The sequence below is a fragment of the Chiloscyllium punctatum genome, chromosome 1 (assembly GCF_047496795.1).
Source record: "Chiloscyllium punctatum isolate Juve2018m chromosome 1, sChiPun1.3, whole genome shotgun sequence".
NCBI lineage: Eukaryota > Metazoa > Chordata > Chondrichthyes > Orectolobiformes > Hemiscylliidae > Chiloscyllium > Chiloscyllium punctatum.
The window spans coordinates 69,651,846-69,902,635 of record NC_092739.1 but is presented as its reverse complement, the minus strand read 5'-3'; the positions used below and the strand labels follow the sequence as shown (position 1 = coordinate 69,902,635).

General features: G+C 41.3%; 1 protein-coding gene across 4 annotated transcripts; it reads right to left on the bottom strand.

The window, feature by feature from the left end:
* Positions 1-15,177: 15,177 nt before the first annotated feature.
* slc30a9 (solute carrier family 30 member 9) lies at positions 15,178-145,265 on the bottom strand. Of its 4 annotated transcripts, XM_072568228.1 has the most exons (20): positions 145,095-145,265; positions 138,437-138,532; positions 130,409-130,529; positions 120,423-120,614; positions 112,501-112,557; positions 105,844-105,943; positions 98,854-98,946; positions 92,202-92,284; positions 88,362-88,420; positions 81,711-81,778; positions 80,139-80,241; positions 72,854-72,909; positions 72,451-72,586; positions 66,350-66,389; positions 54,615-54,686; positions 42,722-42,829; positions 39,922-40,087; positions 28,116-28,245; positions 22,311-22,424; positions 15,178-17,852 (listed from the first exon to the last, which is right to left on the bottom strand). In XM_072568228.1, the coding sequence occupies exons 3-20, from the start codon at positions 130,503-130,505 to the stop codon at positions 17,808-17,810; spliced, it is 1,719 nt and encodes a 572-aa protein (XP_072424329.1). In that variant the 5' UTR covers positions 130,506-130,529; positions 138,437-138,532; positions 145,095-145,265; the 3' UTR covers positions 15,178-17,807. The 4 variants fall into 4 exon arrangements, with proteins under 4 accessions (XP_072424329.1, XP_072424319.1, XP_072424311.1 ...); XM_072568218.1 differs by lacking the exon at positions 138,437-138,532; XM_072568210.1 differs by lacking the exons at positions 138,437-138,532; positions 145,095-145,265 and adding an exon at positions 133,171-133,212.
* Positions 145,266-250,790: the final 105,525 nt, after the last annotated feature.

The following is a 250,790-nucleotide window of genomic DNA, read 5'->3' as shown; positions in this document are numbered from 1 at the left end:
AACATATACTTAAAATAATTCTTAACATGTAAATAACATTGATTAGATAGCTATATTTCTTTTGAAGATAATGGGCTGGGACTTTGCAGTGGGAATAACAGAATGAACCAGATAGCAACTAAGGCATTTGCACATGTGCAGTAAAATCCAGTAGGTACTGTCCAATTTGTTCTGTTTCACCATAAGCTGTGCTAACACTAGTACTTTGCTGAGAGTGACCATATTGGAATTCATGTTATGGCGTGAATTATGGCACTTAACTAGATAAACATAGCAGAACAGGGCTTCTCCATTCAAACCTAATTAGGATTTTAACTGCATATGGGTAACATCCAAACAATCTCTCTAGCACAGAAAGTTAACTTTTACAAGAGTGGAGTTTAACCCCTTCAGATGTTAACATTTTGTTTTTTCTATGTATTCTTTAATTCTGCCTTTCCTCCCTTTTATTTAGTTTTTACTATAAAAGAAACTCAATAAAAATTGTTCTTACACTTGTTGATTTGGACTCTGCACTGCAATCTTTACAGAGGTGATGAAGTGTTGATCAGGAAACTCAGAAGTTTTCCCTGAATGCAGTCGGACCTTTGGAACAGGAAGTGTGAAAACAGGGAAGTTGGTCGTTTGGGGTTAGTGGGGGGAGGAGGAGTCCCGTTCTATACCAACTCCCACAGCTAACTGGATTACACCTCTTCCCAACCTACCTCCTGCAAAAATGCCATCCCGTATTCCTAATTCCTCCTCCTCTGCTGTATCTGCTCCCAGGAGGACCAGTTCCACCACAGAACACACCAGATGGCCTCCTTCTTTAGAGACCGCAATTTCCCTTCCCACGTGGTTAAAGATGCACTCCAACGCCTCTCGTCCACATCCCGCACCTCCAACCGTAACAAGGACAGAACGCCCCTGGTGCTCACCTTCCACCCTACCAACCTTTGCATAAACCAAATCATCCACCGACATTTCCGCCACCTCCAAACGGACCCCACCACCAGGGATATATTTCCCTCCCCACCCCTTTCCACCTTCCGCAAAGACCTTTCCCTCCGTGACTACCTAGTCAGGTCCATAACCCCCTACAACCCACCCTCCTGTCCTGGCACCTTCCCTTGCCATCGCAGGAATTATAAAACCTGCGCCCACACCTCCTCCCTCACCTCCATCTAAGGCCCTAAAAGAGCCTTACACATCCATCAAAGTTTTACCTGCACATCCACCAATATAATTTATTGTATCCGTTGCTCCCGATGTGGTCTCCTCTACATTGGGGAGACTTGACGCCTCCTAGCAGAGCGCTTTAGGGAACATCTCCGGGACACCCGCAGCAATCAACCACATCGTCCCGTGGCCCAATATTTCAATTCCCCCTCCCACTCTGCCGAGGACAGAGAGGTCCTGGGCCTCCTTCACCGCCGCTGCCAGACGCCTGGAGGAAGAACGCCTCATCTTCTGCCTCGGAACACTTCAACCCCAGGGCATCAATGTGGACTTCAACAGTTTCCTCATTTCCCCTCCCCCACCTCACCCCAGTTCCAAACTTCCAGCTCAGCACTGTCCCCATGACTTGTCCTACCTGCCTATCTTCTTTTCCACCTATCCACTCCACCTTCCCCCTGTCCCTGACCTATCACCTTCATCCCCTCCCCCACTCACCTATTGTACTCTGTGCTATTTTCTCCCCACCCCCACCCTCCTCTCACTTATCTCACCACCCTTCAGGCTCTCTGTCTTTATTCCTGATGAAGGGCTTTTGCCTGAAACGTTGATTTCGAAGCTCCTTGGATGCTGCCTGAACTGCTGTGCTCTTCCAGCACCACTAATCCAGAATCTGGTTTCCAGCATCTGCAGTCATTGTTTTCACCTACAGCAGAACTGTATAGCCACCTAGCTTTTTCTTGAAGCTGTCCTTACCTCACTGGGCTGTTGAGTTTCCTCTGGGTGACTATTTATTTCTCACATTCCCTCTAAACCCAGTGTCCCCTAAATGTATACTCACTAATCATTGATCCCTTCATCAAGGGGAAAGGTTTCTTTCCATCTATTGTATCATAAGTTTAGACATCTCAATCACGTTCCTCCTCAATCTCCTCTGCTCTATGGAAAACAACCCCTGTTTATCCAATCTCTCTTCATAACTAAACTCTCTGGTCATCCTGAGGTTAAATCTACTAAACAAGTTAAATAAGAGGGTCCAAGCCATGTGATAATATTTCAATTGTTGCCCGTCTCTTGGAAGCTGGTTGAGTGCCCTCCACATCCCATTCTTAGCAAATCCAGGATTGGATGGGTCAGAAACATTTTGGTGTCAGAGCTGAAATTGATTTCAGGTCTATCAGATCACATAAAGTATCACTGGATCCTGCTTTCACCTGCTAAAATGTTCATTATTCCACAACCAGAATATGATGGAAAAAAATGATCCTAGATTGCAACTACATACTGTCCTCTTAAGGGTCTCTACTCAGTCTTCTCCATCAACACATGCAAAGTATCCAAAAATGTTTTTGCTGCTCAGAGCCTCAAAAATCTTACATACTAAGATCATAAAAAAGGAGCAGGTTATTCAGCACACTCTATCATTATATCAGGCCTCTACTTAGAGTCATAGAGATGTACAGCATGGAAACAGACCCTTCCATGCCGACCAGATATCCCAACCCAATCTAGTCCTACCTGCCAGTACCCGGCCCATATCCCTCCAACTCTTCCCATTCATATACCCATCCAAATGCCTTTTAAACGTTGCAATTGTACCAGCCTCCACCACTTCCTCTGGCAGCTCATTCCATACACGTACCACCCTCTGAAACATTTGCCTCCTAGGTATCTTTTATATCATTCCCCTCTCTCCCTAAACCAATGCCTTCTAGTTCTGGACTCCCCAACCCCAGGGAAAAGACTTTGTCTATTTATCCTATCCATGCCCCTCATGATTTTGTAAACCTCTATAAGGTCATCTGTCAGCCTGTCGCTCCAGGGAAAACAGCCCCAGCCTGTTCAGCCTCTCCCTAGATCAAATCCTCCAACCCTGGCAAGATCCTTGTAAATCTTTTCTGAACCCTTTCAAGTTTCACAACATCTTTCCGATAGGAAGGAGACCAGAATTGCACGTAATATTCCAACAGTGCCTAACCAATGCCCTGTACAGCCGCAACATGACCTCCCAACACCTGTACGCATCATTCTGACCAATAAAAGAAAACATACCAAATGCCTTCTTCACTATTCTATCTACCTGCGACTCCAGCTTTGTTCAGCAACACTCCCTAGGACCTTATCATTAAGTGCATAAGTCCTGCCAAGATTTGCTTTCCCAAAATGCAGCACCTTGCATTTATCTGAATTAAACTCCATCTGCCACTTCTCAGCCCATTGACCCATCTGGTCAAGATCCTGTTGTAATCTGAAGTAACCTTCTTCACTGTCCATTACACCTCCAATTTTGGTGTCATCTACAAGATTACTAACTGTAGCTCTTATGCTCATATCCAAATCATTTATGTAAATGACAAAACGTAGTGGACCCAGCACCGATCCTTGTGGCACTCCACTGGTCACAGGCCTCCAGTCTGAAAAACAATCCTCCACCACCACCCTCTGTCTTCTACCTTTGAGATAGTTCTATATCCAAATGGCTAGTTCTCCCTGTATTCTGTAAGATCTAACCTTGCTAATCAGTCTCCCATGGGGAACCTTGTCGAACGCCTTACTGAAGTCCATATAGATCACATCTACTACTCTGCCCTCATCAATCCTCTTTGTTACTTCCTCAAAAAACTCAATCAAGTTTGAGAGACATGATTTCCCACGCACAAAGCCATGTTGACTATCCGTAATCAGTCCTTGCCTTTCCAAATACACGTACATCCTGTCTCTCAGGATTCCCTCCAACAACTTGCCCACCACTGAGATCAGGCTTACTGGTCTATAGTTCCCTGGCTTTTCCTTACCGCCTTTCTTAAACAGTGGCACAACATTAGCCAACCTCCAGTCTTCCGGCACCTCACCTGTGACTATCAATGATACAAATATCTCAGCAAGAGGCCCAGCAATCCCTTCTCTAGCTTCCCACAGAGTTCTAGGATACACCTGATCAGGTCCATGGGATTTATCCACCTTTATACGTTTCAAGACATTCAGCACTTCCTCCTCTGTAATCTGAACATTTTGCAAGATGTCACCATCTGTTTCCCTACAGTCTATATCTTCCATATCCTTTTCCACAGTAAATACTGATGCAAAATAATCTCCCCCATTTTCTGCAGCTCCACACAAAGGCTGCCTTGTTGATCTTTGAGGGGTCCTATTCTCTGCTTCATTACTCTTTTGTCCTTATGTATTTGTAAAAGCCTTTTGGATTCTCCTTAATTCTATTTACCAAAGCTATCTCATGTCCCCTTTTTGCCCTCCTGATTTCCCGCTTAAGTATACTCCTACTGCCTTTATACTCTTCTAAGTATTCACTCGATCTATCCTGTCTATACCTTACATATGCTTCCTTTTTTTTCTTAACCAAACCCTCAATTTCTTTAGTCATCCGACATTCCCTGTACCAACCAGTCTTTCCTTTCACCCTAGCAGGAATATATTTTCTCTGGATTCTCGTTATCTCATTCCTGAAGGATTCCCATTTTCCAGCCATCTCTTTACCTGTGAACATCTGCCTCCAATCAACTTTTGAAAGTTCTTGCCTAATACCATCACAATTAGCCTTTCTCCAATTTAGAACTTCAACCTTTACATCTGGTCTATCCTTTTCCATCACTATTTTAAATCTGATAGAATTATGGTCACTGGCCCCAAAGTACTCCCCCACTGACACCTCAGTCACCTGCCCTGCCTTATTTCCCAAGTGTACGTCAAGTTTTGCACCTTCTCTAGTAGGTACATCCACATACTGAATCAGAAAATTTTCTTGTACACACTTAACAAATTCCTCTCCATCTAAACCTTTAACACTATGGTAGTCCCAGTCGATGTTTGGAAAGTTAAAATCCCCTACCATAACTACTCTTATTATTCTTACAGATAGCTGAGATCTCCTTACAAATTTGTTTCTCAATTTCCCTTTGAATATTAGGGGGTCTATAATACAATCCCAATAAGGTGATCACCCCTTTCTTACTTTTCAGTTCCACTCAAATAACTTCCCTGGATGTATTTCCAAGGAATATCCTCCTTTTGTACAGCTGTAATGCAATCCCTTATCAAAAATACCACTCCCCCTCCTCTCTTGCCTCCCTTTCTATCCTTCCTGTAGCATTTGTGTCTTGGAACATTAAGCTGCCAGTCCTGCCCATCCCTGAGCCATGTTTCTGTAATTGATATGATATCCCAGTCCATGTTCCTAACCATGCCCTGAGTTCATCTGCCTTCCCTGTTAGGCCCCTTGCATTGAAATAAATGCAGTTTAATTTATTAGTCCTACCTTGTCCCTACCTGCTCTGACTGTTTGACTCACTTCTGTTCTCAACTGTACCAGTCTCAGATTGATCTCTTTCCTTACTACCTCCCTGGGATCCACCCCCACCCCCCCAACCACCTTACCAATTTAAATCCTCCCAAGTAGCTCTAGCAAATCTCCCTGCCAGTATATTAGTCCCCTTCCAATTTAGCTGCAATCCGTCTTTCTTGTACAGGTCACTTCTACCCCAAAAGAGATTCCAATAATCCAAAAATGTGAATCCTTCTCACATACACCAGCTCCTCAGCCATACATTCATCTGCTCTATCCTCCTACTCCTGCCCTCACTAGCTCGTAGGACTGGGAGTATTCCAGATATTACTACTCTCAAGGACCTCCTTTTTAAATTCCTGCCTAACTCTCTGTAATCACCCTTCAGAATCTCAACCTTTTCCCTTCCTATGTCATTGGTTCCAATGTGAACAATGACCTCCTGCTGGCCCCTCTCCCCCGTGAGAACATTCTGCACCCTCTGAGACATCCTTGATCCTGGCATCAGGGAAACAACACACCATTCTGACTTTTCGCTGCTGGACACAGAAACATCTGTCTGTACCTCGGACAACAGAATCCCCTAACACAATTGATCTCTTGGAACCCGACGTATCCCTCTCGTTGCATTAGAGCCAGTCTCAGCACCAGAAACTTGGCTGTTCGTGCTACATTCCCCTGAGAATCCATCACCCCCTACATTTTACAAAACAGCATACTTGTTTGAAATGGGTATAGGCACAGAACACACCTGCACTAGGTACCCACTACTCTTACCCTTCCTGGAGTTAACCTATCAATTTCACTGTATCTGAGACTTTCCCCCCTTCCTGTAACTGCCATCCATCACATACAGTTGCTGTTGCAAATTCGTTGTTGCTTCTAACGGTCTCTCCAACTGATCCATTTGATCTGATAAGATTCGCAACTAACAGCGTTTATTGCAGATATATTCCCCAATAACCCTTAAACTCCCACATCTGACAAGAAGCACATATCACTCTACTAAAGGCCATTTTTGCTCCTTTACAATCAACAGACTCAGAAAACAACCCTGTCTTCTTCCTCTACAAAACACTGCCCCAGGTTAGATTAATAGTTACGGCTTATATCTTAAGTTTAATCAAGAGACATATCTCAAAAAACATATAATCAAGAAGTAACCCACTCTACTCACTACTGCAGACTTTTTGTAGGTAACACTTAAAAACAATACACTTATCTGCTTCTGTGCTGTGAACTTTGCCCAAACAGTTCCTCCAAGATTAGTTGTGAATTTCACTGTTTATTAATTTTCCCAGGCGCACTCAGATATCCAGCGATACGTGAATTCAAACAGCAAAGGCAGTAACTGTGCAGGTTCACTGCTGTGTCAGTTTCTCTCTCTGTCCTGCACTGACCTCATCATATGCTTCCTTTGTCTGTTCTTCTCCCTTTTAAAACTGCCGCTGTTTTGACTTTTTTTTCCCCAAAGTTCCAAAACAATGCAACAGCATATAAAAGCGTAATTGCTGCTCCTGGAATTCGAGGAAATTACCTCCAACACCTAAAATACCTCAAAAAAAAGGAGCAGCTGTTCAATGCCATTTTCCTACATTATCGCTTGATACTTCTAAATGTAGAAATTGATCATTGAACTTAATGACTGAACCTCTACATCCCTCTGGTCAGAGAATTCCCAAGATTCACCAGTCTGTGGAATCTCAGATGGGAGAGACACCAAATGAAAATTTCACATTTGTAGTTACTGTGGAGTAAGTCATGGAGACGAGGGAACTCCGGGAAATGATGATGTCTTAGAAACCGCCCACATTACAGAAGAGGTGGTGCTGGAGATCTTAAAGAAAGCAAAAAGGTGAAGAAATCTCCAGGACCTGATCAAGTATATCCCAGGAAGTTAGCGAAGACATTGCATGTCCCCTAGCAGAGATAATTGTATCATCTACAACATGGATGGGGTGCCCAAGGATTGGAGGGTGGCTAATGCTGTGCCTTTATTTATGAAAGACTATAAGGAAAGGCCTGGGAACTACAGGCTGGTGAGTCTGACATCGGTGGTGGGTAAGTTGTTGGAGGAGATTCTGAAGGACAGCATTTACATGCATTTGGAGAGGCAAGGACTGATTAGTCAGCATGGATTTGTGTGGGGAAAGCACAGTGATTAGCACTGCTGCCTCACAGCACCAGGAACCTGGGTTCGATTCCAGCCTCAAGCAACTGTGTGTGGAGTTTGCACATTCTCCCCGTCTGCAGGGGTTTCTTCCCACTGTCCAATGATGTGCAGGTCAGGTGAATTGGCCATGCGAGAATGCCCAGTGTTAGAAACATTAGTCAGAGAGAAATGGGTCTGGATGGGTTACTCTTCAATGAGTCAGTGTGGACTGTAGGAATGAAGGGCCTGTTTCCACACGGTAAGGAATCTAATCTAATCTAAAATAGTGTCTGACAAACCTGATTGAGCTTTTTGAGGACAAAACCAAAAAGATTGATGGGAGCAGAGTGGTAGACTTTGTCTACATGAACTTCAATCAAGTGTTTGACAAGGTTTCACATCGTAGACTGATTCGTAAAGTTCGTAACCTGGGATTCAGGAAGAACCTGCTGATTGGATATAAAATTAACTAGGTGGTGGGAGACAGTGGGTGGTGGTGGATTGCTTTTTTGGGCTGGAAGGCTGTGACCAGAAGTATTCTGCAGGGATTAGTACTGGGTCCACTCTTGCTTGTCATTTATATGAATGAGAATTTAGGAGGCACAGTTAATGCAGTTGTGGACAACACCAAAATTGGCGGTATATTCAATAATAAAGAAGGGTTATCTAAGATTACAAAGGGATCTTGATCATTTGGGCCAATGGGCTGAGTGGCAGATGGAGTTTAATTTGAATAAATGGAACAAACCTTCCATCCCACAAATTAGTTTGGTGGATATACATCAAGTGTGATAGCACCGAGGCTCTCTACAGCTGCAACACTAAATCTCTACACTTTTGCATTTTCCATTCTCACGATTTAAGAAACTTTCTGTATTTCCTCCCAAAGTGGATAATCTTTCATTCCTACACATTGCACTGTACCTTCCAAATATTCAATTTGGAATGTTTAGTAATATGATTGCATAAATTTTATGAATAAAATATATTTTGGGTAAAAAAATCGCAAGTAAATGTCACAGTAAACAGCCTGAGTTGCAGTTGGTATTTGAAGAAGGCGAGAATTGGTTTAGTGTCAGGAAACAGTGATAGAAGGCGGTCTGAGAGACTTGAGCCTGATAAGCAGTGACACACCAGACAGATCAGTGAGAGGTCCCTTATTGTTTGTGAAACTCATGATGTAGTTGAAAATGTGGGGGAGAATGATAAGTAAGTCTGTAGATGACACAAAGTTTAACCTGGTAGTGGACAGTGAGGAGGAAGTTGTTAGATTGCCATAAGATGGGCAGGTCCATGGCAGAAGGAATTTAATCCTGGTAAGTGTATGATGCACATTGGAAGAAGGAACAAGACAAGGGAGTACTCAATGAACGGCAGAGCACTAGGAAGCTCAGAGGAACTTTGGGATGCTTGCCCACAGATCTGTGACAGTGGCAGGACAGGTTAATAGGTTAACTAAGAAAGCATAATGGACACTTGCCTTTATCAGTCATGGGCATAGATTATATGAGCAGATCATGTTGGAGCTGTAGAGAACTTTGGTTAGGCCACAGACGTAATAGTGTGTGCAGTTCTGGTCACCACACAACAGGAAAGTCATGATTGCACTGGAGGGGCTGCAAAGGAGATTCATGAGGCTCTTGCCTGAGATGGAACATTTCAGCTATGAACAGAAACTCGATACACTCATTGTTTTCTTGGGGACAGAGAAGTCAGAGGGAGACCTGCTAAAAGATATGTAAGATTATGAGGGGCACGGCCAGAGTGATAGAAAGCAGCTGTTCCACGTAGGCCAAGGGTCAATAGTGAGGGGCATAATTTTAAGATTAAAGGCACGAGGTTTAGAGAATATTTGAGGAAATAGATTTTCACCCAGAGGTTGATGGGGATCTACTCGGAGGGTAGTTGACACAGGAAACCTCATTTAAAAAGTACTTGGATGAGCACTTGCATTGTCATAATAATCAAGGCTATAGGCCTGGTGTAGATGATAGCAGAGTTTTGGCAATACAAACTTGGTGGACCTCTTCAATATTATATGATTCTAAGCCTTCTCGCCACTGAGGCCTTTGACACATTTGCAAGTTCTAAAAGCTAGTAAGTCAGCATCTTGCATCTTCCCAAAGCGAGGACAAGGAACATGAAGACCATTAGGTACTGAAGATCTCTCTACTATTTAAATATCTGAGTGACAAGGCAGTGAAATCCACTCTGAAGATGAGGAATCCAAAATTGCAAGGTCTCCAAACAAAAGAAAGGTTGGGAGGATCAATCAGCCAAAATTAGTTGAAGGAACCCCAAAGATATCTTGTACCAGATGGATAACTGAAAAAACGGAGGAGAAATTAAACTGAATTCAAGAGGCGTATAGGACAGAGTGAATGGACTATCATGACATTGAAGTGAATGCTTGGGCAGAGTTTTTAAAAAACTGGATTTATAATTAAGTATATTAGAGTTAATAGTGCTGGCTTTAATTTTTTTTATGTGCAGCAATACAGCCACTTCTTGCTATCAATGGGCATTGTATAGAATATACTTTCTCTGCAGTATCTGCTTTATCTCAGTGTTGGCCAGCACACCCACAGCTATTACCATCTACAGCACCCAGGTCACCTCAAAGTGTTAACTTTGTTCACTCTCCACAGTTGCTTTCAGATCTGTTGAGTTTCCCTGCCATCTAATGAGCCAGCAGTAACATCCTCTACCAAGTCCAGGAATTCACTATAATACTCGAGATACACCATGGTGCTTCCAAACATTGAGCTCTTCAGGGTCTCTTTCTTATGACAAATTGGATAGCTGATCCTTCACATAAAACCATTTAATTCTTTTAACAACAGAACTGGACAGACCAAATTTTCAGTATTAGTGTAGAATGTACATAAGTTTAATTTGAGACAAGTATTCTCCTGTATTTTTTCCTCTAAATTAGATTAACCATTCTATAATTTATTGTACAATAGTTTCAGTACAGGCAGCCATTCACCTTATTGCATCTATATGGGTCTCAGGAAGTGAGCTGGATTTTACCAGAGCCCTTGGTCCCCACAACCCAACCCATGGGAGCATTGTTCTCACAGGAAACAGTTGCCTTGCAAAGACTCTGGCTGTTTCTAGACTGGAAATGAGTCTTCCATCCTTTAGAGTTAGGAAGTGCTAGCAAGTCTCTTTAAAACAATGAATAAATCTTTCCAGACACACATACAATGCACTCCTATTGAATTCTTTTCACACTGCTTATACAACCCAAATTCCCAAGTCCCTAGACCTGCCAAATTTGTGAACATGTACCTGAGTCACAAAGAAAAGCTTCGATACTGAAGACCTAAAATAACAGTGCTGGAAAAACTCAGCAGGTCCAGAAACAGAGATAAAGTTTCAAATCCAATGACTTCTTCAATGCATATATTTGGACACCTTGGAGTCTTAGAGCTCTACTGCATGGAGACAGGCCCTTTGGCCCAAATTGATCCATGTTGACAAAATGCCCATCAACACTAATCCCAATTCCCTACACTTGGCCCGTAACCCTATAAACCATTCCTAGCTAAGTATTTGTCCAAATGCCTTTTAAGTCTTGTTAATGTAACAGTCTCAACGATTTCTGCTGGCAGCTTTTTCCATATGCATACTAACCTCTGTAAAAGTTGTCCCTCTGATTACCCTTTTATTCTTTCACCTCTAACCTTAAACTGATGCCCTCGAGGCCATGATTCTCCAATCCTGGGAAAAAGATTGACTGCATTCAGCCTATCCATGCCTCTCATCATCTGATAGGAAACTGAGGGAGGTCTTATAGATGCCTATGCTCTAAAGAAAGAATTCTTAGCTTGTCCAACCTCTCCCTGTAACTCAGATTCTTAAGTCCTGGCAATATACTTTTAAATTTCTTCTGCACTCTTTCCAGTTTAATAAAATCCTTCCTATAGCAAGGTGACCAACACTGAACACAATCTTACTTGTTAATTGGTTTTGATATTTCATTTTAATATTTGCAATTCTCCAGTACTAAGCCTGTATCCAAGGAGAATTAGATTATTGTAGCCAGCACCTTCTAGTTCCCACACTTTCTTCCTATAGAGTGTTTGGATGGGTTCTATCCAGTCCTATATAGCCAAATTTTCTAAGACTTGCATCCTGAGTTGTGCAGGGAAGCATATGTGGAGTAAGTGAAAGGAATTGCTGGAATTTTCCTATCTTCCCCCAAAACAGGGGAGATACCAGAGGATGTGAAAGTGCCAGTTACTTATTCTTCATAACTGCAGGCCTGTCAGAAATGATAAACCGAACATATAAAAAGCTGGTTAATAAAATAGAAACCCACAATAGAAGAGTTCCAGTTATAATTGTTTTAATAACAAACTTAAGGGCAGAAAAGAGCAAGTTACAATAAACATTCAGCCAGGAGGTTAATAGCTTTTCCAAAAGTTGTTTAAGATAATGATATTTTGGATTTATAAATAAATGACTTAGACAATATAATAGTGTAAAATGTCAAAACTTACTAATCAAATCAAACTTTGAGAAGTGGAAAAGAAAAGAATAAAACCAATTCACTGCAAAAATAGGCTAGTGGAATGGGCAGACAACTAACAGATGGAATTTAAATAGAGAACTGAGAGGGGATGCAGTTTGGCAGAACATATTCAGAGAATCGCTCTCAAAGCCTATAGACGTTATGCGTTCATTGATGTAATGAGTACAAAAGCAGATAAATTATGGTAACCCTCACAAAACTCTTGTTAGGCCATGGATAGAGTACTTTGGCTAGTTTGACCCTCATATCTTAAGCAAAATGCGCAGATCCACAAGAGATTTTCCAGACTGGTTTGAGGAATTTTAGATATAAGATTAGGTTGTAGACAGCTGGAAAATGGAAAGCCTTTAGAAATGAGATAACAAGAATTCAGAAAAAGTATATTCCTGTCAGGGTGAAAGCGAATGCTGGTAGGTATAGGGAGTGCTGGATGACTAAAGAAATTGAGGGTTTGGTTAAGAAAAAGAAGGAAGCATGCGTTAGGTACAGACAGGATTGATCGAGTGAATCCTTAGAAGAGTATAAAGAAAGTAGGAGTATACTTAAGAGGGAAATCAGGAGAGCAAAACGGGGACATGAGACAGCTTTGGCAAATACAATTAAGGAGAATCCAAAGGGGTTTTACAAATATATTAAAGACAAAAGGGTAACCATGGAGAGAATAGGGCCCCTCAAAGATCTGCTGCGCTTTTCCAGCAACACATTTTCAGCTCTGATCTCCAGCATCTGCAGTCCTCACTTTCTCCCCTCAAAGATCAGCAAGGCAGCCTTTGTGTGGAGCCACAGAAAATGGGGGAGATACTAAATTAATATTTTGCATCAGTATTTACTGTGGAAAAGGATATGGAAGATATAGACTGTAGGGAAATAGATGGCGACATCTTGCAAAATGTCCAGATTACAGAGGTGGAAGTGCTGGATGTCTTGAAACGGTTAAAGGTGGATAAATCCCAGGGACCTGATCAGGTGTACCCGAGAACTCGGTGGGAAGCTGGAGAAGGGATTGCGGGGGCTCTTGCTGAGATATTTGTATCATTGATAGTCACAGGTGAGGTGCCGGAAGACTGGAGGTTGGCAAACGTGGTGCCACTGTTTACAAAGGGCGGTAAAAGACAAGTCAGGGAACTATAGACCAGTGAGCTAGACCTCTGTGGTGGGCAAGTTGTTGGAGGAAATCCTGAGGGACAGGATGTACATGTATTTGTAAAGGCAAGGACTGATTCGGGATAGTCAACATGGCTTTGTGTGGGGGAAATCATGTCTCACAAACTTGATTGAGTTTTTTGAAGGAGGAACAAAGAAGATTGATGAGGGCAGAGTGGTAGATGTGATCTATATGGACTTCAGTAAGGCGTTCGACAAGGTTCCCCACAGGAGACTGATTAGCAAGGTTAGATCTCATGGAATACAGGGAGAACCAGCCATTTGGATTTAGAACTGGCTCAAAAGGTAGACGACAGAAGGTGGTGGTGGAGGGTTGTTTTTCAGACCGGAGGCCTGTAACCAGTGGAGTGCCAAACGCATCGGTGCTGGGCCCTCTACTTTTTGCCATTTACATAAATGATTTGAATGCGAGCATAAGAGGTACAGTTAGTAAGTTTGCAGATGACACCAAAATTGGAGGTGCAGTGGACAGCAAAGAGCGTTACCTCAGATTACAACAGGATCTGGACCAGATGGGACAATGGGCTGAGAAGTGGCAGATGGAGTTTAATTCAGATAAATGAGAGGTGCTGCATTTTGGGAAAGCAAATATTAGCAGGACTTATATATTTAATGGTAAGGTCCTAGGGAGTATTGCTGAACAAAGAGACCTTGGAGTGCAGGTGTATAGATCCTTGAAAGTGGAGTCGCAGGTAGATAGGATAGTGAAGGTGGTGTTTGGTATGTTTTCCATTGTTGGTCAGAGCATGGAGTACAGGAGTTGGGAGGTCATGTTGCAGCTGTACAGGACATTGGTTAGGCCACTGTTAGAATATTGCGTGCAATTCTGGTCTCCTTCCTATTGGAAAGATGTTGTGAAACTTGAAAGGGTTCAGAAAAGTCTTACAAGGATGTTGCCAGGGTTGGAGGATCTGAGCTACAGGGAGAGGCTGAACAGGCTGGGGCTGTTTTCCCTGGAGCGTCAGAGGCTGAGGGGTGACCTTATAGGAGGTTTACAAAATTATGAGGGGCATGGATAGGATAAATAGGCAAAGTCTTTTCCCTGGGGTCGGGGAGTCCAGAACTAGAGGGCATAGGTTTAGGGTGAGAGGGGAGAGGAGAAAGATATAAAGAGACACCAAAGGGGCAAATTTTTCACACAAAGGGTGGTATATGTGTGGAATGAGCTGCCAGAGGATGTGGAGGAGGCTGGTACAATTGCAACATTTAAGAGGCATTTGGATGGGTATATGAATAGGAAGGGTTGGAGGGATATGGGCCGGGCGCTGGCAGGTGGAACTAGATTGGGTTGGGATATCTGGTCGGCATGGACGGGTTGGACCGAAGGGTCTATTTGCATGCTGTACATCTCCATGACTCTAAAGTTTTACTGTTCTTATTGAAACAAAGGAGACCAAGAGGGATTTGATAGAGGTGTACAAAGCTATTACAAATTAAGAAAAAGTAAGCAAAGACAGGCAAAGTAGCTGGTACAATGGCTAGGTCACACAAGTAATGGTTTGGGCAAGAGATACATGGGGATGGGAAGAGGAAGGTTTTAGTCTTACACAGCAACTGGTAACAACATACAACCTGCTACCAGCAAGGGCGATGGCTGTTGAGATTAATAATTTAAATATAGCAAACTTTTTATTAACTGGCATCTACGAGACCAGGAGTGTGCTGGTCATCAAATATTCTGGTTGTTCAAGAGGGTCCACATAATCAACGTAAAAACACACACTAATAGAAATATAATGCAGCAGGCATGCACTTTTTTTAAAACAACAGAATAAATCACTTAAATAAAATTTACCAGTGAGAGCCTTCTCACTCGCATCCTCAACTGATTTCAGATTTCATTGAGTGTGAGATAAAACAACAAACCTTGAGACATTTGAGGTATATTTTGTTGGTTTATTGAGAGTGCTAGCAAAAACAAACTTTGCTACACAAAATTGGTTAGGTCTTGAAGGAATAAACTTGCAACGTAACAGGGATAGACGAGTGAGACAGAACTGACCAGATTGCTGTACAGAAAGCCAACATAACTCAATGACTCTTCATGATAGAGGACACTCCAAACTTTTCAGTCAATTTCTTTAAAGTAAGTTATGCAAACAAGGCTTTTTTAGCTTAAATTATTTATTCATATTTTGCACTCAGGATCTTTGAATCCTACAAAGCCCAATTTGATAATGCATAATGAAATTACAATTTAATAAAGAACAAAGGGTTTGACAGAATAAGTACATTTATCAGTAAAAAAAAAGAATAAACTGCATTACTGCTTGAAAAGGCAAAGGATTCCATACCAAGATCCTTAAATAAATTAATTTCACAAACAGGCATACTTCTAAAATATAACACTGAAAATCAGTCTGACTCTAAAGGAAACTGTAAGAGAAGATGGACAAGATGTACAAGCTTAGATAAATAGATTAAGATATTTGCATTAGGTCGTGTCTTCCCCAACCATTACCCTCCTCAAAAAACCTCCCAGTTGGACTTCATTTCTTGAGAAGATGAAATAAGTTAACTGATTATTAAATGAGTATTGCTGAAAGATGACATTTTGTCAAAGCTTTCCTTCATGCACGGATCAGGACAGAAATACCAATTTAAAGGGAAAGCCAATATTTATACTCCACAGTAAAAGAGAGAATCCTCTTCTTTTTCCAGAAATAAACACATTTTCTTAATCATCCAAATTTATCTGCTAAATTTAAAGTATAAAAATTTAAAGAAAATTATTCCTCTACATTATGTAGAACAAAAATAATTAACATTCAACAGAAGTCCATTATTTTTAGTAATACAATTCTTCTGCCAGTCTAAGCTGGATAAATTTAAAGAAAGCAAAAACATTATAATAGCATTTCACAAAAAAAATGACAATGCTTGAAAAAAGTCATTTCTCAATTTAATTAAAAAATGCTATAGAATATTTGATGAAGACTAGATAGAAAAACTTCCAATCTATGTGAGCTAAATGTGAGGGATACTATTATTGAAGAACTTAGTTTAAATTTCCAGTGACAGTATTACCAGATTTGGCTACAAGGTATCGTCTCATCCCTGCCAGAATAATGACCCTGAATTCCACACCAGAATTCCTACTTCAAGGAGTATCATTTCTTGTAAACTTTCCATGACCAACTATCCTGTGATTATTTCAGCACATTGTGTCAAACTTTACTGATAAATTGGAAGCACAAACATTAGAAACTGTATATCTTTTTTATTTAGGACCCTTACCCAACTAGCAAACAGGTTTTTCTTTTGTCTAAGAGCCATAGGAAAGGTTTTCAGTAAACCACCTAATTGTCTTAAACATTTATTTCTCAATTTAGGTTAACGAAATAAAACACAAAAACTAACTTCAACAGCATTGTCTTCCATGCTCGACAGCATTTGTAAACTCTACTGTATTCTAGTTATTTTTCAATGTTACAGATGGCTATATGCTTGTAGCAATATCACTCTGGACTCAAATGACAAATAATGTGCATTCATCCCACAAATATAAGTTACATAATTTAAATTATCAAGTTATTTTTAATTTAAATGCCTGCACCTTTATTTTCCTAATAGTTCATAAAACTATACTTATTTTGGTGGAAGGATGAAATAATACAAAACTAAAGGGTAAAATCACAAATTCTACCTTCTTCTGCACAGCTGTTGAACGACCAATATGACTGCTACATAAATACACTTTGGTTTAATCAATTTCAAAGCAAGTTAACTTGCGGGTTTCTAATTTTATGTGGTGATGTCTTTTGTCATTTAATAAATGTATAACTAAATTAATAAAACATGATCTAATCCTATTTGTTTGGCATATTAACACTTTAAACTTAATAAAAATATTTTCTTTCAAAAAGTCCTTCCAATTTCAAATTAAAATTTTCCATGCGTATGATTAAAAATCTTGATTAAAACATTAATTTTAGTTTGGATATTCAGTTATGGGACCAGTAAATTCAATGGATCCATAAATAAGGTTTATTTGCAGTTAACTTTTACTTCTTCTGCTATTATGTCAAGGATGAACATTATCAAATAGACAGTCTAAATAGTATACAGCTTAAATTTGGGAGATTTTTCAATATATAACTTACATAAGTCAACATAAACAACTAAAATGTTTCAATAGAAAGTTATGCAATCATCCAACTTGAAAACAAAGTTGTTAACCTCCCACCACTTTAGAACAGGCATTCTAATAACATTCCATTAACTCAAAATAGTTGTCCTGCTAGTATATAATATTAAAACTACTTCAGCCATATGAAAGTCCCATAACAGTAGATCACTCCATAGCACTGCAATTCTGAAGTCTGTCAATCTTACATATTTTAACTGTGCAATGTCTTAAAGCACTAGAGTCATAACAGCATGTAATGCTAATAGCTTGTAATAATCACAATAGCATTACAGTACTGGCTGCAAGTAATATTCATCTCTGTATCCCCAGTGCTCTTCATTAGATATGCCAGGCATCTTCATAGTAATTATAAAATTTCTAAGTCCACATGACGCACATCAGGATATTTTTGCTGAAATAAAAATGGTACACATTAATCAGCTAAATGTTGTTTTCTTTTTTAAAAGTACACTTTCAAAAGCTCGTTATTGCTGTCTACATGCTGTCTTGTAGCATCTTCCATCACTCTGATGATCATCAAAAATAGACTAACAGGACAATAATTGGTTGGTTTGGCTTTCTCCAACTTTCTGTGGACAGAGTACACCTCGGCAATTTTCCAGTTTTGGGTAGATGCCAGCATTGCACATATGCCTCTAGAACCTGTTTCACCATTCAGTAAGATCAGGGCTGATTTGATTACTTCACATTCCCACCTGCCCTGATAGTCTTTCTCCCTCCTGCTTGTAAAGAATCTATTTGCCATAAAAATATTCAGAGATACTGTTTCCACTGCCTTCAAGTAGAGAGATTCTAAATCTTATGTTTTAGATGAAAACATCCTTATCTACCTTAAATGGATGATCCCTTATTTTTAAAGTGACCCACTTGTTCTCCCAAGAGGAAACATCCTTTCCATATCCACTCCAGCCGTGTATCAAACCCATCCATTCTAGACGTTAATCCAGTAAACATTCTCTGAACTGCTTCCAATACTTTCACGTCTTTCTTTCAATAAGCAGCCTAATACTGCACACAGTATTCTAGATGTAGTCTCAAAATGCAATGCACAACAGAGCATACTTCTGCATTCAATTTTCCTTGCAATAAATGCCAACATTCTACTAATTTTCATAATTAATTGTACTTTTCACAATTGCACACTATTTTTACAATTCATGAACTGGGATACTACTATCCCTATACATCTTAGAGCTCTGCAAACACTCATCATTTGGACAGTATTTTGCTTTTTGATTTTCCCTGCCAAAGTGGACAATATCACATTTCCTGCATAAAATGCCAAACCTTTGCCTACTCACTTACCCTACTTTGTAGCTTCATGTCCTCTTCACACTCACTTCTCTACCCTCGTGATATTTAGTAAATTTAATAACCATACATGTGGCTCCTTCACCTAAGTCATTTATATAACTGCAAAAAGCTGAGGCTACAAAGTTGATCCCTATAGCATGCTACTAGTTACACTGTGCCAACCAGGAAGTGATTCATTCATGTCAACCAGTTCTTTTTAACGAGTCAATCTTCTATCCATGCTAATAAGCTACCCCCTATACCTTGAGATTTTATTTCTTACAATAACCTTTGTGGCACTGTGTTAAATGCCTTCCAGAAATTTAAGTACAGTACGTCCATTTGTAGCCCTTTATTCAAAGCACATTATTTCCCCAAAGACGGTCAATAAATTGGTGAAATATGACTTTTTCCTTCACAAAGCCATGCTGACTGCAGATTATCCTGAACCCTTCTAAATGCCCTTCTGGTTGCTGCTGACTGCCAATCACAGGGTACTCCACTCACTTGTACATCAAAGTTCTGCTCACTGCCAATCACAAGCTTCCACACTCACCTGTACTGACTAGGAGAAAGGTTCATTCTGGGATACAAGCCTTCAGCATTATTGCTAAAGTTGTCAAACCAATAGTCTTTGCAGTATCTATGCCTTGAACACTTCCTTCGATGTTGCATGAGTGAACCAAATTTGAAGACTGGCATCTGAGATATTCATCTGCTCAGTTCTTCTGGCTGCAGGTGGATACAAATGTTTCAGCAACATCTTTTGCACCTGTGCTGGGTTCACCTATTGAATATGGGGTTATTTATGGACCTTCACCTCTTAATTATTTAATTGTCTACCAATATCTAGGACTGGGTGTGCCAGCATAGTTGATAACAAGATCAAGTTGCACTGTATGCTGTTCTTGCACTTTGTTATGCAAAGAATCTGTGTTGCAGTTTCATCAGGCTGACACCATATTTTTAGGTTAGCTGCTTCTGCATCTTCCTGCAATCTACTTTGAACCAGGTTGATTCTTTGGCTTGATGGTAATGGTAGAGCAATGTAAATGCTGGACTGACGGGATATACATTGCGTTTGAATACAATCCTGCTATTGCTGATAGCCCACAACAAGGCATGCAAATCCAGTCATGAACTGCTAGACCTGTTCTGAATCCATCTCAGGTGAAATGAGGTGAGCACGACTGTCCTTGATTGTAAGGGATTAAAAAGCCCCAGCAAAACTGAAGTCAATGGGAATAAGTAAGAAATCTCTCCACTGGCTGTAGTTATACTTAGCACCAAAGGGCTTGACTGCGGTTGTAGAAAGTTAATAATCCCAGTCCATTTGACATGACTGCAAGAGATCCTCAGGGTAGATATTACTTAACAACTTGTTCACAGAATCCATTAAACACCTCTGCTACAGGTGGGATTTGAAACTAGGTCCTCTGGCACAGAGGTAAGGACACAATTACCATGCCACAACACGAGTCAATTCCTGAGGGAAGGTATTTTCAATCAACCCGTTTGATCATGTTGGGATGCACCTCTGGAGAAGGTGGGACTTGAACCCAGTCTGGCTTAGAGGTAGAGACACTATCAATGCATTATCAGAGCCCAGCTCAGAGTAATGTCCTGCGCCCAACCATCTTCAGGTGTTTCACCAATAATCTTGCTTCTGTCAAAGTCAGAATGTGCACTCAAAAGTATCCCAGTGTCCACAATATTTGTGACTCAGATACTGAAGCATGTCCATATGCAACAAGACAACATTCAAGCTTGGGCGGATTAATGGTGTTACGGCATGGGGTAAACTCTCTTGCTTAATTTAAAACCAGCAACACAGATTTATCCTATACAGTAATCTGCAAACATTCAAGCGGCCAAGAACTAAGTAAAGTACAAATTAGCAACTTTAAGAAATAAAGTTTGACAGAATAATTAACTAACCACTATTTACAATTTCTTTCTAAAACCTCTTACTTTTTCTTCTATAATACAAGTCTGTTAAAACTCCCAATTAAGATTTACAAAACAACACATCTCAAAATCAGGTTCTTGTCTTTGGATCTTCCTGTGTCTTCTTTTCTCCTTGTTAGGAATTTTTGCATTACAGGCTACTGATTGAAAAGGTACTTTTAAGAGATATTCTTTTTTCAAGCAATTTGTTACATGCTAGGACTTGGCAGTTTTCCTCTCAACCTGTTCAAGGTTCCTCCGGTCTTATACTCCACAGCATCAGATTATGTCATTCGCTTTTAAGATTGTCAATATACTCGGGGTACAGTTTAAACTGATTGGCCGAATTTGAATGTTTTTGACTCCAGGCAATGAGCTAATCAAATTGTTTGAGCGAGTGTTACATTGTTACCGTATTAAGAACACTTGGTGCTGTGTCTGGTAGTTCTGCTGCTTTTAATTCTCTGAAAAGGTACACCCACATCTTCATAACAATGTCAAGTAACATTTGTGTCACAAGTGGTATGCAATGCCTATTTCCAAAAACAGAGAATCTAACCCTGTCCCATTGATGTTCAATGGCCTAACATTGCTGAACGCTTCAATATTAACACTCTGGGAGTTACCATTGATTCGAAACTAAACTACACCAACCATATGAATACTACGGCTACAACAGGGGGTGAGTGGCTACATATTCTATTGTGAGTAACTCACCCCCTGACTCCGCAAAATCTGTCCATCATCTTCAAGGTTCAATTCAGACAGGTGATATAACACTCCACTTTCTTGGATCAGTGCCGTTCCAAAACACCCAAAAAACTCAACACCATTCTGCACAAATGCAAGCATGATAGGTACCCCATTCACCACTTCAACATTTACTCTACTGAGACAACGGCAGCAACGTGTACTGCAGTAATTCCTTCAACAGTCTAAGCTTTGGACTTCTACCACTTGAAATGAAGCTTCTTTCCAAGCCCCACACCAGCATGACTCGGAACTATCCCGACATTCCTGCACTGTTGCCAGGCCAAAATCCTTGAACTCCTTTCTCAACAGCGCTGTGGGTGTACTTACACCACATGGACAACAGTGATTCAACGCAGTGGCTTACCACTTCCTTCTGAAGGGGACTTAGGGATGAGCAACAAGTGTTGACCTTGCTGTCATACCCATACCTCAAAAGAATTTTAGCAAAGATAAGCTTCTATTACTTGAAGGAACGAGCTAAGATTTTGATTGAGAGATGCAGGGGATAAGAACTATTTCTTGCAGCAATTGGAAAAGACCTAGAGCCCAAAGCCTACAGAAATACAGATGATCAATAATTTCAAAAGAAAACTGATTGGGCACTGGAGAAATAAAACTGTAGGGTTATGGAGAGGGAGTGGAGCACTGGGACTAATTGGATTGTTTTTCAAGAGCCAGCATGAACTCAGTGGCTTGAATGGTTTTCTTTGACTCAGCAATGGATCGATTTCTTCATTAAGTCCACAAGAATAGCAACTTCTGTTATTTTTCCTTTGTTTCTTGCACTATCACATAGGTGAAAAATTTGGACAAAAAAATTAAGCCCATGTAAATACTTGGTTTAAATAGATCGTACCTTGAGTGCACTCTCTAGCCGGTCAACCTCAGCTCCCAGCGTGTCAATGATATTCTCTCCATGTTTCAACATAAATGCTTCCAAGTCCTCAGGAGTTCTTACCTGCTGAATTTCCTGCAGAGAAAAAAAAGGAAACATTCAAACCCCTATTTGAACTATTACATTAGTTCAAAGAGATCATTTTGCAAAATATCACCACTATCAAACATTGGCAGAATAGTGGACAAAATAACACAAGACAAACATAATTGCTAACATAAGTACAGATTGAATGAAGTTAAGTAATAAGGCGATCACAGTTCTATATAGCAAACAATCAAGCAAAGTTATAAAAATAGTATAACATGACTGAAAAGTGAAGTAAAAAGGAAGTATTAAAGAAAACCCAAGCTGCAACTTTTACAATGCCTACAACATTGGATATATAGTACAGAAACAGGCTATTTAGTTCAACCAATTTATGTAGGTGTTTGTGCTTTAGCTTCTACCTAAAATGCATCTACATGATTTACTTCAACTGCTGCTCATGATATAGAGTTCCACATTCCCACTAAGTTACAAGCACAAAAAAACTGTAGAAACTCACCATCTGAGAAGAAAAACAGTTCATGTTTCAAGTCCAATTGGACTCTTCTTCAGAACTGTCCTGCGGATGTGTCAGATCTGTGTTTCTCCAGCTCTTTTGTGCATTTCTTTCAGATTTCCAGCATCTGCAGTACTTTTGCTTTTATTCACCAAGAGTGGTTTATTCTGAATTTCGTTTTGGATCTCTGTGACTATGTGTTGAAGGCCTTAACGGTTCTTCCCTAACAAGGAAATATGCAGGGTCTGATTTCCAAAAACCTTTCCTCAGCCCTTAGCCTTCATCCTTACTGAAAGGCAGCATGAGCTGGTCAATGCTTTCTTCATGCACATACCTGTCCATTCCTTTGATATCATACTTCTAAAGATAAAGAATCAGCTTGAATGGAAACGAGGAACAGTAGAGAAACAATTCTCTAGTAGAATCAATTTGGTCGTTTAGACTCTAAACATTAACTCTGCTTTCTGTATACAGATGCTGCCAGACTTGAGTTTCTCCAGCAATTTGTTGTTTCAGATTTCCAACATCTGCAATTCTTTGCTTTATTCCTTCATTATTTTAAATTTATCCCATCATTAATTTCATAATTTATCATGCCTTACTGTTGCATTGCACTTGTAAATACAAGCAAATCATATTTAATATTTGTCATTTCTTTATTACTCATTATATTTTTCTTTCTGCACCTCATTAGTCCACCTCCCATTATAAAGCTCTATTTTTCCATGTGCCAATTAACTATTTCACTGTTGTTTCATCTTCCTTGATAATTTAGTTTTGTAGTTACTCTTTCCCTTGCTATTTTTTGATGTCATTGCTAATCTGTCAGTATATCCTCTCTTCAGACTCCTCCACTGACTCTACTTAACATATGCCTCTTTCCTAACCCTCAAAGTAGTGATTTGAGGCTGCTAATTAAGATTCTTAACAGGCATGAAATGTGTTCAAGCATCAGTACTAGGACACCTTTATTCACATCTTTATAAATGATTTAAGAATCAGGAGTCAAAAGTAATATTCAGAAATTTCCAGGTGACATCACATTGGAGGAAGTACTTTATACAGAACTACTAAAATAAACTGACATAATTAGCAACTTCATTATTTTTGATTAAAAATCATAATACCAGCCTAGAGGAAGAGGTTTATCTGGAAGTACAAGCTTTCGGAGTGCTGCACCTTCGTCAGGGATCTAGTGGGGCAGGATCATAGGACAATTTATGGTGAAAGATTGCAGTGTCATAAAACTGATGCAATGTATTGAACACACTTGGATGGCTGTTATGTCTTTAATTACTTAGAATGGATTGTAGGCTTTGCTTCATTAATATGTAAATCCCAGAACCGCTTTCAAGTCACATTCCCAAGATAATTTAAGGTTTTATGTAAAAAAAAGTGACAGCTCAGCTCAGACAACACATTAAAAGGTGTGAGGTTAGAGTCTGTCTGTATCCCAACGTTGGAAGTAGAACTGGCCTGACTCAAAAGTAGGAATTTATAAAATGTCACATGGACAGACAGCCTACAGAGTACATGATATTTAAACAAAATAGAATGTATCTGCAAATGCAAACTGACCCCACAGACTTGTGTGTGTGTGTGTGTGCTCGTACGTGCGGGGAGAGGGGGCACCAAGAGGAAGAAAGAGCGGAGGTGGGCGGAAGGTGAGGGGGCAGGGCAAGGAGGGCGAGCAAGGGGGACCGGGGGATACACACGAGCGAGGGGGTGCGGGAGCGAGGGTGAGCGCGAGAGTGAGTGAGCAAGAGCCAGCGTGCATGAGCGCAAGGGAGAGATCACGCTTGTGAATGAGTGCGTCTAGTGCAGTATGGTCACCTGTGATATGACATAAACCCAAGATTCCAGTTGAGACCACCTTCATTGGTGCTGAACTTGGTTATCAGCCTCTGCTCGGCATTGTTATGCATCCTTTAGTCTGCCTTGGAGGACAGTCACCCGAAGACCCAAATGTCCTTGACCCCTGGAGTATTCCCTAATTGGGAGGGAACATCCCTGTCTGGCAATTGTTGCACAGTGTCCATTCATCCATTGTTGTAGCATCTGCTTGGTCTCGCCAATGTACCATGCCTCAGGATATCCTTGCCTGCAGCCTATGAGATAGGCAACATTACTACCTGCCACACACGTGGTGTATGGTGTCTCCTCACGTGCAATGGTAGTAGCCATGATGACACTGACATCTTGCAGTGGTTGCCATGACAGTAGTATGGTGTTGTGGCTGATGTCCTGAAGGCTGGGCAGTTTTGTGCGAATATTGGTCTGTTTAAAGTTTGCTGGTTGTTTAAAGATGAGAAGTGGAGGCATAGGGAAGATCTTGACAGGGTACTCATCCTCATCAATAATGTGTTGCACACTGCAAAGAACATGGTGCAGTTTCGCCACTCCCAGGAAGTACTGGCAATGAAGTGTACCCTATCGGTCGCATCCCACCTGTCTCCTGAGGTGGTGCCTCCTGAGGAGGTGTCTCCCTCACGTGCACACACAAACACACAAGTCAGTCTATGGAGTGAATTTGCATTTGCAGATATATTCTATTTTATTCAAAAACACAATCTGTAGGCAGTCAGTGCATGTGACATTTTATAAATTCCTACTCTGGGAATAGAACTGGTCTGACTCAAGGTTGGAATATAGACAGACTCTAACTTCATGCCTTTAATGCATTGGCTGAGTTGAGATATCATTTTTCTTCCATAAAACCGAAGTTATCTCAGGAATGTGACTTGGAAGTAGTTCTGTGATTTACGTATTAATGAATCAAAACCTGCAACCCATTCTAAGTGATTAAAGACTAAACTGCAATTTAGGTTTGTTCAATACATCGCATTAGTTATAAGACACTGATCTTTTCCTACAAATTCTAGCTACATGACGAAGGAGCAGAGCTCTGAAAGCTTGTACTTCCAGATAACCCTGTTGGACTATAACCTGGTGTTGAGAGATTTCTAAATGTTGTCCACCCCAGTCTAATACTAGCACCTCCACATTAATGTTTAACGTATATACTTGTATATAGGTCGATCTCATGTATAAGTAAACCCCTTATTTTTGGCCAATTTTTGTAATTTCCATATATCTTGTGTATTAGTAGACCCTAGTTCCTCACAATTACAGATCAACATTTATGAGTCATCATGCCTGCCCATTCTGCTCTGCTCCTGCTTTCCAGTCTGCTGGTCATACCGCTCCGTTCAATGTCTTCCAGCCGTCACACACTGATCCAGGTTTTCAGAATTACTGTAACGGTACAGTGCTGCCACCGTATTCACAGAGTCGGTTTCCGCAGTTTACCATGGCCCGAACATACTACAGGGAATGTTCCAGAACCAGGGGCTGCCAGGAAGGTAAAACTTCCTATCAGTGGTTTCGGGCTTCTGCGGTAGATCTTGGATCCTTGCATGTGGGGGAAGGACTACTGTACCATTCTACTGTAGCATGCAGAACAGAGACAGTTATTTTGTTGATAAATATTCAACAATGTCCATAATTTTTTTTCCTTTTACTGTTTATTATTTTATGTAGAGATCTGGCTCTTGGTAGTCCATTTTTTGACTCATGCCAAGCATGAATTTCAACCCCTTGAAAACAATACCTTGTGTATTAGTTGACCCCCTAACTTCAGCTTTAAAAGTCTGCATAATTCGACCTATACACAAGTGTATACTTTAAGTATGAAGTATATTTTACTATGCATATTAAGGCAGTCAGATATTCCTTAGAAAATTGATGTTTAAATGTATTGGAGGAACAGAAGAAACCGAAGGTACAGATAAAAAGGTGTAAAAATGTTGTAGTTATAGGAGGACAAGTTCCTTGTGCCTGAAATTCATTGTAAATGCATTCAATGTTTTAAAGCATCAATTAAAGGAGCATGCTTAGTGTTTGATTTAATATTGTGCAATGAAACATGGTTAATTATAAATCTTACAGTAAAATATCACTTGTAGAAGAGTAAATATAATATTAGCATTTTTCCATTAGGTTTGAGAATTATTTGTTTAATTTGTTTAATTCTGAAAATATAAAGAGCTGGCTAAAGTAGACTAAGAAATTGAGAAAGATAGTGGCAGGTAAGCAATGGCAAACAATTAAGAAATATTTCACCATTTGCAATGAATATACATCATCTGAGGACAAAACCCTCACTGAAAAATACACTACTATGATTAAAACTTAAGAATGATACCGGGTTAAAGGAGCTTAGTGTTTCGGAGAAGATGTTGAGCATCAAAAGGGTTAGAAGCATCAAGAAATAGGTAAAGAGAGGGAAAACAGAATGACAGTAAGTCAGCAAAATATGTAAAACAAACTAAGACCTTATAATCTTAGAGACAGCAAAAATTATGGGCTAGGTTAAAGAAATGGCAGAGGCATTAAATGTCTTTCATTTTTCATTGATCCTCACTGTTTTCAACGAGATTAAGGAATTTAATATTGATGAAGAAATTCTACAGGATAAATTAACGGGATGAAAAGCTGGCAAATCCTCTGGACTGGGGCCTACAAAAGATATTTTTAAAAGATATGGTTGAAAAATGGTGATGGTTTGATCTTCCAAAGTTCCTTGGATTCTAGAATGATCTCTGTCAATGAAAATATTTTTTTTAAATCCCTGCTGTTTAGGAAAGGAGGAAAACAGAACACAGCGAATTACAGGCCACAAACATTCAGCATGGTGTGACTATAATTTCCATCAGGTGTGTTTGATACAAACTAAAACCTCATCCCTTCCTCGTCTTTAAACTTGAGCAGATTTCGCATCGTGTGTGATAAGAACATCAGAAATAGGAGCAGTCCCATTAAGCCTGTTCTGCCTTTCAATAAGATTATGGTTGATCTTTCAGTGGACTAAGCTCCACTTACCTGCCCACTCACCATAACCCTCACATCCTTTACAGTTCAAAAATCTATCTTTGCCTTAAAAATATTCAGTGAGGTAGCCACAACTGCTTCAATGGGCAGGGAATTCCACATATTGACAAGTTCCTCCTCAACTTAGTCCTAAATCTGCTCCACCTTATTTTGAGGCAGTACCCACTAATTCTACTTTCAGCCATCAGTGGAAACAACCTCCCTGCTTCGAACTTATCTATTCACTTCATAATTTTATAGGTTTCCATAAGATCACCCCTGCCCGCCACACGCCCCCCCAAAGCGATATCAGAACAAGTCTATGTAATTGATTATTTTAATATATCACATACATTTAAGACAACGTCAATGTCTTGCTTCTCCAGGTAAGATCTTGTCACTATTCTTCCATCAAAATCGATCTCTGCTTTAAATCTTACTGTGCTCAGACCCATGTCAGTAGCCTTTACGTCATGCACAGCCCTGATGAAAATACAAGACTATTTTAAATATTAATCACACTTATTCTTTAAAATAAATGGCAAGAAGAATCAAAAGAATAGACATGATACTGCAGTTAACCATGCAAGAGAAGCAAAACATTAGATCAGAGCATCAACAAACATTTGTTTTGAATCTTTCAGAGTTAATGTTAGGTGAGAGTTGCATAGTTGAGACATAGACCAAAGACTGAGGCAGCTCCTCACCGTAAAAGGCAACACTAGTTGTTTGAATATCCAAAATTTATCACAAACAAAGTGGATCCAACAGAACAAAGAATATGGAAAGCCCACACTAAAATAGCTCTATTTTAATAGGTATTTTCAGTATCTTCTGCATGTCTTGACAGTGTATGATTAGATTTACACTCATTTATAATATGTTAATTGTCAAAACTACTTTTGGCCTAAACATTGCTGCAATAATTTGTTAAAATTTACTCCATTAAAGTTGAAGATGCTAGCTGTACTTCAAATACAGACAAGCAGACATTATGAAAAAGTTTTAAGAAAGTGTGACTCAGGCACAGGTAAACCATAATCAGACAAAACAATGAAGAAGGTTGGAGGGCTTCCAGTTCCTGTAAACTATATAAATATTTAAAATGTAGAAAATCAAGAACAAAGCTAAAAAAAAATCAATTAACAAATTGTTTTGAAACATTTTTAGAGCACAAAAAGAATGCTGTAACAATGGAACATTTGTCTGCAGCTCAAATGCGTCCTCAGTGATTTTGCCATACAGAGAAATACAGTTACTATTTGGGAAGATGCAATTCAGCTTCATTGCATGTCAATGTCCAAACCATAAGGGATCAAGTAGCAATGCATTTCTTGTATCAAAGTTTTCATATTACTTCCATTTCATGATAAACAATTGCCGCACCACATAGAATAAATGATAACTGTTAAGATGGTTAAATGGTTCTTCAAAAGCTACTGTCAGAATTAAAAACGGAAGTTTAATTAAGGGGCGCAGTTCCCCACTACCTGACATAAATAACATGTCTGGCAGAATTTGACTATATTTTCATTGCCACCTGGCTCAAAAATTGGCCTGTGTTCATCTAATACTTAAGGCACTTGCTACTGGAAAGTGAATCACGTAAAATTTTATTATGATACTCAGATGAAACTACTACCTGATAAACCCTGCTGCAATGCCTCAGATACCACAATCTCTATTTCCTCATAAATACTGTCTCTTTCAAATAACAAAACAGAGGCATTGTTTCTCATTAAATTTTCAACTAGGCTGTTTGGTATAACGTTTTGAATTCATAATTTTTAGCATTGCTATTGAAGAACTTGACTAAATTCATAAAACCTCTCTTTACTTTCATCCATTTTAGTTAAGCTTTTGAAATTTGCAATCAATAATGCAACTTCCAAATGATCGTCCTGCTGGATATGGTCCCTTTCCTTGCTGTCTATTTTTATGGCCTTAAGATGTAGTCAGTTCTTCTATAAACGCAATAGTCGCATTCTTGTGCGATTGTACATTATTGAAAAATTGCACTTTAGAAACAGTACTTGAAGTGTTGGTGGAGTAAATGCATTACAGCTAACAAACCTTTTTAAAAGTTCACGCTTTACAAACAGCATCCCCAATTCGTCAATCACGTAACAGTGAATTTGCATTGAGTTACAGCAGAATGACCTGCAGTCACAACAGAGTCAAGAAATAGCCCAGGATGTTCATCTCATAACACACAAATTTCTTTCAGTGCTACTGGTTTTCCACAACCTTTTGTGAAACCAATGTTCTTTTTTAAAACCTTTCAGGTCATTTCCCAAAATATAATCAATTCCTGCCATAAGTATTTGCTTTGTTATTTCCACTACAACTTCTCAATTTACCAAGTCACTTTTTAATCCAACTCAGATTGGTTTGCAAACTCCTTTTATACTTCCAATTAATATTTTCTCCTTCACCAAACTCTGAAAGACAAATAGTACCATCAGCTGCCATTTTCGTAAAATGTATTCATGCTTGGGATATGGGTATCGCTGTCCCCGATTGCACTTGAGAAGGTGGTGAGCTGTCTTCTTGAACCACTAAAGTCCACATACAGCTAGTTCTGCTATAACGTAGGTTTCGCCAACGATTGATGAATTGCAGACACTTTCTAACGTATGAACTTTTAAAACGTGTTGGATGTAATGCCAACACTAACTGCTGTTTCTAAAGCACGATTTTCTATAATGCAGGAATGCACAAGAACGAATCCATCACATTATAGAAGAACTACCTGTACACTGTCAGTCCTGCAATATTGTTAAGTGAGTTAAGAGGATTTTGACCTAATTGATCTTGGTGTTCAAGTGCACAGATCCCTTAAAGTTGCAAGCCAAGTGAATAGGATTGTTAGGGAACCATATGATGTTTTGGCTTTCATTAACAGGGGGATCGAGTTTAAGAGCCGCGAGGTTTTGCTGCAGCTCTACAAGTTTCTGGTGAGACCAAACTTGGAAAATTGTGTCCAGTTGTGGTCGCCCTATTATAAGAAAGTTAGGGAGGCTTTGGAGAGGGTGCAAAGAAGGTTTACCAGGATGCTGCCTGGACTGGAGGGCTTGTCTTACAAAGACAGGATGACTAAGCTTGGACTTTTCTCTCTGGACAGAAGGACAAAGAGAGTGACCTGATTGAGGTATACAAGGTAATGAGAGGCATGGATAGAGTCAATAGCCAAAGACTCTTCCCCAGGGCAGAATTGACTGGCACGAGGGGTCATCATTTTAAGATATTAGGAGGAAGGTATAGAGGAGACGTCAGAGGTAGGTTCTTTACACAGATAGTTGTGAATGCACGGAACTCGTTGCTAGCAGTGGTGGTGGAAGCAGTGTCATTGGGGACATTTAAGCGACTGCTGGACCTACACATGACAACAGTGAATTGAGGGGTGTATAGGTTATGTTATTTTATTTTCGATTAGGAATAATCCTCAACACAACATTGTGGGCTGAAGGGCCTGTTCTGTGCTGTACTTTATGTTCTACGTTCTAACATTGAAGGAAGACTGATATGTCAAGGAGGTGAGTGGCTTGGAGGGGAACCTGCAGGCGGTGGTGTCACTATATTCCTGCTGCCCTTTGCTATCAAGTAGCAGCAGTCATGGGTTTAGAAGATGCTGCCCAAGCCACTTTGGCAAATTTCTGTAGTGCATTTCAAGCTCAGTGGTGGAGACAGATATTTATGAAGAGTCTACTGTCGAGTGGGCTGATGTGTCTTGGATTGTGTCATGCTTTGCATGTTGCTGGAGCTGCACTCTTCCATGCAAGTGGGGAGTATTTCATCACACTCTTAATATGTAGGTGGATTCAGTAGGCGAGTTACCCATTGCAGTATTCCTAGCCTCTACTGGATTAGTGGTGCTGGAAGAGCACAGCAATTCAGGCAGTTGGATGCTGCCTGAACTGCTGTGCTCTTCCAGCACCACTAATCCAGTATTTGCTTTCCAGCATCTGCAGTCATTGTTTTTACTTCATTCCTAGCCTCTAACCTACTCTTGTAGCCATTATATTTAAATGGCGAGTCCAGTTTGGGGGAATCCAGTGACGGTAATGCCACTAATGTTAAGGTTAGATTGCGGCTTATTGAAAATTATCATTGCCTGGCATTTGTGTGGCATGAATGTTACTTGACACTTTTCAGATCAAGCTTGAACATTGTCCAGTTACTTGCAGCATTTGGACATGGATTGCTTCAGCATCTGAGTCGTCATAAATGTGACTACTATCCATTCATTGGCAAACACCCCCACTTCTGATATTATGATAGAGGGAAGGCCATTGCTGAAGAAGTTGAAAGCAGTTGTGTTGAGGACACTATCTTGAGGAACCCTTGCACAAATTCCAATTGTTCTGCCTAATTTACCAGCTGATCAATATCAGACTCTAGTTTGAGACCATCATCCTCTCTACCAATTTTTACCTCATCTGCAAACTTACTAATTATATCATCTATATTTACATCTAAGTCGCTATTGTTCATAACAAACAGCAAGAGTCTAAGCGCTGATCCCTGCGGTACACTGCTGGTCACAGGCTCCTAACCACAAAATAACCTTCTGCCATCACCCTTTGCTGATTTGAGAGAAATGTTGGATCCAGTTTGCCAACTTGGCTTTGATTCCACAGGCTCTTAGTTTTTTGACCAGCCTTCCATGTGGGACCATATCAAAGCCTTACTGAAGTTCACGTAAACTACATCAATACATTGTCAACTTTTAAAACTTGATTAAATTAGTCAGACCAAGACCTCTCTCCATCAAATTTGCACTGAATATCCCTGATCAATCCAAAGTGTTGCCCTTCCAAGTGTTAATTAATCCTGTCCTTAAGTTTTTTCAACAATTTCCCTACCACTGACATCAGAATAAGAGTCAGAGATGCACAGCATGGAAACGGACCCTTTGGTCCAATTCGCCCATGCTGACCAAATATCCTAAATTAGTCTAGTGTCATCTGCCAGCACTTGGCCGATATCCCTCTAAACCTGTCCTATTCATATACTCATCCAGATGACTTTTAAATGCTGCAATTGTCCTAGCCTCCACCACTTCCTCTGGCAACTCATTCCATACACCAATTCACCCTCTGCATGAAAATGCTGCCCCTTAGGTCCCTTTTAAATCTTTCCCCTCTCACCTAAACCTATGCCTTTTAGTTCTGGACTTGCAACCCCTTGGAAAAGACCTTGTCTATTTACCCTGCCCATGCTCATGATTTTATAAGCCTCTATAAAGTCACCTCTCAGGCTTCAACGCTCCAGGGAGAATAGTCCCAGCCTATTCAACCTCTCCCTTTAGCTCAAGCCCTCCAATCCTGGCAACATCCTTATAAATCTGTTCTGAACCCATTTAAGTTTCACAACATCCTGCAACCCCACTTTCAATGAACTATGAACCTGCACTCCAAAGTCTCTGTTCAGCCACACTCCCCAGGACCTTACCATTAAGTGCATAGACATATAATTATCTGATCTATCCCTGCTGCCCTCCTTGAACAAAGGATCTAATAGTATTACACATTCTACTAACACCACTGAACAGTTCCTTGAACATTGGTGCCGACAAAGGTGCTTAATTACATGTTGAGGTTTTCCCACCATGTAACATGCTTTACAATAGCACACTTGTCTTTATGAAGTTTTGGGCATGTAAAACCTTGGACTTGTTTATCAATGCCTGCATTTTCCATATTTCTAAATGTCCTACCCAAAATAATGCGCTATTCACAATGTCTAGGTAGTACCACTATTAGTGGAATAACTGTCCATTCTTCATACAGATGTGAAAGGATAATTCCACTTTCTCATCAGAATTCTGCTAAAACGTAGAGCACGCTGGAATTCCTTCAGCCTCCGCATCAGTGTGGACTGTTAGCTAAAACAAAAAAAAACTGCACTTGCTGGAAATCAGAAATAAAAACAAACTCAGGAATTTCAAAAGGGTCACAGGACCCGAAAATTAACTTTGCTTTCTCTCCACAATGTTTTCAGATCTGCTGATTCCCCAGCAATCCACATTTTTGGGCTACTTACTAACTAACTTAACTCTGCATTTGGTTCAATTAACAAAGACATACCAAACACTACTTCTGAATTATCCTCATACTTAAACAGAATTTCAGTCCCTAACATCTGCCTGTAGTAACATTTGTAAGCTCAGCTGGTGTTCAGCCATTGCTCTGGTCACTGGACACGATGGAAAATACCTGGAAACTGTTCCTATAATTGTTCCATCACTTTACCCTCAAGTGAACTTTGTAATTATAGGTCAAGCTACAACTTTCACTCCTGATAAATCATTCCTCAGTAGTACAAAAACACTTCTGGATTAGTGGTGCTGGAAGAGCACAGCAGTTCAGGCAGCATCCAAGTAGCTTCGAAATCGACGTTTCGGGCAAAAGCCCTTCATCAGGAATAAAGCTTTTGCCCGAAACGTCGATTTCGAAGCTATTTGGATGCTGCCTGAACTGCTGTGCTCTTCCAGCACCACTAATCCAGAATCTGGTTTCCAGCATCTGCAGTCATTGTTTTTACCCAGTACAAAAACGCTATTCACATGGAAGTTAATAACTACCCTGATTACCAGTAATCCAGACAATAAGTCACAGACAGTCCAATTTTATACAAAGAAAAAGGGAATACACTCTTCACCGTACCCTTTTATCAACATTTTGTCTTTCATTGAATTCTCAGGAGGAAAATCTAAAATCACAGAATCCCTACAGAGTGTAAACAAGCCCCTCCGCCCAACAAGTCCACATCGACCCTCTGAACAGCATCCAACCCAAACCCATTCCCCATTACTGTACATTTACCTCTGACTAATGCACTGAACCCATATACCCCTTAACACTATTAGCAATTTAGCATGGCCAATTCACCTGATCTGTACATCTTTGGATTGTGGGAGGAAACTGGAGCGTCCAGAGAAAACACAGTCACACGCGACGCTGGAATGAAACCCAGGTCCTTGGCGCTGTGAGGCAGCAGTGCTAATCACTGAGCCAACATGCCACCCTTCTGGGTGGCACAGTGGTTAGCACTGCTGCCTCATAGTGCCTGAGACCCTGGTTCAATTCCCGCCTCAGGCTGTGTGGAGTTAGCACATTCTCCCAGTGTCTGCATGGGTTTCCTCCGGGTGCTCCGGTTTCCTCCCACAGTCCAAAGATGTGCAGGTCAGGTGAATTGGCCAAGCTAAATTGCCTGTAGTGTTAGGTAAGGGGTAAATGTAGGGGTATGGGTGGGTTGCGCTTCAGCGGGTCGGTGTAGACTTGTTGGGCCGAAGGGCCTGTTTCCACACTGTAATGTAATGTAATGTAATGTAATCTAATCTAATCTAATCTTCTCTAGCAAGAGAACTTGAGTAGCCCATGTATGTTAGCATTGTTATGGGTTTGGATGCTTCCTTTGAGGAAAAAGGGGTTATCTTTCCTTTAGACAAAATCCCTTCTATCTCTCAGTTACCCTTTTTTTGTACTGTGTTTGCATCCAGTTTTTACTTACAACTAAACTTGACAACCTGATCCATGGCCTTTTCCTTCGCAGTCTTGCTGTGGGTCTCATTCTTACAAGTGCTAACAAATCCCATGGGTTTCCACCACAAACTCCAACATTCTGAATGAATGCATTCCATCTTGTTACAATAGAAGCACATCAGCCTCTGATTTCACCTCCACTCTCACTCCTTTCCCTTCTGATCTGAGGAAATGACCTTGGGGAATTGCCAGCTATCTATTCTTTAACTTGGCTTCTTGCCTCCCCTTCACTATCCCACTTTCTATCCCTTTCAAATTTAAGAGGGTGATAGAAAAAAAAAGAGGTTAAACCTGATGGGCTAGTCCATAATCCGAAGCCATTATTGTTGCTGGTCTAGTCCTCCAGTCCTCAACATGGTTTCTTATTATGGAAGGCAAATGAGATTTTAAATTCTAACAAAGTGAAACTTAAGATCGTCATACACTGTTTCTGTTTCTACTCATAACTACTTATAATTACTTTGATTTAACCCTTTCAAATTCTACATAGTCTTGCCCAGACTGTTTTCTTAAGTTTTGAAAAGTTGTCTATATGCACCAGGCACTAACTCACATGCAGTGAACATTTTTTTTGTCATTATCCCAAGAAACAGCCCCTGACAATTGAGCACATATTTCCAGTGCTTCACCTGTGAAATTACTTTGAGCTGTATCACACCATTTTCTGAAAAGACATGAAGAATGCTTCCTCAAATTGTGGTTGGGCTTATGCAAACCCTTCTCAGGATTCAAATTATGACTCAGATTCTGCCCACCTGTGCCTGCATCAGCTTCTGACATCTCCTGTTCAATGGCACCATTTCAAGATTATATCTATGTTCCCTGGTTTTCTCTTCTCTTTGGGAGTCTAATTTGGATGTTTTTCACTTCCACTTTGTGTACTTTCATTAACATGTCCCATGTTCTTAATTCTATATCACTTTTCATATATTTTTCTGTTAATTCTTTGTCTTTGCCAGCTCGAGTTTCTTCAATCTCTTTTCGCACTCAAGCCGATTTAACCTAAATATCTGAAACAAAAACAAACATTGGAGAAACTCAGCAATTGTGGAGAGAAAATAGAGTTAACGTAGAGTCCAATGACCCTTCAAGTTCTGATACTGCCAGACTTGCTGAGTTTCTCCAGTAATTTCTGTTTCAGATTTTCAGCATCTGCAGGTCTTTGTTTTACTAAACTGAATATCACTGGATTCTGATGTTTCACTCCTGGAACACCTGTTCTTTCGTGCATTTCCTTTACATCCAAGTGCCAAGCTAGTATCTCAATTACTTCTGCCTTCTGAGCTCTCTCAGGCAATGCTACCCTCTAGTTTACCTGCCACATCATTCAACCTGGTGTTTGAAAACTCACTTAAGACTGTCAGGGACAACTCCGGCATCCAGAGGCTATTTTTCCGTGTGTCCGGGGCATGTCTTATACGTAGTACAGAATATTGACAAATACCACAACCAAATCCCTGCTGCATCTGTTTCAAATCAATCCTGTATGAGATCTCAAACTTTGTTGCATCTCAGTGGGGTAGTGTATTGGAAATCAAGTTCTACTATCGATGGAGTAAAGGAAATGGAAGCACTGCAGACAGTCCAGAAAAATTTTAAAAATAGTTTCAGGAATGAAAAGCTTCTGTTACAAGAATAGGTTGACAAAGCAAGGTCAGTTCTCTTTTCAAAAAAAAAGGAGGTTAAGAGGAATTTTGATCCAAGGTGTTGGAAACCCGACATCTCACAAAACTTTCAGAGAGAAACTTGCCCTGGTGATGAAAGAATAAAGAACCAGAGGTCACCCATTTAAGGTGCCTGGTGAAAGAAAAGAGCTAATGACAGGAGGACTTTTTTTTTTACATACAGGTAGTTAAGATATGGAATATACTTCAGGACAGTTTGGTAAATGTAGATTCAATCATTTATTTCAAAAGAGAATTGTGCAATTATCTAAGCTGAAAATAATTTTCGGGTTCCAGAAAAAGGCAAAGCAGTACAACTGACTGAGCATAGCATACACAGAGTTGACACAGAAATTAGCCTTTGTATGTTCTGTAATCATTCTATGATTCAAAGTTCTTAATAATTCTTTCACAAATGTGACTATCATCAGGTCACCATTTGTTGCCCAGACCCAAATGCCCTGGAAGTGGTTAGCCCCTTCTTGAATTACTGAGCCCATCTGATGTAGATAAACATTAATAGCGCTGTAGAAAGGGAGTTCAAAGGTTTTTTGATCTGGTGACAGTGAAAGAACAACCAATTTCCAAGTTGGATTTGTGTGCAGCTTGGAGGGAACATGCAAATGGTGAAACTCCCAAGCCTATCACCCTTGTTCTTCTAGATGGTGGAAGTCAGAGGTTTGAAAAGTGCTTTGAAGAAATATTGCTACCTTGCATTTTATATTTGCTAGAAACTGCTCGCACAGCATATTTGTGTTAGGGGAAGTGAATGATGAAAATGAATAATAGACTGGTGAGCTTGATGTCAGTGGAAATTACATTTTTGAAGGGGATTAGGAGAGATAATATTTACATCCATTTGGAATGTTAAGGACTGATTAGGGATAGTCCTATAGTTTTCTGCGTGGGAAATAGTTTATCACTAACTTGATTGAGTTTTTTGAACAAGTGGCAAAGGCGACTGAAGAAGGCATAGTGGCAGATGTTGTCAACATGGACTGTAGCAAGGCATTCAACAAGGTTCTGCACAGTGGACTGGTTAACAAGATAGATCACATGGAATACAGCGAGAATACAAAATTGGCTCGAAGGTAGGAGTCAGAGGGTGGCAACAGAAAAGTACTTCTTGGACTGAAAGCCCTTAACCAGCGGTGTTGGGTTCACATGCCTTTTGTTACTTAAATACACTAGAACCTCGATTATCCAAATGAGATGACCGGGGAGTATTTTGTTCAGATAATTGATCATTCGGATAACTGGAAACAAGCAGTAACTTATGAGTGCCGGTTATCCGAACATTTCTCGATTATCTGGCAATGCACGCCATAACACTTTTTAACTGATAACTGAATGCTGAGTTGCCTAATGCTGTTTTTGTGGGCCTTGAGATCTTGCTCAGGTAATCCGAAATTTGGATTACTGATGTTTGAATAATTGAGGCCCTACTGTAAATGATTTGGATGTGTATAAAGGAGGTATGGTTAGTAAGTTTGCAGATGGCACCAAGACTGGTGGTGAAGTGGGCAGTGAAAAAGGTTACCTCAATACAATGGGACATTGATCAGATGGGTCTATAGATCAGGTGTGGCAGATAGAATTTCATTTAAATAAATATGAAGTGCATTTTGGAAAGGCAAATCAGTGCAGGACTTGTACACCTAATAGTAAGAACCTGGAGAGATTGCCAAACAAAAAAAAAAAGACCCTGGGATGTAGTTTTATAATACATTGAAAGTGGAGTTGCAGGTACATAGGTTAATGCTTGCCTAATCGCTCAGTAAATTTAGTATAGAAGTTGGGAGCTGTACAGGATATTGGTTAGGTCACTTTTAGAAGACTTAAATTCCAGTCACCTTGCTACAGGAAAGATGCTGTGAAATTTGAAAGGTTTCAGAAAAGATTTACAAGGATGTTGCCAAGGCTGGAGGGTTTGAGCTATACAAGGCTGTGGCTATTTTCCTTGAAGCTTTGAAAGCTGAATGATTATAGGAGGTTCATAAAATTATGAGGTCATGGAAAGATAGGAAGCCCAGTCTTTTCCCCAAGATAAGGGAGTCCAAAACTAGAGAGCATAGATTTAAGGTGAGAAGGGAAAGTTTTAAAAGGGACCCAAGGGTCAACTTTTTCATGCGGAGGCTGGTACATATATGGAATGAGCCACTAGTGATGGTGGCGGAGGTTGGTACAATTACAACATTTAAAAGGCATCTGGTGGGTTTAGAGGGATATGGGCCAAATGCTGACAAATAAGACTAGATTAATTTAGGATATCTGGTCGGCGTGGATCAGTTGGGCTGAATATGCTATACATCTCTATGACTCTAAGTGCAATTTGGAAAACTGCTTTGCCCTAAGTGGAGGTTGTGTTGTGGAGGCTGCACTTGAAAAAAAAAGAGATTATGGAAGAATACGCCATTTCAATTCTGACTTGTGCCTTGCAAATAGTAGGGAGTCTAACAAAGTGATTTGCTGGAGAACCCCTGGCCTTTAACCTACTGTTTGTCTACCTGGTCCAGTTTAGTGTCTGGTCAGAGACAATCCCTAAAATGCTGATAGTGGGTTCTCAGTGATATTAATGCCACTGAATATCAAGTGGAGATGGTTGGATTCTCCCTTGCTGGAAAACAATAACTGCCTCCTGCTTGCGTGGTATAAGCATTACTTACATTCTTAGCCCAAGCCTGAATGTGTTCACTGATTGCACTTGGAGAGCTCACACAAACTATGAAAAGGGATCAAATGCCTGAAACACAGTTGACCCTTTTTCTCATCCAATAACTTAAACGGACAGAAATGGGGCAGATTTAAGGAATATTCTGTATCTAATAAGGAAACCCACTCCCACACACTTTACAGCTTACTTGAAGCACCATTTTAAAACAATTCTTCTTTTGGCAGTCATTGATGGTTTCTTTATGAAAGACAGACAGAGTAACCCACCCAGTTACCTTACTGAAGGGTCATTCTCCAGAAGTTCAGTAAGCCTTTGTACATTTTCTGGCTTTATGGATCGCCCAATCAGAGCCTCGGTATTTGAGTAGATCAAGAATGTTGAAACTGCACCTAAGAGTGTTCCAACACCAAGGGAACCAATGCTGTCATAATAGGGATTACCTGGAGTAAAAAGAATGCATAATATGAACAACTATTTAAACCACTCATGAGTATGAGCATCAAAACGAACATCCTATATGCGAGAACATAGTAATTATACATGTCAGGCAGCTACTGAAAGCAGATCAACAAACCTTTACTCTGCATTTTTTAAAATTTGTTGACATGGATTGGCTTAAAAAGCATGCCTTGTACAGTTGCTTGTACAGATTTCTGGCTAGGCAGCATTTATTGTCCATCCCTAATTGCCCAGAGGGCAGTTAAGAGTCAATCACATTGCTGTAGGTCTGGAGTCACATGTAGGCCAGACCAGGCACGGTTGGCAGCTCCCTTCCCTGAAGGGCATTAGTGATCCAGATGGGCTTTTTCAACAATCTTCAATGGATTCATGGTCTTCATTCATTTAACAATCTGGAATTAAGAATCAATTCAAATTTCATTGCCTGCCATGGCAGGATTCAAACCCATGTCCCCAGAACATTATCTGGGTCTCTGGATTAACAGCCCAGCAACACCACCACTAGGCCATCGCCTCCCTATTAAGAACATGGAACAAATATTACATACAGATAAACATTAACAGAGACACCAAAATAGAAGATATGGAAATAAAAATAGAAAATACTGGTATTATTCAGATTAGGCAACATTCATGAAAAGTGAACAGTTAATGTACAATGGTGATGCTTTTTCATTGGAATTTGAAAAGGTTAAAAATTAAAGGTGTAGCAGGTTTCAAGCAAATGGGGAGGTAGGAAAGAGGGGTCTGGGGAGGTAAGAACAAAATTATTAGAATTGAAGTCAAAAGAGATTAAATGACAAAAGACATGTTGGTGTGCAGCAAGAGGACAAGCAAAAGAACAAAATATGCCTCTGGAGAAGCAGATGTTAAAAACTGGAGTAGAGATTATGATCCAAAGTGAGTTTCCACATTGACAGGTGCTGCCTGACTTGCTACTGCAGGTATTTTGTATTTCCAGCATCTACATGAGTTTTTGGAAGGTACAAATATTGGTTATAAACTAGGTAAACTTTAAAAGTGCTTTTCAACTTTACAAATATTTAGTTCATATCAGGTGACTGAAGCAAAATATCAGGTTGTGAAAAATAAATTAGTCACAAGAGCCTACTTTCATACACTTATTATTGGTCACCTGAAAGGCATTTCAAAATAAATTTGATTTCTCATGGAATTTCACATCATAGGAGGCCATTCAACCTATATCGGTACCAGAGACACTTTTCCAGGCAGCACATTCCAATTCCTAATAACTGAGTAAGAAGCTTCTCCTTATCTCACGCCTGGCTCTCTTGCTGACAACTTTGAAATTGTGACCCCTAATTATGACATACCAACTAATGGATCATCCATCAAATTCTATAATAACCTAAATCACAGAAGGAACAACTGCCTTCATGCTTCCAGTGGCAAGGCCCTGCTCACTAGAAACAAAGACTAGTATAAAAAAAACATAGTATTGTTGCATCATTTAGTAAGGTTTTTATATAACAGCTGGATGAGAATGTTAAAAAGTACAGTAACTTGAATGACTTCATATTGAAATCTGCACTAATAATAAAAGGGTAGAAGTTCTAAACTAAAGCAAAAGGCTACTTGGTTTCACTTCAACTCTTAAGATCTATGTAAAAACATGCTGAATTGAAAGATACACTTCAATATTAATTTATCATACTGTGTTTGTTATTTTTTTCCCCAAAAACACTCCTTTCCTAAAAATTTAAGTTATGATTCTCAACATTTCTCCAATTTAACTGCTTTATTACTGGAGACCTTCAGTAGGTCTTTAACATATCAAGAAAATAGGAAATTGGATTCAGAAAAGACCTTCTATTCGGTCGAGAATTGAAGACTTTTGGATATATTGGAGGTTAAGGGAAAGTCACAGGATAATGGTAAATTGAGAGAGGAATTGAACTTTTAAACATACATTACCAGTATAGGTAATAGAAAAGAAATTCAAAAAGGGAAAATTTCTTTTACCAAAAAGGATACAGCAAGATTAGTTGTCAAATTAGATTAGATTACTTACAGCGTGGAAACAGGCCCTTCGGCCCAACAAGTCCACACCAACCCGCCGAAACACAACCCACCCAGATGCCTTCCCCTACATTTATCCCTTCACCTAACACTACGGACAATTTAGCATGGCCAATTCACCAAACCTGCACATTTTTGGACTGTGGGAGGAAACCGGAGCACCCGGAGGAAACCCATGCAGACACGGGGAGAGCATGCAAAATCCACAGTCAGTCGCCTGAGGAGGGAATTGAACCTGGGTCTCTGGCGCTGTGAGGCAGCAGTGCTAACCACCGTGCTGCCCACCAATTGAGCAAAGGGCCTAACATATGGCTTTAGCTAAACCAATATAATTTTATTTAACGTTGCATATAACTCTGTTCATGATCTTAAAAAGGTATTTTACAACAACATGCAGTAATAAGGACCCCTAGCAAAGTTAAATGCAAATGCAATGAATTTTGATATCTCCAAACTATGTGATGGAGCTCCTATGCTGTTAGACATACATAAAGTCATATGCAGTATCTTTTCAAGGCAGGAAATTAAGAAATAATTGAATTGTCAACCCTGTGATAATTTTAACAATATCTTACCAGTAAGTGATGTCAGCCCCATACAGCTAGCTGCTAACAACACACCCAACACAGCAGCTGCATCTTCCAGCAAAACAACATTAGTGGTTGGATCATGACCATTCATCACTAGGAAACAAATATGTTTGCTTGTTAATGCTTTGGTGACATAATGAGCAAGTTAATCAGTCAAACATACAGCTAAAATATGAAGGCTTTATTTTAGAATCAAAGTGTCACATAATTACAATATATTGTCTACACTAATAGAGGTCAGAGAAATAATGGATATCTGCTGCTTTATAGTAGTCCAAAGTAGAATACATTATAAACTTTACAAACAGCGAAGTTTATAATACTTTCACATCCAAATCAAAAGATTTACCATCAACAAACTGGAGTATAAAGTCTGTGCCTAAAGTGTTGTTCTTAGTACCTGAAGTCTTAGATGTACAGCACAGAAAAAAAAAACTCTGGTCCAACTTGTCCACGTCAGCTCGATATCCCTTAACTATTCTAGTCCCATTTGCCAGTACTTGGCCCACACCCCTCTAAACTCTTCTTATTCATATACCCACCAGATGCCTTTTAAATGTTATAACTGTACCAGCCTCCACCACTTCCTCTGGCAGCTCATTCCACACACAGATCACTGTGTGAAAAAGTTGCCCCAGGGACCCTTTTAAAAACTTTTCCCCTCTTACCCTAAACCTGTGCCCTCTAGTTCTGGACTCCCCACCCCAGGGAAAAGACCTTATCTATTTACCCTATCTATCCATGTCCCTCATGATTTTATAAACCTCTATAAGATCACCCCTCAGCCTTTGAAGCTCCAGGGAAAAGAGCCTCAGCCTATAGAGCCTCTCCCTATCGATCAAATCCTCCAACCCTGGCAACATTCTTATAAATCTTTTCTGGACCCATTCAAGTTTCACAACATCCTTCCTATAGGAGGGAGACCAGAATTGCATACAATATTCCAACAGTGGCCTAACCAACATCCTGCGCAGCCACAACATGACCTCCCAACTTCTATACTCAATGTTCAGAGCAAGAAAGCATACTAATCCTTCACTATCCTATCCATTTGCGACTACTCCACTTTCAAAGAACACTAACCTGCACTCCAAGGTCTTTTTGTTCAGCAACACTCCCTGGGATCTTAGCATTGAATATATAAGTCCTGCCCTGATTTGCCTTTCCAAAATGCAGCACCGCACATTTATCTAAATTAAACTCCACCTGCCACTCCCCGGCCCATCGGATCAAGACCCTATTTGTACTCTGAGGTTGCATTCTTCGCTGCCCTAGACACCTCTAACATCTGCAAACTTAAAAACTATACCTCCTATGTTTCCATCCAAATCATTATAGAAATTACAAAAAACAGTGGACCCAGCACCGAACCTTGTGGCACACCACAGGTCACATGGCTCCAAGTCTTCCTCTCCTGGCGTCCCCACCAGTACCCTTCTGCTGACACTCATTCGTTTGGCTGAACTGGTCCTCACCCTCAATTTCTCCTTCCAATCCTCCTACTTCCTCCAGACGAAAGCTTATGAGCACCTGCATTGGCCCCAGCTATGCCTGTCTCTTCATCGGCTACGTAGAATAGTCCATCTTCCAGAGTTGCACCAGCACCACTCCTCTCTTCCTCTGCTAAACTGATACTGCATCGGTGCCACCTTGTGCTCCCACAAGGAGGTTGAACAGTTCATCAACTTCAACACATTTCACCCCGACCTCAAATTCACCTGAACCACCTGACATGTCTCTCCCCTTCCTCAACCTCTCCATTCACGAGGACATACTCAACAGTGACATTTCACAAACCCACCACTCCCAGAGCTACCTGGATTATACCACCTCCCACCCTACCTCCTGCAAAAACGCTATCCCATATTCCCAATTCCTTCACCACATCTGCTCCCAGGAGGACCAGCTCCACCAACGAACACACCAGATGACATCCTCCTTTAAAGACAGAAATTTCCCCTTTCACGTGGTTGAATATTCCCTCCAATGCATCTCACTCACGTCCCGCACCTCTGCTCTCTAAACCCACCTCTCCAACCACAACAAGGACAGAAGCCTCGGTCCTAACCTTCCACCCCACCAACCACTGCATGAATCGCATCATCCGCCGACATTTCCGCCACCTACAAATGGACCCCACCACCAGAGATATATTTCCCTCCCCACCCCTACCTGCTTTCCATGAAGACCGCTCCCTCGGCAACTACCTGGTCAGGTCCACACCCCCTAACAACACACCGCCCCCTTCTGGAACCTTCCCCTGCGATGGCAGGAATTGCAAAACCTCTGCCCACACCTCATCCCTTACCTCCATCCAAGACCCCAAGGGAGCCTTCCACATTCAAAATTTCACCTGCACTTCCACACGTCATTTATTGTAGTTGTTACTCCCGATGCAGTCTTCTCCACAGTGGGGAGACATTGGACACCTTCTCGCAGAACACTTTAGAGAACATCTCCGGGAGGACACCCACATGAATCAACCCCATCACCCCATGGCCGACCATTTCAACTCCCCCTCCCAGTCTGCTGAGGACACATAGGTCCTGAGCCTCCTCAGTCACTCCCTCATCACCCAATGCCTGGAGGAAGAGCACCTTATCTTCCACCTCAGGACCCTTCAACCCCATGGCATCAAGGTGGATTTCACCAGTTTCCTAATTTCTCTTCCCCCCACCTTACAGCTCAGTACTGACCTTATGACCTGTCCTACCTGTCAATCTTCCCTCCCACTTATCCGCTCCAACCCATCACCTTCACCCCACCTCCATCCACCTACTGCACTCAGCTACCTTCTCCCCAGCCCCAGCCCCACCCCCCCTTTCATTTATCTCTCCAACCCAGAGGCTCCCAGCCTCATTCCTGCTGAAGGGCTCTGGCCCGAAATGTCAATTTTCTTACTACTCAAATAATGCCTTACCTGCTGTGCTTTCCCAACAATACACTCTCAACTGATCTACAGCATCTGCAGACCACACTGTCTTCCAGTCTGAAAAGCAACCCTACAACGTTCAAGTGTCAGCTATGTTTCAGGTAGAAGAACACTTGCCTCTCAATCACAAAGTCTGGATTCAAGCTGCTGTCTACTGTTGGAGCACAAAACTCTACAATAAGGTAAATTCTAGATTGTTAGAGGACTATAAAATGGGTTCCAGGCTCATCATTAATAATAAAAATCAACATGAAAGACTGTGCAATTGACAGCATTGTGGCTAAAGAAAAAGCAGTTTATTTTAAAGATGATTTTTTGAATACGTCTGCTTGCGTCTCAGGATCATATCAAACATTTGCCAAGGGCTCATTCATTCTGTGCACAGCAGATACTCAAAATGAAAATGGCAGGGAAATGGGGTGGGTATAAATAAATTGTGCATGTTACAAATAGAGTGCAAATAATTACTACAAGTAAGCGAATGTCACAACGAATTGAGATGGGCCTTCAAGCCAGCCTTCAGAGGTGGTAATGATGCCCACCCATGCACATTACTGACAAAACCACCAGGTGAGCAGGGTTCTTCATAAAGGAGACATAATTGAGAAAATTTGCAACTCAAACATATTGCTTGATGAAAATCTTGTCCATTGATTCTAGTTTACTTAGGCCAATAATAATCCTATTTAACTTTTAAACAAAAGATTACTGGGACGTCAGCCTCACTGTCATGACTGACATTTATTGCCCATCTCTAACTCTCCTCAAGAGGGTGATGGTGAGCTTTATGCCAAAAAATTTTTTTGATTTCGATAGCCTTATAAATTCTACTTTCAGGTGGCGTTACAGTTTCACTGCATCAAGTCCTGGAGCAAAAGAAAATGAAGAAATGTAATTCAAATGTGTCATTGATTCAGTACCTGCCTAAGATAAAAAGTGTTTATCAGTACCATTTGTAAAATTGATCTGCTAAAAATACTAAAGTTATGCTTTTGCTTTGTAGGAATCCCAGCCCTTTATAAATTGATAATTGATGGCAGACTCAGCATTTCATGGGTCACTAAATTACCTTCCATTCATTGATATTAACATAGCAAGAACAACAATACTGGTTGAGGTCAAGCATAAAATGACAGTGATGCTCCTTCTAGTCCCAGAGAAATTCTACTAAAATAATCTGTGATTTAAGTGACCAAGAATAGTCCATTTTAAAAGTGGCTGTTGTGAGCACCCAATGACTAGAAAAATTGGACAGATTGTACATGATGCCACCAAATTCTAAGTTTTAAGCTAGGTCCTATAAACAATGTAGAAATTTTACTTTTACACAAGAGGGAGTATTTCTTGGCCGAAAAGACCAGAGCCAGTTTATTGGTTGGGATTCTAATTATCAATGGATTCCACGAGGTTCAATTTCCAGCTGCCTAATATCAGCAGAAAACAATAACGTCGACCAGCAGTTGAAAACTGTCAGTGAATCTGAAATACAGATGAATGTCAATGTTAGCAATGTTGCTAAACTATGTTATCCGGCATTCGATTAACCGAATGAAATACTCCCCACCCGTGTCCTTCGGATAATTGAGGTTCTTCTGTACTCCAACACTCTCAATGTAAGATGGCATGAGAATAGTTTGATCACACAAACCGGCCTACTGCATCCCATTCCTGGTCTCCCAAGCTTCTTCTAATGGCAAGTTCCTTACTTGTACAATCATACACAAAGCCCTGGTTATATTCTGTCCATAGCCTCCACAGTAGTTGGGATGATGGTGGGGAAAGTGCAAGTGGTGAGCTGGGAAATAGTGTGTGCCTGGAATATAACAAAATGGTTGCAGGCAATGAATAGTATATGGTTGAAACATTTGAGTCCTGTCAAGGCCTTCAAACAAAAGTAACAGCATAAGGAATTTTATTAAAAATCAGAGGCCAAAAATTGATTAGGAAGAAAAGTAGATTAATGTTAATTTTATATATTTTATTAATTTTATAACAAAATGCTGTCATCCCATGCACAGTTTAAGTATAGGCAATGCCAGTGTTTGTTGCCTATTCCCAACTTGTCTTTAGAAGACATGGTGAAACGCATTCTCCACTCATTGGCAATCTATCTGCTACAGAAAGAACTAGTTCAAATCCCTACCCAACAAGTCCATACTGACCCTCCAAAAGAGTAACCCAACCCCCTACCCTATTACTCTACATTTCCCCTGACTAATGCACCCAACCTACATGTCCCTGAACACTATGGACAATTTAGCATGGCCAATTCACCTAACCTGCACATCTTTGGATTGTGGGAGGAAACTGGACCACACAGAGGTAACCCACGTAGACATGGGGAGAATGTCTGTGTGGAGTTTGCACAGTGACCCAAGGCTAGAATCGAACCTGCTCCATTGAGATGTAAGGCAGCAGTGCTAACCACTGAGCCACTGTGCCATCCTAGACAGGGAATTCCAGGATTTTGACTTGGTGACTTTCAAGTAGCAGCAATGTAGGTTCAAGTCAGAAGAGTGAAAAATAATTCTGGGTAATCAAAGATGGAGGACTGGGAAAAAAATTATGGTTGTAAAAACTGTTACTTTTGAGGTATTTTCGATATTGAAGCTGATTTCCTCAAATTCAAGAAGCAGTAATTACTGTTTTACAAACTGTTGCATGGTTTTGGAATTTTGGGGAGAAGATAGATCAAAACAACAGCATTTTAAAAAGGAAGGAGAGAGACAAAGGCACAGACCACATCAGAAATGACTCAAATGAGAAAGAAATCCATACTGCCATCTTAAACAGCTATGTGGATAGTTTTTCAGTGAAACCTTACTATTCTTTTGATTTGGAAATCTATAATAAGTAGATTGGGTTCTTTTTAGATTATGTTTCATTGAGATCTGTCTCAATTAAATTTAATAAAAATAAAGCGTATGTACAAAGTTAGCCTGGAGCAGTGTTTTTTTTAAGAACAGGCAGACTATGCTAGTTTCTGGGTCTACAGATTGTTAAAGTGCAAAGGTGACCTTTAGTAGAGTGATGCGCTCTTCCTGTCAGATGTGGGAGATTAGGCACTGTTTCCAGTTTACTGATGATTATATCTGCAGGATAGGATTTGCAATGAAATACATATCAGATCGCACAGATTGGTTTGAGCAGCAGTTAAAGGCAATAAGGAATTTACAGAAGCTGAGGGTATGACAGATGGCAGTTACTGGAAGGGAGAAAAACTACAGATCGTCAGGTAGATGAGTTACCTTCAGGAAAGGTAGGAGGGGGAGGTCATGTAGGGTATCCTGTGGCTATCCCCATCTCAAACAAGTATGCTGTTTTGGAAAATGTAGGCGGTAATGTATTCTCAGGGGAATGCAGCACAGACAGCCAGGTTTCTGGTATAGAGAATGCCTCTAATGTAATGAGGGGTATGCTAGGTTCCAAGCAATTGATTGTGATAGACGACTCTGTAGTCAGAGGCACAGACGTTTCTGCGGCCGACAGTAGAAATCAGAATGGCATGTTGCCTCCCTGGTACCAGGTTCAAAGATATTCTTAAAAAAAGGGGAGAGGGACCAGGAGGTCGTTCTACACGTTGGAACTCATGACAGAGGAAGAGAAAAGGATGGAGATTCTGAAGAGAGAATATAGGAAGTTGGACAGAAATTTTAAAAGGTCCTCAAGAGTAGTAATATCTGGGATTACTCCCAGCGCCACGAGCTAATGAGGGCAGGAACAGAAGGATAGAACATTTGAAAACATGGCTGAGGAGCTGGTGCAGGGTAAATGAGTTCACATTTTTGGATCATTGGACTCTCTTCTGGGGTAGAAGTGACTTGTACAAGAAAGATGGTTTGCACCCAAATTGGAAAGGGACTAATATATTGGCAGGGAGATTTGCTACAGCTGCTTCGGAGGATTTAAACTATTAAGGTGAGACTGAGGGAAATAGTGAGGAAAGAGATCAGTCTGAGACTGGTACAGTTGTGAAAAAGGAGCAAGTCAAACAGCCAGAGCAGGCAGAAACAAAGTAGAGAACCAGGTAGGATTGATAAACTGCATTTATTTCAATGCAAGAGGTAAAACAGAAGAACTCTGCGAATATGGGACTGGGATATCATAGCAATTACAAAGACATGGCACAGGGATGAATAGGACTGGCAGCTATATGTTCCAGGATACTGAAGGATGGAGGGGGAGGGGGATGCGAGAGGGGAGGGGGAAGTGGCATTTGATTAGGGATAATATAATGGCTGTACTTAGAGGGGATATTCCTGGGAATTTGTCCAGTGAAGTTATTTGGGTGAAACAGAAATAGGAAAAGGATGATCACCTTATTGGGATGGCACTATAGACCCCCTCAAAAGTCAGTGGGAAATTGAGAAACAAATTTGTCAGGAGATTTCAGCTATCTGTAAAAATAATAGTGTGATTATGGTAGGGGATTTTAATTTTCCAAATATAGACTGGGACTGCCATAAGGGCCTGGATGGAGAGAACTTTGTTAAATGTATACCACAAAATTTTCTGATTCAATATGAGGATGTGCCTACCAGAGAAGGTGCAAAACCTGACTTTGGGAAGTAAGGGAAGGCACATGACAGATGTCATTTTGGGGCCAGTGACCATAATTCTAAAATAGTAATGGAAAAGTAGGGGCTGAATTTAAAAGTTAAAGTTTAAGTTGGAGAAAGGCCAATTTTGCTGGAATTAAGAAAGAACTTTCAAAAGATGATGGGTGGCAGGGAGTGGGGAAGTTTGCAGTTAAAGGGACAGCTGGAAAATGGGCAGCATTCAAAAATGAGGTCACAAGAGTCCAGAGACAGTATATGTTTTTATTAGAGTGAGTTTTACATGGCTGATCCAGTCAATTTGCTGGCTAATGCAATCCCTAGACTGTGCAGCCTTAAGTTTGGTAATGCAGTGGAATATCATAAGGACATGTGAAGATAAAAGAATCCAATGACCTTTCTGCAGAAGAAAGGAGTTGTGAAGGGTCGACGGATTTGAAGCGTTAACTCAGTTTTCTCTCCACAGATGCTATCAGACTTGCTGAGATTTTTCTTTCTCAGATTGTGGGTGTCACCAGTTGGTCTAGACCAGACTTGCTGCATCCACAGTTGTCCTTGAAAAAAAGGTGATGATAAGCTGCCTTCTTAAACTGCTGCATTCCACACACAATGCCATTAGGGAGTTCCATGATTTAGACCCAGCAACAGTGAAAAAATAACACAATACTTCCAATTCAGGTTGGTAGATAACTTGCAAGTGGTGCTGTTCCCATGTATCTACTGCCCTTGTTGTTGTGGATGGAAGTGGTCAAGGTTTAGAAGGTGCTAACCTTTGGGTGAATTTCTGCAGTGCATCTTGTAGATAGTACACACCATTGCTAGAGGGATTAGATGCTTGTGGATGTGCTGTCAATCAAGCGAGCTGCTTTGTCATGGATGGTGTCAAACTTTAGTGTTGTTGGAGTAGCACTCATCTAGCCAAGTGCTGAGTATTCATCACACTCCTGACTTGTGCCTTGTTGATGATGAACAGGCTTTGGGAAGTCAGGTGGTGAATTACTCACTGTAGCATCCCTAGCCTCTGACCTACTCTTGTAGTCACTGTATTTACATGACTGGTCAATGGTAACCCTTAAGATGTTATTAGTGGGAGATTAGATGATGGTTAGAAGTCATTTATTGCAGATGGTGAATACTTGGCTTTTCTGTGACATGAAATGTTACTTGTCACCCCAAACCTGGATATTGTCCAGGTCTTGCTGCATTTGAACATGGCTCTGCATACGAACTGCTTCAGTTTCTAAAGAGTGGTGAGTTTTGTTGAACATTGTTAATCATTGGCAAGCATCTATACTTCTGACCTTAAGATGGAGGGACGATCATTGATGAAGCAAATAAAGTTGGTTGGGCCAAGGATAGTACAGAGGAACACCTGCAGAGATGCCCTAGAGTTGAGATGACTGACCTCCAACAACCACAACCTCTTATGTGCCTGATATGACTTCAGCCAACAGAGGTTGTCTTGATTCCTGCAGATTTCAGTTTTGCTAGGCCTCATGGATGCCACACTTGGTTGAATGCAGCCTTGATGTCATGGGTTGTCACCTCACCTCACCTTTGGGATCATAGAATCTTTATAATGCAAAAAGAGGCCATTCAGCCTAAAGAGTGCTCACAGACCCTCCAAAAAGCAGAGGCACCCAGACCTTTCTCCACCTCCATTTTACACCTGTTATTCCAGATTTACCCTGGCTCATCCACCTCACCTGCACATCTCTGGATACTACGGGGAAATTTAGCATGGTTAATCCATTTAATCTGCAGTTTTGGAAAATGGGAAAAAAACTGGAGCATCCAGAGGACACTTATGCAGACATGGGGAGAATGTGCAAACTTAAGTCACCCAAGGCTGAAGTCGAACCCAGGTCCCAGGTGCTGTTAGGCAGCAGTGCTAACCACTGAGCCACAGTGCCACATCATGTTTGGGCCACGATTGTAATGAAGTCAGGAGCTGAATAGCCCTAAAAAAAAACTGGTGCCAGTGAGCAGGTTATTGCTGACAGCACTGCTGATAACATTTTCCATCCCTTTACTAATAGCCAACAGTAGACAGATGGGGCAAATAATTAGTTATATTGGAATTGTTCATCTGTGTGTACAGTACATACCTGTGCAATTTTCCACATTGGCATCTCCTGACAATGTTCTCTAAGTGTACTGGAACAGCTTGACTCAGGGAGCAGCAAATACTGGAGCACAAGTCTTCAGAATTTTATCAGGGACCAGAGCGTTGGTAGTATCCAGTGTCTCCACTGCTTTTGTGATATCATGTGGAGTGAACTGTATTGGCTGAAGACTGGCAACTTTGATGCTATGAACCTGGAGGAAACAGATGACTGTCACGAATACTTCAACCTCAATAGTGGGCCAGCTCAACACAAGTGCAAAAGGTGAGGTTGAGGATATTTGTGGATCTGCTTCCTCCGGTGTTTACTTATTCACCACCATTATTGGATGCAGCAGGCCTGTGGAGCTCAGGTCTGATCCATTGATTGAGGGATCAGTCGCTGCTTATACCGTTAGGTAGTTTCACCTCTTATTTTTAGGTATGCCAGGCTCCTGGTACATCCTTTTGCATTCTCAACTGAACCAGGGTTGATCCCTTCACTTGGTGGTAATGGTGGAGTGGGGGAATATGCTGGGCCATGAGGCTGCAGATTGTGAAGTACAATTCTGCTGCTGCTGATGGCCCACAGAGCCTCATGGCTGCACAATCTTGAGTTGCTAAATCTGTTTGAAGTCTAGCCCATTTAGCATGCTGATAAGTGCGCAAACTTTCACTATTTAGCAGAACACTATGGAGGATATTCTCAATATGAAGGCAACACTTTGTTCCCATGAGGACTGTGCGGTGGTCACTCTTACTCATACTGTCATGGACAAATAAATCAGCAGCCAGCATGTTGCTAAGGAAGAAGTGTGTTTTTTTTCCTCGTTAGTTCACTCGCCATCTGCTGCAGACTCAGTCTAGTAGCTGTCCTTTCAGACAACCAGCTCGACCAGTAGTGCTACTGCCATGCCACTCTTGGTAGAGGACACAAATTCCCCATCCAAGGCGTATTCTGTGCCCTTACCACCCTCAGTGCTTTCTTCAGGTGATGTTCCATATGGAGGAATACTCTTATCAGTTGAGGGAGGATGTAGCATGGTAATCATCAGGTGGTTTCCTTGCCCAGGTTCGACTCAAGGCCATGAAACTTCATTGGATCCAAAGTCAATGTTAAAGACTCCCAGGGCAGCTCCCGCCCAACGGCATACTGCTTTGCCACCACAGGACAGATGGTGATATCTGGGACCTTATTCAAGAAGCAGGATTCCATGAGCATGGTTTGTCAGGCTGTTGTTTGACTAGCCCGAAAGACAGCTCTCCAACTTTGGCACTAGCCCCTGATGTTAGTGTGAGGACTTTGCAGGACCAATAGGGTTGTTTCTGCTCGCGTCTTTTCTGGTGCCTTTTCCAGTTTCATTTTTGTTGAGACTTTGTAGCAATTAATGCAACTGAGTGGCTTGCTAGACTGAAATTGAGCAAGTCAACCACACTGTTGTGGGTCTGGAGTTACATGTAGGTCACAGCAGGTAAGGACAGTAGATTTCCTTCCCTGAAGGGATTTGTGAACCAAATGAGCCATTCTAACAATGGTTTCATGATCGGTAGATTTTTAATTCCAACTATTCTTTTGCTTGCCACGATGGGATTGGAACCCAGGTTCCCAAAACATTTGCTGAGTTTCTGGATTAACAGTCTAGCAATAATACCTCTATACCAATCACCTCGTACGCCATTGCCTCTCCAGCAATTTCTGTGCTTGCTTCCTTACAACAAAGAACTGAGGATGCTGGTATTATGTCATGGGGAGCTGGCTCCATTTTCCCTTGTTGGAGCTGGTTACTGCCTAGCACTTGTATAACACACCCCAAGCTTCAATGCCCTTCAAGCCCTACTGCATGCAAGTATGGACTGATTCACTACTCAAGGCGTTATGATAATACTGAACACTAATGAAACAACAGACAACATTCCTACTTCTTATGAGTGATGAAGGAGTTGAAGATTATTTCCAGCTGACTGTTATTGTTCCTTTATGAAACTTGAAAGGAGTTGCATTTCCTCCTCTATCCTTTAAAATACTCACCTGGAAGTCAAATCAATGGAGGAACAGAATATTTAGTAGACCTCTAATGAAAGGAATCATGTGCAAAAAGAATGGATATCTAGTACTTTTGCCTATATTTAATTTGTCAATTAAACCATTGACATCAACATCTCCAATAAACTGCTATTCAGTTTTGAAAATTTTCCCTGCTCCATCAGGATGCTTCATATAGTGCACTGCAGTTGGAGTTCTTTAAAGAACGGTTTACACTTATATTTAATATAAAATTGGCATACCATACTGATATAACGTTATTCCTTTAGCTCGAGCACTCTTTCGGAGTTCATTTACTGCAACTATGAGTGTTGCTGTAAAGAAAATACAATAGAAATTTGTGAACATAAGCTACTTTACCCGGATAATCAAATCATATTGTTTATACATCATAATTTAAGTAAGAAAAACAAGGTAAGCAAACAGGAACTTTAAAAAATACTACAGCAAAAAAGGTGTAATTGAAAAGTACGCATAAATAAAACAAACTTCATTTTCTAACAACAAACAAAAGAAAATTAAGTGTGAAATATAATTGGATTACAAAGTATGATCACGAGCAGGATGCCCATAATCACAAAATGTGCGGGTTAGAATGTGGTGCAAACTAAAATTTTATTATTAATTGTAGGTTTGGTTTTTTAAAAAATAACCAGTAGATTGGGTTTCTGGAGTTAATAATTAAACTTATGCTTGTAAGCAATTCTGTAGCCATGGTGATTACTTTAAATATGTTTTCAGACCAAGCTTTACTATGCACTACTATGGACTTTAGTTTATTTTAGAATATTTTGAGATTCAACAATTATTAATAATGGGAAATCAGGGTTTGTTAGAGATTTTTGGAACTTTTTTTTAAAAGATCTATTGGAAACACCAATTAGAGAGTTTTCTTTCAGTTTTCAACTGAATTTGGAGCAGTCCTGTGAAGTTCTTGGAATAGGTTGGCTGTGTTTACAAGTGTTCCTGAAAAGGGAAGGATACATAGTGAACTAGGTTGCCTTAGAGGGAACAGTTCGTGTTAGTCCTATACCAGAAGTTTTAGGATACAACAATGAAGAGATTACTTAAAGCGGAATACATTCTAGCAGATTATAAACTCCAAGCAGCTGCTATAATACCAATCTAAAAGTTAAAATCACAAGCAACTAAAATTTAGAGATTAAGTATAGGGACTTTGGTACAAGTATTACTGTGCCTACTGTCTTTGAATAAATCTATTTAGAAATAAAGATAAAATTCTATTTATTAGTATTGGCAATAAATTTGATTGTTTGTTAAGGAAATCAAAGTATGATCCATTAAGCCAGGTTGTTCTCTGTAATACCATTAGCTGAGATCATAACAATAAGCTCGCGAACAGCTTTTTATATAAAAAAAAATCTGGCAATTTAAAATATTTCTCAATGTATCTTAAATCAAATTGATATGCTTTAAATTACTATTCAGCGAGATTGATTTAACATGTTGTTATATTAGAATTGACTCCAAATTGTGTTTTAATCACATTAGTAAATGCAGTTAAACCTTGAACTAAAGGATTGTCGAGCACAAACACAAGAGTAGATGTAGGCCATTCAGCTCCTCGCCTTGTTCCACCATTCAATAAGGTCATAGCTGATCGAACTGTAACCTCCAGGTAGCAGTCACATTCGTGCCTACTCCTGATGATGATCTTTCATCCCCTTGCTTAACAGAATTTTATATACTCTTGTTTAAAAATATTCATGGATTCTACTTCTACCACCTTTTCAGGACCAAAGAGTTCCAAAGACTCATGAGCCACAAACAAAATTGCTCCATTTAGTTTAGTTCTAGATTCTCCCACAAAAGGAAATATTCTCTTTACATCCACACTGTTAAAACTCCTCAGGTTTTTGCATGTTTCAATGAAGCCAACTGTAGGTATTCTAAACTCCAGCAGATAGAAGCCCAGCTTGTTCAAAGTTCTCATGTGAATTCTCTCAATGTAGGTATTAATCTGGCAAACTTTCTCTGAACTGCTTCAAATACATTTACATCCTTCATTAAATAAAGTGACCTGTACGGTGTATGGATGCAGTTATCATTGACTTCATAAACTGAAGCCTAGAATTCATAAATTACTTACTGTGCCTGCATATGCATTTTTTACAATTCATGTATCGCAACAACAAGATGCAATTCAGGATTTCTGCAATCACTCAATGTGATTTTAAAAATTCTTTCTCCCAAAACAGACAATATCACATTTTCCCATATTATACTCCATTTCCACATATTTGCCAACTTACTCAATCTACATCTTTTTGTAGCCACCTTATTCCTCTTTGCAACTTGTTTTCCCCACACATTGTAATTGGTAGAACTGACTTTGAAGGGATAGATGACCCACACAAAGAGTTAAGGTTCCTATACTGGTTACTACCCACATTTGCCAAAGTGAAAGGACCCAAACTGCATTTTGTTAGCCAGCCAACCTTCTATCCTTGCCAATATGCTCACTCTACATAATGAACTTCTTACTTAGCCCAATCACCTTTGTTGTGGCACCTTATCAGATGCCTTCTGGTTGTCCACATACACTAGCTCCCCTTTATCCATAGCATGAGTTGTCTTCTCAAAGAACTCCAATTCATTGGTCAGACACTATTTTCCTTTCACAAAACCACTGCCCAATTACCTTGAATTTTTCCAAACTTCTTATCACTTGCTTAAATAATTAGCATTTTCCTCATGGCAACAGCTAACTGAACTGTCATTTCCTGCCTTTTGTCCCCCCAACCCCTTACTAAATAAAAACTCTCACTTCGAATCTTCCAATCTAATCAGATCATCCCCAAGTTGAGGGAATTTTGGAAAACTAAAACCAATTCATCAACTGTCTCACTAGTCTTACCATTTAAGACCAGAGGATGAAGTCCATCACTAACAGGGCACTTCAACCTTCAATTCCAATAATTTACTCTCCCATTTTGATAGTCACCATCATTACAACTGTACACCATTAGCTCTTCCCTCCCATCCATTTCCTGATTTATTGCTGCTTCTGAATGTTAATTATTTCTTCTACAGTAAGCCAAGTACCTGTCCAAATCTACTGTAATTTCCTCATCTTTCATCATTAATTCACCAGTCTCTGTGGATGACAATAGCTTTTCATAGAATCTTGGAATGCTCACAGTGCAGAAAGTGGCTATTTGGCCCATCAAATCGGCACTGATCCTCCGAAGAGCATTCCCTCTTCTCAAAAGATCCAGATTGGACACAAACCTCTAACCCCGACAGCACCTCAGTTGTTTGTTTGGCTCTTAATGGAAAGATCATTTCATCTAAATTAGTGACATGGCCGCAATTAGACTTTCCTGCTTTATTCTCATAACCCCTTTGGAACTTTCTACCACAAGGTGCTGTGGAAGCACTGTCTTTGAGTTATAAAGAAAGTAAACAATAATAGATTTCTGATTAATAAATGGCATACAAGCTTTTTTGCAAAAAAATTCATTCATGGGATGTGGGCACCTCTGGCTAGGCCAGCACTTATTGCCAAACCCTAGTTGCGCTGGTTAAGAGTCACCACATTGCTGTGGGTCTGGAGTCACGTGTAAGCCAGACCTGAAAGGGCATTAGTGAACCAGTTTTTCCTGACAATCAGCAATGGATTCATGGTTATCATTAGACTCTTAATTCGAGATTTTGACGGAATTCAAATCCTATCATGGCGGGATTCAAACCAGTGTCCCCAGGACAATACCTGGTTTAACAGTCCAGCAATAATACCAATAGGCCATCACCTCTCCATTACAAAGATGGAGTGAGTAAAAGGCATTGAAGTGGTCGATCAGCCATGATCGCTTTGAATGATGGGTCAAATTCAGAAGGCTGAATGGGCTATTCCTGTTCCCAGATTGCAAACCCTCAATTCCCTTAATGCTAGACAGCTATCTCAGCCATGAAAACACTTACATAGTCAGTCACAAGTCTTCAGTAAAGAATTCCATAGATTCACCAGTTGCACAGATAACATTCCTTACAATCTCTGATAAGTTGACAACTCTATACTCAGATTATGCCCTCTAATTCTAGACTCTCCAATAAGGGAAACCACCTCCCCACACCTCTCCTGCCAAGCCTTCTAAAAAAGCTTGTGTTTCAATAAGGTCTCCTCACATTCTAAAATCCAATGCCTACAAGCACAACTTCCTCAACCTCTCAGAGTAAGAAAATCCCTCAATTAGGTCTATATTTAATCAAGTTTAGATGATGAGAGGGCATCTCAGAGAAACCTAGAAAATTCTAACAGGATAAACATGATAAATACAGAAAGAATATTCCCAATAACAAAGGAGTCCAGTAATTTTCAGACTGTAACCTCAAAGATATGGTGTAAACCATTTATGACTGAAAAGAAGAGAAATTTCTTCACGCAGAGATGGGTAAGCTTGTGGAATTCTCTGCCACAAAGTGTTGAAGCCAAAACATTGCATGTTTTTAAGACTGACGAGACCAAAGGGTATAGGTAGAAAACAGGAACAGGTTACTGAGTTTGATGATCAGCCATGACCATATTGAATAGCAGAGCAAGCTTGAACTACTGAATGGCCCAGACACTTTCCTATTTTCTATTTTTTCCTGAGATAAGGGGACGAAAACAGTTCACAGTATTCCAGTCCTGTTCTGCTTAGTGCCTTGTATATTGAGTAAGACTATTTTTACACTCCATTCCTTTTGGAAAAAGGCCAAAATTCCATTTACTTTCCCTATAATTTACCAAACCAGGATGTTTTTCTTATTAGGATTCATGCAGTTGGATCCCTAAATTACTGTTCTGCAGCCTTCAGGATCTTTCCCCATTTAAATAATAGCTCTTTTATTCTTCCTGGCAAAGTGCATACTTTCACATTTCCCACATTATACCCATTCATCAGGTTTTTGCCTACTCACTCAATCTATCTATATCTTGTAGATTCCTTGCATCACTCCCACTCCTTACCTTGCCACCTAATATTGTGTCATCCACAAAACATATTCCCTTCCATCATCCAAGGCACTCCACAAGGTACAGTCTGTGATTCTGAAAATGCCCTCTTTATTCCAATTCTATCTTTTATTAGTGAGCTAATCAAACCAAGCCAAACTTTCAACTACATGGGCCCTTATCTTATTAAGTCGTTGTCTTTAGTGCGGTACCTTACCAAATGCTTTCTGCATACCCAAACATATTACAACTATTGTTTCCCCTTTATCTACACACTGCTTGCTACCTCTTCAGAGAATTGTAATCTGTCAGTCATGATTTCACCTTCATGAATCCATGCTAACTCTGCTAGATCATACTGTGCTGCTAAATACTCTATCACATCCTTTATTATATACACTAATATTTTCCTAAGAGTCAATAACACGGACACAGACCCTTTGGTCCAACTCATCCATGCCAACCAGATATCCTAAACAAATCTAATTAATTTGCCAGCATTTGGCCAATAATCCCTCTAAACCCTTTCTAGTCATATACCCATCCAGATGATGGTTAAATGTTGTAATTATATCAGCCTTCACCACTTCCTTTGACAGCTCATTCCATATATGCATCACCCTCTGCATAAAACAGTTGTCCCTTTGTTCCCTTTTATATCTTTCCCCCCCTCACCTTAAATCTATGGCCTCCAGTCTCAGACTCCCTACTGTGGGAGGAAGACCTTGACTATTCACCCTCTCCATGCCCCTCATGACATTAAAAGTCTGTAGGATCACCCCTCAGTCTCCAACGCTCCAGGGAAAATAGACCCAGCCTATTCAGCCTCTCCCTGTAGCTGAAACCCTCCAATCACAGCAACATCCTTTCACATTTAACAACATCTTTCCTATAGCAGGGAGAGCAGGTTAAGCTAATGGCATTAACCTATAGTTATATTTATTTTTGTCTCCTTTTTTGAATAATAGTGTTACATTGGCAGCTTTCCAATCCTCTTCCAATCCAGAAAATAAAAATTCTTATAAGGTTCCAATCAATGCATTCACGCTCTCTACAGCTACTTCCTTTAAAATACAAGGTAACACATCAGGTCTAGGGGACTGAGCAGTTTTTAGGTTCATTAGTTTCCTTAGTACTTATGAACCTGGTGATTATTATTTTCTACCCCCTCGATAATTTAGTGATTCCAGAATGCTATTAGCATTCTCTATTGTGAAGACCAGTGCAAAGTATTTATTCAACTCTTCCAGTTTCCCATTATTCTTCCTTCAGCTACATTCTCTAAAGACGCTTGGACTTATTGTTAACTATTGTAAACTTATTGTTAAAACATAGCAGCAGCAGGAGCTCATTAGGAAGGCTATGGACAAAGTCTCAGAAGAGATGCATGTGTGGTTGGGGGCAGTGTATTGAGATAGACAGAAAATTGGTTAGCAGACTGAAACAAAGGGCAGGAATAAATGGGTCTTTTTCTGAATAGCAGGTGACAACTAACAGGACACTGCAGGTATCAGTACTAGGACCTCAGTTATTCATAACATACATTCATGATTCAGATGAGGGGAATAATGTAACACCTCAATTTGCAGATGACAAAGCTATGTGGAAGGATAAGCAGAGAGGAGGATGTAGAAATCTTGCAGGGCGATTTGGATAGGCCGAATGAATGAGCAAACGCAGTATAATTTGGATAAATATAAAGTTATTCACTCGGTAGAAAAATAGGAAGGAGTTTCATTTGAATGGCTGTATATTTGGGGGGGGGGGGGGGGGGGGGGGGGGGGAAAGGAGGAGAAGAGAAGAGAAGAGAAGAAAGAGGAGAGAGGATGCTGAACAAGACCTGGTGTTCTTGTCCACCAGTTGCTCAAAGCAAGCCGAGTAAAACTGTTCATAGCAACAGGGTGTGTATAGGAACAGGGATTTCTGTATGTAGCTTTGGACAGACCACACCTGAAATAGTGTATGGAGTTTTGGTCTCCTTATCAGAGGAAGGATGTTCTTGCTGCAGAGGGAGTGCAAAAAAGCCTTACCAAATTATGTCAGTTCTGCTATTCCAGGAAATAAGGAGAGATCGAGTTTGTTAGGATTGCATTCACCAGAGCTCAGAGGAACAGAGGGGGTGGGGGTTTCTCATAGAAATTGTACAATACTAACAGGACTAGACAGGTTAACCCTTTTAGGGTTAATGAGGAGAAATTTGCCCTCTTTATTCCAATTCTTTTATTAGTGAGCTAATTAAACCAAGCCAAAATACTTTCAACTACATGGGTCCTTATCTTATTAAGTAGTAGTCTTTAGTGCGGTACCTCACCAAATGCTTTCTGCATACCCAAACATATTACAATTATTGTTTTCCCCTTATCTACCCAGAAAGTGATGAGCACGTGGAATTCACAACCACAAAGTGGTTAAGGCCAAAATATTGTCCGTTTTCTACGTGCAAATAATGCATTTATTTTACTTTGCAAGCTTACTGTTTCACTCCTCCCAGGCCATTCCCCCTCTAATTGTGATATTTTAATAGGGGGGAAGCCAAAGGCCTAATGCTATCATCAGACAATTAATCCAGAAATTCTGCTAATGTTTTGGAGATCTGGATTCAAATCCCACCAGAACGGATGGTGGAATTTGAATTCAATTAAAGAATCTGGAATTAAGAGTCTACTGATGACTATGAAAGTATTATTCATAGTCAGATAAACCCACCTTGTTCACTAATGTCCTTCAGGGAAGGATATCTGCTGTCCTTACCTAGTCTGGCCTACATGTGATGCCAGACCCACATAAAAAGTTGTTCACTTTTAACTCAATTAGGAATGGGGAATAAATGCTGGCCTAGCCAAAGATGCCCATATCACTGAATGAAAGAAAACAAAACCGATCTCTAAGCTTTCTGGTTAATCATGGATGCTGGGTTGGTCCCTTAGAATTTTATTTTCACTTGTTGGAATGTAGCTACTTCTGTGCATTCTGAAATACTCCTTATTTTTGTCTTTGCATGTCTAATTTATTTTGCTAATTCACTTGACCGAGCTCTGCTTTCATGCTCTCATAATTGTCCTTACTTTAAAAGAGAAGTTTTAGTTCCACTCCTCTGTCTCTCAATATGAAAATGAAATTCAATCCTTCTATTGTTATGCTACCTAGGGGTGCCTTCATTATGAGACTATCAATCAAACCTCCCTCATTGCACAATATCATATTTAGTACAGCCTATTGTCTGGTCAGCTCCAGAACATGGCTTACTAGGAAGCAACTCCAAAAACATCTTGTGAACCTGTTTTCCTATAGATTAAAATCACCCATGATTATCACTGTCTTTCTGCTTTACCCTACCTTCATTACAACTCCCACAAATGACTTCCTGCCTTTCTAGTTTCTTCCCAAACTCTTTCCACATCTTTGTTTCCTCAACATAGCACAGTAGAAAGGGAAGACCTATCAGGAAAAAGTTGGCTCCAAGTTCCTGACTTTCTTAAATTCCTTTACCCTTCAATATTCACATCCACATTCATGACATCCTCCAGCCATATTTCTGTAATAGTTACCAGATCATAAATCATTTATTTCTATTGGTGTTATTTGTTTTGTTTCAAATGCCACATGCATTTAGGTACAGTGGCTTTATTTTTATCATTTTACTCTTCATAAATTCTAGTCTTACCTGCTGGTTTACCATTGGATATGCACTGTTTATCGCTTCCGGTCATGGTCGGTCATTTCCCAAATTAAATAACTTTCTTTTTGGCCTTGACTCTAATCTTCACTTTACCAAAGCTTTCCAAATTTGATCCCTTTGCCCCCACAATTTAGTTAAAAATTCTACTCACTAGCGAGCTGATTGGCAAAAACACTAGCCTGAACACACTTTGGGCAGAAACCATCCCATCATCACAGATCTCATTTTCCCCAACACTGGTGCCACAGCTCACTTCTGTTACACTAGTCTTTGAATCACACATTCGTCATCATTCCCTAACCTGATTTGCTGTGCATAATTTGCAAATGACTCCGGTATTAATGCAGAGATTATGACTTTTGAGATTCTGCTTCTATATTTGGCATTAAGTCCTCATAATGACAATGAAGAACCACCTTCTCTGTCCTGCCTATGTCACTGGTACTTGCATAGACCACAATGACTGGATCCTCCTGCTCCTCCTATTGCAAGTTTCTTTCCAACCTGAACCTTGGGATCAGGCAGCAAACACAGCCACCTGGACTTTCACTCTTTGCTGCAGATAATGGTGTCAATCCTCCTCTCTATACTGAATCCACCATTACACCCTACACATCATCTTCTCCACCTATTCTCAACTAGAGAAGCTAAAAATAAACTTTTTGGATGAATGCAAAGTATGAGGCTGCTCTCACCAAAATTCTTTTATCTGCCTCACGTAGAGGCACACTCTCCTATCACTGAACAATGACCAACCCGACCACCCAGCCTCTTAGTACAAATAATTCAGGTAACCTTCCCTTTCCTGATACGTTACAGTGTCTGTAGTTCAGCTCAAACTGAAACACTGAGCCGGAGCTGCTCAAACATTTGGTCTGGATGAACTGGCATTCACAAATTTTGACATGCTGTAACTGCGGCACATTTCCTGCCTTGCAATCCTCAATGCGTGTTAAAGGATTACTGAATATAGCTTTATATTTGGGTATTTAAAACAAACATTTTATTAACTTTACCAAGTGCTATACAATGTTGAACAAGAAGAGGAGAACTGATCTCAGGAACACCAGCAGCATAACAGAATTCAGCATGTCGGGGCAGAGATGAGTGTAGTATCTATCACTAAAAAGAGACGGTGCTGGTGAAGCTGAAATGTCTGAAAAGGTGACTAAAAATCATCCAGACCGAAAGAACTACAGAGAATCCTGAAGGAGATAGCAGAAGAGATTAGGAAGACATTGGCAGTGATCTTTCAGGAAACCACTGCAGTCAGTGACGGTCCCAGAGGACTAGAAAATGATTAATATAATACTCCTGTTTAAGATGAAAGGCAGGCAAAAGACAGGGAATTAGGTCAGTCAACCTGACCTCAAGTTATTGGTAAGATTTAAGAGTCCATTAAGAACGAGTGTGGAGCACTTGGAAGTGTATAGTAAAATAGGACAGACAACATGACTTCATCAAGGGAAGGTCAAGCGTTACGAATTTGCTAAACTTCTTTGAGGATGTAATGAGCAAGTTAGACAAAGGAAACACATGGAATTGATCTACTTGGATTTCCAGAAGGACTTGGCAAGGTGCTGCACAGAAGGCTGCTAAATAAGTTAAGGGCCAATGATTTTAGAGCAAGGTACTGGCATGGATAGAGGATCGGCTTACTGGTAGAAAGCAAAGAGTGGGGATAAAGAGGTCTTTTTCAGGATGGCAGCTAGTGACCAGCGGAGTTCCATAACTATTCACATTATACGTTAACGATCTGGACGAAGGAATCGGAGGCAGTGCTGCTAAGTTTGCAGATGACACAAAGATAGGAGCAGGGACAGGTAGTGCTGAGGAGTCAGAGATGCTGCAGAAAGACTTGTGCAAGCTAGGAAAGTGGGCAAAAAAGTGGCAGATTGAAAACAATGTGAGAAAGTATGAGATTATGCACTTTGATGGGAAGAATAAAGGCGTAAGCTATTTTCTAAATGGGGAAGTGTTTCAAAGAAACAAAGGGACTTAAAAATCCCAGTTCAGAATTCCCTTAAAATCATTATATGGGTTCAGTTGGCAATTAGTGGGGCAAATGCAATGCTAGCATTCATTTTCAGAGGGTTTGTATAAAAGAGCCACGATGTCATTGTACTACAGCGACAATTGTACTGCTAAGATTGCATTATGCTCTGGTCAAACTTCATTTGGAATATTACGAGCAGTTTTGGACCTCATATCTACGGAAAGGTGTGCTGCTCTTAATGAGGATTCCGAGATGGTTTACAACAATGATCCTGGGATTGAAGGGCGAGCGGAGGACATTGTGTCTGTACGCAGTAGAGTTTAGAAGCATGAGGCTGGGGAAATCTCATCAAAACTTACAGAATACTGACAGGCCTGGATAGGGTGGACATATGTTTCCCCTAAGAGGAGAGACTATGAACCAAGGGCATAGCCTCAGTGAACGCATGACCCTTTAGAAATGAGATGAGGGGGAATTTCTTCAGCTAGTGAGTGATGAATCTGTGGAACTAACAGCAGCTGTGGAGGCCTAGTCACAGTGTATTTGAAAGAGATACATTGGCTCTTGATTGGTTAAAGGAATCAAAGACTATCAGGAGAAGGTAGTTGGGAAACATCAGACAGAATCAAATGGCAGCGCAGACTCAACAAGCCAATTCTGCTCCTGTGTCTTTTGGTCAGTAACTGCAAATAACCAACTTATTTTCCTATAGTAGGATGCGAATCAATTTCTGGAATTGAAAAGAAAACCTTATTCTCCTCATTCCTTTAATCACTTAACTCCAGCACTCTATTGTAAGTCACACTCAAGTGCTCAGTCACTAAAGATTTGTGCTCCAAATTCAGTGAGATAGGCCTTTTGTCTTCCGTTTCAGCAGCTTCTTAACTGGTAGCCTTGTTAAAATTGCTTAAGACTGACAACTACAGAACTTAAACTATAGATTTCCGTTAAATGACACATACAAAATAAAAGAAATTAGACATCCTCACCAAACAACTTCACTTTAGTCCTAGGATAAACTGATTTTGCTAGTTGACTTTAATACAAAAGGCCTAGCTGCCACAATTAACGAGGACCCAGCTTCAACTGCTTCCTAATTGAACTGCTCTTTCTGGAAGCCTTGTTAAAACTCTGCTCAAGGTTGGCAAGTACAGAATTAAATTGTAAATTTCGATTTAATGATTGAAATAAAACATCACAAAAAAAGTTTTCACAAAATCAAAAATTTAAAATCATGCCTTTGAGTAATATTGAAAAGGTCAAGAAAAATGCAAGACAAGTTTAAGCTGCCACAGATGAAAATAATTAGCAACACAATGGAGCTGTTCCAAATGAGTGCACATACCTCCTTCTGAAACTAGTGAACCAGCCAGGATGAAATATGCCTGAAAAAGTATAAATTAAAAAACAGTAAATAAAATACTTTATATTAAAGAAAACCCATTTAAGTATGGCTAATATTTGAAAATGCCTCAGTCATATTAATCTTTTAACATGAAATTTAAAACCTCTTTAAATGTTTAAAAACACAGCAGCCAATAAAATTAACCAATTTTATAGTACTTCAGTCGAGGTATTCCATTGGACAAACTACAATGCAAACTCATCATTTTTGACATAAAGCATTTGTACCAAATGGACATCACTAAATTTATAATCCTAAAGAATTGCACATCTTTGTATTAAATTTAGATTTTGAGTGAGTGTTTAAGAACGTTTCGGTAGTTGGAATTTCAGTCAAGGAGTAGTGGCAGAAAAAAAATTCAACAAAGACAACAAAAAAATTTTCATTTGCTTTAGATTTGAAATGGTACTTGAGAATGTGAATCAGGTTGTAATTATTGTTAAGTGAAGTCCATCTAACTTGATGAAATAATGCTTGAAATGCATGGATTTTCATGTAAATCAGTGAAGAGAAAATAAAGCGATATTAAAATAGATACTTCATATTTCTAAGAGGTAAAAACAATGACTGCAGATGCTGGAAACCAGATTCTAGATTAGTGGTGCTGGAAAAGCATAGCAGTTCAATAATATTCCTGATGAAGGGCTTTTGCCCGAAATGTCGATTTCGAAGCTACCTGGATGCTGCCTGAACTGCTGTGCTTTTCCAGCACCACTAATCCAGAACTTCATATTTCTAACTGACCAGCACTCCTTACAACCATTATAATTGCACATATGCAACTGTTGATAGTAATAGATAACACTGTGTTTAGATCCTGCAGAAGTCAATGAAGGTCTTGAATTCTATGATCTTGTGGAAAAACATTTCTCAGCTGAAACATCTATCCCCTCATAAGAGTTGCAATTATAAGTAAATTCTAATCATATATAGACCATCAGAGAAGTCCAGAGAAAGGCCAGACATTTTCTACATCCTCAGTGAGGAGGGGGAAGGGGAAAAGGATTTTGTTTGTGCTGCTATTGCATGACAACTGGGGGAAACCAACACTGACTGACGTCTCAAAGTGGACTGCATCCTCCCTGTTCAGGAGGATGATGCTTAGTGCAGAAATGATTGAGAAAAGAGCACAAAGGATACGAGCAAGGGGAAGGAAGCCAACATCAACTGTCAGCTTTGTTTGCTGAAAACCAAAAAGAGTTATTGAAATTTGTATACATTGCACAACTTGCGTATCATCTACAAAGCTCTCTGCCCACTGAGAATGCAACAGCATGCATCATGAAGCATTTTTTCCTCTTCTTCCAGATTAGCCTAGTCTCTGAAAACAGCATCCGCTCCTTTAAAGTCAGCAGAATTGTTCTGCAAAGCACACAAACCACTCTGTAAAGCTTCTTCACAGGAAAGATCAGAATCCCTACAGTGTGGAATCAGACCCTTTGGCCCAACAAGTCCACAGCAACCCTCCAAAAAGTAACCCACCCAGACCCATTCCCCTACATTTACCTCTGACTAATGCACTTAACCTACACATCCCTGAACTATGGGACAACATAGCATGGGCAATTCACCCAAGCTGCACATCTTTGAATTGTAGAAGGAAACCAGAGCACCCAGGAGGAAATCCACGTAGACATAGGTAGAATGTGCAAACTCCACAGAGAGTCACCAGAGGCTGGAATCGAACCCGGGTCCCTGGCGCTGTGAGGCAGTAGTGCTAACCACTGAGCCACCGTGAGGGGAAGGCCAAATAACCCCTTGAGCCTGCTCCACAATTCCAGATCATGGCTAATCGATTTCAAAGTCATATTCACACAATTCTTGTCTCATGATATCGTCATTAGCAATTAGAAATCTATCAACCTCCTGAATCTACCTTAATAACCGAATGCCCAAAGCAATCTCAAGCAGAGAATAGATGTTTAGTATGAGGCATATTATATACACACACACACACACACACAAAGGAAAGCAAAATACTGTGGATGTTCAAGATTGAAATAACAAGTGCTAGAAAATCTCAGCAGGTTCCCTAGCATCTGTGGAGAGCTAATGGTTCAAATTTAGTGACTTCTGAGAAGGATGGAAAATGATGGTGGAAGAGGAATAAGTCAAACAGATGGTGAGAACATTTCTAGCAAAAGACAAGGTAATAGTAGTGATGGGGCAATTAACATGCAAAATAGAAGTTAATTGTAGATGTGGACAGTCATAAATAGATTTGGGAGATGGGAACACAGTGGTCATGCTTTAAGGTTGCTGAACTTTATGTGGAGTCCAAAAACCTAGGTAAGAAAATGAGGTGTTGTCCCTCCAGCTTGCATTGGGCTTCACGGGGAAGGCTGGATTAGATTTTTATGGGCAGAGAAGACATATTCCACAAAGCATTCACCTAGTCTGCATTTGGAATACCAATGTACAGGAAACCTCACTGGGAGCAGTGAATATAGTAGACTAGATTGGAAGAACATTAAGTAAATTACTGCTTCACCAGCAAAAGTATGTTTGGGGCCTTGAATTGTATTATTCTCTGAGAATTATTATAAATTTTGTGATTCATGGGATGGTAATATGGGGAAAAGCAGCATTGAGACTAGGGTGTCACAGATGGAAGTTTCTCTGAAATGCTAAGAAGGGATATGAGCAAAAGATGCAGTTATTGGCATTCCACTGGAGGTTTGAATGCAGACACTGTTGGGTGGAAAATGAGGGTAAGGAGGAACCTTATCTAGGAAGGTAGTGAAGGACAACGGCAAAAGTACAGGAAATGGTTTGCACATGGCTGAGGATCCTGTCAACCACATTAGGGGTTGTGGGGGGAATCCCCGATTTATGGAAAAAGGAGCACATTTTGAACTCACCCTGGAGGAATGTGGCAGCATCAGAACAGATACAACAGAAACAGAGAAACTGATGAGGGCAGAGCAGAAGATGTGATCTATATCGACCAGTAAGGTGTTTGACAAGATTCCCCATGGGAGACTGGTTAGCAAGGTTAGATCTCATGGAATACAGGGAAAACAAGCCAATTGGATAGAGAATTGGCTTAAAGGTAGAAGACAGAGGGTGGTGGAGTGTTGTTTTTCAGACTGGAGGCCTGTGACCAGTGGAGTGCCACAAGGATCGGCGCTGGGTCCACTACTTTTTGTCATTTATATAAATGACTTTTTTGGATTTGAACACAAGAGGTACAGTTAGTAAGTTTGCAGATGACACCAAAATTGGAGGTGTCATGGACAGGAAAGGAGGTTACCTCAGATTACAAAAGGGTTCTTGAGCAGATGGGCAATGGGCTGAGAAGTGGAAGATGGAATTTAAATTTAGGTAAATGAGAGGTGCTGCACTTTTGGAAAGCAAATCTTAACAAGACTTATAGGACTTAATGGTAAGGCCCTAGGGAGTGCTGCTGAACAAAGAGACCTTAGAATGCAAGTTCACAGCTCTTTGAAAGTGGAGTCACAAGTAGATAGGATAGTGAAGATGTTTGGAACGCTTTCCTTTATTGGTCAGAGTATTGAGTACAGGAGTTGGGAGGTCATGTTGTGGCTGTACAAGACATTAGTTAGTCCACTGTTGGAATATTGCGAGCAATTCTGGTCTCCTTCCTATCAGAAAGATGTTGCGAAATTTGAAAGGGTTCAGAAAAGATTTAGAAGGATGTTGCCAGGGTTGGAGGAGTTGATCTAGAAGGGAGAGGTTGAACAGGCTGGGGCTGTTTTCCCTGGAGTGCCGGAGGTTAAGGGGTGACCTGATAGAGGTTTACAAAATGAGAAGCATGGCTAGGATAAATAAAGTCTTTACACCTGGGGTGGGGGGTCCAGAAATAGAGGGCATAGGTTTAGGGCGAGAGGGGAAAGAGACCTAAGGAGCAACTTTTTCAAGCAGAGGGTGGTATGTATGGAATGAGCTGCCAGAGGAAGTGGTGGAGGCTAGTACAATTGCAATATTTAAAAGGCATCTGGATGGGTATATGAACAGGAAGGGTTTGGAGGGATATGGGCCAGGTGCTGGCAGGCGAGACTATTTTGGGTTGGGATATCTGGTTGGCATGGACAAGTTGGACCGAATGGTCTGTTTCCGAGTTGTACATCTCTAACTATGACTTTATGACTCTAGAATGAAGTATTTGCAGAAACCAGGGTATGAGGAAGTACAAATCAGTGTAACTTTGGGAGTTGGTGAGTGGCACCAGAAATCAAACCAAATGAAGGAAAGGGTCAGATGGATAGAATGAAGTGATGTAGTGGCCTACTGATATTATTGCTAGACTATTAATCCAGAGAAGACAGGCAGGAGGCTGAAACACAGCAAGCCAGACAGTATCAGAAGGTGGAGAAGTCAACATTTCAGGAAACAGAGTTCTCCACCTTCTGATGCTGTCTGGCTTGCTGTGTTCTTCCAGCCTCCTGCCTACCTTCTCTGGATTCCAGCGTCTTTAGTTTTTTTTTGTTTCCATTAATCCAGAGATCCAGATAACATTCTGAGGACACAGATTAAACTCCTGCCATGGAAAATGGTGGAATATGAATTTAGAAAAAAATCTGGAATTAAAAATCTATTGATGACCACGAAACAGATCGCCAGGAAAATCCATCTGATTCACTAATGTCCTTTAGGGAAAGTTATCTGCCATCGACATGAGACGCCAAACCTACAGCAATTCATCCTTAACAGCCCCGTGGGCAATTAGGGCTGGATGAGAAATGCTGGCCTAGCCAGCAATGCCCACATCCTGTGTCTGAATTTTAGAAGAGAAGACGAGAGATGGGTGGAAACTGGAAGCACAACGGATTAATTTTTGCCATTTTAAATGACAACATAAAGCAGCAGCAACTGACATACAAAAGAAACTTGTAGGTAGGGACCCTGAGTAGAATTAGAACAAATGTTCCACATTCCACAAACCAAGAATCATAAGTGGGATTTACACATGTAGCCATTGACACACCTTTGTCTTTGAGAAAGTGGGTCGAGTTAAAGGAGAAATTGTTCAAATTAAAGAGGAGCTCAGCCAAGTGAATGAGGATAGTAGTAAGGTTGACTATTAAGGTCAGCGTCCAAGGAAAAATTGAGCTTCAGACCACCTACCCGAGGATAGATACGTAGAGAGATTGCATGTTGATTGAGAAGAGGCAGCAGTTGGGAGCAGAGAAATGGAAACTGTAGAACTAATGTAATGAAGAATCAACTGTGTAAAAGGGAATAGACTAGACAAGGGGAGGGGAAAAAGTCACCATGAGAAGTAGCAAGTGCAAATGACGGCAAAATACAGAAAATGCTGGAAATCTATATTACAAGATGATGATGGAAAAACTCAGATATGGCAACATCTGTGGTGAGAGAAACTTTAGAGTCCTCTTCACAACTTCAGAAAAAAATTTGGTGGGGCAGGAACAAATTTAAATGATAGATCTGTTAATGCTTTATAGCTGTAGAAATAAACAACACAAAACTAAACTGCACTCAAAAACCTCAAATTGTTGCTCCGTAAAATACATTTTTCAGTTGGACAAATATCTACATTTAACATGAGAATTCAGACGATCAACTCCACTCGGTATTAGTAATCAGTCTGAATGGAAATGACATCAATAATACAATAAAGCATATACTGACCATGATCAAATGGTTATTGTAATAATTGATAATTTTCATGATCAGTCCAGCACAAAAGATAGGATATTAACATTTTCAAACCAGTCCAGAATTAAAGTTAAACAAAACACAAAGAACTGCTGATGCTGGAAACAAACAAATTGCTGACAATGTCAGCAGATCTGGCAGCATTTGTAGGAAGAAAGAGAATTAAAGTTGAAGGTCTGATAAGGAAGACGACAAATATTTTGGAAATTATAACACAGGTAGTTCAGTAAACCTTTTACTCTGAAATTCTAGACAAACAAATCAATTCAGACCACCACACAGAAATTAGAAATTGGCTAATACAAAGAGAAAAAGTTTGCTTTAAATATGCACTTGGCACCACATTTGTAGCTCTAAGACAGAAACTTATTTCTAAAGTATCAGCAAACAAAACTTACCCATGTTAATGATTCAATATGATGAGGATGTATGAGTCCAATAATTCCATGGTACCAGGACAGTCCTGCACCCATCATAAAAATGCCAACTCCACTAATTAGGGAAGCAATGTAACGCATGTTTGTAAATCCATACCTTAATTTGAAATAAATAAGAAAAATTAAACGCAAATTCAGCTACATGAACCACAACATTTTTGTGAATAGGCAAATCTAAAATTTCAGTAATCTGTGTCAATCAAACATTTTAAATGATGACAACTACTGCAATTAATAACATTAATAGTATTAGATCTATAACAAACCCTGCTAGAGAGATTTCTAGTAAATCAGTCATGTGCACTTATTTTCACTCCAGCAAAGGCACCAGTTCACTACAATGTTTTTCTAAATAAAAACTTACGGATGACTGGAATCAGGGGTCCTAGCAGACTGACTGACACCCACTGCTAATAAAACCTATGGGGATTTAAAAAAAAAGTGTCATTTTTAGGTTTAGGAGTAAGGCTAGAACAATTCACAAGAAAACAAGACAAATAGCAATCCACCAGTAAATCAGTTCTATTGAACTTCTAAACAAAGGCAACCACAGATATTGGCCCAGCTGGACAGTGAACCAGCACCATTCACAATACTAGATATGCTGACACAGTCACACACGAAAAGCTGGACACCATTCCAGTTAGCAGCCCAAATCTGAAAGCAACAGGCAACCATCTTCAAAAAGGAGAATCTAAACATCTCCACTTGATATTTAACAGCATACAAATTGTGGAATCCCCATTATAATCCTAGGAAATTGACCAGAAACCATACAAATAGTGATTACAAAAGCAGGATTAAGGCTCAGAACTCACCCTAATTTCCCAAAGCCCATCGACAATCTGAGATATTAAGATAGGAGTGAGATGAAATACTCAATGAATCTGGTTCAAACAGTATAAAATGTTTGCAGACAAATCCAGATCAAAGCAGAAATCTTGAATGGCAGCTCATCCACCATCTTAAACATTCACTCCCTCCACTTCAACACAGTGTACCACAAGCAGGATGTACTGCAGCAACTCAATAAGGCTTCATCAAGAACATCAAAATCAATGATGTCCACCACTTAAAAGGACAAGGATAGCTAGCTCATGAGAACACCACTATCTGTAAGCTACACTCCAAGCCACAGACCACTCTAACTTGAAACTTTACCAGCAATCATTCAAGAGATGGATTGGACCTACCTAGCTCACATCCTCCCCAGTGTCTGTACAGGAGCCAACTGTTAACCAAGCTATTGTCTTGGCCAGGAAAATCTGTCAAAGCCATAATAAATATATGCTGTGCAGTTAAGATAACACAGCATTGGGGCATTTTCACCCAAAACTCAGACCGAACCCCACACCCCCCAAAGCAATCAACCATCTCAAATAAACATCCACGTCAGTGTCTAAAACAAAAAAAGTAAGCCAGAATAGCTGATTTAATGTCAAATAACATACAGAAACAAAATTAGGGGAGAGAGGGAAATAAAAGGTGAGATGGAGAGAATGAGAGAGAAAAGATAATGTATTGTTTTTAAATTTCCAACATTCATTGAAATCTTAAGAGTTTCCATGTTTTTAAAAGTAAATCTAATTTTGGTCTTATTTTTCCACAGCATATAGACATCACCATCAAGGACGTATTTATTCTCTATTCCTAGCTGCTGTTGGAATGAGTGGTTTTGCCTGGTGATTTCAGAGGGCAGTGAAGAGTCAAAAACATTGCTGTAGGTCTGCAGTCACATGCAGACCAGACCAGACTAGGTAAGGAAGGAAGATTTCTTGACTTAAAAGCCATTATTGAACCAGGCACTTTTTATGACAGTCAAACAGCGAGATATATTAGCAATTGTTTTGGCTTTTTAAAAAAACTGAAACATCACAATCGACCATGGTGGGATTTGAACACATGTCCAGTGTTATTTCCATTATGACACCACCTGCCCAGCATATCTTGTTGCCAGAGATACCATTTTGTAATAATTAAGTCACAACACAATCTTAAACAGCCATTGCACTTGAAAGGACAAGTTTCAGCTTTATTTTTAGAAGTAAAGCTGAGTATATCTCAAAAGAAAGCAAGCAAACATTTGAACTTTGATGGCATATTTAATGGCCACCAAATGTCTCAAAACAAAAAGCAGGCTATTGGGTGTAGTCATTGTTGCAATGCAGGAATGGAGTAACTGGTGCAATTCCAAACATAACCATTAAATTGGACACTGGCATCAATATTGTCAAGGAGTGTGGTGCTGAAAAAGCACAGCCAGACAGGCAAAATCAGAGGAGCTGGAGATTCAACATTTCAGGCATAAGGAAGCCATGTACATGTACTCAGACATACCCATAGAGTCACAGAGATGTACAGCATGGAAACAGACCATGTTCAACCCATCCATGTCGACCAGATTTCCCAACCCCAATCTAGTCCCACCTGCCAGCACCTGGCCCATATCCCTCCAAACCCTTCCTATTCATATAGCCCATCCAAATGCCTTTTAAATATTGCAATTGTACTATCCTCCCCCACTTCCTCTGGCAGCTCATTCCATACATGTACCACCCTCTGTGAAAAGGTTGCCCCTTGGGTCTCTCATATCTTTCCCCTCACCCTAAACCAATGCCCTCTAGTTCTAGACTCCCTGACCCCAGGGAAAAGACTGCCTATTTATCCTATCCATGCCCCTCATGATTTTGTAAACCTTTCTATAAGGTCACCCTTCAACCTCCGACGTACCTGGGAAAACAGCCCCAGCCTTGTTCAGCCTCTCCCTATAGCTCAAATCCTCCAATCCAGGCAATATCCTTGTAAATCTTTTCTGAACCCTTTCAAGTTTCACAACATCTTTCTGATAGGAAGGAGACCAGAATTGCACGTAATATTCCAACAGTTGCCTAACCAATGTCCTGTATAGCTGCAACATGACCTCCCAACTCCTGCACTCAATTCTCTGACCAATAAAAGAAAGCATACCAAATGCATTCTTCACTATCCTATCTACTTGCGACTCCACTTTCAAGGAGCTATGAACCTGCACACCAAGGTCTCTTTGTTCAGCAACATTCTCTAGGACCTTACCATTAAGTGCATAAGTCCTACTAAGATTTGTTTTCCCAAAATGCAGCACCACGCATTTACCTGAATTAAACTCCATCTGTCACTTCTCAGCCCGTTGGATTCTCCTTAATTCTATTTGCCAAAGCGATGTCTCCTTTTTGCCCTCCTGATTTCCCTTTTACGTATACTCCTAATGCCTTTATACTCTAAGGATTCACTTGATCTATTCGGTCTATACCTTACACATGCTTCATATCATACCCAGTGACATCATAAACTAGAACAAATATCGCCTATGTCAGGATGAATCTGCACAGCTAAGATTCTTATGTTGTTTGTGTGTGAGACAGTGAGCATGTGCAGGGATGATATTTAGCAAAAGGAATGGATCTTGTTATAAGGTTGTGGGAGGGGAATGGAAGACAGAGGAGGAGACATAAAGGCTACAGGGACAGTGAGAGTGAGTGAGTGTGTGGGAGTGAGACACAGCTGGGATAGATCAACTTAAAAATAGAATAAAGCCATTATTTTGTCATACAGAGTACTAATTTTAATTCCTACAGCACTCCTTATACAGGTCACTGCTTCATTTCACTTGATGATTATGTTGACTTTGTTTCTGCTATTTGCACCACCTTTGGCAGGTGATGGCATTAAATAGTATATTTTGCTGTGGACAAAGAATGCAGTAAATGAGGCAGCCAATATGGATAGAGCAAACCTTCATAAATAGGTTGTTCTGCTATAACACCACAATTATGTTTGCCTGCAACCTCGCACCATGGAATCTGCTTTGGAAAGTTGCACTGTAGAAAATCACTAACAGAAAAATCGCTATACCAGTTCAGTCGAAAGTTTGCATTATCCAAACAATGTCCAGAATTCATCAATCGCATTATACTCAATTCATGCTGATGAAATGCATGTTACAGCAAAATGTTTGTACAGCCTTTGTGATACTGACTGAAGGACTATATTAACTAAGGCACTCCATGCATAAACGTCTTTCTCAATGGAATCATAACTAGCAAAAAAAAAGACAATCGTGGTTGTTGGAGGTCAGCCATTTCAGTTTTAAGACATCATGGCAAGAGCTCCTCAGAGTAGTGTCTTCACCCAACCATCTACAGCTGCTTCATCAATGACCTTCCTTCTATCATAAGGTCAGAGTGGAGATGTTCACTGATGACTGCACAATGTGCAGCGCCATTCACAACTGTCAGATATTGAAGAATTCCATGTCTAACTGCAGCAAAACTCAAAACAATATCCAGCTTTGAGCTGACAAATGGCAAGTAACATTCACACTAGACATGCCAGGCAATTACCATGTTTAACAAGAGAAAATCTAACACCCTTGATGTTCATTGGCATTGCCATTGCTGAATCCACTCTTGGCAACAGGCTAGGAACTACCATTGACCAGAAACTGCAGTAGATGAGCCATATAAACGCAGTGGCGACAAGAGCAGGTCAGAAGCCAAGAATCCTGCAGCAAGTTAGTCATCTCGTAGCTCCAAAAGCCTTTCTAACAGTTACAATGCACAAGCCAGGGTGCGATGGAATCCTTCCAAATTGCCTGGCAAGCACAGCTCTAATGACACATGAAGATTAGTGTCATTCAGGACAAAGCAGCCCAATTAATCAGCACCACATCACAGACATTCAGTCCCTCCATTGCTAACTTCAGCAGCAGCAGTGTGTACGATCTACAAGACATACTGCAGAAATCCTTAGATAGCCTTTTCCAAATTCACCACGACTATCATCTCAAAGCACAAGGACCTATTTCCAATTGGTCATCCTTCTCTACACAGATTTGCACAGGCTCTGAATTAGGCATCTTCTGTGTATTCTGAGATTGACGACTATTGTTAACAATTAGTAAGCCTGTGACTACACAGGACGGAGCACAGCCAAGGATGGATTAACCATCCAGATGCATTCCAGCTACCCAGACCAATGGCTGCCCATCGACCTGGCTCTCACTTCAGGATAATGGAGTGATGAGCACTGGTACTTTGTCCATGAGCATGTTGCAAACAAGTTGAAGTTACCGAGAGAGGGGTAATATTGCATATTCTTAAGCTATCACAGTAAACACCATATTAAATCGACAATTTTAAATGATCAAATCAAAAATGTTTGCTTTTAGTTTTGAAACAAGAACAAATGGGTAATGGATTCTAAATAGTTATTACCCAACAGGGTCAAAAAAAGTGTTGCATCTGAACTGCACTGCCTCATATCCAAGTTGGTAGGGTGGGCCTATATGCATTACAAATGAACAATTTCTTCATCTGTCACATTTGCAAGTACAAAACTAGCACAAAAGACTTCACTTTACAATCTTAAGTCAAGCTAACAATTTTGACAGCGCAAACACAGCTTCGCCATACCTCAAACCACCAGATGACAAAAGTATACGACTCCAATTACAATTGAACATCTAATCTACATCTAATTATTTAAGTTTTTGTGAAATTAAAGCTTCCACAGATCAGGATAATAGATACTTCTAAACAGTTCAAGAATTTAAAAGATTCTCAGATATATTAGCAGTTTTACTAATGGAATAAAATTTCCTCTGCTTTGAGGAAATATTGACTGAGCCTAGCAAATTCCTAATATTTTAGCTTCTAACCTAAAATTGACCAACAGTATGCTAACCAAAATATTTTTAAAAACTCCATTAGAGATTGAATGTAATGTGCAGTAATTCATTTTGAAATGAAAACACACTACCTAAAGGCTACATATTCTGAAGGGTGTGCAAGATCAGAGAGATCTGGGCATATATGCACAAATTATGGAAAGAGACAGGACTGGGTTGAAAGCATCCTAAGGTTTGATAAGAGGAGAACAAAAATGTAAAAAAAGGAAGGAGGTTGGACAGAAATGGTGTGCAAAGATGTGAGGAAAAAGACAGGAGACTCACATCAGGTAATAGGCACCATGAGCTGCATGGTCTCATTCACCACTATAACAATTGCAATTCTGTGAAATTAATGTTAAATTCTGAATTCAAAGTGAAGTCTTTATCGCTTGGACAATTAGAGACAGACTGAAGACGTTGGGACTGTTTTCCTCAGAAAGGCAGTTGATAGAGGTATGCAAAATAGAACGTAACACCACAGTATAGGACCTTCAGTCCTCAATGTTGCGCCAATTCTTTATCCTACACTAAGATCAAACTAACCTACGTACCCTTCATTTTATTATCATCCATGTGCCTATCCAAGAGTTGTTTAAATATCCCTAATGTATCTGACTTCACCACCACTACTGGTAGTTCATTTCTCTGCACCCACCACACACTGTATAAAGAACCTACCTCTAACATATCCTCAAAACCTTCCTCCAAACACTTTAAAATTACACCCCCTCGTGATAGCCATTTCCACCCTGGGAAAAAGTCTCTAGCTATCCATTCTATCTATGCCTTTCATCATCTTGTACACCTCTATCAAGTCACCCCTCATCCTTCTTTGCTCCAATGAGAAAAGCCCCAGCTCTTCATAAGATCTACCCTTCAGTCTAGGCAGCATTCTGGTAAATCTCCTCTGCACTGTCTCAAACTTCTGCATCCTTCTTATAATGAGGCAACCAGAACTGAACATAATATTCCGTGTGGCCTAATCAGGAGGATTCTTGATAGAGTATGTTGGGAGAAACTGTAGTGAAAGTACTGAAAAATAGGGGCACAAATTTAATTGAGAAAAGCAGCAATGGCGACGTGAGAAAAACATTTTTATGTTGCAAGTGGTTAGGATCCGAAAGCATGAAGACAACAGGATCAAACAAGCTGCTTGAGAGAACTAGGCTGTTATCCGAAAAGGAAGAATGCACAAAGCTCCAAGGAGAAGATGGAGAAGTGGCACTAAGTAAATTAGAGGGCTAGGACAGACACAATGGACAAAATGGCCTCCTTCCATTCTGTTAAAATTTTCACAGAATCATAACTAACAATCTTCACGATCACACTAATGACAATGACTAACAATTAAGAAAGAAATAACTGAATAAAGTCTAAATTAGAGCAAGTGAATTAGACCGAAATTGTATTCAGGAATATAAAGAATGACTGGACTGAGAAAAGGAGACACCAAATTTTTAAAATATAATTTTATATTCCTTAACTCTTCAATTTATTGTCGGGAATAATAACTATTAACTTTAACTTGTTTCCTTATTGGGTCAGAGGCCCAAGGCTAGCCAGCAAATATAGCAAATTCTCAAAACTAAGACAGGTCAGGATGTGATGCAGTTTATGTGAAGCAAGTGATGGAATGGCAAAAGTCCACAGAAAGGTCTGCATATGTGCAAATTTCAATGTATTCATCAATTCAAAGACTTTGTTAGCATACAAATAACAGCAGGCATCAGATTATTTTTCCCCTCAAAGTCCAGACTACTAAAGTGAAGTCAAATACAACTATAATTGTGTATTGTTATTACATACATTCATATTTCTCACTAATATTTAATACATTTTACATATGGAGAACTTTCATGCATAAAACAAAAATAAGTGAAACAGATTTAGGCAACTTTACAACAAATTAAATCATCCAGGAAAACATTTAGAATTTCCTTACTTGATTACAGGTGTCAGCCAGTGAATGTATAGCTTCCGAGAACATCGATGCAGACCCTGTATAAATCCAGGCAAGCAGTTTGAAGATAAAATTCAGCCCATTGCTAGAGAGTGGGGTTAACAAAAATAATATTGACAGAAATGTGGGATATTTTTTAATTTGAAGCAGCCACTTAATTTTTTTTTCAAAAAGAAGTATGCTTTAAATTTAAAGAAAAACGAGAAACTTCACTGTGAAGATAAACCGAAGTACAAAATAAATTCGAAAAGGATTAACTTCCAATTTGGCTCAGAATCAAATGTCACAGGAGCTATTTTCTCAAAAGACAGCCACTATACTTTTTTGGCACAAAATTGAAACATTTTCTCCACAATTCTCTGGTTTGTATTGCAAACACTGCCTTTTGGGAGATTACAAGATACACAGGGTTTGCAGGGGTCAGTATTGGCACCATAACTATTCACATTATACATTAATGATCTAGGAGGAGGAACTGAAGGGCATTGTTGGCAAGTTTGCAGATGACACAAGATAGGTGGAGGGACAAGTAGTGTTGCGGAAGCGGAGAGGCTGCAGAAGGACCTGGACATGCTAGGTGAATGGGAAAAGTGGTGGCAGATGGAATACAATGTTGCAAAGTGTTAAGCTATTCAGTTTGGTTGGAATTATAGAGGTGTAGTCTACTTTATAATTGGGGAAAGGCTTTGGAAATCTGAAGCGTAATAGGACTTGGGAGTCCTGGTTCAGGATTCCCTTAAGGTTAACATGCAGGTTCAGTTGGCGGCAAGGAAGGCAAATGCAATGTTGGCATTCATTTTAAGAGGGTTAAAAGGCAAGAACAGAGATTAACTGCTGGGGCTGTATAAAGGTCTCTCAGACCACATTTGAAATATTGTGAACAGTTTGGGATCCCGTATCTAAGAAAAGATATGCTGGCATTGGAAGAGGACCAGAGAAGGTTTACCAGAATGATATCGGAGATGATGGGCTTGTCAGGTGAAGACACTGTCTGTACACAATGAAGTTTTGAAGAATGAGGGAGGATCTGACTGAAATTTACAGGATACTGAGGGGCCTGGATAGAGCAAATGTGGAGAAGATTTTTCCACTAGCATGACAGACTAGGACCCAGGATCATGGTCTCAGCGTGACAACTCTCTAGAATTGAGATAACAAGGAATTTCTTCAGCCAGAGGGTGATTTCTCTGTGGAACTCATGGTCACAGACGGCTATGAAGGCAAAGTCATTAGCATATTTAAGACACTAGTAAGTTGTTGATTAGTAAGGGGATCAAGTGTCATGAAAAGGCGGCAGGAGAATGGGGTTGAGAAACATATCAGCCATAATTGATTGGTAGAGAATTGCAATGGGCTAAATGTCCTAATTGTGCTCCTATATCTTATGGCATCCCATGACACAGGGAGGAAGAGAGGTGGTGGAGAAGATACATATTTACCATTATCTTTTTTCTTTTTGCAACATTTCTTTACCATTTTTCTTAAATGCAGATTTTTATCCAATCTCAGTTAAAGACAAAACCAACAAACACTAAATGCATAATAAGGCCTTACATGCAGATTGCAACCATTACAACTTTTCCTGGTCCCTGGAAAAACTTTGCTGACTTAGTTGAGCGAGGCTAAAAGGAACAATGGAAAACAATTAGTATCAGCTATTGTCACTATTGTAAACATTTAATTTTACACAATCCGTGATTTAGCAAAATGCAGTACATCACTTATCTTCTTAACCAATGAAAAGATAGAGCCAGTGAATCCCACACTTACGTATTTTGCTTATTTGTATGTCCCATCACCTCACTTTCCTTTGAAAGGTAAAAAGGAGGAGCTTAAGTCAGATTGCCCTTGAAAATTTATTGGTGTAAGGCATGAATAACCTAACAGCAGCAATAACCAAGAGATATGGGGCTTGAATTTCCCATTAAAAATTGAACAACGATGGTGTAGAGTGCCACAGCATAATTTCAAACATACCCTGAGCAAATTATGTCATGCAATCGTGTGGCTCACAGCTCATGATTTACACAAGTCAGATGCCAGCTTCATCACTTGGCATGTAGTGTTGCAACCAAGATGAATGTGTTAACCACTGTCAGAACCTTCAATTTTTTTCAGCCATATTTTAAGTCTTAAGTCTTAGATAGTGCAAGCCAAGAAATGCCCTAACACTGTAGGGTCACAACAGGTGACAGATTAAAACTAAACTCACTCCCCTAGTCGAAAGAGAAGGATTCAAGACACTGGTGGACAGTGTGACTGAATACAAGAAACCACCCCATCACATCAAGCAGTGATAGTCAAAAAGAATGAACAGTATCACAAGGTGACCTCCTACTCTCCAAGCAGCTCCATCTTCTTTCTGCTACCTCATCTGCTTGGGGCCGTTACGAAGACATTGACTGCACCTCACCAAGGGAGATGGACTATAAGCCTCAGCTCCTCTCACACATCAGCCTGCACTCCAGCATTCACAATCACTATGAAAACCCTGCTGCACTCTGTGCTTCATACCTACTCATTGGAAGCACCTATTCGTCTGGTTTACACCAAACAAAGTCATGAACTGCACTTACATACATTTTCTTTACACTCAATCCTCCGGTCTTTCACTGCTGGGGGGAAAAAAAAAGTGGTCCACAACTGGGCCAACAGGTTGGACTATAACCTGGTATTGTGCAATTTTTAACTTTGTCCATCCCAGTCCAACACTGGCACCTTCACATCACAGTGCAAATATTATCTCATTCTTGTTCTGTACAAGCTTTTCTGCTCTTCTTACTCTGGGTATCTCAAGTAAAAAGATCACAGCCTGAACCCTTCAGTGATAGTCCCACCTCCAAGGTGGAAGCATAAGAACCCTCAAAGTTGCAGTGCTAAAATGTTCACATGTCCTCTCTACCATCACAAAGTCTTTCATCTTGGTTGGTTCTCCTTCCTGACAGGTGGAGATTCTTGATCTCAGTTGACTGTTGTTCTGATAAAGCAAGATTTCGCGCAATTTGCATACGAACGAGGAATAAGATGGGCACTAGGCCTCTCCAAGTCTCCTTCATCATTCAATTAGACAGAATTAATTTTAACCTAAATTCTACACTCCTGCTTGTCCTTATAATCTTTTAGCCCTTGGTAATCAAGAATCCATCTACCACTGCCTTTAAAATTATTCAAATATTCTGCATCCACCGCCCTTAGAGGGAAAGGATTGCAAAGGCTTTCAAACTCAGATTGAGTAGTTTGACGAAGTGCCCAAGATGATTGTTGAGGTAAGGCAGCATATAGTGTCAATATGGACTTTAGCAAAGCTTCAACAAGGTCCCTCAAGGCAGGCTGGTACAAAAGGTGAAGTCACAAGGGATACATGGTGAGCTGATAAGATGGATACAGAACTGGCTTAATCAAAGAAGAGAGTAGTGCTGGAAAGGTGTTTTTCTGACTGGAGATCGGTGACAAGTCATGTTCCGCAGGCATCAGTGCTGGGACCCCTGTTGCTTGTAATATAGAGGAGAATGTAATAAGATTAATATGGTTAGTGAAGGGGATTGAGAGGGGATACAGAACAGAAATGGCAGTTGGAGCTTAATCTAGACAAATGCTAGGTGATCTATTTTGGGAGATCTAATGCAAAAAGGAAGTATACGGTAAATGGCAGAACCAGCAGTCTTATCAACAGAAGTATCTAGGCAAAAAGGCCTATAGTTCCCTGAAAGTGGCAACACAAGTGGATAAGTTGGTCAAGGAGGCACATAGCATGCTTGCCTTCATCGGATAGAGCAGAGAATAAAAGTCATGTTGCAGTAGTATAGAACTTTAGATAGGTCACAATTGGAATATTACGTATAGTTCTGGTCACCACACTACCAGAAGGTTGAGGCAGCTTTGGAGAAGGTACAGAAATGGTTTATCAGGATGTTGCCTGGTTTGGAGGGTATTAGCTACAATGAGAGAGTGGATAAACTTAGATTTGTTTTCACTTGATTACTGCAGGGTAAGGGGTGACCTGACTCAAGTTTACAAAATTGAGGGGCATGGATCGTCAAAAGTCTGTTTCCCAGGTTAGAAATGTCAATTACTACTGGACATAGATTTAAAATTTAATTTTGAGTTAAAATGGAAGTTTGAAAAGTAGATGTGAGAGCACCTTTTTTGAAAGCAGAGGGTGGTAAGTGCTTGGAATGCAGTGCCACAGAAGCTGGTTGAGGCAGATACAAAAGCAACATTTAAGCATCTTAACAGATATATAAATAGGCAGGGAATACAGGGATATAGACCATGTAGAGGCAAAAGGCTTTTAGTTTAGAAAGGCATCATGTACTCAATTTCATGGGTCAAAAGGCTCTGTGCAGTATTGTTCTGTGTTCATGACACAAGGTAAGAATGTTTCTTCACCTGTATTAAATGGACAACCCCTTATTTTAAACACATGACTCTTACTTCAAGATTTTTCCACAAGAGGAAACATTCTTTCAACAGCCACCCCAGGAAGTCCTCTCAGGATCTTAAATGTAAGTTACCTCTGACTGTATCTAGTCTTTCCACATCAGACAATCCACTCATTCCAGTTATTAGTCTAATAAACATTCTCTGAATCGTTTCCAAACCATTATCATTCTTCCATAAGTGAATAGTATTATACACAGAACTCCAGATGCAGCCCTCCTAATGCCCTGCATATCTGAATCATGCCCTCCCTGCTCTTACATTCAATTACCCTCAAAGAACGATATTCTGTGGGTTTTACTGATTGCTTGCTGTATCTGCATACTAGCCTTCAGTGACTCATGCATGAGGACCACCAAATTGCCAAGTACCCATTTTGTTTCGTCAGATTTTCTCAGCACAGTTTATCAAATGGGGAAAGGAGGACTGGAACTGCAAAGTTAATGCATTGAGTTGGTTGTCTTAGATGCAAATGCCTGAAATAGGTTTCATGACAGATTAAAAACTGGCTACCCAAGGCATGAGGACTTAAATTGGGAGATATTTTAGTGAGCTTAAAAATGTGTTGCTGGAAAAGCGCAGGAGGTCAGGCAGCAAAGGAACAGGAGAACCGACGTTTCAGGCATAAGCCCTTCTTCAGGGATGAGGAGGGTGTGCCAAGCAGGCCAAGATAAAAGGTAGGGAGGAGCGCTGGGAATACGATAGGTGGAAGGAGGTTAAGGTGAGGGTGATAGGCCGGAGAGGGGGTGGGGGCGGAGAGTTCGGGAAGAAGATTGCAGGTTAAGAAGGCGGTGCTGGGTCTGAGGGTTGGGGACTCCCCCCACCTTTTCTCAGTCCCAACCTTCAGACCCAGCACCGCCTTCTTAACCTGCAATCTTCTTCCCGAACTCTCCGCCCCCACCCCCTCTCCGGCCTATCACCCTCACCTTAACCTCCTTCCACCTATCGTATTCTCAGTACCCCTCCCCCAAGTCCCTATGCCCGAAATGTCGATTCTCCAGTTCTTTTGATGCTGCCTGACCTACTGTGCCTTTCCAGCAACACATTTTTAAGCTCTGATCTCCAGCATCTGTAGTCCTCACTTTCTCCTAGATATTTTAGTGAGCCAAGAATCTGATTATTGAACTCTTGCACAATTAAACCACCTTTCTTGCTACCTCAGAAGAAACTCCAACCCAACTCAAGACTTTTTTTAAAACAAACCCACCGACTCCCAAGGCTACCTGTTACACCTTCTCCCACCCTACTTCCTGCAAAAATGCTATCTCTAATTCCCAATTCCTCCACCTCTGCCGTATCTGCTCCAAGGAGGACCAGTTCCATCACAGAATACAGCAGATCGCCTCCTCCTTTAAAGACCGTAATTTCCCCTCCCACATGGTTGAAGATGCCCAGCAACCCATCTCATCCACATCCTGCACCTCTGCTCTCAAACCCCACCCCTCTAACCGCTACAAGGACAGAACCCCACACCCCCACCAGCTTCCATCCCACCAACCTCTGCATAAACTGCATCTGCCGACATTTCCACCACCATGGATATATTTCCCTCCCCACCCCTTTTGCAGAGACCATTCTCTGATTACCTGCTCAGGTCCACGCCTCCCAATAAATCACCCTCCCCTCCTGCCACCTTCCCCTTCCACCGCAGGAATTGCAAAACGAGCGCCCACATCTTCCCCCCTCACCACCATCCAAGGCCCTAAAGGAACCATCCACATCCATCACAGTTTCACCAGCACTTCCATCAATGTCATTTATTGTATCTGTTGCTCCCGATGTGGTCTCCTTTTCATTGGGGAGACTGGACGCCTTCTCGCAGAGCGCTTAGGGAACATCGCCAGGACACCAGCACCAATCAACCTCACCGCCCGTGGCCAAACATTTCAACTCTCCCTCCCACTCTGCCGAGGACATACAGGCCCTGGGCCTCCTCCACCGTCACTCCCTCACCACCTGGCGACTGGAAGAACACCACCTTATCTTCCACCTCGGAACCCTTCAACCCCAGGGCATCAATGTGGACTTCACCAGTTTCCTCATTTCCCCTCCCCCCACCTTACTCCAGTTCCAAACTTCCAGCTCAGCACCATCCTCATGACCTGTCCATCTTCCTTCCCATCTATCCACTCCACCCTCCTCTCTGACCTATCACCTTTATTCCTTCTTCCATCCACCAATTACACACTCAACTACCTTCTCCACAGCACCACACCCTCCCATTTATCTCTCCACCCATGCTGCCTGACCTGCTGTGTTTTTCCAGTACCACTCTAATCTGGAGTACAAAGGGGTCTGTATATTCTACTTAATGAATCAAAGTTAGTATGCAAGTACCACAAATGAGAAGGTAAATGGAATGTTCATGTATTGAAAATGGAAAGGAGGTGGAAGTGTTTGTTATAACTGTTGAGTATACTTGAGAACATTTTACACAGCACACACTTTTCTCGTCTCCTTATTCAAGATGACATATAGACATTGGAACCAATACAGAGAAGGTTAACTTGAATACTTTACCAACTGACTACCAACATACTGTTTAAACCTACTGCCACAGACTTTCTACTTCTGAGCCAGATGTTCCAAGTTCCTTTTGAGGTTTAACTTTGTCTTAATTTAGTGTCTAACTTATTTTTTCTACCTATGCAGAACCTCATTTCTGGTCTAACCTATTGCATTGTTAGCTTCATGGATGACAACAATTGAATCCTCCCATTCCCACACAAGTTCCTCTCCAGCCCTGAATAAATATCCCAAACTCTTGCACTTCATGGACAATGTAATATTCTGGATTCATGCTCATGGCTGTGCCCATCTTGAATACTTCCTCTATCATGGTCAGTCTGATAATTCACACTACACACTCAAGACATAAGGACCTCAAATCTGATCGTCAAGGCAAGACCTGGAGGTTCCCTCCAAACTTCTTGATCCCCTTGTTTGCCTTTCAACTACACCCATCTTTTCATTTTACTGACCAAACCAAAAAGTAGTATAATGCTTTCTTAAAGAAAATCAGTCACCTGTTCAGGTAACTAATTACCTACCCATATCAATGAAAGCAAACAGAATGTGAACCTGGAACACCTGGCTCAGCAGCAGTGACACTGCGGCACGATAGCAAACTCTTGTACTTATCCCCTTTCAAAAACCATGGAGTCGGCTCAGCTACAATAAAGAAAAGTGCTTATGCTAATTTGTTTGTTAATTATTTACAGTTGCTCTCAGGGAGCCTGTATGTCCCTGTTCAGGTGAAGAAACAATTCATTTTAAAAAACAATGTTCCTCTTTTAAACTGTAACTTTAGTTAATTGTTCAACGCAAACAAGAATTAAAACTTCAAAGAAGGAACAAACCTCAAAACTTCTCACTCAACTCCTGGCATCACACACCATGTAAATGTATTTAATCCTGACTGGTGGACATTAGTTAATTCCACTCAGTTTCGTAGTAAATCAATTTCTGATGCAAATCAATTTTTTAATACTGGCCTGTTCGTGTTTATGCATCTAAGAAATTGAAGCGATGTCATGGGAATTTGAAGACACTTCACAAGCTGAATAAATCAGCAAAATCACAATTTTAACCAGGACACAGGGTTTTATTCAAATGTACTAGACATTGAACTAGCATAAAAGACTGAGTACTTTCAAGTCCAACTCTGTCTGGTTTTAAATTTCCCAGAGCTTGGCATAAAAAAAAACAAAAACTCAGACCCCATTCTTTTTTTAAAAATCTATACACTTAGTTAATTAGTCGTACCATAGTGTTACCTAGAAACTCCCGATATTCCTGCATTAACTTCTGATTCCTGAAAAGATCTGCAAGTGAAAAAAAAAGACAAGTGATATCTAATTTGTGCTATGAATTCAATATACTGAAGTAGAGTTGTAGGTCATTAACTAATGACTTGATTTGGCAATTAACAGAGGGTATTTTTAGAGATAGCGTTGCAAGTGTTTTGACTAATTCAAGAAAAGATTTCTTACACACTGAATAAAAAGTTTAATTTTTACATCTTTCGTATACCATAATTGCATAAGTGCATAAACCCAAGAGATAAGCAGTGACTCAAGATTCCAATCTGGAATCGTACTTTGGGAGATAGAAGCAAACAAAAGTGCTTTCAGTTCATGAAAAAAGTCAGCTGTTGCAACCTTTCAAACACTGACTCGTACAAGGAGGCTGAAATCAAAATTTTGGAAATGTTGACAGGAATGGCTAGAAGAGTCCAAGGTCTGTGTAATAATAATCCGTTTTAACAAACAATGATTGCATTGATACTTTAAACATTAAATTTGGATATTCTATTTGACAGTAAAAGTAATCAGTGCTCTGTAATTTTCACATCTTCCATATATTTTCCATATATTGCAGTTCTTGTTACTAGGATTATAATGGACCTCCTAGAGATGGATTCGCAAGCCAATAAAGAACTTTGTTCACAATTTGCTAAGGGTTTAAATCTGGGTCATTTGGGGCTCAACAAACATGTCTTTGCTTTCTCAATACGGTTTAGTGGAGAGTACCACATGCTTCCACTCTACTCAGTTGTGGGTAGAGAGGACCACAAAAAGGCGGCAGACAGCAACTTAATAGTTCATCATGGAACTACAAACTATTGCAGCCAGGCCCAAGAACAGGTCCATGAGAAGATCTTTTGACTTGCTGATTCCACTGTATTGCAGCACATATCATAGAAGTTTGTAAAGAAACACATCAACTAGCCCACCAATTCAATGAATGTTCTTTTTCACAACAGTGACTTTTAACCACTCCTGCTTGCTCACCATACTGTTCAATGCAGCATTCCATGTTTTCAAGCAAGTATCCATTACTCATTTCAAAAAGTACATTTTTTCAATGTTTGAAGCAAAACAAATCACATTTAACTACTTTCTGCTTAATGATTACCCAATTTTTCGATTCTTGTTCTTCAATTTGTGCCAGCTTGCTTTTATTTCTGATTAAATAAGTGATCACTAAATGGTGTAGATACACAAGTGTATCGTTCACCTGCATGCCCTCTCCTGGCTGTAGTACTGAAAGAAAATCTTTTTCAAATTCACTATTCTAATTATGGAGTCATACAGCATGATTCATGGGCTTTATTTATGGAACATAGATCAGAAAAGCAAACACTGCGATTCACCCACCCTTGTCAGTTGAGTGTTTTATTTGAGATGTTCTTCTGTTTCTAAATCAGATCCAGGAGAGATCTGGTGTCCTGACACTTGAATCTCAAAAGACTAAAATTCAGGTTGCGCAAATTATTAGGAAAGCCAATGGAATATTCTATTTATTGCATAGGGAACTGAATATAGAAGTAGGAGGCTATGCCTCAGTTATTTAGGGCATTGGCAAAGAGTGTAGTACTGGCTTCCTTATTTAAGGATGGATTAAAATGTGTTGGACAGTTAAAGGAAGGTTTACTAACCTAATACCTGGAAACAGGTTGGTTGACTTAAGGGTAAGGATTGAACAAGTTTAGCTTGCATCCACTTTTGATTACACAAGTAAGAGGTATCGTGATTGAAACGTAAAACACTGTGGGGGCCCGAGTGGGACGTGTCAAGGATGCTTCGACTTTTAGAAGAATCTAAAAAGAGGTCATTGTTTAAAAAAAAAGTTAATCAATTGAGAGGAGGGTTCTCCCCCCCTCCCCGAGGATCAAGTGTCTCTTTTTCAAACGATATTGGAAGCAGAGATCTTGAATATCTTTAAGGTAGAGGTAGATAGATTTTTCATAATGGGCGAGAAGCTTTCAAGGGAAGCAATGTAGAATAATCAGGTCATCCATAATCCCATTGAATGGTGGAGTAGGCTTGCGGGGCCTGGTGTCTCCTAATTCAGATCTTACTGCAGCCTCACTCCAGTCATCTCTGCCAAAATTCCTAACAACTCAGTTGATTAAACACAATTGTCTTTTTTTAAAAAAAGAACCCCAGGGACATTTACTGATCCACAGATTGTTACATTTATTTAGGCATCCTTGCAGATTCACTGATCTCAAATTATTTAATTACTACTGTGAAATATTATTATACCATAAAATGCTTATTTTATTTAATTGCGTGAAAACCTTTTCCTTGGTTTAAAAAAATTTACATTAGTTTGCAGTTACCTTTTAAACTGACTGAATCATGTTCTAACAGTGATTATTACTTTCTACTTTCTTTGCAATCTCAGCGTGCACATCAATTTCCTTTATCTAGTAGCTCCTCTAATCTTTCAGGTAAGTTGCTGTACACTTCCATATATTCCCACTTGAAACATTGTTTCAATTTCTTCCATGTCCGCTCACTTCAGTCTTCACTGGCTCTCTATACTGACTTAGATACTCTGTAATTCACTTGTCCCCATCCAATCACCTATTCCATTCTCTACTGATAATAAAATTGTTGTGATTCTGTTCGCCGAGCTGGGACTGTGTGTTGCAGATGTTTCGAGCCCTGTCTAGGTGACATCCTCAGTGCTTGGGAGCCTCCTGTGAAGCGTTTCTGTGATCTTTCCTCCGGCATTTGTAGTGGTTTGAATCTGTCGCTTCAGTTGTCAGTTCCAGCCGTCCGTTGCAATAAGCACATCGATCTGGACCCAATATGCCGGCCACTGCAACGGACGGCTGGAACTGACAACTGAAGCGACAGATTCAAACCACTACAAATGCCGGAGGAAAGATCACAGAAACCCTTCACAGGAGGCTCCCAAGCACTGAGGATGTCAGCTAGACAGGGGACGAAATGTCTGCAACACAAATTCCCAGCTCGGTGAACAGAACCACAACAAGAAGCACTCGAGCTACAAATCTTCTCGCAAACTTTGATAATAAAATTCTCAGTTTCCCTCTCCTACAATATTCACTACAAATTCTCCCAAGCATTTTTCCAAATATGTACAAGGTATTCATTCATAACTGATTACTTCCTAACTGGCAAATAGATTACCCAATATTTTTTATTAATAGTTTCTGCAAAATACTATTTATGCTCCTCCACACCCTGTGCTCTGCCACAACTGCCATTTACTCCCATCTGTACCTCAAATCATTCCATTCTTCTCCAAATAATTACTTTCCTTAACTTTTATTATCCTCCCACATACCCAACTTCCCTAAATAGGCAGAGCTAAATCTTTATTTCTTCATAAAAATATAGATACAATTGTGAGGTCATCTAATCTTACACTAATTTGTATAAACCCAACACCACTATGATACCCACTATGGTTTTATAAAATGCTCCATATGACTTACATTTTAACCATATTTTTACACAATATTCCCATGTTTTTAAAAACATTTAAGTTGAACCAACTTCAAATGTTATATTCATTCCAGGTAAGATTTTATAGCAGATTTACAATGTCAGAACCCAAGATATGCTAATGGGAAAAGCTACATTTTTGACTCACATCTGCAGGTTTCAAAATTAGCACCTTGTGCCATCATAAGCAATGGAATGTGCTACTCCACTGAAAGGAAGGTCAAATACATTCAATGTACATCAGCTTTTTTTCCAGCTCTTCCGAAACAGATGATGCATATCAATATATCTCAATCATATTCAAACAAACATTGTAGAAATGTTTCTCACATAGACATACTTTCTTTATGTGCAATTTCTTCACTTTGACGCTGTTTTTTTGCCCGTGCAAGAGCTTCTAGGCTACCATGCACATCAAGAGCCCTTGAAAAAACAAATAAACATCTGTTAGAACTGCTGTAAATATCTCTCATATGTTTATTGAAATTTGTATGATAAATTTAAAAAGTTCAAGAAAAGTAGATCAAGTTATTTAGAATGATCACGTATACAAGTTTGCTAACAGAATTCTTGTTAAGCATCTTAATGCCAGGAACATGTATTTTTTAGTTTGCATTCAACAGACATGGAAATATTTGAATATTTCCAATTATTAAATTGTTTTCATTAATTGATCAGTGAAAATAATTTTCATGAAAGTGTTTGGAAAGCTTTTGTTCCACTTCTTTACAGTTACAGTGATATAATAGAGTGATACTATTTGCAGAAGTTAAGGAATTGATAGCAATGTGCTTTGTGACAGAAAACATAGGCTGAAGACATTAACTTTCTTATTGGCTATCCAGAGCATAGTGCACTCTTAGGATGTATATATGTATGTTTTGCTTCTAGTTACTGTACATACAGCAGGAGAGCGCAGAATAGCAGCGAACACAAATATAAAGCACTTGCAGCAGTATGTTGCAGAACCTACCAGGGAACAGGCTACTTTAAATCTAGTACAGGTAGTTCTCCTATAACACAGTAGTTGCGTTCCCGTGTGACATCGTGTTATAGAAAGTCATGCAAAGTAAGTAATGGGGCCTATGGGAAAAACAGGGTTAGGGGCTCCGGTTTAGCAAACTCGCCCATTTCTAGTCAGTTACAGAAATGCCAAATTGTTACAAGCAAAATTTCCCAACGTAATGTTGTATTCTTTGTTCCTTATGGAGTTTGTCCAGAACCCAGCTCTCTACCTTCAAACATTGCGAAACTTCTAGAATTTTTTTGGTGTAAATTTTTGAGGGGGAAGCTAAAGGGCTGGGATCCTCTGAATGCCTGGAGGTTTCAATGGGTCCCTAGTTTCAGAGATAATGAGGGGCTGAGACTCTCAAATCATCCCCCCGCCTTTCAAATGGAGACTGTGTGACCTTGGATCGGCCATTACTTGATGATAGGTGGGGTGGGGAGAGATGAGGGTTGCCAGTGGTCCCATCCTTAGTTTCACACCTCCCCCTTCCATATATAATACAGCCCCCGCTTGTAATGTCACCGTATTGAAGCTTCAGATAGCCAACTGAGCCACTGTTAAACAAAAGGCCCCGGTTACTCTCTAACACTCACTGGATATCACTGTATTTGCACCTTTTCTCGCTCCCTATTTCCCCCTCTATTTCTGCTCCTCAGCCCCACCCCACTAACTCCATGCATGATCCCAGTAAGCATTCCAGCAAAACATTCCAATGTTTGCTTCGTCTACCTCAGTTGTTGATAGAAGCAAAAAAAAAACACAAAACAACCTGTTGCAATAGATGCGTCAGCAGAATAAATCACAGCCAGCTGATAATACAAAGGATAGAACTGCGTAACAGCAAAAGGGAGCTTGAATTATTAAAAATGTCCACAATTCACAAATCACCTGACAGCCAAATCGCATTTACGAAATGCGTGTAATAGGAGAACTACCTATAATGTGTAATGAGGTAGGGTTAACAAGAGATCTTATATAGTTAATGATTCCTTAGTGGGATAGAAATCATAACATGTTAGAATTTCAAATTCAGTTTGAGGGAGAATGTTCAGGTCTCAAAACGTGTTCAATTTAAACAAACGGAATTACAGAAGAAAGGACAAAGCTGCTCTGACAAAAGAACTGAATTAGCTGGGAAATGGGTCTGGGCGGGTTACCCTTCGGAGGGTCGATGTGGACTGGTTGGGCCGAAGGGCCTGTTTCCACACTGTATGGAATCTAATTTACCACCACACGTACTCAAATGAGTACAGTGAAAAGTTTACAATTTGCCACGTTATGACGCCATCTTAGGTATAAAAGTACAGAGTTAGAGATTCTTAAAAACATATTCTTAGGAAAAATATTAGAAAAATCAAGAAATATAGAAATTCAGAATAACAGCCTTTCTAACTGGGTCCATTCTAGCACCTAGCCTCCAGTAACTGAAAGAGATCTGTTGTCTCGCAGCCACTTCCTCCAGACCCACTATAGGAGTCAAAACTGGGCCCACCTCGCTGATGCCACTGAACTCACATAAGTCCCACAACCAGGAATCCCCTACTCTGCTGCTGCCGCCTCACTTCAGGCCTACTGCGAATGCAACCAGAAGTCTCCAGCACCGCTTCTGCCTCAATGATCCCAGGAACCCCTGCTCTGGGCATAAACATGCTGCTACTGTTACACCAGAAACCGCCGCTTTGGACACACTGCATCCGCAGGTCAGGAGTCCCTGCTCTGGCTATACTGCCATCAAGGTCCCTGGATCCACTGCCAGGTCAGGCTGCCAACACACCACGATCCTTCTTTGGCTGCAGATGTTGCCTTGTCAGTGCTGCCACCTTGAATCGACTGCCACTGTGCCACTGCCTCCAATCGTTGGAAGAGTGTTACTGTCACCAGTCCCAAACATCACGAGGATGTCCTTGCTGCAGCTGTCACCTCCAAGCGCCAGGAGCCAAATCCACCACACTGCTTGTGGTCCCATCTCACTGCCAACCAACTTGCCACAGAACAAGAAAAACAAACAAAAATAAGATAAGAGTAGAAGCAAAAGAAACAAAAGAACAGAAGATGAACCCTGGGCAGGTGTTAGGATTCGGAATGTGCTACTTGGGAGAGTGGTGGAGGCAGATTCCACAGGAGGTTTCAAAAGACAGCTGGATATATGTTTGAAAGTGAATTTAAAGAACTATAGAGATAGGGCTGGAGAGCTACTTGGGTAAGCTCTTCGGGAGTCAGTACAGACAATGGTAGAATAGCCTCCTTCTGGACTATAAAATTCTATGATTTTATGTTTTTAAAATAAGCTGTTTCAAGAATCTTCTGTTATCAGATATAATCTACTATTCACAAACTAGTGTCGAATTGCTTTCTTTCCCAAATGCTCAAAATAGTGTGGCCTATTCAATGCACAGATCACTGAAGCCCAGGCAGGACAAGTGGAGGGAGAGTTAAAAAAAAAACTCAGTGTTCTCAGCTTTTGTAACAGGGCATAAAGTACACGGGTGATGTTGAACTTGTACAGGACATTTGATCAACATCAGCTGAAGTACTGTCGACAGCGTGGTCACCTCATTGTAGGAAATGTATGAATATATTAGAGATAGTGCATGAGAATGGTTTATAAGAATGGTTCTAGAAATGAGAAACTTCAGTTATGAAGATAGATTGAAGAAGCTGGGACTGTTCTCCTTGGAGACAAGGCATTTGAGGGGAGGTTGGATTGAGGTTTCAAAACCATGAGCAGGCAGGAGTGAGTAGATAGGACAAAGCTGTTCCCAAATGTAAAAGAAAATAGAGGGCACAGATGTAAAGTGATATATAAACAAGAGTGATGCAAGAGAAAGAAACATTTTCACATAGCTAGTTAGGGTAGAGAATGCACTGTCTAGAAATGTGGTGGAAGCAAATTTTATTAAGTCATTGGATGATTACTTGGTTAGAAACAGTGTGAAGGGGAAAAGGCAGGTGATTTGCACTTGGTACAGAACCAACGCAAGCACAATCTAAAACGGCCTCCTTCTGCACTGCCACAACTCTATGATTCTGTGAAATTACACATTCTGTTCACTTCCACCATGTTAGACAGAGGTCTGTAGTTATCACTTTCTTTCCTGAATCCTTAAATAGAACTGACGCTTAATTTTCAAGTGCAAAGAAGGACGTTATTACCAAATATAGAGAACTTTGGAATGTCATGGATAATACACCTACAATACCTTCACCTATTTGTTTTAAGACTCCGGGGTGTAGACCATCAATTCCTAAAGATTGATACATTGCAAGTCTCAGTATTTTCTCACTACTATTTCTAATTTAACAATAAATCCACTTAGTGCCTCCCTGGGCTTAATTTCAAAAACCTTGCAATGTTTGTATTTTGTTTTCATCTTCACAGTGGACAAAAGCAGCTAAAAAATTAAGTTTTATCAGTTCTTAATTAGCTATCTTGTCTCACCAACATTCTTTACTGGGCTCATAGTACTCTTTATAATTTTTCCTTAATATAATAAAAAACAATCCTTTCCTGATAGCTTTGACTAATCTAAGTTTTTGGACCTCAGACTTTTATATCCTTTTTGTCTTTTACTGCTCTCCATGTTGGCTGGATTTTCACTTTCCCACGCACATTTTTGTTACAAGCTTGTATTTTTAGTTTGATATGTATCTCAACTGTTACCAGTAATTATGGTCACTTTACCACAGAAACTGAGCCTTTGATTTTTAGTGCTATTGGTTTCAATTACTACTCTGAATACTTTGCATGGGGTTCTCTAGCAACAGTGGGATTTGTTGCTGACTGTTACATTTATGGTTCTTGGCTCTGGTGTCAATCACAAGTAGAAACATCTTTTCAACACCTGCCTTATGAAATGCTTCCATACTCTTGAGAACCCGTCATTGTCTCTTTTCCAAATAAATAGCCCATGATCCTTCAATCGTTCCTGACAGCCACCTCTCCTTTCTTGTATAATTGTAGAAAATACTTTTGTCCCTTCTCCAGATATAATAATGCCTATTTATTAAGCGAGTACCAGAAGTATTCAAAGTACTCCAATGTGGTCTAAGGTTCAAACAGATCAAACAATTTCTCTGCTTCCAGTTCTATCGCTATAGAAATTAATCCAAATGCTTTTCTTAAAAAAATGGTCTTGTAAATCAGTCTCTCCAATTCTAAATGTTATGATAATTGTACACAATCTGCCAGTGTGGGAACCTGACAGGTTCATCACTCATCACTAAATAACAATGGTGCCGAATCATTCTAAGAACTTATTTATCACTCGAGTTGTTTTGTTTCCTTGTCAAAATTAACTATTTTCCCTTATATTGCTTCCAAGTTTCACTGCATTGCATTTTTATACAAGCCTCTTACATCATATCAGCTTTGTAAGAACTCTCTCAAGTATCACATCCTCAGCAATTCCATCATGTTACTCATTGTTTCAATGCCTAAACTAAAAGCCTTTCTACTATCGGCATGTATTTTAACATTGCTAGTACAATTGTTTTCTCTAAAGACTCCCGTTATCTCCCACAGCCTATGAGTGAATAAATAACTTTAACCTGAATGTTGTTACATTCTGCTTAATTTAAGCCAGCAACAGAAAAGATTTATCCTGTGCAGTAATCTGTGAAAATTTGAGAGGTCAAGAACTATTTAAAGTAAAAATTAACAACTTTTTTCTTAAAGTATAACAGAACAATTAGCTATTTACAACTCCTTCCTCTTGCTTATGTTTTTACCTTTCCCTTCTACAATACAAGCCCAATAAAACCCCCTATTAAGATTTACCAGAAATTCAAATTTTCAAAACCAGCCAGATGTTGAATCTTCTCATTATATGTTCCTCTGTCTCCTTTCCTACTTCTTAGGGATTTCTGCTTCACAGGTTACCAATCGATAAAGGTACTTTTAAGAGAGCTATTTTCAGGCGGTCTGTACATGCTGGTAGCTTGGCAGTTCTCCTCTCAACTGTTCAATTTTCACCAGTCTTATACCATCCGAAGCATCAGATTGTGAGATTGGCCTTTAAGATTGTCAATATACTAAATTCAAACTTGGAGTTTGGTATTTTTGAGGATATAATTCAAATTGATTTTGTAGTTTTCAGGTACCAGCTACCCTAGCTACTGGACCAAAAGGTTACATTATATTCTGTTCTGAAGACTCTGTGCTGTCAGGTAGTTCTGCTAGCTTTTAATTCAAAAGGTACAGTACTCCCTACACCTTCATAATAATTTGTACTTGCACCAATTTTAGATCTTATGCATTCACGTACATAACTCCTTAGATAACAGTCCACACTTGTACCCCTACCTGCATGCATTAGTTTTGAATTTCCAACAGACATAATGCCGATTCTCCAAAACTAAAAGTGATATGGAAATACCAAAACTTAGACAGTTTACTCACATATTAGAGCACAAAAGCTACTCTATTTAACTGAGAAAACCAGTTGATCTCAACATTCTACTGATTTCAGACATGAGACTCCTCACTTAGAATGTTATAATGAGTAAAATGGAAGAATGGGAAGCATTGTAGAACATCAGCATAGTAAAAGGGGACTATTACCACAAGCAAAAAACAAAGCTTAGCTTTATTCTTTTTCATAGCTAAACTACCATAATTAACTGAGGCATAAACAGAAAATGCTGGTAAATCTCAGCAGTTCTGATAGCATTAGTAGAGAGAAATCAGTGTTAATGTTTCAGGTTGAGTGACCCTTCCTCAGAACATAGTTAACTGAGGAATGGCATGGAGCATTAGAACATTTACACTTAGTACAAAAGATCAGAAGGCTGCAAACTAAATCCTCACTTCATTCAACTTGCAGTCTCAACAATACTGCTTCCATGACTTTATATGAAGGAACTTACCTGAAACTAAGAAAATAATGCAAGAAGTGTCTCAAAGTCAAAAATTAAGTACACTGTCATTAAAGTTAATAAATGCTGATATGCCATTAGTTCAGGAATAAAAATGATCTATACCCACTTGGCTTCTACATCAGATCTTAAGTATACAGTAAACGTCTCTGTATCATCATGAGGACTTCGCCGTTTAATCTTCCTTAATTGTTCCAGATCACTGTGGGCAAAGTGAGAATGTCAGAGCTTTATCAAAACGGTTTACTATGTACATCATTACAGTACAGCATATTGCAACCAATTTTATTTTATTCCTTCAAATAGATGTGAGCAGTGCTTATGCCTAATTGTCCTGAACTGGTAATAATGAGTAATCTTCTTGAGTGGTTGCAGTCCAACAGGGGAAAGTACACCCAGTGGTATTATAAAGAGAGTGTTCCAGGATATTTATCCAATGGCAGAGGTCATAGAGTGATACAGTTATAAGTCAGGATGGTGGAAGGAAACCTGAATATGATGTTCCCACATTTGTTGCCTTGTAATTCTAAACTGTACCGGTTGCAGATTTGAAAACTACTATTGAATGGATTTTGGCAAGTTGCTACACTAATCTATATATAGTATAGTGACATGCAAGAGTTTGGAACCAAAACCTTATACTCTGCTGAGTCGCAGAAAGTAAAACAAAAGTTACATCATATTTGGAGATAAAAATAGAACATTACAAACCATAAAACACAAGCTAATCGCGCAGGCCACAAAAGTGAAAAGAAAGATTACTAAAATACAGAACTTCAGTTACCAGCATCCCTTAGAACAGGATATTAGCATCCATTAAGTTTGGCTAAACATAGGCTCCATTTGAAACTAAATCATATGACTGCATTCTCAATTCATTTTTATGATATACTTTTATTAAGAAAAAAAGAGATTCTAAAATATTAGAAATTCAAAACAGTACAAAAATAGTACAAAACTAAACCCAAATAATAAAAAAAAATTCCCCAACCCACCCTCCTATATGTATTAAACATATATAGAGAAGTATAAATTAAATAACCTAAACTATCTATTTAACTAAATAAACAAATACCTAACAACAGTAATAACTCAGCTCAGCCAAAGAAAACACTCATACAAATCACAGCTCCTCCTCCCTGGACAGCGGACACATTAAACACAATCGTTGCAGCTATATAAAAGCCCTTGTTAGTGTGGCAGATAAATCCAAGTCCAGATATTTCAAAAAGGGTTGCCACATCTTGTAAAAATTCTCAGTTTTGTGGTGTACCATATTTGTGAGAAAATCCAGGGGAATATGCTCCATAACAATCTTCCGCCAATCTGATAGGCCTGGGGGTTTTTCAGATATCCAACCTAGCAAGATATTCTTCCTTGCACAGAACGTAAGAATACTGAAAAGTTTTTTCTTCTGCGTGTCTGCAGGAAATACAATGGGTAGGCCCAAAAGGAGAGAAATAGGGTCGTTCTCGACCCGTACACCTAAAATCCCCTCCATTGCACCCACAACAGTGCTCCAATATGTGTGGAGCCTGTCACAAGTCCAAAGACAATGGGTAAGAGTGCCCTGCAGACCTTGCACTTGGGACATGCCGAAGATACCCCTGGTTTAAATTTTGACAAACGGTCTGGGGCTAAGTGGACCCTGTGGGAGAATCTTCAACTGTAAAGCATGGGTCCTATTGCAAATTGATATCTTACTTGCATTCTCCCAAATATCCTCCCATGCCTCTGTAGAAACTTCAACACCCAGCTCTCTCTCCCACATCTTGCAGAGTCTATCAGACTCAAGAGGTGGTACCCCCAATTGGAGATATAAAGTACTGACAGAGAGTATACTCTTAGCCCTTAGTACCCCTCTTTCTATGTCAGATTTGTAGGATTAGTCAAAAGTGTGGTCTTTTGAATAAAATCCCTAACTTGAAAAAAATGAAAGAGGTCTCTATTAGACAACTCGTACTTCCGTACTAACTGATCGAAGGACATCATTACATCTCCCTTAAATAAATCACCCATGCAAGGTATACTGAAGAAGGGCTCATGCCCGAAACGTTGATTCTCCTGCTCCTTGGATGCTGCCTGACCTGCTGCGCTTTTCCAGCAACACATTTTCAGCATGCAAGGTATACCCCTAGCTGCCCAACATTTAAATCCTGACTCTCTCATACCTGGTTGAAAACCCAGCATACCTACTAAACAAAGATGTTTTGCCAATATTTCCTTCCCTCTGCCGAATTGCCCTCCATGCTTTAACAGTATTGATGACTATTGGGTTATGGCAATATTCCCTAACTGTCCTCACCTTGTCCAAAAACAGCAAACTGGTAAGGGGGCACCTTGCCTTGGAGGCTTCGATATCTAGCCATATTGAAAGAGGGTCCCCACAAACCCAATCACTCACGTAGGTCAAAAGTGAACTTAATTTTTAATGTCCGGAAGTTCTGCTCCCCCCAATCTGTGAGGCAACTGCAGTTTGGCTAATTTAATGAGGTGCCAGATAAAGGAGCTGAACAACCGCTCAGTATCCCAAGTGTTTGTTTAGTGAAAATCAGGGGGAGCATCCATATAGGGTATAGCAAACGAGGGAGAACATTCATCTCAATAAGGACTATCCGACCCAACCATGAGATTGGAAGTGCCTCCCATCTTTGGAGATCTTGTTTAATTTTTTCAAATAATGGAGTAAAATTGGCTTTGAACAGCCAATCCAGTACCAGAGTAATGAACATGCCTAAATACAAAACCCCCCCCGTGACCACCTAAATGGGAATCTATAGTCACTCAAGAGCCAACTCTTTCGTCAGACCACCCATAAGCATAGCCTCTGATTTAGCAAAATTAATCTTATACCCTGAAAAAGCACCAAACGTGTGAATCAGGCAAGGCACTGAAACTGCTGGATTTGTCAAGAAAATTAGAACATTGTATGCATACAGCGAGATCTTACGTAATTTTGACCCCACTTTTGGAGCTGATATACTGAGATCCCCACTAATAGCCTCTGCCAACGGTTCAATCACCAACGTAAAAAATAATAGTGAAAGGGGACAGCCCAGCTGGCTGCCCCTAGAAATACTTAAATTGCTTGATCGCACCCAGTTGGTAATAACTGCTGCGAGAGGTACACTGTAGAGAACCTTTACCCATCTTATGAAAACTTCGCCCAGACCAAACCGGTCTAGAGTATAGAAAAGGTACGGCCACTCAAATCGATCAAATGCTTCTCTGCATCTAAAGAAATCACCAATCCCTGTATTGACTGCTGTCGGCATGCTTGAATTACATTAAGCAGCCTCCTAACACTATTGGAGAATCTGCGACCCTTTATGAAGCCTGTTTGATCCTCTTTAATAATAGAAGGTAACAGTCTCCAGCCTTAACGCGAGAGTCTTAGAGAGGATCTTAAAGTCCACATTTAAGAGCAAGATGGGCCTGTATGAAGCACAGTATATAAGATTAGATTAGATTACTTACAGTGTGGAAACAGGCCCTTCGGCCCAACAAGTCCACACCGCCCCGCCGAAGCGTAACCCACCCATACCCCTACATCTACATTTACCCCTTACCTAACACTATGGGCAATTTAGCATGGCCAATTCACCTGGCCTGCACATCTTTGGACTGTGGGAGGAAACCGGAGCACCCGGAGGAAACCCACGCAGACACGGGGAGAACGTGCAAACTCCACACAGTCAGTCGCCTGAGGCGGGAATTGAACCCGGGTCTCAGGCGCTGTGAGGCAGCAGTGCTAACCACTGTGCCACCGTGCCGCCAGATCCTTCCCTTTTTTAAGGACAAGTGAAATATTGGCCTCTTTCAGAGATGGTGGGAGACAATCATGACTGTATGAATCATTAAACATATTCAGCATTGGGCCTGACAGTATACTTATAAATTCCTTCTAGAATTCACTGGGAAGTCAGTCAGGAAGCTGCCTCACAGCTTCCTGCACTTCTTGCTCTGATAATGGGGCATTGAGAAAAGGACTGTTGTTCGGGAGTCACACCCGGGAGATTCAGATCTCTACAAAAGGATTCCATTTTGGCCTGCCCCTCCTCACAATTCTCAGACTGATATAACTTCAAGTAGAATCTCTGGAACGCCACATTAATCTTTTTAGAATCACGTTAGGCTCCCAGACCCTTCCCTAATCGCTGTAATGGTTTGTGGGGCACTTCTCTTTCTGGCAAGGTATGCTAAGTATTTGCCTGGCTTGTCACCATGCTCATATTACCTTTGCTTTGCAAAAGCCAGCTCCTTCTTTGCCGTCTGCGGGAGCACAGAATTTAGTGCAGACCACAGTGCCGTAATCCTCTGTAGTTTGACCAACAAGGGTCTGTCAAAATAGGCCTTCTCGGCTGCCTTCAACCGTGCTTCAAGAAGATGTTGCTGCTCACCCTTCTGCTGCTTCCTACTGGTGGAATATGAAATAACTAACCCCTTGGCATAAGCTTTGGCAGTTTCCCAGAGAACAGATGAGCTATCAACCAAGCCTATGTTGATGCCAAGAAATGCCTGAAATTCCCTAGAGAAATACTCCACAAACTTACTGTCCATGAGAATAAAGGGGTCCATTCGCCAGCACCTTGAATCCACTGTAACATCTTTAATCTTAACCATGAGGTACACTGGAGCATGATCAGACATTGCAATATTACCAATCGTACAGGATGCCACCAGATCCAGGGTTACCGCAGGGGTCAGGAAAAAAAAAAAAATCAATCCTCGTGTGACATCTATGCGGATTGGAGAAAAACGTGAAATCCCTATCTGTAGGGTGGAGACACCTCCAGACATCCACCAACCCTAACTCCCCATACAAAACCGATAACAGTTTAGTTTGTGCAGAGGGTATTGAGGGACCTTCAGGCAACCTGTCTACTGTGGGGTCCATGAGGCAGTTAAAATCTCCGCCTATAATGATGTGCCGAGACTGGAGACCTTTCAGTTTAGAAAAAGTACCTACCAAGAATTTAAGAGGATGAGCTGGGGGGACAATAAACATTTAAAATACCATATTCTTCCCCATTTATCAAGGCTTTAAGAATTACAAACCTCCCATATGTGTCGTTAACACATTCCAACAATTTAAATGAGAGATTTTTCCTAACCAATATAGCCACTCCCCTACCTCTAGTATTAAATGAAAAATAAATTCAGTCAAAGCTATTCTCCTGTAATTTCAGATGCACCTCCTGTAACAAAGCAATATCCACCTTCTCCTTTCTAAGGCTCAAGAGTACCTTCTTCCTCTTAATTGGTGAGCGACTTCCCTTGATATTCCAGGTACACAATTTAATCAAATCATTAGCCATAATCTTCTGCAGTTACATTTAAATTCCAGAGAGGAGGAACCCGAACCACAAATTGCTGAGCCTTAGTGTCGCATAGCCCACCAAATATAAAAACTACATAAACTAAAACCACTACATTTAACAAACATACAAAATTATTAAAAATAAAAAACAACAAAAACCAGAAAATAAACCAACATATAAAGCACCAATAGCGCCGAGAAGGGGAACTCACCCCCTGCCCGGAGGGGGCAACTACCTGTCCTGAACTGCCCATAAATAGGTATCTAACCATCTCAACCAGCTTCACTTCTCCCAGCTAGAGCTGCATCGCAAGCACAAGCTAAAAAGAATAAACACCCCATAGAATATCAATATGAATAAAAAAACATTTTATAAAAAAGGGGAATAAATACCCCACCCATCCTTTGGTATGACCTAACTTAGAAATTTAAAATGTACATCTTAACCACCGCCAGACATAGTTTGAACCAAATTATCAATAGAGGTCAAAAAAAAAAGGGGAAAAACAAAGCTCCAGCCAGATTTCCTCCATTTCTTTTACAGAATGATAAACACATACCCAAGCAACAATATTTATACATACTGCAATTGTTTAAATTAAGTTAGTTTGTCAAAGTCTCTTGCCTTCTCCGATGTGTCAAAGAGATGCATGGATCCATCTCAGGTGAGCCGAAGCACTGCTGGATATCTCGAAGTATTGAATCCCAAGCTCCTTCAGTCTTCTCTTGACACCATCATGCGATTTTCGTTTCTGGACCACCGCCGCTGAAAAGTCCTGAAAAAACGTGATCTTAGACCCCTCGTAAATTAGGGCCTTTGGATCCTTCCCCTGAAGTCTGGATAAGCTCTCTCCTTATCCTGGTAATGATGGAACCGCACCAGGAAAGGAAGAGGGCGTTGACCCAGACCCGACCTCCATGCTGCGACCCGGTGAGCCCCCTCTATCTTCAATCCTCTCATGCCAGTCTCCAAGTCAAGGAATGTTGGAAGCCAATCTTCAACAAATTCCACAGACCGCTCACCTTCTTTACCCTCAGGCAGACCGATGATCCAAATGTTTTTTCTCCTGCCCGTTTTCAAGATCATCCACTTGGTCACGCAAATTACAAACCTGCGTCTTCAAGGCTTGGATCTCATCCTTGAATGAATTGGCATCAGCTTCCACCACTGTGACCCTGTGCTCCACTTCATTCGTCCTCTTCTCCAGGTCTCCTAGCTGCTGCTCATGCTTCTGGAGCGTGAGAGAGACTGGAGCCAGCTTCTCTTCAATCTGTTTCCCCAGCATCTTGCAAGATTTCGAGAGCTGGTTCACCAAGTCCTGGAGAGTAAAGCAGCTCAGAGGCTGCTGCAGGCTGAGCTGCAGCCCTGGCCTCGGATGCTGCTCCTCCCTTTTTAGGCATTTCTGGACAGCTGAAAATACAGGTAAGTCAATTTGTAAATGTTTCTTGGGGCTCCACAATCTTTCCAACGCCCCAAGAAATCCTGATGACCTGGGTTGGGCAGGTTAAAGGACCGTCCTGCTCCTGCTGCGATGCGAAGCTCTGCTGTGTGATCTTCTTAGATCACCACCATCTTAGATCCCCCTCAATTCAATTCTTATCAAGAAGATTTTTGTGTAGCAGATTTCATAACCCAATTCTTGATTTATGTGCCACATTTATATACCTTTTCTCCATTGAAAGTACATGAATCAGTATATATAGATGATTTTTTGTCCCAATATTTTGCATCAATTTGAAAGAACCAAAACAAAATTTGTTAGTAATGTTATTAAATACCTGGGTTTCAGACAGAATTCATTCAATGCTCGCACGCCAGTGATGAAATTATTTTGAGTGTATGTGGACCCATAATCTCTCTTCTTCAGAATAGCTTTAACTGAAAAAACATTGGGAAGAAATATTTAATTAAAAGCAGTGTGAATAATAACAATAACCTTACTCCTGTTTGACCTTCTGCTGGGGTTACAAGTTTCAGTGGGGAGCAAGCAACCTCACAGCTCAACTGAGAAGTAAGGCTCAAATACCTCTCCTGCAAGCACGTCCTCAAAAAAACAGATAATACATGGAACTCAATTCCAAAGTGGTGTGTGCTCAAAAAAAATCAGATGTGACAAACTGATATTCTTGAAATTAAGTACCAGAAGGCAATATATGATCTGTATCTCTCAGAAAACCTTTTTCTTTAAAAAAAAAAGGAATATCAAAATAAGACAATAAAGTTGCTAAACAGGATTGAAGGTTAAGTACTGCTGAGCTTAGGAAACAAGCTGACCAGGCCAGCAGCAGAAATAACATATCTGGGGATAGAAACAGAGTTGATACTGTTTCTACAGGAAACTAATAATAGGAACCTGGTCAACTCCACTATAATGACATCAGAAAACCAAATGAAATGTCATTTTAAGCATTAAGTTTGGATACCTAGATACCCTGCTGAAGACCATAAATTCAAACCATAAATTCACACCATAGATTTGCATATGTGATGCAGATAGGATCTCTGAGGGAGAGTGGAGGACTCCGCTACAAGAGTTAAATTGAAGGCATGTACTATACCTTTGAGTGTGAATGCAGGCACCTGTCATGTGACTGGCAGTGTGTCCTGGGAAAATTGAAAGATGCAACATCGTGGTAACCTAGATACATGAGGTGCTTTCACAGCAGTTCAAATTTAATCAGTTTAAATTATGCCCCAAGATTGAATTTAAATTTTACTGTTTAGACATCGAACCAATGATGATCTGATGTTTTGGGGTATAAAAAGCAGACATTTTGGACAGTTAACCAGAAAAAGAACACAATCTGCCATTTGAACAATTGATATTTACCACACTGTCAAAGGTGCCTTTTTCATATAAAACATTTTTGCAGAAGACCAAAGGTGATCCAGGGAGATCTCTGGGGCTGCACGGTGGCTCAATGCTTAGCACTGCTGCCTCACAGGACCAGGGACACTGGTTCAATTCCCGCCTCGGAACGGCGTGTGGAGTTTGCACATTCTCCCAGTGTCTGCGTGGATTTCCTCCAGGTGCTCTGGTTTCCTCCCACAAAGATGTACAGGCCAGGTGGATTGGCCATGCTAAATTGTCCGTGGTGTTAGGTGCATTAGTCAGGGGCGAATTGCTTTTCGGGGGGGTGGGTGGGTCGGTGCGGACTTGTTGGGCCGAAGAGTGTGTTTCCACACTGTAGGGAATCTAATCTAAATCTACAAAACAGAAGAATCGACAGCCACTGTTTGGTTTTGAAAATTGTTTTGCTGTAAAATTTAATAGGGGCTTTGTCGGATCAGTATGTTGTTATACAATGGAAGATAGATAATCTTTAAGACAAAGGAGACTTGAAGTAAATAATTGATGTTTAATGTTCACTTTTGGAGTTAAATAGTGGAATTTGGGTAGATCCCTATCATTCAAATTCTAACAAATTACGAAGCAAGGTGAGCTTTGGTGTTTTGTTTAATTAGCAGGAGGGTTCACCACTGTGCCGTAAGAGAGTACACATAGTATATATTGAACACACTCACTATCTCCTACTGACAGCCTAAGCTCCTTGCATACTCAAGAAAGCTTTGGAAATACTGAATACAAAAATGGCTGCAATGCAAAATGCTGTCAGAAGTTTCAAAAGATAAACTACATCATGCTTTAGCTATAAAGCATCTGCAATGAATAAATCTTAAAGGCTTAGAATTCTTCACTAATGAATTCTGTCACATCACTTATTTTGCATCAACCAAAAGAAGTCTCAGTAACAGATAACGTTTCAATGTAGCCCACAAATTGATGTTATATGAATCAATGAACCATCTGTGAGGTCATGTAAACCAAATTCTAGCAAAGCTGGTCTCACCCTTTAAAACACATTCATTCTGGATGTAAGTTTGTTCACGGAGCTGGAAGGTTCATTTTCAGACATTTCATCACCATACTAGGTAACATCTTCAGTGAGCCTCTGGTTAACCACTGGTGTTAGCGACTGCTTTCTACTTGTGTATTTAAGTTTTCTTCTGTTGTGATGTCATTTCCTGTTCTTTTTCTCAGAAGGTAGTAAATGGGGTCCAAATTAAATGTGTTTGTTGATAGAGTTCCAGTTGCAATGCCATACTTCTAGGAATTCTTGTGCATGTCTGTTTGGCTTGTCCTAGGATGAATGTGTTTTCCCAGTCGAAGTGGTGTCCTTCCTCCTCTGTAAGGAAGGATAGTAGTGAGAGTGGGTCATGCCATTTTGTGGCTAGTTGATGTTCATGTATCCTGGTGGCTAGTTTTCTGCATCCTTACATACAAGAGGAGGAGAAAGGACACCACTTCGACTGGAACAACACATCCATCCTCTGACAAGCCAAACAGAAGCACGCATGAGATTTCTTACAAGCACGGCATTCCAACCAGAACTCTAATCAACAAACACATTGACTTGGACCCCATTTACCACCTTCTGATAAAAAGAACAGGAAATGTCACCACTACAGGAAATGACATCACCAACCCAAGGAAACCTAAACACAAATTGAAAACGGGTCGCTAACACCAGTGCTTCACCGAAGGCTCACTGATAACCTAATATGGTGAAGAAACATCTGAAAATGAACCTTACAGCTCAGTGAACAAACTTACATCCAGAACCTCAATCTGAGCTATAAAACTTCTCAAAAAACTCACTAACATATTCATTCTGTACAGAAAGATCATGGGATTAGCAGCTTCTGCTAAAACAGTTCAAAATTGTAGCCCACAATGAAATCAGTGAAACCCATGACTGTGACATCAACAATGTAACAGAATACAAGAAGTTATGATAGAGCTCATTTCAGCTTTAAAACACAGAGGAATGTAGTCATAACTGTTCTTTTGTATATTTGTGCTCTACTACAGAAGGACTTCTAATTGGAGATTTTAACAAAATATTGAGTACAGCAGTGATTTGCACGCATGTTCAGGTAATTCCATCCATCAGTTTTCACTGCTGCAAATGTCAAGTAGCAGTTGGGTGACATTTAGAGAACAGTAATTGTAGTACCAAAAGATTATTTATAGAAAAGGACAAGGAACATTCAAGAGTCAGAGTCATAGAGATGTACAGCACAGAAACAGACTCTTTGGTCCAACCCGTCCATGCCGACCAGATATCCCAACCCAATCTAGTCCCACCTGCCAGCACCTGGCCCATATCCCTCCAAACCCTTCCTATTCATATACCCATCCAAATGCCTTTTAAATATTGCAATTGTACTAGCCTCTACCACTTCCTCTGGCAGCTCATTCCATACACGCACCACCCTCTGCATGAAAACGTTGCCCCTTCGGTCTCTTTTATATCTTTCCCCTCTCACCCTAAACCTATGCCTCTAGTTCTGGACTCCCCGACCCCAGGGAAAAGACTTTGCCTATTTATCCTATCCATGCCCCTCATGATTTTGTAAACCTCTATAAGGTCACCCCTCAGCCTCCGACACTCCAGGGAAAACAGCCCCAGATTATTCAACCTCTCCCTATAGCTCAAATCCTCCAACCCTGACAACATTCTTGCAAATCTTTTCTGAACTCTTTCAAGTTTCACAACATCTTTCCAACAGGAAAGAGATCAGAATTGCTCACAATTACTTCAGAGTGTGGTGGGTGTTTGGAACGCGTTGCCAGCAGACGTGGTAGAGGTAGGCACAGTAGAATTATGGTGGCATAATTTTTTTTAATAATGGCAAATTACAAGATAGATAAAGATGGACTTCAAGAGAATTAGATGGGCTAATGGAATGGACAATACTTGGCAAATAAAACTTAATGCAAAGAAGTGTGAAGTATTCTATTTTGTTATAAAGAATGAGGAAAGGAAAAATAAAGGGATACGGCTCTAAAAAGTGGAACAGGCACAGGATGTAACCGCTTTGGATTTCAAGGTTTTTGATAAGGTCTCACATGTGAGACTGATAGCAAAGAAATTTGGCTTACTAGATCCAGAGTGGAAAGAAGCAAAGAGTGATGGTTGAGTGATGGATGTTTGTATGATTAAAAGCCAGTGTCTAGCAAAGTTCTGCAAAGATCAGTGTTGGGGCCTTTGCTGTTTGTGGTATAACTAAATGATTTAGACCCTAACGTAGAAGTTCATTGATGATGTGAAAATTGAAGGAGTGGTAAATAGTGAGGGAAAAAAAGGCCTTCGATTATGGGAGAATATATTAGTGCTGGACAGTTGGGCTGATCAGTGACAAATGGAATTCTAGAATCCATACTATTAGGAAGGTTGCATCCTTCCCATTGCAATCGCAGGCAACATCCGAGTAAATCTCCTCTGGGTTGGAAAGTTTTAGTTAAGATATATTGGATAGATGGAGGTTATTTTACTTGTAACAGAAGACACTAAGGAAGTTGCTGATTGAGATGTATAACATTATGAGGGACATGGATATTGTGTACAGAAAGGGGTTTTTCCCTTTAGTGGTGGGATAAATGGCCATGGGGCATAGACTTAAAGTAAGGGAAAGGAGGTGATGAGGAAAAAAATCTTCGGTGAAGTGGCAAGAATCTGGAAGTCACTGCCCATCAGGATGGTACATAGAAGATAGAACATAGAACAATACAGCACAGAACAGGCCCTTCGGCCCACGATGTTGTGCCGAACTTCTAACCTAGATTAAGCACCCATCCATGTACCTATCCAAATGCCGCTTAAAGGTCGCCAATGATTCTGACTCTACCACTCCCACGGGCAGCGCATTCCATGCCCCCACCACTCTCTGGGTAAAGAACCCACCCCTGACATCTCCCCTATACCTTCCACTCTTCACCATGGTAGAGGCAGAAACCCTCGTAACATTACCAAAATAACATTTTAGTGGTAATTAAATGCGTACTTGCAATGTCAAGGCATACAAAGCTATAGACTAAGTGCTGGAAAATGGGAATAGAACAGTTAGGTGCTTGCTTTTGACTGGCACAGAATTGAGGCACCAAGTCCTTTTTCTGTGCTGTTGAGTTCTATGAAATTGGAGGCTTTGTATGTACAAATTGTTGAATTGTGTTTAGAATATGGTTCACACATGGTATGTGTGAAAATGGATTTTGTAATCAGGAGAACAGAAACAAGAAAGTTAAGATGAATCTTTATAAAACACTGATTCATAGCCCCACAAGTGCATTCCACTTTTGAAAGATGGTGAATGTGCCAAAGAGGGTGCAAAAAAACAACACACAAGAATGGTTCCAGGTACAAAGGACTCAGTTTCAGGAATAGATTGGAGAAGCTGGACATCCTTAAAAGAGTGGTCGATTGTGATAGGTGATAGCTGTTAATCCGGAGATGCAGGGAATGCTCTGGGGACGCATGGCAAATGGTGGAATTTGAGTTCAATTAAAACAAACTGGAAATAAGAGGAAATAATACCATTATAGATTGTCAACAAAACCCCATTTGGTTCACAAATCTCTTTTGGGAAATTGGCCTACATGTGACTACAGACCCACAGCAATGACTCCTAATTAAGAATGGGCAATAAATGTTGGCCTAGCCAGTGATGTCCGCATCCCATGAATGAATAAACAAAAATGTAAAATAGTCAGTGATCTGAACTGAGTAGATAAAGGAAATCTGTTCACATTGGCAAAAGGGTTGAGGGCCAGAGGTCATCAAATTAAGGTGACTGGCAAAAGAACCAAAAAGGCTACAAGTAGTAAAGATTTTTTTTTAAATGCATTGAACACTCAGCATATGCAATGCACTACCTGAGGGGATTGGGGAAGTAGATTTGATTGTAAATTCCACAAAGGTCGATTATTTTCTGAAAATGAACATTTTGTAGGAATACAAGAAAGGATGTGGAAAGTGGTACTGGCAGACAGATCTTGCAGAAATTTCAAACTGGTTGAATCACCACCTTTTGTGCTATAATCCTGTGCTAGGATTATGGAATGGTCATATGATGCACGTTGGCAGAAATAAGGAGAAGAAACAATACAATTTAAATGGCGCAATTTTAAGAATGCAAGAAACCAGAGCACAACCATATTCAAACCTTGGAAGACGTTAATAAAGCAGTAGAATGAACATCTTGGATATAGGGTTCAGGCCTGGAAGTTATGCTAAGCTTATATAAAACACTAGTTCAGTCCCAGCTGGAACATTTTACTCAAATTTCTGGCTACCCCATTTTAAGAACAATGTGAAGGCACTGGGAGGACAAATCCATCTGGAACATCTCCAGGAATGAAGATTAGAGTGTTACTGGTAAACTAATCACTACTGAGCTGCTTTCATTAAAATATGGTTAGAATTTGGAAAGCACTAAATAGGGTGATGGATACACAGAGTCAGAAGTGTAACTGCATTGTACACTTCATTTCAAATCACGTTCTCTGGATTATTCATGGTCTCTAGATTAGTCAACAACAGCATGTGCAGACTCTAACTGCTATTTAATTAGTCCACAATTAAGTAGCTTACCTTTCACTTGGATTTGCTCCAAAGTAGGTTGACTTGAAGCACTGGATTCTGGAGCTGCTAAAATAAATTTAGGAAACAGGAACATTCAGGTTAAAAATTAAAACCCACAGATAATACAGTAGTTGCAACCAAAAGTACCCATGTTAGATATTTTAGCATGAAAACATCATAGTATTTTGTTGAGAGGAATGGGAAAGTGCTAACAGATCTAGAAGCAGATGGTCAAACCACAATATGTTAATTAGGAGAATTGGAAAGCTTGGTCACAAAATGGATTTAACATATTTGAAGGGGCAGGAAAGTAAAAAGACAAAAAGTCGATTAACAGAGTTCTGCAGAACTAGCGGTAAGGCAAAAGAAAATTTGGCACAATTTTTCAGGGACAGAAACATGTGGAAAAGGATATGAACTAAGCTCAGGAGTTGGGACACTCGTCATTTCCAGCTTGTTCTGCCATTCAATATGATCACTGAACTGATTCCTCAGATTTTCCTGTCTATCTCAATAACCTCACCCTTGTTCAAGGATTGCTCTAGGTCAGCCTTAAAAAAAATTCCAAGATCCTTCTCCACCGCCTTTGAAGAGGAAAGTTCAAAACACTCAATTTAGGAAATATTTCTCATCTGTCTGAAATAGTTAACTGAGATATAGATTCTACCATCAAAAGAAACATCCTTTCCACATCCACCCTGTCAAATTTCATCATGACTTCATCTGTTTCAATCAAGCCACTTGTTCTTCTGAACACAATGGATACAAACTGGATCCATCCAGCCTGCCTGCATAAGGTAACACACCCACTCCAGGTATTATTCTAAAATTAATTAATTATCAGACTGCCCTGCTTCAGAGTGAAACAATTGATCATTTGTTGAGCAAGAATAGGAAGATGCTCTTTTCTTTTTCCTTCTTTATCTTCAACATCAAGGAGACTAGGAATTGAAAAGATACTTTTTTTTCCCCCAATTCATTCACAGGATGAGGGCACCACTGGCTGGGCAAGCATTTATTGGCCAAGCCAGAGGGCAGGTAGGAGTCACCTACATTGCTGTGGGTCTGAAGTCACATGTAGGCCAGTCAGGTAAAGGATGGCAGTTGCCTTCTCTAAAGAGCATAAGTGAACCACATGGGTTTTTCCAAAAATTGACAGTGAATTTGTGGTCATCATTATGCTCTTAATTCCAGATTTTTAAAATTGAATTCATATCCCATCATTTGCCATCCTTTCTTTTTAAAATTGTACCCCTGGTTCTAGACTCCTTACCCAAGGAAACATCTTACCTACATCTATCCTTTTGAGCATTTTGTAAGTTTAAATAAGTTTACTTATTCTTTAAAGCTCTGGATAAGTCAGACCCAATATACCCAAGCTCTCTTCAAAGAACGGTCCCACCATCCTGGGAACATGTTTGGTTGTACATCTTTTTCAAACAAAAACAACATGACAAGTCCAACCATGGTTTACAGAAGAAATTAAGGATAATATCTGATCCAAAGAGGACTCCTATAATGCTGCTAGAAAAAGCAGAAAGTCTGAGGATTGGCAGCTGTGCACAATTCAAAGGGGGACCAAGAGAGGAAAAGAATATAGAAGAACAGCAAACTTTCAATAAATATAAAAGCAAACTGCAAAAGCTTTTTGTGTAAAAAGAGAAATTTTAAGGAAAATAAATGTGGCCCCCAGTATAAAACAGAATTAATAATGGGGAACAAGCAAACAGCAGAGAAATTAAACAACCACTTTAGCTCTATCTTCATGAAAGACAACAGTTAACCTCTCAAACACTGGACAGCCAAGGATCGAGGAGGAAAAACTGGGGGAAATTAATATTTGTAAAATTAGTGGAGAAATTAATGGGACTGAAAGCTGATGAATCCTCAGGCTCAGGTGGTCTACACTGCAGGATAAAGGTAGTGGCCACGGAGGTAGTAAGCGTGCTGAATGTCAGCTTCTAAAATTCTGTGAACATAGAACAGATCAAATTGAAGAGTGACAGATGTAACTCCTCAGTATAAAAAGGAACTTATAGATAAACTAGTAGTAGGGAAAAAAATGCCGAGTTCCTTACAAATGCTGTGATAATAGGAGATTTTCAAAATATCAATAGGATTATACAATCAACATAGGTTTGTGAAAGGGGAAATGATACCTGGGGTAATTGTAATGTTATGCACTTTAGTCAGAAAATCAGAATGGCAGTGTATTTAAATAATGATAGATTGCACAATAGGGACCTGGGTGTCCTTGTACACTAGTCACTGAAAACAAACATGCAGGTGCAGTATGCTGTTAGGATTATAAATGGTATGTCATTACAAGAGAATTACAGGAACAAAGATATGTGACTGCAGCTAAACAGGACATTGGTGAGTACACACTTGGAGAGTGTATGCAGTTCTGATCTCACCCAAGAAACAAAATATACTTTCCACAGTAGACTTAGAGAAGAATTATCAGACCAATTCCAAGGATAGCAGGCTTGTCATGAGGACAGAATAGGTCAATTAAATATGCAGTCACTGAAATTCAGAAGATTGGGAGGACGGGGTGGATCTCGGTAAAAAGTATAAAAACTTAACAGGGCTGAGCAGACTGGATGTGCAAATTACATTTCCCCTGGCTGGGTGGCCCAAGACAGGAATGAGCTCTCTCAGGATATGCAGGCTTTTCACAGCTCCACACTTCATAGAGTCTGACTTTCCAGCATCTGTAGTTCTCGTGATCTCCAGGCCATTTGCCTTCACTCAGACAGTGGTGAATCCGTGGAATTCTTTACCACACAAGGCTGTGGAGGCCAAGCAACTGAAGGTTTAAGAAGAAATGGATAAGATTCCAAGAGATTACTGGTATCTAGTATGGAGACAGAGCAGGATTATGGCATTGGGATCGCTGATCAGCCATGATCATGTTAAATAGTAAAGAGAGGAGCAGGCTACTCAACCCATTGCACACTATTTTCTGTTTGTATACCTTTGCTGAACTGTTTTCAAGGCTTCATTGGGAGTACTATGTACAGTGTTGACAATTTCTTTCAACGATAATCCAATGCCTTTATAATTGCTCCATTAACTCTCAACTTGTGTTCTCCTTGATATAAACATAATATTCCGTTATGCCTCCAAATTAGTTGCGTACTACCATTTTGTGGTTAGTGTACTAGGTCACAAAGATCCTTTTAAATCTCAGAACTCTGCAATCTCACACCATTGAGATATACTTTAGTTTTATTCTTCCTGCCAAAAATGGACAATTTTACAGTTTCCTACACTGGACTACATTTGCCAGATATTTGTTCATACAATTTATATCCTTTTCTCGACATGTATACTTCACTGCTTACTTTCCTACATAGATTTATGTTTATTTATTCCATCGATGCCAGAATTACAAAAATAAAAGTGCTGGAGAAACTCAGTAGATTTGGCAGCTTATGTTGAGATGGAAAGCACTAACATTTTATACAGTTTCTTGCTTACCCCTTACTCCCTTCTTTGATAACAATACCATAGTATTAGGACTTAAAAAGTTGCAGTTTATGCAATGTAGGACAGGAAACCATTCATAGGGTGGCTCAGTTATTAGCACTGCTGCCTCATCACCCAGAGATCAGAGTTCAATTCTAACCTTGGGCGACTAGCTACGTGGAGTTTGCACATTCTCCCTGCGTGGCTTTCTGCCGTGTGCTCCAGTTTTCTCCCACAGTCGTATAAAGATGTGCAGGTTAGGTGGTCTGGCCGTGCTAAGTTGCCCATGATTTCCTGGGATGTGCAAGCTAGGTGAATTAGCAATGGGAAATGCAGGGTTATAGGGCTGGGGGTGGGAGGTCTGGGTACGATGCTCTGTGACAGGTTACGTGTGAACTTGACAGGCTGAATCACCCAATTCTACAGGCCAGAGCATAAGGTGGACAGCATAAGGGACATGGGAGGTCCAAAAAACTAAGGCATATTTTAACACAAGGAGCATGATTGGTAAAACAGATGAACTTAAGACCATTCATCAATACATGGGATTGTGATATTGTTAGAATCACCGAAACATGGTTGAAGGGAGCTGGCACCTCAACATTTCAAAGTATAGAAGTTTCAAGCACATTGGAAGGTGGGGCCATTGCATTACTGATAAAGGAAACCATCACTGCAGTAATGAGGGAGGATGTCCAAGATGTGTCTTCAAATGAGGTCATTGGGCAGATCTTATAAGGAGGAAGCAATTACTTTGTTGGGATTATATTACAGGCCTACCAAAAGTCAAAGGGAGACAAAGCAGATACATAGATGAATCACAAAAAAAAAGTGTGCAAGAAACAGGATTATATTGTAGGAGATTTTAACTTTGCTAATATTAACTGGAATCAATAGAGTGTGAAAGGATTAGAAGGAGTGGAACTTTTAACTGCATACAGGAGCGATTTTTGTGCCAGCACACAGTCTCATTAGAGATGGGGCCATGCTAGACCAAATCAGAGGGAATAAAGTCAATCAAGGGGTTTCATTGGGTGAAAATTTTGGGGATAGTGACCTTAACTCGAAGTTTCAAAATCATTCTGAAATGGGACAAGGGTAGTGTAGAAGTTACATGTCTAAACTTGGGAAAGGCCAATTTCAATATCATTCGGTGGGATCTGACTGGGATAAGCTATTTGCAGGTGAGTCAATATTTGGAAAATGGGAATCTTAAAAGTAGAATAGTGAGAATCAGGGGTTTATAGTGTTTCCCTAAGATTGAAGGGCAAGAGTATCAAATCCAGGGAACCCTGGATGTCAAGTGATAGTGAGAGTTTGATAGAAAAAGAAGGAAGCATGTATTCTGTACAGTCTCTTAAAAATAATAGAATCCCATTAAAGATATAGAGTCTAGGGAGTTGCAAATAAATTAGGAGGGCAAAGGAAACACCTTTGCACATAGGATCAAGGACATCCCAAGATATTAGAAACCAAAGGAATAACCGGTGTGCGCAGCCAGTGAGATCTTAAATGAAGACTTCTCATCTGTATTCACAAAAGGAGAAAAAACATTGCAACTGAGAATTTCAGTTAGGATGGTGAGGTTCTAGAACATGTTAAGAGGAAGTATTTGATGTTTTAGTAGACAAAGTACATAAATCCTCAGGTCTTGAGATATATCCCATCCTGATCTGGGAGTAAGGGGGGGGGGGGGGGGGCGAGGTTATTGCTTGGACCCTGGTGAAGATATTTAATACTTCGCTGACCAGAGATTAAAGTACCAGATAACTGGAGGAGAGTAATGTATGTCCTTTGTTTAAGAATAGCAACAAGGATAGGCCAGGTGATTGCAGACCAGTTAGTTGGGAAGTTACTGGACAAAATTCTGATGGACAGGATTAAATCAATACTTGGAATGGCAGGGATAGTCAATGCAAATTTTTTTGTTTCTAAGTTGGCGATGGGCAAGTGTTTGGAGAGACTCCAGAGGGACAGCATTTGCACACATTTGGAATGGCAAGGAATGATTAGTCAACATGGCTTTGCACATGGACAAGTCTCACTAACTTGGTTGAGCTTTTTGAAGAGGACAGGTGAGGTCAGAGTATTGGACATGATCTATTCAGACTTGAAAAAGGCACTTGACAAGGTTCCTCATTGTAGACTGGTCAGCAAGGTTATATCACCTGGAATACAGAGAGAATTAGTCATTTGGACAGAACTACCTTGAAGGTAAGAGACAGAGGGTAGTAGCAGAGGGTTGCTTTTCAGACTGGAGGCCTGTGACCAGCAGTAAGCCACAAGGATCAGTGTGGGTTCACTACTTTGTCATTTATATAAATAATTGGGACATGAACACAGGAGGAGGTATGATTAGTAAGTTTGCAGATGACAAAAATTGCTGTGGATAATAAAAGTAGGTTACTTCAGAATACAACAGGATCTTGATCAGATGAGCCAATGGGCTAAGGAGTGGCAGAGGAGTTTAATTTGGGAGGTTTTGCACTTTGAAAAGGCAAATCAGGGCGGGACTGATACACTTCATGATAAGGTCTTGGGGTGTGTTGTTAAACAAGGAGACCTTGGAGTACAGGTTCATAGTTCCTTGAAAGTGGAGTTGCACCAGGATAGTGAAGGTGTTGTTTGGTATGCTTGCCTTTATTGGTCAGTACACCAAGTATAGGAATTGGGAGGTCATGTTGTGGCTATACAGGGACATTGGTTACACCTTTGTTAGGCCACTTTTGAAATATTGAGCGCAATTCTGGTCTCCCTATTGGAAAGATGTTGTGAAACTTGAAAGTGTTTAGGAAAGATTTACAAGAATGTTGTCAGCGTTGGAGGGTTTGAGCTATAGGGAGAATGAATAGGTAGGAGCTATTTTCCCTGGAGCATTGAATGCTTGAGGGGGTGACCTTATAGATGTTTATAAAATATGATAGGCATGGATGAGTGAATGGATAAGGTCTGTTCCTGAGGGTGGAGAGTCCAAACCTAGAGGGTGTAGCTTTAAGGTGAGAAGGGGAAGATTTGCAAGAGACCTAATTGATAACTTTTTCATGCAGAGGGTGGTGTATGTAAGGAATGAAGGGTTTAGAGGGATATGGGTCAAATGCTGGTAAATGGGACTAAATTTAGGATATCTGGTCAATATGGACAAGTTGGTCACAGGGTCTGTTTCCATGCTCTATGACTCTAAGAGGCAGATCCTGTCTGATTAATTTAATTGATTCTTTTCAAAAGCTGACTGGATAGATTGATAACAGTAGTGCAGTGGATGTCTTTACATGGTCTTCAGTAAAGCCTTTGACAATGTCGCACATGAAGGCTGGTCCAAAACATAAAAGCCAATAGAAGGCAAAGGATGATGTTGGAGGCATGTTTTTATGGTTGAAAGCCTGTGGTCAGCAGCGTATTGAGGGATCGGTGCTTGGGACCCTTGCGTTTGTTATATTAACTTGGATGTAGATATAGAAGGTTTAACTGGGGAGTTTGCAGCTGATATGATAATTGGTGATACTGTTGATGATAAGGAGGGTGGTCTCAGACTACGTTCTTAAAATGGTAAATTGGCAATGGCAGATGGAATTTAATCCTGAAAATGCAAAGTGGGACATTTTGGGAGGTCTAATTTGGGAATGTCACCCTTCTCCAATGTCCTTATCCCAACACACTCACACCAGGCCCTGTTATCACATGGTCTGCTGTTACACACAACCTATGTTAACCACTAATAGTCCGCATTAGTAGCTATTCATTCTCCCAGATGATGGTTATCCACTCCTATATCTGTCCAGTTGTTCTTCTCTCTTTGGGCTCTATCTCCACCTATCATTTACTCCTTTACTCACTCCCTCCACTCTTTGGCAAAAACAATTTTTCCCTAGATACCATCAATTCTGAAGGGTCAACTGACCCAAAATGTTAACTGATTTCTCTCCACAGATGCTGCCTGATCTGCAGAGCTTTTTTGTTTCTGATTTCCAGCATTCGCTGTTCTTGCGGTTCTTAAAAGCAGATGGTTGTAGCATGAACTTGCTGCAGTTAAGAATGACAATTGGAGATTCATTTGGGCAATTGCAGGTTTGAAATACTAACTTCATACAATTAAACTGCGGTTTAAGTTTTTATTTGTGTACATTTTGCAAGGTACAAAAATGCTGCACTGCCTATTCCAACATATCAGATGGTGCTCCACTAATGTTCTTCATAGCATAAACATTCAGGACAGAACTATAAGTGTCCTTCCTTAGAAATGTTTAATTACACTTAAGCGGTGCTGATAATATCATTAGAGATGCTGTGTAGCAGCAATGACTCTTCCCAACATTACATGAAGCCAAGTGCAAAGGTAGTCCGGAAAACACACCAACTGTGTCGGCTAATTCACGAGAAGCATGTGAAACATTGTACTGGTTACAGTGAGCCTTTGACATGGTCTCTAGCAAATTACAAAACAGAAGTGCGATTTTTACCAACTATTTTAGAATTTTGTTGAGTGCTGGGTTCCATTCCCAAGGAAGCGGAGGTACTGCTGGCACCATACTCATAGGTTCCATCCTTTTTGTCATTTGAGGAATATAAACGTAGCTGGATATCTGTGCTGATTGGTAGGTTAGAACGCACACCATGCCAGAAACTTGGGTTGGTCATAACGCTTCTGCGTACTGAAAACAAATAAAAATAACCATATAATTAATTCTTCATTCTGAATCACTCAATTTCCAGAGATAGAACAAACAGTTATTATATTGGAGCAAAAATTATATCCACAGGACTGTTTAGTACACTTTAACAATAGCAGTCTCAGTATATTATCTGGAAAACAAAATTAAAATTTCATTTATTTAGAAACACATTGAAACACTGCAGAAATAGGTAGAGAATATCCTTCATTAATTTCTCAACAGTCTCAGCTGCACAGCAAGGAAACAAACCCTTTGGTCTAACTTGTCCATGCTGACCAAAGATCCGAAATTAATCTAGTCCCATTTACCAGCAATTGGCTCATATCCCTTTAAATCCTTCCTATTCACATATCCATCCAGGTGCCTTTAAAATGTTGTAGTTGTACCAGCCTCCACTTCCTCAGGTAGCTCATTCCCGATACAAACCACCCTCTGCGTGAAAACATTGCCCCTTAGGTCCCTTTTAAAGGGCAGCACAGTGGTTCAGTGGTTAGTACTGTTGCCTCACAGCGCCAGAGTCCCAGGTTCGATGCCAGCCTTGGGCAACTGTGTGTGGAGTTTGCACATTCTCCCAGTGTCTGCGTGGGTTTCCTCCCATAATCCAAAGATGTGCAGGTCAGGTGAATTGGCCATGCTAAATTATCCATAGTGTTAGGTGCATTAGTCAGAGGGAAATGGGTATGGGTGGGTTACTCTTCGGAGGGTCGGTGTGGACTGTTTGGGCCGAAGGGCCTGTTTCCACACTGTATGGAATCTAATCTAAAATCTTTCTCTTCTCAACTTAAATCTATGCACTCTAGTTTTGGACTCCCCTAGCCTGAAGAAATTATCTTGGCAGTTCACCCTATCCATGCTTCTCATGAATTTATAAAGCTCTTTAAGGTCACCTCTCAGCCTCCAATACTCCAGGGAAAATAGCCCAAGCCTATTCAGCTTCTTACTATAGTTCAAATCTGCCAACCATGGAAACATCCTTTTACATTTTCCTGAACCCTTTCAACCTTCACAACTTACTTCCTATAAAAGGGAGATTAGAATTGAATGCAGTATTCCAAAAGTGGCCCATCAACGTCCTGGACAGCTGGAACATGATCTCCCAACTCCTATACTCAATGCACTGACCAAAGGCAAGCATACCAAGCGCCTCCTTCACTATTCTGTCCACATGCAACTCCACTTTCAAGGAACTATCACCCTGCACTCCAAGGTCATTGTTCAGCAACACTTCCCATGTTTAACTTAAGGGATGCTTTCAGAAAAAATCTGCAATGTTAATATGCTTTGTTTTCAACATTTTTGACTGTCAATAGATGGGAATATATTTCAAATATTAGTTAATAATCCAACTCAACCACACTAGTGAGACTGGAATCATATGGCCAAGTAAAGGGCTACAAGATTCTCTTCCTTGACAGAGGAATAGAAAAACACTGGAACACATGAATCAGAGGCCATTCAGCCCATCAATTAGATCACAGATACCACACCGTTCAATTAGATCACAGCTGATTGATCTCAACAACACACTTTCCTGCACAACATCCTTACCCCTTCATATCAGGCATCAAGAAATCCATCGATTTCTCACTTGAACATGCTCAATGACTGGGTTTTCACAGGTCACTGGGGTAGACAATTTCAAATATTCACCACACTCAGTAAAGAAATTCATCTCAATTTTAAATGCCCTACCCCTTATTATGAAATTATATCTCTACTACTACTGGCCAGGAGAAGCATCCTATCTACATGGACTCTGCCACTCCCTGTAAGAATTTTAGATGTTTCAGCAAGTTCACTTCTCATTCTTCAAAGCTCTCAGGAATACAGACAGTTTCTGTAATACCTCCTCAAGATAATCCCAATGATTGATCTGATGAACTTTCACTGCATTCCTAGCAAGTACACCCTCCCTTGGATAAAGAAACCAAAACGCACAACATTCCAGGTGCGGTCTCACCAAAGCACTATACAACCTAGCAAGACATTTTTACTTCTCAAATTTCCTCAATGAATGTTAACATGCTGTTTCACTTTGTCACTGCACACTAGGCTTTTAAATGACTCCTGGACAAGGAAACCAAAATCCCATTGGTCACCTGCACTTCTGAACCTCCACCTTTTTAAGAAATATTCTGTTCTGTTTTCTCTTCCAAAGTGAACATCACATTTATTCATGTTATATTCCATCTGCCACAATCTAGCCCATTTGCTTAGCCTCCTGCAATGTCCTTGCATTTTCTTCAACTTAATATGCCAACCTAGCTTTGTCTCATCACCATATCCAAATCATTGACATAGACTGTGAAAAGCTATGGCCCTACCACTGATCCTTGCCACACCTACTAGTAATATCCCACCATCCTGAGAACAGTTTATTACTTTTCTGCTTTCTATTCATTAACCAAATTCTAAATATATACTACCTTTCCTCCCCAATCACATGCTTTGCAATTTCATATTAACCTCCTAGGTGGGGCCTTATCAAAATTCAAATGTACTACATCCACTGGTTTTCCCTTGTTTGTGCTACAAGTAGCATGCCTCAAAAAAAATTCAAGTTTGTCAAGAGAGCCTTCCCTTCCATTAACACCGACTCTGCCCAATCCTACCATTCTCTCATTACGTTTTTATGATAAACTAACAGCTTCATGGTAATTTTGCCAATATCAGTACCTTATCTCTAACTTCTTAAACAAAAGCAGAATATAATTCTCAAACTGCCATGGTAGCATTTTAAAAAAATGCATTCTTTAGATTATTGGTGCAGTAACATGATTATACGTACAATTGAGAGACAGGAACACAATGTAATTCAAATGTAAACATTGGAATTTACAGGATCATACTGAATACATCAGGGATACAAAAAAAAAGGTGAAGCAGACAGGTAATGATTCTATGTTAGAACACAAACTAAAATTACTGGAGTGCTGAAATGTCAAAATAAAGGCTTTGTTAAACACAAAACAGAACTGACAAAGCTTGAAATGTTATATAGATTACAGACTTCGGCTAAAAGGACGCAAGTTGGCAAGAAGAGATGACATGCAAAAAGACCAAATTACCTCAAAATTCAGTTCAAAAGTTAACACTAAAACACAGGTTAGAATCCAAGCTGGTAAACTTAAACTGTGATGATGGTGACGATGATATGCTGATCCCCTTAAACTGCATAGCGGTTGGGAGCTTCCATTTGCCATGGCATTCAGTTGCATGAATTGAAGACAGGATATAGACTTGAGTGCATAGTTAGAAAATGGCAATGGTAGTTTCAAATCAACATTGAATGAATTTGCATCTTCAACTTGAAATTTTGCATACTGCCAATAATTGGTGGGCATTATTATGCAGACAAATCTCTTTACCAAGATAGCATTCTACACAATTCCCATGCACACAGCATCTCAGATCTTCCTGTAACATCTTCGGTACCACACTGTTCACAGACAACAATAAGCCTCATCATCCAGGGAATCAATTTATTGTACCCCCAATATTGCCTCTAAGTACTTCTTTTAAAGGTATGCAACAAACGAGTAAGCCACTTGACTGAATGGTGGAGGTGACTAAAATGAGCCAAATGGCCCAATTCTGCCTCTATATCTTATGGGTCCTCAAGTCTGCTTCACCATTCAATAATATCATGGCTGACCTGATTACTCCACGACGTACCCCTAAACTTTCATAGACCTGCTTAATCAAGATTCCATTTCTCCTCACTAATACCACCCAATTTGCATGTTTCAAATCAAGTTCTCTCTTACTCCTCTAAAGTCCATGGAAACAAACCTAGCCTGTCCAACTATTCCTCATGACAACCTATTTCAGCGAGTTTTGAGCAGATTTGTACCTCAGGTTGAGGTTTTGGATGTAAGTTTGCTTGCTGAGCTTGGAGGTTCATTTCCAGATGTTTCGTTATCTTACTAGGTAAGATCTTCAGTGACCTCATGCAAAGCAATACTGAAAATTCCTGCTTTGTATTTATATGTTTAGGTTTCTTTGGGTTGGTGATGTTATTTCCTGTGGTGAAGTCACTTCCTGTTCCTTTTCTCAGGGGGTCTAACTCGATGTGTTTGTTGATAGAGTTCCAATTGGAATGCCATGCTTCTAGGAATTCTTGTGCGTATCTTTGTTTGGCTTGTCCTAGTCGAAGTGGTGTCTTTCCTCATCCGTATGTGAGGATACTAGCGAGACGGTCACGTCTTTGTGGCCAGTTGGAGTTCATGTATCCTGGTGGCTAGTTTTCTGCCTGATTGTTAGTCCTCGCTCAGTAATTTGTAAATGACGTTAGTTTTGCTCATTGTCTATATAGGGTCTTTCAAGTTCATTAGCTGCTGTTTTAGTCCATTGGTGGGTTTATGAATGGGTACCCACTGAACACAGTCCGCTGATTTCTCAGTAACAAACCCAAACAAGCAGACAAAACACATCCAGAAACCCTAGCCATTCTCCTCTATATCAAAGACATCTCAGAAATGACTGCCAGACTATTCAGACCCCTTGGTATCATGGTAGCCCATTCATAAACCCACCAACACTAAAACAGCAGCTAATGAACTTGAAATACCCTATACAGACAATGAGCAAAACTAACGTCATTTACAAAATACCATGCAAGGACTGTAACAAACACTACATTGGACAAACAGAAAACTAGCCACCAAGATACATGAACACCAACTAGTCGCAAAAAGACATGACATTCTCTCACTAGTATCCTCACATACAGATGAGGAAGGACACCACTTCGACTGGGACAACACATCCATCCTAGGACGAGCCAAACAAAGACATGCACGAGAATTCCAAGAAGCATGGCATTCCAACTGGAACTCTATCAAACACGTCAAGTTAGACCCCATCTACCACCCCCAGAGAAAAGGAACAGGAAGTGACTTCACCACAGAAAATATCACCACCAACCCAAAAGAAACCCAAACATATAAATAGAAAGCAGAAATTTTCAGCATTGCTTCGCATGAGGCCACTGGAGATGTTACCTAGTAAGGTAATGAAACATCTGGAAGTAAACCTCCAAGCTCTGCGAGCAAACTTACATCCACATCCTATTTCAAGCTGTAAATTTAGTAAAATGTTTTCTGGAATGCGTCCAATGCACTTGCAACCTAACTTAAAAAAAAGAGACCCATACTATAACGCAGATGTGGACTCACAGAGGTGCCCGATTTATGAACATTAGAGCTTGAATGTTCATACTTACGAGCACGATCCCTGACAAGAGTGTATAAATATTAAAACATCCAGCATGCAAACCTTTGCTTGCATTTACAAGCAGCCATTTTATATTGTACAGTGGTGTTCCAACTTGCACACAAATTGACTTATAGTACTCAAGAATGGAACCCATTCGTAACCTAGTGACTGCCTATATAGCTGAAGCACAACCTCCCTATTTTTGGATTTAATTCCGTTCACAATAAATGATAATATTCTATTAGTTTTCTTAATTACCAATTGAACCGGCATATTAAGGTTTTGCAATTCATGCACAACGACACCGATTCTTACCACCTCAGATTTCTGCAATGCCTTCCAGTTTAGATAAAATACTAAATTCTCCCCAAGAAAATGGATAACTTCAGATTTTCCCATATTATATGCCATTTGCCAGCAACTGCCCTTCTCATCTGCATAGTTACCAGGAAGCTCTACACATAGCAAACGTGGTGCTAATGAATAGCTTCCGCTCTGGGAACTATTGCTGCACATGGCCCTCAAAAGTTCATGCAGTCGCAAAAGGTTATAGGGAATACTGCTTGCCAGATCTTTACCTACTCATTTAACCTCAATTCCTTAGTAGCCTGACGTCCTCTTTCCAGCTTGCATTCCTACTTGTCTTTGTTTCACCAACAAATTTAGCAACTATCTTCAGTCCCTTTATCCTACTAAAGGATACAAAATTATGAAAGGTTGAAGCCCCAACACTGATCCAAGAGGCTCTTCACGTTACATCTTGCCAAGTAAAAAAATAACCATTTATTCATACCGTTTCCTGTTGGATAGCCAATATTCTATCCACACTAATACGATGTCCCCTGTGCCATGGGTATATTGATAAACAATCTAGTATTTGTCAAACAATGTCTCCTTCATAAAACTGTATTAACACTCTAATCATTGTGATCTATAGATTCCAGTCTTGCATCCATAGGAGAGAAAACCTATCTAATCTGTATTTGTTCATCTTCACTCCTGCCTCCTTTTTTGAGGAAGATGGGTACGTTGTTACCTTCCTATACATGGGGAATTCTGGAAGATCAAAACCAATACATCCATCACCTCCAATGCCACTTCCTTCTAAGCCATCAAGCTTCAAGAGATTTGTCAGCTGTTGATTTCATCATCTTTCCAGTTCTTAAGAATAATTATTCCAAGTTCCTCACACTCATTTGACCCATTTTAACATGAGAGGATAAAACATTAGGGATAGAGGGGCAACAAAAATTTAACAATGTGTGGAATTTTCTAGATTCGATAAGATCGAAAAATAATTGAGAAACCCAATGCCACAACTTGCTGGTTTCCATCCCAAAGTAAAAAGGAAGAGAATACAGCAGCGTTGGTCACAGTACTTCAACTCCTTTTGAGAAAGTCTATAGCCTTAAAAGCTTGTCTTTAAACATTCAGACTAAAATGTAATGCTGAATCATAGAACACATTTACTACACGAAAAATTAGACAGACAGGAAGGCTCAGAAGGGGGGGGGGGGGGGGGAATCTTAAGGAATGCAGAAGATAAGGACATCTAGGCTCACCAAATGATAACAGGATGCTGTAAGGCAATTAAGAACATTTGCCTTAGCATCAGTGAATCTGTGTGAACAGGACACCAAGTGATAACATTCACAGCCGTTCCCTCGTGAAGTTAATGGGTGTTTGATTCTGACCCTGAAACGAAACTCTGTACTATCAAAAGCTTTGTAATTAACGGTCAGATGTTGTTAATTGTAATGGATTCTTATTACCCCTGACAAAGCAGGGCAGACATTAAAAAAATCTTTGCCTGACGTGATGGTTCAAAAAAAACACACGAGAGAGAGAGAGAGAGAGAGAGAGAGAGAGAGAGAGAGAGAGAGAGAGAGAGAGAGAGAGAGAGAGAGAGAGAGAGAGAGAGAGGGACCCCATTTTAGTGCTGAGGCTGTTGGAGCCAGTAGAAAATTAACTCTGTGCTTACTTGCTATGGATTGAATTTAATTGCAGAGACTATTGATGATTTTGAGTAGCCATTACTGGTTATGAAATGCAAACTCTGTAAAAGGTAATAGTGATACAGCTATAACCTACTTGCTGTTTTTAAACAGACCATGACTACCCCACTGTCAATTCTAACTAGTCAGATCTTGTCTTATTTGTATTTGAACCACAAAAACTTGAAAAGAAGGCATGTTTAATTCGAGACTAATTAATCATTTTAAATACAACCTTGTAGTAACATTTCAGCCTCAGGTACAGAGTGATTCTGTGCTCAAGATAAAAGCAGGAATCTGCTTGCAGCTTAAAATTATTTGAAACCTAACATTGAAGAGATTCTGACACAATCTGTCGGGAAACCATTTATGGTCAAAAGTTTGCCCTCCTTGCTAAGGAGCCATTTCGTAAAACAGTGATATCAGACATGCGAGCTGTGCAAGGTTACCTTATGATACCTCCCACTTAATTTAGACTAGTACTTCTTTATAGGAAGTTCTCGCCAGCAGATGCTCAAGACCTGTAGGAGAGATCAGTCAAGCGCACACAGATCTGTCAATTAACTTTTCTTCCTTACGAATATAGTCTTTCCCTGTCTAATTTAGAACATGCACTTTTTTTTTCAAACTTTTGTATAAAGCAAGCCACTTTGTATCAGTACATCGGAGTAGCCTGCTGGAACACTTGAAGAGCTGGCACCCTATTCTCCAGGTTATTAGAGGCTAGTTAGTTTAGCTTATAGGTATCAGTGTTATGTTCTAACAGTGATGGTATTGGTAAATAAAGGGGATCACTAAAATTAAACTAATCTGCAAGAGGGTTTTTTTATTCCAGACTTCCAAAGAGTACAATCTCCGGGATGAACCAAGAGAAAGGCTTACAGGTCTGAGTCCATAAGGGATTCCCTGGGTTGTCTCAAATCTGTACTTTAACAATTTTGTGTGAATATATTTCGGGGGGGGAAGCTAAGGGGTAAACAATAGGTAGAGATAGAGCCCAAAAGAGAGAGAAGAATAGTTGGACAGATAAAAGGAGTTGGTAATGATCTGGCTAGGGAAGGTGAATAGCTGTTAATGAGGACTGTTAGTGACAAACAGTAGGTAGCGCGTAATGCCACCTTTGTGATTACAAGGCCTGTGTCTGGGTAAGGGGACATGGGAGAGTTCAGGCCCTAAAATTGAAATCACTACTGAGTCTGGAGGTATCCAAGCAGAAAATGAGACATTGTTCTTCCAACTTGTGCAGAGTTCACTCGAATACTTCAGTGAGCCTGAGACAGATGTTGGCCAGGGAACAGGATGGCAGGCAACTGGAAGCATGGGGTTTATTTTACAGGCAAAACACATGTTCTGTGAAGCAGTCACCCAGTCTAGGCTTCATATTTCAGTGTAGAGGAGACCACATTGTGAGCAGCGAATGCAGTAGACTAGATTGTGGGAAGTGCAGGTGAAGTGCTGCTTCACCTGGAAAGTACATTTGGGCCCTTGGATACTGGAGATGGATCAACCGATGCTACAGCTTAGACGGTAGCAGGAAAGGTGCCACGGGGCTACAGGGAAGTGTTAGGAATAAGTGGACCAGGGTGTCCGGGAGGGAACGGTCCCTTCAGAAGGTGGACAAAGCGGGGGACAGAAATGTGTCTGGTGGTGGGCTTCTCGCTGGAGTTGGTGGAAATGGTGCCTGATGATCTTCTGAATGAGGATACTGGTGGGGTGATAGGTAAGAACAAGGGGAACCCTATTGCTGTTGCAGAAGGGAACAGAGAGGGTGAAGGCAGAAGTGCAGGAGATGGTTCAGACCCAGTTGAGGACCCTGTCGACAAAGTGCTGGGGAATCCTGGTTGAAGGAAGGTGGACATTTCAGAGGCTCCCTTACCCAAGTGGGCTTCATCTGAACATATGCAACAGAGACGGAAGAACTGGGACAATGGAATGGAGATCTTAGAGGAAGTAGCATGCAAAGATGTGCAGTCCAGGTAATTGTGCGAGTTGGTGGGCTTATTGTAGATATTAATGGCCAATCTATTGCCAGAAATAGAAACAGATGTCAAGGGAGGGAAGGAAAGAGTCAGAAATAGACCAGGTGAAAGTGAGGGTAAGGTGGAAACTGGAAGCAAAAATCGATGACCTTTTCCAATCCTGGCAAAGAGAGGGAAGTTGCACTGATTAGATAGATATATCAGAGAGAGAATGTGGGAGGGGGCCAGAATCTGACTGGATTTTGGGGTGTTTGGATATAACCATCTGCAAATTACTATTAATATTTTACAAAATTCAAACTTGAAAAGCAGTTTCCTGTAAAGAAATCAAAGTCAAATCTTAAAATAACAGATTGTAACAGTGATGCATTAACATAATCAAGGTGGAGGAGTTTAAATTTAATTCATGTTTCTAAATAAAATACTTCAACAAAAATATACTGTTATATTCTGTTCTAAGTGAGACAACTATTTTAATTGGTTAGGTATACCTCACTGGTCTATTATACAGAAAAACCTGATAGGGTTAAAACAAGGACTGGAACAGATATCAAAGAGCATTCTGAAATCATGCTGGACTCACTGTAATGGCCTTGATTGCCTCCAAAGGCATATTTCCGGAAATAGAAATTGCACAGCGACTGCCATGGTTTCTGCGTCAATCCAAGTAACATGTTCATAGAATTTTTAGGGGCGATGCTTCCCTGTAAGGAAAAAGTAATTTTAATTGAAGAGGTACTTAATATATACTTCTATCATGTTCCCCAATGGGTCACATGCAGCGCATATGTAAAATACATAACTAGAATGTTTCACTTCAAGATTCTGCACATGATCATACAGTATGAGTTGATGAAATATATACAGAACTGTTCTTACAATTAAGAAGGACTATGTTTCAACACAATCAGGCTGGGAACAGGTACTACAAGGTCCAGGTAGAGCTAAAACAGAACCCCAGACATTCATAGTAATAGACATTTTAGACATCTGCGAGAGAAAACAAGTGTTAAAACATTAGGTTGAAATGCTGTACATTCCAAAGTGTCTACATTCACGGTGGCTCAGTGGTTAGCACTGCTGCCTCACAGCACCAGTGTCCCAGGTTCGATTCCAGCCTCAGATGACTGCAGAGTTTGCACATTCTCCCCTTATCTGCGTGGGTTTCCTCCAGGTGTTCTGGTTTCCTCCCACAGTCCAAAGATGTGCAGGTTTAGGTGAATTGGCCATGCTAAATTGCCCATAGTGTTAGGTGCCTTAGAGGGAAATGGGTCTGGGTGGGTTACTCTGAAGGTTGGTGTGGACGTGTTGGATCAAAGGGCCTGTTTCCACACTGTGGGGAATTAGTCTTTTAAAAAATTAAACTTAACCTTCAAAGTAAAATAAGTGTAAAAAGCACTAAAGAATGTTAGAATTGCTTACTTGAAGTTTTAATTGCCTGAAGGCTCCATCTGGTGGCAAAAGCTGAACAATGCACCTATAGCTGACATCCAGAGCTACTTACATCACAACTACTTCCACTAGGGGAAGCCAAGAATTTAATGCCAGCTCATGATAGGAGCTAGGAAGGAGAGGTGACAGATGCATGGCTGACTTGGTGCAGGAGCAGAAACAAAAGATTAGATTACTTACAGCGTGGTAACAGGCCCTTCAGCCCAACAAGGCCACATCAACCCGCTGAAGCGCAACCCACCCAGACCCATTCCCCTATATTTACCCCCTCACCTACCACTACAGGCAATTTAGCATGGCCAAATTACCTAACCTGCATGTTTTTAAAGACTGTGGGAGGAAACCGGAACAACAGGAGGAAACCCACACAGACACTGGGAGAATGTGCGGAGTTTGCACAGTCAGTCGCCTGAGGTGGGAATTGAACCCGGGTTTCTGGTGCCGTGAGGCAGCAGTGCTAACCAAAGGCTGGGGACTTCAAGTTTGAGTGCAGAAGCGAAGACAAAAGAACTCGTAAGCAAGCAGGCTAAATAAAGGAAGTCCACGGCAACAAGGTTAAATGACCACATATTGTCACTAATACTACGAAAAATAAATAGAACATTAATTAACCAGGTAGAAAAAATACAAACAAGCAGCAAAAGCTTTTACAAATACAGAGTGTGTAAAAGTGTAGTTGGAAGTAATAGTTGGGCTCTTAGAAAGAGACAGGAGAATTTATCATGGGGAAGTTAAGGAATGGTACAAACACAGCAGAAATATTTTGTACCCATCTTCCCAGTAGAAGATTAAAGTTACATACAAGACGGTAAGCATGAGGCTTTGAAGAGTAAAGAAATTACTGGAATTAGAGAAAAAACGTTAGCAAAACTTGAGCGATTAAAATCTGAAATCCCCAGGACCTGATCACCCACAGCCTAAGTCAACTGCAAAAATCAATCATGCGCTAACTTCAATTTTCCAAAATTCTCATTCTCCAAACAGAATGGAAATTAGCAAATATAACACCATGATTCAAGAGAGGAATAGAGAAAACAGGAAATTATGGGCCACTTAGCCTCATATCAGTCAATAAAGTATTGAAATCTATTGTTCAGAAGACTTCGCACATTTAGAAAAACAGGAGATTATCAGAAAAGAATTACCTTATTTCACAAAAAGGAAACAATTTTGGGGGTAAATTTAGAGTTTTTGAAGATATAACTGATAATGTAGATAAAGGAGAACCAGTAATATAATGTACCTGGATCCCCGAAAGGCATTAAATAAGATGACATACTTTACCTTGTGTAATATGTTAGCACAAAGTGATTGATTAACAACAGGAAGTAGACAAAAGGGATAAATGGAGCATTTTCAAGTTGGTAAGCTGTGACTAGTGCTTCAAGGATCAACAGCAGACCTCAGGTATTTACAATCTACATGAGTCACTTAAAGAGTAGGAATAACGTAGCCAAGTTTACGGAGATTGAGAGCGACATCAGAATGCAAGCTATGAGGGCAAAGCAGAAAAGCTGAAAAGAGATAAAGGCAAGTTAATGAATGGACAAATTATCCATTACTTTTCAGAAATCCAAGTATACTACACAGTGGATGATGGAGTAAAATTTGGAACAAGTGTAAGATTATCCTCTTTAGTCATAAGTAGATTTTTTTAAAAACAAAAGGCATGAAATACATAAATATTCATGTTCAGAAGGACTTGGGTACATTTGTACAAGGAAAGAAAAAAGTTAGCAAGCAGATGCAGCGGGTAATAGGAAAACAAATGGCACATTGACCTCTACTGGATTGGTTTGAAGAATAAAGAAATCATGCTATTATTGTATTGTGCCAAGACCAAAACTGGAGTATAGTGTGCACTTTGCACTCCATATTTGAAGAAAAACATACTTGTACTGCAGGCAATATACCAAACATTTGCTAGATTGGTCTCTGTGATGAGAGGATGGTCTGATAAAGAAAGGCCGAGTAACCGGATTCTATATTCTCTGCAATTTAGAGCAAAAAGCAACATGATCAAAACATGCACAATTCCAAAAGGCTTGACAGAACAGATGCCAAAAATATTCATCCGAGAACAAAGAAGGACAGTCTCAGGATAATGGATCAATCATTTAAAATGGAGATGAGAAATTCCAAAGATTCACAGCCCTTTGAGTGAAGGATTTGTTACCCTAAAGTCTGTAGGGCTCAAATCACTGATTATAGTTATGGCTTAGATTAGCAGATACTTAGTTTTTCCAAAGGAACTAAGAAATATGGGGAAGCAGGTAAGAAAAAGTCAAAACCCAAGTGTAGACATGGCAGAGCAAGCTCGATGGCCTACTTGCGTTCCTCTTTCTTTTCTTATGACTTCCATAACTGTTTTGTTAACAGTAGTTCAATGGCAAGAAGCAGAGTGAAGAAATACAAAGCAACCACCTAAGAATTCTGCAGCGAAAAAAGCAGTCTATCAAATTAAAATTAAATCATTTTTATCCAATGATTTGGAGTCCTTAAACAGTTTATTGCTACCATTTGCTGTATGGCTAAATGTGGACCAATTCTTTAAGTAAATTAGAGGATTTACATCAACATTTTGTACAAAAAAGGACAGGGAACTTGTGTGACACACAGTCAACGTAATGGTAGATTTTCTTGCAACTATACGGATATCTGTGGTTAACTGATTTATGCAAACTTCCTTACTAAGGAGCGAAAAATGCAAATTTTCCAGTTAGGAAAAAATGTGCCATTGCAAGAGATCTCTCAAACTAGTCAGGAAAGGGAGAATAGGGGATGTTAAATATTTTTAAATATGTTTAACAAAAAAAAACGTAACATTCTCTTACCACCACAGGACTTAATCTTTCCAATGTCTCCCCTCTAATCAGTCTCCCAAACTGTGTATTTAAAATATTACTACATTCTGCACTGTGCTAATTATTCTTCCTATTCTGCACATTTGTAAACTTCTGTGCCAGCAACACGACTAAAAAAATTGTTCTAATTTCTCACTCAATTTTTAATGTCAGCCCACCCAGAAAACCTCTCAGTCCCGTGGCAAACAGATCTTGTTTTTTTTTCCCCAAACTCAACTACTTGGCCCATTCACCTCCACAAGCAGTAGAGCTTAAACCCATGATGGGCCACAGCTGAAACTTTCTCCTAAATCTCTTGCCGTATTGTGGTAGTGTCCCTAACACTTCAAGGCATACCAGCTCCAGAGGTGTGTAATAACACCTCTGAACAGATTAAAAACAGAAATACAATCTAGTATTTATAACCTAAATCAAGTTTTCATTGTTAACTCGAGCCTTGATTGGTCAGCCTCTCTCTCTCACAAAATACCTTAGTTTACACAATATAGCAAAACAACTATCATTGCACATTTTAGCAAATTTAAGAAACCATTATTGCATTTTAAGAGATCTGAGCTAGAAGGATATTTTTCTATTAAAAATAAGGATAAGAAATCAAATACGTTGAATTTAACATGTCCAGATTAACCAATATTGGTAAGAATATGATTAAAAGTATTACTTGGGACCATTATTTTCCAAAAAGATGGTTGATCAGAAATTAAATAAATAATGTGAAGTGCAGTGAGATACTGTCAAATTTGAGTTAAATTAAATAATTTTATCAAATCTCATCTGAAAGAAATTGTTAGTTCGCGATCCAAATAACAGCTAGACATTAAGACAAAAATTTGGAATGGACGGAACAAAGATAGTCTTGGACTGAGAGCAAACAAGTTAAACCAAAGCAGACAACACTAATTGATTCTGGGCTTCTTATAACAGAAACCACGAGCAAATCATTCCTGATTAGGAGAAATCCAAGGCTCAATCATGATTTTTTAAGTCACTACATATTTGTACATTAACTGCATCATAGAATCCCTACAGTGTGAAAACAGGCGTTCAGGCTCAACAAGTCCACACCGAGCCTCTGAAGAGTAATCCACCCAGACCCATTCTCCTACTCTATTATTCTCCATTTACCCCTGACTAATGCACCTAACCTAGGCATCCCTGAACACTATGGGCATTTTGGCACAGCCTATTCACCTAATCTGCACATCTTTAGATTGTGGGAGGAAACCCATGCTGAATAGGAAGAACGTGCAAACTCCACACAATCACCCGAGGCAGGAATCGAACCCGGGTTCCTGGCATTGAGAGGCAGCAATGCTAACCACTGAGCCACCGTGCTGCATGGTTACATTGTCTCTAAGAAATGTTCATCATTTTTTGAACAATTATCAACAGTGCTATCAAGCAGCACCTGCTCAGTGACACCCAGGTGTCCACCAGGGCCACCAGCTCCTGACCTCAGTACAGCCTTGGCTCTAACATGGTCAAAAGAGCTGAATTCTAGAGGTGAGGAGCGCGTGTACTGCATTTGATAGAATATCACATTAAGAAGCACTGGCAAAAGTGGAATCAATGGGAAACAGGCAAAAGCTCTCCATAGTTGGAGTCATACCTGGCATGTATGGCAATGGGACATCAGTGACCTCAGCTCTAGACATTTCTGCAGGATTCCCAAAGGTAGCACCCTAGACTCAACTGTCTTCAGGTGCTTCAATCACCTTACCTCCACCATAAGATCAGAGATGGGGCAGGGGATGTTTAGTAAGATCAGCAACATTTGTGATTCCTTAGATATTTGAGCAGTCTATGTTGAAATGTAGCAAGACCTAGACAATATCCACCCCTCTATCCAAAAGTGGCAAGTCTGATTCATGCCAAACAAATGCCAGGCAAAGATCTTCTCTAATGAGATGACAATTTAACCATTTCCCTTGACATTCAATGGTATTACCATCACTGAATCTCCTACTTTTTACATTCTGGGGTTACCATTAACTAGAAAATGAACTGAACTAGCCATTTGAACATAGCTGCGACAACTGTAGGTCACAGACCACATATCCTGCAAGTAACTCATCTCCTGAATCCTCAATGTCTGTTTACTATTTAAAAGGCAGAGGTGCGTGATAGAGTATTTCCCACTTGCCTGGATGAGTGCAGCTGCAACTTCACTCAAGAAACTTGATTCAATCCAGGACAAAAGCATCCTGCTTGATTGGTACCACATCCACTCTCACTGACACTCTGGAGATGTGTGTACTGTCTAAAATGCACTCCAGAAATTCAAAGATCCTTAAATAGCACCTTCCAAACTATCCTACCCTACAGATGGATAAATGCAGCAGATACATGGGAACACCACCAGTTGCAAGTTCCCCTCCAAAACATTCACCATCCTGACTTGGAAATACATTGCTGTTCCTTCAGTGTAGTGGGTCAAATTATTGATCAGTCTGCCTCATGGCCAAGAACACATAGGTTCCAACAGTTAAGACGACAATTCACTCCCACCCTCTCAAGCGCAATAGTAAATAAATAGACCGCACAGCTAGAAAACCATGTCACAACTACATTGAAGAAACTTCATAAAATCAGGATAAACTAACAAGACATATCTCCAAGAAAATTAAACTGGATGGATCCAACTCACCCAGTTTCTATGCACTAAGTATGCAAACCAGGGGCTCCCCTCAGACCTATAGCCTCTATTTGAAATACCGACATGCAGACTAGCCAATGAACTCCACAGAAAACGAAAATACCTAGAATTCCTGAACAAAGACATTAAGATAGAAGAGGACAAAATTATGGTCTCCTTTGACGTAACAGCCCTATTCACATCAACTAACATCAGCCTGGCCAAAGAAACACTGACCACACTATGAGAGGAACCAAGGACACAAACACCAGACAGCACCAACTTCGTCAGCAAGGACAACGTCAAGCTATAGACCTGTGCCTCACTACCCACTTCACCTTCAAATGACAAAAAAAAAATCAATGGAATACCCATGGGATCACCAATATCAGGCTTCCTAGCAGAAGCAGTTATGCAGAGACTCAAATGAACAGTCCTCCCACTATCCAACCCAAACGCTGGGTCCGCTACATGGATGACACTTGTCATTGCAAAATGGAACAAATTAGAGGAAACCAACAATGTCCTTACTGGCATAAAATTCACAAGAGGTGGTGAAAAACAACAGACTCCTCTTCCTAGATGTCACAGTGGAACGAACAGTTAACAGAGAACCCCAGGTCAGCGTCTACAGGAAAGCAACACACAGACCAGATACTTAAATACAGATGCAATCATCTCAACACCCACAAACTGAGCTGCACCAGGACATTATCAGGCCACAACACACCGCAGTACCCAGGAACTATGAACAGCCTAAGAAAAATACCTCTACAAGAAGAATGGTACCTAATAAACATAGTGCGCCAATTCCTAAAGAGAAAATTCAAGCAAGCAGACAATGTGCCCAGAAACTCTAGTCACATTACCATACGAAGACATCACTGAAATGACTACCAAACTACTCTGACCCTCAGCATCATGGTAGCCCACAAATGTACCAACACACAAACAGCAACTGAAGAACCTAACAGACCCTATACAAACAACTAGCAAAACGCATGTCATTTACAAAATACCACGCAAAGACTGTAATAAACACTACATCAGACGGAGAGGCAGAAAACTAGCCACCAAGATACATGAACACCAACTAGCCACCAAAAGACATGACCAACCATCACGAGTATACTCATAGACCAAAGAGGACACCACTTTGACTGGGACAATACATCCATCCTAGGACAGGCTAAACAAAGAGACGCATGGGAATTCCTAGAGGCCTGGCGCTCAAACTGGAACTCCATCAATAAACATATCAATTTGGACACCATTTACCAACCACTGAGAAAGAACTGGAAATGATATCATCCACCTTAACAGACCAAGACATATAAATAGAAAGCGGGACAGAGCATCAGCACTTCAGAGGCTCACCGGTGACGTTGCCTAGCATGGTGATGAAACGTCTGAAAACAAACCTTCCAGCTCAACCTGAGCTACAAATTTTCTCAACAATTGCAGTAATTAAGTAGTTACAAGAGACAACATTCTGTGTGAACCATCAAAATCCTTAATTTTAAAACCACCCACCAGCTCAACTCTGCCTCTCAGTCCTTATCAGGACTTCAATGTCGTGTTGATGAGATTTAAAATTAGAGCTTGCAACTTTCCAACTTATTTACAATTTAATCTAATTAAAGAATAGATAATTGCTTACCCTGCTAACATTGATCCCAAAGATACTGTAGGAAGTGGGACACACTTTTGACAGGCAGTTGACCAGAATATCAAATGCAAATAATCCACAAAAGATCTGTGGGCAAGCGCAAGTGAAATTAATGAAATTCTAATCTATTATATTTTCACCTGACAATTATGCAAACACTTCACTCAACTTCAATTGTTTGTAGAGCTGAAGGGCCAGAATATACTTTGAAATGCTCATAATACAGGTGATGATTAAGTAGATGGCAAGTTAAGACAAAACAAAAAAAGGAGCAACCAAATTATATTATAGCACTCAAATCAAGTTCTGTAACAGATTTCTAGACCGATTATGCAGATTTTCTCATTTTTTAAAAAAAAGTCAGATTTAGAAATACAAATTGAAATAAATAATTTCAATTATTTTAAGCTTGCTGTATGAACAAAATCAATGAAGTGATGCCACACATTCACTAGTGACAACAGCTTACCTTGAATGAGCCAGGACTGCGAAAGAAAAATTTAAAATTATGAAGGAAATAGATAAGATAGAAGCAGGAAGGCTGTTTCCAAAGGCAGGTGAAACTAGATCTAGAGGCCATAGCTCAAAACAACAGGGAGCAGATTTAGGACTGAGCAAAGAAGGAACTTCTCCCAAGGGTTGTGCATCTGTGGAATTTCCTGCTCAGTGAAACACTTGAGGCTACCTTGCTCAATGCTTTTAAGGCAAAGACAGGTAATTTTTGAACAGTAAAGGAATTAAGGATATGGTGAGTAAGCAAATAGGTGGAGCCAAGTCCATGAAAAAGATCAGCCATGATCTTATTGAATGGCAGAGCAGGATCAATGGGCCATCTAGCCTACTCCTACTTTGTTTGCTTTTATGATTTTCTATCTGCAATGGGCAGGATTACTGGCTGAGCCAATAAACTAAAGTGTTAGGAAGAAGTGATGATTATTCAAAAGAATCAGCTAAATAATGAGAAAAATTTAAAAATCTTGCGTGCATTGCTGGATCATGACATTCACTAATAAACCATTGTTGAAGTACAATCCACAGGGAAATAGTCAGCAGATAAACAAATAGCAATAAGATATAGTGAACAATCAAGGAAGATTGGTTCAGCTTAGGAGAGAAAAACAAATCTGCCAGTGCTACTGTTCAAGATTGTCAGTTCGTTGATTTAGATCTTTCTAATCAACTTGTTCCAACAGGTCGTAACAGGTCTGGGATATGTGAGACTTGAATCCAGTTCTTCTAGCCCAGAGGTGGGGGCACTACTGTTAACCCAGAGACCGCTCACCCCCACCCCAGTCCACATATGTACTCTAAAAGTACATCAATGGAACTACACATCCAACATGACATCAAAAATTCAGAACTAAAAAGGAAAAAAAAATGTTCTATAATCAAATCAGCATACATCACTTGCTTTGGTTGATCAAAATTGCATTTTTAAAGTACCTGTAATAGCAAAGTATATTTTAAAATACTTTATCTCAAGATTTCAACAACTTTAGCTGGAAGACATTAAGTTAATAAAAGTGAGATTTTTAAAAAAAGGTTTAAACACAAGAAATTAGGGGACTGGCAATAATATACACCAGCAAGGACAGAAGTGATAGAGCTTAAGTGAAGAATTGGACAGACAGCAGAGTTTGGGGCACTTTGAAAAATAGAGAATATGAAGATTGGAAGGCATTTGATTAGTCAAACATATGGTGGGACAGATGCAAGGTATGCAATGGAGACACCTGAAAAGTAATTATAATGCGACAAGCGAGCTGACATTCAGCTCAAATGAGATATTTCTGTAAAAAAAAAGTACATCTAATAGAAATTGTAGCGGATTTACAATTAGATATCTGGCAAAGAAAGTGTAGAAACCAAGAGGTAAAGATGAATTATCAGCTCACATGGAATGAGAGTGTACCAGCAGCATGCTGAGATGCAGTGTCCCTACCTCTAAACCTGGAGGCCCAGTTAAAAATCCCACTTGCTCCAGAGCTGTGTAATAAGATTTCTGAACAAGTCGATGAGAAATTGTTAAGATAGCAGAGGTAGTCATTCAGCACACAATGTAAATAATGTCTCTGAATTTAAAAAAAAGTAATTAACCTTGTTACTCTCTTCCAATAACCCTGTAATTATCTTTACCTTAAAATATAACAAAACAACATTCTTTTGAAAGTTGCCATTGAATCTGTTTTCACTATCCATCTAAGCAGTAAATCCTAGATCACTAGGCGAACGTGAGGACTGCAGAATCTGGAGATTAGAGTAGAAAGTGTGGTGCTGGAAAAGCAGAGGTAACGCAGCATCTGAGGAACAGGAAAATCAACGTTTCGGACAAAAGCCCTTCATTTTCTTGCTCCGCGGATGCTGCCTGACCTGCTGTGCTTTTTCAGCACCACGCTCTCAACATCCTAGATCACTGATCATCACACAGGCGTTGCTGGCTGGGCCAACATTTATCGCTCATCTCTAGCTGCTCTTGCTACTAGGTAAGGTCGTAGAGGGATTGAACATTTGTGGATCAAGGCACTCCTTAATTAGATGCTGGTGCAGTTTATCAAGCTGTATGTGTCTATGTGTTTCCTTTGTTTTTCTTTTAATTCCAGGTGTGTAATCAAATGTGTAACCAAGATGGTGCCAGAGAATGGCAAATTTGTACACTTCTAATTGCAGTCCTGTATTCTTATACTGGATTTTATTTTATATTACAAGTATTACTGTTACAAAATTTGAAAAGTGTTGGATAATATCAATCTTAAAACAAAAATAAACCAAAACAAAATATAAAGGCAGAAAAATTAAGAAAGAAAAAAGTCTTCAACTTTACAGTTGTTCTTGTTAAGTACTCCACCATGGGCCTGGTGGCCAGGCATGAGTCCCCTTCACAGTGCTACCATTGGAATGCAATTGCTACTCTCGTCATCTCACCTCCACCCCACCAATGCCACAGACAACCCAAACTCAACTGTCACTACCACGAGCCCACTTTGCTGCTGCCACCAGGTCTTGTAATGGACCCAAACTTACCGCCACCTCCATTAACCTGCACTGGACACAGATACTACTGAGAACCCAGACTCACCACTGCCACCATGCTTCTGGATCTACTCAAGTCTGCATTGGGATCACTCATGACAATACTATTGCCACAATCGAGCTCTGCAGAAATGCTATTCCAGCACCATCTCACCAGAAAAGTTTCCTACAGAGTTTTGTAAGTTGAGTAAACAAGACCATAAAATCTAACTCTTAAAAATTTATATTCCTTACCTAACCTCATCTGTGTATGGAATAGGGTCAAGGAAAATAAGAGAAGGCTTCATAGAATCCCTACAATGTGGAAGCAGGCCACCTGGCCCAACAAGTCCACCCAGACGCATACCCACTACCTTATTAGTCTACACTTAACCCTGACTAATGCAACTAACCTACATCCCTGAATACTACAGAAAATTTAGCATGACCAATTCATCTAACCTGCACATCTTTGGAATGTGGGAGGAAACTCACACAGACACAGGGAGAATATGTAAACTCCACAGATAGTCGTCAGAGGCTGGAATCAAACCCAGGCCCCTGGTGCCGTGAGGCAGCAGGGCTAACTACTGAACCAGACCCCAAGCCAGGCTTGTAGAAAAGCAGTGGAAATAGGCAGAGGATTCTTACCTGGGAAAGAGAGCAGGTAGGTTTTGAACTAAAGGGCTATGGAAAAAAAGGGATTGCTTCTAAGTGATGAATGGATACAGGTTGGAATACTTAAAGAAATTGGAGATAAACATTTCAAGAGAAAAACCACATGATGATTAAGAAGGAGTGAGGTTGTGGGGAGTATCAGGACTTTTGTGGACACACATGCCTACTTCTGGACCAGGAAGCCTGGGTTCAAGTCGCACCCGCTCCAGAAGGATGCGAGAACATCTGAATAGGTTAATTAGAAAATATCTACAGCAAAGTACCAGCATATGAACCAGGAACCAATTTCCTCATGTCTTGTTAAACTCATTAGATGTAATTACCCTTGACTGAGTTTGATCCCAGGTAGTGAGTTTGAAATGTTGCTGCTAGGTAGTGAAGAGTCCCAAATTCCTAGCCTCAAGTCATTTGAAGGAGTCTCTTGTGGCACAGTGGTAGTGCCTCTACCTCTAAACCAGGATGCCTGGGTTCAACCCTAAGCAAGTTGATTAGAAAAAGGTCTGAGTCATTTGAACAACTTCTGCTTTTCATTTATGTCAGTTTATTCAGGCAATTTTGACAGCTCCATTCATACAAACAAAGACAGTCCTGACCCCAAAACATGTTTAGGCATGACCAGCAGGTACAGCATGTTAAATGTAGTATCAGCTGGGGAGTCAAATCCATCTCAACGAAAGCCCATCTTTTGCTTCATATCAGGTTATGATTACTATTAGTTACAAGTGAATATCAATCACTACACTGCTTACTTAGAAAAGTGACAAGATCAGACACAGCATAAATTTACAAAAGGGAAATCACATTTGAAAAATCAGTTGCAATTTTGAAGATGTTTGGAACGAGGAGAGTTGAAGAAGGAAGAAAACAGATGTGGCTTACTTGGATTTTCAGAGGGCTTTCAACAAGGTCAATGCAATAGGGTCATTGAGGAAAATAGGTAAATTGACTGAGAAAAGGCTTGTAGAAAAGCAGGGGAAAGAGAGAATTCTTACCTGGGAAGCACAAAACTTAAGCACATGAAGTGAAAGCACAAGGGATTTAGGGTCATTAGCACATTCAGAGAACTGGTTGACTGACAGGGAACAGCGTAGAATTAAACAGGTCTTTCCCTGAACTGGTAACAGTGATTACAGGAACACTGCATGGACCCCAGCTGTTCATAATATATATTAATGGAAGGTAATTAAAAGTTTGCAGTTGAGTTAGTGAGAAACTGGCAAAATATGATGTGGAGAAATGAGGTTACCCACTTTGGTAGCAAAAACAGGAAGGCAGATTACGATCTAAATGGCAAAAGATTGAGAAAGGGGAAAGATGCAAAAAGACTTTCAATGAGTCGCTTAAAGCAAGCCTGCAGGTACAGTAGGTTGAGGATTCAAGCACAGGTGCAGAGATATCTTGCTGCAATTAGACAGGGCCTTGAGAGACCACAACTGGAGTATTGTTGAGTTTTGGTCTGCTTATCACAGAATAGATCCTCTGGCTATAGAAGGAGTGCAAAGATTTACTAAACTGCTGATAGCGAATAGTCCAATTTAATTTTTAAATGTATGGAAGATGGCTAGTTAAGCAAACATTTATTGCCCAGTTCTAATTGCTAAAAAAAAATGGTGGTTAGCTGTGTTCTTGAAATGCTGTTTATCAAGCCAGTGACCACACATTAGAATTGACCAGATTGCCTAAAGTGCAGAAACAGACCCTGTGGCCCAACAAGTCTACACCGACCCTCTGAAGAATAGCCCGCCCAGACTCATTTCCCTACACTTACCCCTGACTAATGCACCTAATATTATGAGCAATTTAGCATTGGCAATTCACTTTTCCTACACAGTTTGGAATGTGGGAGGAAACCCACACAGACACAGGAAGAATGTACAAACTCCACATGCACACCACTTTTTCCTCTTCCCCACTCCTTTCCCCACCATTGATGTTGACAATGGGACATTTAGCAATTGAAATGCTGATAAATGTGAAGGGTTAGATTTTTTGGGGGATGGATATGGTTATTGTGTTGCACCATTGCCAGGTAATGTTGCTCGCCTCTGACAGCCTGTAAATTTCCAGGTCTTTCTGCATTGATATGGTACATTGTGCAATCTTCAAACATTCTGATAGCTGACCTCATGGCAGCCAGAGGGTCATTGATGAAGCTGCTAAAGACGGTGGGGCCGAGGACACTAGCCTGAGGAACTCTTGTAGAGACGTCCTGGGGCTGAGAAAAGTGATCACCAGCAACCACAACCATCGTCCCTTTATAATAGTCACCACTCCAACCATTAGAGATTTGCCGAAATCTAATCAACTCCGTTTTCGTTTGGGCTATTTGCTTTCATGCTTAGTGCAATGCTGCCCCGATTGACTAAATACACTTAGTGCCTACGTTTGGGGTCTGCCGATTTAACAAGGTTCAAAGACTTTTTTTAATTAAATAAAGCTAAATGCAGTGTTTCCATATCAGGTGATGTGATGTCACATGATCAAGCCTTGCGGACGTCCGACCAGAGTTGGTCAACCTTTCTATAACGTTTACCGGTTACTGTTCAGAAGGTTCCTGCGGATTTCAGGGCACGGCGCTGAGGCCGCGGGGTGCGGGGCTGGTAGTCAGACAAAAAAAGGGGAGGTAAATCCGACAGTAGCAAGTATTTGAGCGCTTCTGCAAAACGGAACAGGGAAATCAAGAAACCACTGGCAATCTCTCCGACCCACGGAGTGCGCTGAACCCGACTAGAATAAAGACAGAGAGAGGGAGGTCGGTCTCGGTCCCGCCTCCTCCATCTCGAGGGCCACCAGCCGTTGCGTTTAAACATTCGAATCAGTCGAACCGCCTCGCGCGAGCCCAAACTACCAGAAGCTCTCCATCCACAGACGTGCCCCATCTTTACTATTTAATGGCGTACCGCTTGATACTGGGAAACCCCCCTCCTCCAAACCTACGTGTGCGTCTCGCTCGCTCGCTCACCTGTCCGCGTCTTCCTGCCAGTAAGTAACGCCCGCTTGTCCCTCTTTAAATCGGCTCATGGCGCACTCTCCCGCTGACTGACTGCCTGCCCTGTCATCGCCTCCCTGCCGGCAGCCTCCACTTCAGCGGAACACCCTCCCGGAGAAGCCGAACCTCGCGAGAGTGATACGCCGCCAGCCTATCACAGCCCTCCTCTCTTCACGTCACAATGGGAACAGGCGGCCTCTCGACGGCGTAGTGAGCTCTGATTGGAGGGTTTAGTTTCTGAGCACCCAGGTGATGGTTGCTGGACAACGGACTTCATTGCTCAAGGTGCAAGGGATTCGGGTTGAAGTATTATCCATCAACATAAAAGTACCGCGTGTTTGAAGAGGGATTTCATTTATGGGCAGACAATGGATATTGCTAGGCAGAATGGATATTGCTGACAACAGAGGACTGAAGTACTGCGATATAAATACTGTACACACAGACTTGCAGGGACGAGCGCCAAATTTGAGGGAGCTGCCTCACAGAATACTGAAAACAATTGCTGGAGATCACAGATAATCGCTTTTCTGATGAAGAGTCATCTAGACTCGAAACGTTGGCTTGCTCTCTCTCTCTATGGATGCTGCCCAACCCGCTGTGACCTCCAGCAATTGTTGTTTTCAGTACAGATTCCAGCATTTGCATTAATTTGCTCTTACATTTTGTCTCACAGACTAGGCAGGCATAGCCAATCTCTCAGTCATACTTTAAAGACGATGTTCCAGACATCACCATGATCATTCCTGAATATGTCCTCCCGCCACTGGCAGGACAGTCTAGCTCAGGTGGTAGCACAGTGGCAGACAGTCAAGAGGAAGCTGTTTTGGGAGTCCTCAGCATCAACCCTGTAACCCATAAAGTCTCCTGGCATCAGGTTAACCACAGGCAAGAAGATTACTACATACTGTCTTTCAACTGATGAATTAGTCCTCCATTTTGGAGATAACTCGGAGAAAGCACTGAAGATGGCAAGCACACAGAAAATAATCTGGATGAGGGACTTCAATGTCCAGCTCCCAGAATGACTTGACAGTAGCACATTGATCGAGTTGCAGGGTCCTAAATGACATATTTACTAGAAAGGGTCTGTGACAAGAGGGGTGAACTGACAAGAGACAAAAACATACTACATCTCATCCTCACCAATTTGCCAGCTGCAGATGCACCTGTCCATGGTAGTATTGTTAAGAGTGACTAGCACACAGTCCTCATGGAGACAAAGTCCTACCTTCATATTGAGAATACCTTCCAACATGTTATGTGACAGAATAATCATGCTAAATGGGACAAACTTTGAACAGATCAAGCAACTCAAGGCTGGGTATCCTTGTGGTGTTGTGAGCCATCAGCAGCAGAATCAAACTCCAATACAACCTGAAAGCTAATGGCCCAGCATATGCTCCACTCAACTATTAAAAGAGATCAACCCTGGTTCAATGGAGATTTAAGAAAGAGTTGTCAAGCTGATGAAGCTACAAAACAGGACTACTTGTGTGCAAAACAACATAAGCAGCAATTAATATACAACTAAATGATTCCACAACCAATGGATCAGATCAATTCTGCAGTTGAGTTAGGTTTATTGTCAGGTTTATTGTCACATGTACTCACATGAGTGCAGTGAAAAGTTTACAAGTTGCCACTTAGTGCCACATTAGGTATAAAAGTACCTAGGTACAGAATCGCAGAAAGCAGAAAAATAAAGAAAACAAAATTTAAGAAGTTGAACAATACAATCCTTCCTATTAAAAAGTAAAAGAACAAAGAAACACAGCTAACAGTTCAACACCACAGTCCATAAGTGCCTGGCCATACTGGGTTCACACTCCTCACAAGGACGCAACCTCACCTCTACCACTGCCATGAGCTGCCTACTCTTGCTCTCACCACGGGCTACCCCAGACTGCCTGCTTCCATTCGCACCGCCAGCTGCCCCAGGCTGGCTATTCCTGCTCTAACTGCTGGCTACCTTACGCTGTCTACTCCCGCTCTCATCACTGGCTGCTCCAGCACTCCTGTTAGAGTTGCGCGTTGGTACCCCTTTTGGCCCACAGCTGCTTGCATGCTCCAGGTCTTGATGAAGTCGCGATCAGGATCCACCAGTGGTCCTCAGCATCATAGATGCCAGTCTTTTTAGCCAATTCAATTCACTCCACCTGACATCAAGAAACGTTTGGAGGCCCTTAATACAACAAAGGCTATGGGCCTTCATATAGCGATAGGACTGAAGACTTGTGCTCTAGAACATTGTGCACCCCTAGCCAAGCTGTTCCAGTATAGCAATAACACCAGCATCTACCCAGCAATGTGCAAAATTGCACAGGTATACCCTGAACATAAAAAGCAGGACAATCCAATCCATCTAGTTACCACCCCATCAGTCTACTCTCGATCATCAGTAAAGTGATGGAAGATGTCATTAACAGTGCTATCAAGCAGCACCTGCTCAGCAACAACTTATTCAATGATGCCAAGTTTGGGATCCGCCTGGGCCACACAGCTCCTGACCCCAATACAGCCTTGGTTCAAACATGGACAAAAGAGCTTAATTCCAAAAGGTGAGGTGAGAGTGACAGCCTTTGACATCATGGCTGCATCTGACTGAGCATAGCATCAAGGAGCCCTGGCAAAACCCAAATCTTTGGAAATCAGGGGACAAAATTTCTTTGCTGTTTGGAGACATACCAAGCACATAGGAAGATGGTTGTGGTTGTTGAAGGTTAGTTACCTCAGCTCCCGGACACCTCTGCAGGAGTTCCTCAGTGTTCTGTCTTGGGCCTAACCATCTTGAGCTACTTCATCAATTGCTTTCCCTCCATCATAAGGTCAGAAGTGGAAAGGTTTGCTCAATGATTGCTCAATGTTCTGCACCATTCGCAACTCCTCAGACACTGAAGCAGTCCATGTTCAAATGCAGCAAGGTTTGGACATTATCGAGGCTTGGGTTGAGAAAATGGCAAATGCAAATGCCAGGCAATGATAATCTCCAATAAGAGACAATCTAACCACAGCCCCTTGACATTCAATGGTGTTACTATCACTGAGTCCCCTATCAATACCCTGGAGATTACCATTGACCTGAAACTCAACTGTATTCATCTGTGATTACAAGAGCAGGTCAGAGTTTAGGAATACTGCAGCCAATAACTCATCTCTTGTCCCCTCAAAGCCTATCCACCAACAACAAGGCACAAGTCAGGAGTGTGATGGAACACTCTCCACTTTCCTGGATGAGTGCAGCTCAAAGACTCAAGAAGCTTGACACCGTTCAAGACAAAGCAACACACTTGATTAGCAAACGTTCACTCCCTCCACCACCAACACTCATTGGTAGCAGTGTGTAGAAATTCAAAGGAGCAATTCAAAGCCAAAGAACCTTAGACAGTATCTTCAAAACCCACAACCTCTTCCAAATGGGATAAGAGCAGCAGATACATAGGAGCACCACCAACAGCTAGTTCTGCTCCAAAACCTTCAACATCTTGACTTAGAAATATATCACTGTTCTTTCACTGTTACTGGGTGAAATTCCTGGAATTCACTCCCTAATTGCATTGAGGATCAATCCACAGCATGTGAACCACGGTTGTTCAAGATGGCACGTCAACACCACTTTCTCAAGAGCGATGTCTGACGAGCAATAAATGCTAGCCAGCCAGCATCACCCATATTCTATGAGCGAATAAAAAGAACAACAGCATATTTGTGTAACACAGGTGGCACGGTAGCTCAGCGGTTAGCACTGCTGCCTCACAGCGCCAGGGACCTGTGTTCAATTCCCACCTCGGGCAACTGTCTGGAGTTTGCACATTCTCCCCGTGTCTGTGTGGATTTCCTCCGGGTGCTCTGGTTTCCTCCCACAATTCAAAGATGTGCAGGTTAGGTGAATTGGCCATGCTAAATTGCCCGCAGTGTTAGGTGTAGGGGAATGGGTCTGAGTGGGTTGCTCTTCAGAAAGTCGGTGTGGACTTGTTGAGCCGAAGGGCCTGTTTCCACACTGTAGGGAAACTAATCTAACCTAAGTGCTTCTGAGGATTATCAAACAGCAAAGGACAGGGGACCACTTAAGGAGATATTAGATCAGATCACCAAAAACCGGGACAAAGACTTTGGGTTTACAGAGTATATTCAAAAGGATAAAATCATCTAAGGAAGAGGTGTTGGAGTGAATAATAGAGATGGGATTTCAAGGCCATGGAGGAATTTCGTCACCAAACTGAATACAATGTTGTTCCACAAAATGCTACAAAATGAGTTAAATGTCAATAAGATCATCAAAATGACTAATTTGTTTGACTGACTGCTACTAATGATAAATGCTATTCACACAATGTTCCTTTAGTCACAAAAAAACTTTGTTGTAATAATAAATTTATTCTTATCTAGCAAGAGTTGTGAAACCAGAGGATTTATAATTAATGCAAACTAAACTATATTTGGTTGTATTTGGAACAAGATGGAGTAGGGCCCCTGAGTCGGAGCTTGTCCGCTCCGACCACTTTTCTTCTTGCTTTTTTAATATATTTTTATCTCTACTTTTTAACCTAAGATTTTGTACCTAGGTACCTTGTACCTAAGATGGCACTGTAAACTTTTCCTCTCAACTCTGATCTCCAGCATCTGCAGTCCTCACTTTCTCCAACTTTTCACTAGACTCCTGTATCCCTGTACTTGAGTACACATGACATTAAGACCTAATTCTAATACTGCTCCAAAAGTGTCAACACATATACACTTAACCACTATTAAGAAACATGAATGCTTTCACACATGGACTGTCATTGGACAAAGAATGTATATAGGTTAAACAAATTCTGAAGATCAAGTCTAGACTTTTCTCACAAATCTTTTCTCAAAAATCCTTTTGATTTTTACAACGCTGATACATTTGTATGTAGGGTAAAGGTCATCCTTCAATTCAATGTTTGATGTGGTGAAATTGGGACTTTGAACAAATTATTTTTTAAGCTTTGTCGATTTTATGTATTTTTCCTGATGTGGAAAGAGGGCGAGATGGTTGCTTTCTGTATGTAGGCTCTGCATGTTTTCCATTCTCTACTGATCTTGGTACTTATAACTTTTTTAAATTAAACCTTTTTTTAAATCAACCTGCTTACAGGTGTTATTACACACCACTGGAGCAGGTGGGACTTCAACCTAGGCCTCCCAGTCCAGGGGTAGGGGCATTACCACTGCTCTACAATACTTTTAACAGTCTGCAACTAAGCTGTTCAGAGGGCATAATCCCCTTTACTGAAAAAGTCTTGGTTCCATTCAGTCTTGACTTCCCCATCTTATTGCTTCTGAAATGTAACATTGCACTGGATAGCTCAACAAAATGCAACACTTGATTTCCAAATTGCAAAATATTTTTTTAAAGAAACCTAAAGATGTTGCTTGACAAGGCCTCAATGTAGGTCGGCAAACACAGGGTGAAAATGGAAATTGGATTTGTTCCAAATTAAGACATAGGCTGTAGAGTTTGGGTGGTCTCAATTTACTGGGAGATATTATCTCAGAGACCAGCCAGGAGTCCATTGACATAGTCGACTCTAGAGGTAATGCATGTGTGATTGAGGATTGCAGCAACACATTGAATCGGAGACAAATGCTGAATCTGCTGAAGTTGAAATGTTTAAACGAAGGTTTATGAAACAAAATTGAAAGTTCTAGAAATGGATTATGGCAATTTCCATAAATATGAGCATTTTATTGAATTTGGAAGCAGAAAAATGGAGGTAAAGAGACATAATTGAACAATGGATAACTGGGTAAGCAAACAGGCATGCTAACAACAACTGGCCTGTTTGAAATAAAAGTAGGAGATTGTGAATTGATTTACAGGTTCATGGACGTCAGTTTAGGAAGGTTCATGGACAGTCATCACTGCATGTCAAAGAAACAGTACACAACAAAGTAGTTAAAATGCTGAGAAACACACTCTTCGTAGAAATAGCAAAAAATAAAGACTTTTTTTAAAATGTGGAAAGTCCGTGTGCATAGCTTTGGAATTAAGATGAAATGTTATTTGCAGAAATATTGAAATATAGTGACGGTCAGAAATCATTAAAGAAACATTGATTGATTCAGTGAGGGGACAAAACTGGCAGAGATTCATACAGTACAGAAGAAGTCCTTCAGCCCATCGAATCTGCACCAATTAAATCTACACTAGTCCTACTTTCCATCACTTGGCCCACAGCCTTGAATGTTATGACATTTCAATAGCTCATCTAGGTAGTTTTTTTAAAGATTATGAGGTTTCCTCTCCTAACCACAGTCCTAGGCAGTGCATTCCAAATTCCCACCATCTTCTTGGTGAGAAGAAATTTCCTCAAATCCCTCTGAACCTGCCTTTCACTTTACAATTACGCACCCTCGGGAAACTCAGGGAAACAGCTGCTTTCTGTATACCGTGTCCAAGCCCCACATAATCTTGTACCTCAACCATTTCCCTACTAAGGCTTCTCAGCTCCTAAGTGACAACCTGAGCTTATCCAGCCTTTCTTCATCACAAAACTGCTCCATCCCAAGTAACATCTGGTGAATCTCCTATACAATTGTTCCAATACACTCACATCCTTCCGAAAATGAGATGACCAGAAGGGGACACAGTAATCCAACTAACGAAAATTTTCTATAGCTCCAACATAAATCTTCCCGCTCTGATAATCTATGCCACAACTGACAAAGACAAGTATCCCATTTTGCCTTCTTAACTAACCTATTAATCTGTCCTATTGCCTTCCGGGATCTGTAGTCAAGCTTCCTAAGATTGCTGTGTTCCTCTGAGCTTCCTCATGCCCTGCCATTTTTTGAGTATATGTCATGTGGTATTTAGTGTGGAATTAATCACTTTGGAAAATAGTCTCATCTATGACCACAGGTGAGAACATCTCATGCATTTAGTTGAAACCATTTAATTGGTTATCTTTGCCATTTCCCTCTCTTTCACAATCAAATTGGACCAGGATTCCCCAAAAAAGTTCCCTTATCAGATTACTTAGGTTAAAATTATTCCCAAGGAATTGGTGTACAGGTTGAATGAACCAGAATTGAGGACTATGCATGTTACAAAGGCCTAGCAAATAAAATGCACAATTCTTGAAATTGTATGTGCACAACATTTTTTTTATTTCTTCATGAGTTGTAGGCATTGCTGACTGAGCAGCATTTATTATTCATCGCTAATTGCCCAGAGGACAACTGAGACCCAACCACATTCATGTGGGTCTGAAACCAAGTCAGGATGGCAGATTCCTTTCCTGAAAAGATTTAATGAATCACTTAGATTTTTATGGCAATCAGCAATAGCTGCAAATTATAATGATACTGCTTCAATTTCATGTATGAGGTGAGGACAATCATGTTTGCCATTTATGGTATTGGGTAGGATTCAGATGCATATGTCGGGGACTGAGAAGGTCACCTCTAAATTGAACAGGAAATCATAGACAATTGTGTTTTTGACAGGTTTCTGAATTGAGATTTCCACACTTTGTTTTTGTTTTCTATCTCTAATACGTGCTTGCTTTTGTAGCGTGTGCAATAATCCTGACTAAGCTTCTCCCAGGACTCACAATTGATATATTTCTAAAGGAAGCCTTCAGAGTTTGCTTTTAATTGAGGGGGTTGTGCAGTTGAAGACTATTTTCTGTTCTTGGGATATTCCTGCAGCTGTTCAGCCACAAACACAGACCTTTTCAGTAACTTGGCTGACTCTGGACAGCACCCCATGTTCGAGATATTGCTTAATAATTTTTCTGACAATTGAGAGGAGTGAGATTTCCTTGTGATTGTTGTAGGATCGGAGATTTCTACTCATATGCTGTCCATGGCAGTTGCCATCTCGCAAGCCCTACACTCATTCCTGGAATATCGGAATAATAAGGATTGTTGACTACAGTTCTGCCTTCAACACTACAATCCCAACAGAATGAATCCCCACATTCCAAGACCTAGGTCACCCTCTGCAATGGAATCCTTGACTTTCTGACCCACAGACTGCAATAAGTGAGGGTAGGCAACAGCACCTCCTCCATGACAATCATCAACACTAGTGCCCTGCAAGGATGCATTCTCAGCCCCTTACTGTATTCCCTGTACACTGTGTGGCCAAATTCCATCCATCTTACAAGTTTGCTGATGACACCATCGTTGTAGGCCAGATATCAAACAACGACGAGACAGAATACAGGAAAGAGATAGAGTGCTTGGTGTCATGGTGTAAAAATAATCTTTCCCTCAATGTCAGCAAAACTAAACAGCTGTTCATTGACTTCAGGAAGCAAGGAGGAGGCAATCTACATCAATGGAGCTGAGGTGGAGATTCCTAGATGTAACAATCACCAATAATGTGTCCTGGATCATCCATGTTGATTCAACGGTTAAGAAGGTGCAATAACGCCTCTTCTTCCTCAGGAAACTAAGGAAATTCAGCATGTCCATAAGGATCCTCACCAACTTTATAGATGTGCATAGAAAACATTGTATCTGGATGCATCATGGCTTGGTACAGCAACTGTTCTGCCCAGGACCATAAGAAATTACAGAGAATTGTGAACAGAGCCCAGTTTATCACGCAAGCCAACCTTCCATCCATTGACTCCATCCACACTTCTTGCTGCCTTGGAAACATAGTCAATGTAATCAATGACTCTTCCAACCCCAGCTATATTCACTTCCAACCTCTTCTGTCAGGCAGAAGATACAATGCTTAAACACATTACCAACAGATTCAAGAACATCTTCTTCTAGCTGTTATTAGATTTCAGAATGGACCTCTCAAATTTCAAATCTAATGTTGATCTTGCTTTTTGTGCACTTTCTTTGTGGCCGTAACTTTGTATTCCTTGCTTTGTTCGATTGCCCTACAATCTTTGTATGTTATAATCTGCTTGTACTGCATGCAAACCAAAACTTTTCACATGTGACAATTATAAAGCAAATCAAATCAAATACAAGTGGACAATGGAGCTGTATTTGTTTGCTGTGCGCAGTTCCTTGTTCCCACATTGACTAAAAGACTGCAGTGTGCTTCTTGACCAGGTGCTAACCTCCAGTCTTATAGATCTCAGCTGGAACAGTCATAGCTTCTACAGCGTTGCACTTATATAGGTGTTTGATTATGCTTGTTGGTTCTGACAGTTTGGGAGGTTTTTCAAGAGAGCAGTTGAAGGCAATCAATTGATGGAAGAAGGCAGACTCCCAGAAACAATTAAGTTAAAAATCACACAACACCAGGTTATAGTCCAACAGGTTTAATTGGAAGCACACTAGCTTTCAGAGCGACGCTCCTTCATCAGGTGATAGTGGAGGGCTCGATCGTAACACAGAATTTATAGCAAAAATTTACATGTGATGTAACTGAAATTATACATTGAAAAATTGATTGTCTGTTAAGCCTTTCATCTGTTAGAATACAGTGATAGTTTCATTTCTTTCATGTGTAAATCACAAAACCTTTTTTTTAAAGTTGCATTCTCGGGTTAGCTGTTAACAATAGTGATAGCTAGACTATATGTTGAAGGTGTTAGCCCCCTGTGTTCTCTGTCTATGACCTGATGTTTAGATTGATTCTAATCTAAAAAGTGAGATAACAGAGTTTTACATAAATTCATGCAGTTTTTGAGCTCAGAATTCTACATGAATGCATGCAGTTTTTGAGCAAAGTGCAATGTAACTGTGCAAGTACAAATTCACAGGAGGGTTCCCTCCCAGTTGGGGAACACTTCAGTGGTCCAGGACATTCAGCCTCAGACCTTCGGGTAACCATCCTCCAAGGTGGACTTCGGGACAGGCAGCAGAGAAAAGTGGTCGAGCAGAGGCTGATAGCTAAGTTCGGTACCCATAGGGAGGGCCTCAACTGGGACCTTGGGTTCATGTCACATTACAGGTGATCACCATTGCACTACACACACACACAGATATTCCTACACACACACACTCTCACATACACACGGACACAGGTACACACAGACGTGCACACAGACACCCACACAACACCTTTATAGACACACACACTCCCACACTCACTCATGCACCCCTTCACAGACTTAAGACACTCTGCATTCACTACACATACACACACACTTTCTCATACTCACAACCCCCACCCCAGACACACACACACACAGACAAAGACCCAGATGCACACATATATTTTGTGGGGTGAATTTGTACTTGCAGAGTTACATTGTACTTTGCTCAAAAACTGCATGAATTCATGTAAGACTCTGAGCTCAAAAACTGCATGAATTTATGTAAAACGCTGTTCTCTCACTTTTTAGATTAGAATCAATCTAAACATCATGGCATAGACAGAGAAAACAGGGGTGAAATTGTGTTTCTGGAAAAGCGCAGCAGGTGAGACAGCATCCAAGGAGCAGGAGAATCGACGTTTCAGGCATGAGCCCTTCTTCAGGAATGAGGAAAGACCGCAATTTTCCCCCAGACGTGCCCAGCAGGCTAAGATAAAAGGTAGGGAGGAGGGACTTGGGGGAGGGGTGTTGGAAATGCGATAGGTGGAAGGAGGTTAAGGTGAGGGTGATAGGCTGGAGCGGAGAAGCTGCGGAAGCTACACCACCCCCCACCTTTTCCTCCGCTACATCGATGACTGTATCGGCACTGCCTCGTGCTCCCACTAGGAGGTTCAACAGTTCATCCACTTTACTAACACCTTCAAATCCGACCACAAATTTACCTGAACCGTCTCAGACTCCTCCCTCCCCCTCCTAGACCTCTCCATTTCTATCTCGACCAAATCAACACGGACATTTACTATAAACCGACCGACTCCCACAGCTACCTAGACTACACCTGCTCCCACCCTGCCCCCTGTAAAACGCCATCCCATATTCCCAATTACTTCGTCTCCACTGCATCTGCTCCCAGGAGGACCAGTTCCAATACCATACAACCCAGATGGCCTCCTTCTTCAAAGACCGCAATTTTCCCCCAGACGTGATCGACGATGCTCTCCACCGCATCTCCTCCACTTCCCGCTCCTCCGCCCTTGAGCCCTGCCCCTCCAATCACCACCAGGACAGAACCCCACTGGTCCTCACCTACTACCCCACCAACCTCCATATACATCATATCATCCGTCGTCATTTCCGCCACCTCCAAACGGACCCTACCACCAGAGATATATTTCCTTCCCCTCCCCTATCAGCGTTCCGAAAAGACTGCTCCATCTGTGACTCCCTTGTCAGGTTCACACCCCCCACGAACCCAACCTCCACTCCCGGCATCTTCCTCTGCAACCGCAAGAAATGCAAAACTTGTGGCCACACTTCCCCTCTTACTTCGACCAAGGCCCCAAGGGATCCTTCCATATCCACCACAAATTCACCTGCACCTCCACACCCATCATTGACTGTATCCGATGTGGCCTCCTCTATTTTGTGGAGACAGGTCGCCTACTTGCGGAACATGTCAGAGAACACCTCTGGGACACACGGACCAACCAACCCAACCACCCCGTGGCTCAACACTTCAACTCCCCCTCCCACTCCACCAAGGACATGCAGATCCTTGGACTCCTCCATCGCCTACCATAGCAACACGACGGTTGGAGGAAGAACGCCTCATCTTCCGCCTAGGAACCCTCCAACCACAAGGGATGAACTCAGATTTCTCCTGTTTCCTCATTTCCCCTCCCCCACCTTGGCTCAGTCAAATCCCTCGAACTCAGCACCGCCTTCCTAACCTGCAATCTTCTTCCTGACCTCTCCACCCCCACCCCCATTCCGGCCTATCACCCTCACCTTAACCTCCTTCCACCTATCGCATTCCCAACGCCCCTCCCCCAAGTCCCTCCTCCCTACCTTTTATCTTAGCCTGCTTGGCACACTCTCCTCATTCCTGAAGAAAGGCTCATGCCTGAAACGTCGATTCTCCTGCTCCTTGGATGCTGCCTCACCTGCTGCGCTTTTCCAGAAACACGATTTCACCCCTGTGTTCTCTGTCTATGCCATGATGTTTAGATTGATTCTAATCTAATAAGTGAGATAACAGCATTTTACATAAATTCATGCAGTTTTTGAGCTCAGAGGTCTACATGAATGCGTGCAGTTTTTGAGCAAAGTACAATGTAACTCTGCAAGTACAAATTCACCCCACAAAATATATGTGTGCATCTAGGTCTTTGTCTGTGTGTGTGTGTCTGTCTGGGGTGGGGGTTGTGAGTGTGAGAAAGTGTGTGTGTGAGGGGGTGCATGTGTGGGAGTGTGTGTGTCTATAAGGGTGTGTGTGTGTGTGTAGTACAATGGTGATCACCTGTAATATGACATGAACCCAAGGTCCCAGTTGAGGCCCTCCCTATGGGTACCGAACTTAGCTATCAGCCTCTGCTCGGCCACTTTTCTCTGCTGCCTGTCCCGAAGTCCACCTTGGAGGATGGTCACCCGAAGGTCTGAGGCTGAATGTCCTGGACCACTGAAGTGTTCCCCAACTGGGAGGGAACCCTCCTGTGAATTTGTACTTGCAGAGTTACATTGCACTTTGCTCAAAAACTACATGCATTCATGTAGAATTCTGAGCTCAAAAACTGCATGAATTTATGTAAAACTCTGTTATCTCACTTTTTAGATTAGAATCGATCTAAACATCATGGCATAGACAGAGAACACAGAGGGCCAACACCTTCAACATATTGTCGAGCTATCACTATTGTTAACAGCTAACCCGAGAATGCAACTTTAAAAAAAAGGTTTTGTGATTTACACATGAAAGAAATGAAACTATCACTGTATTCTAACAGATGAAAGGCTTAACAGACAATCAATTTTTCAATGTATAATTTCAGTTACATCACATGTAAATTTTTGCTATAAATTCTGTGTTACGATCGAGCCCTCCACTATCACCTGATGAAGGAGCGTCGCTCTGAAAGCTAGCGTGCTTCCAATTAAACCTGTTGGACTATAACCTGGTGTTGTGTGATTTTTCACTTTGGACATCCCAGTCCAACACTGGCATCTCCAAATCAGAAACAGTTAAGGGTGCTTCTAACATAATATTAATATTAAGCAGCTAGGTTTTGGGTTGACAGGTTGATGACCAACTATTTGGTGAGTTCTGGGAATACAGCACTCTGTAACTACATTCCTTTGTGTTCTGCTGATTTCAATTTAGGGCTTTTGGGAAAAAAAGTACAAAATCACACAAAACCAGGTTATAGTCCAACAGATTTAGTTAGAAGCACTAGCTTTCGGACTGCTGCTCCTTCATCAGGTGGTTGTGGAGTATAAGACTGTAAGACACAGAATTTATAGCAAAAGTTTACAGTGTGTTGTATCTGAAATTATATATTGAAAAAGACCTGGATTGTTTGTTAAGTCTTTTATCTTTTAGAATAGCCATGTTGGTTTCAGTTCTTTCATATGTAAATCATAAAACTTTTTTAAAAGTTACATTCTCAAGTGAACTTTAATAATTGGCGTCATGTCGGCCCAGATAATGCATTTAAGGTGTGAGCTGCCCTGTGTGAGACTGTGCCACAAACTGATATGTGTATGTGTGAGTGTGTGTGGGTAGTGGGGGTGGGGTTTGGGGTTATAAGTATCTGTGAGATAGTGTGTGTATGTGTGCAAGTGTGAGTGTAAAGGGGTATAAATCTGTGAGAGGGTGCGTGTGTGAGTGTGGGAGTTGATGAGTTGAGCATCATACCCCGTTCTTATGAGGCCATCCCTGAGGACTTCCAAGTGCCCGTCACGTTCCTCCTCATCTGAACAGATCCTGTGTATGCATAGGGCTTGTCCATGCAGATGGCTGTTTTACTATGTTTCGGGTGGAAGCTGGAGAAGTATAACATCTTGAGGTTATCCGTGAGTTTACGGTAGAGTGAGGTGCTGAGGTAAAAACAATGACTGCAGATGCTGAAAACCAAATACTGGATTAGTGGTGCTGGAAGAGCACGGCAGTTCAGGCAGCATCCAAAGAGCAGCGAAATCGACGTTTCGGGCAAAAGCCCTTCATCAGGAATAAAGGCAGTGAGCCTGAAGCATGGAGAGATAAGCTAGAGGAGGATGGGGGTGGGGAGAGAATAGCATAGAATACAATGGGTGAGTGGGGGAGGAGATGAAGGTGATAGGTCAAGGAGGAGAGGGTGGAGTGGATTGGTGGAAAAGAAGATAGGCAGGTCGGACAAGTCAAGGAGACAGTTACAGAGCTGGAAGTTTGAAACTAGGATGAGGTGGGGGAAGGGGAAATGAGGAAGCTGTTGAAGTCCACATTGATGCCCTGGGGTTGAAGTGTTCCAAGGCAGAAGATGAGGTGTTCTTCCTCCAGGCGTCTGGTGGTGAGGGAGCGGCGGTGAAGGAGGCCCAGGACCTCCATGTCCTCGGCAGAGTGGGAGGGGGAGTTGAAATGTTGGGCCACGGGGCGGTGTGGTTGATTGGTGCGGGTGTCTCGGAGATGTTCCCTAAAGCGCTCTGCTAGGAGGCGCCCAGTCTCCCCAATGTAGAGGAGACCACATCGGGAGCAACGGATACAATAAATGATATTGGTGGATGTGCAGATGAAACTTTGATGGATGTGGAAGGCTCCTTTAGGGCCTTGGATAGAGGTGAGGGAGGAGGTGTGGGCACAGGTTTTACAGTTCCTGCGGTGGCAGGGGAAAGTGCCAGAATGGGAGGGTGGGTTGTAGGGGGGTGTGGACCTGACCAGGTAGTCACGGACGGAACGGTGTTTGTGGAAGGCGGGAAGGGGTGGGGAGGGAAATATATCCCTGGTGGTGGGGTCTTTTTGGAGCTGGCTGAAATGTCGGTGGATGATTTGGTTGATGCGAAGGTTTGTAGGGTGGAAGGTGAGCACCAGGGGCGTTCTGTCCTTGTTACGGTTGGAGGGGTGGGGTCTGAGGGCGGAGGTGCGGGATGTGGACGTGATGCGTTGGAGGGCATCTTTTACCACGTGGGAAGGGAAATAGCGGTCTCTAAAGAAGGAGGTCATCTGGTGTGTCCTATGGTGGAACTGGTCCTCCTGGGAGCAGATACGGCGGAGGCGGAGAAATTGGGAATACGGGATGGCATTTTTGCAAGAGATAGGGTGGGAAGAGGTGTAATCCCGGTAGCTATGGGAGTCAGTGGGTTTGTAAAAAATGTCAGTGTCAAGTCAGTCGTCACTAATGGAGATGGCGAGGTCCAGGAAGGGGAGCGAGGTGTCAGAGATATTCCAGGTAAATTTAAGGTCAGGGTGGAATGTGTTGGTGAAGTTGATGAATTGCTCAACCTCCTCGCGGGAGCACGAGGTGGCGCCAATGCAGTCATCAATGTAGCGGAGGAAGAGGTGGGGAGTGGTGCCGGTATAATTACGGAAGATCAACTGTTCTACATAGCCAACAAAGAGACAGGCATAGCTGGGGCCCATACGTGTGCCCATGGCTACGCCTTTGGTCTGGAGGAAGTGGGAGGATTCAAAGGAGAAATTGTTAAGTGTGAGGACCAGTTCGGCCAAACGAATGAGAGTGTCAGTGGAAGGGTACTGTTGGGGACGTCTGGAGAGGAAAAAACGGAGGGCTTGGAGGCCCTGGTCATGGCGAATGGAGGTGTAGAGGGATTGGATATCCATGGTGAAGATAAGGCGTTGGGGGCCGGGGAAACGGAAGTCTTGGAGGAGGTGGAGGGCGTGGGTGGTGTCTCGAACGTATGTGGGGAGTTCCTGGACTATGGGGGATAGGACAGTGTCAAGGTAGGTAGAGATGAGTTCAGTGGGGCAGGAGCATGCTGAGACAATGGGTCGGCCAGGGTGGTCAGGCTTGTGGATCTTGGGAAGGAAGTAGAACCGGGCAGTGCGGGGTTCCCGGACTATGAGGTTGGAAGCTGGGGGTGGGAGATCTCCTGAAGTGATGAGGTTCTGTATGGTCTGGGAGATGATGGTTTGGTGATGGGGGGTGGGGTCATGGTCGAGGGAGCAGTAGGAAGAGGTGTCCTCGAGTTGGCGTTTGGCTTCAGCGGTGTAGAGGTCAGTGCGCCAGACTACCACTGCGCCCCCTTTATCCGCTGGCTTGATGGTGAGGTTGGGATTGGAGCAGAGGGATTGGAGGGCTGCGCGTTGTGAGGGTGAGAGGTTGGAGTGGGAGAGGGGGGATGACAGGTTGAGGCGGTTAATGTCCCGGCGGCAGTTAGAAATGAAGAGGTCGAGGGCAGGTAATAGGCCAGCGCGGGGTGTCCAGGTGGATGCAGTGTGTTGGAGGTGGGCGAAGGGGTTCTCGGAAGGTGGGCGGGAGTCCTGATTGTGAAAGTAAGCTCGGAGGCGGAGGAAACGGAAGAATTGTTCGATGTTCATTGATGCGTGGACGGAGGGGGATGAAGGTGAGTCCTTTGCTGAGGACTGATCGTTCATCCTCAGTGAGTGGGAGGTCTGGAGGGATGGTGAAAACTCGGCAGGGCCGGGAGCTGGGATCTGGTGCGGGTGTGGAGCTGGGAGTGGGGTCGGAGCCAGTACCTGGAGTGGGTGTGATGGTGGGGGGAATGGGGGTGGAGGCATGAGCTGGGGTAATGTTCCCCTCGGGGTTCTGGGGTGTGGGGATAGTGACAGTGGGGTCTGTGGGGGGCGTGTCAGCAGAATGCAGGTGAGTGGCGCTGGTGGAGGCGGAAGTGGTGGTGATCATGGCAGTAGGGGAAGTCACTGAGCGTGTGGCATCAGCGATGATGTGAGGGCTGGAAGTGGCTGTGGGAGTGGCCATGATGTGGGCGGAAGTGACATCATCACTCAGCGTGGGGGTGGTAGCTGCGTCAGCCGCATGGCTAATGACGTTTCCGAGGCCAGGGGAATCTTCTGGAATGTTTGAGGAGTGCTGGTTATGGAGGTGGGTGGATAAAAGTTTGTTGTACTTACAGTTTTTGATGTTTGAGATGGAATTGAAATACTGTTTGTTGAGAGTATGAATTCTCCTGAGGATGTAGTACAGAGTGGGTCCTTTGCAATTCTGAGAGAGTGTGGCCCTCAGCTGAGGCAGGGCTGACTGGCTGAGGTGCTGAGGTGCCCATCCTTGATGGAGATGCATGTGTCCAAGGATGAGACAGATAGTAGAGAGTAGTCCATGGTGAGTTTGATGGTGGGATGAAACTCATTGATATCACTGTGTGGTTGTTTCAGTGATGCCTTGCCATGGGTCGAAGGAAGAAAATGTCATCAAAGTACCTGATGTATCGTGTTGGTTGTAGGTCCTGTATAGAGAAGAAGTCTTGTTTGAACCTGTGCATGAAAACGTTGGCATGTTGGGGTGTAAATTTCGTCCCCATGGCTGTTCCGTGTGTCTGTATGAAGAACTGATTGTCAAAGGTGAAAATGTTATGGTCAAGGATAAAGCGGATGAGTTGTCGGACAGTGCTCAGAGATTGACAGTTGTTGATAAAGAGTACTAAGGTTGTTGCCACGATGCCGTCATTGTGGGGGATGCTGGTGTAGAGTGTTGAAACGTCCATTGTGACAAGGAATGTTCACATTGTGACAAGAAATGCTTTGTGGGTGCTGAGTTTCTGTAAGAAATCTGTAGTGTCGTGACAGAAGCTGGGGGTCCCCTGTACAATGGGTTTCAAGATGCCTTCGACATAGCCAGAGATGTTCTCACACGGGGTCCCATTGCCTGATATGATGAGATGTCCTGGTGTGTGTATCTTTGGAAGTTAGTAGAAGACACCTACACGAGAAGTACGTGGGATGAGGCTGTGGCGGGAACTCTGAAGGACTGGATCCAAAGTCCTGATCAATGTGTTCAGTTCACAGGTGTGCTCTTTGCTCGGATTGGCTGGTAGTTGCCTGTTGTGTTCCTGGTTATTCAGTTGTCGGTACACTTCTTTGCAGTGGTTTGTTCTATTCTGAATGACAATGGGTCCTCCTCCTATCTGCTGGTTTGATGACAATATTGTGATTTGTTTTGAGAGCATGGATGGCTCAGTGTTGTAATTGGGTGATGTTCTGCTCTACCTTGTGGATACAGCTGATGAATCTGGTATTTATATATTTCCTGACAGTTTGCACATACATGTCAAGCCCAGGGCAGTGGCCCTCTGGTGCGGTCCAAGTTGACTCCTTCTTTGGTTGCTCCTCTATGGATCCCTGTGATTACTGTTCCGGTTCCTTGGTGGGCTCACTGGGATCACTACTGGCATCTTAAAAGAATTCCTGGAGTCTCATTTGTCTGATGAATTCCTCCACGTCTGTTGCAACAATCATGGGGTCTATTTTGGTGGTGGGGCAGAAATTGAGACCCCTGCTAAGAACTTCAATCTCTTCCAGTTGAAATGTGTGGTCCAATAATTTGACAATCAACTTCCCTGTGGCGATAACATTTTCCACTGTGGTGCCAGGGTGGGCTTGGCTTCTGCTGGTGGTGATGCCAAGTTTCTCCAGTTTCTCCAGTATATGGTGTGCATATATGTGGTGTAGTTTTGTCACTTTGCATGTTTGTCAATGTCCCATAACTGTACTGCTATAACCTAAGTGCAGGCTAAGAGTTTGAACTCCATCTTAATTTCAAGGTTGTGGTGCCTGCTGTAGAGTTGGTGCACAAGATGATTGAGGAATTTGCGAGAGGTGCGGTACATTAACAATATAGATTCAATAATGCTAGTAAAGCAGATTGAAGACATAGTAGGACAGTAGCAGGACGATGAACTGACATAAATGGACTACATCAGCCACCTCCACCTTGGGATATTTGCATATCCTAGTCACAATGGGCATTTTTAGGAAATGGATTGTGGCATTGCCCACTTGAATGAACGCTGCTAAATTTGCAGCAGATCTCTGAAATCAACATGTTTTCATGGGATGCGGTCTTACCCACAGTATAGTTTCGGACCAGGGAACACATTTCACAGCCCAGGTAATGGAGGCAGTGATGAATACATTCAGCATCAGCCAAAAATTCTACTTTGTCTATTATCCTAAATCCAATGGGATTGTAGAGAGAATAAATCCTACCCTTGAAGGGATGATGAGAAAAGTCATCAAACAAAACAATTTGACCTGGAACATTATTGAATCTATGTTGTTAATGTACCCCAGGTTATTTAAGTATTCATGGTACAGTTTGCATTGTCCCTGACTATGGAGCTTTAGTCTTATATCCCTACCTTCGTGCATACCATTCAAAAGCTTTGCTGAATGGGTACGAATGGTGGAAAAAAAACTATTCTTTTTTGCAAAAGCCTAAATTGAAATCAGCAGAATTCAAAAGAATTGCTTTTATAGGGTGCTATAGTTTTACCCTTTGTCCTCATGCTCATAATGAACTCCCCCTCTAGTTCAATTGGATTCATTCACCATGTTTTAATAGCTGGATGCCCATGAGAGATATCAGACCCTTAACAGAACTGGAATTGATAAAGCTCAAAGTCGAAGCCCACTGCCAAAGAAAACTGAAAATTGATAGAGTACAAGATAGGGCAGTGAGTGATGTTACAAATTTTCCAAACAGGAACATTCCTGTTTCCTAGATATTCACGTCCACACTCTGTGGTGGACAAGGTCAACTGTCTGTGTATATAATTTTGCCAGATACAGGAAAAACTGGATGGTTCCACATGAATCAGTGAAAGGCATACGAAGCCCAATGCACCAGCTACCAATTCCATGTGCTTCTAGGGGAACTGGGGAAGCGGACCCTAAACTGAGTCCTAAGTCAGATCCCGGACCAGTCATTAATCCAGACCCAATCCAAATTCCGATCCTGTCCCAAGACCAGCCCCAGTTACTGAGCCAGACCAGGATCCTGAACCAGCTCTAATGTACCTCCTGAGGCATCAATCTCAGGGATTGGCCCCACCAATTCCAGCCAGAAGAGCCAGGCCTTGGTGTGCAGAAGACTTGAAGCAAAAGGGATGGTTTGAGATAGCCCACCAAGAAAATGTCTTTTGCAGTGCTCTAGCCAGAGACAGAGCCAACCCTTTTGCAAAGGCAGTCATTCTGATGCTTCCCAAGATGTGGTGGAGGAGCAAGTCCCTGCAAGCAAGAGCCCTCCCACATAGGCAAGAGTGGGGAGAGGGGGCGCGTGATTCTCTTTATATCTCATACATGCACTTTCATTTGCACCCAATCCCTGGTGTTCTGCTAATTTCTCCTAGTTCTGCTAATCTACCCTGGTAATAGAAGCACTCTGTCATAAACTTCTGCTACCATTGTAGTTTGAATCTGCCAGTCCATCCTGATCATACAGGGCTGCAACTCCATACAATATGAAAAAAAGCCATCATCATCGTTTTTTATCCTTGGGCCATTTTTATCCTTTAGCCATTTTGTGTTGGCTAAATTTTAATCATACAGACCTCTGACTGTGCAAATGCAAAATCCGCTTCTCAACCCTAATTATAGATTAACAAATGTCAGGCCGGAGGTGCGTATAGATTAGAGTGGTGCTGGAAAAGTACAGCAGGTTAGGCAGCATCTGAGAAGCAGGAAAATCGACGTTTCAGGCAAAGGCCTTTCATCAGGAATGAAAGCAGGGAGCCCGTAGAGTGGAGAGATAAATGGGAGGGGCCTGGGGCTGGGGGGAAGGTAACCAAAAGTACAATAAGTGGATGGAGATGTGGATGGAGGTGATAGGTCAGAGAGGAGAATGGAGTGGCTAGGTGGGAAGGAAGATTGGCAGGTAAGACAGGTCATGAGGATGGTGCTGGATGGAGGTGAGGGGGAGGTATGGGCGCAGGTTTTGCAATTAGCTACCTGGATTGCACCTCTTCCGACTCCACCTCCTGCAAAAGCTATCCCATATTCCCAATTCCTCCGCTGTATCTGCTCCCAGGAGAACCAGTTCCACCACAGAATACACCAGATGGCCTTCTTCTTTAAAGAAAGCAATTTCCCTTCCCACGTGGTTGAAGATGCCCTCCAACGCATCTCATCCACATCCCACACCTTCGCCCTCAAACCCCACCCCTCCAACTGCAACATGGACAGAACCCCCCTGGTCCTCACCTTCCACCCCTACCAACCTTCGCATAAACCGCATCATCTGCTGACATTTCCACCACCTCCAAACAGACCCCACCACCAGGGATATATTTCCCTCCCCACCCCTTTCTGCAAAAACCGTTCCCTCCGTGACTACCTGGTCAGGTCCACGCCCACCAACAACCCACCCTCCCCTCCTGGCACCTTCCCCTGCCACCGCAGGAATTGCAAAACCTGCGTCCACACCTCCCACCTCATCTCCACACAAGGCCCAAAAGGAGCCTTCCACATCCATCAAAGTTTCACTAGCACATCCATCAATGTCATTAATTGTATCCGTTGCTTCCGATACGGTCTCCTTTACATTGAGGAGACTGAACACCTTCTCACAGAGCACTTTAGGGAACATCTCCAGGACACCTGCACCAAGCAACCACACCGCCCCATGGCCCAACGTTTCAACTCCCCCTCCCACTCTGTGGAGGACACGCAGGTCCTAGGCCTCCTCCACCACCACTCCCTCACCACCCGACGCCTGGAGGGAGAACGCCTCATCTTCCGCCTCAGAACATTTCAACCCCAGGGCATCAATGTGGACATCACCAGTTTCCTCATTTCCCCTCGCCCCCACCTAACCCCAGTTCCAACCTTCCAGCTCAGCACCATCCTCATGACCTGTCCTACCTGCCAATCTTCTTTCCCACCTATCTGCTCCACCCTCCTATCTGACCTATCACCTTCATCCCCACTTCCAACCACTTCTTGTGCTCTTGGCTACCTTCTCCCTAGCCCATCCCATTTATCTTTCCACTCTGGAGGCACCCTGCCTTCATTCCTGATGAAAGGCTTTTGCCCGAAATGATGATTTTCCTGCTCCTCGGATGCTGCCTGACCTGCTGTGCATTTCCAGCACTATTCTAATGTAGAGTCTGATCTCCAGCATCTGCAATCCTCCCTATTGCCTCGGCCAGAGGTGAGGTCTGACACACACATAATTGACTTTGCAGGATAGGGGAGTCCAAAATTAGAGGCCATATGTCTAGGGTGAGAGGGGAAAGATTTAAAGGGACCTAAGGGACAATGTTTTCATGCAGAGGGTGGTGCTTGTATGGAATGAGTTACCAGAAGAAGTGGTGGATGTGAGTAGAATTACAACATGTAAAAGACATCTGGATGGGTATATGAATAGGAAGATGTTAGAGGGATATTGGATAAATGCTAGCAAATGGGATTACATTAATTTAGAATATTTGGTTGGCCTGAATGAGTTGGACCGAAGGTTATGTTTCCATGCTGTACATCTCTATGGCTCTATGATAAAAGAGTAATTGAGATAATACAACTTTTGGGAGGAATTTGGCTGAGCATAGGTCATAACCATAGAGTCATATAGCATGAACCAGATCCTTCAGTCCAATTTGTCCATGTTGAGCCAGTTTCAGAAACGGAACTGGGCCCATTGGTCCATGTTTGGCACATATCCATCCAAACTTTTCCTATCCATGTACCTGTCTAAATGTTGTAATTATACTCCTTTCTACTGCTTCCTCTGGCAGTTCATTTCATACACGCACCACCCTCTGTGCAAAGAAGTTTCTTCTCAGGTCCCATTGAAATTTTTCCCCTCTCACCTTAAAACTTTACCCTCTAGTTTTGGACTCCCCTATCCTGGAGAAAAGATCTTGGCTATTTACCTTATCCATGCTCCTCATGATTCTATAAACCTCTATAAGTTCATCCCGCAGCCTCCTACACTCTAGAGAAAACAATTTGCAGCCTATCCAATCTCTTCTCATAACTCAAACCCTCCTGTCTTGGTAACATCCCTGTAAATCCTTTTTATACCTTTCGGCCTAACAAGTCCACACTGATGGTCCAAAGAGTAACCCACTCAGACCCATTTCCCTCTGACTAATGCACCTAACACTATGGGTAATTTAGCATGGCCAATTCACCTGACCTGCACATCTTTGGATTGTGGGAGGAAACCGGAGCACCTGGAGGAAACCCACACAGACACAGGGAAAATGTGCAAACTCCACACAGACAGTCGCCCAAGGCTGGAATCAAACCTGGATCCCTAGCGCTGTGAGGCGGCAGTGCTAACCACTGAGTCACCATGCTGCCCAGTCCAGAGTCAAATACAAGTATAATTTCTGAAGTTAGCAAAGACACCACTTTGGCAGCTAGGGTTCGGAATATATCTAACATCACCAGTACCAATCAGTGGTGTATGTTGTTATACTGGGTATTTCCTCTCTGTTTTAAAACCACCCCATTTTATGGTCCTGGAGTAGTCCTTTGCCAAATGTGTAGGGCTGCATTTCTGGCTGGTTTTAGTCCATTTCTAATACAGTACAATACAGTTTCCCCCATGACCTTCCCAGGGCATCATTGTCCGATTTCTGGTCTTTTCTCCGGGCTAGTAGCCTAACCTCCCATTTTCATTTGTGGAAAAAATTCCAGCAACAACTGTTGATGTGTGTGCTTTGAGTTGCAATAATCTGAGCTCCTGTTTGTCTCCCTGTACTCAACCCATTGGGTGTTCCTGATCAAGAGCTTAGGCTTGAAAAGTTGACTCTCCTGCTTGACCGGCTGTACTTTTCCAGCACCACAATCTTTGACTCTGATCTCCAGCATCTGCAGTCTTCACTTTCTCCCACTGGTTGTTCCACTCAAACCCATCAAATTTGTTGGGATGGACCTGTAAAACACCATCCTCACATCCGCCAGTCTCTGGTGGGGAAAACCACATACAGCCAAGATGTGTGTATTCTTGCTCAATTAGCACTTCCAAAGATGGCTGATGATGTATATCATCATCCTGGAGAGGGGATCACTGCAGCATCTGTTGTTACCCTTATAGCTGACCAAGTTTAAATAACTCCCCACTCATTTCCACCTATAGAGTTTTTTTTTCTAACTTTATAAACTTTTTATGGTTTCTGCTATAAAAATGATGTTATTAAACTGGCAAGGGTATAAAAAGGATTTATAGGGATGTTACCAAGACTGGAGGGTTTGAGTTATGAGAAGAGATTGGATATGCTGCAAATTGTTTTCACTAGAGTGTAGGAGGCTGTGGGATGAACTTATAGAGGTTTATAGAATCACGAGGGGCATGGATAAGGTAAATAGCCAAGATGTTTTCTCCAGGACAGGGGAGTTTCCACACTGTAGAGAATCTAATAAGGATGGAAAACAGGGATTGACTCAAGGTCAACCAGACCCAGACTAGTGTGGTGTTATAAAAGAGATGTATTGCATAATTTGGCAACAGCTAACAGAGCAGAATTGTCCACAATCAGTACTCTTAATTTGACTAATTTAGATAATAATCTCAGACTTATAACCCAGTAAGTTAAACAGACCCCTTAGAAAATTAATCTGTACAGTCAGCAAGAGAGGAAACGAAAGAAGGTCAAGCATACCAACATTTGTTACTACAAGGCCATGCTAGGATACTGTAAATGAGATCATCTGGTGACAGTAGATTACAGAATAGGACCCTCTGTACTACCCATAGCCAGTGTATGATTGAATAGTTGAAACTCGAGAAGGCTCAGCAAGAACAAGTCCTGTCTTGGATCAGTATTTGGATCAGCAGATTTAGTATTTGAAAGTGCCATGTGTGATTTTCAGACAAATGTTATTCTAAATTGTACTGTAGAGATTGTTGTGGAGAAAATGTAGAGAATCACCAGGAGACCCAGAGAGTTCTTCAAGAAGTAAGTCTTTTATCTGCAAACAAAAAACCATGACACTGAGAAAGCAGATTCTTGAATGCCCATGAACCTCAGGGTCCATGGATTTTTATATTTTTTTTATCATGTTTCTGTTAGCTTATCAGCATGTCCAACTATATTAATCAAAGTACCTCACTCTAGCTACACTATAAACCAATGATGTTAGTTCCCATTATCTCTTTAGTTGTACATTCTACTTAATGTTATTCTAATGTCACAGTTAGATATTTATTGCTAACTCTGCTACAGTGATCTTCCATTCTAGACTAACCTGTCATGATAGATGTTTAGTTATTCCATCTATTACAATAGTCTCCTATCTCAAGCTGACTCTACTAACTATTAAATAAATATTTTAATGTCATGTCCCAAATATTTATGGTCCCAATCCTGTCATAATAACACTTAATAGAGAAAATTGCTTTATTACTTGTGTTATCTCATCTTGCCATATTAACTTTTCAGCCCTAACCTTACTTTGCTAATTGGTGTAAGAACATTCCACTATTCTTATCCCATCCTGCCATCCACAGACCACAGATTGTCGGTGGTCTTCATGCTTTAACCCTTACCATGCTTTCAGGTTCTTTATTTTCCATATTCCCCCCTTTGAGACCTACTGGTCTCACCTAGAGAAAGATGACAATAAGCTCAGTCCCTCTTGTGTCCTATAAAAACAATGTAAGTCCCATCATGGTCTAAATAATTTTCGGAGTCTGAGACATAAAGGGTTCTTCCTCCATTCCTGGGGTCCCTTGGGCCAAATACCTGTCCTCCAATAACCAGAATAGGAGAAAAGACCCAAGATCCCTCATAATCTAGGACCCGCACGTTCTTCAGAAGTATTATCGACGTCCCCACATGAACATTTTCCTTGCACCGTGATGGTTGTCAGATCATAATAGTAAAGCGGTGGGGTTCCATCAGAGGAGTAAGTGCTTCCTGGGGAGCTGAAATGACCACAAGTTGCCCTGTAGTGACGCAAACTAAAAAGGACTTAATAAAAGGTAAAGCACAACAAAAGAGCAAGGCGACAACAAGCAAAACTGCACCTACAATAAGATCAATCTTAACAAACCATGCTCCCCAAGATCCTAATATATTATTCAGCCAATCAAAAGCCTGATGACCAAACCCCGCATTGTCTTTTAGCTCCTGTCTTAGATTCTTTAGTTTTTCCATTGCTTTAGTAAAACATTGATCTTCCTGCTCCTCGGATGCTGTCTGAACTGCTGTGCTTTTCCAGCACCACTCTAATCTAGAATCTGGTTTCCAGCATCTGCAGTCCTTGTTTTTACCTTAGTAAAAGATCCCCCAGGGCTAGTGTTGTTAGGTATAAAGGTACAGCAATGTTCCCCAAACATCACACAAAACTCACCTTTTTTCTGCCAGTATCCAATCTAAGGCCTGTCTGTTTTGCCATGTCATTTTAGTAGTAGCATCCAATTGTTCTCCCAAGGCCACAAGGGCATCGTTAGTATAACTGATAAATCTCTGCTGGTTGTAATAAATGTAATTAATCCATTCAGCATTCTTACTAACCCCATCACTGGGATGAGAGTCTCCCAGCTCACGTCAATCTCATTGCGGGCCTTAAACTCATTAGGAATACCTCTTGACTGTCCTATGTTATCAATCTGAATTGTCGGATCAGGGACATACTGTTGCTTAGTTCGGCGCAAAGCTGACTGTAATGTAGCATCAAGCTGCGTGTGTGGCAATATAACTACCTTGTGTAGGAGCATTACACGGGCACAGCTGCCACTCCAGGCAGCAGGTAGTGTCGGGCGCAACCCTCCTTTCTTACCACACAGCCACCAAGTATCTGCCAGTGGGACGCGTTGAGAATTTAAAGCATTCCCAAATATGGTGTCCACCTCTAGTTCAATCGTATTCCCACAAAGACCCTTAAAATAGCCTACTGGTGTGGAGCCATTTTGCTTAAAGCATTCAAAACTCAACCCTTCCCGTATCCTGAAAGCAGCCACGGGGAATGTGTAATTAGTCTTACTGGTGGACCATGGGGTACTATAGCCACACCACCATTGGAGTTGCTGCCAGCCCACATCATTCCTGTTGATAGAACATAGAGGCCTGAAGTAGGAGGCACCAAAACGGGCAATGGGATTGCCTGTAAATTGATGAATCATCCAGATTAAGAGGTCGGCTAGAGTGCTGCAAATGCCATTGAGTACAGGTGGTCGAGGTATAAGGCATAGGGACAACATAGTATGAGGGGGTTGCCATAGTACACAATAAACAGTCCTGCCTAGCCATCATTACAGCCGTATATTTTGCCCATTGATACAGTGATTGTCACGGGCACGTACCCATATTATGGCAGCAAGGTCTGCACTTCTAATACGTCTTTGCCTCCCAGCTTGAATGACCCTAGCATCACCAGTCCAGGTCTGCCAAGTTAATGGCCTCTAAGTCTGAGTATACAGACCTGGCATCAGAGAGGGAATATCAGGGGCATCCCCCATGTCTTCCCCATCCCCGCTGCCAGGAGAACTATGCTCCACATCTCCATCACAATCGTTTCTGGAATGATCAGTATCCCCAAGATCTTCACCTGTACCTTGTTCCGAACCCTGCTGAGGGGTATTAGCCTCCTGTGTGGCCTGCCTGTCTCCAAGTTCCTCGGCCTCAGCTCCTCTTACCTCAGTGTTAGAGTTAGTTTGTGCTGGTGGGAGAGCTTTAGTACAATGATTAAGGTGGTACCATATGTGTCGTCCTTACACTTGGAATGCATAGGTGATGCCTTAGTCACTACAAAAGGTCCCTCTCTCCTCAGCTCATTTCAGCGTCTTCGAAAAACCTGCACGTATACCCAATCCCCAGGTTTAATAGGTCCTTCCTCGTTGACAGGTGTCAGTTCCCTTTGTGTTTACTGCAGGTGGATAGTCTCATGTATCATAGTTAGCTGCTGCATACCTTGCTTAAATTCTAAGCTTAACCGCTCCAAGCTAGGCCCTTCATATGGGCCTTTCCACCTGGGCACTGGCATAGGTCTACCTGTGAACATCTCATGAGGTGTTAGGTTAGTCATGTGATTAGTCTGTATGCGATAACTCATTAGCGCCAGCGGCAGCACATCAACCCAATTAAGGTCTTGTTTAATTTGGCTTTCAATGTCCCATTAATCCTTTCCACCATACCCTGTGACTAGGGATGATACACGCACCCAAACCTCTGCTTGATTCTCAAAGATTGCAGCACCAACTTAACTTTCTGAATGAAGGCAGACCCATTGTCTGAACTAATTTCCAATGGTATACCAAACCTTGGGATAACTTCATTTGTCAGAAATTTCACTACTGTCCCAGCTCCTGGTTTCAATCTTATTTCCACTGAGCCATCTGATTTCGTTCTCCCCACATCTGTATCATGCTGTGACCACAAAGTGACTGGTAATGTATCCAATTGCTCAGTACCATATTGATCATCTTCCTCCACTGTCACTGGCGTGCTCTGCAGGGGTGTTACCTTGACTTCTTTCGGATTCCCTGTCAAGTTGCAGCATGCTAGGATTTTAATGTAGCTGCCATTCCCGGATTCCCAAACCCCTGTCATGAGCATATGCCATTCCTTAACTGTTTCTATATGCCTGGCCATAGGTCCTAAGTCTTTAGATTGATATCCCTTATTTACCAGTAAGGTTACATGTGGTGCGGTGCCTGATACACTATACCACTTTTCCAGGAACGCATTTCTCTCTATTTGCAGGATCACTCCCTGCTCCGTAATACTATTGCTTCACTTCTCAAATGTTGTGGAACAGTGACTTCCTGCTGCCACTGCCTCTCTATCACCTCATCCTAAGACTCATCAAATATCACTGTACTGTGCAGATCAGACTTAGGTGGTCTTGCTTTAGTCAACATCGTCAACACTTCTGTTTCAACATCCCCAAATGTGTTGAATATCACTTGCTGTATCCCCTATCCAATAAACATTAATACCTTTAACTTCTTGCATCATTAATTGTGTATTGGTCTTTTCTATGACCAAGCCCTGCTGTGTGCACTCCAATCTTACCTCTAACTGTAGTAAAGCATCCCTACCTAACAAATTAATTGGCGTCTCTTCAGACACTAATATTGGCAGAACTATCTCCCTAACTTCCACTTCTAATCTTACTGGAGCTGTAAATCGAGTTAACTGTGATTTCCATGAGAACCCTACAATTTTAACAAATTTACTTGACATGGGAAGGTGAGAGGCATACCGTGGCTGTACACAAGTGTATGTAGCTCCAGTGCTGAAAATGTGTTGCTGGAAAAGCGCAGCAGGTCAGGCAGCATCCAAGGAGCAGGAGAATCGACGTTTCGGGCATGAGCCCTTCTTCAGGAATGAGGAAACTGTGTCCAGCAGGCTAAGATAAAAGGTAGGGAGGAGGGACTTGGGGGAGGGGCGTTGGAAATGCGATATGTGGAAGGAGGTCAAGGTGAGGGTGATAGGCCGGAATGGGGGTGGGGGCGGAGAGGTCAGGACGAAGATTGCAGGTTAGGAAGACGGTGCTGAGTTCGAGGGATTTGACTGAGACAAGGTGGGGGGAGGGCTAATGAGGAAACTGGAGAAATCTGAGTCCATCCCTTGTAGTTGGAGGGTTCCTAAGCGGAAGATGAGGCATTCTTCCTCCAACCGTCGTGTTGCTATGGTCTGGCAATGGAGGAGCCCAAGGACCTGCATGTCTTTGGTGGAGGGGGAGGGGGAGTTGAGGTGTTGAGCCACGGGGTGGTTGGGTTGGTTGGTCTGGGTGTCCCAGAGGTGTTCGCTGAAACGTTCCGCAAGTAGGCGGCCTGTCTCCCCAATATAGAGGAAGCCACATCGGGTGCAGCGGATGCAATAAATGATGTGTGTGGAGGTGCAGGTGAATTTGTGGCGGATATGGAAGGATCCCTTGGGGCCTTGGAGGGAAGTAAGGGGGGAGGAGTGGGCGCAAGTTTTGCATTTCTTGCGGTTGCAGGGGAAGGTGCCGGGAGTGGAGGTTGGGTTGGTGGGGGGTGTGGACCTGACGAGGGAGTCACGGAGGGAGTGGTCTTTTCAGAACGCTGATAGGGGAGGGGAGGGAAATATATCCCTGGTGGTGGTGTCCGTTTGGAGGTGGCGGAAATGACGGCGGATGATACGCTGTATATGGAGGTTGGTGGGGTGGTAGGTGAGGACCAGTGGGGTTCTGTCCTGGTGGCAATTGGATCTCCAGCATCTGCAGTCCTCACTTTCTTCTATGTAGCTCCAGTATCTATCATCACCGGTGTCTGCTGCCCTTCTATATTAACTTGTATTACTGGTTCTTGATCAGCCTCCCATGCCACTACAGGGTTGTACCCCTTCCCACCCAGGTTCTCAGGGCATCCCTAACACATCCCAGACGGGTTAACAGGTCCTGCTGGGTCTGTAGGTGTCTGGAAAGTGGTCACTAGGGATTCCCACCGTCTATGCTTGCTGTAGGGCAAAGAGGGCCTGGCCCAATAAGGGTAATTCCTCCGAAAGTGGCCTGGTTGATGGCATCCCCAGCACATCATTTCTAGCCACCCTTGAGCCTGATTATTTATCATGTACCTTAATCCCCCATTCCTATGTCCCTGTCCTTGGGGGCTCCAGTTCTGTTTAGGCTGTTGTTTAAATCTGCCCTGTCCCCATTATGTCACCCACGGGAAAGCTTCTCTAAGAATCTCCATTGCTAGCATGAGATTTTCTGGCCCCTGTCTGGCTACCTGACAGGACCCCCCTTGCGCTGGCACTTAGTTCACGCCAGTGTTGATAATTGTGTTGGTTCTTACTGGCAATACCTTTTTAGCCTTCTCTTTTTCTTTCTTTTTAAGCTCTCCGAGCTGCATTTGCACCAGCCTCCTTTGCACCTCCTCCTGCTATTCAGACAGTTTCTCTTTGTCTTTTCGAAACCTTTCAACTGCATGAGCTACATGATCTCTAAATTCCTGGTGGCGCATTGATGATGTCAGACCCACCACCTCCTCCAGTCTTGACCTGACTTGGGAGGGCATTGCCTCAATGATGGAATTTCAGAACATTGTGGTCAGCAACTGATTAGTCTCTATGTCTTGCTCTGTTTCCAGCCTCCACCTCTTTAACTGTTTCTCCAAGTAGGCAGCCAGATTTTCACTTTCTCCCAGTGGATTCCCTCTCAGAGCCTGGGGGTCCATTTTGGGTGGATAACAGTCTCTTAAGGCCTGCCATACATTCTGTCTCACTCGATCAAATCCGACTCCATCAATCATTGGATCGTCTGCCGCATTTTTCAAATGGGCTTGGACCATGATTTCCTTTAACTTCGGGAGCCCTACCAACCTCACCAGCAGTGCCTTCAAGTCTCCTATAGCCAGCAATCACCCTGTGGTTTCATCTTCAAAAGCCCTGATCCACTTTCCTGCTTCCTCATGTAAACTGGGCAGTGCATTCTTCAGCTCTTCCAGATCCTGAGTTCCCCAAGGAATGTATTGTGGGTTTCTTCCCTCTTTTATAAGGAGCAGTAGCATCCTTCCCTGTTGACCCTTTTTTCTCTTTACTGACACTACTTGTCAATAAATCCCCCTCGGGCTCTGAGTCCGATGCTATTTCTAATTCTCCCATTCTTTAGGTACTGGGGCATTTTTCTTTCCTTGTCTCACATCATCACTTTCTGCTTGCTCTGCGTCACTTTCACTGCTTTTCTCTTCAGCCCTTCTTTCGTATCACAATGAGTATACCTCAATTGCTTTTTGTTCCCTTAGCCCATGCAGCACACTAATCTGATGTTTCAGCTTTTCTTGCTCTCGTTGTATGGCTTCTATTTGCTTCTGCCTATCCCTTTTTTCTCTTTCTCTTCTTACCCTCAGTTCATTTTTGTCTTCCACACTTCCATCCCATTCTAACTGTCCCTCTATTTCTACTGTTCCCTTTATTATTGGACACTGCTTCAATGCCTCTTCATTTGAGTAGGGAGAAGGTCTATTCAACTCCTCCACATCTGGGTATAGAGGGGGGCTGATTCCTGCTTTTCTGTTTCCAGTAACTGCTCAGCTTGTTCTTTTGCAGCTTCCCTAGTCACCACAGACAAGCTATCTTCAGTTCCTCACCCTCTTTCCTGAAAAGTTTCAGTATTTCCATCTCCTGATCCCTCTTTTAGTTTCTATTTTTAGATTTAGCTTTCAGCTTATATTTCTTAATTAGTCCTTCCATCTCATTGTACACATGTATATCGAAGTTACCTTCTTTTGGCCATTTAGTCAATAAATCCTTAGTTATTTTTTACAATATCTTTCTTGCCACTGGAAATTTCTTACTCAGTATCTCAACTGCAGTCTGTTTATCCATTCTAACATATATTTCAGTCCAGCTAATGTATTAACTTGGTTCTCATATAACACGTCCTCATACCATTCAAGTCTGGTCGTGCTTTGTCAATAGTATAAGCAACCCCTAACTTAATAACTTGCAATTGTCCCTGACCAAACTATCAATTCCTAAGCATCCTCAATTGCAGCTAGTTAATACAAACAACCTATTCTCATTCACTCAGCCTAAACCAATCCAACACTGCACCTTCAAAATGCACCAATCACTAACGGTTTCTTGAGAAATTTCTCTCTCTAAAAAAACTATCTTAAATTCTTATAGTGCAAAATAAAATCAAAATACCCCTGGATCTCAAGCTCCAGGGAAACAAAACACAAACATTTAACCACTAACAAACAATTATGCACACAAATCAGATCACAATGATTAAACTATAATCTCTCTCTCTCTCTCCCTCCCTCCCTCCCTCACACTCTCACACACACAGACATTCTGCAAGCTACAGTTGCTCTCTCTTACTCTCTCTCACAGACACACACACACACATGCAGAGCCTTGCTGCGAACAGCCAAGAACTCGGCCGTAAATCAATCGCTGTCAGCCAGAGCCTTACTTAAACAGACCCTTTGTTCATTTCCAAAAGTCTGATTATCCTACAGGCCCTATCTAAAACATTTAACAGTCTAGTAACACTATAACACTATGACTATTCTCTGCTATTTTACTTTTAATCATCCACTACCAATCTGCCAGCTTTCTAAACAAGTCTATCAGCGCTTCCAGTAAAACAATTTCCCCTTATTTATTCTGCCCTATCTATCTATAGGGTCTTCTATTTCTACCCTATCTATCTATAGGGTCTTATATACACCACTGTGGACTTTTTAACTCAAATAATTGCTATGTTCTATTCTTACTCACCCCTTACCCCACTGTGCAGTTTTCTTGACCAATTCTCCATGACCTTCAGCAGCAATTTACTCCTCATCTTTGGATCTTGGATCAGAGAGACCCTCTGGCAGGTTCCCATACCTCCGAGTCCCCAAGGACCACTCCAAGCCAACAGAATATAGTCCAAATTCACAGCAAAAACGCTAACTTTTTTTTTGTTGGGTACCCTTATTCTGTCAGTCTCAGGAGTGTCCCCGGCGGACCAAGAAGGGCCCTGTTACTGCCACCCTCTGTCCAGGTGGGTCTCTGCACGACCCTGCTTGCAGCACCAAATTTGTTGTGGAGAACATATTGAGAATCACCAGGAGACCCAGAGAGTACTTCAAGAAGTAAGTCTTTTATTTGCAAACAAAAAACCGTGACACTGAGAAAGCAGATTCTCGAATGCCCACGAACCTCAGGGTCCATGGATTTTTATATTTTTTTTATCATGTTTCTGGTAGCTTATCAGCATGTCCAACTATATTAATCAAAGTACCTCACTCTAGCTACACAATAAACCAGTGATGTTAGTTCCCATTATCTCTTTAGTTGTACATTCTACTTAATGTTATTCTAATGTCACGGTTCGATATTTATTGCTAACTCTGCTCCAGTGATCTTCCATTCTAGACTAACCTGTCATGATAGATATTTAGCTATTCCATCTATTACATTAGTCTCCTGTCTCAAGCTGACTCTACTAACTATTAATTAGATATTTTAAAGTCAAGTCTCAAATATTTATGGTCCCAATCCTGTCATATAACACAAAATAACACTTAATAAATTGCTTTATTACTTGTGTTATCTCATCTTGCCTTTCAGCCTTAACCTTACTCTGCTAATTGGTGAAAGAGCATTCCACTATTCTTATCCCATCCTGCCTTCCACAGACCACAGATTGCTGGTGGTCTTCATGCTTTAACCCTTCCCATGCTTTCATGTTCTTTATTTTCCATAAGATCCAGAGACTGAACACAGATGTCACCAGGGTCAAGTATGGGGAAAGGAAGAATACTGCAACACAACTTTTGGAAAACACCCCAAGTATGGGATGTTTACATATAACATCCAAAACACCACCTTTTGTGTTAGGCCACACATACCATCCAGAAGAGACCTCACTGAGCTCATAAAACATTATAGGAGTAGTGAAATCTTTGTCAGAATCAGTGATGACCTCAGTTAAACTTTAGGGGATTACTGGGAGAAGTGTAGCACTAGCATTGAATTCCTACCAGCAAGGCCAGACACAATCGGCAAATGCACATAACATTTTTGCAACTGTTATTCAGTAGCAAGAGCAAATTCAAAAGAGGTTTCAGGGGAGTCAAAGTGAATTGGTGGGATGACTGCTGTTTCTGAGGCTCAATCATGCAGATATGTCATCTATCACACCTGGCTGTGTTGTTCATCCTATTTCCTACGATCTACTCCATTGTCCTTATGGTAACATTCATCCACTGGAATAAAAAACATCCAGAAAATAACAATGGAATCTGTGCTCCTACAGCAGGAGCCAAGAGATGAATGAACCTGAACAGAAAGGACTATGTAAATTGTTGAACAGTATGAATTTTACTCTATCGAGTGTAGCTAATTGTCAAACAGGCTGGAGGGTGAGCCATTATCTGTAAATAGCAACTAATTTTCAATATATGTATAAAGCTATGTGTAGAAACTAAAATCAAACAGGTCACAAAGGTGAGTGGTGAATCTATGGAACTGATTGACGCAGAAGGCTGTGGAGGCCAAGAAACTGAGTATATTTAAGAGAGAGATAGATGTGTTTTTGAATGGCAAGTAGATCAAGAGTTATGGGGAGAAGGCCAGAGAATGCAGTTGAAAAACATATCAGCCATGATTGAATGGTGAATAGACTCAATGGGCTGAATGGCCTAATTCTACTCCCAAGTCTTATGGTCTCAACAAGGTTAATTTAAATAGAATCTCTTTCCTATTGAATAATTTTCTCCCAGCACCAACTGAATATATTTTAAAAGGAGCCAGTTTAACCAGACTTTCTCAAATTGACAAAAAGAAAGAACCTACTAATGACTACACGAGAATAAATGCTAGCAAAACACATATAAAAACAGATTAGAAATAAGAGGTAAGTCCAAAGGGATAAAAGTTTTTTTAAAGTGTTCAATCCCTGAACTAATCGCAAAGGGCAGTTAGTTAAATGTTACCGCCATTGTAGTGGAGGTTCGAATAACATTGATGTTAACAGTTGAATATTCATATTTTTGAGATTCTTAGTTTTGTAGGCTGATTAAAGTTCCTTTGTACTGATTCAATTTTTTTTTAAACAACAGGCTTGCAGAATTGGAGTGAGTGAATGTCTTTCCCTACAACATAACAGAGTCATAGAACCATAGAGGTTTACAGCATGAAAATAGGCCCTTCTGTCCAACCTGTCCATGCCATCCAGTTTTCACAATTAAACTAGTGCCATTTCCCTGGGTCCAGTCATATCCCTCCATATCTATCCCATCTATGAGGGTAACCAGGGAATACTGACTAACATGGTGCACTAATGCTCAAATTCTGGGGTATAGTCCATCAGACCCAGGTTGCTTCAGACCTGTCAGCCTTCCCAGCACCTTCTCCTTAGTGATGGCCACTACACCCACGTCTGCTCCTGACTCTCTTGAAATTCTGGTATGCGGCTGGTGTCTTCCACTGTAAAAGCTGGTGCAAAGTATCTAATATGTTCCTCTGACATTTTTTTGTTTCCCATCACTACTTTGCAACCAACTGAGGAGATTGATGAGAAAAGAAGGGGAGCTAATTCATCTCCCTTCATCTGGGAGCTCGAATTTCAACAGGGTGGTACACATGAGTATTCAGTCCTACTTGTAACCTCCAGTAGTGTTGATATCGGCTTTTTAACCCTCATCCTTGAGTATTCTTGAAATTATTGTCTGGTCTGTTTTGATATTTCTTTCATAAAGGTATTACATTCCTTTGATCCCACAAATAATATTTTACATTGGCAATATAAAATCTTGACTATGTAGCAGTCCCTTTTTTTAAAAAAAGATTTTGGAGTTAAAAACTAAAAATGTCGATAATATTTTGGGATTCCAAACTATTGTCATAAGAATGGTCAACTCCACAGCTGAAAATTGTTGGATGCAGGATACCACCCTGAGGTACTCCTGTAGTATTTGCTTCCTTTCTTTCTCTACCTGTTGTAGAATTCTTATCTGAAGTTGTAGATACACTTACAATTTGGCCTGTTTACTATATTTAACAGTACACTTTTTAATGTTAAACATTGTCATTCTAAGTCAGAAATGATTTTCGAATCACAAGGTCTGTTTCATGACTATCATGCATAGTTCTGACCTTTGAACAAATCTTAGTATCATGTGGTAATGTGTGGTTCATTCTCCAATAGCTACATTTAGGTCATTAAGTGAAGATAGCAGTATAATATCAATGTATAGTAATTCAGAGCCCCAGTGTGATGTTCTGGTTTGAATGGTTTTAATTCTACCAAAGCTGATGATGATATTTTAATTCAATAAAAGCTGGTTTAATGGCATATATATAAGCCATATTGATGACTGTAAAAATCATTTGGTTCACTAATATCCTTCAGGGAAGAATACTACTGTCCTTACTTGTTCTGGAATATGTGAGCCTCAGCATCAAGGGAGCCAGACTATGACTTAACTGCAGGAATTCCAAAATTGTGCAGTGCAGAGGGATGTGCGTGTATGAAAAACCAAAACCTAGCATGCAGATGCAGAAATTATTTAAGAAAATAAAATTGATTTTAAACCAACAAGGATGGTGGAGTTTAAAAACAGGGATGTCTTGTTACTAACTGTACAGCTTGGGGTGAGGCTTCACCTGGAGTACTGTGAACAGCTTTGGTCCTTATACATAAAAAAAGTATGTGTTAGTATTGGAGGCAGTTTAGAACAGATTCAGAAGACTGACTCCTGGATGTAACGGTTCACTTCTCAAGAATGCCTAAACTGATTAAGGCTTTATTCATTAAAGTTTCGAAGAATAAGGGGTAAACTTATTGAAACATACAACATTCTTGACAGGGTAGATGTTGAAAGAATGTTTCCACGAGTGGGGGAGTCTTGAATTAGCAACATAGTTACAGAATGAGGGGTATTTTCATTTAAACAATCTAAATTGACCCACAGCTAGAGAACTCAGAAATTGGACAGAAAATTAGCCGAACTAAATTAAACCAACTAGCAGGTTAAGAGATTAGTGGAAACTAAGATCAAACAGGTCACAAGGTTTTAAGGGAACCAGTTACAACTAGCCTGAGGGTTGTGTATGGAAGGAGATTCATTCAGGCTTTCTGGCACCTTTTATGTCCAGCCAGTGCCCAAGGCCATGCATTTTACACCTCCCCATCATAACAACAGTGGGTCAGCCATGATCTTGTTGAATGGTGAGCAGGTTTGAAGGAATGAATGGCCTACTCCTTCTTCTATTTCTTATGTTTAATGTGATTAACACAGAACAGCCCTCTGAAATGGACTACAAGCCACTCAGTTCAAGGGAAACAGATGCAAGCCTTGTTTGTGATTCCCACATGCCATTCAAGAAATAAAAGTAATAAACAGTAAAATAACTAATAACTTTTTTTTACTATTCAGTAAAATACTCTTGTTGGCTGTCACTACTATCCATGATCAGTTATCAGCTCAAGATATGACAGTTTGGATATCCTAACTTCAGCTAACTTCACATATCCAGAATGTCTATGGTAGCTATATTCTGCTAATGTCATTCAAACCTACACAACTGTACTGCCAAATCAATAAATATTGAGTAAATTCATCAAATCCACACTGCTAGATGGAAACCACATTTGAAGGGTGTGTTGTTCATAGGATCAGTGCTGTAACATTATTATCCTATCTCTATTCATGGGAGCATGGGATCAGAGAAGTAAGCAACAAAATGGTGATGCTGAAGCTGAATCTGGTAAGGGCATGACTTGAGTAATATGTACAATTCTAGCCACCAAACCATAAAAGAAACATTTATTTTGTGTTTATCAAGAAGACATAAGATTGATAACTAATTTCAAAGGACTTAATTATGTGCAAGATTCATATTAAAAAGTCTTGAGAAGATCTTACATAAGAAGTTCATGACTTGGAAATCTCTAGTAAAATTTTTATTAAAGGTCAAAAAATGAATCCTTGACCCTTTCACCTTAAATATTCATTAAATAAATATTTGGAGCTTAGCCATCCATGTCAAAATTAATAAATACTTAAAACTGAGTTCAGTGAATTGTTTTAAATTAACCAGTGGAAAATACATTACTAGTCATGGAGTCATAGAGTCATACAGCATGAAAACAAATCCTCAGTCCAACTCACCCACACCAATCAGACATCCCATTATGACCTAGTCCAATTATTAGCATTTGGCCCATACCCCTCTAAACCCTTCTCACTCATATCCCCACCCAGGTGCCTTTGATTGTTGTAATTGTACTCACCTCAATCACTTCGCCTGGCAGTGTGTTCCAGACATGCACTACCCTCTGTATCAAAAGGTTACTCCTCAGGTCCTTTTTAAATTTTTCCCTTCTCACATTAAATCTATGTCCTCCAGTTTTGAATACCACCTGTCCCCATGCTAGGAAAACGACCTTGGCTATTTACCTATCCATGCTCCTCATGTAAAGTCACCCCTCAGTCTCCGATCTCCAGTGAAAAACACCCCAGCCTATTCAGCCTCTCCATATAGCACAAACGCTCCAATCCATGCAACATCCTTGTAAATCTTTTCTGCACCCTCTCAAGCTTAACAATATTCTTCCAAGGCAACTAGAATTGTATGCAGTATTCCAGAACTGGCCTCACCAATGTCCTGTACAGCCACAATATGACATGCCAACTTCTATATTCAACATTATGACTAATGAAGACAAGCATGCCAAATGCTTTCTTCACCACCCTCTCAACCTGCGACTTCGTTCTCAAGGAACTATGCAACTGCACCCCCTGGCACCCCCATTTGAAGATACAGTTCATTACAAAATTAATAAAGTCATGTTTTCTTGCTAAGGAGATGGAGATACAAGCAATAAAGGTATGCATTAAATTTCTTCATTAACTTACTTTTGGAAAAAAAATACATTTAAGACTATATATTAAGGATTACACAAAGTATTTGAGCAAATGGATGTGCACGGTTATGGTGATTAGTCAAGGTCTTTTCCCCAGGGTAGGGGAGTCCAAAACCAGAGGGCAATGGTTTAAGGTGAGAAGGAAAAGATTTAAAAGGGACCTATGGGCAACTTTTTCACAGAGAGAGTGGCGTGTGTTTGGAATGAGCTGCTGGGGAGGCTGGTACAATTGCAACATTTAAAAGGCATCTGGAAGGGTATATGAATAGGAAGGGTTTAGAGGGATATGGGCCAAATGCTGGCAAATGGGACTAGATTAGTTTAGGATATCTGGTTGGCATGACCAAGTTGGCCCAGAGTTGGCTATGACTATGTTTCTAAAAGTTATTCACTGAGAGTAATTAGAAACTTAGAAACACCACCTCACAAAATGTTTTAAATTTTTCAATAACCCAAATTGTGTTGTCCTCCTTAATACAGAAGAAAATTACATTACAATTTTGATGTTAACTTCTGGTTGGAAACAAGGGTAAGTGAGTGGATCTGTTTAGAAGTGGAAGCAGGCCCATGTTAGCTTGCTGCACTCTAATAGTAACTAAAATGGCTAGGAAGTGAAAGAAAATTGGTTATCAAAACAGAAAATGATGGAGAAACTCTAGGTCTGGCAGCATCTGTGAAGAGAAAACCAAAGATAATGTTTCAAGTCCAATACGACTCTTATTTAGAATGTGGACCAGTTGTTGTTGCTTTCCATCATCTTGTCAATCACAAAAGTGCACAATGGAGATGAAAGTGGCCACCCAGAGTGGGCATGGCAGTGTTTTGCATTGAGATAGAGGTCACTGCAAGTCAATGCAATGTGAAGCCTCTCAAAGAGCAATACCATTAAACATTTCTCCACAGATGCTGACAGACTAGCTGAGTTTCTCTAGTGTTTTTTTTTGTGTTTAAGATCATTAGCATCTGCAGTTGTTCATTTTATATTATCATGGGGTTATCTTCTGCCTGGGGCTGAAGCTAGTGTTCCCATCCCCAACCTAGTTAAATACTCATTGAGGTTTGTGATTTTTGAGAAAATTTGTAGCTCAGGTTGAGGTTCAGGAGGTATGTTTGCTCGCTGAGTTGGTAGGTTTGTTCTCAGAAGTTTCATCACCACACTAGGTAATATCATCAGTGAGCCTCTGGTGAAACGCTGGTGTTCTGTCCCACTTTCTATTTATGTGTCTTGGTCTGTTAAGGTGGTTGATATCATTTCTGGTTATTTTTTCAGGGGTTGGTAAATGGGGTCCAAATCAATGTGTTTATTAATAGAGCTCCGGTTTGAATGCCAGTCCTCAAGGAATTTCCACGTATGTCTCTGTTTTCCTTCTCCTAGGATGAATGTGCTGTCCCAGTTGAAATGGTGTCCTTCTTCGTCTGTGTGTAAGGATATCAGTGATAGCTGGTCATGTCTTTTGGTGACTAATTGGTGTTTGTGTATCTTGGTGGCTAGTTTCCTGCCTGTCTGTTCGATGTAGTGTTTGTTGCAGTCCTTGCAGGGTATTTTGTAAATGACATTTGTTTTGCTGGTTGGTGGTACAAGGTCCTCTAGGTTCATCAGTAGCTGTTTCAGTGTGTTGGTGGGTTTACGGGCTACCATGATGCCAAAGGGTCGGAGTAGTCTGGTAGTCATCTCCGAGATGTCTTTGATATATGGTAGTCTGGCTAGAGTCTCTGGGCATTTTGGGTCTTCTTGTTTGGGTCTGTTGTTTAAGAATCAGCGGACACTACCGTATATCAAAGACATCTTGAAGATAACTACCAGACTACTCTGAGTCCTTGGCATCATGGTAGTCCACAACCTGCCAACAGATAAACAGCTATTGATGAATTTAAAGGACCCTGAACCAACAACAAGCAAAACAAATGCCATTTACAAAATACCCTGCAAGGATTGCAACAAACACTACATCGGACATACAGGCAGGAAACTAGCCACCAGGATACACGAACACCAACCAGCAACCAAAAGACGTGACCAGCTATCACTAGCATCCTTACACACAGACGAAGAAGGACACCACTTCAACTGGGACAATACGTCCATCCTAGGACAAGCTAAACAAAAAACGCATGGGAATTCCTAGAGGCCTGGCATTCAAACTGGAACTCCCTCAATAAACACATCAATTTCGATCCCATTTACCAACCACTGAGAAAAAGAACCAGAAATGATATCATCCACCTTAGCAGACCAAGTCACATAAATAGAAAGTGGGACAGGACACCAGCACTTCACCGGAGGCTCACTGATGATGTTACCTAGCATGGTGACGAAATATCTGAGAACAAACCTTCCAGCTCAGCAAGCAAACTTACAATGTGAACCCATTGAGGTGTCAATGCCTGTGCTGGTGGAGGTGCAGTTGGGTGGTCAAGGGTTGGATAGGGGCATGTTGTGTGAGGCAGTCTTGTAGATACTTCCTGAGGTATCCATGTTCTCTTCCTCATAAAAGTGGACATGCCAGTTTTAAGTGCAAGACACAAAAGGGAAAGTGTTGTGAAATTAGGGTAGAAGTTGTGGCATGTTAAATACCTAGTGGGAATAATGGAAGATCTGCACAGCATTGGACAATGCTTCTTACTTGGTGCCAGGACATGGATATTACAGCATCTCCAGTAGTTTGGTCCTGTTCTTCTCCAATCAGTGCCATGATCATCTCCTCATGGTGACTTCAGGGCGAGGAAATGAATATTGGGCACCCCAACACATATCTTAGCCCTTTCAGCCTTGTTATGATTGTTTTCTCCTGGAACAAGAGAAATTGGGGGTAGAGTGAGACGAAGATGGATGGTACAGCTGCTAATATTGGTCCAGCTGCAGGAAAAGCATTGAGGGGTGTGAGTGAATGAATAGGCAGTGAGGACTGGTAATGTATGGGTTTGAGGTGAGTTGGCATGACCATGGAAAATCACAAAATGGAATCACTTTGCGGCCCATACAGCATTCCTTGAGATCTTGGGGAATTCTGGACAAGATGGATACTCAGAGAGAATGCCACCAGGTACCTGGTCTGATTTTCATGTTGGAAATTCTTGCCATCTGGTTTCTCTCCAATGCTTGGAAAAGTAGCAAACTGCATTATAAGTGCAGTAAGACTGGATAATGATGAAATATTAAGGCAGGCAAGTAGACACCTCATCACTCACCAGCAAGATTCTCCTTCTGGACAATATTTCCACACTCGTAATTTTTTGGAACTGAGGTGCCATTGCCCATATCGATCAGGTGAAGCATTTTGAACCAACACTGAAAACAAAATTAAACAGTAAAAACTTAATTTGTTCCTAACTTGGGAAAGATGAGAATTGATTTTTAAAAAAACGTTTGTATCGTCTGTAATTGTCTTCCTGCTGCACAAACATGCATATCTGATACAAATCCAGATTGTGTAGAAAAATGGACCACTGAGGCGAAAGCATGTAAGAAATATATGTCAGGAAAAAGTGAATTTTCCAACCGCAAAATTTCTGATTAAAATGATTAGGCAGAAAATCATAATCAATACATAAGTTCCCAAAGTGCATTTCTAGCCTGTGCCAGTACTGCAAAGTGAAAAATCTTCTTTAAATGTTATGGATTCTTGGTAAGGGTTGTCATTTGAGGTGTTTTTTTTTTGTTTTTAAGCATTGAATACATCTATTTCTGAGTTAGACAGAATTTGCTTGACAAAGGAGTCAATTATTATGGGTGGAGGGGATGGCTACAGGCAGGAAGGTGAAGTTGAAACCCATGATCAGATCAGCCTTTGTCATATTGAAAGGCAGAGCAGGCTCAAGCAGTCAAATGTGTTACTCCTGCTCCTATTTCATATGTTTCCATGTTGTTGAAGCTTTCGGCACTTTCTAGATTGGAATGTATTTTTCAAGACCAAATGGCATATTGGCCCATGCATTTTTATAAATGTAAATTCATACTAAGTTTAGAAATTAGCTTAAATTTGTTGTTTGGCTTCTTACCACTCCTTCCAAGTGCTTTAGACAGAGCTTTTGATGCCATAGGACGATAACATGAAAGTGGGCTCACAGTTTACTTCAATGTATCAGCAACTTGGTACCATTACATTGCTGGATCGGCCTCAGGTCTGAAGTTCAAATGAACTATGAGATAATACATCCTTTGATTACTTAGTAACCTGATTCTATTTAAGAGAGGCACCTGCCCAAAATGTCACTGCTTGACGATTCCAAGTAAAATGCCAGGAACAACACCAACCACTCTATATGGCTTCATCAATCTGACCAGTCAATCAGGAAGTACTATGCAAGACCTTGCCAAAGGTGGGCTTCCAGAGAAATTCATCAACAGCCTCCTTCTCAGCCACAAGATGGTGGCAAATGTCTGCAGTGACACTCATATGGCAGAATCCTTTGAGGTTAAGTCAGGAGTCAAGCAGCGGCATCTCATCACTCCCATCTTTTTCTACATCATCATGACCATCATTCTTCATTTTGTCAAGAACAAACTTCTCAACTGTGTGGACATTGTCTAAAAGATGGATGGAAAACTTGTGAACCTCAAACAGTTGAAATCCAAGAAGTAAACAACACTGACCTTGTTTGTGGAACTTCACTATGTGAATGGCAATGCCATCTCTGCTCTCTGAGAACAGAATCTTGAGGCGTCACTTAATGCCTTTGCAGAAGTATATTGAAGAATTTGTCTCAATCTCAACCTCAAGAAGATGCAAGTCCTTTCCCAACCTGACCAGGGCGAGTTCCAGTCAATCCCCCCATTAAGATAAATGGAGAAATCTATCCAAAGAATGGAATATTCTCTCTTCTTGAGAAGCCACCTCTCACCTTAAGCTGACATCAATCCAACATCACATCCAATCTGCGAGCACTAACTTTGACACTTAAGAATGAGAGTCTTTACACCATCCAGATCCTTGTCCATAAGGTAATCAGTCCTCCAACTCAATATGGTACCAAAATGTGGACTATATATGGACACCACCTCAAGACCTTTGAGAAGTACCATCAATGCTGATCGAGACAGATTCTCCAGATCAGCTGGGAGCTCAGGCATTAACATCAGCATCCTTAAAGCATCTAACAGCACCACTATCAAGCTTGTGCTCATCCAAAACCAATTCTGCTGGGTGTCCATGTGCTTAGGATGTGAGTTTTGATTGCCAAATCGAATCATCTTCCTCAATGTAGGCAGTCAAGTAAGAAAAGAATCAAGGCAGTACTACAGAAGCCCTGAAGGCTCACCTTAAGAAATGCAACCTAGACGACAATACCTGGGAGACCCTCGCCCAGAATAAGCCAACTTGGAGGAACATTGTTTGTGAGGGGACATAATTCTTCAAGATCACCCATCAGTAAGAAGGAAAGGAAACCTGAGAAAGGAATGGCAATGATCTTGAGGCTAAGGACCAATTCCACAAATAAATGGTCAGAGATGCAGTTCTAGAATCATATTCATCAGCTATTCAAGGACCAACAGAACACATGACCAGTGACACGGAATTTAGGAGGTAGACAATCATAGTAATGAATCATGATTTGAAAGAGCCGGTGTTGGACTGGGGTGGACAAAGTTAAAAATCACACTACACCAGGTTATAGTCCAACAGGTTCATTTGGAAGCACTAGCTTTCAGAGCGCTGCTCCTTCATCAGATGGTTGATGAAGGAGCAGCGGTCCAAAAGCTAGCGTTTCCAAATAAACCTGTTGGACTATAACCTGGTGTTGTGTGATTTTTAACTTTATGCTCATGAGTAATTGTCAACAATTATTTCTATAAGAAGACTTGCCAAAACATATCAGAAGAATTTCAAACTCTAAACATGTTGAAACTTCATACTTATGGTTTCTGATGGAAATTTTAAAAGACTGATAATGCCAGCTACTTATTCCGAATAATACTGGTGCACAGCTTTGAAAATCTTTGATCTGGTCTGATTTAGGTACATTTTGCTTTTACCAGCAGAAGCCAGTGCTTTGAATAAGTTCAGTATTTCTAATGATTTTATTTAATGTGGCCACAAGATGGCATTAGCAGTCTCAGTCATACTGCAAATATATTTGTGCTAAACGCGTAGAGCAGAACGATTTTAAAATGTATGGTTGAAAAACACAGACAGATTGAATTGAGCTGGTAGAGTAGCTCTTCATTTTGAGTTTACCCCTGATGTTGCCCATGTGCTGGTGAGTGTAGGAATGGGAAAATAGAACAGGTGAATGTGTGTTTGAAGAGTTGGCTCAGGAGGAAGGACTAGATTCCTGGATCACTGTATCCATTTCTCTCTATATATTAGGGAGAAAGCTTGAATGTTTTGGTCCCTGCAGAAACCATGCTCCCTTACTAATAATATCATCCATTGACTTTGGGGTCACTCATTTAGATTGAACTGATCTGTGTAAAACTCTGCTGTCCTGCTTAATACAGAGCTGACCTTCAGACCAACATTGTATTCTTCAGCAAGACTTCTTTCATTCCCATAACATTACCTGCTTTCAGCCCTAATTCACCACGATTGAATTTTTTACTTCACTATCTGTCTATTTATTTATTGTCACATGTATTTTGTTACAAAATACAGTGAAAAGTAGTGTACAGTGTCGCCACTCGCCAGCGCCATTTTATAACACAGAAAAACACACCAAAACAGATGTGTTGGGCATTTTGAAAACTTGAGGATAGACAAGTCCCCCGGGCCTGATGGGATATATCCTAGGATTATGTGGGAAGCAAGAGAGGAAATTGCAGAACCATTGGCAATGATCTTTTCGTCTTCACTGTCAACAGGGATGGTGCCGGGGGACTGGAGAGTGGCGAATGTTGTGCCCCTGTTCAAAAAAGGGAATAGGGATAACCCCGGGAATTACAGGCCAGATGGTCTTACTTCGGTGGTAGGCAAAGTAATGGAAAGGGTACTGAGGGATAGGATTTATGAGTATCTGGAAAGACACTGCTTGATTAGGGACAGCCAGCACGGATTTGTGAGGGGTAGGTCTTGCCTTACAAGTCTTATTGAATTCTTTGAGGAGGTGACCAAGCATGTGGATGAGGGTGGAGCAGTGGATGTGGTGTATATGGATTTTAGTAAAGCATTTGATAAGGTTCCCCATGGTAGGCTTATGCGGAAAGTCAGGAGGCATGGGATAGTGGGATGTTTGGCCAGTTGGATAGAGAACTGGCTAACCGGTCGAAGTCAGAGAGTGGTGGTAGATGGTAAATATTCAGCCTGGAGCCCAGTTACAAGTGAAGTTCCGTAAGGATCAGTTCTGGGTCCTCTGCTGTTTGTAAGTTTTATTAATGACTTGGAAGAGGGAGTCGAAGGGTGGGTCAGTAAATTTGCAGACGATACGAAGATTGGTGGAGTTGTGGTTAGTGAGGAGGGCTGTTGTCAGCTGCAAAGGGACTTAGATATGATGCAGAGCTGGGCTGAGGAGTGGCAGATGGAGTTCAACCCTGTCAAGTGTGAGGTTGTCCATTTTGGAAGGACAAATAAGAATGCGGAATACAGGGTTAACAGTAGGGTTCTTAGTAAGGTGGAGGAGCAGAGGGATCTTGGGGTCTATGTTCATAGATCTTTGAAAGTTGCCACTCAGATGGATAGAGCTTGTAAGAAGGCCTATGGTGTATTAGCGTTCATTAGCAGAGGGATTGAATTCAAGAGTCATGAGGTGATGTTGCAGCTGAACAGGACCTTGGTAAGGCCACATTTGGAGTACTATGTGCAGTTCTGGTCGTCTCATTTTAGGAAAGATGTGGAAGCTTTGGAAAGGGTGCAGAGGAGATTTACCAGGATGTTGCCTGGAATGGAGAATAGGTCATACGAGGATAGTTGAGAGTGCTAGGCCTTTTCTCATTAGAACGGCGAAGGACGAGGGGTGACTTGATAGAGGTTTATAAGATGATCAGGGGAATAGATAGAGTAGACAGTCAGAGACTTTTCCCCTGGGTACAACAGAGTGTTACAAGGGGACATAAATTTAAGGTGAAGGGTGGAAGATATAGGGGGGATGTCAGGGGTAGGTTCTTTACCCAGAGAATGGTGGGGGCATGGAATGCGCTGCCTGTGGGAGTGGCAGAGTCAGAATCATTGGTGACCTTTAAGCGGCAATTGGATAGGTACATGGATAGGTGCTTAAGCTAGGACAAATGTTCGGCACAACATCGTGGACCGAAGGGCCTGTTCTATGCTGTATTGTTCTATGTTCTATGTTCTATGTAACAAAGAACACAAAGGCAGAAAAAAAAAAGAAATAAAGAAATAGTGTTCAACTTCACAGTCCTTTTTTGTTCGGTGCTTTGTGATGGGCCATAGGCCTGTTAAGCAGCTACAATTCCCCTCACCGCTGGCATGGAACAACAGTCACTTCCCCATATTTTTGTCATATGCAAACTCAGTCTCTTCAATGTCTTCTTTCATCATCTTATTCTCCACCTCCCATAAATTCCAACTTGTTCAAACCTGTCAACCCCATCAAGCACTAGGAAGGAAATTGAAGATCAGGTCCTCGAGGGTTATAATCTCTGGATTACTGCCTGAGCCACGTGATAATTGGCATAGGGACAAGAAAATTAGGGAAGTAAACATGTGGTAAGAGATTGGTGTGGGAAAGAGCGATCCCATTTCATGGGATGTTGGCATCAGTTTTGGAACCAGGGCAATCTGTGGTCACTAGAACTTAAACCTGTGAGTTGGGGGGGAAGAGAAAGGAAAAAAATAGGGAGTATGGAGTCCAGTAGAAAAACAACCAGCAGGTAAGCATGTGTGCAGACTAGGAATGAAGCAAAAAAAGAAAGATAACTTAGGACATATTACTTGAGGTGATGGAAATCATGAGCATAAGAAAATTAGCATTAAGGTGCTTTACCTGAATACTCGGAGTATTCATAACAAAGTAGATGAATAAACAGCACAAATCATCGTGAATGATTATGATGTGGTAGACATTACAGACATGGTTGCAGGGGGTTCAGGACTGGCAGTTAAACATCCATTTACAACTTATCGAAAAGACAAGGAGGTGGGCAAAGGGGGAGGGGTTAGTTAAGAATGAAATTAAATCTATAGAGGATGATGTGGAGTCTGTGTGGATGAAGTTGAGGAACCACAAAGGCAAAAAAACCATAATGGGAGTTATGTACAGACCTCCCAGCAGCGGTCAGGACCAGGGGTGCAAGGTGTACAAGGAAATGAATAGGGTATGTCAGAAAGGCAAGGTCACGGTGATCATGAGGGACTTCACTATGCAAACAGACTGGCTGAATAATGTTGCCAGTGGATCCAAAGAAAGGGAATTCATGGAATGCTTACAGGATGACTTTTTGGAACAGCTTGTGATGGAGCCCACAAGGGAGCAGGCTGTTCTGGACTTAGTGCTATGTAATGAGCCAGACTTTATAAAAGATCTTAATGTAAGGGAACACTTAGGAGGCAGCGATTATAATATGGTAGAGTTCAGTTTGCAGTTTGAAAGAGAGAAGGCAAAATCAGATGTAATGGTGTTACAATTAAATAAAGGTAATTACAGGAGCATGAGAGAGGAACTGACGAAAATCGTCTGGAAGCAGAGCCTAGTGGGGAAGACAGGAGAGCAACAATGGAAGGAGTTTCTGGGTGTAATTGAGGACACAGTACAGAGATTCATCCCAAAAAAAAATAATTATCCGGGGGTGGGGGGGAGGGGTGACACAGCTGACAAAGAAAGTCAGGAAATTTATCACAGAAATAGAGAGAGCCTATAAAGAGGCCAAGGGCACTGGGAAATCAGAAGATTGGGAAGGCTACAAAAACAGAGGACAACAAAGAGAGAAATAAGGAAGGAGGGGATCAAATATGAAGGTAAGCTAGCCAGTATTATTAGAAATAATAGTAAAAGTTTCTTTCAATACATAAGAAGCAATAGAGAGGCAAAAATAGAAATTGGTCCATTCCAAATTGATGTTGGAAAGCTAGTGATGGGAGATAAAGAAATAGCTGAAGAACTTAATAAATACTTTGTGTCAGTCTTCACAGTGGGAGACATGAGTAATATCTGAACAATTAAGGAGAATCAAGGGGCAGAGTTGAGTATGGTAGCCATTACAAAAGAGAAAGTACTAGAAAAGCTGAAAGGTCTAAAAATTGATAAATCTCCTGGCCCCGATGGGCTACATCCTAGAGTTCTGAGGGAGTTGCCTGAATAAATAGCAGAGGCATTGGTTGTAATCTTTCAAAAATCACTGAAGTCAGGGAAAGTCCCAGATGATTGAAAAATCAATGTTGTAACCCCTTGTTCAAGAAAGGATCATGAGAAAAGATTGAAAATTATAGGCCAATTAGCCTAACCCTTGGTTGTAGGTAAAATCCTAGAATCCATTGTTAAGGATGAGATTTCTAAATTCTTGGAAGTGCAGGGTCAGATTAGAACAAGTCAGCATAGATTTAGTAAGGGGAGGTCGTGACTGACAAACCTGTTAGAATTCTTTGAAGAGGTAACAAGTAGGTTAGACCAGGAAACTCAGTGGATGTTATCTACCTAGACTTCCAAAAGGCCTTTGATAAGGTGCCACACAGAAGGCTGCTGAGTAAGGTGAAAGGCCCATGGTGTTCGAGGTGAGCTACTGGTATGGATTGAGGGTTGGGTCTCTGACAGAAGGCAGAGAGTTGGGATAAAAGGTTCTTTTTCAGAATGGCAGCTAGTGATAACTGGTGTCCCGCAGGGTTCAGTGTTGGGGCCGCAACTGTTTACTTTATGTATTGATAATCTGGATGAAGGGACTGGATGAAGTTTGCCGATGATACAAAGTTAGGTGGACAGGCAGGTAGTTCTGAGGAGGTGGGGAGGTTGCAGAAAGATTTAACGAGGTAAAAACAATGACTGCAGATGCTAGAAACCAGATTCTGGATTAGTGGTGCTGGAAGAGCACAGCAGTTCAGGCAGCATCCAAGGAGCTTCGAAATCGACGTTTCGGGCAAAAGCCCTTCATCAGGAATAAAGGCACTGAGCCTGAAGTGTGGAGAGATAAGCCAGAGGAGGGTGGGGGTGGGGAGAATGTTGCATAGAGTACAATGGGTGAGTGGGGGAGGGGATGAAGGTGATAGGTCAGGGAGGAGAGGGTGGAGTGGATAGGTGGAAAAGGAGATAGGCAGGTAGGACAAGTCCGGACAAGTCATGGGGACAGTGCTGAGCTGGAAGTTTGGAACTAGGGTGAGGTGGGGGAAGGGGAAATGAGGAAACTGTTGAAGTCCACATTGATGCCCTGGGGTTGAAGTGTTCCAAGGCGAAAGATGAGGCGTTCTTCCTCCAGGCGTCTGGTGGTGAGGGAGTGGCGGTGAAGGAGGCCCAGGACCTCCATGTCCTCGGCAGAGTGGGAGGGGGAGTTGAAATGTTGGGCCACGGAGCGGTGTGGTTGATTGGTGCGGGTGTCCCGGGGATGTTCCCTAAAGCGCTTTGCTAGGAGGCGCCCAGTCTCCCTAATGTAGAGGAGACTGCATCGGGAGCAACGGACACAATAAATTATATTAGTGGATGTGCAAGTAAAACTTAGATGGATGTGGAAGGCTCCTTTAGGGCCTTGGATAGAGGTGAGGGAGGAGGTGTGGGCGCAGGTTTTACAGTTCCTGCGGTGGCAGGGGAAAGTGCCAGGATGGGAGGGTGGGTTGTAGGGGGGGCGTGGACCTAACCAGGTAGTCACGGAGGGAACGGTCTTTGCGGAAGACGGAAAGGGGTGGGGAGGGAAATATATTCCTGGTGGTGGGGTCTGTTTGGAGGTGGCAGAAATGTCGGCACATCAGATGGCCTCCTTCTTTAGAGACTGCAATTTCCCTTCCCACGTGGTTAAAGATGCCCTCCAACGCATCTCGTCCACATCCTGCACCTCCGCCCTCAGACCTCACCCCTCCAACCGTAACAAGGACAGAACGCCCCTGGTGCTCACCTTCCACCCTATCAACCTTCGCATAAACCAAATCATCAGCCGACATTTCCGCCACCTCCAAACAGACCCCACCACCAGGAATATATTTCCCTCCACACCCATTTCCACCTTCCGCAAAGACCGTTCCCTCCGTGACTACCTGGTCAGGTCCACGCGCCCCCTACAACCCACCCTCCCATCCTGGCACTTTCCCCGCAGGAACTATAAAACCTGCGCCCACGCCTCCTCCCTCACCTCTATCCAAGGCCCTAAAGGAGCCTTCCACATCCATCAAAGTTTTACTTGCACATCCACTAATATAATTTATTGTATCCGTTGCTCCCGATGCAGTCTCCTCTACATTAGGGAGACTGGGCGCCTCCTAGCAAAGCGCTTTAGGGAACATCCCCGGGACACCCGCACCAATCAACCACACCGCTCCGTGGCCCAACATTTCAACTCCCCCTCCCACTCTGCCGAGGACATGGAGGTCCTGGGCCTCCTTCACCGCCACTCCCTCACCACCAGACGCCTGGAGGAAGAACGCCTCATCTTTCGCCTTGGAACACTTCAACCCCAGGGCATCATTGTGGACTTCAACAGTTTCCTCATTTCCCCTTCCCCCACCTCACCCTAGATCCAAACTTCCAGCTCAGCAATGTCCCCATGACTTGTCCGGACTTGTCCTACCAGCCTATCTCCTTTTCCACCTATCCACTCCACCCTCTCCTCCCTGACCTATCACCTTCATCCCCTCCCCCACTCACCCATTGTACTCTCTGCTACTTTCTCCCCACCCCCACCCTCCTCTAGCTTATCTCTCCATGCTTCAGGCGCACTGCCTTTATTCCTGATGAAGGGCTTTTGCCTGAAATGTTGATTTCAAGCTCCTTAGATGCTGCCTGAACTGCTGTGCTCTTCCAGCACCACTAATCCAGAATGCAGAAAGATTTAGACAGTTTAGGAGAGTGGTCCAAGAAATGGCTGATGAAATTCAATGTGAGCAAATGCGAGGTCTTGCACTTTGGAGAAAAGAATACAGGCATGAACTATTTTCTAAACGGTGAGAAAATTCATAAAGCCAAAGTACAAAGGGATCTGGGAGTGCTAGTCCAGGATTCTCTAAAGGTTGACTTGCAGGTTGAATCTGTGATTAAGAAAGCAAATGTAATATTGTCATTTGTCTCAAGCGGGTTGGAGTGTAAAAGTAGCGTTGTGCTACTGAGACTTTATAAAGCTCTGGTTAGGCCCTATTTAGAATACTGTGTCCAGTTTTGGGCCCCACACCTCAAGAAGGACATACTGGCACTGTAGCGTTTCCAGTGCAGATTCACACAGATGATCCCTGGAATGGTAGGCCTAACATACGATGAACAGCAGAAGATCCTGGAATAGTATTCATTCGAGTTTAGAAGGTTGAGGGGAGATCTAATAGAAACTTACAAGATAATGCATGGCTGAGAAAGGGAATTTGTTTCCGTTAGGTGGGGAGACTAGGACCCGTGGACACAGCCTTAGAATTAGAGGGGGTCTATTTAAAACAGAAATGAGGAGACATTTCTTCAGCCAGAGAGTGGTGGGCCCGTGGAATTCATTGCCACAGAGAGTAGTGGAGGCCCAGGACGGTAAATGCTTTCAAGGCAGAGATTGATAAATTCTTAATCTCACAAGGAATTAAGGGATACGGAGAGAGTGCGGTAAGTGGCGTTGAAATGCCCATCAGCCGTGATTGAATAGTGGAGTGGACTCAAAAGGCTGCAAGGCCTTACTTCCACTCCTATGTCTTATGGTCTTATTAGTTCATTGCCAATTCCTACATACTCTTGCTGCTGATCTTTATTGGCTCCCTATCTCCCAACGTTAATCTTAAAATCGTTATCGGCATCTATCAAATCCTCTGCGGTCTCATGCCTGATCACTGAATTCTACTTTCACACTGTTACCTTGCTACCTATTCAAACCTCATTCAAAACTTAACTTGCTAAGCATGACTTCAATCACATTCCCTAACTTCCCTGCACACACTGGTCAGGTTCATTCATTTCCTGTTTCATGGCATGTAGCTGCATTAAAGTTACTTGATAAATGCAAATTGTTATGTTTATGGAAGGACAGCGTTTATGTATTTGCAGAAATGCATGTCAGGAAACTCTGTATAGCAATTAATTCCCCTGGCAAAATTCATCCATTAGTTTTGTGAATATAACTGCTGGATTCACTAATGCCGGTGCCAATTTATGCTTCTAACTGATACCGCCCTGCATTGGACATTTTTTAAATCATTCATGTGATGTGAGTATTGCGAGCTAGATCAGTATTTATTGCCTATTCCTAATCACCCTGAAGAAAATAGTGGCAAGCCATGTTCCTGAATCATTGCAGTCCCTGGACTGCCGGGAGATCCAAAAAATTGTTTGAAAGGGAATTTCAGGATTTAATCCAGCAACATAAAAGGAACTGTCGAAAGTCTGAGTTCTTTTTTTTTACACTCATGAAACTCATCCTTTTTCATTTAAATATATAAAGATCCCAGTGTATCTAAGCGATGAACAGGTTTGTTCGCCTACTGTAGATTAGGCTTTCAAAATGGATTTGAGGCCAGTTCTAAGGTCTCCTCCACACATTAATGGATACCTTTCCATGCCTTTAGAATAAATAAAACTATGCTAAAATATAAATTGCCAGCGTTTTCACCAACATTTCAATCAAAGCTTGCTGTTTAGATAGATGAAAGCACTTTTTAGATAACAAAATGAAATACCTAATGTTATTCTTAAGGTTCTTTCATGTATCAGAATAAAAGTAAGAAAAATCACATATTAGTATCTTAAATTAACAGACAAATAAGCAATCTTACTGACACTGACCCCAAATTAAAATTATTAATTTTCTGCATTATTGTTGTAGGTGACATAGATTAGCATGAATACAATATAATAAAGCAGGATAAATACAGGGGAAGATTAAATATAATATATTTGGAGTTTTAGAAATTTGATAAAGTACCACACATTACGCTACTTAATAAGATAAGACCCATAGTGTTGGAGGCAAGAGATTACCACTGATAAGTACGGATTGATATAATTAATAGAAGACAGAGATATAGAGAAGATGACATAAAGAGTCTTTTGAAGTGTTTGGACAGGTGAAGGCAGTGGCAAACACTTGGTAGATGGAATACAATGTGGGAAAATTTCAGATTATAGCAGGAAGAATAGGGGAGCTGAACATTATTGGTGTGGCATGGTGGTTCAATGGTGAACATTGCTGCGTCACAGCACCAGGACCCAGGTTCAATCCCAGACTTGGGTGACTGTCTGTGTGGAGTTTGAGCATTCTCTCCATGTCTGTATGGTTTTCCTCCTATGGTCCAAAGATGTGAAGGTTAGTTGGATTAGCAATGGGAAATGCAGGGTTACAAGGATAGGGTAGGGATGAGTCTGGGAGAGATGTTCTTTGGAGGGTTGGCATGGACTCAATGGGCCAAATGGACTCCTTCCACACTATAGAGATTTTTCTATGAGTATTATTTAAATGGAGAAAGATTAAAGAAAGCTTCAGAACAGATGGTTTTGGGAGTCGTCATGAATGCATCACAAGAGCTAGCATCCAATTTCAGCAGGTGAAAGGAAAGCAAATGGAACGTTTGCTTTGAAAACCGGTGGAGTATAAAAGTAGGGAGGCTTTGTGAAAACTGTAGAAAGTGCTAGTCAGCCAACAGCTGGAATACTATGAACAGTTTTGGGCCCCTTAGCTAAGGAAAAATATTCTGGCATTGGAGGCAGACCACGGAAGGCTCACAAGGCTGATTCTGGGCATGGACAGGATACTAACAAGGGGTGGTTGAGTAGTTTGGGCCCATATTCATTAGAATTTAGAAGAATGAGAGTTGATTTTAAGGACTTGACAGGGTGGGTGCAGAAAGGATGTTTCTCCTTATGGGACAGTCAAGGACCAGAGGGCATAATCTCAGAATTAGCGACAACATGCATAAAACAGAAATCAGGAGGAACTTCTTCTGTCAGCAGGTGGTGAATCTGTGGAATTCTATACCACTGAGGGCTGTGAGGCTGGGTTGTTAAGTTTATTCAAGGCTGGGATAGATAGATTTTTAATCAATTAAGGGAATCAAGGGTAATTAGGGAAAGGCAGGACAGTGGAGTTGAGAGTTATCAAATTAGTCATGATCTAATTGAATGATGGAGGAGATGTCATGGGCTGAATGGTCTATTTCTACTCCTCTGTCTTATGATCTGACCAATGTAGGCACAATCTATAAAGCTGCATAAGTACTAAAACGTTCCATTTTCAGATTAAAACAAGCTGGATAATGCTACCCATAAGTGCACTTCATGATTAACACTCCATCTGGACTACTGTCGCTCCAAAATATCACTATCTTTTCTCCCTGTCTGGCCTCCAATTACAACAGTCCCTCTGGAAATCCCTCACTCTTAGCAGCACTCTTAAGTGTTCTCATTAGTCTCTATTCCTCAATTACTACATATGTGGTGAAATGCACCAGTTGCACTCTTTTGTTAATGGAAATAAGAAAAATCTATAGCGAAGATCAATGTTTTGAAGTTACACTGCAGGATAAAGGCATGAGTGCTTAACAAATTTATCTGAAATTTCTTAGTGCTTTTAATGGAGACATTAACCAATTTATGATGAGTGGCTAACGCCTCTGCCAAAATAGCAGAGAAAAAAAAGCACAGATAAACATGCTATACATTGATGTCTATTGTTCCACAGTGTAATTTTAAAACCAATTATATCTAATATACCATAGTTCTTGAAGATAAAGTATTCTCACATCTGTAGTTTTAAAGCCAATAATATTTATAATAAATTCATTGAAAATAATGTAGCTCCCACCACCAAATTAACGTTTTTTGAGTCTTTCATGGGATGTTAACGTTGCTGGAAGCATATTTCTAATTGCCTTTTGAAAGGTGGTGATGAGCCACCCTCTTGAACTGCTGCAGTCCATCTAATGTTGCATCACCTCAGTGCTGTTAGGCAGGAGGGTCCAGGACTTTGATCTATTCATGATGAAAGAACGGTAATATGGTTCAAAATCAGGATGGTGTTGGTGATAGTCTCAAGTATCTGTAGCCCTTGTCCTGTTTGGAAAATCATGTACTGGAAGGTGCTGACAGGGTTTTTAAAATTCATTCATGGATGAGGGTGTTGCTGACTAAGCAAGCACTTATTGCCTATCTAGAGGGCAATTAAGAGCCAACCCACTGCTGTGGGTCTAGAGTCACATGTAGTCCAGACCAGGTAAGGATGGCTGTTTCCTTCCCTAAAGATTCAAATTCCACCATCTGCCTTGGTGGGATTCAAACCCAGTTCTCCAGAATGTTACCTGGGTCTCTAGATTAATAGTCTAGCAATAATACCACTCAGCCATCACTTACCCCTGTTTCATGACAAGCTGCAGTAATGCATTTTGTAAATAGCATTGTATGCCACTGGTGACGGGAGTGGATGTTGAAGGAGGTGGAATGAGTACTGATCAAATATGTTGCTTTGTCCTGGATGATGTTAAGCTTCTTGAGTGTTTCAGGAGCTGCAGCAATTCGGGTATATGACGAGTATTCCATCATAGTCCTGACATATGCCTGGTAATATATGGATAGGCTTTGGGGAGTCAGATGAGTTACTCATTATAAAATTCACAGTCTCTGACCTGCTGTTCTAGTCACAATATTAATGTGGCTGCTCAGGCAAATTTTCTGATCAATGCTGACTTCTAGAATTTTGATGGTGGAGATTCAGCAATGGTAACACTATATCATGACTCCAGAACTTTAATTTAATCCATTAGTTGGATAATCATTTGACTTTCTCTATTGCATTATGCTTAAGCTGTTTAGCATACATGTGGTCTGAGTTGTAGCTTCATTAGGTTGGTACCTCATTTTTAGTTATGCCTGTTGCAATGCTGCATTCTTCACTGAACCAGGGTTAGTTGTCTTGGTTTGATGATGGAGTGGAGTTATGCAGGTCCATGATGTTATAAACTGTGGTTGAATAAATGATGTTGCTGCTGATGGCCCAAAGTGCTCTGTGGATGCCTACAGTTCCGCGTCTATCTCATTTAGCATGGTAGGGGTGCAATGCAAGACAATAAGTGGCATCCTCAGTCCGAAGGTGGGACTTGGTCTGCATCAGGGTCATGCAGTGGTCACTCCTACTGATATTTCTATGCACATATCCATCTGCGACAAGTCGATTGAGGAAGATAAGGTCAAATTGTTCTCCCTCTTATTTATTCCCTCACCACTTGCTGTAGATGCAGAGTTCCAGGTATACGCTTCAGGATTTGGCCAGTCTGGTCAGTAGTGCTGTGACTTGAGCTACACTTGATGAGGAATTTAATATCCTCTCCCAAGTTGGCTTTGATGGCAGTGGGTCATTAAATCAGGTGGAAGGGTGGTGGACAGGGAACTATTTCAAGGACTCATCCTGCCAGCAATTGTTATCTACCCAGTGGCAGGCAGGAGAAACTCCTCGCATGGAGTTCAATAAACAAACCCTCTCAGGTTTGTGGTGGATACCCTGGGGGTGACCTCATTTCAGGCTCTCAGTACCTGACCAAATGCCCTTGCTCTGGAAGAGAGTGACATGGTGAGCAAGGATCATCTTCCTGCCGCTGCCAATGCCTCTCCCCACGCTATCCATCCTCAACCCCTGCTCCACTATCATTCATCTGAATCATTCTGTGATCCTCGGTCTTGGATGGGTGAATTACCAGTAGTAGCTATTGCCAACTGAGTGGTGCTGCCAAACAATGATATTATTGAGTCACTGCTGAGTCTGTCTGAGCGATGGGGCAGAACAAACCCAGGAATGATGGTGGAGGAGTCTGGGACATTGTTTGCAAGACATAATTCACCGAGTATGACTATATAGAGCCATAGAGTTATTACACCATGGAAAGAGGCCTTTCAGCCCATTGTTCCACAGCAATCATCTAGCATATATCTACTCTTATCCCATTTTCCAGCATGTGGCCCATAGCATGGTACACACATACAAACAAGGAGCAGGAAAAGGCTGCTCAGCTCCTCAATGCTGTTTTACCATTTAACACAATTGTGGCTATTCTGATTGTAATTTCAAATCCACACTCCAGCCTACCCCTAATAACCATACACCACTTTTTCAATAAGAACATACTGACCTCTGCATTAAAAATATTCAAGGACTCTGCTTAGAGCAATGTTTCAGGAAGAGATCTCCAAGGATTCATAATCCTCTTAGAGAAAATATTTTGCCTCATCTCTGTTGTAAATGAATGAGCCCTGATTCTTAAACTTTGGCCCTGAGTTCAAAATTCTACCTGAACAGAAAACATCTTTTCCACATCTTCTATGTCAAGATGCCCTCAGGATTTATTATGGTTCACACAAGGCAACTCTTCATTCTTTTAAACTAGAGGATATAGCCTAGTTTGCCCACTTTATTCATAAGATAATGTATCTATTCCAGGTTAATGTCTGGTAAATCTTCTCAGAATAGCTTCCAATATATTTACATCCTTCCTTCATTCACGTAAACACTAATGTTCAGAGTACTCCTGGTGTGGATCCATCTGCAGTCTATATAATCGAAGCATAACCTCCCAAATTTTATTTTCAATTCCTCTTGTAATAGGTGATAACATTCAATTAACTTTCCTTCTTATGAATTTACTTACATACTAAGTCTTTTGTGCTTCATGCACAAGGACACCCAGATCCCTCTGCACATCAGAACTCTGCAATCTCTCACCATTTACAAATATGCTTCATTTTATTCGTCTTGCCAAAATGGACAATTTCACTTTTACCACATTATAGTCCACTTAACAGATCTTTGCACACTCACTGAACTGATTTAGGTCAATAAAAATGCAGCTGTAAAGGCGAAGCATCAGAGAAGCAGGCAAGTCAACATTTTGGGTCAGGATCCTTCATCAGGACTGGGGTGGGAGGGGCTGGGTGGTGGGATGGTGATAGGTGGATACAGGTGGGGGGGGTTATTGTGATTGGTCAGTGGGAAGGGTGAAGCAGATAGATGAGAAGGAAGATGGACAGGTTCAGTTAGGTCAAGGGGGTGGGGAGGAAATGGAGGGCTGGACATTGGATGAGGTTGGAGGCGGGGAGATTTTGAAACTGGTAAACTCTATGTTAAGGCCATTGGGCTGTAAGCTCCTGAGGCAGAACATGAAGTATTGTTCGTCAAGATTGCTTGTGGCCTCATTTTGGCAGTGGAGGAGGCCTAGGATGGACATATCACCAAGAGAGTGGGAGGAGCAGTTGAGATGCCTGGCAACTGCAAGGTGGTGTTTATTGGAGTGTACAGAGTGCAGATACTCCGTAAACCAATCCCCGAGCCTGCGCTGGTCTCTCCGATGGGAAGGGAGTTGGGGATGGGGAGGGAGGTTATTTGAAATTGGAGAACTCAATGCTGAGTCCTCCGGGCTGTAGGGTGTCCAGGCAGAAGATAAAGTATTGTTCGTCCAATAGGAGCTGTGATTTGTTTTGGCAAAGGAGACCAAGGATGGTCATGATGGAGATGTTGCGGTGGAGGACTGTTTGGATGACAGAGGGAGGGAAAGCACATTGTTCAAAATCGGTGGACATCTGGGATGCTCGCGAGTGGAATGACTCCGCATCTGAGCAGATGCGATGGATGTGGAGGAACTGGGAGGAATCCCCCACACCATCTCCATTCCCTGCTCCGCCACTCTAAACCGCACCCCCCAACACAATAAAGACAGCATCTCCCTTGACTTCACCTCCCACCCCACCAGTCTCCAAATCCAACGCATCATCATCAAATACTTCTGCCAACCCCAAATAGACCTAATCACCAAGAACATCTTCCCCTCCCCACCCCTCTCTGCCTTCTGCAAGGACCGTTCCCTCCAACAGTTCTTGGTTCACACCACCTCTACCACTGAACCGTCTGCAACCAGAAAAGAAGCAAAACCTGCCAGTAAACCACACCCCCACCCCCACCGAAGGTCCTTCCAGGTGAGACCAAGGTTCACCTACTTTTCTTCCAACATCAGGTGCTCCCAATGTGTTCTTCTCTACATTGGGGAGACCAAACATAAACTCAGGAAATGGCTCACCGAGCATCGCAGCCAGGTCCGCCGTTGCCAACCAGACCTCCCTGTCACTGCCAATTTCAATTCCCCCAACCACTCTTATTCCAACATGACCATCCTTGGACTCTTCCATTGCCAAAATAAACCACAGCTCCAATTGGAGGAACAACACCTCATCGTCTGCCTGGGCAGCCTGCAGCCCGGACCACTGAGCATTGAGTTCTCCAATTTCAAATAACGTCCCTCCCCACCACCTGACTCCCTTCCCAGAACCTACCCCTCCCTTCCACTTCTCCCTCCACCAACCGGATTCATTCCTCCCACTGACCAACCAGGTCGTACCCTCTACCTGTCTTCACCTATCCCCATTTCACCAACCTGTCTCCGCCTCCCCCAATCCCCACCCCCACTCCTGAAGAAGGGTTATGTCCAAAATGTCGACTTCTGCACCTCCTCATCCTGCCTGGTTTGCTGTGTTCTTCCAGCCTCCCGTTCATCTACTTTGGTTTCCAGCATCTGCAGTTTTTCTGCCTCTAAGCAAGCTCTGCTTCCATGCTATTCTTTTAATTCCAAAAAAAATGTTTCAGACCCAAACCTCTCTCCCCCAAGCTCAACGTAAAATATAATCATATTATGGTCATTGCTACCAAGGAGCATATTTATTACATTATTCATTAATCCTAGCCCTCTTTGATCTAGTCGAGCCTATTTTCTGGTCAGCCCTAGAAAGTGCTGTTCAATAAGAACTATCAGGAGAGCATTCTATGAACTTTTCTACTAGTCTAACTTTGCCCAACTAACATTTCCAGACGATACGTTGCTTAAATTCTACAGGATTGTTTTCATGCTTTTCTAACAAGCCTTTATCCCCCACTAACTGTATGATTGTTGTTAAGGAGCCTATACATCACTCCTACAAGTGGCATCTTGCCTTTGTTATTTCTCTTCTCGACCCAAACTATTTCTGCATCCCAGTTTTGTGAACTTTGGTCGTCGCTCTCTGTTGTGCTAATGCCACCATTAACTAGCAAAGCCACCACTCTGCCTGTTCCGAACATCCTGGCCTTCCTAGGTGCCCTGTACTCTTCAAAATTTTGGTCCCAACTCATGTTATCTTGCAGCTCTGTTTCTGTAATGGCTATCAGATTGCATTCTTTAAATACTATCTGCACAATGATTAAGGAAATATGTCAATGTCTTCCTTGTCCACACACATTACCTTCGTGCTTCCTAATGGGTCCCATTCTTTCTCTGAGTTATTCAGTTGCTTTTTATATATTTGAAAAAGACACTTCAGGTTTTGTTTTATTCTTCTAACAGTATGTTTAAAGAAGATTAGCAAAGACAAATGTGGGTCCATTACAGGCAGCGACAGAAGAATTTATAATAGAAAATGAAGAAATGGCAGAGTACCAAAATAAGTACTTTGTCTCTGTCTCTGTATTCACAGAGGAATCCACAAGAATCCTCCCTAAGATAATTAAGGTATAAGGGTCTAGTGAGAGTGTAGAGCTGAAAGAAATTACTATTACTAAAAAAGACTATTGGAAAATTAATGACACTGAATGTTGATAATTCCCTGGAATGTAATGACCTTCACCCAAGAAGAATGACAAAGATGGCTACAGAGATGATCATGTATTCATGATCATAGAACCATAGAAATAGAGAAGATAGGAGTAGGAGTAGACCATTCAATCTCTCAAGGCTGCTTCACCATTCAATATAATTTAGTGCCTTGAAAAGGTGGCTATATATATTAATGATAATAGTGCAGTTGATGTGGTTTACATGGACGTTTGGAAGACCTTTGACAAGGTCCCACATGGAAAGCTGGTCCAAAGGTTGAACCAAGAGGATCCAAGGCAAGTTGGACAAAGTAGAGTTGCAGATAGACAGGGCAGTGAAGTGGCATTTGGTATGCTTGCCTTTATTGGTCAGTGTTGTGAATATAGGAATTGGGAGATCATGTTGCAGTTGTACAGAACATTGGTTATGCCACTTGTGGAAAACTGCATTCAATTCTGGTCTCTCTGCTTTAGGAAAGATGTTGTTAAACTTGAAAGAGTTCAGAAACGACTTACAAGGATGTTGCTGGGATTGAAAGGTTTGAGCTACAGGGAGAGGCTGAGCAGGCTGGGGCTATTTTCCCTTGAGCATCAGAGGCTGAGGGATGACGTTATACAGGTTCATAAAATCGTGTGGGGCATGGATAGGGTAAATAGCCAAAGTCTTTTGCCCAGGTCAGGGGAATCCAAAACTAGACAGCTTAGGTTTAAGGTGAGAGGGGAAAGATTTAAAAGGGACCTGAGGGGCAACGTATTCACGCAAACAATGGTGTACATATGGAACGGGCTGCCAAGGAAGCGGTGGAGGATGGTACAATTACAAAATTTAAAAGACATCTGGATGAGTATATGAGTATAGGAATGCTTGAGAGGGATCTGGGCCAAATGCTGGCAAATGGGACGGGATTAATTTAGGATATCTGGTCGGCTAATACAAGTTGGACTGAAAGGTCTGTTTCTATGCTGTACAACTCTATGCCTCTCTATGACTCTATAAGTGGATCCAAAATTGGCTTACAAATAGGAGACAAAGAGTGATGGTGGAGGATTGATTTTATAATTGGGCAGAGCAATGGCAGATGGAATTTAATCCTAAACACAAGATTATGCATTTTAGGGTCTAAGAGGGCAAAGACATCCATAATGAATGGTAGGACCTTAGCAGGTACTGAGGAACAAAAGGATCTTGGTGTATAAGTCCATAGATCACTGAAGGTGTCAGCGCAGGTAGACAGAGTGATGAAGAAAACACATGGGATGCTTATCTTCATTAGCTAAGGCATAGAATATAGATGATTAGATTAGATTCCCTACAGCATGGAAACAGGCCCTTCAGCTCAACAAGTCCACACTGACCATCCGAAGAGTAACCCACCCAGTCCACTTCCCTCTGACTAATGCACCTAACACTATGAGCAATTTTGCATGGCCAATTCACCTAACCTGCACAACTTTGGCCTGTGGGAGGAAACCGGAGCACCCGGAGGAAACCCACGCAGACATGGGGAGAATGTGCAAACTCGACACAGACAGTCGCCCGAGGCTGGGGTCGAACCTGGAGCTGCGAAGCAGCAGTACTAACCACTGAGTCACCGTATCACCCCTATGTAAATGTAAGGATGTCTTTACAACTTCATAAAACATTGGTTAGGTCACAGGTAGAATAAATAATCTAATTCTGGCAGTTACATTATCATGATTGTACTGAAGAGTAGGATACTGCCTGGGTTGAGAAGTCTCAGTAATGAAGATAGGCTGGGTTTGGTTTCCTTGGAGCAAAGGAGGCTGGGAAGGGGTTGGGGCGGGGGTGTGGTGGAGGTGATGGTGATGGTAACGGTGGCACTGCTGCCTCACAGCGCCAGAGACCCGGGTTCAATTCCCGCCTCAGGCGACTGACTGTGTGGAGTTTGCACGTTCTCCCCGTGTCTGCGTGGGTTTCCTCCGGGTGCTCCGGTTTCCTCCCACAGTCCAAAGATGTGCAGGTCAGGTGAATTGGCCATGCTAAATTGCCCGTAGTGTTAGGTAAGGGGTAGATGTAGGGGTATGGGTGGGTTGCGCTTCGGCGGGGCGGTGTGGACTTGTTGGGCCGAAGGGCCTGTTTCCACACTGTAAGTAATCTAATCTAATCTAATCTAATCTAATTGATTGAGTTGTAAAACATTATGAGACTTATCAACAGAGTAGATTGTGAGATTCTTTTGCCCACAGCGGATGTGTCTAAGATCAGAGAACATAAATTTAAGGTGAGGAGCAAATGGTTCAGAGGGGATCTAAAAAAGATTTTATTCACCCAGAGGGTGGCAGAAATATGGAATGTGCTGCAACATTTAAGAACCAGCTGGATGAGCACCTAAAATGCCAGGGCACCAATTGCAGAGAAAAGGGTTTAAGTTTAGTTTGGTGTTTGTTGATCGGCATAGATATGGTGTGACGAAGGGCCTGTTTCTGTGTTGTAAGACTCTGAGACCTTGAGTGTACAGAGCAGTGAATAAAGCATACAATACAGGGCGACCCCCATATCCGCGGAATCGTTTTCCGCAGCCCAAACATATTACAGGGAACCTTCCAGAACCAGGGAGGAGGGGGCTGCTAGGAAGGAAAATTCCCCATTGAAATGAATGGGTTCGCTCCTATCCCTGGGTTTGGGCTTCTGCAGTAGGTCTTGCAACATATGCCCCAGGGGTACGGGGGTCGACCGTATACTAAGTTTAATTAATAGAGGTGCAGAGTACAAACGCAAGGAGGTTATGCTGAACTTACAAAGGATAGTATTTAGATCTCAGCTGGAGTGTTGTCAGCAGTTCTGGGTGGTACACTATATGAAGGATGTGAATGCATTAGGGAGAGTGCAGAAGTGATTTACAAGATGGTGCCAGGTTTATGAAGCTTCTGTTTTAAGGATAAATTGGAAATGTTTTGGCTATTCCACTTGAAGATAAGGCTAAGAGGAGATAAGCGTTACGAAAAGATCACTCCCTCCGTGACTCCCTTGTCAGGTCCACACCTCCCACCAACCCAACCTCCACTCCCAGCACCTTCCCCTGCAACCGCAAGAAATGCAAAACTTACGCCCATACCTCCCCCCTTACTTCCCTCCAAGGCCCTAAGGGATCCTTCCATATCCGCCACAAATTCACCTGCAACTCCACACACATCATTTATTGCATCCGCTGCACCCGATGTGGCCTCCTCTATATTGGGGAGACAGGCCGCCTACTTGCGGAACGTGTCAGAGAACACCTCTGGGACACACGGACCAACCAACCCAACCACCCCGTGGCTCAACACTTCAACTCCCCCTCCCACTCCACCAAGGTCATGCAGGTCCTTGGACTCCTCCATCGCCAGGCCATAGCAACACGACGGTTGGAGGAAGAACGCCTCATCTTCCGCCTAGGAACCCTCCAACCACAAGGGATGAACTCAGATTTCTCCTGTTTCCTCATTTCCCCTCCCCCACCTTGTCTCAGTCAAATCCCTCGAACTCAGCACCGCCTTCCTAACCTGCAATCTTCTTCCTGACCTCTCCGCCCCCACCCCCACTCCGGCCTATCACCCTCACCTTGACCTCCTTCCACCTATCGCATTTCCAATGCCCCTTCCCCAAGTCCCTTCTCCCTACCTTTTATCTTAGCCTGCTGGACACACTTTCCTCATTCCTGAAGAAGGGCTCATGCCCGAAACGTCGATTCTCCTGCTCCTTGGATGCTGCCTGACCTGCTGCGCTTTTCCAGCAACACATTTTCAGCTCTGATCTCCAGCATCTGCAGTCCTTACTTTCTCCTCCTAAGAGGAGATTAGATTGAAGCTTTCAAACTTGGAGAGGTCCAGTTAAAGTACTCTACTTTTTAATCACATGACTTCTGGAAATCTAAGTACAAGTGTCCATAGGCTCCCCCTTATCATGGCTTATGTCACTCCTTCATAGAATTCTAATAAACTAATTAAACATGATATATTTTACAAACCATGCTTGCTCTCCCCAATTACTCTGAGATTTTCTTAATGTCCAGCTGGAACTTCTTTAGTGATCAATTTCAACACTTTTCCCACAGCAGATGTCAAGTTAACTGGCATATAGTTTCCTGTCTCTGCCTCTCTCCTTATTGAATAGGGAGGTTATATCTGGTACATTCCAGCTCGATGGAGCCTATCCTGAACTTAATGAATCTTGGAAAATGAACACCAATGAAACTGCTGCCTCATTGGTCAATTCTTATAAGACCAGAGGATGAAATCTATCCAGACCAGGAAACTTGTTACCGCATAGCTTTATGAGAAGGTCTTTAGATTTCTCTACCTCAGTAGGCTGTGAAAGTTCAGTCATTAAGTTCATGATAGAGATTGATACATTTCTGGCTACTAATGACATCATTGATGTCTGTTAACTAAAGAAATATTTTTACACAAAGACTCAAAGATGTTTGGTCTCTCCTTGGCCACAGCCAGATCCATTGATGTTAAATCCACTGATTATTTTAAATTAAGATTTTTTTAAATCCACATATACAAAACAAAAGTGGGTATGTAGATTTACAGATTAACCATGACCTCACTGAATAGAGGAACAGATGAGAACAGTTGCTCAGAGACCGTGATCAAAGGTGTGAAAATAATACTATTATTTGTTGTATTTTTAGCATGGTTCTAATTTATTTTGTCATCAGTGTGTGAGCCACTACACAAACTCACTGCTAAGAAAGTGCAATCGTATTGGGCCATAGAAGAAGGAGCAGTTTACACCAGAATCGAACAAATAATTCTGACAATGCCAGTACTGAGCTACTACACTGCCAATGATGAAGTCACCATGCAATGTGATGTCAGCAAGACAAGACTTAAAGTGTCTCTTATGCAACAAGAACAAACAGTTATATTTGATATTGAGAATGAATCCTATTGTCTTTGCTTGTGCACATTTTAATCAGTTGATGTTTGAGAGAATCAATTGACAGTGGAACCAAACTTCAAGCTACTTCAAATGTTTCTATCTACTCTAAAGTGTTTGCAAAGAATGTTCATCATCTGGATATGACATGCGAGCAAGGGAGACAGTTGTACATTGGCAATGTTCTGTCAAGAGCAGCAATCTTATGAAGAAAGTTGAGAATGCTACAACAGAATGTGAAACCTTCCAGATTCAATGAGAAGAAACAACTCAAGGAGAGATTATACAAATGAGGCCTGTTTTCTCTAGAATTTAAAAGGTCAAAGAGGGATCTGGTGAAAGTCTTCAAGATATTAAAAGGAAAAATCAGGATAGATAAAGATAAACTATTTCCACTGGTTCGAGGTTCTAGAACTTTAGGGCAGACCAGACCATTCAGGAGAGACAACACTTCTACACATAAAGGGTGGTAGAAGTTTGGAACTCTCTTCCACAAATAGCAGTTGATACTGGATCAGTCATTAATTTTAAATCTGAGATAGATACATCTTTGTTAAGCAAAGGTAATAAGAGGTATGGGGCAAGGGCAGTTAAATGGATTTAGGCCTCAGATCAGCTATCATCTCATTGAATGATGGAACAGGCTCATGGGCCTGAATGGTCTACTTCTGTTCCTATGTTTCAAAGTCATCAATCTAGAGGAGGTATTGAAAATGACAGAGAAACATCTCACCAAAATCAAGTTTGCCAATTCTCCAAGCGCTGAAGGAAAGTATAATGAAAGGATGGTCTGAAAGTGTCATGGTCACACCTGTTTCTATAAGAGTGCAGGAGGTACACAGAGATGGATTATAATGGTGTGCAGGGACATGGGGAAAAACAGGAGATTGGCACTAGGTAATAAAACCAGTGCAAGCACAATGGACCAAATCTTGGTTCCTTCTATGCTGTAACAGTTCTGTGATTCTGAAATAAAGTAGTAACTTAAGATAGCACCTTGTCCAAATGAAATAGAATCATTATCACCAAGAAGATAAGGATAGCGATGCTGAAGCATCCATGCAAGCCAGCTGAGAAATGCAATTGAAGTAAGTGTACAGGTTGGCTTGCCAAAGATGTTGACCTCTACTTTGATGTAACAGTCTGTGGGGAGCCATTAAATACACTTCAATTTAAACAGCCTTAACAAGCCTAATCTTAAAGAGCCTCTAATTCACTGTCTGCCACATGAATATGAGTACCTGCAGTTCCCAAACCTGCCTCCACTAAAATGGTCAGTTTCAGGAACAGGATTAAGAAACTGATACAGCCAGAACTGATATTTTGAGTTCCAGTCCACCTCTATTGAAATGTCAGAATGCTCCAATTGAATTCTTTTAAAACTCACTGCAATTATGTCATAGTCATTGAAGAATAAAGTGTGGAAAATTCATTTGTTATTCAAACTTTCTATTGCATATGAAATAAACTGTCCAAAAAATTCAGCTTTTGACTTAGTTCCTCATGTAATCCAACATACTATTCATAAAGACATTGACAAAGTGCCAATGACTAATTCTGCTCCTTCCTCAACACATTTGGTCCTAAAATTACTCGTACAAAGTAGATTCCAAATCCTAATTATGGGATTTTTGTTATTTTCTTAACAACTTTAAAACAAACAGTGTAGGTTTTGCTGCTTTATCAATTGGGTCATCAGTACTGTGTAGTGCATTAATTGTCCAAATATGAATCACTGTATTTGTTTTGCAAGACACAGTAGCATTCCATATTTTTAAGCAAGTCATGGATTAATGATACTTAATGTACAGTGATCATGTTCAATTCTTCACTGCATTCCACACTAAGGCACTGCTTCTTGAACTACCCCATGCATCACTCTGACATATCTGACCTCATTTCACATCACGTTTTGAGAGGGCCTCTCAGATATCAAGCTGAAAATGTATTGTTAATATTAAGACTTGAACAATCATAAATATTAAAGTACTGATTTGTTCATTTAATTTTTTGAGCAAATAATTTCACAATTATCTAAGATGAAATCTAATTCTTGTTCAGTGATTACCTCAAATTGTGTTGAAAGATTTTATACATTTTGGCCAGTAGAGGAATGAACTGTTAAATAATGTATATGTTTTTGAACAAGGCATATAAACAATGAACAAATTGGGAATTCTAAAATAAAAATTATATAAAAATCTGACAGTGGTGACAGCAACAGTGACAAAAAATGAAAAGGATAATTTAATTTAAATTGAAACAAACATTGTCTCATATTTTGCAATAAAATGCATGTACAAAGATGGGTCACAATAAATTACAGCTGCCATTGCAGAATGCCCTTGACATTTCCAATTTTACACCATCAGATTTATCATTCTTGCTGATTTAAGCAGAACCTAAAACAAATATGGATCCAAAGGCTCACATTCACAGGTAATGGCAAGTCTAATTCACTGTGCTGATCCAATTTGGAAATCTATGGGGACCTGTAATTGCTGCATAAAAGAAACAGCAAATAAAGTCCTTTTTCTTTAGTGTCAGCAGACTGTGATTATTGCATTTATTGGATTTTACTGAATGGGTTTCACATTTTGTCAAATGAGCAGGGGAAATATACCTGCCCTCTAAGGCCTGCATTAGCATTTCTGCACCATAATAGTAGATAAACCAAAGTAATTTTTCAATTCTAGGTTGAACGTAATTGGATATTTGAAATCCCAAGCCATAGTTATTTTATGAAGTCTGACTTCTTTGATCTAGAAGAGCAGAGTTCTATTTTCTGAATACAAAATTTTTTGCTTTGGATGTGGGGGTTATTTCTTTATGTGCTAATCACAAAATGGTCTCACAACACAGATGGCTTAGTAAATTTATACACATTCAGTGACATTTCATGAATTGCAGACTCTAATATTAAGTAAATTTACATATTTTCATGGACTATTTTACAAAAGGAGAGTTAAGATCGTTGATATCACTTGAAGTGAGAATGCCTGCCGCAGATGTATGAAGACATGTGGTAAGCATTGTTCAACTTTAGTAAGGTTGGGTTACAAGAAATATATTTAGTTTTTAAAAACTGGCTCTATCTTTTTGCTTATTAATTGAGGAAATCACAAAGCAATTTCTGAACATCATTGTCAAGCCAAAATATCTGTGGATACCAAAACCCGCAAAGTAATTTTATTTTTTGCATTTGTGAGACTGTGAAAAAGTATTATGTTAAAAAAAGGCTGTTCATCCTCTGAAGTTCACCCCTCTGCAATACAGCAAACAAAAGAAAAGGTTGAAGCATTTGCAATCATCTTCAGCCAGAAATGTTCAGTGAATATCCACCTCGACTTATTTTGAGGTACACATCATCACAGCAGCAAGTCTTCAGCCAATTTATCATTCCATGGAATAGCAATGAACCATTGAGAACATTGGATGGAGAACAGATTATGGATCCTGACAATATCACTGCAGTAGTATTGAAGACTTGAGTTCCAAAACTAGTTGTCCCTTACTCAAGTGGTCCTAGTGTGATTACAACATAGTACTAGTACCAAAAATGGGGAAAATTGTCCAATTTTTGCAGCCCACCAAAAACATGGCAAGTCCAATACAGCCAATTACTGCCCCATCAAACTACTCTCAATCATCAGCAAAGCATCAGAATGGAAACAACAATGCTACCAAGCAGCATTTACTTACTAATAACCAGCTCAACCATATTTAGTTTGTTACTTACCACAAGTCAGTTTCTGATCTCATTATAGTTTTGGTCCAAACTAGAACAACAGAGCTCAAATACAGAGGTGAGAGTACTGCCATTGACAATAATGGAACATATGAGCAACTGTGACATAAGTAGGCTGTTTAAAATTTAAGTCAATTAGTGCCAGAGGGAAACGTGTGACTTAGTTGGAGTCTTTGGAAGCACAATAGAAGCTGCTTGTGGTTTTTGAGGCAATTTCTGTTTATGGTTTTCATTCATGGGATGTGGGCATCGCTAGCTAGTTGTTCTTGAGAAGGTATTGGTGAGCTGCCCTCTTGAACCTTTGCAGTCCATTTTGTGTAAGTGCACCCACAATGCTGTTCAAGAGGGAATTCCAGAATTTTGGCCCAGTGACACTGAAGGAATGGTGATATATTTTCAAGTCTGGATGGTGAGTGATTTGGAAGGGATACTATAGCCAGTGGTGTTCCCATGCGTCTTCAACTCTTGTTCTTCTAGATGGTAGCAGTCATGAGTTTGGAAGGTGCTATTTCAGGAACCTTAGTGAATTTCTGCACTGCTTCTTGTAGATGGTAAACACTGCTCCTACTGATTGTCAGTGGTGGGAGGGGACTAGACATTTTTGGATGTGGTGCCAGTCATGTGGGCTGCTTTGTCGTGGATGGTGGTGACCTTTGTAACTTTTATTGGAGCAGCACCGATCCAAGTAAGAGAGGAATATTCCATCACACTTTCAACTTGTGCCTTGTAGATAATGGACAGGCTTTGGGGAGTCAGAGATGAGTCACTCACCGCAGCATTCCTAACCTCTGATCTGTTGTTGTAGCCACTGGATTTATATGGTGAGTCTATTCATTTTCTGGTCAAAAGTAATCCCAGGCTGTTGATAATGAAGCATTCAGTGATGATAATGTTTTTGATTATCAAAGTACAATGATTAGATTCTTTCTCGTTGAGATGGGTGCTGTCTGGCACTTATGTGGTGCAAACATTACCTGGCATTTGTCAGCCCAAGCCTAGATATTGTACAGGTCTTATTGCATTCAGATTTAGATTGTTTAAGTATATGAGTAGTTGCAAATGGTGCAGAATATTATGCAATCAATGAAGAGCATTTCCATTTGTACCTTATGATGGAGGGAAGATCATTGATAAAGCAGCTGAAGAAGTTTGGACTAGAACAATACAGTGAAAATAATGTACTGATGAAGAGTGTTTGCCCAAAACATCAATGTTCCTGCTCCTCAGATGTTACCTGACCTGCTGTGCTTTTCCAGCACCACACTCTCCACTACTGTGAAGATGTCTTGAAGCTGAGATGACTGGCCTTCAACAACCACCAACTTCTTTTGTGCTCGGCATGGCCCCAATAGCAGAGTTTTTCTCTGATTCCAGTCTATAAAGACCATGCTTTTTAATTTTGCCTTGTTAAAATGGCAGACTGATGTTTTAGAACTGCTTTTAAAACTGTTATTTTGCAAGGATTGCCACACATTTTGAAGGCAAGTAGTATGACACTCAGGGCAAGTATTGTTTAAACAACTGGTTAAAGAAGCAGTAATTGAAGTTTAGGTTGCAGATAAATTGAAGTCAAGGGTTGATTTTAGATGGAGGTTTGGGTGGCAACAAGAAGTTGATTAATCTATGGATTTGTAACAAGTCATTGATGACAAAGGCCTATTGACTACCAACATGTAATTGGTTCTTAGGTAACTGACCAGCCTGGTGGTCGGAATAAGAGGCAGATATATGATCAGCTCTCTGACAGCTCAGGATCTATCTCTCTGTTCTCTGCAGTCAAAATCCACTTTAAGTCTGAAAAAAAGAACAGTTTTCTTATTTTCAACAATTGCAATGAGCTATGACTTTTAATTGAAAAATCAGAAACCTTGTGAACCAGTCACCCTCTACTTATTACAAAGCAATGGACGCATTTGGAAATGAAAGGCTGTGAAGAAGCCTTCTGATCAAAAAGGACCAATCCAACAAACCTTGTGAACAAGGTGGGTGTGCATGTGCATGTGAGCGTATGTCTGATTGTGTATAAGGAGATTGACATATTATTGTTATGTGCAGGTGATTTATATCTGTTAGCCTGTAGTTAGAGTTTAACTTCTTGTAAAAAATAGTAATTCTTGTTAAATATGGAAACCTGGTCTGTGTTGTTTTAATCAATCCAGGTCTAGAAATCAGCAAAATTTGGGTAAATTTTGGTTACTTAATGTAAAACATTTCATTTTTGTGACTATGTTTAGCATGGACTGATTGGACCAAAGGATCTGTTTCCTTTCTGTATGACTCTATGACTCTATAACTTTGGGAATAGCAGGGCTTGATTTCCAACATGACACCCAAGTGAATTGTGGCACTTTGACTCCAGTTTGGCTATGGCTCCTTAATGCCAAGGGCTGTCTCTCTCACCTCACCTTGGAATTCAGCTCTTCTGTCCACGTTTGAACCAAGGTTGTAATGAGTTCAGGAGCTGAGTGGCCCTGGCTGATCCCAAACTGAGTGTCACTGAGCAGGTTATTGCTGAGCAGGTGCTGCTTGATAGCACATTGATGACACCTTCCATCACTTTACTGATGATCTAGAGTAGTCTTGATAGGGTTCTACCAAGCATCTGGGATGGAGCATGCTGCATGTGGCAGTTTCATGCAATACATATTTGAGCTGGTTGACTGGGTGCAAAGCCACGTAGTTCTGCCTTACTGTTGCCCTTCTTCCATTGTTATGTCTACGTTTGAGAGTCGATGGAGATAAAAAATGTGGAATCCACCTGCATAATATAGGCCTTTAGAGACTGGAGTTGCCACTGAAAATGGAGTGTATCATAATAATACTTTGACTTAATTTTGAGAAGTTTCCCTTTAAGTTTTCATTGATCTCTTGACTGTTTGTCACACTGTGCCCACTATTTAAATCACTATTGTTCATTTAAAAAGTAGACTGATAAAGTGGTGATTTTGGGTTGAATTTGTCATGTATTTTATATATAGGACATGCCTGGAAAAGTTTCCACATTGTCAGTTGGATGTCAGAGTTGTAGTTGTACTGGAACAGCTCGGCTAGGGGCACGATGAGCTCAAAGCCCAAGTTTTTAGTAGAAAACCATAATGCTGATAGAACCTATGGTCTTTGCAGTTTCCAGTGAATTCATCCATTTTTGAAGTCACTTGGAATAATTTGAATTGGCTAGGAACTGGCATCGGTGATGCTGGGTGCCTCTGAGAAGGCTTTGCTGAATCATCTATTCAATCATGTAAAAGAAAGGATATGATTACTTGAGTTTTTCAAAACAGAGTCCAAGCTGCTATCATCCTTAGCTGTTTGAGCAATGAGCTTTATCATAAGATCAGAGTGGAGATATTCACACTGATTGTACAGCTCTCTGTTTCCAATTGCAACTCCTGAGATAATGAGACATATGCAGCAACACTTTAGGAACATTCAGACTTAAGCTAATAAATAACAAGTAATATTCATATCACAAATGCCAAGCAATAACTATCTCCAACAAAGGTAAGATCATCTCTTTGCCTTTCAAAGGCATGATCATCACAAACTACCCAACCATCAACATTCTGTGGTGATCATCACTGACCAGAATGTAGTTGGAGCAATTAAGCAAATGCTGTGATAATGAGTCCATTGAGGAAGCTTGGAAATTTGCAGCAAGTAACACATTTCCTGACTCCTCAGATCCTCTTCACTAACTAGATGGCAAAGGGAAGGAGTGAGAATACTGTCCATTTTCCTGGAAAAGTGCACATAATAAATTTGACACAAAACAGTCCACTTATTGGTATCTATCCACATTAGAATTCCTACAATGTGGAAACAGGTCCTTTGGCTCAGCAAGTCCACACCAACTCTCTGAAAAGTAACCCATCCATACCCATTCCTCTATATTTCCTCCGGACTAATGCACCTAACCTATACTATCCTGAACACTATGGGCAATTTAGCATGGCCAATTCACCTAACCTGCAAATCTTTAGACTGTGGAAGGAAACCAGAACACCTGGAGGAAACCCACACAGACAGTCATCCAAGGCTGGAATTGACCCAGGTTCCTGGTGCTGCAAGGCAGTAGTGCTAACCACTGAGCCACCATGCTGCCCCAAACAGCCAATACCTTACATCTTAATGTATTTCCATCATCAGTGCAAAGTGGCTACAGTGTCAATCATCTACAAGATGCACTGCAGCAACTTGTCAAGACACCTTGAAAGCACCTCCCAAACCTACCTGTAAAGGCAGCAATTCTTCCATCATTCGCTAATTGTTAACTTCAAACTTTTCAGCAGTGATAGGTAAATCTATAGCTGTTTAGCTTAAGTTGGTCCAATTCTTGACTCTGAATCAGAAAAAGATGCAAACATGTAAACTGAAGGAATGCTAAACTGTTTCAAGTTTGGATTAAGCATCTTAGACACTATTCAAATGGAGCAGCAGGTCTCACCGATATTTATCCCTCAACCAATGTGACCTAAAAGCAGATTTTGTCTTTACAGCTTATAAAAATTCACTAGTGCACCATGACTGTTGTTTCTGTCCATATTACATTAGTTGCTAATGCCAGAAGCAATTAATTGTGCAAAGCGCTTTGATATGGTTTGGCATGCTGGAATGTTACATAACGCAAGCTGCAGTTATTATTTTCATAGTGCAAACAGTCATAGGAATTATTCAAATTCCACAAGGTACTGCATTTAATCTTTTAATTTTCAGTTCTGTTCTTGCTCAGATTGTTTATTCAGCAATTATTAAGAATGTCCTACAGCACAATTCACATCGCTCCTTGAAGGAAAAAATCTCAAATCTTGCTAATGTCTTTTTTCACATTTGTATATGTAGCTTTCATTTATTGCCCTGACAACCATGATTCAGTTTGTACTCTCACTTCTGATTCATAATGCTCTGGATTAATTTCCACTCCAAGACTTGAGTGCAATACTTGGAGTTCACATTGCAGTGCAGTACTGAAGGACTGCTGCACTATTGGATGTGTCAGATTTTGGATGAGATGTTAACCCAAACCTCTCATTTCCAAATTAGATGGACAATAGATATTCAACGACTCTGGAACACCAACTTTATCCTTTGCTGCCAGTAACCCACTCCCTGGACTCCTCTGGCTCTGTTAGCCTGCTGCTGTTTGCTGCGCTCATGCAACTGGTAGCCTTTGCAGATGGATGATGGCTGCTCCAGTGGGGAGCACTTCATATTGACTGCTTGCTTCTATACAGTGGACTAATGAGCTGGAGACTTTCCTGGGGTAAGACTGAGTCACAGAATCTTCTGACACAGCTCCCAATTTATCACACTGTGCATAGTAAAATTGCTCCCAGACCGTTTCTAGCGAATCACAGATTTGGAATAAGGGACCTTCAATATAAATTAAAGTTCATGTAATTTAGGGCAGAGAGTAAGTTTTGTTTTTAATATATTAGAAGGGCTGTGAGATTGTGGAATGGAGTTGGTTATTGAAACCCGGAGCCCATGTCAACATTTAAAATTAGGTAAGACACATGATTAATGGAAAGGTGGGTAAAGCTATGTGGAAAGAGGTAAAGCGTTTGAAATTAGGATGACTGATTACACAGAGCAAGGGAAACCAACAAAGTCGGGTAAGGCCAAATGGCCACTTTCCACTTTGAAATTTCTGTGTAATGTCATGCCATGTGTCAATTAGATATAATAATATAGAATTCCAATCCCCACTGAGACTGATAACTGAAGAAAAAAATCAATTTCACATTCACAGTGACTGACAGAAAGAACTGAAGGACAAGATGTCATCTCTTCAGGCTTTTATTCTAATAAACAAAATAAAAATCAATATGGATCAAACATTGCTTGAGAGACCTTTATTTCACTGAATTAAAGAAAGGATATTTTTGCATGAACTAATTAAGCAGAAATAGGTCTCTCAAAATCAATTATTTTAGAAAAAGTAAAGGGATCAGGAAAATATTGACTGAGCCAACAACACCCACATCTTGTAAACAAGTCTGTAGAACTTGGCAGCAGAAGTAGGCCATTCAGCCTATTGAATCAGTTCCACCATTTAATGAAACTTTGGTAGACCTGATATATCTTAAGTTAACTTTCCTGCCTTTTCCACATAATCCTTCATTCCCTAAAGGAATTAAAATCTGTCTATCTCAGCCCTGAATATATTTAATGACCCAGCCTTGACAGTCCTCTGCAGTAAAAGCTTTCCACAGATTTGCTTCCTGCTGAGAGAAAAAAGTCTTCAACTCTGTCTTAAATATACAGCCCTTTATCTTGACATTATGCCTGATCCTAGACTCTCCCACAAGGGGAAACTATCTTTCTGCATCTACTCAGTCAGGCCATTTAAGAATCTTGTATGTTACATTCTTTCATTCTTCTAAACCTCAATGAATATAGGCCCAACCTACTCAACCCCTCCTCATAAGGCAGACCCTCCATACTCAGTATCAACCTAGTGAACCTTCTCTGAACTGCCTCCAATTGATCAGAGTCCATTATTGTTCACTGTATTATAGCTATGACCTTGACTAGTGCCTTTGTATATATATCAAATCCGCCTTATGTTTATGCTTCATTCCCTTTGAAATAAAGACCAAACTTCTTGCCTTCCCTACTACCTACTGAACTTGGATGCTAGTTTTTTTTGTAATTCATGGATGAGGACTCCCTGTTCTGTAGCTTTCTGCCGTCTTTCTCCATTTAAATAATATTCAGCTCCCCTATTATTCCTGCCAAAATGAATAATCTCACATTTTCTGTAATAAAAATCATCTGCCAAGTTTTGGCCATTTGCTTAACCTAGCTATATCTCTCTGCAGATTCTTTGTGTCATCCTCAGCACTTGCCTTCCAAACTATTTTTACGTCATCCACAAACTTGGCTATAATACATTCACTTTCCTAATCAAAGTCATTAATATGTATTGTAAATATATACATATTTATATATTTGTCAGTGGACCATACAATATTCTTGTGGGTTTCCTGCATTTTGCATGCAAGCCTTTCTCACCCTGTTACAACTTCTCATTAAAATAGCTGGGGTGACAGAGGAAATTTGCTTTTCTAGCTAAAAAAAAAGCTAAGTTCTAATGTTTTGAAATTCACTTCGTAGCTCCACAGGGAGGTGAGAATTCAGTCCCAGGTGTACAAATACATGTATTGAGTCCTTCGTTTAAAAAAAACATTCCTAAGTCCCCTGGATCTGATGGGAGACATCAAGCTATATTAAAGGAAGTCTCTCACAGGACCTATAAACAGTTGCGAGCTGGGCTGTTTTGTTGTACAAAGGTGGCAGACCTTCTAAATTGTCCAGCTCTGCATATCCACTCTCTTTCATGCAAACTGTGCTGCAAACCCCAACTCTACTTGAAGAAAGAAAATTTCCAGGCAAAGTTTAGTGTGTAGTTAGGAAGCCACAAACGTGCACAAGTCATATTTTGCTAAACCTACAGAAAAATCTGTGTCCATACTCAAATTCTAAAATGTTAAGTGGGGCAGGTTCTGCATTTACTCTATTCAAAATCCTGATTAAAAATCATCCACCTAAGATTGTAGCAAGTAGACAATGGGTGCCAGTTAAAAAATGGCTCCTCTCCCTCTGTTGTTTTGAGTTTCATAACCCTCCCCTTAGGCTCACTTTAGGACTGGCAATTGCAGGTCAGGCAGTCCAAAATGTAAATCTTTACAAGGGACCTCCTGATTGGGTTATTATCTGACACTGTCTACTATATACTCAAAAATTGGCCTTAAGCATTTATATCGCTAACCAAATTTCAAAGTCTGTACACTAGGTATTACACGCACAATCTCCAGGCTCATGAGATTTATCACAATATCAAAGATGCATTATTGTACAGTTGTAGTCATATAGTCTTCAGTTCAAAGTTTGTGTGAAGATTTGTAGCTCGGGTGCTCGTTGTTGTGGTTCTGTTCGCCGAGCTGGGAATTTGTGTTGCAGACGTTTCGTCCCCTGTCTAGGTGACATTCTCAGTGTGATCTCAGAAGCGCTTCACAGGAGGCTCCCAAGCACTGAGGATGTCACCTAGACAGGGGACGAAACGTCTGCAACACAAATTCCCAGCTCGGCGAACAGAACCACAACATAGTCTTCAGTCATGAAGTTGTCATAGGAATTTTATATATTTTTAAAAAACTTTTACTGCTTTTGTCAATTACATCAGACAACTGTATTAATTTTTAAATAAGGTATAGATTTGTCTCCACTTGGGGCCCTAATTTTCTAAGACAAATATGTTTGACAGATTATCGTATACTTTTACTTTAAAGTTGAAGAAGTAGCACAGTTCTTTTTATGACATTTAACCAACAGAAATATCTTGTTTTGTATTATTCTCCTGAGGAACCTAATGTTTTGTATTATTCTCCTGAGGAACCTAATGTGCAGGACTAGGTTTTGACATGAAGTAAAACAAGATTTTTAAAACATTATAGCTATTTCCCTTTGGAGGATAGAAATCATGTTTGTGTTTTGTGATAGTATTCTTGTATTTGTAGTTGCTTTATCAAAAATAAATTAGAATCAAACATGTGGATGGCTATTAGCATCTTGGCCTTATTCAGGCTGCCATCCATAAATTTTGCCACCTTATTAACTCTTTCCCCACCATTAAAAATTCCTCAAAAATGTAACTCTTCCATATTCTGTTGCTCCATCTCCTTTGTACTACTCAGTGTCTGTTGTTCTTGGATGAAATGCCTTTGGAGATACTTGATGATAAAATGTGATATAAATATAGTTTTTTTTTGGTGGTGACAGCTAATGATCTGTGCTTGTGCATGTTTGTATGTGTGCATCTGTGTACGTGTATATATATTTGTGTCTGTTTGTGTGTATGTGTATGGATATGTGCTTGTACTTATCAATTTATGTATGTTTGGGTATGCATGTGGTTGTCAGTGCTTTTCTGTTGTGTATGCTTGCCTAATGTGTGTATGTATGTATGCATGTGTTTCTGTAATTTGTACTGCAAGAACTTCAATGCATATGTTTCTATGCATGTACACGTGTGTTTATATACATTCCGGTAACTGCTCTTTAACTTCAATTTGTTTTAAATTCACCATTGATGCTGTACAATGTCCTTTCCATCCTGCATTATTTCTAAATGCAGCAATTCTAAGGACGTAATTAGAATGTATTACGACATCAGAATTTAAAGGTAGTTCAAGAATTTTCTTTACTTTTTAAGGATTATTTATATTACTGTTTTTTGTAAAATTCCTACGTCATTCTTTGGTTTGATGATGATAAATAACTTCACTTGTGAAGCCAAATTCACAAATTCAGAAGAAATGTGAAAAGAATTATGAATAAGAGTCTACCAAAGTAGCAGGCTTAGTGTAAGTAAATTTAAGGCACCTTTGTGCAGTGTTTCTGTGGGTTAAATCTTCTGAAACCAATTCTTAATCTTATTCCAGGTGGACTGAACAAATCCCATTTCAACTGGTGAAAAATAGGAAGTGACAATAGTTGTCCGTGCCTGGCTGCTAAATACAACATGGAATATGGTCTTTAACAACAACAATATTGCAAAAATGTTTTATTAGACAGAACCCTGCCAGGTTAATGGGGAAAAACAAAAAAATTTTAAAAATTCTAAAATTATTATGTTTGCTATCAGGTTGCTGTTTTATGGTCATAACCAGTAATCTTGGTGTTTTTGCACTGTGTTACTTTCCCTGTTGTTTGTCAGTTAACGTTTCAGACACTTGCTGTCAAAAAGAAAGCAATTAAACGTGCTCCCTTTGTTTGGCTCCCTTACTGTTTAATTGCAAAATTGTTTTATCAGCATGAGTTAGTGTTTCCCAAATATGCTTGTTACACTTCTGCCTAACAAGAAGCATGATTAAACGGTCAATTTACTGTGTGAACAGTTTCAGCTCTTCTGCATTTTCAGCTACTTTATTTAGAGCAAGTTTTCAGGCAAACTATCATTCTCACATTTTAAAAAAGTCTTGATTTATCTCTGTGATAAAACATCAACAATTATAAATTAGTTGTCATCTTAAGTTCCATGAAACATAAAATGCCTTTTCAAATTGTCTATTAAAACAGTATTTGTTCCTTTGCAGATCTTCCTGTTGTCTTCAGTTCCATTTTGTCCAAGCTAGATCCCCTTCCATCCCTTTAAAGTTACCCCTCTTCGCAATTAGAAATACAACTTTAGATTGCTCTATTTCTTCTCAAATTATAGAACTGTCATCACTCTGAATCTAGCCATTTCTTACAAATAGTCACTTGGTCATTTGTTGAGCTTTATGTCTTGCGCTCATCAGGACATTCACAAGAACACCAATGTGAAGGAAAAGAGCATTTTATATTGTGTGAGAAGACATTACTGATTAGTTGTCAAGCTGTGGTGCTGGAAAAGCACAGCAAGTCAGGCAGCATCCAAGGAGCAGGAGAATCAATGTTTTGGGCATAAGCCCTTCATCAATCTACTGTGTGAACAGTTTCAGCTCTTCTACATTTTCAGCTACTTTATTTAGAGCAAATTTTCAGGCAGTCTATCATTCTCACATTTTAAAAAGTCTTGATTTGTCTCTGTGATAAAACATCAACAATTATGAATTAGTTGTCATCTTAAGTTCCATGAAACACAAAATGCCTTTTCAAATTGTCTGTTATTAAAACAGTATTTGTTCCTTTGCAGATTTTCCTGCTGTCTTCAGTTCCATTTTGTCCAAGCTAGATCCCCTTCGATCTCTTTAAAGTTACCCCTCTTCGCAATTAGAAATACAATTTAGATTGCTCCGTTGTCTTCTCTATTAATGATCTAATGATCTCAAATTATAGAACTGTCGTCACTCTGAACCTACACATTTCTTTCAAATAGTCACTTGGTCATTTGTTGAGCTTTATGTCTTGCGCTCATCAGGACATTCACAAAGATACCAATGTGAAGGAAAAAAGCATTTTATATTGCGTGAGAAGATATAACTGATTGGTTGTCAAGCGTGTGGTGCTGGAAAAGTGCACCAGGTCAGGCAGCACCCGTGGAGCAGGAGAATCGATGTTTTGGGCATAAGGCCTTCATCAGAAATGATGAAGGGCTTATGCCCGAAAAGTTGATTCTCCTGTTCCTCGGATGCTGCCTGACCTGCTGTGCTTTTCTAGCAACACACTCTCGACCCTGATCTCCAACATCTGTGGTCCTCACCTTCTCCTCCTGATTGGTTGTCAAGTGGAGTCTGATTGGTAGAGGCAGCTGCATGGAGAATGTATCAACTTGGATATTGACTATCAGTTAACTGTTAAGATCTGTTGTTATGACTCTAATGAAAGGAATGGACTGGAGATCAAGCTGCACTCCTCCTGGAGCCATCCCAAAAGTGTGACTGTTTCATTTAATTATATCATGTATAGATCAGGCCATTCACTGGAAAACAATGTGAATGAGAATAACATTTCCACAACTATCAGAAGAGACTGCTGATTGTTTAGCAAGTGGACTATGATTGGTACAGACATTGCCATGGAGAATGCACTAGTTAGATAATAACTAACAGTTAACTGCCAAGCCTTATTATTATAATTTTAATGGAAGAAGGAGCCAATTTTGGAATCACATCTAACATTTTGAGTTTTAATAAAAAGAAGCAAGAGAGAAAATGGGGACCTGCATGCCTGTTAGCCTAACATCAGTAGTAGGCAAAATGCTAGAATCTATTCTGAAGAATCTAGTAATAGAATACTTAACCAATCATAATAGGATTAAGCTGGGTCCATTTAAATTTATGAATTGGAAATCACGTTTGACATATCTGTTAGACTTTTCTTTAGGATAATGCTATTAAGATAAACAAGGGGGGGGATCAGTAGATGAAATGTTTTTGATTTTAAAAAATTATTTGAAAGGGTACCACAAATTTGTTGTTGCAAAAAAGTAGGGTTCATTAAATTGAGAGGCGCATATTGCATAAATGAGAATTGGCTAACAGAGAGAAAATAGAGTAAGAATAAACACGCAGACTGTCAGAAGAAGCATGTCGTGCCTTTTGATGACAGCATCTCTGCAATATTCTAGCACTCCCTTTATGACACAGGAGTGGGTCATTCAGTGAGGCCATGGCTGATCCCTGGCCTAACTCCATAGGCCTTTGGTTCATATCCCTTAATACCTTTACTTAACAAAAATGTATCTATCTCATTAAAATTAACAACTGATCTAGCATCCACTCCATTTGTGGAAGAGAGTTCCAAACCTCTACCACCCTCTGTGTGTGGAAGTGCTTCCTAACATCTTTTCTGAATGGTCTGGCCCTTATTCTCAGACTATGACCCTAGTTCTAGAATCTCCCACCAGTGGAAATTGTTTATCGTTCCCTACCCTGTCTGTTCCTGCCAATGTTTTGAAGACTTCAAATAGATCACCTTTAGATCTTCTAAATTCTTGAGAAAACAGGCCTAATTTGTCCAATCACTCCTCATAACTTAACCTCCAAAGTCCAAATATCATTCAAGTCCTTTTAAGTAGTACTCCCTCCAAGGCCAAATATCACATCTAAGGTCTGTACACAGTATCTAAGTGGGGTCTAACTGCAGCATAACTTCTGCATCCTTATACTCCAGTCCTCTAGATATAAAGGCCAGCAATATGTTAGCTATCTTTATGAAATAAAGCAAGTTGGACTTTGCTGCTTCACTTTGCAAATTTGAGTAGCTAAGAAGGTACATTTCAAGGCCATTCTCAAAGAGTTGTGACATTCCTTCATCCCAGGATGCAATCTCTGCCAAGACATGAATGACTATGACTGTCAAGACTGCCAAGGCCAACTGTTTCACAGGTCCCAGATCAAGGATTTATTTTTCTTTGTGAGCCGAGAAGGACAGTGCTGGGAAAAATGGGCATGTCAGGAGTCTGAGAGTCACATGAAGAATCAAGAAAAAGATGAAGATATTGTAAATTAGTGGTGTTGGTTACTGATAGGCTAATGGCAGGGTACATGTACAAAATGCATAAACATTCTTGAGTTATCAATTACTCATGAACAGTTATAAAAATGGTGGTCAATATTATGGTGCATTATCCCCAAAGTTATATTCTCAGTTACATTAAACCATCATGATTTAGTAATAGTTATAGTAATAGGGATCATTACTGGCTGGGACAGTATTTGTTACCGATCCCTAATTGCCCTTGAGGAGGTGGTCTTGAACCGCTGCAGTCCATGTGGTTGAGGAATACGCAATGCTGTTAGTCAGTTGCAGGATTTTCACCCAGCAAATGGAAAACTGTTAACATATGCCATGTCAGAATCATGTGTCTATCGGAGAGGAATTTGCAAATACTGGTATTTCCATACAAGCTGGATTATGCTGAAATTAAGAATATTTCGTCACACTTCTGAGTTGTGCCTTGTAGATGGTGTACAATGTTTGGGGAGTGAGGAGCTAAGTTATTTGCTGCAGAATTCTCAGCCTCTAACCTGTTCTTGCAACCACAGTATTTATATAACTGGTTCAGTTCATTTTCTGGTCAATGGAAATACCCCATATGTTGATAGTGAGGGATTCTGTGATGGTAATGTCAAAGGGCGATGTGTCAATCTTCCCTTGTTGCACTCGGTCATTGCCTGGCATTTATTTGATGTGACAGTTACTTGTCACTTGCCCAAGCAAGATATTGTCCGAGTTTAACTGCATTTGAACATGGATAACTTCATTACCTGGGAAGTTACGAATGGTGCTGAAAAATTCCCCAGAATTTTATTATACTTAAGTCCTTATCATCACCTTAAAGTATATTATGGTCACTATTTTCCAAATGTTTTCCTATACTTACTTCTTGTATCTGTTCTGCTTCATTCCCCATTCCCAGATCAAATAGTGAATCTTCCTTGAACCTTAGGCCTTTTTTAGATATTGGATTTAAAAGGAGTCCAGTGCCTAATGTAGAGACTCCATTTCCTTATTCCCTTTAACTACTTTTTAATTCCAATGCATATCAGGAAAGCTGAATCTGCCATGATTATTATTCTACTTTCTTTTTAACTGACTTTTCTCATTTCTTCCCCAAACCCCTTATACTATTACTATACTTACTTCTCTTCTTCATTTCTGAAAATGTATGGATTATTTACAAACTCAAAATGGATTGGAATATTAAGTTGGCGCTACTGTTTGGCTTCATGGCTGTTGTATATTTAGCTGATTAAACATTATTTTTCTAACATCAACATAATCAATGAATGAAGCATTGTTTTATAAGACAACACTGTTAGGCAGCAGTCTTTTTACTGGAGGTACAAAATGTTGATTGTGTTTAATAATGGAATTATTTCTTTTACCAGATTACACCATCTTTTTGGCAGACACCACTTAATGAAGCATAGGAACATGTTGACTTTTAGTTGAATTAGTTTAAGCATAGTTTAATCTGCCTTTTTTCTTGTTTTCTGTTTTTAAGTCTGTTAAAGTAGGCCTGAATGATATTTAATCAAAGGTATGAGTCATACTGTTGGCAAAAGTTACTCATTTTGTTTATAGCAATCAATATTTTAGCACCATTTATCTGATGGAAGTCTTCACTGTTACTGTACATCCACCTCACATCAGAATAACAGAAGTGATGTCTACAACAATTTGCATTTCTATAGCACTTTTCACAAATCTAAATAACCCAAGGAACTGCACAATACTATTTCCAAACAAAACTTGACATCAATTCACATAAAGAAATATTAGAATGAAATGCCAAATATTTGGCAAAGAGGTAGGTTTTGAAGGGAAGATGGGGAGAGCCTCAAAGACATTTAGATTTAGAATTTGACAGTTTAGGATGCAGGAAGCTGAAAGTATGGTATACCAAATAAAACTTAGGATGCACAAGAGGACATCATATTTTCAGGACAGAATCCAGTGTTGCTGTTTAAAATCTGAATCTACATCAATAAAACCAGTATGTTAGGTTAAAAAAAATCAATGCATTGAAATTGATTCCCTTTGTAATTTCAGCTGATTGTTTCAAAAGTGTTGTTTATACCAAAAATAGATTTTGTTTCTTTGATGGACGATTTGGTAGTCCCAATTATATATTGCATTATCGTGAATGATTTTATTACTTAAAGTATTTTTTAATCAATCGATTGCTCATGCAAGAAATTGTGATGTTGGCAATGATAATAATTTATCCATATTGTTTATCTTTTTTTTGTACTTTTGCAATAGTTGGAAACATTTGATAAATATTATTTTAATTAGTCATTAAGCAAGTATGGAAATGTTCACATGAAGTGCATTTGTACCGGAAAGAACCTTAAAAGCATAACACAAATTTGTGATTTATTCTAATTATAAAATTTGAGTCATTCAAACAAAAGATTGTGTTAAATTTGAATTTATACATACCTTAGATACACAGTTCTGCCTTTCAAATTTGTGCTTGAGTCAAATTACTGGCAACCTTATTTCCTTGCTACATGAGGACAACAACCAGAAGTTACAGAGAGAAATGCCAAATGGAAGGTCAAATCAAATAGCTTGAATTGGCTTGAATCCAACAACCAAGACTCATATCTGTTTTAAACTGGCTGCAGCATTATGTAATTTTTGTGCAGGTTAAAGGCAGAGTAAGATTTTTTTTGCATCTAATGATGTGCAGTATGAGGTACCTTGTAGTGCAGGACAATTCTCGTGACTGAATTAGCGGCTGCTTTACAAATAGCCAGTTACATATTCCTACAGACATAAGAGCATAATGACAAACATCAATCATGACTTTTTTTTTAAAATGGTGAATAACATAACAAATGCATTATCTTTATTGCATATTGATCAATCAAAGAATTTGTCTTAGGTCCTGTTGTATATTAATGGACTATGATGCTGTAAATTATAACATATATTTTACTCATGTTACTGTCTGTTAGACCTTATCATCTTTCCTCTTCAACAAACTCCACCCTGTTCTAATATAAATCAGCTGATTACATAAATCATTCCATCATTCATCCAGAGTTGTATGCCATCTGTCAGACAATATTCCCTTGCCATCCAAATTTCCTTCTCATAAATGCCTTCATATGTTGATAGTGTTCCCATGAGACATATTTTCTTTTCTGCTGTGACTGTTTGAAATATATTCTTATAGATATGTTATTAAAATATGAAGCTCAACTTTGAGAGTTTGAAACTAATAAAAAGTTAAATACTCAGGAACTGGGTAGTGCAGTGGGTTAGACATTGTCATTATGCCTTTGAGATCTGTGCTCAAATTCACGCTAATTGATGAAACAATAGTCTTGTCTGACAGAAATATAGGCAGCATTTGATGGAATGAGGTGGGAGGGATGGGTGGGATTATAGTTTAAACTCTATACTTTAGGGCTTAACCAGTTGAAGGTCAGAGCACCAGTGATAGAGAAATGAAAGTGGGGTTGCACAGGAGGCTAGAATCAGATATTTTGTGGATGGGAGGGCTGCAAAAGGTTGAGTTTTTTTGTTATCCATTTATGAAAAACTGGCATGACAGCATTTGTTGCCCATTCCTAATTGTCCTTGAGAAGGTCCTTCTTGAACTGCTTGAACTAAGTACTTTCCTATTTACACTTAGCAGGAAATTCTAGGTTTTTAACTCAGTGCTGGTGAGAGAATGCTGACATATTCAGAGTCAGCACATTTTGTGATTTGGTGGGGAACTGTTCAAATATCACTGCTGCTCTTGTTTTTCTAGATAGTAGATGTTGTAGATTTGGGAGATGCAGTCACAGAAACTTTGACATGTTGTTGCAGGTTATCTTATAGATGGTACACATTGCAAAGACTGAGCATTGGATGTGAAGGGAGTGATTGTTTAAGATGATGGATGGGTACCAACTTTAGGTTGGCTGAATTGTCCTGAATGATGTTGAACATATTAAGTGCTGTTGCAGTCACATTCATCCAGGCAAGTGGGAAATATTTAATGGCACTCCTGGCTTCTGTCTCATAAATGGTGGACAAGCTTTGGAGAATCATAAGCTCAGTTACACATCAGAGAATACCCCGCCTCCAACCTGCTCCGGTAGTCGCAGTAGTTATATGGTTAGTCCAATTTAGACCATAAGACTATAAGACCTAGGAATGGAAGTAAGGCCATTCGGCCTTTCGAGTCCACTCTGCCATTCAATCATGGCTGGTGGGCATTTCAACACCACTTACCCACACTCCCTCCGTATCCCTTAATTCCTTACGAGATTAAGAATTTATCAATCTCTGCTTTGAAGACATTTAACGTCCTGGCCTCCACTGTTCTCCTTGGCAATGAATTCCACAGGCTCACCACTCTCTGGCTGAAGAAGTGTCTCTTCATTTCCATTTTAAATTGACCCCCTCTAATTCTAAGACTGTGCCCACTATATCTCTGCCTGACGGAAACAATTTCCCAGCGTCCACCTTTTCTAAGCCATGCATTATCTTGTAAGTTTCTATCAGATCTCCCCTCAACCTTTTAAACTCTAATGAATACAATCCCAGGATCATCAGCTGCTCATCGTATGTTAGGCCTGCCATTCCAGGGATCATGCATGTGATTCTCCACATGCTCCAGTGCTAGTATGTCCTTCCTGAGGTGTGGGGCCCAAAATTGGACACATTATTCTAAATGGGGCCTAACCAGAGCTTTATAAAATCTCAGTAGCACATCGCTGCTTTTACATACCAACCCTCTTGAGGTAAAATTTAGTATCTGGTTAATGGTATACGAAGGATGTTGATAGTGGGAATTCAACAATGGTACTGTTATTGAATGTCAATGGGAATTGACTGGATTCTCTTGTTTCACAAATGGTCATTGATTGAGTTTTTTGAAGAAGTAATGATGAGGATTGATGAGGACAAGCAGTGGACGTGATCTGTATGGACTTCAGTAAGGCATTCAACAAGGTTCCGCATGGTAGACTGGTTAGCAAGGTGAGATCACATGGAATACAGGAAGAACTGCCATTTAGATACAGAACAGGCTCAAAGGTAGAAGACAAAGGGTAGTGGTGGAGAGTTGCTTCTCAGACTGGAGGCCGGTGACCAATGGTGTGCTACAAGGATCGGTGCTGGGTCCACTGCTTTTCTCATTTACAGAATGATTTAGATGTTAACAAAGGAGGAATGTTCAGTAAGTTTGCAGATGACACCAAAATTGGAGTTGCAGTGGACAGCGAATAAGGTTACCTCAGAGTACAAAGGGATCTCGATCAAATGGGCCAATGGGCTGAGGAGTGGCAAAAGAAGTCTAATTCAGATAAATGTGAGGTGCTGCATTTTGGGAAAGCAAATCAGGGCAGGACTTAATAGTAAGATCCTGGGGAATGTTGCTGAACAAAGAGACTTTGGAGTGCAGGTTCATAGTAGCGTGAAAGTGTATGCTTTTCTTTATTGATCAGAATATTGCCTATAGGAGTTGGGATGTCATGTTGTAGCTGCACAAGAAACTGGTTTGACCACTGTTGGAATATTGTGTACAATTCTGGTTTCCCTTCTTTAGGAAGAATGTTGTGAAATTTGGAAGCGTTCAGAAAAGATTTAAAAGAATGTTGCCAAGGTTGGAGGGTTTGAGCTATAGGGAGAGGCTGAATAGGCTGGGGCTGTTTTCCGTGGAGCGTCGGAGGCTGAGGGGTGACCTTATAGAAGTTTGTAAAATCATGAGGTGCATGGATAGGGTGAGTAAACAAGGTTGTTTTTCCCCATGAGTATGGCATAGGGTATAAGTTCACGATGATAGGGAAAAGATATAAAAGGGACTTGAGGGGCAGCTTTTTCACATGAAGGGTGGTGCATCTATGGAAGTGGTAGAGACTGGTACAATTACAGCATTTAAAAGGCATCTGGATGACAATAGATTAGATTACTTACAGTGTGAAAACAGGCCCTTCGGCCCAACAAGTCCACACAGTCCCGTCGAAGCGTAACCCACCCATACCCCTACATCTACATCTACATCTACCCCTTACCTAACACTATGGCAATTTAGCATGGCCAATTCACCTGACCTGCACATCTTTGGACTGTGGGAGGAAACCGGAGCACCCGGAGGAAACCCACGCAGACACGGGGAGAACGTGCAAACTCCACACAGTCAGTCGCCTGAGGCGGGAATTGAACCCGGGTCTCTGGCGCTGTGAGGCAGCAGTGCTAACCACTGTGCCACCGTGCCGCCCACAAATAGATAATAGACAATAGGTGCAGGAGTAGGCCATTCTGCCCTTTGAGCCTGCACCACCATTTGTTATGATCATGGCTGATCATCCTCAATCAGTATCCTGTTCCTGCCTTATCTCCATAACCCTTGATTCCACTATCCTTGAGAGCTCTATCCAACTCTTTCTTAAACGAATCCAGAGACTGGGCCTCCACTGCCCTCTGGGGCAGAGCATTCCACACACCCAACACTCTCTGGGTGAAGAAGTTTCTCCTCATCTCTGTCCTAAATAGCCTACCCCTTATTTTTAACTTGTGACCTCTGGTTTGGCACTCATCCATCAGCGGAAACATGTTCCCTGCCTCCAGAGTGTCCAATCCTTTAATAATCTTATACATCTCAATCAGATCCCCTCTCAGTCTTCTAAACTCAAGGGTATACAAGCCCAGTCGCTCCAATCTTTCAACATAAGATAGTACCGCTATTCCAGGAATTGACCTCGTGAACCTACGCTGCACTCCCTCAATAGCCAGAATGTCCTTCCTCAAATTTGGAGACCAGAACCGCACACAATATTCCAGGTGCGGTCTCACCAGGGCCCTGTACAGCTGCAGAAGAACCTCTTTGCTTCTATACTCAATCCCTCTTGTTATGAAGGCCAGCATGCTATTAGCTTTCTTCACTACCTGCTGTACCTGCATGCTTGCCTTCATTGACTGGCGTATAAGAACACCCAGATCTCTTTGTACTGCCCCTTTACCTAACTTGACTCCATTTAGGTAGTAATCTGCATTCCTGTTCTTTCCACCAAAGTGGATAACCATACATTTATCCACATTCAACTGCATCTGCCATGCATCTGTCCACTCACCTAACCTGTCCAGGTCACCCTGTAATCTCCTAACATCCTCCTCACATTTCACCCTGCCACCCAGTTTTGTGTCATCAGCAAATTTGCTAATGTTATTATTAATACCATCTTCTATATCATTAATATATATTGTAAAAAGCTGCGGTCCCAGCACTGATCCCTGCGGTACCCCACTGGTCACCGCCTGCCATTCCGAAAGGGAACTGTTTATCACTACTCTTTTTGTTTCCTGTCAGCCAACCAATTTTCAATCCAAGTCAGTACTTTGCCCCCAATACCATGCGCCCTAATTTTGCTCACTAACCTCCTATGTGGGACTTTATCAAAGGCTTTCTGAAAGTCCAGGTACAGTACATCTACTGGATCTCCCTTGTCCATCTTCAGAGTTACATCCTCTAAAAATTCCAGATTAGTCAAGCATGATTTCCCCTTCATAAATCCATGCTGACTCTGAGCTATTCTGTTACTGCTATCCAGATGTGTCGTAATTTCAGCCTTTATAATAGACTCCAGCATCTTTCCCACCACTGAGGTCAGACTAACTGGTCTATAATTTCCTGCTTTCTTTCTCACTCCTTTCTTAAAAAGTGGTACAACATTAGCCACCCTCCAATCCGCAGGAACTGATCCTGAATCTATCGAATTCTGGAAAATAATCACCAATGCATCCACAATTTCTACAGCCACCTCCTTCAGTACCCTGGGATGTAGACGATCAGGCCCTGAGGACTTATCAGCCTTCAAACCTAACAGGATATATGAATGGATATATGAATAGGAAGGGTTTAGAGTGATATGGGCCAAGTGCTAGCAAATGGGACTAATTTAATTTAGGATACCTGGTTGGCATGGACGGGTTGGACTGAAAGGAGTGTTTCCGTGCTGTTCATCTCTGTGACTCTACGACTGTCAATTGTGTGGAACAAATTATTCATGCTTCTTTACAGTCCAAGCCAGAAAGTTGTTTTGTTGTATCTGGCCACAGATTGCTTTTGTATCTAAGGAACTGTAAATGAAATTGAATATTTTGCAAAGAACAGGACATCTCGGACCTTATGGTGAAGGGAAGGATATTGATGAATGTTGTTGGGCCTATATACCATTCTGTTGTTCTAGGGCTGAGATGATTGGCCTCTAGCAATTTAAATTATCTTCCTTTCATCAGGAATGACTTCTATCTGTTGCCAGGTTTTCCGATTGCTAATTAGCTTAACTTTACTCAGGGTTCCTTGATACCACACTCAGCCAAAAGCTTCCTATATGTCAAGGTCAGTCATTCACCCTATCCGTTGTATTAATGTTGTGTAAATGTAACTTGCTTCAATCACTTGGCTAATAATCAAGAGTAGACTGGTGGGGCAGTAATTGGACAGTTTACATTTTTCCCACGTTTTAGGCACATATCTAGGCAATTTTCCACACTTTCATGTGGATACTAGTTTTGTAACTGTACTGGAACAAATTGGCAAAGGTACAACTAATTCTGGTGCATAATTCATTAACATTACCACTGGATCCATATCCTTTATTGTATTCAGTGCACTCAGTCATTCTATGGTTTCACATGGAAAGAATCAAATTGCCTAAAGACTGGTACGTGTGATAGTGGGGAGCTCTGACTAAAGATAGCTGAAAATGCTTCAGCCTTTTCCTTTGCACTTATATATTGGTTTTTACTATCATTGAGGAAGGGGGTGTTCATGGACATTCATCTTCCCGTTGGTTATTCCAGCTGCCCACTACCATTTCGGTTATGGCAAGACTGTAGATGTGATCCATTGGTTAAAAGACTGCCTACAGCTGTCTATAGAATGCTGTTTCTGCTATTTAGCAATGCGTGTAGTCCGGTGGTTTCACTCGCACTTGTCCAGCTCCCAATTATCCAATCAGAACCCAGAAACAGCTTATGTCCAATCATGTCCAGTCAATACAGTCATAGAATCAAACAGCACAGAAACAGAACTTTCAGTCCAAATTGTACTGACATCCCAATCTGACCTAGTCCCATTTGCCAGCATTTGGCCCATATCCCTCTCAACCCTTCTTTTTCATATACCCATCTAGTTGCCTTTCAAATGTTGTGATTTGGAGGTGCCGGTGTGGAACAGGGGGTAGACAAAGTTAAAAGTCACACAACACCAAGTTATAGTCCAACAGGATTAGTGGTGCTGGAAGAGCACAGCAGTTCAGGCAGCATCCAACGAGCAGCAAAATCGACGCTTCGGGCAAAAGCCCTTCATCAGGAATAAAAGCTTTGCAGTGGGAGAGGGACTACCTGAAATTCTTGTAGAGAGAGGAAGAAAACTTCTTCAAGGCAGGCATCCTTGCAAGAGGATTCGCAGTCAGGTTAAAATCAATGAGGTAAAAACAATGACTGTAGATGCTGGAAAGCAAATACTGGATTAGTGGTGCTGGAAAAGCACAGCAGTTCAGGCAGCATCCAACGAGCAACGAAATCGATGATTCGGGCAAAAGCCCTTCATCCTGATGAAGGGCTTTTGCCCGAAACGTCGATTTCGCTGGTCGTTGGATGCTGCCTGAACTGCTGTGCTCTTCCAGCACCACTAATCCAGTATTTGCTTTCCAGCATCTGCAGTCATTGTTTTTACCTTATAGTCCAACAGGTTTATTTGGAGGCACTAGCTTTCAAAGCACTGCTTCTTCATCAGATGGGTGTTGAGCAGAATCATAAGGCACAGGTTTTCTAGCAATAGGAATGCAGTGTCATGGAATGTAATATTAAACAAATTTAGCTTAAGTCTTTCATCTTTTAGAATGACCATGTTAATTTCGGTTCCTTCATATGTAAATCCCAGAACTTTTTCAAAGTTACATTCTCAAGATAGCTTTTAACAATAGATGTCTTCTCCGCTCAGATAATGCATTGAAGGTCTGAAGTTTGTCTCTGTCCCAATGTTAGGTCAGATTGATTCTATTTCTAAAGTGGGAGTTACAGAATCTTACATGGATTTATGCAGTTTTTGAGCAAAATAAAATGTAAGTATAAATTCACCCCACAAACTTAGGTGTGTGTGTAGGGGAGACCAAGTGAGTGTAGGGGAGACCAAGTGAGTGTGAGCATGTGGGTGTAAGAGTCTGTGAGAGACTGGGTGTTGAATGCAATGGGGTCTACATCTGTGAGAGGGTACTTCTGTGAGCAAATGAGAGACAGCTTGTGTATGAGAGAGGGCCTGTGTGAGTGCGTGTACGTGTATGTGTGGGCGTGAGTATATAATGTAGTGGGGTTGCCTTGAGTGTGACATGAACCCAAGGTCCCAGTTGAGGCCATCCCCATGGGCACATTTTAAATGTTGTAATTGGACCCATCTCCACTTCCTCTGGCAGCTCATTCCATACATGCACCACTGTCTGCATGAAAGAGATACCCCTCAGCTCCCTTTTAAATCTTTGCCCTCTCACCTTAAACCTATGTCCTCTAGTTTTGGACTCCCTCACCCTAAGAAAAAGACCTAGGCTAGGTAGCTCCTCAGCCTCCGACGCTACAGGAAAAATGTCCTACCCTGTTCACCCTCTCCCTATCTTAAACCATCCAGTCCCGCCAGCATCCTTGTAAATCTTTTCTGCAACCTCTTATGTTATGTAGGGGTCTCAACTTCTGCCCCACCACCAAAATGGACCCGTTGGTTCTGGCAGCAGACACAGAGGAGTTCATCAGACGAATGAGACTCCGGGAATTCTTTCAAGGTGCCGGCAGTGATCCCACTGATGAACTGGAACAGTCACCACAGGGATCTGTAGAGGAGTGACCAAAGAAGGTGTCAACATGGACCCCACCGGAGGGCCGCTGCCCTGGGCTTGACATATATGCTCAAACTGTCAGGAAACATATAAATGCCAGATTCATCAGCCGTACCCACAAGGTAGAGCAAAACATCACCCGTTCACAACGCAATGCCATCCAGGCTCTCAAAACCAATGACAACATTTTCATCAAACCAGCAGATAAAGGAGGAGCCATTGTCATTCAGAATAGAACAGATTACTGCAAGGAAGTGAACCGACAACTGAACAACCAGGAACACTACAGGCAACTACCAGCTGATCCGACCAAAGAACACACCCGAGAATTAAACACACTGATCAGAACTTTGGATCCAGTCCTTCAGAGCTCCCTACGCACCCTCATCCCACGTACTTCTCGTGTAGGTGACTTCTATTGCCTTCCAAAGGTACACAAAGCCAACACATCGCGACGTCCCATCGTGTCGGGAACTGGGACTCTATGTGAGAATCTCTCTGGCTATGTGGAAGGCATCTTGAAACCTATTGTACAGGGGATCTCCAGCTTCTGTCGCGACACTATGGATTTCTTACAGAAACTCAGCACCCATGGACCAGTCGAACCGGGAACATTCCTCACCACAATGGACGTTTCCGCACTCTACACCAGCATCCCCCACAAGGATGGCATCGCGGCAACAGCCTCAGTACTCAACACCAACAACTGCCAGTCTCCAAACACCATCCTACAACTCATCCGCTTTATCCTCGATCATAACGTCTTCACCTTTGACAACCAATTCTTCATCCAGACACACAGAACAGCCATGGGGACCAAGTTTGCACCCCAATATGCCAAGATTTTTATGCACAGGTTTGAACAAGATTTCTTCTCTATGCAGGATCTCCAACCGACATTGTACACCAGGTACATTGATGACATTTTCTTCCTCTGGACCCATGGCAAGGAGTCACTTATAAAACTACACAGTGACATCAACAAGTTTCATCCCACCATCAAACTCACCATCGACTACTCTCGACTATCTGTCTCATTCTTAGACACATGTGTCTCCATCAAGGATGGACACCTCAGCACCACACTCTACCACAAACCCACAGACAACCTCACAATGCTACACTTCTCCAGCTTCCACCCAAAACATATTAAAACAGCCATTCCCTATGGACAAGCCCAACGCATACACCGGATCTGCTCAGATGAGGAGGAACACCTGGAAGTACTCAAGGATGCCCTCACAAGAATGGGATACAATGCTCAACTCATTGACCGCCAGTTCCGACGTGCCACAGCAAGGAACCATAATGACCTCCTCAGGAGACAGACATGTGCTACAACTGACAGGGTACCCTTCATTGTTCAGTACTTCCCAGGGGCTGAAAAATTACGCCATGTTCTTCGTGACCTGCAACACATTACCAATGAGGATGAGCACCTCACCAAGACCTTCCCCACACCTCCACTACTTGCCTTTAAACAACCGCCAAACCTCAAACAGATCATTGTTCGTAGCAAACTGCCCGGCTCTCAGAACAACTCCATACAACCCTGTCAAGGTGGACGCTGCAAGACATGTTAGATTGTGGACATAGATACCACTATTACACGTGGGGACACCTCCAACCTTGTATATGGCAGGTACTCAGGTGACTCAGCCAACATTGTCTATCTTATGCGTTGCAGGCAAGGATGCCCTGAGGCATGGTACATTGGGGAAACCGAGCAAAGGCTATGACAACGGATGAATGGGCACCGCACAACAATCAACATACAGGAGGGTTCCCTCCCAGTTGGGGAACACTTCAGTGGTCCAGGACATTCAGCCTCGGACCTTCAGGTGACCATCCTCCAAGGTGGACTTCGGGACAGGCAGCAGAGAAAAGTGGCCGAGAAGAGGCTGAGAGCTAAGTTCGGTACCCATAGGGAGGGCCTCAACCGGGACCTTGGGTTCATGTCACATTATAGGTAATCACCATTGCACTACACACACACACACACACACACACATTTTCTCACACTCACAACACCCACCCCAGACAGACACACAGACACACACACACACACAAAGACCCACATGCACACATATTTTGTGTGGTGAATGTTTTTGTACTTGCAGAGTTACATTGCACTTTGCTCAAAAACCAAATGCATTCATGTAGAACTCTGAGCTCAAAAACTGCATGAATTTATGTAAAACTCTGTTATCTCACTTTTTAGATTAGAATCAATCTAAACATCAGGTCATAGACAGAGAACACAGGGGGCTAACACCTTCAACATATTGTCCAGCTATCACCATTGTTAACAGCTAACCCAAGAATGCAACTTTTAAAAAAAAGGGTTTGTGATTTACACATGAAAGAAGTGAAACTATCACTGTATTCTAACAGATGAAAGGCTTAACAGACAATCAATTCTTCAATGTATAATTTCAGTTACATCACACTGCAAATTTTTGCTATAAATTCTGTGTTACGATCGAGCCCTCCACAATCACCTGATGAGGGAGTGTCGCTCCGAAAGCTAGTGTGCTTCCAATTAAACCTGTTGGACTATAACCTGGTGTTGTGTGATTTTTAACTTATGTTTAACAACAACCTTCCTATAGCAGGTGAACAGAATTCTATGCAGTATTCTAAAAGTGGCCTCACTAATGATCTATATGGTTGCATCATGATGTCCCAACTCCTATACTCCATGCACTGACCAATGAAGGCAAATGCGCCAAACAACTTCTTCACTAACCTGTCTCCTTGTGACTCCACTTTCAAGGAACTATGCACCTGCACTCCTAGGTTTCTTTGTTCAGCAGCACTCCCCACGGCCCTATCATTAACCACAATAAGTCCTACCCTGGTTTGCCTTACCGAAATGTAACACCTCACATTTATCGAAATTAAACTCCAACTGCCACTCCACAGCCCATTGGCCCACCTGATCAAGGTCCCTTCGTATTCTGAGATACTTTTCTTCATATCCACAATACCATCTATTTTAGTTTCATCTGCAAACGTATTAAACATACTTCCTATGTTGATATCCGAATCATTTATATAATTGATGAAAAGCAGTGGACCCAGCACTGGTTCTTGTGGCACACCACTGGTCACGAGCCTCCAGTCTGAAAGGCAACCCACTACCAGCACCCTTTGTCTCCTATTTTTGTATTAAATTGGCTAGCTCCCCCGGATCCCATGTGATCAGACCTTACTAACCAATCAACCACATGGAACCTTGTTGAACACTTTGCTGAAGTCCATATAGACAACATCTACTGCTCTGCCTTCATCAACCTTGTCACCTCTTCAAAAATACTCAATCAAGTTATTAAGGCATGATTTCCCATGCATAAAACCACATTGACTATCCTTAATCAGTCCTTTCCTTTCCAAATGCATATAAATTCTTTTCCATAGAATCCCTTTCAACAACTTACACACCACCCACCTAAGACTCACCGATCTACAGTTCCCTGGTTTTTCCTTATGACTATTCTTAAATAATAGTACCACATTAGCCACCCTGTAGTCTTCTGGCACCTGAAGTGTGGCTACTGATCTCGCAAATATCTCAGCAAGGGTCCAATCAATCTCTTCCCTAGCTCCCCACAAAGTTCTGGGAAACATCTAATCAGATTCTGGAGATTTATCTTTTGTTATGCATTTAAAGACCTCCTCTTCTGTAATATGAAATCTTTTCAAGACATCACTGTTTATATCCCCAAGTTCCCTAGCTTCTGTGTCCTTCCCCACAAGAAATACAGATGCAAAATATTAATTTAATATCTTAACCATCTCTCATGCACACCACCCTCACCTCACCATAGTCCCACACCTCAATGGCCCCATTGATCTTTAAGGAGCCCTATTCTCTCACTAGTTACTCTTTTGCCCTTAATGTATTCATAGAATCCCTTTGGATTCTCTTTAACTCTATTTTCTAAAGCTATCTCCTAATTTCCTTCTTAAGTATACTCCTACGGCCCTTATACTCCTCTAGGGATTCACTCGATCCCAGCCACCTATACCTGACATATACTTCCTTCTTTTCACTTGATCAATACCTCAATTTCTCTAGTTATCCAGAATTCCTTACCAGTCTTTCCCTTTGAACTAGCAGGAGCATACTGTCTCTGAACTCTCACTAGCTCATTTTTAAAGGCCTCCCACTTTACCGGTGAACTGCCTCCTGCAGTCAACTTTTGAAAGTTCCTGTTTAATACCATCAAAATTGGCCCTCCCACATACCACCACATTTCTAGATTACTTCAATAAAGTTATTGGCTGAGGTGGGGGAGTGTAGCATCTAGACACAGGACAAACATTGTCAGAATTCATAGTTGGGAAGGAGTATCTCTCCACTCACAGGTCAGGCAATCTTTGGAAATCTCAGCCCAAAGGACTGTGGAGTCTTGGTCATTCATTGTGTTCAAGGCAGAGATTGATTGATTTCTACACATTAAAAACATCAGAAATTGAATAAAAATTTGTGCACTTTGTGTCTCTCACCTGCACACACACACACACCATGGATGCTGGGGAAAAATAAGCACTACCGCAGTTAGGTAGTAGTGTGGGGGTTAAATTTAAAAAAAAGAAAAAGAAAAGAAAAAAAAAGAAAAACATCGGATTCGGTTAGGCAAGACCTTGTTAAATGATGAAGCTAACTCAAAGGATTGAATGGCCTAATCTGTTCCATTTGCAATGCCCTGATTGATTGTGACATTATTCCAATGATTTATTTAGTTTGGTAAAGCACACACACAAAAAAAGCTCATGAACCACACTGCTTCATATGGAAAGCAAATTCCCTGCTTATCAGTTCCTCTATATGTGGTTTGGAAAGTAAGGAAATAAACAATTCTCTTGGGGCACAATGGCTGTCATTTTAATGGTGAGAAATTGCTGTCAGAAGGGGAAATTTTTTAAAAATTCATTCCTGGGATGTAGGTGCTGATAGCTTAGCCAACATTTATTGTCTATGCCTAGTTACCCTAAATAAGGGAGTGGTGAACCTTTTCTTGAATTACTGCAGTCTATTTGGTGTATATACACCAGCGATACCATTATTAAGACTGGAGATATTTGTGGAGCCTACTCCCCAGTGGGTTGTTTAATTGTCTATCACCATTCATGATTGGATATTCCTTAAATACCCTCATTCACAAAATGGGAGAGACCAGCACACCAGAGTAAAAGGCTGACTCATTTGCAGCAATCATTTTGGTTATTAGCCAGAAATGTTGAGTTCAAGATCCACGTCAGCCTCAGCCAGAGGTCCCCATCATCACAGAAACCAATCTGCAGCCAATATACTTCACTCCATATATCAAGTAATGGCAGAATGAACTGCACGTGCTGTTGGCTCTGGCAACAATATTGAAGACTAGTGCTCCAGAGATAGTGTAGCCCTGGCCAAGCTGTTCCAGTATACTTACAACATATAGCAATATGGAAAATTGTCTGGGTATGTTATGTCAACCAAACCAACTGAAATCCTCCCACTTACTCCAGAAAACCCTCAACAATTTCTCCTTCAAATCTTCCCACTTCCTCAAGACAAAAGGGGTAGCCACAGGCACCCGCATGGGCCCCAGCTATGCCTGTCTCTTTGTCGACTACATGGAACAGTATATCTTCCGGAGTTACACTGACACCATGCAGCACCCCCCTCCCCTTCCCTCCGCTACATTGATGACTGTATCGGCACCAACACATTACACCCCGACCTTAAACTCACCTGGACCATTTCTGACACCTCCCTCCCCTTCCTGGACCTCTCTATCTCCATCAACGGTGACCAAATCAACACGGACATTTTCTACAAACCTATCGACTCCCACCCCCGACCCTGCCTCCTGCAAAAATGTTAACACTTATTCCCAATTCCTCTGCCTCTGCCGCACCTGCCCCCAGGAGGACCAGTTTCACCACAGAACACACTAGATGGGGTCCTTCTTTAAAGATTGCAATTTCCCCTCCCATGTGGTTGATGATACTGTCCAGCGCATCTCATCCACTTCCCACACCTCCTCCCTCGAACCTCACTCCTCCAACTGCAACAAGGACAGAATCTCACCTTCCACCCCACCAACTTCTGTATACATCACATCATTCTCCACTATTTCTGCCACCTCAAAACAAACCCCACCAGCAGAAATATATTTCCCTCCACATCCCTATCCATTTTCCGTAAAGACTGTTCCCTCAGTGACTACCTAGTCAGGTCCACACCCCTCAACAACCCACCCTCCCCTCCCAGCACCTTCCCCTGCCATCGCAGGAATTGCAAAACCTGCGCCCACACCTCCCCCCTCTCCTCTGTCCAATGCCCCAAAGGAGCCTTCCACATCCATCAAAGTTTCACCTGCACTTCCACACATCATTTATTGTATCCGTTGCTCCCAATGCAGTCTCCTCTACATGGGGAGACAGGATGCCTACTCGCAGAACGCTTCAAAGAACATCTCCAGGACACCCGCACCAACCAACCCCACCACCGTGTGGCCAAACACTTCAACTCTCTCTCCCGCTCCGCCAAGGACATGCAGGTCCTGGGCCTCCTCCATTGCCACTCCCTAATCACCCAACGCCTGGAGGAAGAAAGCCTCATCTTAGACCTTGGGCCTTCCAACCCCATGGCATCAATACAGATTTCACCAATTTCCTCATTTCCCCTCCCCCCACCTTATCCCAGTTCCAACCTTCCAGCTCAGCATCGTCCTGAGGACCTATCCACCTGTCCATCTTCGTTCCCATCTATCTGCTCCACCCTACCCTCCGACCTATCACCTTTATCCCCACATCCATCTACCTATCACACACTCAGCTAACTTACCCTCAGCCCCATCCCCTCCCATTTATCACTCTACCCCAGAGGCTTCCTGCCTCATTCCTGATGAAGGGCATTTACCCGAAATGTCGATTTTCCTGCTCCTCGGATGCTGCCTAACCTGATATGCTTTTCCAGCACCACACTCAAGTGAAATCCAACCTAGTCAATTATCCCCCAACCCACCTTTAATCCATTCTTAATCATCAGCAAAGTATTGCGATGCGATTTGTGACAGTGCTATCAAGCAGCATTTGCTCAGCAATGACTAATTGACTGATTGGGTTTTGCAAAAACCATTTTGCTCCTTAGCTTGTTAGAGTCTTGGTCCAAACTTAGTTTTCTGAAAGTGACGGGATACATCCTATCAAGATGAATTAAAGGAAGCAGCTACTGTGATATCGGAATCACTGGTAATAATCTTCCAAGAATCCTTAAATTCTTCAAGAGTCCCAGCTGGTTGTAAAATCGTCAATGTAACACCTTTATTTAAGTAGGAAAGGAATTCAAAAAAATTTAAATATTGGCCAGTTAGCTTAATGTTTGATATTGGGAAAATGTTACAGTCTATTCTAAAGCCTGTACGAGCACAACATTTAGAAATACATAATACAATACAGAGTCAGCGTGGTTTCATGAAGGGGAAAGCAAGTCTTATAAATTAGCTGGAATGCTTTAAAAAGTAACAAGCAAAAGTGATAAAGGGAAAGCAGTGGATATAACATAATTTGCATTCTCAGAGGGCACTTGATTATTAAAAAAATACTTAGCAAATTGTACTTAATAAATAAGAACCCATAGTGTTGGTGGAGTATATTTAAATGGATAGAGCTTATTGAACCACCCACAATTCTTAACGGCTTGACAAAGTAGATGGAGAAAGGTTCTTTCTCCTTGTGGGGCAGTCTAGGGCCACAGGGCATGATCTTAGAATAAAAAAGGGTTGATACATTCAAGACAGAGGGCAAAAGTGAGGACTACAGATGCTGAAACTGGAGTCGAGAGTGTGGTGCTGAAAAAACACAGCAGGTCAGACAGCATCGAAGGAGCAGGAGAATCGATGTTTCAGGCAAAAGCCCTTCATCAGGGTTTCCTGAAGGGCTTTTGCCCAAAACTTCGATTCTCCTGCTCCTCGGATGAGACCTGACCTGTTGTGCTTTTTCAGCACCCCGCACTCTCGACATTTAAGACAGAGTTCTTCTTTAAGAGCAGTAAATCTGGGGAATAAGATTAGATTTTTGATTAGACTAGATTCCCTACAGTGTGGAAACAGGCCCTTCAGCCCAACAAGTCCACACCAACCGTCCGAAGAGTAACCCACCCAGACCCATTTCCCTCTGACTAATGCACCGAACACTATGGGCAATTTACCATGGCCAATTCATCTAACCTGCACATCTTTGGACTGTGGGAGGAAACCGGAGCACCCAGAGGAAACACACACTGACACAGGGAGAATGTGCAAACTCCACACAGACAGTCGCCAGAGGCTGGAATCATTTCTTTACTGCAGCAGGCTTTACCAATGAGACTGGATCATTGTTTATTCAAGGAGGAAACAGTTTTTTTTTTAAATTGGCAAGGGAATCAAGAATTATAAGAAAAAAGCCAGGAAGTGGAGTTAAGGATTATCAGATCAGCCATGATCTCATTGAATTGTGGAACAGAATCAACAGGCCAAATGGCCTACTTTTGCTCCTACATCTTATGGTAACTCCAGAGTGAGGTGTGCATGAGCGCAATAGGTTTTCATTTCCACACCCAACTACCAGTGACTGTTGCTCTGCTTGTGCTCTTGGATGTCCGATCAGTCAACTGCTGCCTTTGAAGTCGCGCATACACACACACGAGCTTGGAATGCAAAAGCTTGTAAGATAACTCTTTATAAAGCAATTGTTGAGCCATGACCAGCACAAGGTATCTGATTAATAGCACTATACTGTAGAGATGATGATGCGGGAATGGTAAAAGTGCAAAGAAAATTTACCAGAATGGTCCAAGGGACGAGGAACTTAAGTTACATGAATAGATGAGTGGAGTCGAGATTGTTCTCCTTAGGGTAGTTTTTAAGAAAACTGCCAAACAGAATCAAGTAAAACTACTGAACACACCACCAGAAACACTTTGTTGTATTCAATGACATGAACATTTGACTTAGTACATTTTGAGGCTGTGAATTGAGGTCAAAAGATTTGTGTTTAAGGAGCTTCCTTGCAAAGCTGCAACTGCTCTGTGACATCATCAGAAGACTGGGAGATCCAACACAGATATTCAAAATCCAGCCAAGTACCAAACAAGGCTGTCAGCTAGCCCATGAACCAAATTACAATCCATCAGTCATACTTGCCACAAAAGTAAGATTCTTGTGGTTGTAGGAGGTCACTCACCTCAGCTACAGCAATCTCAAAGAATTAATAAAGGCAGTGTCCTAGTTCCAAAAATATTTCAGGACAAATGGCCCATTCCTGCTCTTATTTTCTATGTTCAGCTCCTTCATTGATGACCTTCCCTCCATCAGAGTCAGAAGCAAATATGTTTGCTAACAACTGTGTAATGTTCCGCACCATTTGTGGCTCCTTGAGATGCTGAAGTCATCCATGCACAATACCTAGCTAATATCCAGGCTTGGGGTAAGAAGTGGACAGTAACATTCATACTACGCAAGTGCCAGGCAAATGCCCAATGAGACAGAATTTAATCATTGCTCCTTATCATGCGATTGCAATACCATCACAGATGGGACAGTGACCACAATTCGGTGATTTTTACTCTAGTGATGGAGAGGGATAAGTGTGTACTACAGGGCAAGAGTTATAGCTGGGGGCAGGGAAATTATGATGCGTTGAGGCATGACTTGGGATGTGTGGATTGGAAAAGTAGATTCCAAGGCAAGAGCGTAATTGATATGTGGAACTTGTTCAAGGAGCAACTATTGAGTGTCCTTGATAAGTACGTACCTATCAGGCAGGGAGGAAAGGGTCGTGTGAAGGAGCCGTGGTTTAATAAGGAGTTGGAATCCCTTGTTAAATGGAAGAGGGCGGCCTTTGTAAAGATGAGGCGTGAAGGTTCAATAGGGGCGATTGAGAGTTATAAGGTAGCCCGGAAGGACCTGAAGAGAGAGCTAAGAGCAGCAAGGAGGGGACATGAAAGGTCCTTAGTTGGTAGGATTAGGGAAAACCCTAAGGCTTTCTATAGGTATGTTAGGAATAAAAGAATGACTAGGGAAGGAATAGGTCCAATCAAGGATAGTAATGGGAAGTTGCGTGTGGAGGCTGAAGAGATTGGGGAGGCGCTGAATGAATACTTTTCGTCAGTATTCACTCAGGAACAGGACATTGTTGTCGATATGAATACTGAGGCACGAATAAGTAGAATGGATGGCTTTGAGATATGTAGAGAAGAGGTGTTGGAAATTCTGGCAAGGGTGAAAATAGATAAGTCCCCTGGGCCTGATTGCATTTATCCTAGGATTCTCTGGGAAGCAAGGGAGGAGATTGCAGAGCCATTGGCCTTGATTTTTGTGTCCTCTTTGTCTACAGGAGTAGTGCCAGAGGACTGGAGGCTAGCAAACGTGGTTCCCTTGTTCAAGAAGGGGAGTAGGGATAATCCTAGTAACTATAGGCCAGTGAGTCTCACTTCTGTTGTGGGCAAAGTCTTAGAGAGAATTATAAGGGATAGGATTTATGCACATCTGGATAAGAATGATGTGATCAAGGATAGTCAGCATGGTTTTGTGAAGGGCAGGTCGTGCCTCACAAACCTTATTGAATTCTTTGAGAAGGTGACGAAGGAGGTAGATGAGGGGAAAGCGGTAGATGTAGTATATATGGATTTTAGTAAGGCGTTTGATAAGGTCCCCCATGGTAGGCTACTGCAGAAAATACAGAGATATGGCATTGAGGGTGAGTTGGAGGTTTGGATTAGGAATTGGCTCTCTGGAAGAAGACAGAGGGTAGTAGTTGATGGCAAAGGTTCATCTTGGAGTGCCGTCACTAGTGGTGTTCCGCAAGGATCTGTTTTGGGACCATTGCTGTTTGTCATTTTTATAAATGACCTGGAGGAAGGGTTAGAAGGTTGGGTGAGCAAGTTTGCGGATGATACGAAAGTCGGAGGAGTTGTAGACAGTGAGGAAGGATATGGCAGGTTACAGCGGGATATAGAGAAGCTGCAGAGCTGGGCAGAAAGGTGGCAAATGGAGTTCAATGTAGCTAAGTGTGAAGTGATTCACTTTGGTAAGAGTAATAAAAAGATGGATTACTGGGCTAATGGTAGACTACTTGGTAGTGTGGAAGAGCAGAGGGATCTTGGTGTCCATGTACACAGATCTCTGAAAGTTGCCACCCAGGTAAATAGTGCAGTGAAGAAGGCATATGGCGTACTGGCTTTTATTGGTAGAGGAATTGAGTTCCGGAGTCCTGAGGTCATGCTGCAGTTGTATAAGACTCTGGTGCGGCCGCTTCTGGAATATTGTGTGCAGTTTTGGTCGCCATACTATAGGAAGGATGTGGAGGCACTGGAACGGGTGCAGAGGAGGTTTACCAGGATGTTGCCTGGTATGGTAGGAAGATCCTATGAGGAAAGGCTGAGGCACTTGGGGTTGTTTTCTTTGGAGAAAAGAAGGTTTAGGGGTGATTTGATAGAGGTGTACAAGATGATTAGGGGGTTAGATAGGGTTGACAGTGAGAACCTTTTTCCGCGTATGGAGTCAGCTATTACAAGGGGGCATAGCTTTAAATTAAGGGGGGGTAGATATAGGACTGATGTTAGGGGTAGGTTCTTCACTCAGCGAGTCGTAAGATCATGGAATGCCCTGCCAGTAGCAGTAGTGGACTCTCCCTC

Coding starts and splice junctions, on each gene's coding strand:
- slc30a9 (XM_072568210.1), bottom strand. CDS start 133,197: ATGTTTGGTATATTGCCTGCAGTACAA. Junction 105,944..112,500: donor GGAGCAAATCCAAGTGAAAG/GTAAGCTACTTA, acceptor ATGTTTTTTCAG/TTAAAGCTATTCTGAAGAAG. Junction 42,830..54,614: donor AATAACGTTATATCAGTATG/GTATGCCAATTT, acceptor TTTGTTTCCTAG/TGATGAATGGTCATGATCCA.